At 37.0% G+C, this 225,897-nt stretch overlaps 5 protein-coding genes and 2 long non-coding RNA genes across 26 annotated transcripts; 1 reads left to right on the top strand and 6 right to left on the bottom strand.

Annotated features, from left to right (window-relative positions):
- Positions 1-1,038: 1,038 nt before the first annotated feature.
- Positions 1,039-9,392, bottom strand: get3 (guided entry of tail-anchored proteins factor 3, ATPase). The gene is made up of 7 exons (XM_051907163.1): positions 9,151-9,392; positions 8,276-8,423; positions 7,231-7,379; positions 5,358-5,508; positions 5,083-5,190; positions 4,781-4,978; positions 1,039-2,592 (listed from the first exon to the last, which is right to left on the bottom strand). Exons 1-7 carry the CDS (start codon positions 9,291-9,293, stop codon positions 2,464-2,466), a joined length of 1,026 nt encoding a protein of 341 aa, XP_051763123.1. The 5' UTR covers positions 9,294-9,392; the 3' UTR covers positions 1,039-2,463.
- A 258-nt stretch (positions 9,393-9,650) lies between these two features.
- rnf11a (ring finger protein 11a) lies at positions 9,651-15,962 on the bottom strand. Its single transcript, XM_051907165.1, has 3 exons — positions 15,478-15,962; positions 12,603-12,772; positions 9,651-11,583 (listed from the first exon to the last, which is right to left on the bottom strand). Exons 1-3 carry the CDS (start codon positions 15,574-15,576, stop codon positions 11,412-11,414), a joined length of 441 nt encoding a protein of 146 aa, XP_051763125.1. The 5' UTR covers positions 15,577-15,962; the 3' UTR covers positions 9,651-11,411.
- A 240-nt stretch (positions 15,963-16,202) lies between these two features.
- On the top strand, positions 16,203-23,810 carry rad23aa (RAD23 homolog A, nucleotide excision repair protein a). The gene is made up of 9 exons (XM_051907162.1): positions 16,203-16,462; positions 16,879-17,040; positions 17,132-17,319; positions 18,093-18,139; positions 18,316-18,443; positions 18,581-18,656; positions 19,566-19,696; positions 19,780-19,947; positions 22,183-23,810. The coding sequence occupies exons 1-9, from the start codon at positions 16,397-16,399 to the stop codon at positions 22,294-22,296; spliced, it is 1,080 nt and encodes a 359-aa protein (XP_051763122.1). The 5' UTR covers positions 16,203-16,396; the 3' UTR covers positions 22,297-23,810.
- Positions 23,811-23,858: 48 nt separating this feature from the next.
- LOC127519453 (nuclear factor 1 X-type-like) lies at positions 23,859-141,447 on the bottom strand. 19 transcript variants are annotated; one of them, XM_051907157.1, is made up of 14 exons: positions 138,870-141,416; positions 131,461-131,544; positions 93,159-93,690; positions 52,071-52,133; positions 50,173-50,247; positions 48,968-49,088; positions 48,797-48,832; positions 48,547-48,674; positions 47,240-47,320; positions 44,545-44,676; positions 40,956-41,125; positions 39,282-39,438; positions 35,573-35,664; positions 23,859-31,483 (listed from the first exon to the last, which is right to left on the bottom strand). In XM_051907157.1, the coding sequence occupies exons 1-14, from the start codon at positions 138,870-138,872 to the stop codon at positions 31,469-31,471; spliced, it is 1,689 nt and encodes a 562-aa protein (XP_051763117.1). In that variant the 5' UTR covers positions 138,873-141,416; the 3' UTR covers positions 23,859-31,468. The 19 variants fall into 19 exon arrangements, with proteins under 19 accessions (XP_051763117.1, XP_051763106.1, XP_051763112.1 ...); XM_051907146.1 differs by having other exon boundaries at positions 35,573-35,667; positions 138,870-141,415; XM_051907152.1 differs by lacking the exons at positions 131,461-131,544; positions 138,870-141,416 and adding exons at positions 94,263-94,494; positions 94,703-95,060 and having other exon boundaries at positions 35,573-35,667.
- A 24,455-nt stretch (positions 141,448-165,902) lies between these two features.
- dand5 (DAN domain family, member 5) lies at positions 165,903-168,671 on the bottom strand. The gene is made up of 2 exons (XM_051901792.1): positions 167,780-168,671; positions 165,903-166,398 (listed from the first exon to the last, which is right to left on the bottom strand). Exons 1-2 carry the CDS (start codon positions 168,257-168,259, stop codon positions 166,126-166,128), a joined length of 753 nt encoding a protein of 250 aa, XP_051757752.1. The 5' UTR covers positions 168,260-168,671; the 3' UTR covers positions 165,903-166,125.
- Positions 168,672-168,873: 202 nt separating this feature from the next.
- LOC127515095 (uncharacterized) lies at positions 168,874-171,248 on the bottom strand. The gene is made up of 3 exons (XR_007930760.1): positions 170,759-171,248; positions 170,602-170,677; positions 168,874-170,520 (listed from the first exon to the last, which is right to left on the bottom strand). It is a non-coding gene; the product is annotated as an uncharacterized LOC127515095 (long non-coding RNA).
- A 29,705-nt stretch (positions 171,249-200,953) lies between these two features.
- LOC127520999 (uncharacterized) lies at positions 200,954-203,175 on the bottom strand. 2 transcript variants are annotated; one of them, XR_007932260.1, is made up of 3 exons: positions 202,908-203,175; positions 202,641-202,765; positions 200,954-201,773 (listed from the first exon to the last, which is right to left on the bottom strand). It is a non-coding gene; the product is annotated as an uncharacterized LOC127520999 (long non-coding RNA). The 2 variants fall into 2 exon arrangements; XR_007932259.1 differs by having other exon boundaries at positions 200,954-202,765.
- Positions 203,176-225,897: the final 22,722 nt, after the last annotated feature.

The following is a 225,897-nucleotide window of genomic DNA, read 5'->3' as shown; positions in this document are numbered from 1 at the left end:
GCCTGAAACCGGATGCCAAGGTTGTGTTTTTCTGCCCCACATGTGACTAACATTGGTTTTGCTGTGTTTCTTATAACCAAGATATGCTGTTGTTGTTGTAATGTGAGCTATAGTAACAGTTTTGAGTGTTTGTCTGGAGCTGGTGTGTTGCTGGAGACTAACAACCAACTCTTGCTTGTATATACTCTTGTGTACTGTACGTTCATTTTTTGTTCTTCCTTGTTGTTTGATCATCTTTGGTTTATTTTTCATGAAGCATTATTTTGCTTCGCTTCAGCTATGATAAAGAGACATCCACTCTTGCATTGCGCGTTTGTGCATTTGGGGGCGGAGCAATGAAGGGAGGGGTGTGTTAGGGTTGATTTCAAATATCAACAGTGTTTCTCAGAAATCACTTACTGCACCTTTAAGAGCTACAATAGAGGAGTTTTTATACAGAAAATAACAGCTTTAGTTTTCAATTTGTTCACAAACAGTATGACTTGAGAAGACATGGAATCTAGTGCAAGTGTATGGACTACTTTTATGGTGCTTTTTTGGAGCTTGAAAGCCACTTGCCACAGTCTAGTTTTACTGTTTACCATTTTCTTTTTTTTTCTTTTTTTTTTTTTTTACATGAAAGAAATAAATTCATACTGGTTTCCAGTAACAAATTCTTATTTTTGAGTAAATTTAATAGACTAATTCCAACTAAAGGAGCTCTAGTTTTCACCGGACTTCTTAAAATCTTAATTTTCCCACAAAAAAAAAAAAAAAAAAAAATTATATTCAAAAGAATTGGGTAAAAAAAAAAATTTGTTTGTTTAAAGAAATGAATATTTTCAATTCAAAATTAAAATTCATAAGCTTTAAGCAGTTGTCCTAAACTCATTGAGTGGTGCTTTTCAATGTACCACTGCTACAGTGTTTGACCCTGTAACCGTTCTGCGTTTTGCACTCAAAATGTTTAGTTGTGATGTAAAATGTTTGCATGAACAATTAGCCTTGATTGACACAAATTATTGGTATTCACATAAATCACTGGACAGAAACACCTGATGCAGTAGATGGAGAATAGTGTTTTATTTGCTTTGAAACTTGGTGTGCTTCTACAAAAAGAAGCCAAATTTTGGAAAGGCAGTTATAAGTTATAAGAGAATGAAGAAACTCCAGGAAAACGGACTGATAACTGATAAAGATCCAAATCTCTCAGTCTGATACACCATCAGGTTTGTGAGTTCTTGCCCCTGCTTTTCGTGAACTAAAGAGCCCACTGCTTCATGCTGTGAAATCAGGAAAACACACTTAACGTTATCATAACCTGTGCGGTGTATACTGTGATATTGTTGTCTTTGCTGACAGGTTGCAGTGTTTTTGCAGCAGGTTTAAACGAGCATCTGACCTCCATGTAGGGTGTAAGTGTGTTCCTGTTTTGATGCATGCAGACATTACTGCCAAATGATGAGAAGGAGAAAAACAAGACAACGGAACACATCTTCATGTTGTGCTTTACAACTCAGAACCAACAACAGCTGTCGCTTAAATAAATGTTATAGAAGATCTGAACAGAAAGTATCTTAATTATTACAAGTCTATATAAATACATCACTTTAACTAACTGCAAAAATTAAATTAGATAACCTTGTGATTCAATTTTGTACACAGTAATTACAGTTTGATTCAATGCAAATAGAAGTTTAAAGGTATAGTTCATCCAGAAATTAAAATTCAGTCATTATTTACACATCCTTGTCAGAACAAACTTGTATGCTGTCCACAATGCAATACCGAAAGAATGTGACAATCAAATAAGACTTCAAAATTTCTCCCTGTGTTGCATTTAAAAAAAAACTAGGGTTTGGAATGACATGAGGGTGAATAAATAATGACAAAATTCTCTTCTTTGGGTGAACTAACCCTTTAGCAACTCACTAAAATATGTACCATCTCCTTAAGTTGGACCCTCTCAATTAACAACACTTCTGACCAGTTCAGGAACCAAAATAAAGTCTGGCCAGAATCTGAAACAAAGGTTTATGGTGTCATTCACTGACCCCAAATCAGATGTGCCAGGTTAAACTGAACTAGTGACAGACATTTGTACTGATACTACTCCTGTTCAACCGCTGATGTACATTCCTGCGCCCGTATAATCTCCTTTCTTGAACACACATCAGGAATGAGTGTTTTTCTTACGCTTAAAAACAAACACCATCATCTCAAAGCAACACAGACCATCAAGATTGTTTATGTTTCTAAGCAGGCCGCTTAACTCTCGGCAGACATTCATTACAGATCATTGGAGCAACATGGCGTTAATACCACTAGTGGCATCAGTTAATACATGACCAGAAAACCAGAGAGAGTGGAGAGACACTGAGAGGGGGCAAATGAAGATGTGAACACAAGAGGGATGTATGTATCAGAGACAAGCAGAGGAGGAGGGATGAGATGGTGTGTGTTTGATCCGTGGAATCATTTAAGTCACTTCTTGGGGGGGCTGTAGGGCTCCAGCAGCTGCTTGGAGAAAGTATTGACCTTGTCCGCTCCTCGAACCTCGTGAGGCAGCAGAGGCAATTTTATTATGTGGAAATCTTCATATAAATCCTCCATCTGAGAGAGAGAGCGACAGGAAGAAAAACAGAGAAGGGAAAGAAAAAAAGGGGAGGATAGAGAAAAAGGACAAAGATGAAGACAAAGAACCACAAAGAGGAAGAGGAAAAGAAATGCAAAGAGAAAAGAAAGGAAAAGGAAAAAAAAAAACATACAAAATTAAGTATAAAAGGAAAAACAAAGAGGAAGAAGAAGTGGGAAAGAAAAAGGAAAGGGATAAAAGTAGAAGGGGAGGAAAAATTGTGGTGGAGAAGGAAAAGCATAAAGGAATGAGGAAGAAACCAAAGATGGAAGGGGAAAATAGAGAGGAAGGAAATTAGAAATAATTGGAATTGTATAAAGAAAAAGGAAAAAGAGGAAAAAGGAGAGAAAGGAAAAAGAAAAAAAAAACAAATGGAAAAAGACAGGAAAGTAGAGAATAATAAGTAGTAAGGGAAAACAGAGGAAAAAGAAGTTGGAAAGGAAAGGAAAGGAAAGGAAAGGAAAGGAAAGGAAAGGAAAGGAAAAAAGTAGAAGGGGAAGAAAAATTGGGAAGGAGAATGAAAGAACAGGAAAAGTAAGGTAAGGTATGAAAATAAAAAAAAGGGAAAAGGAAAAGCATAAAAGAAGGAGGAAGAAAAAAATGGAAGGAGAAAAGTATAAAGAAAAAGGGAAGGAAGGAAAAGATAAATAGAAAAAGTAAGGAAAGTAGAGACAGAAAAAAGAAAAAGAATAAGTAAGGGAAAAGGGAAAGGGAATAAGTAAAAGACAAAAGGAAATGTATACAGGAAAAAGAAGAAGAAGAAGAGGAGGAAAAAGTGGGAAGGAAAAGGAAAGAAATAAAAAAGAACAGGAAAAAGGGAAAGGGAAAATGGAAAGGGGGAAATGAATAAAAGAAAAAAAAAAAGAGGAAAAGAAAAAAGAAAATGGAAAAGAAAAGGAAAGGAAAGGAAAGGAAAGGGCAGGAAAAGGTATGGTAGGAAAGCAGAAAGGAAAAGGAATTGATCTTAATCACAAGTCTATAAAAATACATCACTAATAAAAATTACATTTGATAAATTGGTAACACTTTAAGGTTTCATTTGTTAACATTAGTTAACGTATTAAACATGAACTAACAATGAGCAACCATTAATCCTTTTTAATAAAAATATTCATCTTCATGTTAGTTCACAGGGCATTAAAGGTGCAATATGTAAAATTTTCTGTCCGCTAGAGGCCTATTCAAAACAAAGGCGTAGCTTGATGACGCCAAGTTTGAGCGCGGAATCTTGGGACATGTGGTCTTCACCTCACAGCCAGTGGAAAATAATCAGAATAGGACTCGGACAGAACTCATGTTCATTGATGCGATCATTAACATTACTGTAGTATGAAGCAGAGAAGGACCGAGGCCGCTGGAGTGATTGCACAACACACGCCGCAAATGTTTATTATGCCGCAGTCGTATTGTATTAAAACGTATTGTATGACGAAGAAGATGCTGTATTACTGTTACTAAAAATAAAGCTGCATATGATTATGCCATGTTAGCTACATGACAAAACAGCCTTTTTCTCTGAGGCATGGTAAAGCATGGTACTAGCAAAAAAAAAAAGAAAAAAAAAAAATTAGATTTAAACAATAAGACTAAACGTGTTGAGTTATATAACAATAATTAGTCTTCTGTCTATAAATATATCAAAACAGTTGTTCCCTTGTCTATTAAAACATGTAATATATTAAAGCGTCTTTGGCGTTTCCATGGTTTCTACAAAATAAAACCAGAAACCGAGGGTAACACGGGTATGACGCAATTGACAGGCGACTCACCACACGTCCCGAAGCCTTGGTTAAAAGGCAATTTTCTCACGATTTACAAATAGTTGCAAACATTTGGGATATTGTAAGTACTCAAGTGAACAAAATATATAACACTGGCCCAGTGGTTTTTGGATATTTTACTGCAAAATTCTTACATATTGCACCTTTAACTAATGTTAACAGACACAACTTTGATCTTAATAATGTATTAGCAAAAGGCATTAAGATTAATAAATGCAGGAGAAGTATTGTTCATCGTTAGTTAACTAATGTAGTTAGCTAATCTTAACAAATGAAACCTTATTGTAAAGTGTTACCAATAAACTAAATCTAGTCATGGATTTCTGTACCATATAAATGACATGTTATAGTATGTAATTTGTCATAACTTGTCCCAAACACACACCTGGTCCAGGTACTTGGACTGGATCTTGTGTCGGGCTTCACACATCTTGCAGGGCCGCTCACTGTCAGGGAAAACCAGCTGGTTGACGATAATGTTATGCGTGTCGATGCGACACTTGGCCAGCTCCTGAATCAAACGCTCTGTCTCGTACAGAGACAGGAACTCTGCGATGCACACGCAGATAAACGTTGTCTGCTCCTGTATGCATCATGACAGGAATCAACATTACATTTAGGCCTTTTGGACTGTTTTATAATGCATCTGTCCGACATTACCAGGGACTACTGTGACATGACACTCACCGGGTCCTTAAACTGCTCGCTGACTGAGCGGATGACGGGGAGCGTCTCTTCCAGTTTAGACGCCAGCTGGTCTGCATTCATGTCTCCCAGACCCAACATGTTACACATCTGCAATGGTTTGACAGAACTATCCTTAAAACTAATATTTAACTCTATTAAATTATAGGTTAAAAAGTCATACATTTTTCCAAGCAAGAAATTTCTCTACATGACATTACACTACATTTCAGTGCTATTTTACAAATATTCCATTTCCCAGAATGCAGTGCTGGTACCTGTGAGATGAAGGGGCTGATCTGGTTCTTGATCTGCATGAGGCGGCCCAGGCCTCGCTCCACGATGGTGGGGAAGTTGAGCAGACGCAGAGTGTGTCCCGTCGGGGCCGTGTCAAACACCACCACTGAAAAATTCATGCCTTTCACTAACCTACAGAAGAAGAAAAAAATGACTCAGATGAGAAAAATTACAAAGTTATGTTATTAGTAATTCAATAAAATAATAAAAGATTATATAAACCGATCAGGCATAACATTATGAGCGCTGACAGGTGAAGTGAATAACACTGATCATCTCTTCATCACGGCACCTGTTAGTGGGTGGGATATATTAGGCAGCAAGTGAACATTTTGTCCTCAAAGCTGATGTGTTAGAAGCAGGAAAAATGGGCAAGCGTAAGGATTTGAGCGAGTTTGACGAGGGCCAAATTGTGATAACTAAACGACTGGGTCAGAGCATCTCCAAAACTGCAGCTCCTGTGGGGTGTTCCTGGTCTGCAGTGGTCAGTATCTATCAAAAGTGGTCTAAGGAAGGAACAGTGGTGAACCGGCGACAGGGTCATAGGCGGCCAAGGCTCATTGATGCATGTGGGGAGCGAAGGTTGGCCCGATCCAACAGACGAGCTACTGTAGCTCAAATTGCTCAAGAAGTTAATGCTGGTTCTGATAGAAAGGTGTCAGAATACACAGTGCATCGCAGTTTGTTGCGTATGGGGCTGAATCGCCGCAGACCAGTCAGGGTGCCCATGCTGACCCCAGTGCCAACAGTGGGCACGTGAACATCAGAACTGGACCACGGAGCAATGGAAGAAGGTGGTCTGGTCTGATGAATCACATTTTCTTTTACATCACATGGATGGCCGGGTGCGTGTGTGTCTCTTACCTGGGGAACACATGGCACCAGGATGCACTATGGGAAGAAGGCAAGCCGGCGGAGGCAGTGTGATGCTTTGAGCAATGTTCTGCTGGGAAACCTTGGGTCCTGCCATCCATGTGGATGTTACTTTGACACGTAGCACCTACCTAAGCATTGTTGCAGACCATGTACACCCTTTCATGGAAACGGTATTCCCTGGTGGCTGTGGCCTCTTTCAGCAGGATAATGCGTCCTGCCACAAAGCAAAAATGGTTCAGGAATGGTTTAAGGAGCACAACAACGAGTTTAAGGTGTGGATTGGCCTCCAAATTCCCCAGATCTCTATCCAATCAAGCATCTATGGGATGTGCTGAACAAACAAGTCCGATCCATGGAGGCTCCACCTCGCAACTCACAGGACTTAAAGGATATGCTGCTAACATCTTGGTGCCAGATACCACAGCACACCTTCAGAGGTCTAGTGGAGTCCATGCCTCGATGGGTCAGGGCTGTTTTGGCAGCAAAAGTGGGACCAACACAATATTAGGAAGGTGGTCATAATGTTATGCCTGATATGTATACACTTCAAATGACTGGGGAATCTATTGAATGTGTGAAATGATGTGAAACAATGGTGCTGCATAAAAAGGCCAAGATAAAGCCAGAGTTTTATATAGTAGGACTGTTTGTTTATTGAATTATGTAACTCACAGTACTTCCTCCTCTTATGAAAGATGTTAAGTGCACACTTTCACCTTTATCTGCTTTTCAAATACTGTTTTGCTTTGAAGAGAAGTTTTGTGATTCATTTTGGAGCTTGTTTTTCATTCATGACTTACAACGCTCTATTGAATAACTGTTTGAAATGCAGATGGAGAGAATGAGGGCTAAATGACATCTGGTCTAAATACCCATATGACAAGAGCTTTTCAAAACGGCGCGTTTGAAAAATGTAGACTACATTATGAGATTATTACAGAGCATTAAGTTCGACACATGATGCTGTATGCGTCTGACCTCATGACCTCTGCGTAGCTCATGGCCTCATCGATGCCAGGGAAAGCACTCATGGCTTCCTGCATCATCTTCTTCCCCATACTGAGCATGTTGTCCTCCTCAAAGAACTCATCGGGCAGCTCTGCCACACCCAGACTGGGGTCGATCTCCTACAGAGAGAGAGAACACAGTCTTATAAATATAAGATACAAGTTAAATATATAAGTTAATAATATAAGTCAATAATACATAGTTTCTGTAAAGCAATCCTGGTTTCCGGTTTCATATCACTCTTTCTTTTTTATTGCAACATCTTTGCTGTTTCAGAATAGCACAAGTTCCTGATGTGATTTACAAAAGAGTTTAAAGAGTTAGTTCACCCAAAAATGAAGCGACGAGAATACTTTTTGTGCGCCAAAAAACAAAATAACTTTATTCAACAATATCTAGTGATGGGTGATTTCAAAACACCACTTCATGAAGCTTTACGAATCTTTTGTTTCGAATCAGAGGCTCGGAGCGTGTATCAAACTGCCAAAGTCACGTGATTTCAGTAAACAAAGTTTCTTTAGGTCATAAGTGTTTGAAATCTCAATGGTTCACCACTGGAGGGCGTGACTTTAGCAGTTTGATACGCGCTCTGAACCACTGATTCGAAACAAAAGATTTGTAAAGCTTCGAAGCTTCATGAAGCAGTGTTTTGAAATCATCCATCACTAGATATTGTTGAATAAAGTCGTTTTGTTTTGTTTTTTTGGTGGACAAAAAGTATTCTCGTCACTTCATAACATTAAGGTTGAATCACTTTCAATAATTTCACAATATATTTACAATGATTTTGTTGACTATAAACGTATAGATTTAGTATAAATACTAGGGCTGGCCCCTAATAGTCGACCAAAACTGTTATTAGACCTTTAGTCGCAGAAGAAAAAGAAAAAGAAAAACACCTCCACAGAAAGTGGTGAAATATGGACTGCATAGGTGACGTTGGTGAATGTAGAGCTTTTGTTTTTAGTGTACACAGGGTATTTAGTGAAAACAGAATGTGTCATTGATAACGCACCATGGCAAAGAGGTTGTCGTAGCCCTTGACTTTGGTGGGCACCTTGGAGAACTTCTGGTCGAAGGCATCTGAGATGTTGTGTGCTGGATCTGTGGATATGATGAGGACGCTTTCTCTCACTGACGCCAACTGAACCGCCAGACTGCAACTGCAACACAAGAAGCAAAAAATAACACTTATTCTAGATAGAATGAGAATGTGACATTCCTTATAATTCACATCTAGAGAAGAAATTAATGACATTATTGTCGAGACAAACTTTCAATATTGTCTTGACAATCCTTGGCTGATTTATTTTTTTTTTTTTTTCAGCAAAAAGTATTATTTCTTTACAACTTAATTATTGATGGTCAAATCAGAAAAATCGAGAAAATAAGAAGTTTTTTAATCATGCCATTTATAAACACCTGTTGCAGTGAAATCACATTATCATATCATGATTAAAGTGGCTGTATAGGTGGCAAAGGTTTTAAGACAGAAATGTAAATGTTTGTTTAGATGGACAATACCACCCACTTTCATTCATCTACCGGTCTATATGTGATATTTTAATAAATTAATGAATTATTATGAATAAAAATAATTATTCACAAGGAAAGAAATTTTAAAAACTACTCTCACGTGACGTATTTTTCTAAAATATCAAAGTAGTATTTCGACTTCCGTTAGGTTGCCTGGTAGATTAAATTTAGGGATTTGTTTTCAGTTGTCTGTTTTTAACCATACATTTTCGAGTTTCAGTGTGTTTTAACTTGTATTTTAATACCGTAAAACAGCAAATGTGTATGAATAATCTTCTGTGGTGTGTTGCAGCTAAAGCAGCACTGACAGCTAACAGCCTCTCAACTGTAAAACCCTATCGTTTATTCACTCACCTGCATGTTGTCTTGCCCACGCCACCTTTACCCCCGACAAAGATCCATTTGAGTGATTTCTGCTCTATGATATTCTTTAAAGTCGGCTCTAAAGGCTCTACATCAGGCGCATCTTCAAACTCGTCTTCCACTGACGCTGCCATCTTGCTCTCAAGTCAGTTGGAATACACCAAAGCGGCAGCTGCGCACTCCGCCATTTTGGCTCCGCAACGGCAGAAACAACGCACTAGAATGAGCAGATATTAGATCCAAAATGGCCAGGGAAGGGTGAACAGTTACGAACGGAAGTGTGCTGATTACGCTGATGACTCAGCCGGACTGGACCAACTAATTTCATTGAATAAGAATGTTCCAGAAGTGATTGTTTAGATTTATTTTTTATTTGTATGAAATGTAAATACACTTCTAATAATAATATCACATTTTAGTGGCTAGAGACGTTTAATAATTCTCTCACGCATTGTTAATTTGTATATTTGGAAGACAGAATCACACAAAACTTTGAAGAATTTGGCAACCTTTATTGTGTTATAATCCTATTCTTGTGCCATTATTGCACATGAACAAAACAGATCATTTTAATAGCATGTTTGTTGGCAAATGTACATTTATATGGCACCAAGCAACTCTTTTTAAAAATTAAATTCATTTTATTGTGAAACAAAATATAATGTTGTGATGATTGTACTTCACATATTTATTACATTTATTTTTACATTTGTGCTGTGCTAGAGCTACATTTCAATTCTGAATCGAACAATGGGGAAGAAAATTAAGTAACTCATCCAATATGATATCTAAGAGCAGTATACATGACAAGTTGATTTCAAGATTTTCAGATGCTGTTGTTGGAATTCAATCACATTTTAAGTCACAATGATTCAGTACAAAGATACAAAGGGAAGCTTGAGCAGGATGAAATATTTTGTGAATATAGTCTGAGGCCAAACATGGAGCTCTTAACACTGTTCAGTCCGATGAACATGATTAATCCAGCACGATAACTGAGCAAACAAAACAACAAAAGGTCAAAATCTTCCTTTTTGCACAAGCAGTTCAAACTGTGACAGGTATAAGGTCATATATTCAGCTAACATACAGAAAAGACATTACGAACAGTATTAAAACTGACTGAAGCATTTTTTTTTTCAGCTTTAAAAAAAGAAAAAAAAAAAAAAAGAGTTTGCACTAATCAGGAAAACAACAAGGAATAACTTTAAAGCCTTCACTGCAAATGACGACTTTTAGTCAATTTGAAAGGTGCACAAAGTTTGGTGATTGTATCATTATTATTCTCTTCAAAAATAAAGAAATAAAACTACTAAATACGGTCCCCACAGTTCTATCAACAGACAAGGCAAAGTCAAGGCGAAGCTAAATGGGGACATACAGGATCCAACATGTAACACCAAAAACAAGCATTTAGAGTAAAGATGATCCAAATACCAGTGTAAAAAGGCAACTTGCATCCCAGAACCTGGAAAACAGCAGCTGACAAGGCAAAACTCAAGAGCCTACCAATAAACAACCTCATCACCTACCCCATTACGATTAAACACAAAACGACATATCACGACACACTGCTCATTTATCAAGCTATTTGGATGCACCCATCCGTAGTGATCAGGGACAGAGAACGGAGAAAATCCTACAAAAAAATATGTAAAACTACCACCTCAAACACCTGTTAGTGCATCACGAGCTTGCAAGTAAAAACAAAAACATTATCATGGCACACGTTCTCTTGTAAATCATGTTCGCTCGTGTAATGAAGGGTTTTCAGCATTCTAATTGAGAGCCTTAAAAGGCACATTCACAGCCAGCAGAAATAAAACTCCGCCCACCGGACTTGTCAAATTCAGCAAGGGACAATCTCATTGGTGGAATTTTGGCGTCAGGCGAGTTTCATATCCTATTGCACATTTAATAAATTTGGTTAGAACTAAAAGGAAAAAAGTACACAATTAATTCATTTAACCCTTAATGCTCTTTAAAGTGGCCCTTCAAACACTCTATCTTCATTAGAGATGCTTCAGTGTTTTTTCATTTTGCTAAACTTCACTTTGACATCAATTACATGTATATGTGTTCGAAAAGCGCTTTGACATGCAAGTGACAGGCCTCTTAATTTTAACACTGGATCCTGTTTTTACAGTCTGTCAGCACACACACAGTCACACCACCTTCATTTGTTCATTCTACTGTCCCCAGCGCGTTCATTGCATTATCATTGGCATGTCCCTCGGTATGCGCAGGCACTCTCAGTTTGTCTCGTAGGAAGACAGCAGTGCAGCGTCGACGGGCTCCATACAGGAAGGGCAGGTGAAGGAGCGCATGAGCCAGGCGTCAATGCAGTCCACGTGATAGATGTGCATGCAGGGCAGGAACCGGATTGGGTCGCCGTACTCAAAGTCCATCATGCAGATCACACACCTGGGGGCAGATGTCAAACATTTTTACTTTTTTACAAACTAAATCAGTGTTCACACATATTTGGATGTTCCCTGGATACTAGGGGTGTAACGGTACACAAACACGACGGTTCGGTATGGCTTTGTTACAGCAAGGGGGAAAAAACTAAACACAAAATTGCTTCTTTCTTCTTCTTTTTTTATTAAACAGTGGTTTACTGAACAAATTGTGTCTCTCTGTTTAAATAAATTCAATTATAATTAACATTTTCTTAAGGATAAAAAAAATATGTATCTCAGCTAATGCTATAAACTATATACAGGGAGCCCTTACTTAAACATTACTATAACATTAAAGGTTACAATTAATAACAGAGCCCAAACTATTAAATTCAGTTGCTATTTATTTTTTAGATATAATAATCAACACTCAAATATCTTAAAAAACATAAGGAAGGTTTTGCATTAGCTTCTAAATCTAATATATATATTATATATATATATATAGATTATTTTTCTACTCTTAATTCATTTTTGAAATATAATCATTTCACGGTTACTGCCATAACTTGTTTCCATGACAAATTTATTTAAACATATATTTAGATATAATAATTAAGACATTACTAACAGGTAAAGTAAATATAATGAATATATAAGCTAATATAGTGCATATATTTAGTGAAATGCTCATCTAGAGTTCATTTCTCTAGTGAACTAACATGTTGCTGACACTAAATGACTTGCCTGAGGTAAATGTAATGCTACGTGAGATATTATTCTCAAGCTGTTTCCGCGGTTGAAACACTGGTTGAGAGATTACACGTAAACGTATCTATGCATAGATCGTCTGTTCTTCTTCTGCACTTTCTTCTGTTGTGCCAGCTAGACAACAGCGTTGCATTACCGTGCGCACCCCCTTCTGGATTGGAGTGCGGATCACCTGTGACTGACTGTATTCGTCATCTGACTGTATGCCCCGAACCGTGACGGTTCAGGACAAATACATGTACCGTTACACCCCTACTGGATACCACGCACTCTTTGATCTTCTTGTCGGAGGGTTCTGAGCCCGGGTCGAAGATCCCGCGGGGCAGGTGTTGGATGAGGCCGATGCGCTGAGCGATACGGACCTGCTCCTCCTCTGTCAGCTGAGTGGCCAAGCGCGTCTGACTGGGCGTGGGATGGTACACTGGCACCTGCACCCGCTCCTGGGGGTCACGAGAGCGTTTGAGCACATCGTTAATAAAGCCCATGTGTGGTTAAAGTGCACAGGAGGGCTTATTAGAAACAGGAGGAATGGATCGGGGACATGTCTTTGAGCATCATTCAAAGCATTGCAAACACTCTATAGTGTAACAAAAAAACGGAAATAGCATAAACATATTCATCGATGTTGTCCTGTGAATGCAGCCATTAGTAGATTCAGTCAAACCAAAAATTAATCAGACATTTTTGATATTTTTGATATATATTTTTACTAGTGGGTGCAGGACACTATAGTTCATTTATGTAAGTGAGGATAGCAAAATAAAGTAAACTGTGACATATTATTCACAAAAATTCTTCATACAGTGGACTACCAGTAAAATTGATAAAAATTTGGAACCAAAAATTATTCAGACACTTTGACCTGACCATGTTTTGCTTAAGTGTTATCTGACATAATTAAGATTCATTTTTTCTGGCACAGATTAACTCTGAGATCTTGTGACATTTTATTACCATTTTTTAAACTATAGTGAATAAACTGTATTAAATGAATGAAATGTTCAAAGTGTCTGAATAAATTTTGGTTTGACTGTATATCCATACTGTATGGGATGAATGTACTTTCTGCAAAACATCAGTTGAAGATTGAGTTGAACATTTCTTTTTTCATTGCCCTTCATCTCTCATTTTTTATCAAAATTGACATGATTTTTAAAAGCTTTAAATTCAGAACCTTGTGATATTTTTATTTTATTTACAAAATTGAATCAACCATTTAATTATTTTAGCAAAATTTTACATTCACAAGTCAGGGTTAACTGAAAAACTCACATGTAACACTGATCTTAAAGGTGACCTATTATGCAAAATTCACTTTTATAAGGTGTTTGAACACAGATGTGTGTCCACTGTGTGTGTAGACAACCTGCCTATAATGGTAAAAATCCACTTTCCTTTTTTATAATCCCCATAAATCATAAACACTCTCTCTAAACGAGCGGTTCCAGATTTCCTCCTACTGTTATATAAGAGTATAGTGAAGCCCCGCCCACGACTGCTGACAATCTGCCTTATTAGCTTAGCTCCTCCCCTGAGTAAGCTGTACACAGTCCGCCATTTTATCTCCTCGTCAGAGGATTTAACAGCAGCATTCAAGTAAGAAATGTATTCTTATTAAAGCTACTAAAGTTATTCAGTCAAGAGCAGTTTGTGATTTTCTGTTTTTCTTTTGTTGTTTGGTTCATATTAACAACATACACAGCAGTCGGTACTGTATATTACGCTGCTGTCAATTTAATACACAAATCTAATATACACATGTGATTTCTTTCCCTGCTGTTTACGTTCACAGACATAACCGACTGTGTTTGTGAACTTTGTGTGTATTTGACAGTTTAAGTGTGATAAGACGCGAAAGAGAAATCAGTTTAAAACTCACATCCCGTGTGCCATCTGACAGTCAGCTTTCTGGGCGAATGCTTCGGATGTGTGCGCTCAGAAAAAAACATATCAGAAGTTTAAACTTTTTATGGTTTTAAAACGCATGCAAATAATAAACTTCTTATGATGATGAAGAACTGCAATGTCACGTGAGTGTGGCCGCAATAAAGATGATAATCAAAATCAAACAGATTTTTGTTAGTTTTTGGCAGACTATCTGAGGTACAGGCTCCGCCCTCTTCTGAAAAGCGGGGAGGGAGCAGCAGCTAATTTGCATTTAAAGATACATGCACAAAAACAGCATGTTTTACCTTCCACTCAAAAATGGGCATTTACAACATGGTATGGTACAACAAACTTCACAGACACATTCTGGGGACACCAGAGACTAATATTAGCTGCATCTTGTAAAATGGAGCATAATAGGTCCCCTTTAAGATGTACTTTGAAACCCTTTTAAACATCAGAACACAAAACAAGAAACTTTTGAAAACAATAAAAAGTTTTTCAAATTCATGTAACTGCCAAAAAGCAAACTTTTTTGTTTGTTTGTTTTTTACATGTTCACTCTGAATCATTATTGTTTTTTTCTTTTCTTTTGTCTTGTTACAGTGTAGCAATTATACACTTAAATACTGAGTAAAATTAATTAATTAGCAACATGTACTTACTATAGGGTTGGGAATAGGTTTTGGTTTAGGGTTAGTTGCATGTAATTATGCATAATTTACTGTTATTACTACAATAAGTACATCTAATATATGTAACAAGGACATTAAAATAAAGTGTTACCTATTTTTGTTTTTAATTTTATATTTGAGTGTACTGAAGTAAATACCATTTTAAAAACTCTACAGTGTAAATTAATCATGTAAATGTCATAACAATTATGTTATGTCGCTAGTTTTGTAGTTATAAAGAAATGAGTATGCACTGTCAAGCAGGCTTTCAGAGGAAATGTTCTGGCCAAGCTCAGCCACTTTATTTAACTTCTTTAATTATATCCTAGGTATTTATATCCTAGAATGCCATAGTAGTACGAAAGCACCATGTCCAACACAACCTACTAAAAATGCGTATCTACTGTATGACCAACTGCTTTTCTTAAAACCCTGTCTACAGCAAACTTTTCCTGTTCCTGTAAATCAAGATCACATAGTCATTGCTATTACTACTACTACCATACATATACCAAACAGTCCGAGCTTGTCTGTAGTCTAGACTGTATTGTGAGCAGCTGAACGGCTGTCGGACAGTTACACACCTGGTAGGGTGGCGGAGGCTCTCCGGGCAGACTCGCTCCCTCGGACTCGTTCAGCAAGGACAGATCATCAGCGCCTTGAGAAGACAGACAGTTCCCCATTGAGCTGACCCTAAACGCACGACAAACCCTCCAAATTCACGTCTATGTAGCCTTTAAAAGACTCGTCAGGCTTCTCTTCTGTTCACGGACCGTCCTTTCTCCAGCCCGTTGTGTCTGATGTCTGTCTAGTATGTAGAAAAATAAACGCCTCGCCAGCCAACGGTCCGATTTTCACACACAAAAAAAGACGTTTTAAAAAACTGGACTCCAGGTAAACGTATATTTCCCGGTTGGTTTAATCCTTACGGGTGTGCCCGGCATGCATGACATATAATATGCATTTATTATGGCCTGTACAGGGCAATATTTTTAGGTAAGACCTCTTGACGACTCCATATCTCCTTTCATTGTTTACAAACTCTTGGACCGGAAGTGGGTTGATCTGTGGATTGTGGGTAATGTAGTTTTTGCACAGAAAACTGATATTGAAACAAAATATTTGGTAACATAAGAAAGCCTATTTCGCTTTTGTATATCTAACGATATTCGAGAAATACATTTAAGGAATCTTCATGACATATATGTCATGATATATCAAATATAGCCTTTATTATCGCATTCAAACTGTCATTCCCCTCATTTCCGAAGGATGTCAGTGTTGTCGGAACTCCTTCTTCAGCGCCGCCTCGCTCCAAACCACCACCGAAGAAAATGACGCAGCGCACTTGACATGCGTGTTTTTAGCTTGTTAGCTAGAGAGCTAAATTTCTAAACGCTTATTAACTGCCCCTCGCTTTCAAAATTAAACATTTCATTTGGATATAAAAGTGTATAAAGGTCCCGAATCAAGAAAAAAGAAGACGACAAAAGCAGAGCAGTCATGCAGATCACACTGAAGACTTTGCAGCAGCAGACCATTCAAATAGACATCGACGATGACCAGACGGTATTTATGCGTTCATTTACGCGCTTTTAAATACGTTAACAGCAAGTAAAAGTACTCTGAGTGCATGAGTATTCATGACAGCAGCGTATTTCGAGAGAAGAAAGATGTCAAGGGGTCAATTCAAGACGTTAGGAGTCATTGGGGATCAGCTAGGCGATAGATAAATACTTATGTGTGTAGGTAACATATATATCTGTATAGTGTGGTGTAAATACATGCAACTCGCCATAGATAGTTTGTCAGGTTTGTATTTTATAGTATAGTATAGAATTAAAGATTCATATATACATGTATAAATATGTTGTCATATCAATAATATTATGACAGAGGATGTTCGGTTGCTTAAAATACAGTGTATTCCTTTCCTTTGATGTAAATGTATGATTTGAACAATTATAATTATCGTTTTGCCTCAGGTGAAGGCACTGAAAGAGAAGATTGAGGCTGAGAAGGGCCGAGACAGTTTTCCCGTAGCAGGACAGAAGCTCATCTATGCCGGGAAAATCCTGCAAGATGACACGCCCATCAAGGAATACAAAATTGATGAGAAGAACTTTGTGGTAGTGATGGTGTCAAAGGTCAGATGTCAGAAATTGACCATCGGAATTGGAATTGATTCATGTAGTTTAAAAGATCAGACTAATTTTTTTTTTTTTTTCCTCCATCCAGACAAAAACAGCAGGACCCCCTGCCCCACCCTCAGAACCACCCAAATCTGTCGCTGCACCTTCCTCTTCCTCTTCCTCCTCCTCTCCTCCTCCTCCTCCTCCTCCGGCCCCTGCAGCCATCCCCATCCCCAGTGACGAGCGTTTAGACGACCCGCCTGCAACTGTCTCGCCTACACAGAGCCCCGACGAGTGAGACTTAACCATCATATCTCTCAGAAATTCTGTATTTTTCTATACTTGTAGATATATTTGCATGACTGGACACAACTGCTTTACATTATTTTCATGTGAGAGTGAAAATATGTGTCCTTAACAAGTTAATGAATTAGAAGTAATCTTAGATTTTGGTCCATGAAGTTCTAACCTGAAGAAAATAGTACATAAAGTACCTTGTTAAACTAATTAATTAACTGTATTATCCAAAAATAGATCTTACCACATGGTTATTTAATATATAAGTATATTAATATTTGAAATATATATTAGAATTCTTATATATATAATATGAATGAAAATGAATGAAAAATTCATTTTTTTTTTTTCTTTTTATTTTATATATACCACTAGTTAAAATGAAAGTTGGTATTAAACAGAAGTTGCGATAGACTTTTCTTGTCTATTGTGACATAAAACGGCTTCTCGAACAAGAACAAATGTAGGGCGGGACTTGGGGAATTTATTGAATGGTTGTGGTTTGCTATTGGTGGATCTCATGTGAGTGACAGGTTGCCCCGCCCTCACACCAGTAAACACATCATCAGAGAAAAGATGTCACTGCAAGAGGGAGGGGAAGATATTTTGATTAAAGATCATGAGGGCATATGAATTAAAAAAAAAATCAAGAATTGTCGATTTTGATTTCATGGTGACTTTAATGTTTGTCGCGGTGCATTAGTGCTATACAAACAGCACCCTCGATCATATAAAGTATTAATTATAATGTAAGTTTGTGTGTTTTGCAGTCGTACAGGTCAGGTGGCTGATGGGGAAGATGCATCTTCAACATTAGGTAATTAGAAAATCAAGCTGAGACCATTTCCTTTATCAGCTTTTTCTTTTTCTTTTTTTTCAAAATCTCATCTGGATGGTTATTTGCAGCAAATATGTAAGCGTTCATTAACAAACATACAGTTCAGAAATCCAAAGTCCTTATCTCTCAGATGTTCATGCATATGTGCTTTGCAGTGACAGGTCAAGAGTACGACGCCATGCTCACAAACATCATGTCTATGGGCTATGAGAGAGATAAAGTGGTGGCTGCGCTTAAGGCCAGTTATAACAACCCTCACCGTGCTGTGGAGTATCTGCTCAATGTGAGTGTGCCTTCCTTCTGCTCCTTCTTCCAAGTGCATTTATAATGCTGGTCACATGTTCTTATTTTTATCTTGTGTGTGTTTTTATGAACACTGCATGTTTGTGAATCTGAGTGTGTTGATGTGTGCTATTTCAGGGGATCCCTACTGTCCCAGTGCAGGAGACCCGTCCCGCTCCAGCCCAGCTGCCCACAGACACACAGCCCACTGAAGGTAACTCAGATACATGTGTTTCTTTCCAATGAGAGGAGCCGTCATTACAAAAAAATCTCACTCTGCACTTTTAAATGTTTGGGGGATTTTTTAAATGTTTTTGAAAGAAGTCTCTTATGCTTTAACTGTATTTGTTTGATCAAAAGTGCAGTACGAGACACTTCTTATCAATGGTGAAAACATCTTAATACAGGGTTTCTGTCTGTCTTTAAGTCTTAAAACGTTTTAATTCACCCTTACACAAATGAAGGCCTTAGAAAGGTTTTAAATCAGAGCAGAAATATTTTGTCCTGTTTTCCAATAAAAATATCTCAACATATTTAAATTAAGATACATTTATTTGAAATGTAAAATGAAGTCTTGGAAAAATGAACAAAATCAAAGGGTTAGTTCACCCAAAAATGAAAATTCTGTCATTGATTACTCACCCTTCATGTCGTTCCACACCCGTAAGATCTTTGTTAATCTTCAGAACACAAATTAAGATGTTTTTGATAAAATCCGATGGCTCAGTGAGGCCTGCATTGCCAGCAAGATAATTAACACTTTCAGATGCCCAGAAAGCTGCTAAAGACGTATTTAAAACAGTTCATGTGACTACAGTGGTTCAACCTTAATGTTATGAAGCGATGAGAATACTTTTTGTGCACCAAAAAAACAAAATAATGACTTTATTCAACAATATCTAGTGAAGGTCGATTTCAAAACACTGCTTCATGAAGCTTCAAAGCTTTACGAATCTTTTGTTTCGAATCAGTGGTTCAGAGCGTGTATCAAACTGTTATTTATTTATATATATAATTTTTTTTTTTTTTATATTCAATTTTAGTTAAAGATAGATTTCAGTTTCAGTTGATTATAATAACCGTCAGTATTCAATGAGTTCACGAGTGTTTGATGTTGCTTTAGGCGAGAACCCTCTGGAGTTCCTGCGCTCTCAGCCGCAGTTCCAGAGCATGAGGCAGGTGATCCAGCAGAACCCGTCCTTACTGCCGGCCCTCCTGCAGCAGCTGGGCCAGGAGAACCCCGAACTACTGCAGGTGATCACACTTCTCCAGTCAAGGATTCACAGAGTCTATTTGTGTCTTTTACTCACTATGTGATGATGTTTCACTGACGGCAGCAAATAAGCCAACATCAGGAGCTCTTCATCCAGATGTTGAACGCGCCGGTGGACGAGGGCGAAGCCGGAGAGGGGGCGGAGTTTGGAGATCTGGGTGCTATCGGTGACGAGGCAGCGCCCGGGAGTTACATCCAAGTGACGCAACAGGAGAAAGAAGCCATCGAGAGGGTGAGTGAACACCACGGAGCAGGACGTCTGGCCCTTCAGGGGTCCTTTACAATATTGAACCATTTTAATGTTTACTTATGGTGAGTTTGAATGCAGTTCTCCTGAAATAACCTTAATAGATTAGATATTAATTTCCACCCATTTCTGCAGCTTAGTTTGTAATGCGTCACACCAGTGTTATTTTAGTATCATTGAGATACTATTATAGTTTTTATTAATATTTTGAATAAGTTTTTTTTTATGGTGCAGTAAGCGATTTCTGAGAATCATTGTTGAACACTGTTGATATTTGAATCAACCCAAACTAACACACCCCTCCATTCATTGCTCCGCCTCCAAAATGTACAAACATGCAATGCAAGAGTGGATGTCGCTTTATCATAGCTGAAACAAACCAAAATAATGCTTCATGAAAAATAAAGCAAAAATGACAAAAAAACGAACGACAAGGAAGAACAAAAAATGAATGTACAGTACACAAGAATATACAAGCAAGAGTTGGTTGTTAGTCGCCAGCAGCACACACTCAAAACCAATGTTACTTACGTATGGAGCAGAAAGCACAAAGCAACCTCAGGCCTTCCTGCTTAGGCAGAGCTCAACATTAAGCTTTGTCATGTGCTTGTCCTTCGGACAAATAAATTGGTCATTCACTTGTCCGAGTAAAAAAATTGCTTGTACGGAAAAGTAGGATTTTTGTGTTATAAATATAATTTATTCTGAAGCAATATTCTCACCAGTGCTCTATCAGCTTTGACATATTTAAATCTGCATATTTACTGCATATTTTCCTAATTGTATTAAATGTGTGCTTCACCTTTCATTTTAAATTCTAAAATTTGATCAATAAATTCAATTAGAATAATAAGACACTTATAGGGCTGTTACTAGTCAAATTAAATAATTTACACTGAAAAATTACAACTGCATTTAAAAATGTTTCGTTTCGTTTAAAACACTGAATCATTCAGTAATGTTCCTGTGAGATGTGCTATGGTTCTGCTGTGATCTTTGTTTGGAACTATTTTCACTGTCGAAACAGAACAAAAACAGTCAATATTGTGTCTAAAATGTAAATGATTTAATTTTAACTACTTGTTTATTGAACTGTTGTATGAAATCAGTGTCACATTTTCAATCGTGATGGTATTCAGGAAGACAGCACTCTTGGTCGTGTGATGTTGCTTAACTGTATATGTTATAAATATAAAAACTCCACATTTTGAATTTTTACTGCAGTATGTTAACTGAGTTTCTTTGCGTGTGCTGTTCTCATTTGTTTTGATTTGTCTGCGTTTCAACAGCACAAACTTGTTACCGTCAGTACATTATAGTACATACATTATATATTATTATCCACTATTGATTGCCACTTACACTAAATTAAATAATAAAATCAGAATCATTATCGTGTTTTGGTGATTCCCTAGTTATTTTTTGTTATTGATGTTTTAATCAGGCTGCTTGTCCGATCGGGCAAGTAAAAATCTTTCACTTGCCCCTTCAAAAAATCCACTTGTTCTGGACAAGCAGACAAGCGTTAATGTCGAGCCCTGCACTTAGGTCTCTCCAGCGCTGGAAAGCTTTTCTAATATTAACATGGGTCCTAAAGCTCTTGCCTGATCATAACCCTTCTTTTTCCAGTAATATTCCTCTGAGCTTTTCTTTTTTTGTAATGTCTCTCAGCCATCTCTCTTTCTACTGTCTTTCTTCCAATGTCCTTCTTGCTCACTCTCTCTCCTCCTCCATCATGTGTGGACACGCCACCTACTGCTGATTGGCTCACTCTCTCTTAGAATGATTTCTGAAGGATCATGTGACACTGAAGACTGGAGTAATGATGCTGAAAATTCAGCTTTGATCACATATATATTCCAATAGAAAATACTTATTAATAATTAAATTGTAATAATATTTCACAGTGTTACTGTTTTTACTGTATTTTTGTACATGCAGCCTGCAAATTCTTTGAAATGTTTTTTTTTTTTTTTCATAATTATTCTAAAATTTTGTTCCCCTAGTATAGTTTTTTTAATTTGTATTTCAGTTCTAATTTTATTTTAGGACATCAACTTAAACTAAATAAAAATGAGAATTGTGTCCCTGCCTAGCTGAACTGAAACAGTTAACATTTGTTTTACTTCAAGTAACAAAAAAAAATTTTTTAGTTATCTATAATAACCCTGTGTCGTACAGTTGGGAAGTGAATCTAACCTGTGTGTTTTTCTCTTTCAGTTAAAAGCTCTGGGGTTTTCAGAAGCTCTGGTGGTCCAGGCGTACTTCGCCTGCGAGAAGAACGAGAACCTGGCCGCCAACTTCCTGCTCAATCAGAATTTCGAGGACGAATGAGAGTCGTGGAGAGCCCGCGTGCCCCTTCCCCCGCCACCACACAAGCACTGCATTTCTTTGCGTTTACAAGTCAAGGGGAGACTGGCAGACTGGCTGGGGATGGGGCGGATGCAATCACACGGTGAACAAATTCCAATGGAATTGATGGCATTTGGGTTGAATGCACTCTAGCATGTTGAAGGGGTGTGTATGCGTGTTCCCTTAGGGAATATTTGACTAAATCAGCATCAATTGAAAGTAAACGCTCTCATAGTAGTATTATGGGCTCTGAGGAGGTTAGAGATAGGCATATGCATTTGCTTGTTTGTTTTTAGTCGGAAAAAAAGGACTAATAATATGTCTAATGGAGGATTTTATATATTTCTCTAAATTCCAGAGCTATTTCTGTATTTCTCCCAGCACACACCTCTGATGAATGTGATAACATCATTAAAATATATGAAACAAGTAGAGCAACCGATAGCATTTCAATAACATTCTCAGCAACACAAGTGACCTGAATTGATGCTGTTTTGTAAATGAATCCATATCGTGTGGAATATCATAATCTGAGTGATTAATGTACACGTATGGAGGATGTCATGAAATACAAGACTGTCCTAATACAAAATTTGTTTGTCTTATTTAAAGTCAACATGAAATGAGTTGCAAACTCTTTTACTGATGCATTTGCAAGTTACTACAAAAATGTAAAATGGGTCTCAGGATAAACAAGCTGAAAAATTAGGGATTTGTTCCTCGTCTGACATTTCAAGGTATTTTGATGAAAGATTGCACTTTTTTTTAATTTTTTTTTTTTATTTAAAATACCATACATTTACAAATCTTGCATAAGACCAAGAATGTGATTTAAGAATGTAAATCAAGTCAATTTCATGTTGACTTTAAAAGCTTCTTATTTAAACTTAAATGTCACGAGTATAAATAAGGATCATTTTCCATAGACGTTAGATCTGCTTATATTTTCTTGTATAACATGAGAGGACCAACCTGTACCTTTATACAGCAACAAAGGTTTTTTAGCACGCTAAAGCTCGCTGCATTTCAGAAGCAAAAAGCATAGACCTGTTCCAGCACGAAGATACTTTGCGCTGCCAGATTTTTAAGTCCTGTCAAAAAGAGATTTTCTTGAAGCACATCAGTGTAAAGCTGACAGTGGGTTTTTTTGTTCATGTATTTGAAGTCAAGTCTTGTAACGTTCACCTCTTACAGCAGGATCAGCAGACGGAAAGAGCCTTCGGCTGCAATTCACCATTGTATTCGATCACAGTGCAGAAATGCTCCTTTATAATGTAGTAGCCAAACTGCCAGACAACACTTTTGTTTACTTATCAGCAGGCCTACATGAAATCTGACTCTGAGAATGGCTTTAAAAATGGTAAAATTTGTTCAGTGCAACAGAGTATTATGCTTTTATTGCAGATTCCATGTGGGCCTGTTTATTAGTAATTGATAGTTTGATTTACTATACCTTTAACTCTTTTGGGATCAATAAAATCTTATTGCAAAGAACAGTCTTATAGAGTGCTGGTGATTTCTCATAAAACAAACCAATACCAGGATCTTTGTACAGTCAAGAACATCATTTATTCAATCAGGTGCTGCTCTTTACAAACGTTTTAGTTTTTTATAATGGAAAAGAATCTGTAAATAACACATGCAGATTGCCAAGGGCTCCGGGGACAGAGAGCACTGGATCAGAGACGCTGGCTGAACTACTGTACCTAAAAAAACAAGCAAATCAAAAACACATCGGCAGTAGACACACAATCCGGTTAGATATTTAAATATGCATGCGGCTACATGTGCATGAGTGAATCGGGGCAGATTCTGAATAAATAAATGCAACTAATAATCCTGACACATGCCAGTATGGATGGAGGGATGATCGATAATACTGATTTCGGTGCTACTGACTCTTAAGGAGACAATTGGGTAACTTAACACTAATCACTTGAACATGGTGTGCATGAAAAAGAAAATCAATATACAAGAATTAATTTAAATATTCATGATGGATTAGTTTAATTTAGATGACACTCGCATCTCAATGGCAGTTGCTCAAATGGCTCATGCAACCCTGAATTAAGGCCTGTTCACACCAAGAACGACAACTATATTAGCATCCACACCAACACACAATAACGTTCTGGGACCAGTTGTTCAAAACGTTTAATGTGGATCAGAATGATCTGGATTAGGAAATCCCATGTTTTGCTATTCAGGTTAAGGTAATCCATCTTACTTTTATGCTGGTTTTTCAAAGCAAAATTGGTTTGGATCACCCTGATCCAGATACACACTTTTTCAGATTACCAAATCTGGATTACTTGTGCTGTACGGAGCCCCTAAAGGGACATGGTGATAGAAAGAATATAAGGTGGGGGAAAAAAACAAAACATTTCAATGCTGTTGCATTCTCTCAGAAAAGTTACGCATAATGTTCACCCAAGAAACTTTGTTAAAAATCAAATATTTTGTTTGATATTTGCAGCTGTTTGGGGATTATTTTATGGTACCAAAAACGCTTTTTTACTTAACAGTAGGCTACCGAAAGGTTAAATATGTAGCCTAATGTCTACTTCTAATTTATTACTTTATCAAGAGCAAAATAAAAAATGTGTGTGTATATTACATGATAAAAATGTTGTATTTTTTGACCGGTTTTAAAGTTTTATTACATTTTTGTTCCTGAAATCCACCCTTTTGATGGGATCAGTATAATCCAGATTTTTTGGAACAAAGGTGTCCCAATCTTAAACTGATGATTTTATCCAGATCAAAACCAAGATTGGATTTTGTGAATCCTTTTTTCCTCTTGAACAACCCATTTTTAAGATTTGGTCCAATCTGATAGCCGAAATCAGCATACTTTTGAACAACTGGCCCGTTTATTAAAGCATGAGCTGCAGTTTTTGATTTTTAAAGCAGGATGGAATCTGATTGGCTGTCAATGTTATCGTTAATTAGCTGGAAAGAAGTTCTGAAAGTGATTCCAACGATAACATTCCTCTGTCGTTGTAGTGTGGGCTCCACTATTCTCATATAAGAAGAATGATTATTAAAACTTTATAATTATCAATAATGATAAATGGTTATCGTCCTTGGCCTTTATGCATCTTTTATGCTATTTCCTCCAAAAATTCACTGCTGAAAAATCTACTATAATGATTAATATGTTGCACAGCTGCTTTTGAACTTATAGCTGGAATTGAACATCAACCTGTCTGTTTCTAGGCCATTGACAATGAAGCTGCCGCCACATCTGGATCAACACTATAGAATGCATGGCGTGTTACTCTTAGTGCATCATGTCTCCTGATTAAATCCGTGCATAAGGTGCAAATCATCAGTCAAGTTCTTTAAGCAGCTAGTCTCAAACAACCACTAAAAAGGTGCTTTAATTACGCATGCGACAGTTTTTATGAATAAAACTGAAATAAATAGAAGACAAACAAGCATGACAGAGCTGTTGTGCATCCCCTGGTCCAGTGCTCTCCACCTACAGCCAAAAAAGACCGCACTGCTTCCCAAGACATGCCGTTACTGCTGGTCTCAGATGTAGGAAGGGTCAGCGGGACAGTCCCGGGTCAGTTTCTACTCAGAGCCCACTGCGTTTGACCGAAGGGAGAGATGTGTATGATATAAACATGTGAAGCTTACAGACAGGGATATAACATTAGAGTTTACAACATCTTGCTCAAGAGAAAAAGAGGTTCAACATTTTTTTTCCAACTCTTTCATCAAAGAAGGGAGAGGGAGGAAAGATAAGGATAGACATCTACAGTGCCAAGAGCGAGAGACCGATAAAGACAGAGGTACGGAGAGAAAGGGACCCAATTTTTTTGTCTTTTTAACTTTTTTTTCCATCATTGTACAATAAAAAGAACGAAATCACATCCATTTTCGTGTAGTACTATATACTGTGTATACTGCTTGAGAAAGCTCAGAAGAAGGAAAGACGGGTGTTCATCATTTACAAGATGGTGTCTGTGAACAAAAGGCACTTTGAATGGGACAACCTTTAAATGCTCACCTATACACTACAGCACGAACACTATGGGAGCTCATTTACATACAGGAAGTGTTTCCAGGACGATATGGGGCGGCCGTGGCGCGTTTCTGCCTCTCGTCTTGAACCACGTGTGCTCTAAACTATGACTGACAAAACCCTACTCACGTTTACATCGACACAATCTCACCTAAATGAATCCGAGATTTGGAGCGAATATGAACAGATTGCTTGTGACGAACCCTCTAATGTATTCTAAGTCTTGACACTTAATAATGGCCATTCCTCCAACCAAAACATGCTTTTCTGCATTTTCATCTGGTGTTTTGGTGCGTTCAAGTCCTCCTGGGAAGTTCGTTTTTACAAGTTGTGAAGTTGTAATTATGACGTCAGGTGCATTCAAATCACTTTGGGTGGAGCATGATGCCGTTGTACCTTCTTTATAAAAAACACAGCAAGGTTGTATTAATGCTGCCTTCATGTGCTATCGGAAATGTCCTACTTCCCACTTCTGAAGTCGTGATTACGAGCTTGTGGCATTCAAGTGCTTTGTTTTCGGAAAGAATATTAATCATGGAGGATACCAAGTATATTCTTGGGGAAGTCTTATTAAAGCCAAAATGTATTGAAGATATTTAATTTTGAATAAAGTGTAGCATCCCAATCGACAACCATAAACATTCACTGCACTATCTAGATAGTCAGCTTGCAATTTCAGTCAAATACAGGCTATTTTCGCCGTGTATAAAACACACAATATCCTTCAAATGATTAATCATATATGTGATTAACATGGCTGAACACCATTACTGATAATCGTCATTTTGGCTGCGTGAGATTCTCCAGCTTTGTTGTTGTTGAGTAACCGAAGTGTGAGCTGTTAAAGCTCCACCCTCTTCTGGAAAGTGGGCCAGGAGCAGCAGCTGATTAGCATTTAAAGGGACACACACAAAATCGGCGTGTTTTTCCTCACGCAAATAGGGGCAAATTTGCCAAGCTATAATAAATGATCTGTGGGGTATTTTGAGCTGAAATTTCACAGACACATTCTGGGGACACCAGAGACTTATATTACATCTTGTGAAAGGGGCATTATAAGTCCCCTTTAAAGTTTAAGACCCGCCCAACTCGGAAACTCAGGTATCCAAATTATCTCTAAGTTTCCCAATAATAAATATGACTTGAGAAGGCATTCATGTTTAATCTCCGACTAGGAAACTCATATTTATGATAATTCAGATAGCATGTGAAGGCAGCATTAACTATTTCTACAAAATGACGAATAAAGAATGTGCCTCAGGTGTGTTTTTGATTTTTATTCAAATCATGAAGGTGCTGTGAACTGAATCATTATATATTATTGTGTAATTGTGCAATACTATCGTATCTTGTATGTGCAACTTAGCTAGCCAAATACAGACAGTGCATCGATTGTTTGCTCCATGTTTTCCACTTATAAAGACTCATAAATACGATCTTCCCGACATAACTTGAATGCACCATTAATCTGGACATTTGAAGGAGAAAGAAGGGGCACTGCTTTCTTAAAGGTTGTAGTAAAATGCCTTTTGTCAGAACCGATATATATATATATATAAAAATCTGAACCCCCCTCAGTGAATACAAAAGAGAAGAAGAGAGAAACAGAGGTTCGTAAAACTTGTCTCATCAGAAACAGTCGTTCTAGTGTGGTAATATTCGCTTATGAGTAACAGAAGCACCGGTATTTTCTTTTCTTTCTTTTTTCGTCATAATACATTTGCTTTTGTAAAATCGTTCCTTCAGCCCCACCCCTAAAATAGTTTAAAAACAAAAGCTTACAAATAAAACATTAAAAAAGATAAATGAAAAGTAAAAATGAAATTCCCCAACGCTTACAAAGACTGGGATTCTTTTTGTGGCCCTCATGTTTAGAGTCCAGGAGCTTGCAGACTTCAACTTTTTTTTTTTTTTGTCTTTTTTCACTTGCTTCACTTTCTTAAAAATCTGAAGACAAACACAGATATCTACCCAACACATTGCACACGGCTCAGTCCACATATAGCTTTTTTTCTCTCAATAATAACACTTTTCAACAGAAAATTGAAAAATTGGTTTCTGTTCTGAAGGTGTGTTTGTGTCCGTTTTTGATCTATCCGCACTGACCTGATTGGACACCTGCGCTTCTGAAGAGGTGATCTGATGTTTGTGGGTTTAATATGTTTGGACGTTTTTTTCCGATGACCTCACTGACTCGGGTTTAAGATCAAAAAATAACTAGACTGCCATAGAGCTAATTTCACAGCGGAAGAACTATACATATGTCCATATATATATACACAGTATGATTACGATATGTTCTGGATAACATATATCTATAAATATGATGTTTGCAGTTGCTCATATGTTGTTTGCTAAGCCCATGATACATATTGTACATATTTTCTGTAGCTTATACATGAAGTGAAGACCCTGAATTGCATGTAAAGGGGACACCGAGGCACTTTGATGTGTTTCAAGTGGATGATGAAATCGTCAGCTCTCAGCCAATCAGAGTCCCTGACATGTGATTGACAGCCAGGCAGTCCAGTTATTTAGTGAGGTCAGTGGTTTCGAGTGTTTGTATTGAAAATGACATTTTCTGTTTTGAGTTCATCTAAAACTTAAATACAATGTACATTTGCATACTGTAAAATCGTGTTTGATAGAGGGGTTTGGGTTTAAAGGTTTCCCTTTGTCCTTTAATGATGTGGGTGTGTGTCATAGTGCAATGTTTGTGCATGTATGTACCACTGTGCTGATAGGCTAAATGAAATGGCAGCCATACGCAGATTGTCTTGTGAGTCAGGCTGAACCGGTGAACTGAAACAAAAAAACTTGTGTTGTGGAGAAAAAAGTGAGAGTTACATTATGAACAAACTGTAAAGTGATGGAGATTGTGATTGGTAGGAAGGGCAGAGCACTGTCGACATAATAGCGACCCCAAACATCTGGTTAATGGAGCTCGAAGAGGGAAACTAGAGATTGTCCATTTGTTCTTAACCTGTTATTCTAAAAACAAAAACACTTTGGAAAGCACAATTCCACATGCGGTCTGATCTGCCGGAGCAGGAGCGGCTACGTTATGCAAACTAAAATCGCGCAAAAACCAGAAAACAAACACAAGTGAAAGGGTGAATGTCACAAAAAAATGTCCAAGTCTCATTTCACCACTGAAATTTTTAATTAATTAAAAATTAATAGAGAAAATTAAGCCTATTTTTGGGTTATTGAGATTTTTTGCACTGACAACAGTTTAGCACATTTTTACGGAGACCCACACATGACATGCAGGAAAAAAAAGTAGATTGTGCGCACGATTTACTATTTAGTTCCCTTGATTTACTAAATTTACTTGATTTACTAAATTTACGCACAATTTACTACTTCGTTCACTCGATTTATTAAATTTACACATGATTTACTAATTCATTCCCTTGATTTATTAAATTTACTTGATTTACTAAATTTACGCACGATTTACTAATTCGTTCCCTCGATTTGCAAAATCGTGTGCACGATCTACTATTTCTTTCCCTCGATTTATTAAATTTACACATGATTTACTAATTTGTTCCCTCAATTTACTAAATTTACGCACAATTTACTATTTCGTTCCCTCGATTTACTAAATTTACGCTCGATTTACTAATTTGTTCCCTTGAATTATAAATCATTCTCATGATAACCTACAATTTTTTTCCTGCATGTGTTGTGCGGGGCTCCGTACATTTTCATCCATAAGCAAACAAACTGTAATCATTATTTAATAAATAAAAATAATAATAATAAATGTTTTGCATTACAACACGGTAATGAGAATTAGATTTTTTTGCATTATGGTGATGAGAATTGTTTTTTTGTTTTTTTTGGGGGGGTGGCTTAATTATCATGAAAATAATTTTACATTAAAATTATACTTATTATTTATTCATTAAATAAGCTTTTCATCAAATCATAATTTTTTTAATTTTTTTTATTATATATATATATATTATTTCATATTTTTTTCATTTGGTTTCGGGGGAAAATATGATCTGGAAAGGTTTTGTGACATCCACCAAAAAATGTACTGCAAAACCAAACTCAAAGTAAAGAAGATGAAGCCCTTGTGTTCAGGGCCGACTGTAAGATACTGATGCACAACCACTCAGATTGATCGATGGTAGTATAGAGGTCAGCGATGGATGCGCCAAAACCCTCTAGTTCATTCGAATCAATTTAATGACTCAAATCACTGGCCTTTTATTTCATAAACACTACAAAATGAAAAATTATCTTTGAGTCACAAGCTTGACATTAAGGTCACTCGTGCTTGACCCTTCCCACTCCTGTGATCAGCGGTCTATATGATGCTGTGATGTGTGTCTCAGTGTAGTGCAGTGTGTTTGTGTTCTATTGCTCTGCTGGTACTCATCTGTGTGTGTTTTACCTTAGACACATGTAGCCTGACTCCACATCGCAAATCTAAGGCCAAAGCATCTGTCATCCCTTATCATTAATCATATAGTGCATATGTTTAGGTGAATTGCACACGGTTAGTGTTATCTGTTGTCTCGCTCACAGTCTATTGCTTGTCAACGGGTAAACAGCGAGAGGATGTCGAGTTCACACTGCACTGGAGGCCGTCACCAAGATCAGCAAATCTGGAGCCAATCAGAGGGCTCCCGCCGAGTCTCTCCATCCAATCACACGCGTCCGTGATTGACATCATCCAGGTTCCATTTCCATTTCAAATGTCCCTTTTCGATGAGTTCAACTTCCAAATAGAGTTCTGACTGGGAAGAGATGGATTTTCCTCACCATGGCGCATGACAGGCGGATGTATGAACAAATTAAAAAAAGGTCATCGGGATTGGTCAATGAGCTGGATGCCTCAGGAACACGACAAAGGCGTCGAGAGCTGGTTCGTCATTGCTTTGGATGGTTTGGATGGTTCTCCGAGCTCTCCAGACTGGCAGGGTAATGCTGAAGTTTTCCAGATTTGCCAGGTTTTTGGGAATTGTGTGTGTATTTGTGTGTGTGTGTTTGTGTGTGAGTGAGACTTTACAGGGGGGCATGTGGGAAAGTTCCATACTTAGCTTCGTGACTCCACTTCCAGTTTTCATTGTGGATTTTTGTCTGTGTTCATGAAAAGTCTTGTCAAAGGAACCATGACTGTAAGAAAAGGAAAACAAAAAATAAAAATTCAACAGAAACAAACTAAATAAACTTTAGTTCAGTTCCACATTCCTGTCTAATAGCTGAGATTTCTAACCAATTCATCTTAAAAGAGTAGTTCACTTAAAAAAGAAAATGTTAATTTTACTCACACTCATGTCATTCAAAACCCAGGACTTTTTTGCTTCCGTGGAACATATTGAGACAAATTTTGTTTGCTGTTACAAGTGTGCAATATCTGAATATACATAGACTGAAGTGCAGGGTTTTCAGCAGAGAGTTATCAGTAAATAATGACTTAAAGGTGATTAACGTTCAAAATTTTGGGGTCAGTAATTTTTTTCTAAAGACATTAATATTTTTATTCAGCAAGGAAGCATCAAATTGATCAAAAGTGACAAAAACATTTATATTGTTACAAAAGATTTCGGTAACACTATGTACAGTATATGGCATTATGAAGGTATTCATAATGTATGTTATAATGCATTATTATCTTTTCATAAATAATTTTAATCAGTGTTGAATGCATTATAATATTTGCAGATTCCTTGTGACATCTAAAATTGGTTGCTTGTCATGTATTTTAATGCATTATACTTTCTAAAGGCGTAACACAAGTGTTACAATATATTATAACTGTGGTTACAATTATTCATAAAACCATTCAATGCATTATAAGCTGCATTACCAGGCATAAAATACTTTTATAATGCATTATATATAAAGGCTTTAAGTAGTGTTACCAAGATTTCTATTTAAAATAAGTGTTCTTTTGAACTTTCCATTCATTAAAGAATCATGAAAAAAAGAGTTTCCACAGAAATGTTAAGAAGCACAACTGTTTTCAACATTGATAATAATCAGAAATGTTTCTTGATCATCAAATCATCATATCAGAATGATTTCTGAAGGATCATGTGACACTGAAGACTGGAGTAATGATGCTGAAAATTCAGCTTTGATCACAGGAATAAGTTACACTTTAAAATATAACAGTTATTTTAAAGAGTAATAATATTTCACAATATTACTAGCATTGGCCCTTGACCCTTCTTTCAAAAACATACAAAACCTTACCAACCTCAAACATTTGAAAGGTAGTGTAGTTTATATAAAACACTTTTCCAGTCTTGGAAAATTCCTTGACATTTCCAGGTTTCACGCAGAAAGTCGTGTGGTTTTGGAATGACATGAAGGCAAGTACAATATATACATTTGACTTCATTGTTGAGAGAATCATTTTTTTTTTTTTTTTTTTAAGTTTGACGTTTCTATCAATGTACATTACACAATTCAGAGGAAATCCAGTGACAGTTCTCAGAATAACCACTAGAGTCCAGTGGACACACTGCTGAACACTCACACTATACAGACCAGCTCAGAGAGCTCAGTGTCACTGCGTTTATGTCACTGCTTCCTCTGGCAAAACAAATGGTTAAACAATGATGGTGTCTGAAGAGAAAAATGAGACTTATTGATGTTTTGAGCTACATGAAGTTTAACTTATAAATTCTACGGACCCCTGTGGGACCCATATTATTTTTTTTGTTTCTTTCTTGCTGTAATCCTCGCCAGTAGTGTCCATCCTTTTTCTTAAGTTCCCTCTGGTTGAAGTTCATGTTCAACAACCTATGACATCATGTCTGGTTGCTGAGGGCAACCAGACAGTCGGGACGTGACACTCTCTCTCCCCTCAGTATGTCAGACTTTCTCTCTTGCATAGATCTGCATGTTAAAAGTACTTTTAACACATGTGAACTAGATCAACACTCAGTCTGTCACAGCACATCCACCTGCAATATGTAAAAACTATATTACTCGCCAGTTAGTAAGTTAAAAATGACAAAAGATAGTGAGAATGACAGTATGACCCACACTGTGAGCTGAAGTTGAGCTAAACTTTTTTCCTCAGTTGAAACGTTATAACCAGAAGTTCACTAGGATTCATCAAGGATTTTTCCCTGCAGAGCTCCATGTGGCGGCACATATGTGGAATATTCTTTGCAATGAGCCAGAACAAGAACAGGAAGAAAATCACAATGGGTCTTCTTCACATTTTTGTGACAGGTGGCGTTTAACCAAGAGACAGAGACGACTAATCTCATAATCTCATATATAATAGAGCTGCACGTTCATCTGTACTGTCATTACATAATTCCAAAGCTATAAGGACAATATATATATATATATATATATATATATTCAATATATATTCAATTCAATATATATTGAATTGAATTGAATTAAAGTTTGGGGTCAGTAAGTTTTTTTTTTTAATTAATAATTTTATTCGGCAAGGATGCATTCAATATATCAAAAGTGAGAGTAAAGACATTTAAAATGTTACAAAAGATTTCAAATACGTTAAATATTTCAAATAAATGCTGTTCTTTTGAACTTTTACTAATTAAAGAACCTTGAAAAAAAAAAAAAATATATATATATATATCACGGTTTCCATGAAAATATGAAGCAGCACAACTGTTTTCAACATTGATAATAATCTTTAAGTTAATAAATGTTTCTTTAGCATCAAATCAGCATATTCGAATGATTTCTGAAGGATCATGTGACACTGAAGACTGGAGTAATGATGCTGAAAATTCAGCTTTGATCACAGGAATAAATTACATCTTAAAATATATTCACATTTGAAAACAGTTATTTTAAATTGTAATAATATTTCACAAAATTACTGTTTTTACTATGTTTGTTTGATCTATGATGTTTGATCAAATAAATGCAGTCTTGGTGAGCAGAAGAATCTTTTCAAAAACATTAAGGGCCAGATTTACTAAACAGGGCAAATTAACTTGAGAGCGCAATCTCATAAAAGTGCTGACTGGAGTGAAAAATTCTGTGCGTGATCTACTGACGACATGCAAATTAAAGAAACAGATGCAGCCAGGTAATTTCCATAAGGACCAACGCAATCTACCAAGAGCAGCGCAAATTAGCGTCTGGTTTAAGACATGCTTTTTAGGCGTTAAATAATGGTGCAAATACCAGTAAACTGACTAGCGCAAACCTTAGTAAATCACCTTGCATGAATAATTTAAATACTCTCCTCCCATAAATTTTGCATCTGAAAGGAAAACTCCTACAAATGCAATAAGTCCAGCCGCAAAAATAACTGTGTCCACGGTTTTTCATCACTATTTTTTCACTGCGTGTCTTTAGTAAATGCTGACAGTAGTTTTTTTAATGCCAAAAGAGGGTTTGCGCTGGCACGAGCTGTTAATAAATCTGGCCCTAAGACACCAAACTTTTGTACGGTAGTGTATAAAATCTTACTAGAAGTATTGCAAAATAGATTTTCACTGCTAATGTTCTAAATTTACCCACCATCAACAGATGAGTTAAAAAGTGTGTTTTGAACCCTGCAAGTGTCTAAATGTGTATGCAGGATTTACAATACAAAGAAGAGGACAATGTAACATCATACTTACTTACATAATAAATCTGATGAATCATAAGACATTTGGTTTTGGAGTCAGTGAGGAGGAGGAAACGATTGTTTCCATGTGTATGGTCTCAGTGTTAGTGCTTGTGGTTTTTGTAGCTGGTGCGAGTGGGAACACGGCCACAAAATCCATTTGACATGAGCAGCAAACCCCCAGAGAGCCTAGACTGCTACCAACCACACGCACTTAACAGCGCTCAGACCCGCTGATCAAAAACACATGATTGATGGATGGACTGAAGAGCCTGCTATTTTCAATTTAAAGGAATATTCTGGGGATTTTTCAACCTAATGTCTACGCACCGCATCTTTAGCATGATGCTGATTACCACAGACTCATCCCTCAGTGTGTATAAACAAACAGGACATGCGTTTACAGTAAATACACTTTCATTAGAAGCCTACCAGACAAGCAGGCCCGAGGGTTTAAACGCAGAAATGTGTGTTCGAGAGTGAAATCAAAACAGACAAAATGCTCCCCGCTTGCCTGCTAAGCTTCAATTGAAAGTGTATTTACTGTAAACATGTTTCCCGGTTGTTTATACACATACTGTCTGTGGAAGGCTAATCAACAGCATGCCACACATGTTCCTGAAGTAAGTCTGCGTGTGTGCATGTACCTGAGTCTGCTGTGGGATGTTCAGAAAGTTGTTGTCCCGTGATCCGATGCCGACAAACCTGTTGGAAGCTGTGGAGCCTGGCGCTGGGTATGCTGCTGGGACACACACACGTCTGTCAGCATTCACAGCTGTGATTTTTGTACGTGCATTGTAAAAATTTCAAGCTCATTTTTTAATTACTGGCACTAAAATGTAAAATAAACATGTGGCTTGAAGTGTGCACTATTGGCACTATATGGAATTGCAATCTGTTTGTTTGAGTGATACTATATTCCTGCAATACCAGAGGCTGCAGTTTCAGGACCGCATTTCTAGGACCCTAGTTTTTTTTTTTTTTTTTTTTTTTGTGACAGCGCCACCTAGTCAATTTGATAACACTTTATTTTAAGGTCCAATTCTCACTTTTAACTAGTTGCCTATTAGCATGCATATTACTAGAAAAATTGGCTGTTGATTAGTACTTATAAAGCACATATTAATGCCTTATTTCTGCATTACCTTATTCTACATCCCTTAATGCTACCCAATACCTAAACTTAAATGCTACAAAACTACCTTACTAACTATTAATAAGCAGTAAATTAGGAGTTTATTGAGGCAAAAGTTGTAGTTAATAGTGAATATGTGTTCCCCATACTTAAATGTTACCGTCAATTCTGCTCGAACAGAGGAGATCTGAATTTAACTTAAACCAAACAGATGCAAAGACTAGACCCACAGAAATTATTACATTTTTATTATCTTTCCGTCTAAATTCTAACGTAAGAGCAGGCGCGACCATTTTAAATTTGATGTTCAATGGTCATCTCCAGTTATTTTAGCTGTGCAAAAAGTTCATTATGCCAACTGACTGTAAACTGGTATTTGTTTTTGTATTGTTTTAATTTATTAATGGACTAATAAACACACTAGTTTGTAGCGCAAATGTATGTATGACACGACAGTCTTGTGTCGTACATACACAGAAAATATCTTGCTTCCGTGTTGAAAAATAACTTAAGGTCTTTCTTTCCATCAAAACCTAATTTAAAACCAGAATATAGGGCCTCATATATTACAAGTTAGGTTAAATATTTCAAGAGGGTGACCAACGGTTGTGTTTAGGGTTAGGGGATGGTTAGCACAATATATCAATTAAATTTAAACAATTAAACAACTGAATAATTCCTGAAAATTAATAATACAAATGCAGAACTGAATAGTAAGTGCTCTAAAATAGTATAAACTGCTAGTACATACAAAAAAAAAAAAAAAAGGTCGTAAAAATGCGGTCCGACTCCAACCAAAGAGTCAAGGTTTGGCTGGTTAGCACCGCCAGTTTGTCTTCTGCTGCCTTTAATGATACAGCTCAGGATAGTCTATATTGAAGGGCTTGGCACTGAGAACCCATAATCAAACATTAGCAAGTGCACCAGCCAAAAAACTGCCACTGAGATGAATGGGAATGCTAATGGATAGATTTCTCTAGGTATTATAGTCCTTGGACCAATGGCAGACAGGATGAGTGCTTAAAATATGTCTGAAATCATTTTTTTTTTTTTTTTTTTTTTTTTTTCAATTAAGTTTTAAGCTGCTGGTTGTGTAGAAATCACATTTTTAACAGTATTAAGTGCTATACCAGCATCAACCTGATTTATAGAAAATGTATCATTTTCATTGGAGTCATGATAACTATATTTGCCTGCTCAGGAGTGCTAAAGCTTTTCGGTAAATGGCTTATGTGAATTAAAATGCATTTTGGAAGGGAGGATTTGAATGCGAAAAAAAAAAAAAAAATCAACTTTCAGTTGAAAAACACCAACATTTTGAAAATTCATTGGGCTTTCAAATTCACATTTAAAACTCACAGCAGTTGTGCGAAGTAGGAGGGAGGATTTGAATGGAAAAAATTCACAATAAACTTTCAGTTTAAAATTCAAATTCAAACATTCTAAAATCCACTTCCAAATTATTTTTTAAATTCAGGAAAGTTGTGTAAAATGGGAAGGACGATTTCAATGGGGGGGAGGGGGAATAAAAAAAACATTGCTGAAAACAGCAGAATTAAAAAAAAAAAAAAAATTAAATTCACTTTCAAAATCAAATGTCAAATTCAGGGCAGTTGTGCGGAGTGGACTCCATGAGATGTGTTTATGAGACTGAGTGTGTTTGCAAGTATGTGAATGTGTGTGTGTGTGTGTGTGTGTGTGATTGTCTAAAATATGACTGAAAAAGGCTGTTGTGTGTAAAAGCACCGAAAGATGGAAGGTAAAAAAAAAAAAAAAAAATGGAGTGATACGACAGGTTGAGAACCGATACACCATTCCATAGATATGAAATGAACGAATGAGAAAACAGTAAGAAAAAGAACATTCATGTGTGAGAAGGGAAAAAAAGAAGGGATGGTCTTCTGAAAGGTTTTGCTTGACCAGGCTCCTCCTTTTGCCCACCCGCCCTGCGGACAGCACCCGACACACACACATCCCAAGCAAAGACCCACAACCCAGTGCCGCCCGCTCTCTCACACTGCCAGACACATCACAAATCCCTTCACCTGCACGTCTACACACATTTCCTTTTTGTATTTAGCTTGATGTGTCAATGGAAAGGCGCTTAATGTGGGGCGTCATTTTTTTGTTTGTTTGTTTGGAGTCCATGCCAGCTGCCCTGAATTTGATCTCTTGAAGGAAGAAAAGAAAGAAAGAAAAATGAAAAGTGTGAGAGCGATGAGGAGGGAGGTTGATCTATGGGAATGATTGGCTGATTTTTTTGCCAATGGGAGGCAGCAAAGTGTCTCCATCCCCATTCAATTGCAAAAGTCCATGACTGATTGCAATCGGATAAATAAATGAAAAAGCAGGATGAAAAGGGAACTGAATGAGGAAAATGAACAAAGGAAAAAGTCAGATGGAGAAGAGCAGGGCATCTAAAGCCAGAAATATACTTCACGCAAGTATGCAAATGCAGACAGGAATGCTTAGTCTGGTATTGTACATACAAGTGTGTGTTATCGTTGCGTTAACATTTCAGTAGTCAAGGGGGCGCTAGAGTTTCCTTAAAATATCTGTACCACTAAACCTGTTATTTTATTATCCAGATAGCAAGATATAAACATATGGAGCCCCACACATGACACGCAGGAAAAAAATAGTAGGCTAAATCGTGCGCACAATTTACTAATTTGTTCCCTCGATTTATAAATCGTGCGCACAATTTAGTAAATCGAGGGAACAAACTAGTAAATTGTGCAATTTAGCACATCGAGGGAACAAATTAGTAAATCGTGCGCGCAATTTAGCACATCGAGGGAACAAAATAGTAAATTGTACGCACGATTTAGCAAATCGAGGGAACAAAATAGTAAATCGTACACGCAATTTAGCAAATCGAGGGAACAAATTAGTAAATCATGCACACGATTTACTAATTTGCTCCCTTGATTTACTTTTTTTTCTTGCATGTCCTTTGCGGGGCTCCATATAAAAAGTTTAAATAACTTTAAGAGAAAATGGACCATAGCAGATGATATTTTAAGCACTCAGAAAATTTTTGGAACGCAGCAACAGGTGAAACTTGCTTAGCTAGAACTGTCTGCGTTGGTGTACTTGCGTAGGGTATGTTTAGCTAATCGTGGCCCTATCACTCAAAGAGTTGATGAGTTGTTTCAGCGCAGCGGTAATGGGGCGATTTCGAGGGCTCTGGTGGGTCTGGTGCTTGAGCGGACACTTACAGGGCGAGGCCGGGGAGCCGACTCCGCTCTCAGGGTGTGTGTGGCTGGGTTTGTGCTCGGGCAGGGGGAGGGGCATCGGCACCGGCCGCGCTACCGGAGGAGGAGGAGGTGGCAGTAAGAAGGAGCTGGGCAGTTTGTTCTGACCGCTCCCGTTAGGCTGCAGATACACACACACACACATACAGATGGTGAGGGGGTGAAAGAGGCACACACTCACACACAGATACAGAAATGTGGAGGCGTGCAATCACAAAAGATGAGATTGGAATGTTATAAACGTACAAAGACACTGAAAACTTAATAAACATACACACATACACCGAGTTATTAAAGTGTCATATAACATAAAATTTTAGTTCGGATCAGTTTTGAAAGAGGCAAAAACATGTCTATTTGTACTACATCTATTTCACCAATTGACCTTGTGCTAAACTCCGCTATTAAAATTCTGATTTGCAGTCTCACATTTTTTAATCATGTTACTGTGTTTTATTTATAAAACAAAAAGGCAATTCTCTCCAACCTACACAAGACTAATATTAAATCTTTATATATTTACTTTTTAATTATTTTTTTAAAATAATTCATTAATTATTATATTATTTTTTAATAATTTTTTAATGTAATAATAATTATTATAAATTAAATATTTATTATTCATACAATAAAAGTGAATGGAGCACCGAAAAGGACATAAAAGCATCATAACAGCACCATATTTTAAGCAAAGACATACAATTGCTTTGTGTGAGGAACATATTGAAATTTCATTGGCAAAGAAAACCATCCCTCAAATCCCATGTATACCTGCGTTTCATCTAAAAAAATTAAAAAAATTAAAATGTTTATAGACAATGGAGGGCAACATTTTGTCAGTGAATAAATGAACAATTTCAGTCTGTTCCTAACACAAACTACTGTAAAAAAAGAATTGTTGGTTTAACTTAAAAAAGTTACCTGGTTGCCTTAAAATTTAAATTAAAAGTTTAAATTGAAAATTTGAGTTAATACAATGAAGGCGATTGGTTTAATCAACAGAAACTCAAAATGTTATGTTATCTGAACAACATTAATTATCTAGGTTGATTTGACAAAAGAAAAAATGTGATAACAAATCATGAAAATAATTTTTTACAGTGTATGACTTCAGATATTTATTATGCTTTTTTTGTGATTTTCATAAATTTTGGGGAAATATAACAAGTTTGTTTTTTTAAGCTTTGCAGTGATGCAAAGAAAACAGATGCTTAATGAACTGAACGACTAAACTGATTATAATTTGTCCCCACACCCCTATTTAGATAATTTTTAAGTTCTACGTCACATGCACATGATGAACCCTTAATTTTAAAAATGTAACATGCAATCATTGTTTAGCACGACCATATCTGTTTAGAAAAATATGTTTTAGTGTTTAATGACACTTTATAAGGAATGAGAGGATGAAATCAAACTCAAAACATGAGAAACGGAGACTGTCAAGTGTTAGATAATGGAGAGAAAGAGAAAGGAAGAAAGGAGAAAGAGAGAGGGACTTTAGCAGAGATGTGTGTCAGTGTGTGTGTGTGTGTGTCCCATCCACTGGTGCTGTTTTGAATCATGATGATGTGTGTGTGTGTGTGTGTGTGTGTGTGTGTGTGTGTGTGTGTGTGTGTGTGTGTGTGTGTGTGTTACCTGTGCCCCCGGCTGCCCCGAGCCGTCAGCACAGACGAACTGGACGAACTCTTTGAGCGGGTCCTGATGGTGGTGATAGCGGATGGTGGGGTGGGTGAAATATGGACTGGACTGCTGGATGATGGAGGGAGCAGGGAAATGAAGGGCAGAGGCTGAGGCACGCGGACTCCCTGAGAAAGAGAGAGAGAAAGAGTGAGCGATATATGTGTGTGAGATACACAGTGTATTGGGATCTTAGGGATATTAGCATTTGTGTGTTTGTGTGTGTGTGTGTGCGCGTGTGTGTGTGCATATGAAACTAAATTCTTCAAACTCATCCCTAAAAATAATGTCCTTTTCTTAAAGGTATAGCTCACCTAAAAATTGACATTTTGAATTTAATCACCCATATGAAACCCAAAAGGAGACCTAATGTTCATGCTGCTGTATTCCATAAAATGAAAGTGAATAGGAACTTGAAAAAAAACCCTCTTTAAAGACTCTTAAATCTCATTTAATTAAGAATGGTGCCAATTAGACCAAGTAGGACAAAGATTCTCAGTAAATTACTTAAAATTTCAATGGATTTATCATACGCTACTGTTCAAAAGTTTGGGGTCAGTAAGATTCTTTTTAAAAATGTTTATCAAAAGTCTCCTATGCTAACCAAAACTGCATTTATTTGATCGAAAATACTCTCAAAATTATGAAATATTAATACAATTTAAAATAACTGTTTTCTATTTGAATATATTTCAAAATGTAATTTATTCCTGTGATCAAAGCTGAACTTTCAGCATCATTACTCCAGTCTTCAGTGTCACATGATCCTTCAGAAATCATTCTATGATGATTTGCTGCTCAAGAAACATTTATTATTATTATCAATGCTGAAAACAGTTGTGCTGCTTCATATTTTTGTGGAAACCCTAAAAAAAATTTTCAGGATTCTTTGATGAATAGAAAGTTCAAAAGAACGGTACAAAGAGAAATCATGTGTAAAAGTCTTTATGGTCACTTTCACTCAGTTTAATGCTCAATCAAAGTATTAATTTATTTTTTAAAAAAAGTCTTACTGGCCCTAAAGTTTTGAACAGTAGTGTCTTCAGAAGACTTAAAGAAATAAAGCACACATAAGTTACATGGACTAAATTAAAAGTGTACATTTTTGCACCTTGCAGCTCCCCATTCACTTCTATTATATGGAAAAGAGCAGCAGGGACATTCTGAGTAACGTCTCCTTTTGTCATCCACGTAAGAAAATAAGTCATACAGGTTTGGTAAGACATGGGGATGAGTAAATGTTGTCAGAAATTTATTTTTTAAATATACTGTTTCTTTAAATGCCATTTCCACCATCCTCTCTTTCCTCTTTATCTATCTCATCCTGTCCCTCTTTTTTTTGTCTATCTCTAACTCCCTCTTTTCCTTCAGTCTTTCTTTTTTTTTTTTGTGCTTCTTAATCTCATTAGGTACTGGGCAGGAGCCAGGCGCTATGGGGTGCCAATAAACACACACACACACACACACACACACACACACACACACACACACAAATGCACTCATAAACGCCCTCACCCACACACGCACACACACAAACAAAAACGGTATCTTCTCAATCTCCACAAGAGTTATTCATCACTCACAAAAGCAAACCACAGTATCTCTTTCACAACAGCGGCCAACATCCATCCATAACTCACACAGACGCATTAGAAACGGCAGCGAGACAGTCTCTCTCATATGCACGCATTCTGCCCTCTTCCCCCGGCCTAACGCAAACCTTGCTTTTTCCACTGTCTCGACTCTACATAAACACTCTAACCAGAAGCGTCTGCCGGAGAAAAACTTCCATAATCACACGCACATATAATCCATTTAAAGCCGGCGCAGCTCTCTGTCCCGCTGACCTTTACTTGATTAGGCCTCGCCGGCTGCAGTCGGACCCGAACGGATAGGAATTCTGCGATTTCCCAGGGCCATCGGATGGGATTAAACATCCGGGACGTCAGGGAGAACACGGAGGGGAGCTTTGAATCGCTCTCCTTTGGGTGGGAATGGAGACGTTTTGAGTGGCCTGTGAGAGTGCAGTCTTAATGCCTCTGAATATCATCGTTTTACTGACGGGATTTTCATGGCATTCCGAACATGCCTGCCAAGAAGAGCCCGATAAGAGCATCATCCCCCACATACACACGCTCTCACTCACATTTTGTCCTGTGCCAGTATGAATGACAGCATGCCTGTATAACAAGCAACATGCTCGCTGGCTAATTTTAAAAACGGAGAGAGGGAAACGTACAGATTTTATACGATTCTCTGGGTCACGCATCTGTTACGCATTGGGAAGCTTTCTAAACATTCCCTCATGGCTTCTCCCGTTTGTGTCTCCGTCCCTCTCCTTCTCTTTTCTTCAACCGCAAATAGTCTCTGGTGATTCACAAGGAAGTTGAAATGAGAACGTTTGAAATGAGAACAAAATGAGCAAATCAGCGAATCCAGAACTCAACTCTCTGACATTTTGAACGCTGTTCTTTAATGATAAAATGAGCACCATTTATTGCAAAAAAATGTTCTGGAAATGGTGGAAAATGCTACATTAAATCAAATATTTTCAGTAGGATTCTGGTTATGATTGGATCCTTTTAACAATTCCGATTCCTTATTGATTCTTTTAGTAATTCTGAAGAGGGAATTTTGTGGGTAAAAAGAAATACAGTTCTTCCTGCATTTACTGTTGCAACAGACTTGAGACAAACTAATATGGAACAAAAAATGGTCTTACAAGCCTTCAGTACAATAAATCAATATATCGTGGAGTCAAACAGGACTTGCAATTCAGCAAGTGAGTCCAACTGCTCTGAGCTGATTCATAAGTGTTTTTGGTTCACTAAAAAGAACCGACTCATAAGATTAATTTGTTTGGGAATTGGACTACACTGCTCACAATGTATTTTTCACACTGTAGATTTTAGAAGAGGCACAAACAGCTAAATAGTTGTGCGGGAAACACTGTCAGAGTATGGTTTTCATCCACAACAGTGGAAGAATGCACATTTAACGACTGTTAAAGAGAACCGAAATTCATTAAAATCAGATAAGAATCGATACTTGGCCCCAACCCAAACAAGAGTTGTAAACTCCAATGTATGTCAGATTTCACAGAACATCTTGGAGCGACACATAATTTGCTTAAAATGAAATAAAATTAATAAAATGTAGGTCAGACATTCAAAGAAACAAGAGGACATTTCCACCAAACACACTTGAAAAATGGAGGGAAAAGCTGTGGATGAAATGATGATGACAGAAGAGAGGAAAAGATGGAGAGCAAGAGGGTACATGGATGGATGGGGTCGTTCATGAACTGTGGCAGCTCCTTACTCTCACTGTCTCTCTGCCCAGCCAATCAGAGGTCTCCATCAATAACTCGCCACTGTTTAGAGCCAATCAAATGCCACTGAGGGCAATTTTGGACTAGTGTGGTGCCATAATAGGACTTTTGGACCAATCAGAAGCCTACGCTGCAATCTAATACTTTAAATCCCTCCTTTCCCCCTCCATTCTCTCTCTCTCTCTCTCTCTCCCTGCTGGAGTGTGTCTGTCTCACCTGGTCTCACGCCTGCCAGCATGGGCAGCGGGTGGTGTGTGAAGGCCATTCGGGGGGACCTCGTCTGTGCTGACAGGGCGCTGAAATCGAATTTCCCCGCTGGCTTCTTTAGAGACCCAGGAGAGGACAGCCCTGCCAGAAACCACACGTCAACAACAACAACAGCAGCAGGGCACAGCACACACCAATCAAACACTCGCTGACTAACTCAACTGACTAACTTTTAACTAATTAAGTATTTTTTTGGTTTTTGAAGGGAGGGGACTGATTTATGACAGACTAAATGAGCATGTTCACTTGTTTCGAGGTAATTGTCCGTCTTCTCATTTTAATACCAGCAATCCTGATGAACGGAACAAATTGAAATGGTCGGCATGACCAAAAACTTAATCTTAACGTAATTCTATATTATATATATGTATGTGTGTATATATATATATATATATATCACACTATATACTGGTTAATAACTAATAACTTTTCGGTAATGTTTATTTTTGGATCTAATAATTAAATAAAAGATACTTAATCATATTTTATTATTTTCCCTTTTTATTTTGGAACTTGACTGACAAGTTCTAATATTTTAAACATACTGTTATATTTAATAATATAATTTTTTTTAATTTAAAAAAATGAATGATACATTTTATCAGTGCAAAAACACAAGTTAAAAGACTTAAAAACAGAACAATTAATATTATAAAAATGATAGTTCTGACTCTAAAATCTGGATGAGCCACACTGTAAAATAGCCGATATGCACACACACGTGGACAAGTTGCGACGTTGCTTGCCAACCATAAACAACTAAATTCAGCTTCACTACTCCTTTAAAAAACAAGTTACTCCTCGTCTTGGCTTGTTTGGTTCACGTCCTGCTTTGTATTTTCACATTCCTCCACGTTTCTTTTCCGCCCTTAATGTGTAAATAACGTGAAGCAGTCCTGTCCACAAATAGCCATGCAAATATAGCCTGTAGCTGTATAAACGTTGACACATTTCTACCTTCGCACAGTGTATAGCGTCATACCACCCAACCGTAGTCTTCTGTAAGTGTTCCTTAACTATTAAATTAGCAACACCTCAACTGGATCAATCCATCACCAGAAAGATGAAAGAGAGATGAAAATAACATGAAAAGGTGAGAAATTGCAGGAGAAAGTGATAACAGAGCAGGGATGGCTCATAATTGGAAGATAACCAAAGAACACACACACACACACACACACACAGTCCTCCTGGCACCCATTGCTCAGTGTTACTCATACACACACTTGAACTTCACTTCAGTTTGATGCTATTTTTTCCTCTCTACATTACAAGGCATTAAATCCCATTTCAGCTTAATTCCCCTTTCTCAGTGCACTTTTGAGTGCGTTTGTTCTCGCATGTGTGTATGCGAGTGTGTGTGTGCCAGAGAGAACACCCGTGTGTGTGGGAGTGTGCAAATGCGTGTGAAAGTGTTAAGTCTGTATATGTATATTTATCACAAAATGTGTACACATGCACACAACACACTCTCGCCTCCTAGTTCTTTTGAAATAAGAATTTGATGCACTGTAAAAATAGATTCCCAGCGCAAAACATTTACAAAAACTAAGGCTGGCTAGTTTAATTTACATAGTCGTTTGAGACCCTCCAGTATATTTCAAATTAATTAATTAATTGAAATTAATGGTGCACTTACACGACCATTAAAAAGTCATATGATCCTTCTCATTTCTTATTATTATCAATGTTAAAAATGGTTCCTTCATATTTTTGTGGAAACCTTAATACATTTTTTTCAGGATTCTTTGATGAATAGAAAGTTTAAAATGTAGCATTTGTTTGAAATTGAACAATTTTGTAACATTATAAATGTTTTACTGTCACTTTTGGTTGATTTAATGCATAATTTTAATTAATTTCTTCGCAAATAAATAAATAAAATCTTACTGACCCCCAAACTTTTTGAATGGTAGTAGATTATGACATCTAGATAACTGCATGCAAACCACCCAAACCTTGACTGGTTAACATGGAGTAAGGGTCAAAGAGAGAATGTGTAAAACTAAAATAATAATTTTAGTGCAGGAAACCTTCACTAACATAGTAAATGGACATCACGGGGGGAAAAATGAAAAGCATTGCTTTCTGATTATGACATACACACACAAACGCAGAGCAGATGTCTCCCACTACTGTAGATACACAGAAGAGCCATCTGGGACCAGAACACAGACTGAGAGTGTGTGTATGTGTGTATACGTGTGTGTGTGTGTGGTTAATGCATGGACAGAAGGTGCACCTGTGTTGTGCCTTTTCTCCATGTTTGTTTGTGTGTGTGCTGCTCTGACTTCGACTGTCCCATCTGGGTTCTTCCAACACAACTTGCTGATTGTGACTATGGTGATCATTTAGTGTCTTACGTACCCGCAAAGCCCATCAGTAAGGCTAAAGCACCCTTGATCGACACTAAACCTCTCATATTCAACCTCTCATATTCATATATAATGAATAACATCGAACATTATCATTTTAAGTGACTTCAATGATGTTAAACAACAGACAAATCAATAACATGGGTGTTAAAAACAGACTAAGCAAGCAGTACTTGTATTCCGCTGTGTGGTTGACACCTGATGCACTACTGTCCTGACACTGACCTGTCTTGTGTACATGTGCAAGTGTGTGTAGTTTGTATTCTAACCATGGTATGGAAACTGCACGCCATCATTCTCATGTTTTATCTTCCTCTCTTGAACACTCGTCAAATGGTGCTGTACTGCAACTGGAGAAGGGAATTGTTAACATGAAAGAAGGTCATGAAGGTTATGGTGTGTTTAATGCCTTTTCCACCGACATGGTGCCGGCGCCCAATCTGGAATCATTCCGCACATTTCCACTGAACTCAAAAACCTTCTTGCACTTTAGGACTTGCTCCTTGATTATCTGTAAACACCAACTGCTATGATGTCAGTTGCCAGTTAAAGGTTCTCACTATGTATAGTTTTCAAATCAACAATTTAGTTTGACTGAGCTCATGGAAAATAAAACTAGATTTTAGATAAACAAGAATTTATAAGGTTGTGATCCATTCACATAATTTTTTTTAATTATTCTTTTGAATTTTTATTATATTTTAATATTAGAACCAAATTATTTTTATGATATTTGGTTCTGATAACAGATTTTTTAAAATGTATTTTAAGACTTTAGACTGGGGTCGGTTGCATAAACCTCTTAGACTAGTCTTACAAGTTAGTCATTTCATTTTTTTCTTCAAATGAATCATACATTTTTTTTAAATCAGTTACATAAAAAGGTAGACTGGTCTAATTTGAATCGGAAAAGCCCTAACTAATTGCTAGTTTGTCAGACTAGTTCTTAAGACACAGTCTTAACTTAGCGGCAATGTTTATGCAACTGGTTCTTATTCTTTCTTTCCTGTAAAAAACTGCCCAGAAAGAAGTTTCTATTTCCAGCTTCTCTATTACAACCATTTACAACACTGTCATAATTCATCAAGTGTAGATCATAAGCAATCTAGACAAATTTGTTCAGCTTAGTACGATTATTATTATAAAAAAAAAAAAACATTTAATAATCATGTTTTTTCCATCTATTCCATCTATTAAATTCGGGTCTGCAGTGTTTTCGAAAAGTCTCGAAACGCCGGAGTAGTGTAAACGACAAGCGTAACCGTAGCAAAAGTTTTATGAATTTTAAAACGAAAATGCACTAGTGTAAACTGGGCCTTAATCTGAATGATTTTAGGAGATTTTAAGAGTTATTAAGATCATGCAGGATCCTGTCTTGAACGCTTGTCTGTTTGTAGGCAGTTTCTGTTGTACCATAGTAATTTAAGTCTTTGTACAGCTCTCAAGTTAGTGGAAATGTGGGCTGGTGCTCAAAGTTGACTGCAACAGTTTCGCACAGCCCATGGCCGAGACCAGACTCAGGCATCAGCACCGTTTCAGTGTAAAAGCCGTATTTGTGTGTAAAAGCGATGCTCACCTGCATCAACATCATTTGGCCAGCCACTGGACTGGGAGCTGGTGCCGGCCGGAGAACGACTGGAGTAGAAGACATCATCAACAGGACTCTCCATCTCACTGTCATCTATAGACTTACGCTTATTAGAGCTACAGAGAGAGAAAGACAGACTGAGAGGTTATTCAATGCCCCGGTGATAGATTCCTGTAAACAGGCAGAGAGAAACACAGAAAAGGTGCAGAGATACAGAAGACTGTGACAGACTGAATACCTCCGAGGAAGACTGGCGTACAGCTCCACCTCAGACCTACAGCGCCAGAAGAATGACAGACAAGGGGAAAAGCAGAAGGAAGGACAAAAAGGAGAGCGAGACAGATCAAATTTCCACTGAAGAGAGAGTGAAACAGGCACAAACAGCAGGTTTATGGGTGTGTGTGTTCACCTTGTGGATGGAGGAGAGGCAAGCGATCGTCTGCCGAGTGCTACTTGGTTGATATTGTAGTAACTGGGACTTTCCAGATCCGCAAGTGAGAAATTAGGACCTGATGCTGTTGCAACTGGGGCTGCCAAAGACATAAAAATGTTTAAGATTAAACTTTTGAAGCGTAAAATCTGAAATGCAAAACTTAGAAATCGAACTGAGAGAGAAGTTACTAATGAATCTATGCTAAATGAATGTAAGATGTATTTCTTACAGTGTTTCATATAGGATTTTTTTTGCAGACTACCCTGCACTCTCAGAAAAAAGATACAAAAGCTGTCACTGGGGCGGTACATTTTTATATTATATTTTTCAAAAGATATACTTCTGTACCTTTTTTACCCTTAAAGGGTGCATATTAGTACCTTTTGAAAGGATAATGTCTCAGTGACAGCTTTGTACCTTTTTTTTACCTTACAACTTGATATACGCCAGCATTACTTTTTTCAAGGTTTAGTATAACTAAAAATAAAAATCATTAAAAACTAAATTTGTTACTTAATATAATACAAACATTCAGTGAAATATAATATATAAAAAACTATTTTATTTCAGATAGTTGCCAAGGAAACATTTCTCATTTTCATTTAGTTTAACTTTAAGTAGTAAACAAAAATTAAATCTGAAATAAAAATTAATTCAAACTATATCAACACTAACTAAAACTAATAAAAATGACAAAAAACAACATCAAAATTACTAAAAATGTAACTAAAATGAAAATGGAAAATATAAAAATAAAATCTTAATAGTATATTAATGATACAACAACAACACTGCTTTTTCCCTATAGTATTTTATGATGTTTTGCTGTCTTTTTAATTAAAACACCACTACAACAAAACTCTGAAACTCTAATGATACACAAACCTTACAAATTACCATTACAAATTAGAGACTGGATCAGACAGAATAACTTGAGTGAGTGGGTGAGTCATCTGAGATGATTCAGTGAGGAAGTTATTTGATTGATTCATTCCACGATTCAGATCAATGACTCTTCTGATTCAGTCTGTTTACCAAACGGTTCCACTGATTTATTAATAAGAACCGCAACAATTGAACGATTCATTCATGAATCGAGCAACATAATTCAGCTAAAAACAGTATTTGTTGCCGTGGCTCTGCAGATTCAAGAAAGCACTGGTGTGTGTTACAGTACTTACTCTGAGACACTCGTACCAACTCGGCTACGTTCCACACCCCTGAAGTCACAAAGCAGTCCTGAAAACTCAGATGTCCTGCAGAGAGGAACATAAGCACATGCCTCAATCAACTGGAACCTTATAGCATGTTTAAAGAGACCAGTATCACACGCATAACGCATCAGACTATAATGCATTATTTATACAAATAACTAGTTAATATTAAGTAAGCTGTTTTTCAGATAAGTTTTGGCCAGTTAGTTCCAGTCCAACACTGCTTATGTGATATTGCTGTAATACACTACCATTCAAAAGTTTGGGGTCAGTAAGACCCAGAAATTAATACTTTTATTCAGCAATAATGCATTACATTGGTCAAAAGTGAGTGTAAAAACATTTAAAATGTTATAAAGATTTCTATATCAAATAAATATCAAAATCAAATGTTCTTTTGAACTTTCTATTCATCAAAGAATCCTGAAAAAAATGCTTTACTGTTTCCACGAAAACATTAAGTAGCACAACGGTTTGATAATCAGAAATGTTTCTTGAGCACCAAATTAGCATATTAGAATGATTTCTGAAGGATCATGTGACACTGAAGACTGAAAATTGGAATAAATTACATTTTAAAATATGTACCCCAACCCCAAACTTTTGGACAGTAGCAGTGTTCATTTTGACAGCAAATTTTGATTTAGTTTTAGTCATAGTCTTTTAACTAAAATGGCTTTTAGTTTTAGTCATATTTTAGTCATCTGAATTGTTTTAGTTTTAGTCTAGTTTTAGTCGATTAAATATCATAAGATTTTACTCGACCAAATCTACAGTAGATTTAGTGGACTAAAATCTAATGGGTATAGTTAAATTGTAATGCATCAATTAAGCATTTCTCTAGAATGTAAAATTTAAAAACTCATATACTCTTGAAGAAAACATCTATTAACCTGTTAATATGAATGACATTTTTGGACATGTATTGAACATGCAATACAATTAAATATAGATTTAATTGTTGTGACATATATCATGTCTTTATTTATCTTAAAATTAAAGCTACTTCTCATAAAGAAGATCACAGTATTTTTAATGAATGATATATGTATTCTTTATAACAGCTTGCAATATTCTTCATTCTTTCAAGTAGACATTTATTTGTATAAATTAAATATAGATTAATCCTTAATAACGTTATTAAAGTTATTCAGTCAAGAACACTGAGTGATTTGTTGTTTGATTAAGATACAACAGACAGCAGCAGGTTATTAGGCTGCGGCCCCTTTAAGGCTGAATGCAGGGATCCAATTCACTGACACATTCAATATTCTCCCAATTTTTTATGTTCACTTAAGACATAACAGACTGTGTTTACGTGAATACTCACCAAAACTGACATTTTGACAATTTTGTGTGTATTTGTCCGTTCAAGTTCGGAAAGATGCAAAATAGAGCTCAGTTCAGTACTCGTACGCTGTCTGAGAGGTGGCTTTCTGTGTGCACAGAAAACCGGACTGAATTGAGCTCTCTTTTGTGTTACGCTTTTTCAGATTTATCCATATGTCTGCTCTTCTCTTTCTCCCAGACGCTTACATTTTTGAATGTTTTATGAGACATACAGCAAGTGTATTCCAATGTCCTGCCAGGTAGATCAGCATGTTAAATTTCAAATGTACACATCATCCATGCAGTCCAAGACATCAGTTCTGACTGGATCTCTTTCAAAATCGTCCCTCCCTAACATTTTCATCTCATTTTTATTTGTTGACGAAAGTGTCAATAGATTTTTGTCATAGTTTTTGTCATTCAAAACTGTTTTTTATTTAGTTATAGTCTTGTTTTCTTCAGTGAAAAAATGTTAACGAAAATTAATACTGGACAGTAGTGTATAATAGTGAATAAGTGTGTGATTTTTTCCTCACCGTTTGGTGGGGGTTTGATGTCTGAGTCTCCTTGTTGACTGGAATTGTCTGATTGCCCAGATTCTGCAGTGAGACAAAGAGAAAAAGATGCATTTAAATGGCAGAAAATGCTTCATATTCAATTATTACTGTTCAAATTGGATTGTTCAGTGATGTTTAGGCACTTGGACGCAACAACATTGTGAGCGGATATTTTCAAGCTGTGTGAACAAGAGAAAATGAGAAACGAGTACATATGCATGAAAGTGTGCTTTATCAGCACAGTTTATGTCAGGCTGCGTGTGCATGTGTGTTTGTGGAGGTGTTTATCGGGCGGTTGTAGGTGATAAGGGAACACACTGGCCCATGCCAGCACGATTTGATAGAGTGTGTAGAGATTAGGACAAACACACTCGCACAAACAAAAGAACAGCAGACTAAACGGAGGAGAAAGAGCGAGACGAGTCTCTTTTCTCTCCATTTAGCATGTTGTCTCCATCTCTGTCTCTCTCTCTCTCTTTCTCTTTTTCTGGAGTCCTGGCAGCCATTTTAGTCTTTGGCAGCCATCTTAGTATTGGCGGTGTACACACATTCCTGTTAGCTGACGACACACACACATACACACAGGATAAACATAGGCCCAAACCCATGAACACGGCTGGAAAATGTGTACAGTAGATTGTGTTTCACATGGCATACAGCATCCCAGTCCTGTTTGAGCTCACTGATGCTCAGACTGAGAGCAAAAGAGAGCGACAGCGACCGTCATTCAGTCTCGATGCGTGTTGGAGATTTCTGGCGACATGAGCAACAGCTACCATTTTAATTCGTTACGAATTCGAAAGAAGCCCTGGCTGGTGTTGCTATTTCAAAAGCGCCACTTTTTTGTCATTTTGGAGCTTGAAAGCAGCCGTCACACCTTCTACTATCAATACAACGAAAGAGCAGCTGGGATGTTCTTCAAAATTTCATCTTTTGTGTTCCATGTAAGAAAGTCATACAGGCTTATAACGACGAGGCTTGTAATAATGACAGAACTGTCATTGAACTTTTACCTATGACCTATTGTCAATGTATTGTAAATGAGACTTTTGCTACAGACGAGGGCAGTTGGTGTCTCTCGCTCTAGATGAAACCTGCTGCATATTTGTGATCTTTTCACACAGTGTCAAAAGTTACACACGCACACAGCAAACATTGCAAACTGACTTCACCCACACACAAATTATGTTCATACAGTATGCTGTTCATCTAGAGCAGCTTCATGCACCTTTTGCTCCTGGTGTTATTTAGCTAGGTGAGTTAAGAGACAACCAAAGGGGGGAAAATACCCGTTTAACTACTTTTTCTTTAATGTTTTAAGTCATTCAAACACCGCCCCAACTTCAAATATATATATATATACACACACACACACACACACACATATATATACACACACATACATATATGCACACACATACATATATGCACACTATTAAAGTTTGGGGTCAGTAATATTTTTTTAATGTTTGTGAAAAGTTTGATAAAAAAATATACTAAAAACAGCAAAATTATGTAATATTAATACAATTTAAAATAACAGTTTTCTTTTTTAATTAGCGCTGTCAAACGATTAATCATGCTTAATCGCATCCAAAATAAAAGTTTGTGTTTACATAATATATGTGTGTATATTATGTATATATAAATACACACATGTATTTTTAAGAAATATTTAATAGGAATATATTTAATAGAATTTAATAGAAATATGTATACATGTATACATACACATATATAAACACACACACATATATATATATATATATATATATATATATATATATATGTATACACACATTTATTAACATTTATATATAATTTATATAATATATAAGTATTTTATATATATATAAATATATTTTTCTTAAATATATACATGTATGTGTGTATTTATATATACATAATAAATATACACAATACACATATATATTATGTAAACACAAACTTTTATTTTGGATGCGATTAATCCCAATTAATCATTTGACAGCACTAATTTTATTATATTTTAAACTATAATTTATTCCTGTGATCAAAGCTGAATTTTCAGCATCATTACTCCAGTCTTCAATGTCACATGATCCACATGAAATCATTATAATATTCTGATTAATGTTGAAAACAGTTGTGCTGCTTCATATTTTTCATGGAAACTGTAATACTGTACTTTTTCAGGATTCTTTGATGAATAGACAGTTAAAAAAGAGCAGCATTTATTTAAAATTGAGGGGTATTTTAGGATTATAAATGTGTTCACTGTTACTTTTGGTTAATTTAATGCATCCTTGCTGATTAAATGTAGTAATTTCCCAAACTTTTCTCTCTTATGTGATTTTTTTGAAGAAAATCTTTTTGTGAGACACAGACCAAAACTTATGTCTAATTCTTAGAACTTTATGTTAAAACTTCATTATCCACTGCAGCTGTCAAAATGGAATTTGGTGCACGTTGCATGAAGTTTCACCATGAGGATTGAGTAGATGTCCACACATGTCTTTTTTATTATCATTTATAAAGACATGAGATATGAGACTTTAAGTACGTGTATGTTTGTGCCTATAAAACGACTCTCTCTGTGTCTTTTAAACACATCTCTCTCTGACCCAAACAGATGTTAAACCCCATACAGCCACTTTTTCTTCGCCCCCTCCCTCCGTCCCCGTTTATCATCATGCAGTTGGGTTTCGCTTAAGAGGTTTAGCATTATGTTGCTAAACATTCTGACCTTTTTTTAATCCATAATGCTCTTAAAGTGTTCCAAAGCGCCCTAATCCCCTCCGCCTTCTCGCTCCTCACTCATTTATCAGCCAATAGTCATCATTCTCCGGCTTCCTTTCAGCTCTAATTATTTATTTCTCATCCTGAGCTCAGTGTCACGATGAGAAATATCTCATAGCTGGAGGACATCCGTATACGTGCGGTACTGTTCGACTGCGAGCGCACTGGATTACAGATGCTCTGGAGTTACAGAGTCGGCCGAGACAAACATCTGTCTGCACTTACACATGAAGAGCTTTAGGGAGCAGCTCAGCGAACGTAAACTCATTTGTGAGGTTATTTCATTAAAAGCAAGCTGTTTTTCAATGTGCATTTGTGTGTGTACATTTTTCTATGTATGCATGTGTAAGTCTGTGTATGAAGGAGCAGGTGTGTGAGATTGGTTTCGGCACAGCCTGTCACCCATCTGTGTGCCCGTCTGCAGCCAGAGTCTGCCAACACACACACACACACACACACACACACACACACACACACACAAAGAGAGAGAGAGAGAGAGAGAGAGAGAATAGAGAAAGAGACACGCATAAGCAGAGAGAGAAGACAAGAGAGCAGAAAAATAAAGATGCATCTTTCACACATAAATCCAAGCATCTCCATCAGTGTGCTGACATAAATAGCTTTAACACACACTCACACCAGCGCAATACACCCTGGCTATTGAAGACGTGATTTGGGCTCTTTACAAGCTTTTGATTGGATGGGCACATCAGATCTCAAAGGAACCCCAGGAGGATCCTGGTCCACAAAGACAGACAGATAGAAAGACAGACAGAGAAGGTCGAATAATAATTACACCATGTTTCTCAAATCACTATAAAGAAATGATAATAATCACTATAAAGAAATGATAATAATCACCTAAAGACATTTCATAATTTGTTTTGAGGAACTATTCTATTCTGTTCTGTGCTACTCTGCTCCATTTGGTTTTATTCTACTCTTTTCAATTATATTCTATTGTAAAAGCCTGGCAAGGTCACATTTTAATTCAAATTCAAGAATTTTATTTTTTTTATTTTTTTGTAGAAAATTATACACACTACTTTTCATTTACATTAAATTGATCAAAACTGACAGTAAAGATGTTATAAAAGATTTCTATTCCAAATAAATGCTGTTCTTTTGATTTTTTTTTCAAATGTATTACAATTTCCACAAAAATATTAAGAGCACAGTGGGTTTCTAAATGAATGATAATCAGAAATGTTTCTTGAGCATCAAATTGTCATATTAAAATGATTTCTGAAGGATCATGTGACAATGAAGACTGGAGTAATGATGCTGAAAATTCAGCTTTGATCACAGGAATGAATTAAATTTTAAAATATATTCAAACAAATTTTTAATAATATTGCACAATATTACTGTTTAACTGAATTTTTGATCAAATGCAGACTTGTAAAAAAAATAAATAATAAAAAACAAAAATAAAAAAAATCTTCCCAACCCCAAACTTTTGAACAGTAGTGTACAAAATCATATTTTTAAAAATAATTTTATATAAATATATATTATATATTTTATATATTAAATAATACATTTCATTGAGAATGAGATTTATTTGCAATTTATGTACAATAGCCCACTGAACACTTCAATGGAGAAATATTCTTAATTTCCATGTAATTATGTAAAAACATGCAATGATTCATAAAAATGAAGATATCATTTTCTTTATGCTAAACATAAATTTGCATTTTTTTTCTTTGGTTTTCGCCATTTAATGTGACCTGGTCATGATTTCCTGAGGTTTACCTCTTACAGGCATTTGAAGTCTATTCTAACTCTGTCCAGTAGGGGGCTCCTGAGGGCAGAGAGGAAGTCAGGCATGTAAACAGCAGAGTGAAAAGCCCTAGAGCTTTGGGAGACAGCAGGTGATGTGATTTGGGCCATTTCAGGGCAGTCACAGGTGTGCAATTTCACATCAACAAACATCACCTTTCAGTGTCAATAAAAATAAACACAGTTTGTTGACACTTGTGGTTTGATCGCTGTGGTTGTCTTTCTCCACACAGTATAAGCACAAGGCCAATAAATGACATCATAAACACACTCTTATGCAATACAAACAGAGAAATACACTGATAACACTCCCCAGACTATCTAGAGCTGAATCTGGAGAGATACAGCAGGATGTGCATCCATTTGTATGTATGTGGGTGAGAGTGTGTCCTCAGAACACCCTATGACCCAGACAGGATGTGACTGTTAAATAGGCTTCACAATAGTTCAGTGTGTGAAGGGCTGCACAGGATACAAGGTATAAAACACTCACACACACTCTCTCTCTCTCACACACACACACACACACACACACACACACACACACACACACACACACACACACGTTGGGTTTCCATGTTTTATGGGGACATTCCATAGACATAATGATTTTTATACTGTACAGTTTGTATATTCTACCCCCTAACCCTAAACTTGCACTGTAAACCCGAATAAGTTGGCAAAGCTCAAAAAAATTGAGGCAATCAGTTGGCTCAAAATTTTTAAGTTAAGAAATTCAAAGTTTAAGTAAGCAGAACTGGCAGATTTCAATTTTGTACTCATACACTAATTCAAACATTTAACTTAAAATTTTCATGTAACCTCAATGTCAGCATTTTTATTAGTGTACACTTAGCTAGCTATAACAAGCTAATTCAGAAAATGCTAACTTGTTAACAATATCATGATATTGCACTTGCTGAATGAGTACAGAAATATAAAACATTTAATATACCTGTTCTCAAACCAAGCTGCATGAACCACTTGTCACCATGATGGTAACTCTCCAAAAACCCACATTAACAGAAACTCTTCTAAATTAGTATAACAAAACATTAATCACTACTAAATCTCCCACTTAGCATTAATCTTGCATATATATATATATAGTATAACACTTAATTTTAGCATTTACTCTCCCTTTGGAGTGCCATGGGCAAAGCATGCTGGGAAATAGAAATCCCAGTCCAGTTTCAGTTAAACTTAAGTTTGTCTAAATTAAAAGAAACAAGTTCATAAAACTCAAAACAATGAAACAGTTCAGTTTACTTACTTAAATATATCAGTTCTGTGAACTTGAAAGAAAAAGAAAGTTCTAAATACTCATAAAACTTGATTTGACTGAACTAATTTGTTTAATTTAAGTTTGTCCTACTAAAACCAATTAATTATTTTGAGCGTTAGGGTTTACAGAAAACTTTCTGCATTTTTACATTTTCAACATTTACATTTTCATTTACATTGCTGTTTTCCTCAAGGGAACCAAAAAATGTCCCCACAAGGACAAGGATTTCAGACGTTTTGTCCCCATAACGTAGAGAGTACCTGAACCACGCACACTTTTGATCAATTTTAACGCATCCTTGCTGAATAAAACTATTAATTTGAGAGGAAAAAAAAAAAAATGTTCCCCAAACTTTTCAATGCTAACAACACACTAGCATCATAGTGGTGAGTTTTGCGCACAGCAGCACCACTCTTGTTCTTCAGAAAATGCCAAAATCTTTTTGGATAGTGCTACAGAGATCCACCAAACTGATCATGTGATGTTAAAATGCCACTTTGTGCCACAGAAAGAGAAAGAAAGTGATACAAAGAGAAAGAGCCCGAAGGAGGTCTGGGAACAGAAGGTTCTGCCAAAAAAGCCGGGAGAGAGAATTAGGAGGGGGAAGGCAGACGGGATCTGTTGCCAAGGAAAGTGAAGAGAAGAGAGGAGTACACAACATACATCTAGACAAAGAGAACAGAGCGAACAGACAACTAATAGAGGAGGAGAACAAACAGAATAACAGACAGAAGACACACACTGATACATGAACACACATGCACTTTGACCCTCAGTCACAGAGCCAGAAACCTAACATGCTTGTATGTGGAAGCTGGGGTTCCTTTTCTAGCCAATCACAGAGCTGGAAACCAAATGCACGGGCCAATGAAATATGGTGGTTCTGATCCAAACTCCGCCCCCTCACAGTTCTTTGTGTATTGTGTAGTTGAAGCACACAGATGCTCAATGATGTCATGAGTGTGAGTTCTGCAGCGGGTCGGACGGTCGTCTGAGGTCACGGAGGGCTAGCGAACTGTCATTCGTGACAGCTGGATGGGGGGAGAAGTTACACATGGATACGCATCTTTGAAGGCTTCGCATGAGTTTATCCATGTTGTATAAAACTAGAAATTGGGGCATGTGAATTGTGCGTGTGTTTATGCGCTTATCAGTATGATCCTTTAGCGCTGCCGCACTAATAAACCTAGTACATGATTAGAGGATCCAATAAGCTTTTCCCAGAATCCTCAGCAGTCCTAAAAACAAGCAAACATTCGAGTGTAAACATACACAAACACAACAAACATCTTGACAAGGGAGCGCAGACACAGGTCAGAGTCTAACAACTAGCTGTTCTGTGCTGACCTGAGATCAGTGTGTGTGTGTGAGTGGTTTGGCTCTTATCTTATTAAATGAGATAAGGAGCTTGAAGAGGAGTTTGTCCTGTCTAGATTCTTGCTGTTTGTCACAGCACTAATAATTGACTGCTGACAGTCTCCCGGCTCTTGACGTTGATCTAGGACCTTCTTCTCTCAAGCAGCCGGTCTGGGGAACGTGGAGTAGGACAGGCCCAGGGTTTAGCAGAGGCCTACAGAGCCCTTTCAAATGACAGAAACCCAACTAAAAACTGACAGGAAGCATGCTAACCTAGATTTTTACATGCTCTAAAAATATGAGTAGTGTTTACAAAACTTGGCACCACAATGCTAGAGTGTTTAGTTGGTTGCAAAGGCATTGTTATGCAGTTTCAAAATAGGGATGCATGATAATGGTTAAAATCACGAGTTTTTTTTGCATTTTCACAAAAATCAAGAGAACAATATATTTATTATGTTTAACACACTCTCTACTGGTAAAACCTTAACTCTTTCCCCATCAGCGTTTAGATCACTTCCATCAACACCCCCAAAGCTTGCACAGTCCTAACCACTTCCTGGGTCGACATTTCACTCGGTAACATTAGGCCGTTTTAATTTATATCCTGTTTATTGTTAATGATTGCATTATTTTTCATATGCATCCACTTACATATGAGATCACTCGTTTCTGCTTCTTCTTTGCCTGTGTTTTCGATCTGGAGATACTGTACTCATTCAGAAGATGTGTGATAGCGTCCCCTAGCATATTACAGTGAAAACATGGAAAGCCGTAAAAACTGGTCAATGGCGGGGAAAGAGTTAAGATGCTTCTCTTAAAAGTTTCTCTTAAAAATAGTGAAATTCCTAATATTAATTCCAATAATTCCAAAACATGTTTGCATTGAAGCACAGAGGTTAAGTAAGAGCATTTATTCAGCAACCACAATTGCAAACAATATAGTTGAGATTAATGTTTGGATTTATTACAGTTTGTCACTGTGAAGGTTTGATCTCAAATTTAATTGTAGCAAATAGCACAAGCAGCCTCGTTAAAGTAGGAAATCGCAACTTTCATGTGTCTGTATCTGTGTTTCAGATCATCAGCAGTGTTTTCTCAGTGCAGAAAGAGCACATACTCATAGTCGCCAGGTTAAACCAAGTAAAACACTGGGCAGAAAATGTAACCATTTACGATTTAAACTGTTATCTGGCAACCTCAAACTCAATGCAGGATGACAGATATTTTTTAAAAACATTTTCAAGATAAATAACCAGTTAGCTAATATCACAGATGATTATCCTTAATTAATCGAGAGGAGGAGAAATTGTGAAATTGATTAAAATATGATTAATCATGCAGCTCTATTCTAAAGTGTTCTGAAGTAATTGTAGCATGTTGCTATGCACTTGCAAGGGGATTGTGGGTGGTTGCTAGGTCATTATTTGCTGGCCCAAGTCAAAAAATTATACCCTAAGCCTGACTTTCCTTACCAGAAATGGTGCCAGATGCATCTAAAACATGTTTTGCAACCCATTTTCCTTCCATAATATGACTTCTGTAATATTTCAGTCAGTCACAATTTTTAACAAATTTGGATTTTATCAAAGTACTTGATTGGATCATGACTAGAATCATTGATTGGATAATGAAAATTTGGAGGGAAGGGGTTAAACATAAGCAACATGTTTTCCAACCAATACACCTATATAGGTTCCCTGAAATACGACCCATAGGAGGGTTTACTAAAATGCGCCCCTATCGACAACAGGACACTTTCATTTTAATGCATTGTACCTTTTTATCTGCATCATATTTCGGGTTTCGCGTAGCTCAATTGGTAGAGCACTGCAATTTAACAATATGCAATTATGTGATCATGTGATCGTGGGTTCGATCCTAGGGAACGCATGTGCTCATAAAGTGTATATGCACTATAAATCACTAAGGGTAGGTTTAGGGTTGGGCTAGGTGTAGTCGTTAATAAAAAAAAAATAAAAAAAACGTAAGACGACACTGTCATTATTTTTACGCCAGCTAGAGGGCGCATGACTTTAAAACGTAAATATAGGTCATAATAAGGTGCTTGAAAAATGACCTATAGGGTCGCTTTTTTTTTTGGAGAACAGTCTGAACATAAGACGACTTGGTGACATCAACTAAAAGAAGAAAGTCGTTTCTAAAGAGAAGCAATTTATTGCATTTTGATGAAAGATTACAAATACTTTTTTCCTGATTAATCATTCACAATAAGACTACGTTAAGAGTCAATTTTAATTTCAATTTGAGGTTTAGGGGTTTTGCCTTAACAAACACCACAAATGACATCTAACTCATTTTGTATGAACGACTAATATTTACAAGAGCTGTTGAGTGATCAGAAAGCAGCAAACCGTCATTCTTTTAAAATCCGTCACAAACAGAATCAGCACAAAGATGATCTGAGAGAGGGTTCGAGATGCAGAGAAATAAAGAGAACGAGAGCGAAAGAGCCATGAAGGTTTCTCTAGTGGAACTGCAAGTGACTGCATCTGTTTGGCAGCAGCTCAGAAAAGTCTAGTGTTTCAGCCTCCACACACATACACACACACACACACACACACACAGAGAGAGAGAAAGCTCAGAGAGAGCTAGTGTTTCAGGCCTCGGCCTCAGGGACTGCTATTCCAGGCTAGTTTATGAAAAACAGCTTTATGTGGAAAAAACGTTGGAAGAGAGAGAGAAAGAGAGAGAGGTTGAGGGAGTCTGCAGTTAGAAACAAAGGCCACGTCCACACTGCAAAGTTTTGGGAGTGATAACCGTATTAAAATGTGGGAGTGACTCCCCAAAGTTACCATTACATGTGTGTCCGGGATGCAGGAATGATTCCTGAACCTATGATAGCTGACAAAGTGATTGCCATAGTGACGGTGCACAAGAAACACTGATGCAAGTTTACCTGTTTTACCTTGTATAGAATTTGTACCAAAATATGCAAACGAGTCAAGACCAACACACACCTCCATTTCAGTGATTTGCTCACATCACACCAAGAGAATGGACACATCTGATGTGCTTTTTTGAGCCAGTGTTTTGTGTGAATATGAATGTTGCATTTTTGTCAAAATCTTACTTAATGCCTATTCTGGCCGTTATTCTTACAGATCAAAATTTCCAAAATTTGGGGTCAATATTTTTTTGGGGGGGGAAAAGACGAATACTTTCATTCAGCAAGGATGCATTATACTGATAAAAATTGACAGTAAGGACATTTATAATGTTACAAAAGATTTATATTAAAAAATAGTAAAATAGAACACTGTTACATTAAATTGTAACAATATTTTACAATATTACATTTTACTGTATTTTACACAGGGACATTTCTTCAAGATATCTTATTTTGCAAGTAAATTACAGAATTTTCATTTTAGGGTGAACTATCTTTTTTAGTCTTGTGCCTATACTATTAAAACAGTAAATATTTGAATACATTTTTCTATTTATAATTTGTCCCCCACACCCCCACTCAGAAGCGAGCAGGAAGTGAGGTTCATGTTTAACGCAAAGAATCGAGGAGGAGACATCTGCTCTGTCCTTAAACAGGCCACAGATGCATCAACTCTGTGACTCTGGGGCCAGTAGAGCACAGCTGGGAGGCAGGTGCTGTCTATCATCTGGCATGAAGCGGATCACAATAACCTCAAATGAACCGGCTCTATTCCCGCCCTCAGCAGCCCTCGGGGTGAGTGGGACAGACCGCCTCTCAGAAACACCTACAAGCCCAGATGTCATGCACTGCCAGCGATATTTATCATTAAACATGGCTTTCCAGAGCATGACGACTTCTGAAAGCTGGATTGTAACAAACAGAGCACAAGCAGCTTTTACTATGTTTTATACACAGACTTTTAGGCTTTTGTAGAGTTTCAGGAGGATTAAAGTGATAGTTCACCCAAAAATTAAAATGCTTTTATTTACTCACCCTCATGCCGTTCCAAACCTGTATAACTTTCTTTTCGTGGAAAACAAAGCAAAAAAGATATTTTGAAAAATGCCTCAGTGTTTTTTTTTTTGTTTTTTTTTCCATATAATGAAACACACTGTGGTCTTATGTTGTTGTGCAACCCACTCACTTACATTGTATGGAAAAACATTTGAAATATTCTCCACAGTATCTTCTTTTGTGTTATAACATGAGAACATGAGAAATTTCACTTTGAACTAACCTTTTAGGCAACCAGAGATGATCTACATACACTATCATATAAAAGTTTGACTTTTTTTGAAGAAATAAATACTTTTATTTAGAAAAGATTAGATTGATCAAAAGTGACAGTAAAGACATTTATAATGTTACAAAATATTTCTATTTCAAATGAACCTATCTTTTGAACTTTCTATTCATCAAAGAATCCTGAAAAAATGTATCACGGTTTCCACAAAAATATGAAGCCGCACAACTGTTTTCAACATGGCTAATAAGAAATGTTTCTTGAGCAGCAAATAGAATAGAATAGAATAGAATATAATAGAATAGAATAGAATAGAATAGAAATCAGCATATTAGAATAATTTCTGAAGGATCATGTGACACTGAAGACTGGAGTAATGATGCTGAAAAACATTTAAAATAGAAAATGTTTTGTAAATTGTAATAATATTTCATATTATTGTTTTTACTGTATTTTGAATGCAGCCTTGGTGAGCAGAAGAAAACAGAGTTGAACAGAGAACAGAGTTCTTTCCACAACACTATTTATACTCATATTTATTTAGCATACTATACCTCTTACTCACATTCCCTTGAATTTGTATATAACATACCTGTACATGCATATATTGCCTATTGTCTATTTTGTATACTGTGTATTTATATATATATATTTATTTTTATTCACTTACTTTATTTTTATTATCTGTCCTGTTGCTTTCATTCTGTCTGTGCAAGCTTCTGCCACTAAGACAAATTCCTTGTATGTGCGAGCTTATTCTGATTCTGATTCAAAAAAGTAAGGTACAGTACCTTTTATATTTATTTTTTTTGGTGCTTTCTTGACAGACAAGGTCACTATGAACTACATAAAAATGTCTCATTTGAACAGCTAAGTGGTTTGGAACAACATGAGAGTGAGTAAATAATTACCAAACTTTCATTTTTTGGATGACCTATTCCTTTAATCCTGCCAGAGTTCACTTGTATTCCTTAATTTGATCTGATGCGTGTGATTTGATTTCTTTTCAGCTACTAGGAGCAGGAGTCCAACCCTTCAGCTCACAACACCAGATGCAGCTCAGACATCCAAACATTTGCTTAGTGATTTAGTTTTCTGTTTTAGTTGGGTGGCGTTCACCTTCCTGGCAGCAAACGCACATACCCTGCGGCCGAGACGCTGGGTTTTCCCTCGTTTTCTTCCTCTCCTTTTCCATCCCCTGTTCTTTTCAAGGACTAGTATTTTTGTGGCGCTGCAGCGGCCCCACCGACATCTGCAGATTCTCACAGAGAGTGCAGGAATTCAGTCACACACTCGCAGTTACAGAAAAGCGTCCCACACACTTCTCCCTTTTCATCAAGGGTGACGAGAGAGAGAGGGGGAGGGATTGAAGATGGAATGAGAGGAAAAAAGAGATAATTGCAGGAAAGTGGGATTATTAGGCCATCAGTATCCTTTCAGACAGAAACTGCCAGATAAATGAAATCAGATGGCAAGAGAGAGAGAGAGAGAGAGAGAGAGAGAGAGAGAGAGAGAGAGAGAGAGAGAGAGAGAGAGAAACTCAGGGCTGATGCTTGAAAGGTTGTGATGGTCAAGTGTCCACCTTATTTAGTGGCTCGTCTTAATTATTGTTGGGTGTTGATCCTTGTCCATTTATAGCTACACTACACTCTAAAAAATGCTGGGTTAAAAACAACACAAATAAAAACAACACAACATATTTTGGGTTCATTTTAAGCCAGTCATATAGTAATTTTTAAACAATAGTTGAGTTAAATAAAACTGCCCAGCAGGTTGGGCAAACATTTAACCCAACCGCTGGGTTAAAACAACCCAATGGCTGGGTTTGTCCATTTTCAACCAAACTTGGGTTGTTTTTAACCCAGCATTTTTCATTCTTAAAAACGCTGTGTTGAGCCTGTTGGGTTATTTTTTCATTGTTGGGCAGTTTTTGTGTAACCCAGCCATTGGGTGACAGTTGAAACAATACACCCCTCCCCACCCGCCCTCTGACGCAACAACCCAGCAGTGGCAGAGAGAGTAGATCTCAACACCACCGCATTGGTGCTTTGTATACATTTTATTTCATCTATAAAGTCTTTACAGTGCTGTAAATCACTTTAATTAATGCAATGCAATATACAGGGATGAGATGTCAGTCAGCATCGGTTGTCTCACAACATGGAAGCGTCTTTTTCCTTGAATAAACTGATTTTTATTCATTATAATACTGAATATTATTAATTTGGATGTTAAATTATGTTCTCAGAACTCTGTACTGTTTGTTTATGTGCAGGTTATAAGGAGATTATTATGAGAAACGTGAAGAAGTGGTCTGAGGTTTGCAGCTCTTTTGATTATTACTGTTGCCTGTAGTGTTACTCAAGTAATTCTGTGTGTGATTTTAATTTTAAGCGTATTTTGGGTCATTTTAAGCCAGCAATATAGTAATTTTGAAACAATAGCTGAGTTTAATAAAAACCACCCAGCATGTTGGGTCAAACACTTAACCCAGCCAGCTGGGTAAAAGCGCTGGGTTTGTCCAATTTTGACCCTAGCGCTGGGTTGCCAAATAACCCAAATTGGGTTGTTTTTAGCTCAGCATTTTTTAGAGTGTATCATTCAAAAGTAGAAAAAAAAAGTCAAATTTTTTAATGTTTTTGAAAGAGGTCTCTTATGTTCACCAAGGCTGCATTTATTTGATGAAAAATAAGTAAAAACTGTAATATTGTGAAACAGTATTACAATTTTGAAGAACTGTTTTCTATTTTAATGTATTTTAGAATGTAATTTATTCCTGTGATGTCAAAGCTGAATTTTCAGCATCATTACTCCAGTCTTCAGTCACATGATCCTTCAGAAATCATTCTAATATGCTGATTTGCAGGTCAAGAAACATTATTATTATTAACATCATTATTATTATCTATGTTGAAAACAGTTTTGCTGCTTTATATTTTTGTGGAAACTGAGATTCTTTAATGAATAGAAATCTCAAAAGAACAGCATTTATCTGAAATAAAACTCCCCTGAATACCCTGCTAAAGATGATCAACTGCATCATTTTGAGGAAGCTGAAATGCTGAGGAGTTTGTGAATGTGAAGTCACTTTAGATTTAGGTACGGGATTGTTAGAAAATGTGCTTTGGAACGTGTTTAGCTGGCCGACAAGGATTCATCATTTTCTCATTAGCTTTGAGTTGAGGTAATTACATCCTACAAGTTAATTACTCCGTTTGGCATCTCTGCTGAAAAACAGGACGCTAAGTTCTAGAACAAAAGTGACCCTGAGTCCTGGAATCTCAAACCTCCTCTTCGATAAGAGCAGCTGGAACCCATTAACACGTTTAGAACTGAATCACACTTAATTTCTCCTGCACGTCTTTCTCTTTACCTCACTAATGTTTCAAGACTCCCTGGGGACCCACACCAGTGCATGCTGGGATGGCTGGGACAGGGAAAAGCTCACAGATATCCAGCTTTTTTACATCATTATCCCTTTCATTTTGCCCTGGCAAGTGTGTACTGGGGTCAGGCTGAGTCTGCGTGAGCGTATTTGGGCTTTATCTCTGCAGCCAGTCAGTCAGTCTAATACTTTATGGCTTGTAGCCGTTGATCTGCTGTAGGTTTAGCTATAAAATACTGTAATTCCCTGCAGTCACAAACACACTGCTAAATACAGGCCTACAAAACATACTTTGATGGGCAGTGCGTGTGATTACTGAACTCATCCCCAAATGCTACTCTACCAGTCTAAGAGCCTTACAGTTCTGAAAAGGATAAATATATGGAGAAAATTATACAAAAATGCCTTAAACACTACAAACTCACGCACATGTAGACACAGAAATCATCTTAGAATAGTAAAGCAGTGCAAGAAACCGAAGACTAAATATGTGTGTTGTGTCCAGGACTGTTATTGCACACAAGTAGCATCAGATCAGATTCTGGGATGAATAGTGCAATTGTTTTGTTTGCAGATAAACTATCGACAATAGAACATGGCCAGCCTGGTAATCTCTTTAGGAAAATCGCTTTAGGGTGCAAATCGCCTTTCCTGAAATATGGTACATACAATGGCTCATTTTTATGATTTATTTGTACTGATTTTATTTTAAAACTGTTGCAGCCCTAATAGATACTACTGCATTCATCTTAACTGGGTTAGTGAATTAAAAGGAGCAACATCTAGACATATTACAGATGCACAGAATATAATATAGCTTCAGAGTTTGAGTGTGTCCACGAGAGAATGAATGAACAAACAAATAAATGTGTTAATTTAAAAGGGGTCAGTAAGAAATTAATAGTTTTATTCAGCAAGGATGCATTAAATTGATCAAAAGTGACAGTAAAGACATTTGTAAATTTCAAATAAATGCTGTTCTTTTGAACTTTCTATTTGTCAAAGAATCCTGGGGAAAAAAAAAAAAAAAAAAAAAAAATCAATAAATATTAAAATATTAAGCTTTTTTTTTTTTTTTTTCTGAAGGATCATGTGACACTGAAGACTGGAGTAATGATGCTGGAAATTCAGCTTTGCATCACAGGAATAAATTGCATTCTGAAACATATTCAAATAGAAAACAATTATTTTAAATTGTAATAATATTTCACAATATTACTGTATTTACTCTATTTCTGATAAAATAAATGCAGCCTTGGTGAACAAAAGAGACTTTTTTTCAAAAAAATCTTCCAGACTGTAAACTTTTGAATGTTTCTATTGCCTGAGGGAAAATATTTACTGAGGAAAAAGACTGAATAACAAGGAAGAAAGTGTTGTTAAAAAGGTTTATTTGTATGTTGTATGTCTGTGTGTGCGGTAAGCACACAAGTTTTTGAATAAACTCTCTCTCTCTCTCTCTAAATATTTCTGGGCAGTAATAAAGCTCCCATTGTTTGAGACAAGAGGAAGCAGGAACTGTATCCTCAATGACCTGAATGTGACGTTTGTGTGTGTGTGTGTGTGTGTGTGTGTGTGTGTGTGTGTGTGTGTGGTTTAGGTATACCCTATGTTATGGAGAATGAGGACTGGCAATACCACAAGGATGGCAATAAGAGAAATGGGGACATTTTTTGGTCTCCATGAAGAAAACAGCTTATAAATCATAGTAAATTATGTTTTTTGAAAATGCAGAAAGCATGTGATGGGTAGGTTTAGGGGTAGGGGAGAGAATATACAGTTTGCACAGTATAAAAATCATGATGTCTATGGAATGTCCTCATAAAACATGGAAACCCAATGTACTGTGTGTGTGTGTGTGTGTGTGTGTGTGTGTTAACAGCGCCCCTCAATGCACTTCCTCCAGACTCTTTGATGCCCCATCACACACAGTCTGCCCTGATCTTGTAGATGTGTTTGAGTGTGTTGCTTTAATAGGCCGGTCACGCTTGCTTACAGCTGTTTGAGGAGATCTTTAATGTGGGTTCTGCCTCATAGCCCTGGTGGCTGACATGCCTTAATGACATTCTCTCTTCAATGAAATATTCACTGAAAGTAGAGAAACGAGCCAAAATATTACAACATTTTCTTTCCCTTTTTTTTTTTTGAGAACAATGTGGTAAGTTACTAACTTAACTATTTAACAACACAGCTATTTTTAATGCTGCACAATTATCCCGACAAGTAACGGTGCTATAACTGTTTTTGTTACATTATGTTGCACATTCAACTTTACAGCCGAGCAAACTGAAGAAAAAAAAACATGTCGCCCCTTTCAACATACAGCTTAAATGTAGTTATCTGCTGTTCATTAATAACATGTAGTGTAACTAACTACTTTCAGTTAGGACTAGTCAAGTTTATCTGCAACAGGCATCCTAGAGTGACGGTAAAAGAAGTAAATGAATACAGGAGGATGAGAAAAGACAGTTCTCTGGCACTCACATATCTAATGTCTTCTTCAGCCAACTCTCTCTCTCTTTCTAGTTATGGTTATATTATTGCAGTGCGAGTAGACAAATGAAAACATTTGTCTGCCAATAGCAAGACCACAGAAGTCTCTCAACACGTCCAAATCTCACACTCCTTCATTTCCTTTCATGTTTCATCTTTGACAAACACACACTTATAATGCAGCAAACAGACGTCTCATGATTCCCCCACACTTGATTCTTACACTGCAACACACCCTTTATCACTCGCCTATATACATCAGCCATATTATTGCATACAAATCTACCTACAACATTAAAAACATATTCATAAACTGAAATAAATGAAAAAACTAAAATCAATACTAAACTTGTGGTCTTGACAGAGCAAATTAGCCATTAAAGGGTTAGTTCACCAAAAAATTAAAATTCCATCATTAATTACTCACCCTCATGTTGTTCCAAACCTGTAAGACTTTCGTTCATCTTCAGAATACAAATTAAGATATTTTTGATGAAATCTGAGAGCTTTCTGACCCCCCATAGACTGCAATGCAATTACCACTTTCAAGGCCCAGAAAGGTACTAAAGACCTCATTAAAATAGTCCATGTGACTGCAGTGGTTCAACCTTAATGTTATGAAGTGACGAGAATACTTTTTGTGTGCAAAAACAAAACAAGAGCTTTCGTGTTTACGTCTGAACGCCAGCTCATTAATGGCCGGCTCCTGCGTCAGCATCACACACGCGTCGTGCTGCTCACGTGAACAGCGTCAGCCAATACTGAGCCGGTGTTGGGATGTAAACACTGCACTGCATTTACAACGTCAACAACTTATGAGAATGACAAGGAAAAATTGTAGAATAAAGTCAGTATTTTTATTTTGTTTTTGTGCACAAAAAGTATTCTCGTCACTTCATAATATTAAGGTTGAACCACTGCAGTCATGTCGACTGTTTTAACAATGTCTTTAGTACCTTTCTGGACCTTGAAAGTGGTGGTTAAATTGCTGTCTATGGAGGAGTCATATACCTCTCGGATTTCATCAAAAATATCTTAATTTTTGTTCTGAAGATAAACAAAGATTTTACGGGTTTGGAATGTAATGAAGGTAATTAATTAATGACAGAAATTTCACTTTTGGGTGAACTAACCCTTTAAAAGACGATGTAAATGAATGTACACTGTTGTTATTGTCCCACTTGTGGCAGCTTTAAGAATGTAACACAACAACACTTGCATAAATGTAGTCTGACATGTCAGAACATGTGCAATCAAGTTTATGTAGCTTGAATGTATGTTCACATTCTTGAATAGAATACGTTTTGGCCTTACACCTGTAAAACCCCTAAATCTTCTTGTTTTTCACTTGCCACAACCAATTCTTGACTGACGCTTCTATACACAAACAGACACACACAACTGACTGATCTCACTGATCTCTCATGGGTCACTAAGCATCTTTACCGGTGAGACATTACATGACCAGAGCTCAACACTAACAAACCAGTGATTTCTGAGGTTTTTAAGACGTTTTGGGCCTGTGTAAGTAGACTGTTGATCTGAATCTGCAGGGTTCTGGTTCTGAAACGGTTGTGAGATTGAGTATGTGTGCGTGAGGTCAAAAGGTTAGAGGGTGTTTAGTCTCTTAATGGGGGATTTAGTTGCATAACAACCCAAATCTCAATCAATCAGAGCTCAACCTAAATAACATCCTAACACAGTTAGGTAAGACTGAATCGTAGCACACATACACACACACTTTACATGATTGTGGTGGAGTCTATCATTTGGGAGGATTGAGAGGATATACAGAAAAAATAACACTGGGCATGTTGGCACTTTTAAAACACACACGCAGCTTAAATCTACTGCCAAACCACTGGCACTAAGCTGAGACACACTGTGCAATTATGGGAGGTGTGTGTGTGTGTGTGTGTGTGTGTGTGTGTGTGGGTGTGTGTGTGTGTGTGTGTGTGTGTGTGTGTCTAATGTCTTGTTTAGTGGAGGCCCTTGAGAAATCTGTTTTTAATCTGAGCCGCAACATATTACAAACACACATAAAAAGAGAGAGAATGGAGAGACTAGATAGAGATACGGATGTTCTACATCAAGCCAAAATACGCATGAATCCCCAAAGAAATTAAACAAATAAATATTCTTAGCAAAGATAAATGTGAGCAGAGACAGAACAGAACTTTGAGACAGGGGTGTGTGTGAGAAAGAAACAGAGAAAGAAGGAAAGAAAGAGAGAAAGGATATTTTGAAAATATTAATAATAACCCTACATATTAAACTTTGGCACATTCTCCACCCTTTTGGGCTGCAGACATGAATTCTGCCTCAAATAATTTTCAAACTGGGCTCCAGGGAGACCAAGTGGGCCACAAGTCAGTGTTAAGGGGTCAGTAAAAAAGTTTAGAGAAAATGAGAAAATGCATACAGTCAAACCAAAAATTATTCAGACATTTTTTATATTTTTGATATATTTTTACTAGTGGGTGCAGGACACTATAGTTCATTTATGTAAGTGAGGATAGCAAAACACAGTAAACTGTGACAAATTATACCCAAAAATTCTTCATACAGTGGACTACCAGTAAAATTGATCAAAATTTGGAACCAAATTAATAATTCAGACACTTTGACCTGACCATGTTTTGCTTAAGTGTTATCTGATATAATTAAGATTATTTTTTTCTGACACAGTTTAACTCTGAGATCTTGTCATATTTTATTACCATTTTTTTAAACTATAGTGAATAAACTGTATTAATGAATGAAATGTTTCTGAATAAATTTTGGTTTGACTGTACATACATAAATTCACATCACTTCATTCATTCTGCTTTCTAAAGACTGGTTGGAAATCAACTTGGTGTAAAACTTTAAAAAAAAAACAAAAAAAACTAAAAATAGATAAAATTTATTATATTCTATTTGATGTAAAAACTTAAAATAAATCTGTAAATAAAAATAAATAAATGTAAAAAATAATTTTAAAAAATAAATGTATTAATTAAAATCAATTTGGTATAAAACAAAAAAATTAATTGTTAATAAAAATAAATAAAACAAATTAATTAATAAAAATAAGTAAAAAATGAATCATTAAAAGAAGTAAGTAAATAAATAAACATTACACATTCTGCCATCTAAAGACTGCTTGGAAATCCCATTTAATTCTATTTACAGCAGTAGTTTTATGTTTCTCTTCAGGTCTATAACTCTATACAACAGTACTCAAGGTAGGGGGGAAAAAGATAGTGTCAACATAACAGAAAATAATTTTTCTAAATAATATTTTACACATTAAATATCTTTCACAGAATAAATGGCTCTTTATACTTGAAAATACATAGCTTCCTTCATGGGGTCCATTGAAATGGAATCATCATATTTAGAGGTCTATGATATCAAAAAGCTTGAAAACTTCTAAGCAATCAAACTTACAATATTCACCTGTCAGATTTATAAAAAATAAATAAATTAAAAAACAGGCAGAAGACTTACTATGGTGGAGGGACTGAGACATTTCTAAGTACCAGAATATCATAGAGACTTCTGGATTGGCTCTAACCACCTAGCAACAACCCAGAACTCCTTAGCAACATCCTAGAAACAATCTAGAAACTATTCAGACCATGCTAGACTACCGCATAGCTTCACTTCATCATGGTTTCACAAGGCAAGAAAATGTATAAATCTACTAGTGAAAGCTTGTAAAAGTCTGACATGTAGTAATTATCCTATTGTGAATGCACACGCACACACACACACACACACACACACACACACACACACAGCTGCCATGCCTAACAGCTATTTTAACCTTTGACCTCAAGCTTGTTATTGTTAACACGTCTGCATGACCCTCACACGTGCTGTTGTATTAACCTCTGACCCCACGACATGCTTCAGTAGCCCCCAAGGAAACACTCCTCAAACAAGAGCAGGGATTACTTTCACACTAACACAGCACCGTATTACATAATCCACAGACTGGGGTCGGGAACCCAGAACCAAAAACGTTTCTACTTTGAGCATTACACTTTCAGTGAGGAAACCAAAATCACTTGACTTCTATGTACTGGGACAGCATTGTGGAGTTAAAATGGGAGGAATATGATAATGCATCCTAATGAATATGGTGAAACACAGTTGTGGCCTGGAGTCTGTTAAAAGGGAAACATGTGGGAAAGAAGAGCGGGAATCCAACAGCAGGGCATTTAAGCAAATCTGGAAATTGAGCAGAAAGTGGACAGCTGTGTGACGTCAGCCATATTTGCATCTTGTTTATTAATTGGCTAGAAGACGCTGACATCTAACACTGCCTCAGATTTACCCTCGGTTTACACAGTTCAATCAGTAAATATCACCCACGAAAATCACAGAGCAGCTCAAAACAGAGTTCAATCACAACGTCTAAGGATAATTTAATTACTTTAAAATACATGAAGAATTGACTCCTCTTCTCAGGAGAACCTCATCTCAGGAGCTCTGATAGTCTGTGAAGTAATAAGAGATTAACACTTTTGTTTATGAAATTAACCTGATCTGTAATATTTAATTACACACAGCTCTGTATAATTACATCACTCTCCAGAGGGCAAGTCTTTCCCCTCAGAACATTAGAGGTAATTATCATGTGGTTAGAAGAATACACTTCCAGAAGCATCCAACGTGTGCTTACCAAACTCGAAATGGTTTTGCTGTGAAATGAACATGTTAACATGCAATTAATTAGTTACTTTTAACACTATTCACTGTTTTAAACAAACATTTAATATGACAGGTCCTGTTTAAGAGTAAATGATAAAGAAACACCTTCTTAACAGCTCTAGATAGGACGTTTAACAAACGCATATATTACATAAACTATCGTTCAAAAGTTTGGGGTCAGGAGGATTTTTTTAATGTTTTTGAAAGAAGTCTCTTCTGCTCACCAAGGCTGCATTTATTTAATCAAAAGTACAGTAAGAACAGTAATACTGTGAAATATTATTACAATTTAAAATGACTGTTTTCTATTTGAATATATTGTAAAATGCAATTTATTCCTGTGATCAAAGCTGACTTTTCAGCATCATTACTCCAGTCTTCAGTGTCACATGATCCTTCACAAATCATTCTAATATGATGATTTGATTTTAATTCAATGTGAAAACAGTTGTGCTGCTTCATGTTCTTGTAGAAACTGATATTTCAGGATTACTTGATAAATAGAAAGTTCAAAACAACAACATTTACTTGAAATATAATTTTGTAGTAACTTTATAAATGTTTTTTGTGACTTTCGGTCAATTTAACGCAAAAAAAAAAAAAAGTAATTTTACAAGACGGAAGTTTATCAGCCCTAGTGTTTACCAAATCTAAAACATGCACGAAAGAGTTAAACTGCGAGACAAACTGAAAGGGAAAAGTGATTGAGGCTCCAGTAATGCAGACCCTGCTGCCACTTTGCATATGATGTCACTGCTGCGAGGGACTGCAGACGAGGAACAAGTACAGTGAGAAATCGGCTGCAATGAAAACAAACGACACAAATGTGTGATGGGTGGACAGCACAGTCTAGAGAAAGACATCTTGTGTTGGGAAGGATGACACTGCCAGTCATCAGTGACACTGAGACAGACACACACATACATTTGTCGGCAGACCATCACACTCACACTTGGGCCTGTTGTCCTTGTCCTGTTTGTTGTTTATTTACAGTATGGCTCTTTTCCAGAACCTATTGAGCTGCCTACGTAGACATTACTCCAGACGCAAAGCCTGTTCCAAAAGGTTGGTAGTATAATTACATATAAGGCAGTATTACATGATTTAGAGCAGGGATTTCCAAACTTTTTTAGTCAGCCAAACCCAATTAACCTAAAATATTCATTAACTGAGGTTTTAAGTTTTAATAATGTGACAACGCAAAGTTCTCTGATGTTGGTTAATGGACATGCAGGTAAACAAATAAAATTTGCTCTATTTTTAGAAAGTATTTTAATGATTTATTTATTTTAATTTTACATTTTTATAATTTAACTGATTATCAGCTTTTCATTAACTCACAAACCCTAGTTTGAAAAAACAGCTTTATAGAAAAGGCGATCTAAAATGGAGGACAATGGTAAAGAAATGGCCATTATGCTTCATAAAAAAACAAAAACAAAGTTATTTTAAGTAGAGTTTGTCATGTGCTTCAGAGAGAGGCTTTATTTATTTGTCTCCTCCATGGGGTTTCTTTCTTTCTTTCACTGTACATTATAACTCTCTTTTTTCCATCCTTCCAGTCATTTTTTCCAAGCTCTTAGTCCAAACTGAAAAAAAAAGAAAGCGGTGTGTTATATAGAAATAAACTGGCTGTAGGTTTTACTCCGCTATATTTCCTCTCAGATGTCTCCCCCTCCGACGATTTCATTGGACCCTGCAAAGCTTCTAAGCATGTGAGCAGGTATAAATTACTCTCATCTGGGAAGGCCAGAGCACAATTACTATCTTCTGCAGCAATACCATACTCTCTTACACTCACACACTCACATAAACACATATACGAACTGTAAGAATCAATCTTAGACCAAACAAGGAGCCCCTGTGGTGCCAGCGGTCCCCTGCTGGTTAAGAAGCGCCTACAGCGAGTACACCCACAAACACACACATATGCACACACAGGTACGGAAACATGAAGGCAGTGAGCGAAAGAGTGAGAAAGCACACGGAAAGAATCGCTTTCTCAGATGTGGAGCTATCTGACGCTCCTGTATGGAAAATCTTCATCATACTGAACTTACGGAGAGAACACGTCACCGCTGCACATTCAAATACACACATGCTACACTTACACATGCGTACCACCGGTCAAAAGTTATATGCTTGAAGAAGTGTGAGCCAGTATAAGAAAAATAAACTGTGCTTACATTACAAACTATATATACACACCAGGGCTGTAACCACCATAGGCATTGAGTCCCCCCTAATAATTAGAAATGGCCAACCTGTAATTGCAATTTGGCTATTTGGAATTGAAAATATGCTATATTTTACATTCATACATGTCATTCACAACTGAATTTGACAGGACAAGAAACGTTTTGCATTTTTTACACATTAGACATACAAATAAGTGTGAATGTGTGCACATTTAAAAAAAATAAATATTATTTGCAAATATTAAATGGATTACTTCACATTCACAGCTAAGCTACAATTAGACCTAGAACTTTTTACCGTTCTTATTTCTTTTTCTTTATTCCCTTAAATCCCTTTTAACCCTTTAATTACCCCCTTTTATTACGGCCTTGATACACACCAACGCTCAAATGTTTGGGGTCAGTAAGATTTTTTTAATGTTCATTCAGCCAGGATGTGAATTGATCAAAGTGATCTTTTTTTTTTTTTTTACATTTTTACAGTGTTTAACAGTGGCACTGGTGTTTTATGTACGTGTATACAGTGCTCAGAAGTAAAATAGTAATAGTAAAATCATTTGGTATTAAAACACCAAAGTTTCAGTCTCTCTTTAATCCTTCGTACCTTTCCTACCTGTCCAGAGACGTTCTGCTTCACAGCTCACTCTGTGAATACTAAATCGATTGCAAATGTGCCTTCTGACTTGTATTCCTCCTTGGCTATAACATTAAGGGCTCATGGAACATTTTCTTGGCAGGAGACGCCACTTTTTTACCATTTCCTTCATCTCTCCTTATTTTTTAAAGGCGCTCTCTGCTGGTTTTTATACCACAAAATTTTGTGCTTGTGCCATTGGGAAGAAGAAAAAAAATACAGAGAGTCTCCGGAGCCCTTGGAGAACATTAAACAAATGTGTGTGTGTGTGTGTGTGTGTGTGTGTGTGTGTGTGTGTGTGTGTGTGCACGCCATCTGATTTACCTGCAAAGTAAACAAACAGCATAGAGAGAAATATTGTAAATGAAGAGCAGTCCTGGGCTCTCGCGATGTGAGCATGTGGCTGACACACGGTTTGATCCAGTATGTGTATGATACACTGTGTCTAATGTATAACGTACACAGAGCTCTCAGACTGGACATAATGCACATACTAAAGCACTTTTCATAACACAAATGACTGAGTCAAGAGAGGGGGAGTAGAGAGAGAGAGTACAGTGTGTGTGTAGTTGATGTGCTTGTGTTGGCAGTGTTTCAGCATTCCACATTCCAGTGTGATATTCTGCACTGTGACCTTAGAAAACCCACCACACACACACATACACAGCACTTTCCTTTGACACTAGAGCTTGTCACGTTCTCTACCCCTCTTAATTCGGTCTCTGATTTCTCTCATCAGATCTTTAACCGTTACCTTCAACCTTCCAATTCTCTCTTTCTCTGTTTGACTTCCTTCCGTGTCAAGCCATGACTTGTAAATATTGAGAGGGATGGTGTGTGTGTGTGTGCGTGTTCTGCTCTCAGAATTCCTCACTCAGTTCTGTGTGTGATCAAACACTGGATTAAAGACCGTCACCTCTGATAGTTACTAAAGAATATTGAGGTTCTCATGTGCTTGAGTCCTACAGACACGAAAGTCTGTTCACACACACACACACACACACACACACACACACAGAGCATGTTCTGGTGACAGCTGCGGTGAATGCACACACTCACCCCATCTGAGAATTCTACGATCAGCTTGACCTCTTGAACTTTAGAAATCATGTTCTAAAGTGTTCTAGAACCTGTGAAGTAATGTAGAACTCCCAGAAACATGTTCTGTAATGTTCTAGAACTCTTAGAGTAATGTGCTAGGTATCTTAGAGTAATGTTCTAGAACCCTCAAATCAATGTTATGTGCTACTGTATAGCACTCAATGTTATAGAACTGACAAAGTAACATGTTATAGCTGTCATAATAATGTTTTAGAACCCTCACTGCTAGAACTCTCAGAGTAATGTTCTAGAACCCTCAGCACAATGTTACATGCTATTGTACAGCACTCAATGTTCTAGAACCCTCAGAATAACATGCTAGAGCCCTCAGAGTAATGTGCTACAGCTCTCTGTGTTGTAGAACCCTCACTGCTAGAACTCTCAAAAAGAGTACAACTCCCAAAATGCATCTAAACTGAACAACAGTTATGTTTCGTACTGCAATCAGCTGCTTTTCATGCCTTCATTCAAAGACTTTGCTTCAGTCAGCACAGCAGAGCAAGTGCAAAAGACGTGCACTCCAGACTACACTCGAAAGATTGTTTACAAGGTGCAACCGCTGTGACGCAGCCATGCGCACTTACCAGACCATCTCGTGCTGCTGTTTCTTCGCAGCCAAATTAATTGTAAATACTACATTTGGATTATCATAATCAATGTCGGAAATTAACGGGGGCTTGGGGCAAAAATGCCTCCAAAAATTGATTAAAAAAAAAAAAAACACACGCATCATTATGAAGTACCTCAGAGTACCATGCTGCCCTCAGAGTAATGTGCTATACGTTTCGATGTTCTAGAACTCTCAAAGTAACATGTTATAGCTCTCATAATAACGTTATAGAACCATCACTGCTAGAACTCTCAGAGTGATGTTGTAGAACCCTCAGAATAATGTGCTAGAAACCTCAGAGCAATGTTACATGCTACTGTGCAGCACAAGTATTCTTGAGCCCTCAGGTTAATTGTCTAGAACCCTCAGCATAATGTGCTATAGCTCTCAATGTCCTAGAACCCAAAAATAGCCATGCTACACCTCTCATAATATTGTTCTAGAATCCTCAAATGAATATGCTAAAACAGTAAGTAATGTTCTAGAACACTTTTGATTCTAAAACTATCAATGTAATGTACTAGATCTCACGCAATAATATTTTCCACTCAACACAGCATCATGTACTAGAATTTGCAGTGTTTTACAACTCTTGGGGGGTATTCCAGAAAGCAAGGTTAACTTATCGTGAACATTTACCCTGAACTCTCGGTTGATTAACCCAAATCTTGCTTACTTGAGGTATGCTGGTTCCAAAAATGCATCCGGGAGAAAGTTCAGCCAACCCAGAGTATGTTCCCAGTTAACACACAAGACATTCACAACAGAGCGACGAATCGATGATTCACCATGGAAACAGATGCGAAAAAGCGCATCATTCAACTTCCTTCTTCTTCTTTTTTAATGGTGATTTACATAACCTACTTAGTGCACATCGCCATCTCTTTGGTGGTTGTGCAATCATTTTTTCAATCTTTTAATTTAATAAGTAATCTTTATTCACTGAGAATAAGAATTATATTGTTTGTTTGATGCTAATTATTTATTAAGATATCACATATGTATTTTATTATAGAAATTATAGCCTAGAAATTATATTATAGAAATTATATATAAACATTACCGTTTTATAATAGTGCTTTATAATATATATAATAACACGCATCTGAATACCTCTTAAGCAAACTAACCCTGAAAGGTACCTCCGTTTTTCGAACTAAAAGTTGAGGTTATCCACTTGCTTACTCTTAACAACTTAACTTAAACAAACCCAGGTATGTCACATAACCTGCTTTCTGGAATACCTCCCAGGTGCTTCAAAATGAAACTATTTTACTAAAACTGACCACTTAAAAGTTGGTACTTAAAGACAAACTTGGAGGAATGGACATGTTTTTGTTTTTGTAATGCATGTAATGTTTTTTTTAATAATTCAATACAATATATCAAGATTTGGCATATTTTATTTGCTTTGTTTCATGCTCACAAGTTCACACCCTCCTCATAAACTATGCCAACCTTAAATGACCCAAGTCTACTTACACAGAACACCTTTGGGCACTGCAAACACATCAAACCCTGCACACACACCTGTGTGACAGAGTACGTCAAACGTCTGAGTATGTGTCAAAGAGAGGAAAAACTCTAGAGAGAAAGACAGCGAGAGGTTAAGAAGGCTGAAGATAAAAAGGCAGTTAATCCTAATCAGTACAGACACAAATACACTCACAAACATACACACACAAGAAGTCAAAAACACACACATACACACAGCATGTAAGAGCATGATCCAGATATTACTCTTGTATTTGTCTGTATGTGTCTAAACACTTCCTTTAATCAAGGGATCCGCTCCAAGACCAAAGGTGAACACACACTCACACACGTTTATTTAGCTGTCTAAAAGACTTTTTTGTCTTCTTTTTCTTTGTACAGACTAAACCATACCCTAACCCTTTTGCAAAAATAATAAATAAACACAAAACTGCATATTTTATACAACACAAACTGAAAGCTGAGAACATATAATATTGTTCAAAGGTTTGGGTTCAGAAAGATTTTTTTAAAGAAATGAATACTTTTATTCAGCAAGGGCACATTAAATTGATCAAAAGTGACAGTAAAAGACGTATAATGTTTCTCTAAAAATATTTATCTTCCAAAACAAATGCTATTCTTTTGAACTTCCCATTCATCACATATTTGTAGCAATAGCCAACAATACATTGTATGGGTCAAAATTAACGATTTTTCTTTTATGCCAAAAATCATTAGGATATTAATTAAAGATCGTGTTCCATGAAGATATTTTGTAAATTTCCTACCATAAATAGATCAAAAATTTATTTTTGAATGTATATGCATTGCTAAGGACTTCATTTGGACAACTTTAAAGGCAATTTTCTCAATATTTAGATTTTTTTGCACCCTCAGATTCCAGATTTTCAAATAGTTTTATCTCAGCCAAATATTGTCCTATCCTAACAAACCATACATCAATGGAATACTTATTTATTCGATGACATATAAATCTCAATTAAAAAAAAATTACCCTTATGACTGGTTTTGTGGTCCAGGGTCACATATATATAGCACAACTGTTTTAAACACTGATAATAATATCAGTGTTATATAATAATAATAATAATAATAATAATAATAATAAATAAATAAATAAATAAATAAATATATATAATAATAATACACACTGTTTTCAACACTAATAAGATCAAATGAGCCTCAAATCATCATATTAGAATGATTTCTGAAGGATCATGTGACACTGAAGACTGGAGTAATGATGCTGAAAATTCAGCTTTGGAATAGGAATAAATTACAATACATTCAAATCGAAAACAATTAGAAAATGCAAAAAAAAAAAAAAAAAAAAAAAAAATTTAATAATAATAGTTAATAATGTTTTTTACTGTAAAGATATAATTGTATTAGTCATATTGCCCCAGTCATATTTATACAGTCCAAACGAGTTCAGAGTGAAATATATAAAGGGTATAAGTATAATAAAATGTGCAACATTTATCTGTTCTTTCTAAACACACATGCAGGAGAGATGCCCGTGACATGCTAGCATAAAGAGCCAGCCAGAACGTTTGTGTGCATTCGGCAAATAAGACTAACACATGCTCCCTGCCAGATGTGAAATATTCTGTGTGTGCGTGTGTGGCTTGCTTAAACATTGCTCAGCATCATTTAAAGCCAAATGCTTATACTGTAATGCTAAAATTTCCTGACCAGATCCCCCGCAGGCATACGCTGTTACAGGCAAGGTTTTACCTACACTATAAACGTCTCCACAAGGACAGTAAAACCTGAAATGTTTATGCTAAATATCACTGTATAAATATTGCTGTAGTCTCCCTCACTTACTGTACATGCACACAATTGTGCACAGACGATACAACTGTACAATTTAACAAATCATTTGAGAAGTTTCTGGTCAGTGTGAATATTTAGCTTTCAACGGATAGAGCAGATATTCAAATTTGTTTGCAGTTACAGAAAACCAAATAAAATCCTTGAACTGTGCCATGCAAAACCACTATCTTTGTTTGCACAATGTGTGTGTAAACGTCCCAGTGCCAGTGAGACTGGTTGCAAAAGGAGAAAGATTGCAAAAGTGAAATAAATAAACGTTCCTGAGCTCTGATCAAATCCAGAGAGCTGGTGTGAATAGCGTAAGGTGGTATTAGTTTGGCTCTGAGACTGAACGTGGCCTACAGATGGATATTTCCTTCATAGCTGCAGGGTTTTTAATGTGACAGAAAGATTGCAAATCATATGCATGCAGCTGAATATTCATGCGAGACGAATGGTGCGGTTCAAAATAGAGAACTGTACAGTCGTTTATTATGGACGCGCTCTCTTTCTTTCTCACGTGTAGGAGGCAGCTCTGGGCAACTAGCCATGCTACATAAATATGCGTGACGCTCAAATCCTTCCTGTCTATATTTGTAAATGTATATTTCTCTCTCCCTCTCCTTCTTACTGATGTGGTACTTAAGATATTACTCTTAAAAACCCATCTGAGAGAAATGACGTCTATTCCAACATTCGGCCACTGATTCCATGTGAACTGCCGTTGGCCTTATAGAACCCTGAATGAAGCGCAGACAAGGTATGTTGGGTTATTTGGTTGCCATGACACCAGCCTAAATCAGAGCCAATCCCATCACTGCCAATGGACTGTGGAGGCGGAGCATGTGTTTGTGTGGGACTGCTGTCACCACAGTTTTTTTTTGTTTTTTGTTTTTTTGTTAGAAAACTCTGTTACAGACTTTATGGTGAAAATCAGTAAGATTTTTTTCTTTAAATAAAATGTTTCATTCAGCAAGGCTGCTTGAAATTGATCAAAGGTGACAATAAAGCAAAAACAAAAAAAGCAAAAGTTTAGTACTTTTTAAGGATTAATGCTGCGTTCATGTTGTGTTGGAAAATTTATATGATAAAGACATGAACAGTTTTTATTAGTCAGAAAATGTAATCACAGTATTTCTGAATAAAACAAACCTTAACCAGAATGTTTAAGGAATATCAACACACATGCAGTTAATACAATTTTTAACTAAAAATTTAGCAGAATTTACAACAAATGTCTTTTCTCTTCCAGGAAAATAATCCCAAAACATTGATGATTATCCTACACTACATTGTCCAATCAAATGCTCTCTAGAAATGAGAATGTCCCTCCCCTGACAGCCAATCAGCAAGTGTCAAAATCACTTTTAAAGGCTGTGAAGTAACTAGGGTTGTCAAAAGTACCATTACTTCAGTACCAAGTCGGTACTAAAATTTAAAAAATGTGACGAAACCAGCATTTCCCCCTAGCATTTTGAGTGCTGTTAAGCTGATTCTGACTAACTTAAAGGGGTCATGAACTGCGTTGTTTTATTATTTTATAATGTTTCCTGGAGTACACTTATAATGTTAGTATGCTTTTTACATCAAAAATTGACATAATTTAGAAATAAAAGGCATTTTTCCTACCCTGATTTTAGCCCTCTTATTTGAACGCTCTGTTTTAAGGGGCGTGTCTGCTGTGAGACTTCAGTGTAAATGCCCACTGCTGTGATTGGCTGACATTTTAATTATTGACAGTATTACTCTCTCAAAAACTTTTAGCACGTTTTTACTATTACAGCTCTCAAGGTTAACTAATCGTGAAAGGTGTTGATTATAGCATTACATTTAGATCTAAAGCATTGTATTTAGTTAGTGGCATGAAAGGTTGCAGTGATGAACATTGTAGTCGATCACAGACATGTTGTTGAGCGCATGAAAGCAGTGATCTCGTCATTGCAACTCAAATTCTGAACACTAACGAATGCTTTCATCTAAACTAACAGTGCAAACGCGATGTAACTAAGAGATTCGTTGAATAAAATGGGAGTTTTGGCCCGAGTCCAGAACTCAGTCACTGATAAACTCGCACTGTTTGATTGACAGCTCCAGCGCGCCCGGTTTGATTGACAGCTCCAGCGATTGTTAAGGGAGCGTTCTTTGATCACTTTAATATATAAATTAATCACAGTTTAAATAACCGATTATTTTCATCCTACCAAGAGGGACAACGTGAAGTTGACCGTTTAGTCACTGGTTTGATTTACTGACACATAAACAAAGAACATCTGACTGTACAAGAATCATCACATATCAGATCAGGCATTAGAATTAACTCAGTTACTTACATGTTGTTGCATTACTGTTGAGTCTGTTTGCAAAGCCTGCATGAAATGCGATTTACCAAAGAATCCACAGTGAATACCGAATACAAATAAATAAACCTCAGCTGAGACATTCACATTGTTGAAAATTAATAACCATATTCCTAGCATTAGGATCCTTTGAAAAGTAATGTTATTTTTAGTCTTTTATCGCTCTTCTCTCCTCATCATCTCACTAACACGCCAGTGGGCGGGGCTAACATTGCAACGATGAAGTAGGCTTTGATTTCTTCTGCGGAGGTGGCATTTCACCTGTCATAGGCACATTCCGGGACGAGTCATTCGCTGGGCCTGTTGTCAATAAAAGCTTTTATTGGACTAACAGGATATTCCTAGAGTACAATGACCTCTTATATATCAAAAGCTCAAGGAAAAGTTGATTTCTCTATTCATGACCCCTTTAAACACCTCTGATTGGCCATTGTGTTCACGTGCTCAACAGATATGTCTGTGATTGGCTACAATGACCAACGCTTCAAAAACATGTTGTAAATAGACATCTTTGACGCTCTTCACTGAGGGCAACAGCACTCAAAATGCTAGGGAGAAATGCTGGTATTGTCACATTTTTAAAATTTCAGTACCAACTTGGTACCAAAGTACCGGTACTTTTGACAACCCTAGATGTAACTAAAGCCTTTTTTAACAAAGTAGACAGAAAATGTCTTGTCGAGCTATTTTATGGGGTTTTTAATAAATAAAAGTAGCAAAAGGGGTAAAACCAAAATCAGAAATCTGAACACCACAGAGACCAACAGGTGCCAAAGGCCCGAACACACTCACGCACACACATATATGCGCTCTCAAATGTATGCCGAAACATGTACGTATGCAAATACACACCGATTCTTCTATGTGAACTCATAATTAAACACACACACAGCTCAACAGACCCAAAGTGCACAAACAAAAACGCTTCTGTATGTTGATGCATATGTATAAGGCCCGGAGTGATCTAATGCAAACACACACAGACACACAAACACTTTATATTTGCCTATTAACATACTAATCATGCGCTATCCCACCATCACTTCATCCGGTGGCATACAGGGGCCCTCTGTCTCGGCACACAAAAACACACACACTTTATTTCTCGCACTCTCTCTTTCTCTCGTTTATCCTGTTATCTCTGTAAACAAACGACAGACTCTCCTCTGCTCCGACAGAACGGGGGGGTTTGCCTTTCATTGTTTTAAGAGCGGGAAGATGCTCCCGTCTGATGAATGGGGCTTTCTGGAGCTGAGAGCCATGAAGCTTTACACACTCTCATTTACAGGCCTATTTTTCACACTCTTATTATGAAACGCACACACACACACACAAACAGCTTTTCTTTCCCTTGTTATCCCATCCCCCTGTTCCTTGCCGTTTTCTCTCCGGTTTCATCCCTTGTTCTCTGCGTTCTTTCCCGCTCACCGAGACGGGCGGCCTAGATCTGTGTCCAAACTGCTTTCCAGGCCTATTCCCTTACACACAAACGTATGCCAGAATTGATTCGCTGTGTTTCTGTTGTGCTTGTCAAACGTTTTCCCTTACTAGGAGCTGCAAAAAAAAAAAAACAACACCTTCTCTCTTTCACATGCTGTAAGTAACACCGGCAAGAATTTATTTATGACGGCTCGGCCTTTCACGAAGGAAGACGAGCCGCTGAGGTTTGTGCCCTTCGTGCTTCTGCTGGAAGAGGAAAAGTTTGGAATTGCGAAGCCCATGAGAGACCAGACAGAAACTGACCTTTGAGAAACGGCTCAGATTTTTCTGAAAGACCTTTGTGTGTGTTTTTTTAATGAGAAATTTACAGCGTCACAGCAAAAGAAATGAACAAACATACAGCACGACCAGTAAAATTCGATTTACAATTGCCGGTTCTATTCTATTCTACATTAAAAATTTTACACAAAAAAATAAAACAGTACTAAATGTTCATTTGCATAAGATGAAGACTTCAGTCATATCAGTAGCCAATTAAAAGCATTTTATTTAACATGTAGCATGTTGCATCTTGGGGGCTGACTTTTTGAGATCATGTGACTGAATACTTGACTTGTTTTATCTCGGAAACCGGCCCCATATCGGACACTTTTACTCATGAAATTAATTATTCATTGCTTACAACTGTGATTAGTTATTTCAAAGCTTTTTGAAATCAATAAAATATGATTCAATGGAATGAAAAAATGAAATCAGTTGAAAGCTTTTGCATGATGCTGCATCAACAACATTGCAAAATTACACAAAATTACTAAGAGCACCTTTAACGAATGTTTGGAAAAGACCCGTAGTTATCATTTTGATTCGGTCTAATGACTCCTTCATTCAGTGAATCGGACCAAATGTATTAATTGACTCACTCACTGAACTGCAAGTCACTTTCAGTCTTGTACTGAACCTGTTAAAATGTTTTTTTTTATATATATATAAATTTATATAGTAAACTAATATTAATTATTCAATAATTAAAATTATTTTTTGAAAGAAAGGTTTCTTCAAAAGTACTGAAAGAATCTTTAAAGGAATTGTTTAGGAACCTCATTTTGATTCCAATTAATGAGACAGTTGAAAACTGCTCAGTTAAATGAAACGGTCTTCGATGTCCTACAAAGTCGATCGAGTTAAAAAAAAGCAAGCAAACAAGTGCCACCTCCCGCACATGTCCATGCAAATATTCAAAACAAAAATCTAATTGTATAAAAAAATAATTGACGTAACTGTTGAGCTGAAAATCGGAGGACATATCGAGACGACGGGGGCGACGCTGGGGTTGAGCCCCCCGAGAGAGCCGCAGAGAATGGGTGAAAAGAGAGGGAGAGGGAGAGGAAGAAAGGATCAGAGGGAGAGAGGTTGGCAGCGATGAGGTTCTGGCACCTTCTACATAGAGCTCACCGTACAGGGTGCCAAAAAATGGCAGACGAGGCTGCCCCCGTTCCCTCGCCTTTTCTCCGTCTCCCTCTCTCTCGCCCCTCGGCGATCTTGATCATCCCTTTCTCCTCTTTCTAAAGAGGTTTTATCTAATGAGCTCCATGAGAATTCAATCTAACAGCACTAATGCAGAACTTCTACTCCTATAGATTTGAGTTATGGCTCGGCTTTCCACGGCTGTTGCGTTGTGTGTGTGCGTGTGTGTGTGTGTGTGTGTGTGTGTGTGTGTGTGTGTGTGTGTGTGTGTGTGTGTGTGTGTGTGTGTGTAATGAGTAGGCCTGTGCTGTTACTGAGCTCGGCATTGTGTTCTCTGACTCGTAACCAGAGTCGTTGTGAGTGGGCCACATTACTTTCTCTCTCTCTCTTACTCTACAGAAACACGCAAACGCTTTTTTTACTTTCTTTTTAAATGTTTCAGTATTCTGATAATCTTTCAGCATATCTGACAACATTTTTTAAATTAATTAAACATTTTCAATATAGTTTTTTTTTTTTTTTTTTCAGTGCAAATTATATAAAACTACACTCTAAAAAAATGTGGGTTAAAAACAACCAAAACTCAGTTGGGTTGAAAATGGACAAACCCAACGATTGGGTTGTTTTAACCCAGCAGCTGGGTTAAATGTTTGCCCAACCTTCTGGGCAGTTTTATTTAACCCAACTATTGTTTAAAAATGACTATATGGCTGGCTTAAAATGAACCCAAAATAGGTTGTAAATTAAAAACCAGACACATAATTACTAGAGGCAACAATAATAATCAAAAGGTGAACATTTATTAATAAGCAATTTAATAAATGTTTATTGTTTAATTATTATTCATTAAACTTATTAATAAATGTAAATTTCCAACTTAGTTTGGGTTCATTTAAAGCAAGCAATATAGTAATTTTTAAACAATAGTTGAGTTAAATAAAACTACCCAGCAGGTTGGGCAAACATTTAACCCAACTGCAGGGTTAAAACAACCCAGTTGCTGGGTTTGTCCATTTTTATCACAACTTGGGTATACGTTGAAAATGTTTAATTTAAAATGTAATACAACTAGTTAAAAAGTAATCAAAGCATATTTCTCATACTGTTTTTCACTGAATGAACTCAAAGATTTTGTTATTATTTTTTTATATGCAGCAATATAATCATTCACTGTGTTAAACGGCATTATTTACCTTCATAAATTTTTATTAAAACATTTTAATGCATGAAAAATGCATGCAAGGACTTTATAAATAAATAAATACATAAATCAATTTGAACTGATTGACAGTAATGAACAGAACTTACCAAAATAATTAAAATATTTATTACCAAATGTATTACCAAAATAATTTTGGTAATAAAGATCCCTCATATTTACATGTTGTAGGATAAGGAAGGATTGATATTCAGTTGTTAATTATTATATAATCAGCAAAATAATCTCAGATATATTGTACATATATTGCTCATTGCTATTGTAGACAGATTTCATGCTTGACACTAATACAAAAAAAGACCAGCAACTGAGAAGTGAAAACATTTGCCTCTTTCTGTTACTCTCAGTTTCAGTTTTTCACTTTTCTTTCTCAGTCTGTCCCTCCTGTAGAGTTTAAAAGCAGGTGCTCATTCAGTAGAGCTGACACTGGTTTGTTTGTTAATGTGTTTCACTTTTACAATCCTTCCTTTGTGCTCTTAAAAAGCCCATAAATGTCTCCGGTGAGTAGAGAGCTGAGAAAGAGATCTACAGTTATACTTCACGTCTGTCTTTCTTGAACAAATCCACTGGAATGAATCAAGCACGAGGACTTTAAAAAAAATAAAAAAATAAAAATCACAAAAAGAGTCAAGAAATCCTGGAAGCTTAGTAGCGCTGCGGTGGCATATTTAAGAAAAAAACCCAAAGAAGCCCAGGTGAGTCAGAGCCGAGTCCTAAATATAGGAGAAAAGTAGGACTATGGAAAAGGATGTGAGGAGATTCTCTAAAATAAAAATCTCTCTTACAGAGCGACCAGTGCAATCTGACCTATGACCCAAGAAGGAGGATTTTCCTTCCATTTCAACAGTCTATCAGACTTTCAGGAGGAGACAGGAAGACAGGAAGAGTGACGGAGACAAAGAAAGACAGAGGAGTCACTTGGAAGCAGAAAGAGCGATGAAAGAAAGAGAGACGCGTTATGTACACTGGCTCGAAGTGAATGACGACTGCTGAAATAATCTGTTTAACAGCTATTCCAAACATTTCATTTCCAAACAAAACACTCCCACAATGCCGCATACAGACAGAGAGAAATCTCTTTCGTTTCAGAAAGCGGTCATGCCTTCAAATCAAAGAAAAACAATCTTTTTTTTATAGTTAAACAATTAGAAAATAGTCATTATTACTAAAAAAAAAAAAAAAAAAGCATTATTTACAGAAAACAAGAAATAACAAAGATTTATTAATAATAATTAGCTGTGTAATAATAAGTTATTAAAACAATATATATTGTAGAATAAATAATTTAGCAGAAGATAATAAATCCACTAGCATGCACAGATTTTTCTCCTCAATTTAACAGGCGTTTTTATTTCTAAAGAGCTGCAGTTAAACACATAAAATGGCATAAAGCACATTTTTCACACCTCTTCAATGGTTAAATATCAAATTTCCTGTGTGGAGTGTTAAAGCAGGGAAAAGTTTAAATGATGTTCTCATAATAACGATATATTAGCAGCACTAACAATACATCCCTGGATATAAAATTAATATTCTCCTCACCCAAAAGCCACTTCCCTCCATTAGGACGACTTTCCCCATAATCACCACCAATCTCAATGGAAACACATTTAAAACACATTTACCTCCACAACACTCCTGGATTATTACTTAGAGTCTTAAATAAACTATTCATTTCGCACTTCATTCGAAGACAAAAATAAGCCTACATTTAGTGAAGTATGGAACATTTTCGAGTCAGATCCCAAAAACCTGTTAAACACACGAGGGTAGCGGTTAAAGATTTGGGCCTGGGTTCAAACTCTGACAATCCATTTTTTAAGAGTCTCACTAGCAAGTTAACATACGATGCAGACAAAACGTTTAATAACAGTCTAACTCTACAGAAACCAATCACAGCAATAACAAGGGAAAAAAATGATCTAGCTTAGTGAAGTACTGAACAAAAACATTTTAAGTGAACAGTTAGCTCTCTGTGTTTTACAATGGCAAGAGAGAGAGTTGAAAAGAGAGAAAAAGAAAAGTGAACCAAAGTTCATACACACTCATAGTTATACACACACACACACGTTAATCAGAGTTTTTGTCCTAACTAGCGACGGCGACACGCGATGACTCTATTTTAGAAACAGTTTCTATTTTTCTGCGACATCGCGGCTGGAACAACACATGTGGCAATGATAATCTCAGGTACTGTTTATGTGCTTTATTTAATGTTAAATGCGTCTAATGTGACTTTAAATATTGTATATTGTGTGTCTTTTATAGCTGTACTGAAAGCAACAATGGATAAGTCAACTCAGATCTTCAAAATAAATGAAATGAAACAAGAATGTTCAAACTCATTGTGAACAGACAAGTGTATTCAATGACTAAGATTGTTTCAGTAACTCAGTATGTATTTTTAATAATGTTAAAATGTTGTAATATTCATGAATTTGGTTATGTACTTATACATTTCATTGCAAGTGCCGGGAGCTGGCCGAGAGAGCCCGCCCACGCGCTCTTTTGACTGGCTGTGATTCTCATAGTCACGTCGCGTCTGGTGTGGACAGACAAACTGTTTCTCGCTGGAATCGTATAGCATCGCGTCTGGTTAGGACACGGTGTTACACTAAACCTACCCCTGAATTGTTGGTTTAACTTAAATAAGTTACCTGGCTGCCTTAAAAATTTGAGTTAATACAATGAAGGCGATTGGTTTAATCAACAGAAACTCAAAATACTATATTATCTGAACCACATTAATTATTGAAGTTGATTTGACAAAAGAAAAAATGTTGTGATAACAAATAATGAAAATATTTTTTTACAGTGTACCAATCACAGAAAAATTTTGGCTTCTTTTGAATAAAAAAAAAAAAACACAGTTTAGTATGTTTTTAAGCCATTTGGTTTACAAGGAAACAGGAAGTGTCCTTGTAAACCATGTTTAAGTTATAATACCCATGTCATTAAACACATTTGTGTCCTCATAAACCATATATACAAGAAGGCACACACACAAACACGCATCTTCCCGCACCAAAGGCATTGCAATAGTGCCAACTAGAGCAATTACTGAAGCGACTCCCGAAGCTGTTCTTTCTCTTGTTCTCTCTTGCTTTCTTATGGACACAAAAGAAGAATCCTCGGTTTGAGAGTGTGACAATGAAGGCCACGATTAATAATGATAAACAAAGAGTTTGTGCTGCGAATAAACAATCACAAGGACAAAATAACACAAAGCAAAACAAATAAATTAAACAGCTGAGCCATAGCATTCAAACAAAGAATGCAGAGATATTATTTGGCACGCACAACAAATACCTGATTTCAACTAGGATAATTGTGGTTTTAGTTTGGAATGTGCAATTTAAATCAAGAACAAAAATAAGATAACAACTAAAATAAAAAATGCCCTGAACCAGAGCAGCGCATGCATGGAGACTGTGTGCGTCTGAGGTTGAGAAAGGCCCCTTGAGCTCTGGCACAGGACGCCACGGGCCCCGGGATTCTGCACGGCTGCCCTGCAGGGTGCCAGTCTCCGCCGGGGCTATTTGGAGCCTGATAAAAGCGGCAGTGCACACTGGAATTAGCCTGATAAGATAAGACCGCAGTGCAGCAGCAAACATTCTGAACGGGCAGCGCGATGGCCAACCCTGCTGGGCACAGAGTGAACCAGTGTGTACGCTGACCGAGAAACTGAATGACAGACAGGAAACTGTTCAGCTCGGCAGTGGCGGTTTAAAATTCAACTGCTAATATTGTGTTAATGACTGTTTTAATGGTTTTAACTGAAGATCTTTTAAATTTTGTTCCAAAATTGTGGTTTATTTGCTGTACTATAAAATTAAAATGAATTAGCAACAACAGGAAAAAAAAGAAAGAAGGCAAGAAAGCAATTTCAGATTTGTAATCACTACAGTATTATGGAGCTGTTGGCCTGAGTGTGTTTGGCCGATCTTGTGTGCGTCAGAGAGAGTGTTAGCCATGTCAGAAACCGTGTTTGGCAATAAGCATATGAGACTGTGCTGGTAACTTATCCATGAATACACAAACACACACTAAAATGATACGGCTCTAAAACACACTGCCAAGGAGAAAACAGGATGGCACTGAAGAATTGAGGCCAGCCGCTTTGTTTTCACTTGTAAACACAACCAATACACTATATCTTTTAAGGCACCATCACAAAACAAAAGAAATCATATTATTATAAACAATAAAATATCACAAAAATGATGAAAATACTTCAAGAGATTCATTAAATAAACAATGGCAGGAATTCATTAGATTTATTCTGGACTAGTTATTCACATTTCAGCAGGGTTCCCAATTAATTTCCATGAATTATTCCAGTTTTAAATGTCTGAAAGGATTTAAATTTACATGCCAGGCATTAATAGTTTTAAACAACCTTATTAGTGTACAAATGTCTCTAAAAGGCACAAAATCATCCTGAGGTTTGAATGCAGTTTGATAGGATTTCTTCCATACAGACTTAAATACATATATTTGCATGATTTTTAAAATGAGTTTTTCATTCCCAGATTTTTCCATGACCGTGGGAACCCTGTATGAGGAGTAATTTCGGCTCTGGCTGCAGAACACAGATGCTCAAATCAAGTGTTTATATGTGTGCTGGATGTAATGGTGATGGTTATGGGGGGGGGGGGTGTCACCTTACCCTGAATTCTGACCCCTCTTAAATAAACACGTTCAAGTCTCAGTAGCTGTAGGACAGAGAAAGAGAGCGTAACCCACTGACCTGGCATGTGGACGAAGTAGGCCAGGTACAGGTCCAGCTCCTTGACGGACACTCCGATGTGGTGCGGCTGCACGCACAGGCTGTGGTTGGAGCACTGCGGGGACTTGACCAGCCTCTCTCCATCCGTGCTCTCCAGCGGGCTCCCCTTAAACAGGATCACCATCACCAGGTCCAGGCGCCAGACCTTGTCGGCCTGCCGCAGGCAGTCGATGCGGCGGATCTTGCCTTTCTGGTCGGGGTTGGACAGCACGCAGCACGGCGGCTTCTTCCCCGTGATGGTGAGCACGAAGTCTTCACGGAACTCCGGCCGGATGTCCTTGCGCAATTTGGCCAGCAGCCGCGACGCCCACTTCTGCTTGATCTCGGGCTTCTCGCCCAGGAGTTCGTCTTTGACGGCGCGCTCCTCGTCCTTGGACATGCGCTTCTCGTGTTTTTTGAAGTACTTGCGCTTGCGGGCCTGCAGGTTGAACCAGGTGTAGGAGAAAGCCCGCACGTGCGGGAGGAGAGCCTCGATGAAGGGATGGAATTCATCCTGGAGGGATGGAGAGAGGGAGGGAGAGAGGAGGGAAGGGGAGAAGACGTTAGAATTGCGGAGCATGAGAGCGCGCTTGGCTCGGAGACGCTCTGCCAAGGAAGGTACGGGAAACGCATGAGTGTGTGTTTGCAAGGATCACAAACACACACACACACACACACACACATATACACACACACAAATATCCATCATAAGCATCACATAAAAACAAATTCTGCAACGCTAACTTAGATTTAACAAGAATTCCTAACAAAGTATGTAATAAAATTATAGACTAAATTTTTACTGAAGTGTAACCTCTCTTTTTTTCTTCTACGTTTCTCTTTTTTACACTGACATTATTGGATTTCAAGAGATCCTTTTCTCAGTTCAAAACAGACAATGATGTTTTTGAGGGACAGACGTAAAGAGTCCGCAACAGCTGCTCACTGTCGCTTGTGCCAAACCGCACAACCAACCCCTGCTACTGCGCGTCCTGATCCAAACTACATCGCCACACAGACACAGAATCAGCACGCCACAGACAAACACTCAAGACATGCAGCAAAACAGCAAAATAAAATATTTACCATTCTGCACTTTCATCATAAACCCTGCCGGAGTGGAAAAACAAGTGAAATGTCTTCTCGGCACTCAACTCGACACTACATGCCCCGCTTATTAGTGTATTTTTTTTCTTTTGTCGTTGCACAAAATTATCAATGTAAAGAATTTAAAAGATTTCAAAAAGGTAAAATTTTGTGAAAATGTCCAGTCGATTAAGAAGAAAAAATCTTGGAGGAGCCAAGCAGTGGCATAGCTCTGGAGATAGAGAAACAAGAAATGAAAGAGAGAAATATTTAATATACAAAACAGAGAGGGGAATTGAGAGAGAGAAAAAAAAAGTTAGCAAAAAAATGGGGATTTTGCCAGTCACCAAAAGCGAAAATAAAATAAAAAATACAAATTACATATGAACACAAGAAGGCGGACAATGAAACTGCTCGTAATCAAAAAGTATTGTACTCACTGTTAGAGAAAAAACGTACACAAATAAATACACAAATACCGCAACAAAGAGAAAAAATGTTTGGCAAAGCAGTAAGTGGTGTTTGTTCAGATATGCGTGCTCTGCATTCGACTCACAGAGAGCGAGAGATAGACAGAGAATGGGAGATAGACAGAGAGAAAGAGAGGGGGTAGAGAGGAGCGAATGGAGAGCGCAAAAAAAAAAAAAAAAACGAGAGAACCGAATCAATGTTGGAAGAGTGCGTACGACCGCTGGCAAACCCGATAGAAGCTTCTTTTTTTCCCCTTTTTCCTCTCCAACTCTATCTCTCTCTTCCTCTCCATGCTCTTTTCCTATCCATTGCCTCAGAGTGTGCCAGCGCGAAGCTGAGCCCACCTATTTGGCACCGGGTGCCCGATCGCTCAGCCAATACGCACGCTTGAAGGGCTGAATGGGAGGGAGGCAGGGACGGAGGGAGGGTGAAAGAGACGGAGCGAAAGCGAGGGGGGGGGATAGTGTAGGGTTCGGTCAGTGGGTTGGCTCCTTACTTTGCCAAATTAACAAGTTCCTATCTTGTGCAACTGCAAAGTCCAGAGCACATTAATTTTACATGCGCCAATCAGCGGTGCCGCCCGTATTCCATTCCCACCCCAATTTACCTCCATTTTCTCCCTCTTGTCCTCAAGAATTGCACTCAGATGCACACACGCACTTTTGCCATTTTCACCAATACACTTGCCATCTCCTCCACCGAGCGAGCGAGCGAGCGAGCGCACACCAGTGTCCCCGTTTGCCCCGTCCCCTCCCTCCATTGAGCGGCGTGTGAACGCGCGGGCCAGAACTCCCAGCAGACGCTACAGACCAGCAGCTGCCTTTAGACTCGGCACACAAACAAAGAGTAAAGAGAGAGACGTAGTCCACAGAAGAACAACACTCTCTCTCTAAACTTTATCTGAAGACGTGTCGGCATCAGATGCAAACGTTTTGACGCAATAAAGAGGGAGGTTTATTAAGGTTTTCTATTAAAAAGATTTTACTATTTTAAAAAAATCTTATTAATATTATTGTCTTTAAAGAAAATAATAAATCCCCAATATCCTTATAATGCATAATCCAAAGAATTGAAATGCTGCTAACAAGACCATAGCAGCACTCAACAATTAACTTGTGGTATACAGTATTTTTATGAGTTCAACCACTAAAAAAAATAATTTTAATAAAGTCTATATATTTTTAATAAAAAATAATATTATATATATATATATATATATATATATATATATATATATATATATACACACACATATATAGATAGATAGATAGATAGATAGATAGATAGATAGATGTATAGATGTATGTATATATTTTTTTTTTAATAAAATTTGCCTGACAAAAAAAGAATTATATATATTATATATAACTTCATTTATTATTAAATATGAAGTATTCTTTAAATTCTTTAATATTAATTATATTAGTATTCTTTAAAGAATACTTCATATTTAATAATAAATGAAGATATATTTTATGTTGTTATATTATAAGATAATTTATATTATATTTGGCAAAGAATACTTTGTTTAATATATATATATATATATATATATATATATATATATATACACACACACACATACATATCCATGATGCTTGTTTATAATTCCATAAACATCTTTTGCAGGAAAACAATGACATACTTTAACTTATTTACTATTTTCCACCCAAGACTGCTGCAAATCAATCTCTCAATTTCAACATCCTCATATAAGTTAGACAGCTAAATTTACCACGTTTGCATATTTAAATCACCAGGATTTGCAACAACAATATTCACTACATCACTGAAAACCAAATATATATAATTGGAAGGCACATGTACATGATCAACAAACATCAGACATAATGACAACACTGCATTGGTCACGGCATCAAGCCCTGAGTGATTTAGCGCACAAAACATTCAATGATTAAATCCTGCACCAAACTATATATATACACAACATATTAAAGGAATTCAAAGGTTGGTCAATCCCTGTTCCTAATGATCCGTTATGATCCATGGACAGAGCCAGGGAAATCGCTAGCTTGGGCAGATTCATATCAAGTGATTTAATCTGGTTTAATCCCTACAATGAGTTTACGCAACATATGCCACTCTCTCAGGGCTACACGACACCTTAGGGCGACCATCAGGCCTACCCGAGACCATCGGGTCAAACAGCCTCGTTCTCAAAGCAACTCACTTTGCAGTTGCCAGTAGGCGCCTGCTATGTAAACGCAGCGTTTCCTAACAAACAAAGCCCTGCGTCAGGTTGGTGTGTCATTTTGTTTGTAAATGTTCCACTGGCTCACAATTCACTTTGCATAATTCCAATCCAAATTAAAGCAAAGTTCTATACAATTCATATCAGTGTACAGAACAAGGTGTCTTGGTATTTTGTTTTGCATACATTTTGTAGGCAAAACTGAAATCATTCTGCATGTTGTTGTGTCTGATTTAGTTTGACAGACTATATAGATTTAGTGTCTGACACATTAATTTCCATGAAATAATTTCCATGTCTCCAAACAAAGAGTTTGCAAGTGTCTGCATTAAACAGCCTAGGGGGAAAGGTGTCAGTAACAAGTTCATTGTTCTTGCTTGAATTATTGGTTGAACGATCGCATCAAACCTGACATAACTTTGGATGAAGCGAATTTTATTATGACAGCATGAACTTTGTGTTGTTATCATGAGACTAAATTAGTATGCAAGCCATAAACGGCATGTAAACGGCAAGCTTGCTGGATTTGTTCATTGCCGAATGACCTTATTCAAACTCTTTTACACCACAGCCTATCTTATCTTTGTATGACACTCTCCTCTCTAAACAGCGCCCTTTGTTTTACCCAAGAAAAAAGAAGAGCGCTAGAGGAAGATAAGAAAAAAGTTTCAGAAAGAGAGAGGCAGACAAAAAAAAGCACGATTTCTACGAAAGGCTGTCTCGCTCTGCTGCGTACTGCTTGTGTGTTTTTGTCTGTATAGCAAGGCCTACTTCTTCCAGAGAAAGAGAGAAAAAGGCTGAGATTGTGAAAAGAAAACTTGCCAGCACATACACTCACACACTATTTACAGAATCTGTGCTGAAATTGCCTGTTACTCTATATTACACAACACATGCAGCAAAGCACATCAAAGTTAAGTGCCCTATAGCACATGTATGATTTTTGTTTAAATCAAATTTCTACTCCAGTGCAAATGACTGATGTTTTGGGCTTTTTGTGACATCAAATGTCCATTAGCATTTTTAAAGGGTTTAGTTTGTATGATTGCCCTTTAAGTGTAGCCAATTTAAAGACAATAACACTAACTTTGGCCCACCTCGCTGACTAACAAATAGGCTTAATTATGACTCAAAAGTACCTTTTTTTATTTTCAAACAAAACACTGAAAAGAATACAAATCTGGACGAAATTCAAGGCCAATAATTACATATAATTGTGCCTTGTAAATAGGGGCTTAACAGTACCATACCTTTGGCTTTTCTTTTAAGATAAATGTATTTTATTCTTTTCCATTTCTTCAACGGTATCTGGCTTCCTTAAAAACCTACGACAACGGAGCTGTAAACCGCTAACGTTTTTTTTTTTTTTTTAAATCGCGTTGGCGGGTGCTCGAGCTCCATCATACTGGCGCGAGACAGAAAAAAAGGCTGCGGATGGAGCGGAGCAGACACTCGCGCGGCTGATGCGCGAGAGCTGAAGGATCTGACATGAATTATAGTGAATGTAGTTTGAAAAAAATATCCACAAAATATAATTAAACTTTTATTAACATACGTTTACCAACAGAAGAAAAGAGCACTTCCCTAAATTAAAGGCCAAACCCAGAGATTTTATATTTGTGTAAAAAAAACTAGGCTACAGAACACCACCATAATTTACACATTAACTAAAAAAAAATCCTTATAGTTTTAACGTACAAGAACGGAAAAAACGAAATCGAATACATTAACAAACAAAACAGGCCTATTACCGACAATTGGGAGACAGCCGAATAGCGTACCATTTGGGAGTATTCAGTTAGCCCAATAAATAACTGAAAAAAAATCAAAATACGTTAAGAAAGTAATTTAAAAAGGCTAACGTTATATATTTACTCTTTTGTCCCATGAGAACAGCTATATGTTAAATACAAAATAAGATTCATCTTATTTTATCTACACACCGAATTCAATAAGCAATTTCTGTAACTTGGGCGATGCCAAATCGGTTTGCCATTAAGAGACTCTGGCGTTTAAAAAATAATAAAGATCTGTTTTTTTTTTTTTTTACACAGTCATATTTTTAAACTATTTGCAGAATATCTCGACAAATAACTAGACTAATTATTTTTTTAATAAACACCTTTTAAAATGATGCCACGTTTGATGACTATAACTTTTCCCTTCAACCAATTCAAACATATTTTAACAAATTTTAAAGCAAAACAAACAAACAAAAAAAATCATTAATGTTTAATCTATGATCTAAACTGGGGAAAATGCAGATGACAGTTTGAATACGTTAGGTCGGTCTGCCATACATCAAGCTCGTCTCTCATATAAATAATATTTACCATAAATACAGTGCAAACAAGAAAATATTTCTTCATCAAGCATATAGCCTAAGGCTAGGCAAACAGCTCGTATCCTAACTTTTAAGAGTTTTAACCAAAGCCTGTAACCTGAGGATCAAATAAAAGAAAATATTTTTTACTTACCAAACAGCAAACCGTTCACTAGCTAGGCTAAAAGACGTGTTTTTGGAGAGCTGTAGTTGTGCTTTGTGTCCAATTCATTCAGTTTAAAACTGATATGCTTCCAAGACGTTTGAAAATCTGGGAGTAATTTAAGTGAGTTCAGTTCCGCGGGTAAATATTCTTAACGCATACAGAAAAGCTATTGAGACGTATTTTGTAAAAATAAAAATATCTGAGGCACCGTTTGAGGTTCCTCAGATTAGCAGAACCACCCAAATGGACGTAAAAACAAAATGTTGGCAGTCTTAAAAGTAGATTTTTACATACATACACACACATGTGTAAATATATAGCCTATATATATTCAGTTACAACAAAAGTTACTCAGATCGAGTATTTTCACCTGGCGGTAAACAGAAATCGCGTTGGACTGAGGGAGTAACCATAGCAACAGTAGGCCGCTTGAGGTTTTTGCGTCAGGATTTCAACAAAAAATAATTCTTATTATTTATCACTTCATTACAGATTTACATATCACTAAAAATTCAGTGTTTTGCTTTAAAAAAATCAAGCTTGTTGACCAACTGTGCTAGCTATATGAGCGCCAAAAGACAACCTCGGTTGCACAGAACATTTCCTGCAGATATTTCCTTGAAAGAGCCCACCCCTGAAAATTATTCAATAACCCGCACGCTGAATTTCATATTATTATTAATATAATTATTCATTTAGGAATTATTTGGATACCCTAATCTGCAGTATTACAGTTTGTTCTTCCATTCAAGAGTTAATTATGTAGGCTGCAACATTCATAATCCATAGCTGTCAGAATAACACTGTTTTCTATTTAGAGACGCCTATTAAATATGAAAGTAGAAGCATTCATCATATGAATAAGGCTGTTTCCGTCCGCGGGGACATGTGTCGGTAGATCAGAGATCTGGACTCGACCGGTGAGATCAGTCGGAGACTGATGAAGTGTAAACTGGAAAAAATGCCGAGACGAGTACGGCGTGACACCACAGCATTGCGCCGCTTACGCAGCGACTAAATACAACCGCTCCGACTGCCCTAAATATTGATACTGCCCTACTGTGAGCGCAGTGAACTCTCCCCGAGTGAGTGAGTGAGTGAGTGTGTGTGTGTGTGTGTGTGTGAGTGAGAGAGAGAGAGAGAGAGAGAGAGAGAGAGAGAGAGAGAGAGACGAACACCATTAGTGGACGTCCTCAAAGGTAAATTATTCATATAGAAAGTAAATTATATTTTTAATATTAAAATGCAAAGAGTTTTAATTTAGGGACAGGGATAGTGTGTAAAAGTAGGCTTTTATTTTTTTTTAAATCATTAGATAAACACGTGGTAGGCTATCCTACAGAACACACTGAGGTGATTTTTAATGCATTATAGGAGGCACAAATCCCATGTTTTATTATTTTTGTGAGACTTATGATAGCCTAAACGTTTAATATAAACTACTGCATAACATAAAATTAACCTAGTATGAAAATAGTTTTAAACAAATATCTGGCTACCTCTTAAAGTGTTGAAGTTGGCCTGTCCCATTACAGATGTCTTGACCTGACCTTGAACTATTAAAGTAGCACAACAATGTCATCACTTTGACATCATCTATTGAGTTTTTATTCAATTTATCATAGTAAAACAGCTTCATTTAGGCTAAATTCGCAACTTTGATTCTAATTCTGGTGCATTTTTTTTATTTTATTTGTTTATTTTTAATGCTATATATATATAAAAATTTAAAAAAAAAAATTAAAAAATTAAACAATTAAATTGAATATATATATTTAATTGTTTAATTTTTTCTATAAAATGTAATAAAAAAAAATCAGTGTTTACACAATCAATATTTTCACTGACAATTTGATTAAAGAGAAATTGTGGAATTTCAGGCCACATTGTTCCCTATTCAATGAAAGTGCCATAGGCGATTATTAAAACTCCCTAGAAATCTGCAATGAAAGCAATTTTTTTAAAACATGCATAAATGTTGCTACTATCTGACAGATATCACTGAAATGTGTGTGTGTTTCTGCGACAGCCCTAGGCTCTGTAAACGGTAAAAAGTGTCAGTTTCCTCACATGGATGAGTTGATCTAATTCAGTGGATCTAGCAGAAGACGCTATTTCACTCTGAATCCTCACCTTACCAGTCATTTAAAAACCGTAAAGTATTGTGTGGTGGTGGTGAAGGACCAAGGCATTGAAAAAAAGATCAATGTTCTTAAGCAAGACTGTAAATCAACATAAAATGCAACCAAAAATCCAATTGCATCGATGTAAATAAGATTCGATTCAACTGTGGGCGGGGCTACGCAGCCAAACAAAACATTCTATCACAGTCAGTTTCCCACAACAAAACATACACAAACTCATATTTACATGGAAGAGCTTTATCATTTGTCGCTGTCTGGTTTGCAAACAATATAAAACTGAAATCCTAGAATCGCCCTGGTACTCAGTCATGAGGAAGTTCAGTTACCGCATATGCATCCATCACAACCTGTAAATAACTGCAGTGTAATTATGGTTGATATTTCAGCAGCTCCAGTGCCAAGTGCCAGGTTTAAACTAGAGATGTTCTGAGCTCTCCAACACGCACCCCTCCACCCTCGCTTTTATTCTCATTCTTTTCTTTTACCTCCGCCACTCCGCGAGGCGAGGTGCCAACCCTTCTCCTAAACTGGGCATTGTGCCCTACCCTTTATGCAAATCAGGCACCCACCACCTCCTGTCTTTCTGCCACTCTATCTCTCTTTCCATCTTAACGCTGTCTCTGTCTTGCCCCACACACACTAGTCATGTCATTTGTCTTTTTCCCTGTGCATTTACAATAATTTTCTACATTTCTGTCACTCAATTTTTAATTATTCTATCAATCTAGCTCTTCTGTCTCACGTCTTTCTATGACATGTCTTCATGCCTCACTGTATTCACAAAGGATATAAACCCTATTTCCTCACCAGCCTGTATCGTTATGTCGCTATTACACCACACTCCTCGAGCACTTCTTCATTAACACATGCTACAGGGCAATTTCATTTTCAAGTGTGTTTACAGTAATTTTGCAAAGATCAAACTGACAAGCATGCACTAAATACCCACAAACACTCCACTAACAACTCAAGTGTAAAAATACACACACACACACACAGACACACTTTTCTCTCTCATGCTCATCCCTTTTAAGCAACAATTTAAGGCAGGGATTCCCAAACTTTTTTGTGAGCTGAAAGCTCTTGGATGTAAAATATTTACTTGAAATATCACCTGAGATTTTAAATTACTCTTTTAATAATTTAATATGCATGTTCACAGTTCTCTGATGTCAGTTAGTGGTCACGACATGCAAGCAAACAGATAAAATATCTAATCCTTTTTTTAGTAAGAGATATATATGTAAATATCATCAGTTTGCGATAAGGACCTATCATCCTGTGCCATCTAGGGTTTCATGACAGAACTTATATATATATATATATACACACACACACACCAAGTTCCGTCATGAAACTCTAGATGGCACAGGATGATGGGTCCTTATTGCAACCTGATGATATTTACATCCTTAAATACGTGGCACAAGCTGATTGGTTAATGTCGCATCTGTAGCCAATGAGCTTGCTGCTCAACATTTAAATAGTTGGTCAGTATTTGCTGTAGCAGTTTGCAGCACGCTTTCAAAGTTCCTCTGAAACCCTCCACCTTCCCCAGCTCCACCTATACAGATCTACTGCATGTAATTTTATATATGGATCAATGACGTGACGGGTCATTTTTTTTTTTTGTCCAAAGGCCTTAATAATAATAAAAAACAAAGATATGATATCCAAAATATGATATGATATCCAACTAGATCTCTTTTATTGAATCCAAAAGGTTTTAATTATATTTTGCTACATATAAAGGCATTTTAAAGATTTTGAAGGATCAAAAGTCATTCGGTTTAACCGTCCAAAGGCCAATACAGCCATTTCATTTGTGATTAAAATATCTTAAAATGTAATAAATGTATATATTTTTATTCTGGCATGATTTTATAACATCATATATCAACATAGTGCAAAATGGTTTTAAAATTATGTGTAAGTCATTGCTTTGTTATGAGAAAAAATGTCCAGAAAAATGAATTTCATTGATGTCATTTGGAGTAACCAATATAAAGGGACCATTTTGGATCAAGTCATGCGGTCAATATCATGTGACAGGATGTGACATCATTCAGACACCTGCAAAGGACCACATGGTCATGAAACAAAGTAACTAACTCTCTTTAGACTGAAAAAATCATGTTTTCACTTGCTCATACGCATGTCCCGAAACTTCAGGTCATTCGGTACAACCGCTATAAAATGTTGTAATATTTTAAAAACTTGTACTAAATATAAAATGTTTGATTGTCCTTTTGCTAGCTAGCTAGCAAGTATCTAGCTAGCTAGATATCAGCCTGTTAGCATTGTTTGAAAATATCGTAATTTGGTAAAACTGAAATTTTGGTTAAACCGAATGACTTTTTTGGTGACAAATTTTGTCCATCTTGTAAAAAAAAATGACAAAAGTTAAGTGATCATAAAAACCACAAAATCTCATTGTTAACACTTAATAAAACTCTCCATCTATATTAGTTTTTTTTACACTTTTACAAACCTTATTTGTCAATGACCCATATGCTATTTGTGCTGAAGCAGTATGTCTTACATGCTCACAGCAGCATATCAGTGTTTGTTTTGGCCTGTACTTGCTCTGCAGCAGAAGCAGCAGCAATAACCTACAAGAACACCAATAATCAACAGCAGCAGGAATTTCAGCAGCAGCATAGCAGATCTATTCCGCCAAGACCAAATACATTAACACTGTCATATCCATTAGCATGCTAAACAGAGTTGTCATGATAGAAAAGAACAAAGACTCTACTGCTCACGGATATAGAGTTACAAGTTACACCGTGTCTACACAGACGCGACCATTGTCGCGTCACGCCGCAACAGCTAAAAGCTGTCTACACTGAACGTGACAAACCAACAGTTGCAAAACACTTGGACTGCCTCATAAATAGAACGGGGAATCCGTTTACTGTCGGGAATTTGTTGCGTCGCAGCGACGCATCCAATGTAGACAATATCACTGATTATAATGGGTTCTACTGTCTTTTGATGCGTCGCACTGCTCGCGTCCAGTGTAGACACAGTGTTACAATACAAATCGTTATGTCTTAAATTCTTCACTTTCAAACACTCAAGCTTATAACACACCAAAACCTTGAGCTTTTGTTTTGGTGGAATGTTGGTAAAATTCTTTAAATTTCTGTCCACAAAAAGGTTGGAACTTATGTGAATGTGAATGCAATTGAAGTGTATTTTAATGTTCGATTTAATTAATTATTAGCTTTTCATTAACTTATGAACCCCCTACAGTAAACAATATATCAGTACAGTACTGTATCACTACGGTTGATGTGCTGAGCAGCCATATTGGCTTCTGAAGTCGGGGTTGTTGCACTTCCCCAGTTTCCCAGTCGCAACTTAAGGGGGGCGTTCCAGTTAAAAGTTCCTACTGGGAACTAGGACTTTCCCACTTCCAAGGACAAATAGAACGCACCATAAGACTTTATTTTCACATCTCAGCTGTGCAGACACACTCTCCAGCAGCACAACAGCACATTTACATAAGGTAAACATTGGCTCGCTGACTAGTCCACTACTTTTCTGGATGATTAGAGAAAACGAGTAGCCGTGCAAGAGCTAGATCAACAACACAAACACGAAACACAAAACACAAATGAACTCACCGGTCACACACGCACGCTCTGTGATGACTGGATGTAATTACATTACAATGGCAAAGGTGACAGTGAATGGCCACTAGCCGCATGAGCATGACACGCTCACACATGTGCACAATGAGCTACAATGCCTGTGATGAAACCATTTGTTAAAGAGAGAATAGAGCTGACGTGGGAGTGTGTGTACGAGTATGTGATAGAAAGAGAGACAGGTTAAAGAGTTTTGACTAAATAACTTAAAGGGTTAGTACACCCAAAAATGAAAATTTCTGTCATTAATTATTCAATGTAAGCCTGAATTCAATCTGTTCATCATATAAAGCGATCGAATCTCTTCCGAAAATTTGGACTAAACCGCTCAATACATATGGATTAGTTTTACGATCTCTTTATGAACTTTTTGGAGCGTCAAATTTTCAGTTGCGTAGCTGTTTATAGAGGGACAGAAATCGCTCAGATTTCATCAAAAATATCTTAATCTGTGTTCCGAAGATGAATGAAAGTCTTACAGGTTTGGAACAACATGAGGGTGAGTAAATGATGACAGAATTTTTATTTTTAGGTGAACTATCCCTTGAAGAATGAATCATTAATAATTAGTGGTTGGTAGATATGAGGGTTTCCAATAAATAATGCAAATATCTAAAGAGCTTCACAGGAATACATTTTAAAATTCAAATAGAAGACATTTTAAATCATAGTAATGTTTCACAATATCACTTTTATTACAGTATGCTTGTCAAAAAACTGCAGCCTTGGTGACACTTCAAAAACATTAAAAAAAAACTCTTACAGACCTTAAACATTTGAACAAGTATAAAAACTGAAACTTTGATTGCTGCATGACGTCACAAGCTCACAAATGGTCTCTGTTTCATTTCTGACAGTGAACTCTCTCTCTTTCTGTCTCTCTGTGTCAGTATTTGTCTCATCTGTCAGCCGCTTTCTCTCATTAAGTGCCGTCCAGCATTAGTTCTGTCAGTTTAGGACAGGTGCAGTGGTAATGAGAGGGTAACACTGCATGCACTGAGGGCTTTCCCATTATAGTAAGCTTAATCCAGGGTTAGGGAATGTGTGTGTGCTGCAGCTGGGGTAAGCATGTGTATGTGTGTGTGTTTATAAGTGGAAGAGAGACTGGAGAGAGAGAAAGAGTTGTTTGTGTGTTTACTGGCACTCTCTTTGCAACTATATTAGCGTTTTTCTCCTCAAAACGTCAAGTTTTATGACAGTTCTTTGCTTGTGTCTTAATCTGCCTGTTTAGGAACAAAAATAAATAAATATAGTAAATATATTGCAATTCTTCTCCTACATAACAACATCATCGTCGTCATCACCATCCACTCAAAAAAGCTTGCTAGAGCTTGGAAACTGGTAAGTGGGAATAAGATCTGAAACAGCTGGAGCTCTTTAGAGAGCACTAAAGACACAACCAGAGCCTTACAGGTCAAGATATTACCACCTCATCTGTGCTCTCTCAATCTGAAACCTACAGGAACCTGGAAGGACAGAAGCAAGAGAGACAGCAGGTAAATGTAGAAAAGAAAAGCATAAGCTACAAAAAGGCTAAATAAATAAATTTTCTGAAGAAAATGTGAGTGTGCTTACCTATGCAAAACTTGCCAATGGCTGTACTATGACAGTAGCTATGTTTCCATCCAAAGTTGCGAATTTAACTTGTGTGCAAATTTGGAATATCGCATAAAACATTTGCGAATAAAGCACTGTTTCCATCCAGTGAGTCAAAGAGAACAAAATCGTCACTTCCTGATAAACTGGCGCTAAATATCACTAAGAAAAATGGAAGTTGCTGTAGTATATCCACTGTATATAATCATTTTTGTATATAATATATTACTTGAGCTTACTACCCTCAGAGCACGCAGACGAAACCCAATAAACGCTGTCATGTTATCTTGCATTCAGATGCCTGGTGTTTGTGAACGCAAATCGCGTGAGGCACTTCTGGGAGGGAATTCTACCGAACCAACGACAGACTTTGCTCAGGCATTACAGAATGACCAAAACAGCATTTCAGATTGGTCCGCTGGTTGGTCCAGTTATGCCGTGTCATCGCAAAGTCACGTCTTTTTTGATGCGTAATTTATTGGGTAAAAGTGTTTCCATCGTAGTTTATGCGCATGTTTAGGTATCGCATAAAAATTTATCCTACTCATTTGAGCGCACAAGCTTTTTATGTACATTTTTAGAATTTATGCACAACTTGGCGTTTCCATCAAGCATTTTTTTTATGCAATATCCCAAAATGCACATAAAAATAGGTGGATGAAAACATAGCTAGCGTGGGAGGTTGCCAGAGTCTTCTGGTTGAATTCTAGATGGTTGTTTACTGGCCCAAGCCAAAAAAAAAAAAAAAAAAAAAAACTGTTTCTGTAATATTCTAGCACATAGACACGGCTCGGGTTCATCCATTTATTTTAAATCTGTGTGGTAGTTTTATCCATTTTATCATCCACTGGTTAAAATTCCAATCAAGTCCAATCACCAAGAAAAAAGTTAGGCACTGAAATGTTCACTCTTAAAGTAAAGGTTCTTCATTGGCATCTATGGTTCCATTCATGTAATCTTTCAAATGCACAAAAGGTTCTTTATATTGGAAAAAGGTTCTTTTAAGATTTTTCAAATGTTCTTCAAACTAAGGTTCTTTTTAAGAACTTTTCACTAAAAGATTTTTTGAGGAACCAAAAATGGTTCTTCTATGGAATTGCTGTGAAAAATCTTTTTGGAACGTTTATTTTTAAGAGTGTAACAGCGTAGGCGTTTTGAAAAACCTCTAAGTATGAGGATGAGTAATTAGCAGCTGTGCTAATTAAGGTAACTAGTTTTACACAAAGTATAGAGGAAACTGAGGTTTTTAGGAATACACAGAAACAGTTATAGAAGTGCACAAGCAGTTTAAAAGGCTTTTAGAGTTATTTTACAGCACTGCCTTATCCTCCATCTTGTCTTTGGAACCAGAGTTTCTCTCCAGAGCGCAGAGATATAAATCCAGTGCACACGCTAAAACCTGACCTCCATTTGGCTGCACTGGCCTGCGTGTTTGCTCAGGTCTCGTGGCCCTGACACCTGTGGGAAGGTACACTCATAAAAATATAAATAAAAAGAGTTGGCCCGCTTACTCTTTTGCAAACAGATTCAGGACTAATTATGCAGCCTTATGATTTTTCATACTGCCGGAAGGTTGATACCGTATGCACACATACAGCAATTTTAAAGCTGTGTGTGCAAGACTTAAAACTTAAAGGGATAGTTCACCCAAAAATTTAAATTGTCATCATTTACACACCCTCAAGTTGTTCCAAAAGTATATGAATTTCTTTCTTCTGCTGAGCACAAAGGAAGATATTTTGAAGAATGTTTGTAACCAAACAGTTGTGGGCCACCATTGGCTAGTATTTTTTTCCATACTATGGAAGTCAATGGTGCCCCACAACTGCTTGGTTATCCATATTCTTCAAAATAACTTCTTTTGTGTTCAGCAGAAGGAAGAAATTCATACAGGCTTGGAATTTTCATTTTTGGATGAACTATCCATTTAATATCATATTAAAAGGGTAGAAGTATGAGAGAAAAGGTGAAATTGAGAAAAGGAGGAATCTTAAGGAAACATAAGAAAAATGCTTGCTTGGTGAGACTGACTCGCCATTGGTTAACCAAAACACAACCCTTCTATAATAAACTTAAAGGAATAGTCACCCAAAAAATGAACAGTCATAACTTATGACAATTCTAGTTCAATCCAAACCACATCTTCAGTGGAATACATTGTATACTAAAGAGAAGCAAAATGTGTGTGTGTGTTTTGTTTGAAGAAATAAAATCATATAGGCTAGTTTTAAAAAACATTAGAGTTAGTAAATGATGAAAGAATTTTCATTTTTAGACGGTCTTTTCCATTAAGGTCCTGCTTGAGTCGCTCAATGCACAATTTGTCCAGTTGGAGAACAGAGAAGTTCTTCGCCGCAGTACCCAAGGGTCTGATCCGGTTTCTTCCGTTGAGCCCTTTGTGGGATTTTACCCAGTACATTCACAGCACTTCGAGTTCCAGAGCTGAAAATCAACAACTGTACAACAACTTCTTTAAATGCTGATGGGGTGTGGCAATGGACGCATGCCAGAGGACAGAATTTGGGAGTAAAAATTACACGACGCCCTGTCCCGGCCCCTTAACAGACTGTACGAAGCGCACAGTGTTGTGTTTCTGAGTTCCTGACTTGCTAAGATAAGATGAACAAAATACCTAAACCCTGCAAGGTGCATTTTAGGAGCATGAGACATTGATCAAACCGATAATATCTGGCAACCATACAATTCAGATGCATTCCAAAGGACTGGGACCACAGAGAAGACCAGTGAGGGACGGCAAGCACAATGCACAAAGTTCCTGAGATCCCAAGACAGGACTTGGCAACCTGAAGAGCCTCTAAGTGGGATAATATGGTTAACATTCCTTCACATCCCCTTAAGAAATCCAATATGTGCATATCAATGCTTCTAGCCGAGGCCTTACCTCTCAGATACAATGAAAGAAAACACTCACACCAGCCAGTTAGTGCAATTAGGGCTGGAAATCAAGATTTTAAAAAAAAATACGAGAACAGAATGATTTATGTCTGCTGATGGGCAGTGAACAGTGTATTAAAATACTGCTACTGAATCTACAGCATACTGTAAAAACAAATTATTTTAGTTTTAAGCAAAATTTTAGTTGCATTCTGAGCAGTTACAGTCTGAATTGTATCATGCAAAATAATACAAAACACAATAAATAGACAGGAAATCTACTGCAACGTCCTCGCTGATTGCATGCTGCCATTTCTTTGCATTGCAGACGGGGTGAAGGTTTAGACAAGCTATTTTGGGTTCCCCAAAGAACCCTTCACTTAACGGTTCTTAAAAGAGAACATTTTAACAATCTGATGAACCTTTTTCCACTATACAATCTTAAAAATAAAGGTTCTTTATTGGTATCTGTGGTTCCATGAAGAACCTTTAATATCGCTGGAAACTTTACATTGAGCAAAAGGTTCTTTATAGTGGAAAAAGGTTCTTTAGATTATTAAAATGTTCTTCATACTTAGAACAAATGGTTCTTTTAAGAACTGTTGGCATCACTGCAAAAAAAAAAACCCTTTTGGAACCTTTAAGCAACTTTTGTATAATGGAAAGGTTCTTCATGGAACCATCAATGCCAATAAAAAAAAAAAAACAACACTTTATTTTTAAGAGTGTACCATTTTGATGAGATAAGATTCCACAGGTACAAATTCAATCCCTTTTCATTGATTTTTAATAACAACATATAAAACTTTCAAGACAAACCAACAATGAACTCAGAGATAAGGGATGATATATTACGAGTTGTCTAGAAATGTTGAACTCACACTCACTTGTGGCTTATACATATTTAATAGCCAAATCCCAATGAAAAACAACACTCGGCATAGTCTATCAATCAGTGAAGTCGCCATAACAATGGAAATGGAAAACGCAACCAAAAAGCTGAACAGTGACCACCTACTCCCATTAAAGGGATAGTTCACCCAAATGTAAAAATTCTGTCATCATTTACTCACCCTCAAGTTGTTCCAAACCTGTATACATTTCTTTGTTCAGTTGAACACAAAGGAAGATATTTTGAAGAATGTGGGAAACTGAACAGTTCTGGGGCACCATTGACTTCCATAGTATTTTTTTTCCTACTATGGAAGTCAATGGTGCCCCAAAACTGTTCAGTTTCCCACATTCTTCAAAATATCTTCCTTTGTGTTCAACAGAACAAAGAAATTTATACAGGTTTGGAACAACTTGAGGGTAAGTAAATGACAGAATTTACATTTTTGGGTGAACTAACCCTTTAAGTATCGGGAATAACTCCCAACACTTTAAAACTGCTAATTTCTGCATATTTTGCAATGAACTTAAGCCAAATGTTTTATTTATAATGAAAGACCATGAGTCAATAGGTTTATATTATTGCACCATCACTTTCAATTCAATTACAGTCTTTGACTTCTTTCTGTATTTAAAAAATACTCTTTACTTCATCACGTTTAATCTCAGAGTTTGTAGAGTTGGTTCATGGCTTAAGGACTTGATCTTTTTAAATCCCTAAGGAGAAAAATACTTCCGAAAAACAAGGCCACTGAAAAAGCATCCGGTCACCGTCTCAATTGTTGGTTACTGCATATTCTAAACCCAAGTGAATTATCAGGTCATTTTGTTCACTGTGCATTTTCTAAAAGTGACCCCCGAGCTGTGTAATTTGAGCGTCCCTGCCATAGAGTCTGTACACAGAGAATAACGAGTGCTTCCAATGGAGGAGATAAGGACAACATGTTAACATAATAAAAGAAAAAAAGCTCTTTATCGTACAGGTAAACTAGCACTGTGCCCATGGATTCAGTGTCTGATGTCAGTTGCAGAATTACTCTAACATCTTTTACTGATCCCAGAACAGCCCTCCACCAATGATCTCCTTCTATTACGAAACGCTTATGAATCAACTGATCCAACGCCAGCTGTAATGAGCTGATGACATCATCACGAACTCCTCGGCGAATTATAAAACTCACATAAAACTCTGCTCCTTGACAGCCGACTCAAAGAGTAACGATAAGCATTGTCAAGCGCTGCCAGATATTGAGCTCATTTAGTAATTCTCTGAGAGTATGCGAGCAGACGCTGCAAAAGTGCTAACCCGAACATGACCCAGTTCTTTAGACTGAGCCTGCATTCAATGCCAAGATCACGATTACATCCCTGCCAAAACATTTCGAGCAAGCCTTTAAATACTGCCCCTCTCTCTTTCCTGTGGTGGGCGGCATTGGTGAAAGGCTGGCATAACTCAGAGGACTGACTGTGCTCTGCCTTCAGGTTGAGGTCTGGATTTTACCACCTCAGTGAAAGCCAGTCTAAACACACATATCACGGGAGTGAGGCTGGAAGCTGGCACCGTGCCACACGGCCCGAGTCACACCACTGCTGTGGACCTGATTCACTGAGGCTATTTTACTGCATAAAAAGACATTGGAAGGAGCATTTGATGGCTGCAATGACTGATATTTCAATAAAATTTCTCAGAAGTGTGTAATTCATGAACCACTATCAACACCAGATAGAAATGCAACAATAATGGCTGTTTCCTGAACACTCCCTCTGTTCTGCTATTGGCCAAACAAACAGGTAGTCCCACCCCCAAATTATGACCCAACAGTGCCCGCCCACTTTTTCAGTAGAAGAATTTTTCCCAATTCATTATTTCCATATTTAAAAAAGTTATAAGCCATGAACCAAACCAACAAGCTACAAGGTGAATCACGTCACTACAAACTTTGATTTGAGGCAGAAAAGAATTTGAAAATCAGACAAAAAGACAAAAAGTGTCGGTGCCGATAGCCTTGTGGGCAGCCTTGTTTAGCGCTGTTGCACTTCAGGCAACCCGAGTTCGAGTCCCAGCTTGCGGACCTTTCTCAAGCCCGTCCCCCTCTCACTCTCTCCCACGTCGCTTCCTTTCTACTTACTGTCCTATCATAATAAAATTAAAAAAAAAGGTACCAGATTTTGTACTTATGGGGCCCTATCATACACCTGGCGCAATGCGTAGCCAGGCACAACGCAAGTGTTTTTTGCTAGTTTCAGCCCGACGCAGTTATCATTTTCACGCCCAGCGCCACATTGTTTAAATAGCAAATGCACTCGCACCCATCTGTTCACCCATGGTCTGAAAACAAGGTGTGTTCAGGTGCATTGTTGGCATGTTGCTATTTTGAGGCAACTGAAAACGACTACGCCATTGACCAACAAAAACCTGGTCTAAAGTCAATGGCGCAGTCGTTTTCAGTTGCCTCAAAATAGCAACATGCCAACAATGCACCTGAACACACCTTGTTTTCAGTATTTATTTATTTATTTATTGTTATTTAAAGGGCGCATTAGTAATATGCGTCTATAGGCGGGTGCACAATGCGCGTACACTCTGCTTGTTACACACAGGGACGTGCAACAGCACACAAACATTTTTAAATATTAAAAATAAAAGGATTCCTCTCTAGAAGCATTCAGTCTTTCCGCTTGCAAATTCCGCCATGTAAATAGCGAATCCGCCATGGTGCAAGCGCAACTGGCTTTTAAAGGGAATGGGAGATGAGACTCCGATTGGTTTATTGCACTCCTACACCCAAAATACACCCATGACTCATTAAGAGACTAGGTACAACCCTTTTGGATCAGCGCGCAGACCGTTTTTTCCATCGTTAAACTAGCAAAAGTGGATTCGGACATGCCCCGAGTGCACCTGTGCCTTGCACTTCAGACCATGCGCTTTGATCATTAAAATAGGGCACATTTGGTTCAATAAGGGAAAGAACTACAATCCCATGAAGCATTGCGAATGACAATCGAAATAAAAACAATGCAGAAATATAAAACTACTGATTTAAAGATGTTGACTATGAATATAGAAGCAATATATTTTATGTTTTTATTTCAAATTATATATATATATATATATATATATATATATATATATATATATATATATATATATATATATATATATACACACACACAAATATTTAAATAGTTTGAGAGCATATAGGCAGACTCTTTTAGGCGCAATTTGCTTGGTGCAATTCTCTGATTCTCTGTGCAGAATCATGGGTAATGTAGTTTTCCACCAGCAAATTCTTTTAAAAATAATTTTAAAATAAGTTGCAATAATGTGGGCTGACGGCTTCAACAAAAGCATAAACCATCGATTAACAACCTCGTAGCTCACAGTAGGTCTGTCTTTAAAGCTTAAATTATCATTAAAAATCAATTCCCCAATGTAGAAAATGAATGGATGAACTCAATGTTGTTATGTCAGTCTCATTACACACTACACCTTTAAGATGCTATATGCTAGGCTTTTAAGCTTTTGAATTACACTTCCCACTGCTTTTCTTTTGACTTTCATCGACTGTTCTTTTGTTTTATGAGTTTAGATGGGCAATAACACTGACAGCAGTCATCTGTTTACAGATGTGCTCTGATTAGCTCACTTACATAAACAGAAATCACAATTCATCATTTTAATTGGCACAACGTGTAGTAGTTTACCAACAAATATGGTTTGTGTTGCCTGCAGAGCCTTCTGTGATGATATTTTGCTTTGACGAATCATGAATCCTATACTTCCAAAGGGAAAACAAGAGAAGAAAATAAACAGCTGTGCATTATTTTGCAAATTGTGGAAATCAACTGCAGTTGTATTTTGTGTCTGCAGAATTTGGCATTTATTTAAAACACTTTGACAGAAATGTAACTCAGTTGCCAAGCGGCGTCTGCACACATCTCAGTGTGTCTGAGAACTTCACAGTGAATGAATGAGATTTATGAATATGCACACAGTGTGGAAGAAAACAGAGTTCCAAAACTTAGTGATCTGCCTTGCTGTCTACATAGGGACTTAACTGAAATGGAACCACATAACTCACTAATTTGGAACGCTCTATATAAGCATGAACTCTGAAATGCGACACAAATGATTTCAACAGAGTTTGGTGTTAGCATGTTGCTAAGCTAATGGTGCAACACTAATATGCATGGAAATGTACAGAACACACACAAATTGGGTAAAATACTCTCAAAATAATTAATAAGACAATACTTTTTTACCATACGTTTATAAATTAACATTTTCTCACTACGTCTGCCATCTTGGATAGATGCACTCACTACTCTCTTAAAAATTTATTTCATAGTGACGCCAATAGAAGAACCATTTCGGGTTCCCCAAAGACTCTTTCAGTGATCAGTTCTTAAAAGAACCATTTTTTTTGTGAAGAACTGAATAATCTAAAGAACCTTTTTCACTATAAAGAACCTTTTGTGCAATGGAAAGATTCCAGGGATGTTAAAGGTTCCACATGGAATCACAGATGCCAATAAAGAACCTTTATTTTTTGTAAGCTCACTTTTGACTTAAAATTTCACCAAAAGAAGATACATCTTACCGTTTGAAACAGTTTTAGTGTTGGGTGCACATATTATGATGCCTTAAAATACTGGCTACACAGACAGCTCATTAGGTTTTGGAACAGAGCAAGTGTGTGAGAGAGAGAAACAGTTAAACCATGTAAATGTTCCCAATAAGGAAACAGGCACCACTTCGCCTGCACCCATTTATAACACCCTACAACAAAATAAACATCTGTTTAACACAGGGGGATTATGGGAGACTGTTTTTTCTCTACTTTGCTCTTTTTTAACATTAACCCAGGTCTTGTTTCTGTTTAAGAAACATGATTAGTGTTATGTGTTCAAACACACATATGCATATACGAATGTGCCGCTTCCCGCTCCAGCCCCCTCCATTCCTGGATCCCTGCCATCCATTCTTCCAAATAACACTCTATGGCTGCAGCGGTTCGTAAGTCAATAAACATCACCTCCTCTATGCCTTTAAAAACCACCATCCCTCCCTGAAACTCGTTTAAAAACCACCATCGCTCTATCCAATCGTTTAAAAACCACCATGCCTCCCTTTTCACCACATTCCTCCCTAAATCTACAGTGTGATGGTGACAATGACGCTGATCTGCGACCAGCCTTACAAACCCAAACCTATGATCAAACACATCACCTAACTGATCTAAGATCAGCAGCTATGAAGGCTAAGACTATCAAAGGGATTCACTTTAGTGAACTTTATTGGCATGACAAAAGGTGTAGCTGCATGCAATGAGAAACTGTGCAAAGTAAAATTAAGTTGCCCATGCAAAACTTGATGCTAATGTGTTCTGGGTGGACACTCGGTGGTTACTTGCTGGCTCAAGTCAAAAAGTACTTTTTTTAGTACTTTACTTCTTTGGCATTGATGGTTTCATGAGGCACCTTTAACATCTTCATTGCACAAAAGATTCTTTATAGTGGAAAAAAAAAGTTTTTTAGATTATTAAAATGTTTTGAGTGAGAGAGTGAGTAAGTGAGTGAGCGAGAGTGTGAGTGAGTGAGTGAGTGAGTAAGTGAGTGAGTAAGTGAGTGAGTAAGTGAGCGAGAGTGTGAGTGAGTGAGTGAGTGAGTGAGTAAGTGAGTGAGTAAGTGAGCGAGAGTGTGAGTGAATGACTGAGTGAGTGAGTTTGTGAGTTTGTGTTTGTGAGTAATCTGTATGTGAGTGAGTGAGTGAGTGAGTGAATGTGTGAGTGTGTGAGTGAGTTTGTTTGTGAGGGAGTGAGTGAGCGAGAGTGTGAGTGAATGAGTGAGTGAGTGAGTGTGAGTGAATGAGTGAGTGAGTGAGTGAGTGTGAATGAGTGAGCAAGAGTGTGAGAGTGTGAGTGAGTGTCTGAGTGAGTGAATGAGTTTGTGTTTTTGTGTGAGTGAGTGAGTGAGTGAGTGAGCGAGAGTGTCTGAGTGAGTGAGTGAATGAGTTTGTGTTTGTAAGTGTGTATGTGAGTGAGTGAGTGAGTGAGTGAGTATGTATGTGTGTGTGTGTGTGTGTGTGTGTGTGTGTGTGTGTGTGTGTGTGAGTGAGCGAGAGTGTGAGTGAATGAGTGAGTGTGTGTGTGTGTGTATGAGTTTGTGAGTGAGTGAGTGTGTGTGAGAGTTTGTGAGTGAGTGAGTACTTGTTTTGGCTATACTTGTGAGGACCAAATGTCCTCAATTATATTGTGAAATACTTTGACAACCCACTAGTGAGGACATTTGACTGGTCCTCACTAGTTGAAAAGGCTTATAAATCAATCAAAAGAAGTTTTTATTTAAATCTAGTTTGCACATATTTCTGTGATGGGTAGGTTTAGGAGTAGGGGTTGGGTTAAGTGATAGAAAATATAATTGACCTGATATAAAATCAATGGAAGTCTATGCAATGTCCTCACTAAGATAGCAAAACAAACCAATGTGTGTGTGTGTGTGTGTGTGTGTGTGTGTGTGTGTGTGTGTGTGTTTGTGAGTTTTTGTGTTTGTGAGTGAATGAGTGAGTGAGTTTCTGTGTTTGTGTGTTTTTGAGTGAGTGCGTTTGTGTTTGTTTGTTTGTTTTTTCAATCTAGTGTTTTGCAAATGTTTCTGTGATGGGTAGGTTTAGGGATAGGGGTTGGGTTAGGCCATAGAAAAGAACATTAACCTGATCAATGGAAATCAATGGAAATCAATGGAAGTCACAATGTCCTCACTAATAAGTGAAACAAACGTTTGTGTATGTGGTGGTAAGGGGTGTGTTTGTGTTTAGAAGGGGTAATGTCTTTCATTTGAGGTTAGGAGAGAGTGGAGTTGCGCATGTTCTTGCATTCCACAAACATGATGCTTAGATTAAGGGGGAGGGGGTGTGTGGATATTACACATCTGCGATGGTTTACTGTAATGTGTGTTGACTTTAAAAGCTAATCTCAGATTGACCACATCTGGCCATAATTATCTGCCATTACGGGCAATTTCGATGATAACCATCATAAATAATAGTCCGTTCAGATTAGATATCGCAATCAATTAATCGCTAATAGACCTGAGCAAGATTACACTGGATTGCAGAAAGCACCTCGGTCAGACAACACATGCCTTCAGCGCCACATTTCTCACACATCGCCCGCTTTGAATTTATGTTGATAAGATGACAGTAAAATATTCAACATTAACACAGACACTGTATGAATTTCTGGATGTTAATAGCTTACTGCATCCATGCAAGAAAACCTGTGCTGATATAGGCTCTGTTACAAATCCAATGTAGTCAGAACATTTTTTTTAATCAGCAAGGATGCATTAAATTGATCAAAAGTGACAGTAAAGACATTAATAATGTTATAAAATATTTCTATTTCAAGTTCTTTTGAACTTTCTATTCATCAAAAAATCCTGAAAGAAAATGTATCACGTTTTACACAAAAATATGAAGCAGCACAACTGTTTTCAGCATTGACGATAATAAGAAATGTTTCTTGAGCATCAAATCAGTATATAAGAATGATTTCTGAAGGATCATGTGACACTGAATACTGGAGTAATAATGCTGAAAATTCAGCTTTGATCAAAGGAATAAATTACATTTTACAATATATTCAAATAGAAAACAGTTATTTTAAATTGTAATAATATTTCACAATATTACTGAATTTTTGATCAATTAAATGCAGCCTTGGTGAGCGGAAGAGACTTCTTTCAAAAGCATTTTTTTTTTTAAATCAGAGTGTGTATCTTTGACAGAGAAGTCAATCCTACGATGCATTGCATCCATTAAATAAACAGTTTGTTTATGAATGGCATCCAAGCAACAGAAATGTAGATTTTAAGGAAAACTATCAATAAAAAATAGTTGTACTATGTACTATTTTAGCCAGCCTATTTTTAACTTAGCAACATGCTAATGCTAAATGCTACTGGAAATACAAATTTGCACAAGGGGTGCTTTTTGTATGAAGCGTTTTGTTGCTGTCTATGGCTTGAGCATCCCAAATAACTCACTTATATCAGTTAGCATGCTGTCTTAGAAGGAGTTCAATAGATCTGTGGAAAACAAGCGTTTCAACATGCAAATTGTGTGAAATAATATTTTTGGTCTGTCAATAGACTGACAGATTGTAATCATTCATAAATCTAGCTATACCGCTTTTCAGCCCTACTATACCTTCACAAATGGCAAGAGCCCGGAGCATGTGTGTACATTCAACAGTCACTACAGTGGAATGTTTGCATAAACGACAGAAAAGACTAATTGCTCTATTTTTCCCAAGATCACAGCACTCATGGGTATCGCAGTTCAGCGTTCATAGCAAAGTAATGCAAAATTCTGCACGACTTTGGGAAGATCTGTGCTTAGAGTGTTATGCTGCATAGTTCCAAACAAAACAAGTACAAACGTATTCACCTTTCTTACTCTTTTTCTCTTTTTCCTCTATGGAGCCATATCAGGTTAAAATACTGTAATGTTAAGGTTTGTTGTCAGTTTTTCCCCAGCCAGCACCAGTTCACCACTGCTCCGCATGATCCATTCCAAAGGCCAAACAACAATATGGGGAGCAACCGACAGCCACGGCAACGAAGAAAAGAATTTGCGTCCATGCAAGTTTTTTTGGAGATGTGCAATGTTGAAAACAAAAAAGCAGAACGTACTTTATTAACATCTGCATATCCAATACAGTTTACATCACAGACCTCTACTCAAAATATAAGCAGAGTGGCAGAGCTGCAGTCATAGATGCCAACTGACTGTTTGAGATGGGTGTATTCAGGAGGCTCTCACACATACACACACACACACACACACACACACACACACACAGACTGTAGGACAGAAATAATCGACCTTGAGTGTCTCAGGCCCATCGGTACAGCAGGCCTCTTCAGCTACTGTGCTACTATAAACACTAAACTCTTAAGCTCTAAACTCTCCATTTATCACCTACATAGAGAGCCACAGGCTCGTCAAACATACTCACACACGCCGTCATCTCAAAGTCCTTTACAAAACCCTTTTGTAGCTCTTGGATTTTTCTTTCTCATTTCATGGTTAGTTGCCGTCCTAAAGGCTCACACTGTGATACAAATTTTACTGCAACCTCTGAAGAATAGAATAGACTTGACTAGACAAATAGAATAGGATAGAATAGAAAATATTAAACTAAAAATAATTAAATAAACAGGAATAAAAATGTACGAGCCCCGCACATGACACGCAGGGAAAAAAGTAAACTGTGGCATGATTTACTATTTTGTTCATTCGATTTGCTAAATCGTGCGCGTGATTTATAAATCGAGGGAACGACTTAGTAAAGCGTACACATGATTTAGCCTACTATTTTTTTCCTGCATGTCATGTGCGGGGCTCCGTAAAAATAAAATAAAATAAAATAAAAAAATAAGTTATGTAACAAATAAATTAAATATGTAATAAATAACATAAATATACTTTATGTATTTAATCTCACTTTATTAACCAATGTCTTTGCTGCTGTCATTTGATGATCCAATGCACTAATATTCAAAATTGACTTTACTTAAACATCACATTTGTGTTTCTTTTTTATTATTATTGCTGAAGAGTGTTGAACTTTCTTCTCCTGCGTCCTTTTCTTCTGCGAAGGAATGGCAGCACAGCTAAGAGATTTGTTTGAGCTGCGCCCTCTACTGTACAGACGTGAATCTGCATTTTCTTTCAGCCTGAGGCATATTCATTTCACTTTTGGTGTGAAAGGGCCTTAACATTTGCCAAAAATATAACTTTTATGTGTTATTTTTTTGTTATTAAAAACAAACAAGCAAGCCCAGCCCAAGTGAAAAAAGTAATGCAAAAGTAACGTAACGCATTACTTTCCATAATAAAAGTAACAATCAGTTACTTTTTTAGAGAGTAACGCAATATTGTAACGCACTACTTTTAAAAGTAACTTTCCCCAACACTGGTCTTTATTCATTCTATGTGCGAGAGCCAGCCAAACTATTTTTATAGCCTGGACTCAAGGCATGCATGTTTACTCACCTTGAGGTCTTTCACCCTAAAGTTAAATTCTGAACAGTAAAGAAAAAAGGTCGATCTAGCATAAAAGCAGGAAAACCATATGCTTGTGCTGGCCTCAATATGGCCATGACCTTTCGATGGAACTCAGTTATTTCTGGCCAATAAAAGACACACAACTTTAGTGAATTACAACAGCACTGGGTCAGAACGTTGGTTCTCTTTAAATGAGTAACAAGAGAGAAGACATATTCAAGAGTGCGGTCACCGCTGTGAAAGACAGCATTGTTACACACTTGTGCTATAAGTGAAGTGATTATGAGGAAAATAATGAGCAAAGTGTGTTTGGTATGGAGCGTGCATACTGTATGTGTGCGCTGGTCTCCATGACAACTACTGAACTACAGCTGATGGTTAATGAGAGATGGATGAAGGAGATGTAGGAACAAAGATTGAAAAATTAAGCACAGACAGAGAGACCGAGAGAATCTGAGAGAAAGTAGATGAGTAACTATCATCCTGGTGTCCATACAAGAGTAGATCTAATCTGTCCATACACTGCATGCAAAATAAAGTTTCTTTTTTTTTTTTCACAGCGATGCCATTAAAGGTTCCACAAAGAACCTTTGATGGAACAGTTCTTAAAGGGTTAGTTCACCCAAAAATGAAAATTCAGTCATTAATTTTTGAAGAAATCCAATGGCTCAGTGAGGCCTGCATTGCCAGCAAGAACATTTCCTTTTTCAATGCCCAGAAAGCTACTAAAAACATATTTAAAACAGTTCATGTGACTACAGTGGTTCAACCTTAATATTGTAAAGTGACGAGAATACTTTTTGTGCGGCAAAAAAACAAAATAATGACTTTATTCAACAATATCTAGTGATGGGAGATTTCAAAACACTGCTTCATGAAGCTTTGAAGATTTACGAATCTTTTGTTTTGAATCAGTGGTTCGGAGCGCCAAAATCACGTGAATTCAGTAAACGATGCTTCGTTACGTCATAAATGTTTAGAAATTTCAATAGTTCACATGACTTTGGCAATTTGATATGCGCTCTGAACCACTGATTCGAAACAAAAGGTTCGTAAAGCTTCCAAGCTTCATGAAGCAGCGTTTTGAAATCACCCATCACTAGATATTGTTGAATAAAGTCGTTATTTTGTTTTTTTGGCACACAAAAAGTATTCTCGTCACTTTATAATATTAAGGTTGAACCACTGTAGTCACATGAACTGTTTTAAATATTCTTTAGTAGTAGCTTTCTGGGCATTGAAAAAGGAAATGATCTTGCTGGCAATGCAGGCTTCACTGAGCCATCGGATTTTATCAAAAATATCTTAATTTGTGTTCCGAAGATAAACGAACGACTTACAGGTGTGGAACAATATGAGGATGAGTAATTAATGACAGAATTTTCATTTTTGGGTGAACTAACCATTTAAAAGAACCATTTTTTTCTTAGCGTGAAGAACTTTTGCAATTGAAAGGTTCCATGGAACCATAGATGCCAATAAAGAAGCTTCATTTTTAAGAGTGTAAAGACTTTATTTCTACTATAAAACATATGACATGTTTGTTCTTTTTAGAACCTGAGGTTTCATCGTAGCACTTGAGCTGCGTCTTTAGCTGCCAGCTAAAACACAGGATATGTATTTTCTTCTAAGACGTTTTGGTAAGACTCTGTCTGCCAGGAACATAAATATAATGTAACTTTGCATATTGTTACCACATCAGACATGTTATGCCAGCAGAACTGCAGCAGGGTCATGCTGGGCTGTGAGGGAGGAACACCGTTGCATCATTTTAAAATGATTTATGCATTATGAAACTGAAGCTATTAACAATCTGCACTGTATTCTGATTGGAACTAGACACCTGAACAGAGGCAGAGACCTTGCGGTAACTCTTAATGTTGTTGACGTTCATGCAGTAAGCTCGGTTTTTTTGATGTGACAGTACTGCTGCTGATTTGCTATGGCTTGATCTTTACATCTGATGATTTATTTGCTTCAGTGTAATCAAGAACACGTTCAGATGAACACCAGGAACGCTAACGCAGCAGCCTTGGGGCGCACAATGCGTTTTATGGAGTATGACATTTTATAGTTAGACTTTGTTGTTTTTTTTAAGAGTATATGTTTTTTCCATATAGAAATGACCTATGATGGAGATCGAATGGTGTTCCCCAGGGCTGCTGCCTCGGTCCCAACCTGTTCTCTCCTACTTTCCGAAAGTATTTTCTGGATTTCCCATACACTTTCTCCTAGTTACAGCCTCCCATTTCATTGATTTCCCTTCCAGGCTGAGCAAGAAAACTGGAGGAAAGTGCAGTTGATGTTCTTGTTTTGACGCAATGTTCTCCTCCCTCACAGTCATGTCCCAAAAAGACCCTTACTGAAAGGGGAACGTCAATAAAGGTAGACAGGGCAAGAAAACATCATTTGTCATTATCCTTTAATTGCCTTGTTTAGAAAAGCTGCAATACCTATCAAGAGTGAATAGTGAGGCCTGGCAAAAGCACTTCAGTCCAGGTGAAGAAAACAATCCGACAGCACATGTAAGATTAATTGTCTGTTTGGTCAAAATCAAATCACTCATGCAGTGCATACCAATCACCCGTCTTAGCATAGTAAATAAGAGCAAATGACTGATAAAACAAAGAAAGAAAGATAAATCAAACATTTAGGTTAGTTAGCAGTCAGTGAACAGAGTGGAATAGGAAATGACTCAGTTAATGTGAAATAGAAATTGCTCCATTTAACTCAACATTACAGAGATTTGTGTTAGAACGAGTCACTGTTAAAATATATTGTGCATATTGTATTGAGCAGGGACGCATTCAAAATGTAAATTATGCCGTTAAACAATATAGATATCCACAATATAAACAATATAATATAGATATCCATCAAAAAACAAAAGTGGGACAGACAATGAAGCAATGTTTGTCTAAATTCTGTATTTTAGATTACATAAACAGAGACTCACTTTTGAAAATAATGTAGAGATGGACACAACTTAAGAAGAAACAGTCAAGACTTTGATTAAGCCTAGTTCTCATCTGCTCCGTTAACAAATGATTCCATAATTCGACAATGCATTTATGCCTGAACCTATTATATTGCAAACTATGGTTTATTAAGATGATAATGACCCAGGATCCACATAAAATACCAATATCTGTCTCTCCTGTTACATATGTAAAACATAAATATACATAAATATCAATACTTGCTAAACTTTAGGAAATGACCATGACTCTAAACCCCCAATGTCCTCAAATCCGAGATACTCGCTGGGACAGATGAAAGAAAATTCAAAATACATTAAAACGTAATGCTAAGCACTTGTCCTGAGATATGTGCAAAGCTCCAACTGAGGTCTTTAGACTCCCCAAACGCACCGCGACACATTTGGCAACCCATGCTTAACTTCCATTACGTAGGAAGCTTGAGATTCCCCACCTGTTCCGTCCATTCCAGAAAACCTTTTATCAATGTTAATAATTCATTAGTTATTGTTTACATTTGTTGCCGCGCCGTATGCGTCCTCGTTTGTTTTAATAATTAACCGTAATTAAATAAGAAAGACGACAAAACAAACGTCTGGACAGAGTGAGAGGGGGATCATGGGGATCGAGTACATCCACGCTGGTGGAATTACCATGCATTACGCAGACACACCGCACCCTCCCTCTTGTCTCCATCTTCTGAAGGCACATAAACGTCCCATAAACCGCCAAACCTCACCCAAGTTTTGACTCCACGTAAACGTGGCCTGCCGCAAGATTTATCCAGCCTACAATCTGAATCAGCCACAAGAGACAAAAGAGGGATTCCTTTTAACACACACACACGCACTACGTGGCGCGATTGCAGGTTTGAAGAATCTTTTATCACCGCGATCAAAATCACAGTCGAGATAATGCCAACACGGGCTGAAAGACTTGAGTCGAGGACGCAGTAAATCAGAGGTGTGATAAAGCTTTACCCGTAAGCCGTGGTCCTTTATTGCTCGCATGCACTCTATACATACATCTGAGACTCTTTGTTACACTTAAGAAAAACATGACAAAAACAGGTTACATAAACAATGAAAATGACACATAATACAAATGAAAATATTATAATATCCTAAACTCATGGGAGAAAATGCTTTTCCAAACAAATGGATTCACTATCAAAAAAATACATGCAATATAATAATGTCTGAGGCTAATAGTAAAAAATGTTTTGTACAAAAATAAGCTACTGTAATTTGGCATATCATTATTTACTTTAAAAATCAGTACATACATTCTTGTTTTAAAATATTATTAATATCTTCAAAAATGTTGCCTGCCAAATCAAAGTCAGTGTGTAGACATTTTGTTGTCGTATGACAACAAAACCATAAAACAGAAGAAAAAAAAAAATCACATAATTTGATCTTGAATGGGCAACAGTTCAGGTCAAGCAGAGTAACCTTTAAATATTTGTATTTATAACATATTTTATATTTGTTGTCTATATGCTGTATAAAATATTGTACCTTGATACTTTTTTTTTTTTTTTTTTTTTTTTGAGAATGTTGTAGGCCTACATGAATAAAAAAGCACTTTTTTTCAGTACTTGCCATGTGTTTTAAACTAGATTAATCCTTTTTATCTAGGACATTATTTGCCACTGACCCTACTGTTTACTTTTCTCTCTTAACTGGATCTCTATCGCCCTTTTCGTCGAATGCATAGTGCAAAGCAAATATTGAAATATTCAAACCTATTGAAATGACGGTTGCGGAAGTGCTGGCTAAGTAAAAATTAATAAATAATTAAACGTGGTGTTCTTGTCACACCATACATAAATATCAGGAGCCTACTAATTAGAGTCGAATGCGCACGATTGAACAGGCGCTGATAGGCCGCGCGCGACGCAAAGCAGCTCTTATTCGCGTATTGCCCAATATGGCACTCCAAACACATTTTCCATTTTCTTTAGTAGGCCTATTACTAAATAAAAATACACATATCTTATGACGAACACAAATGCTTCTTCAAAACTAACAGACATACTGCTTGCCGTTCAGGCCTCCTTTACATTGGCAAAAAGGGGCATTGCCTAATTTGACATTTGCTTTAAAAATGTAATAAGAAAGGAAACAATTATTCGCCACAAAAACAAGAGCCGTCAACTATGCAAAATGAGAGATTTAGGCTATTTTAGACACGTCTTGGATTCAGCGACAGTTTGGCGTGACCCAGTCTGTCGTGTGGTGTGGGGAAAAAGAGAAAGGTCTATTTGCAGCCAAGAAATTGAAGCCAATAGCAAAATCCTCTAAAAATGAAAGAAATAGCCTAAAAGAAATAAAGAAATTATAAGAACGAGAGAGAATAAGTTTAGGTACGCCTATTGGCTATAGAGACTTCAATTGTCTCAGCCAAAAGGAAAGTCATTTTAAAGACCTGTCGAATGTCTGCTATACAGGAATATTTAAGAGCCAGAAAGAGCGACTGCCACAAAACCGGGCCAGACTGCGCGAGGGAGTCTCTCCGAGATGGACGAGATTCCAGCCGCCGCAGCTCGAGTCCTTCAAGCAGCGTGAAGCACAAACAAGCCCCTACGCGCTTATATGGCACACGACTGCACATACATTTTCAATTTACTGTTGAATTATTTATTGAAATACACACATCTTTAAAGAACACAAATGCTTCTTCAAAAAATACTAGGCCTACTGCTTTGTGCAAAAAGGCTTCAAGTGTAGGCCGTCAGGGATAGGATATACATTCAAAAACGGACATTCGTATTCAAATACAGGTTTATTTAGCATATTAAACACTGCTTAATATTTGTAAGCATTGTATATTTTTCTGTGGACAACATTTAAAGCGAGTTACAACCAGAAGTTTTTGTTGTGATCTAAGACAGTTTAATGCAATATTTTGTAACTGCAAAAGTCTGACATTTCAACAAGTATTGGGTAATAGACTGTAGAGAAAGAGAATAATATTTTTCAAAGAATGGTGACAGTAAATTAAGTCAGACGTCAAGTTGGTATGAATTGCTCGGATTGATTCTCGGCCTATAATAGCCAGAACTTTTTAAGGAAATAATTTAATTGTAATCATAAAATTATGTTTATCACTATGTTATGTTTTACAAACAACAAGATCTTAATGTATAAAAATAGCCTAGGTCAGTGTGCAAATGCTCGCTTTATAACTAATCAAGAAAAAAGGTTCATAAATTGGGAATCAATATGGTGAAGTACAAAACTTCTAACAATTTTTTTCATAAGATATATATTTAACAGCCTATTGCATAACGTCAACAAAACATTTCTTGCATAGGGAACAGTCTCTTAGCACTATAAGATAACCCCGTTTTTACTTTTTTACTTTATATCCTTTTTATCTACAATAAAGTTAGCATACTAAGCGATTACAGGAGAACAAAACACACCCCTGAAATGCATATTTAACAGATTTTGGAAACATTTTTCACTCAGGACAGGTAGATTAATGTCACTTCGTGTCTCTGAACTCGGGCGCGGGGAAGTTCATGCACGGGAGCGGTTGGACGCACCGTCGGGTCAACTCCCGAAACAGCACAGCTTGGAAAACGGCTTAAAGAAATTTTACCATAACGTTTCATGGTTTGACATCTAAAATTCGAGCTGTTTACTATACCAGCCGCGCTTCCTCTCTGGTCAAGCCCATCTCCTTTTATATAAAATAGATTTGGGAGAAGCGCCATTTTCTCTTCGATCCCATGTGCAATGAAACGCACGAGAAGAGTTCCGAAACTGTACCGCGCGCGAGCTGGGAGCTGCAAATAAACGCGCGGACGAAAATAATGTTTTAAAAAGCGCAATGCATAACTTAATAAATGCATTTATTGAGCAGCAACAGAGAAGACAAGTCACGGCAACAGTTCTACAATGCAGCATCCGGACACACACACACATGACTGATTAATTAAATGAATGCATTTTACCTGTGTCAAGCAGTACGGAGAGTACATAGTTATCTCAGAGGCGGGAAATGAATCGCGTTTTGAAGTTGAGTGGAAGTTCGCCGCGTTGCTGCATTGCAATTGCTCGCCGTCCCCCTTTCGCCTACTCCATGCTGCTCTCGCCGCTAACCCCGCCTCGAAGGCAGAAAGTGAAAGCTCAAACTTTAGGAAGAAAAAAACTTTTCTCTCCTTCTTGCTCTCCCCCTTCGCTCTCTCCACTTTATCTAAGAAAAAAGTGAAGAACTTGCTCATTCTCTACAACTTTGCAAAAGAAAGCCCTGCTATTCATTAATAGTAGGAAAGGTGAAATACATAAGCTGGGTAAATACATCCATGAAAAAGCTATTAAAGCTATTTTGCCATAACAGCAGTTCCCAAAACATATTTACTATTGGTACACGTTATAATTTATTATAGATCAATATTGCCAGGCCAGTTTTGAGTGGTATTTCCCACTCATTTCTTCTCCAAAATCTTTCACCAGCCTTGTCAATAGGCTACTAAACATATTCTTCAGTAGTGGTGGTGAATCTTCAGTAAATATGGTGAGCAATTTTGTTTGATCTTTTGTTTTCATATAAAAGTGCATTAGGTATATATCGCTCACCTTGCTCTTTAAAATATTCGTTTTGCCATTGGCTATTGAGAATGTGTCAATGGATATTAAGCATAGCTTAAACCTTAGAAAATACGAACCTAAAAATAATGAATGCCTTTAGGAATCAGGGCAGTTCCAAGTAAATATGGAATCAATGACAGCAGGACTGACTGCATTCTTTGAGTCAATGGCCTTTTAAACTTTTGCAATATGGGATGCAATACTTTTTTTCTCCATGCAATACTACTGCCGCTTTACTTTAATCAGGTAATGGAAGGTAAGTAACCCCTCTCTCCCCACTCTCTTCTTCTATGACTCATCTATAGGCCCCAGTCCTGCATCACTGTATTGCAGGGTGGTCTCCTAAATCCACATCTGTTTTGTGGCAAACCACAGCGCCCAGGCTGCCTAGCAGCACGCTCAACTATGCTTATCTTGCACCTTCTCCAGCCGTGAAACTCTGCTGTGCCTCTGCTGTCAAACTTTAAGAGGCAGATTAGCTTGCTCTTTTATTAGGACTGCTTTCTCATAGACCGCTTAAGCCAACACCACAAAGGAGACTTACTAATTACTGCACAATTTAATCCAGGACTACAAGCTTAATCCAGCACAAAGCTTAATCAACATCTGGGAAAACAGACTATGGAGTTTTAGGTATCCAATGGTTTTAGAAATTACCACTGCAGGTTGAGAAAACGGATTTGACCGATCTAATGTTTTTTGACCCAAAGAAGAGAAATATTTTCTATAATTTACAAGAAACTTCTAGTCTCCATAATACATTCTGAATTTTAATAGACTTAGGGGCCGTCTACACGACACCATTTTTAACTAAAAACTTTTTATGCATTTTGGTTGTTCATTTACACAAAAACAGCATTTTGGGGGCCTGAAAATGCAAAAAACAGGTTTCAAAGTGCAAGTTTTTGAAAACAATACCGTTATCGTTTCTGTGTAAATTTGTGAAAACGGTGACGTCATGCACATGCATATTATGTGTTCAGATTATAGGTGAGTAGTGTTTCTTTACAAAGTAACATCGCCAACTACTGGCCTGGCAGCAGAATACACAGTTTTTAAACGTTTTCGCGGATCCGTGTGAACGGGGATCGTTTTAACATCATTGTCACCTGAAGACGCGAATTTTGTCATCAGAAGAGTACGCGCACCACCGGATTTTTGTAACCGCACATACTTTGTACGCACATGCACATTTAATTTTTCTTGCAGTATTTAATTGCTTTATCCACAAGGTGGCAACCGTGCCCTGGGGGTGTCGATTCACAAGGTAGTTGAAGAAAACCTGCATAAACAGAACAGAACGGAACGCATGCAAGCTACAGCGACAATGGAGGCCTACATAAACGAGAGATTGTGCGAAGAGGTTAGAAAGTACCCTCATTTGTACAACTCTAGCATGAAAAAATACAAAGATATTTACATGGGTTGTAACTCGTGGCGTGAGATTGCTCAAAACTGTATATGCGTCAAATGCCTGTGTACACGCACGAGTTACAACCCATATAATTCATCTTTGTATTCTTTTAATGCCAGCGTTGTACAAATGAGGGTACTTTCTAACCTCTTTGCACAATCTCTCGTCTATATAGGCCTAGATTGTCACTGTAGCTTGCATGCGTTCCGTTCTGTTCTGTTTATGCAGGTTTTCTTCAACTAGCTTGTGAATCGACGCCCCCAAAACATGGTTGCCACCTTGTGGATAAACTAATTACTGCAAAAAATTGAAATGCGCATGTGTGACCTGCGCGTACATAGTATGCACGGTTACAAACATCCGGTGTTGCGCGTACAGTACACACATACTCTTGATTATGAAATTCGCGTCACGTGCACTGTACACTGACCCTCGTGTAAGGTAAAAAGTGAAGTATACTTTAGGCTTTAGTCTGATAATGTCAGACCTGCTTGAGATGCAATGAGCACAAACAGTTTTCACTCAGTTTTGTTTTTATAGATGCTGTTCATTCACCTTGGCCTAATGGAAAAGAACAGCTATAAATAAGGTTATAAGTCTAAATACAGTTAGAGGCAAACCTATTTGTCTTTCCGAGATCCTACACAGTATGTTTTAAAAGGATAAAATGCATCTGCAAAACAGCCAATATAACAATAACAAAAACAACAACAACAAGTAAAACACTGACATTAAGAGTTAAGAGCGAGGTCAGAGAAAGGGCACAAAGGTTGGCATTACAACATCGAAAGGCACAAATCCAAAACCACAGTCTTCGTGCTTCACACAGATCTCACAGCCATTACTCTACAAAATAGCATGAAAACAATTCTGCTTTCAGCGCATGCATACTTTCACACACATACAAATACATACATGCACGCACACGCACACACACCCAGTTCTTTGTTAAGCAGATCCACGGTCGGTTTGTGGTTACAGCAGCTAAAACTTCCATTAAAACTCACATAAGAGAACCATATGCAAGCGATATAGTCGGTGTGTGTGGTTTTAGCCCAACACAAACACACACACTTTGCTTTTTACTCTTCCCTCGTGGCTGGTAGTTAAATAATCCCGATGATATTTTATGTAGATAATTCCTGCAGCTGCTTCTCCACATAAACTCGGCATTCCTCTCAACGCTAACCACCATCTTACCATATAAACGCAGCACATGAAATCATAAGCGGCCGATGAGATTTATGATACATATGTACACCGTTCTCTTGAAAAAGGCTTTTCAGATGCTTCACAGGCTATGAAACAGAAAAAAATCAAATGCATTACGCTCTTAAAAATAAAGGTTCAAAAAGGTACAGGAGTTAGATACAATACAAGAACCATTTTGGGTTCCCCAAAGAACCTTTCAGTAAATAGTTTTTAAAAGAACCATTTTTTCTTAGTATAAAGAATATTTGAATAAACATTTTCCACCTTTTGTGGAACTGAAAGATTCCATGGATGTTAAAGGTTCTTAATGGAACCATCAATGCCAGTAAAGAACCTTTATTTTTAAGAGTGCATAGATTATATCTCTGCTCTATCAAAGTTTGACAGTTTGCTTAACTGATTCCAACTCATCTTATCACAATCTGAAGTCCAACTCAGTTTGGCCTGACAGCAGATTAATTACATCAGCCATGAGAAAGAAACCAAAGTTCAGTTCATCATGTTACAGGCATTTTATAGAAAAAAAATGAACAATGGCACAGACAGAAAGATCAAAATTGCTTGTACCCTGTAGGATTCAGGCACTAGGAAACACTCTGAGATGCCCGGGGCTCGATGGGGACCTTCATGCACCAGATACGATTCTGTGGCCTGTAATTAACACAAAACATAGATAAAGCAAATTTAGTCACAGGGTCATACAAAGAAAAAACTTTTTACAGATAAATCTGACAAAGAGCTGCATCACAAAACCTGAAACCTAAAACTTGGAACGTGGAGCATACCTCAATCCATCACATGGTCTCTAACTCTTATTGCTTCTTACATTTGTGTTCAATTCTTGAATAAACCAGTCTCTCATGTTTGTACGTCAAACAGACAGCAGCATAATTAACATAGGTGGAGCCTTCGTAAGGCTTAGCCTTCCTGGTCACAGTATATAGAAATCAATAGGGAACTCTGATTGATCCAGAACAGCTGCTGGTTTAGGATCAGTTTCCCCATCCCAGATTCAAACTTTAATTACAATAGAAAGAAAGGAAAATATGACTCTAGATCAGCAGCTATAGGCAACTTCATCCTTTTCTGTATGTACAGTGAAAAAAAAAATGGTTTAGGATTTACTCTAAAACCATTTTCGCTCAGAAATTGCTAATAAAAACCAAAAAATAATTATGGGAAGTATCAGTGAATTAAAACTGAAAGACTAAAGACTTTTTACAGTGAAATCACATCTTCTGAAATCACTAAGCATTAAGCATTAAAGCATGTAATAAATGGTAGCTCAAAGTATGTAAAAAAAGAAAAAAAATTTATGCAGTAATATCAATATTAATATGCAACCACCCTATCAAATCTCAAAACTAACCTGCACTGAGATGATTTCTGAAGGCACTCACACGCTTGCTCTTGAGTCTTATACAATTATCAATAGGAGTATATAATCATATGTGTAAAAAATGATAAATAATATGTCTGGAGCATTTTGTGAATGAAATTTTGTATTGAATGCATGGCTCTATATGGATGGAAATGTATTGCAAATGCGTTTTTTAAAAAGCAGTCTACAGTATAAAGTGGTGCACACCTCACCTACATCTCCATGAAAAAGAAAAGAAAAGAAACAGAACCATTTGAAAGACTGAAACTCAATTTCACAAACCACACCAGGTTTCCAGTGAGCCAACCAGGACCTCATTCAACAACTATCCACCATCTACACACACACACTAATAATGTTCAAATATGAACAATAAACTTTAACCACAAATGCACGTTTGTGTGCATAAATACATATCAACATCCATTCCAGCACATACGCACACACAGTTTGCTCATAATAAGTCCCAGGCATTGGCACTAGACTCGGGCAGTGGTGAATAACAAAGCCTATTCATATCCACCCAATGAAACGTTAGCTTTCCCAATTTTCCCTCACTTTTATAGGGTCTTAGCTACAGCGCGCTAAAATCTCATTCAAGCAGGGAACAATTGCTGATTGGCTTTATTAGAACATAAACATGCATTTTCATAATTAAAGAGAACGATTAAAAAGCACACGTTACTCAGAGGCAAGCTCTTGCTGCTCTGAGAAATTGGTTGAAAACAGAATAGCCGAAGAGTGAAAGTTGTGGGAAGGAGAGTTTTATGGGGCAGTGAATAGCAGGTGAGTTCTTCACTAATGTTTGTGAAGCTCTCCAGCTTTTCTTTAAAAAAAACTGACTGTCGCTCAAAGAACATTAACCAAAAGCCCAAAGGTCTAGCACAAAGTTCTAGCCTTGATGCAATTGGAAGGTTTAAAAATGTCAAAATGGCTGATATAAACTCTGAATGTTCTCAGTTGGATTTCTTTATGCGGATTTTAGGTATTGATTGACTCAAGTGTTTACTTTTGTTTAGTTTCAGGGTATTGATTACTCTCATGTTCCAGGAAATCAGCTTACCAGATTTCACCATGTGCTCTTTCCAACGGCTCCCATCGCCCTGAACCGAAGCAGAAAATGGAAAACCTTCCACTTGCTCTTCGATTTCTCTTAATTTGATTGACTTGATTCTCAACTCTTTAAGATAAACCAGCAAATCAAAGCCATCGGCGAGGCCAGGCCGCACAAACCAGCTGAACAAACTCAACTCGGCCGTATTTCGCGGTGATGAGATCATCCGTTCATTTGTCTTGTCCACAGATGGAGAACAGAAGTCTATGTTTGCACCTGGAGGAACTCTCTGAATTTCACTATTATCCTCATTTTGAGAGGAGGAACCTTCAGCCTCGTCTTTGCCTCCTTTTTTTCTGTGGCGATGTATTAATTATATATAGGCTGTATGCATATGGAGCATATGCAGGGTCCATATGGCCAGCCCTCAGCCAGAATCTCAAGACTCTTCTTAATTAACATTTTAGAGGCGAAGCGCACAGAGAAAAGAGGGACATTTCAAAGCAGCTCTGGGAGCCTCTGACCTAATTGGAGTCAATGGAGATGTATGTAAATGTGTTAATTACGACAAGTTTCCTCGCTCTCACCGATAAATAGAGCTCTTTGTTTAAAATGTTTAATTGGTGGGAATAACGGAATCAAATGAGGGGGTTTCCTCCATATATGGGGGTGAGAGAGAGAGGTGTATATGGGTTGGAGGCATATGGCAATACGTTTGTGGTTTAGTGGAATGCTTAAGTGGTTAAATTCCTGAAATCTGAAGTTTCTCTCTCTCACACACACACACTTCTGTGGGCTGGAGTTTTAGAACGAAGTGTATAATTTCAGCGCCAAACAGAACTGCAAAATTAATGACTGTTTCAAACCACTTTCAAACCCTTATTGACTATTGTTCGGACAAACTGGTAGTCCTGCCCCCAAACTCATGTCATTGGTTGAACCAATGTTGTTTGAAAAACAGATTAAAAATTACACACTTTACCTTTAAATGGTTAGTTCACCCAAAAATGAAATTTCTGTCATTTATTACTCACCCTCATGTCGTTCCAAACCCGTAAGACCTTCATTCATCTTCAGAAAACAAATTAAGATATTTTTGATGAAATCCGAGAGGTATATGACTCGTCCATACAGCAATTTAACCACCACTTTCAAGGTCCAGAAAGGTACTAAAGACATCGTTAAAATAGTCCACATGACTGCAGTGGTTCAACCTTAATGTTATGAAGTGATGAGAATACTTTTCATGCGCAAAAACAAAACAAAAATAACTACTTTATTCAACAATATTCAATATTCAAACTTCTCTTCTTTGTCATTCTCTTACGTAAGAGAATGACACAGAAGTGAAGAATAAAGTCATTATTTTTGTTTTGTTTTTGCACACGAAAAGTATTCTTGTCACTTTATAAAATTAAGGTTGAACCACTGCAGTCACGTTGACTATTTTAATGATGTCTTAAGTACCTTTCTGGACCTTTAAAATGGTGGTTAAATTGCTGTCTATGGAGGAGTCAGAGAGCTCTCAGATTTCATCAAAAATATCATAATTTGTGTTCTGTAGATGAACGAAGGTCTTACGGGTTTGGAACTACATGAAGGTGAGTAATTAATGACAGAATTTTCATTTTTGGGTGAACTAACCATTTAAACTAGACTAACATTTTCAAGGGAAATTTGAGGTGGTGATTTTCCATGCAAAATTGGTTAATGCGTTCTTATGCAGTTGCTAGGGTGTTCTGGTGGTCACTTAAAGGAACAGTTCACCCAAAAATTTAAATTTGTAAACAACACTGGACCACATTACCTTTCATTGTATGGACAAAAAAAAAAAAAAAACACACCCTTCAATACAAGTCTACCTGATTTAAAGGGTTAGTTCACCCAAAAATGAAAATTCTGTCATCATTTACTAACCCTCATGTTGTTCCAAACCCGCAAGACCTTCATTCATCTTCAGAACACAAATTAAGATCTTTTTGATGAAATCTGAGAGATTTCTGTCCCTCCATTGACAGCTACACAACTGAAACTTTGACACCTCAAAAAGTTAACTTAAAAAGATGGTAAAACTAATCCATAGGAATTGAGTGATTTAGTCCAAATTTTCTGAAGAGACTTGATCACTTTATATGATGAACAGATTGAACTTAGACTCTTACTTACACATAAACATTGATCAGCGAACATAAACAGAAGTTCAACCGAACCTGCTTTATGCTCGAGAACAAACCTCTTGCGGAAGCTCAAATGTGCTGCGTAACACGAGAATGAACCTCACTGGTTCTTACGCGCATCAAGCAAACATGCTTGAGCTTCCGTTTACCACAACTGATGTGTGCGTTGATGAATGTTTATATGTGAATAAAAGCCTAAATTCAATCTGTTCATCATATAAAGCGATCGAGTCTCTTCAGAAAATTTGGATTAAACCGCTCAATTCATATGGATTAGTTTTATGATCTCCTTATGAACTTTTTGAATCGTCAAAGTTTCAGTTGTGTAGCTGTCAATGGAGGGACAGAAATCTCTCAGATTTCATCAAAAATATCTTCATTTGTGTTCTGAAGATGAACGAAAGGTCTTACGGGTTTGGAACGACATGAGGGTGAGTATTTAATGATGGAATTTTCATTTTTGGGTGAACTAACCCTTGAAGGCTTCATAGAACCTTATAAAAAAGTAATAGCACATCTTTCCCCAACAAGCCGAAATTAGGGGTTTTGAAAACCCCCCAAAAATGAACTAAAGTAACAGCCCGTCAAGCTTTTGCTTATCAAAAAACCTTAGCTCTTTCACAAAATTATACAAGACAAGAACATTAATTCACATACACAGCAATGCAGTTATTCATTCACATATGTATCTGCTAACTTTACGCAGAATATTCCCGCTCACACACACACACACCTGGCTGTCCTCCACACATTCAAAAACCAGCTGGCCCGAGAACAATCAGCACAGGTCCCACTGATTTTTCCTTTTTTTTTTTCACCCCTTTTTCTTTGTCTTTTGTTTGTCTCCAAACGACACAGCAATTACTATTAGCACCATTGTTTTTATCATTATGATTTACTAGCTGACAATACTGAGCCAAATCAGCCCGCATATAAACCTGTCCTCTATGGCAACCGCATCAAAGAGAGACGGAGAGAGCAAAAAAAAGAAGAGGAGAAAGAAGGAGGAACGAGTGCTATATAAAAGGATGAAGCGTCCTTTCTCTGTGTGTCTGCCAGTAGCACCTCGGGGAGAACTGTTGGAAAAATGTGATTTTTCACACCAGCATCTCAGAGGCAATAGCAGAAGGAGAAAGAGAGAGATGGAGAGAATCTGGAATGAACGACAGGCTGCTAATTATTAAAGCTCTGTTTGGGGTTTTGACATGAGTTTTCTGGCTCACGCCAAACCCAGTTTGCACCCGGCACCTCTGATCTCCACTTTCACGGCTTGTCTTGTCCGTAACGTGCTCGTGAGGACCTCTGCGAGCGCTCCAGGTGCATCTACACACGCACGCGTTCACTAGGAGTTCAAGTTTGCAAGAGATCATGAGCATTTGTGTGTGCAGGTGTGCAGTGGTGTTTCAGTGTTCGTTTGCACATGTTCATCACTGTTAATGGGCTGAATAAAATTGTGTGTAGGTGGCTTTGCATTATGGCATCTCATGTGCCAACACAGATGCCACAAACACAAAACGTCCTCCCATGAGAAGTTTACACCCAGAAACAAGTTCATGCAGCAGTCCACCAATCACTGCAGGCCACCGCATCCATGGCAACCCTGGCATCCGGACAACCAGTCGATCTAGAAAAGACGGTTCTGGAATTCACAGCCTGAGCCGAGCCTCCATAACTAAGTTCGGCGAATGGGATTTGGGGCAGGTTTGCGAAATGCATTTAAACGGCTAGTTTGGTGTGTGCGCCATCCAGGCGCTTTAATCTGACTCGAGTGCTTGACCTGGCTCACGGAGAACAGCTTTTTGCATTTCTTTGATGGCGTAGATCTCACAGGTGTGCTTGGCTGAAGAGGATGTTCATCGCTTTGAAAAGATTTGTCATGATGAAAAAATGCTCGCTGCAGGCAAATGTGGCGTTTCATATTCAGATCCAACCCCTTCAGCCTGCAAAGGCCTGTCAATCTCACAGTTAAGGACTGACTTAAAGCACAGAATTCCCTATTTAAACACAGCCTAATGTGCTTGCTGTGCAAATATTTATTCAGACACAATTACTAGAGCGTACGAATCCTAAACTAACAAATAACTGGAAATGAAGTTAAACTCGTCTGAACACACTTTGTTTTCTATCTCACACCTGTGAAAGACACTGAAGAAATTATCACAAGTATTGTTTTCTCTTTCATATAGTTTCATTAACTGACCCAGTATATCTTTTAGCATGAATAATGCTGCTATTTTTTTGTGGTGCAGCTGTGCCTGAAAATCTCATGACAACCTACCCTGGCTCAAAAGATCATCCTGTTTTCATTACATTACAGTGATAGTACATCTCAGCAGTGAGATTTACTACATGTGTTTTTTTTTTAAACTTATAACTGCACTGTAAAAAATTATTTTCATGATTTGTTATCACAACATGTTTTCTTTTGTCAAATCAACTTAGATAATGTGGTTCAGATAACATAGTATTTTGAGTTTCTGTTGATTAAACCAATCGCCTTCATTGTATTAACTCAAAATTTTAATTTCAATGAACTCAAATTTTTAAGGCAACCAGGTAACTTACTTTTTTAAGTTAAATCAACAATTATTTTTTACGGTGTTGTAGGTTATCTTGAGCAGGTAAATCACAACACCGGCCTACATGCTAAACCTCTAATATAAAATAAAAACTCTCCCGCAAGACACTCTTGCAAACTTTTATTAATTAATAAATAAAATATACTTTTTGCTACCACATATAGTTGGTCTTTAATGTCTCCTCTTTAAAACCAGTTTAATTAGGCCAGATAATTTTTCCATATATGATGTGGAACTGAGCATGTGGATCTAGACGTTTTATGCTTCAGTTCAGATGTTGATTTTGGAGAGATTATGCCTTTTTTAATAAACATTAACATTCAAGTACACCCTAAAATTACCCTAAAGCTAAAAAAAAAAATACAAAATAGCATAAATAAATAAAATAATAATAAAAACTCATGACAATCAATAAATTAAATTACCTGTTACACTGATTTAGAGGAGACATTTTCTTATATACTAATAAACCTTGTTTTATTATTATTAATATTACTATTATTATTATTATTATTTAACTGCTGACATGAGAGAAAAAAAAAAAAACTAAAATCAAAAAATAAAGTGTTTTTGGTATTTCACAGCACTTTCCAAACAGCTACATAACAATATTTTATAATATATCGCCTATTATCTACATATAGTATTAAAGAGAAGCGAAAAAGTATATATTTATCTTTGAGCGACAAAGTTGTTAAATTTCTAAGCAGCTCTTTGACATTTGAAATCTGTTGGCTAAGATTTCTGAAAACAGTGGGAAAGATATTGATTCTCATAGCACGTACCATTGTAGTTCAGGGTAATTTGCCAGCTCTCCTCAAAAGCCCATTTTTCTTTAAAACCTTCAGCGTCCAAAAAAAAGAGGAGAGGGAGCGGGTGCACCAGTCGGTTTCTTCGGTGATACCGGAAGCGAAAAAAGAACTCAACAAGTCGGGCTGTTTCCCGGAGTTTGTTCCGTCTGTAAAAGTAAAGCTTTCTCTGGCACTTTACGGAACGATGGATTATCGACGTCCCCGGCCACCGCTCGTATAATGTGAACTGTTCCGTCTATAATACGTTTCTCCTGCTGTCATCGGCCGAGCGATGGAGCCTCCCTGTCAGCACCGACCGGGGAATTCACTTGCTCGGTGGAAATTCTCCGCGCGCGCCGGTGTACGCAGAACTGCTCGTACGAAGACGTTCTGCGTGAATGTGAGTGATTTTTCGTCGTCTTTATGTCCTGAAGTCAGTTCCTGTTTGTCTTGACTGCATCTCCCTCTGTCCGCACCATAACGGGACCCCCGCTGTTCCCGGACAGATGAAAGCGAGAGGCGTCCTCAAATGCCGTCGCAGTCAGTCACCAACACGAGCAGTGCACATTGCGACAGTCTAATCCGTAGACGCACCGAAGGGATCTTGCTTGTTGGCTAAAGCTTACTGCTGCATTTAAAAGCACGGGAGAGTAAACGTCCCCTCCGCGTGAGTAAATATCTGTTGTCGCCTCAGTCGACCCGAAGCTGCACCGGGGTAGCGGGTCGGGGAGGCGTCGAGCTGGTAAATTATTGATCAGTGTAGCAACTGGCAGCGTGTGGCGCTCCGCGGCCGGCCGGTGTGGCAGCTGCAGCTTTGGGGCATTAGCAGGGCTGTGGGAAAATCATGGACTGCGCGGATTACTGAACACCAAGCCAGACGGTACACACAGGGATAGACGGGTAAAAAAAAGAGAGAGAACTCAAATAGAACACGAGCAAAAGTGCGAGAAGTACAGAAATTCCACGAGTTCTATCTTGCCTGCAGCAGCCTACTGATGATCAGGGCGCGAATTATTCAGCGAGTTTCAGGGGGGGTCGACATTTTATCAAGACTTTCTGTCTGTAATTTTCTGGGCGCTAAGGTTCGGCTTGCGCAACCCAAATTGTCTTTTGGCGCCCCTAGCGCAGTTGTCTAACTGTCAGGATATTTTACACGTTTTAAACAAAACACGTCAGATTTTTTTCTGATATCTTTGTGATGTGTAAATCTAAAACAACGTGGTAAATATGACAGTAGGCTACTTATGCTGTTTGCGTCCGTCCGCTTTAGACAACGATCGATCAGCTGTTGCTATGGTTACCTCCTCAAGCGAAGGTAATTTGTTGACAAGAATGCACATTTAGCGCGTAATGACTAAATTCTTAGAACTTTTTGGTTATTGGAACGTTGTTTCGAACGTTGTTGAAACACACTTTTATGTGGGAAAAGCACAGCTTTAGGACCTTCCCAACTCATTTTTGTGGGGTATGGTCAAGTTACGAAATTTAAAGGCAGAAGATTCAGAAAAGCCAGGGAAGCTTTTATAGTCCTTGCTGTCTACTTGGTGATTAGAAGTGGATAGGCGGTGCCACGAGGTATGATGATCCCGTTCAGCCGGTGTCCCGCAGAGAGCCGGTGTCTCGTGCCATCCTTCAGATTCTGTTACTTCTGAAACGGCACAAACAAGCACCAACAGCCCATCAATAATACAAGAAGATGCACCATCACAACCTTCCAATATAGGAAACCGTCCCAAAGGTGCAGCATCAGATTACATAGTTATTTTAAATTAAATAAGATTGCATTTATTCAGAAAGGGTTTCAAAGTTTAGCCAAATAGATTGGTCCAAATAGATTAGCTTATATTTCTTTAGACTTGAGCTTGAGCAGTGGAGTTAGATCTGACTGATCTATACACAGAGCCATACATGAGATATAAAATAGTGATTAAAAATGCATAAACATATAGAAATTGAGAACATTTTTATTACACGTTTTTTCATATTTCACAAAGTTTCCAGAGAAGTCTACTGCTCTATTGTGTCCTCATCCAGGTCTATAAGGAAAACCTGTACCTGTTACTACATTTCCAATTCAGTTTACAAAATAATGATAAAATATTACTGTGGATTTCTAAATAATTTCCCAAAAATACTAATAATTTCCTCCTACTAATGATGTGATACAGAGAAAATGTATGCCTGACTCTGACAAATCTTCACTTATGATTCAGATAAAACCAGCAGGGTCGAATTTTCGACATTATTGTATTGTTAATATAGCTTATAATGATTATTTTATGTAACCTTTTGTACGTTTTTAATAAAATGAAATGGAAATAATTTAATGACCGATAGACACACGGATAATGTTTCATTTTCTGAGGCAGGCAGTCAAGCGCGTCTCTTGTATTTATTTATATTTTATTTATGTATATTAAAACATGGGGAAATTAAATGGAAAAAAATAAACTATATCTTGATTAATAATGATAAAATAAATAACACGTTGAAGAATTTTGTTCTTGTTGTTTGGCCGAATAATGTTGTAGGTTATAGATGCTCATACGCGATGATGGCATAATAAATAATAATAATAGCTTAATAATAATAATAATACGTTTATAAAATATATATATATTTAAATAAGCGTCTCGCACTTTACTGGTGGAATTTAATTTTCCTTTTTACCCACCAACCAGATATTCTTTAAAATATATTAAACTGATAATTGATCAAAATATAAACTATTTAGCATTTCATAATATTTTATTCAGCTCACAACTCTCTCATTGTGCGGTGTGAAACATCAAACAAAAGCTTTGCTTCGTGAAAAAGAAAACTCTTCTGCATTAATTTAGCACTAATAATGCATTTCCGTATAAATTTATTATTTTATTAATTTGTTTTATCCTTCGTTATTGACCAACAATGATTTCGTTAGTTTAAGTATAGCTTTACTAATATAGTGTTGTAAAACATTTCTGAACGCTTTAACGAATAGCAAAGCTTAACAAATGACCTGAGACCAACAACTGAATGAGTTATTTTAATTAAACACAAGTTTAACGAAACTAAAAATAACAATTCGTATTTCAGAATGGATTACATGATTTTTATAATCATAATTATGATATTCTAAAATACATTCCCTTCAGTGCAGCTTGGCAAACTGAATTTCTCACTTTAAATAAATTGTGTAATATATATGGAAATTGATAATAAAAAATAATGCTATAGCAATAACATAATGTTGCGCATTTAATGACAGTTATTACTATTGAAGAAAGAAAAATTCAATCAGCTGAATAAATCCAATAGCCTACATATTTATGAATTGTATGTATCAGTGTATTTTTCCAAAATGTTTAAGGACAATGACTTCAATTTCATGACAAATTCAATTTTTCTTAATACAGTGAAATTTGAACTGCATGGGGAGTTGACTGAATTAACGTGACCAAAATCAGAAAAGCATTTTCAACAAAAACAGCCTAATTAAAAAATATTGTAGTCTTGCTATAATAAAACACGTATGATAGCTATGCTATATTATATTGGTTATTTCATATATCACAATTATCTTCATTTAAAATGACTCGCGACAGTTCTGCAACTATTTGAATCTCTTCGAAATCGTATATACGGTGTCGTTTTTAACTGTTCTTGCGTTTTAAATGTCGAATAAGCCTAAATAATTCCTTTAGCCATAATTATGATGACACCTACAGTGGACGTGTAAAATGAACAGCTACAGAGAATATAATTCAGCCTCTGTTTTGATCATCAAAAGGAGTATTTATCACCTTGTAATCGAATTCTGTGGAATTGTTAAATGCCCGATGTGAGTTTATTGCAACGAGTGGCCGACGAACGACTGACGGAGCTGAAAGCAGAACTTCTCACTGTGAGAAATCTTCCCCAGTGGCTCTTTTTCACACGGAACAATTAGAACCAACAGTAAACTTCGTTTTTAACGATCGAATAATGCGTTCCAGGTCGAGTTTGGAGCGAATCGAACTCGCCGTTAATTGCGCTCGCACAGCGCGAGCGAGAGTGAGAACGGGGCGGGTTCAGCATCACTGAAATCCCGCTGAAGTTAATGAGAGTCTAACGCTGCCCTGCTCGCCACAGGACCTCTTAATGTGACCGCACTGCAGCGTAGGCTGCACCACACTGTTTTAATACCTGGCAGAAGACAAGACATCAGCTGTAATAAACTACAGTTGAAAAGCCTTTCAGTGCAGCACAGGCTGCTGCAGAAACCTCTGTGTCTCTGACCTGAGTGGACTACGAACAGTATTTATGTGTACTACACATTTGGTGTGCTCAGTTATGAACAATTTTAACTACATGCTAAAAAAAACAACTGTAGCCTATGTGTTATTAAATTATATAATGTGCAACCTGCTTGATCCATTACCATCATTAAGGCTATACAAAAGCACATGTCACCTACATAAAGACACCATCAGTGGAACACATGCAACATAACTATAACAAAAATAAGAACTTCCTAAAAAATGTGAAGGTTCATGCTGAGATTTCTCTGTTCTCCTCAAGCTAGAAGATGATCACTTTTTATTTACAAAACTGGTGCAAGGCCTTTGAGTTATAATTATAATTCAGAGTACAGATCATAAACATTAAAATAGTACAATAAAAAGTAACTTAATTACAACTGTGTGGCAGTTTTCCTAAACTGAGGAAATTGTTTGTTTTTTTTAAACAAATTTACATGTAATAAAAAAATAATTACTACTCTTTTAATTATCTAATAAGTAAAATTATTACTTAAATAAACCTCTTTAACAACATCACAAATAAGACAGGACAAGTAATGGCTGTAAAATACATCAGCTGCTGGCTCCTGATGTGTAACCATTTTTTTTCATTTGTGAGAGATACAGGAAAACTGCCATATGAGCCTCCTCTCTTGTTTTAATCTGGCTCTCTAAGAGCAGTTTTGAATTACAAAACATTCTCTCTTTTTTTTCCCCCGCCGCTTCTTTTCTTGGTATTCTGTAACGGTCTTCTGCTGTTCACTTTAAGGAGAAATGGAAGCTGGAGAGAGAGAGAGGGCGAGCCAGAAAACCCAAGAAAAACACAGTTACTCCCAAGCAACAAAGTGGCAAGAATGCGAGTCTTGGCTTCGACTGCTGCTCTTAACATTTTCTCATCTAAAAGAGGACATTTTCAGAAAGTGCAAATGGATTTAAGACAGCTCTGACAGAAATTAGATCATAATTCACTGCAGGACATGTGGTCACATCCTGTTACGCACAGTAGGTATTGCGGGAAATGGAATCGACATCATTTTAAATGATAAATTAAATATAGTTTGATTTTATAGAGCGAAAGGACTCCGCAATGGATTCAGCCACATTATATTACTAATATATTTTTAAAAAGGTGTCCTGAAGACACAACAAACCTTTAAACACTTATAGTTTCACCTTAACTGTCTACTCAGACCATCATCACCTCAGGTGACAGGCAGCAGTGTGTGGTATTTCAGCGAGGGGTGTGGTGAGCGGTTCATTTATCTCCAGTTAACCACCACAGGCCTCGTGGTCTGATAGCTGTAGATTTGCCCGGCAACCCCACAGACTCTGGCAAAGCCACAGACCACAGCGAGGGCGCTTCGGTGCGGATAACCTATCTTTATGCAGAATCCTGGTCTACAGCAATCTGAAAGAGAGTGGTTTTGGCGTACGTGACCTGAGCCTCAATGTGTGCACTGACACGCCGACTGTTGTTTTGTTAAACGTCAGTGTAGACCACAAAAAAAAGGAAGTCTCTTCCAGTATTATATGTCAAAGAAGGATTATGATAAGGAATAAATGTTCACTGCTGTGACTTTAGCTTAACTGGCTTACTTTCATCCACTAAACTACCTCTAAATGACAATTTACAAAGCCTCCAAAAAATGCTGGGTTAAAAACAACCCAAGTTGGGTTGAAAATGGATAAACCCGGCGAAGGGGTTGTTTTAACCCAGCAGTCGAGTTAAATGTTTGCCCGACATGATGGGTAGTTTTATTTAACTCAACTATTGTTTAAAAATTACTGTTTTGGTTGCTTAAAATGAACCCAAAGTATGTTGGAAATTAACCTTTATTAATAAGTTTAATGAATAATAATTAAATAATAAACATTTATTAAATTGCTTATTAATAAATGTTCACCTTTTGATTATTATTGTTGCCTCTAGTACTTATGTGTCTGATTTTGGGTTCATTTTAAGCCAGACATATGGTAATTTTTAAACAATAGTTGGGTTAAATAAAACTGCCCAGCATGTTGGGCAAACATTTAACCTAATCGCTAGGTTTTTCCATTTTCAACCCAACTTGGGTTGTTTTTAACCCAGCATTTTTTAGAGTGAAATATATGCATGCTCTTATTGGTCCAATGACCAAAATTTGTATCAAATCTCTTCCCGTTTCTTTCATAGCAGAGCCACAAAGACATTAAGCATTTTTTTCCACTCACACACACACACACATCCCTTCATTTAATAATCTCTCTTTGCTTTAACACGTCTGCTTCCCACACAGCCTGCATTAACCACAGGGTAAATTTTCCCAAAAAACGCCTCTACGAGGGCCTCAGAAGAACCCTCTGAAAATAATGTTTCAATTTGTGTCATTTTTAAATTTCAGGTCAGACTTTCCATTACAGTGTCCATGAACAATTACGTAAGCAAATAGTGAAATAATCCCTCACGAACAACGAGGACATTGTTATTGTTGCATAGTTTTCGCTATTAAATGTTAAAATGTATAACATGGCCACTGTAGTGCAGTCAGCCTTTGCATTCATTTATCCTTTAACTGAGCATCTGGTGTCGAAAAGTTGACATGTAAAGCTATAGGGTGCTGCAGGGACGATGTATTTTTGTAGGCCAAAACCTGAAAATGAGCATTTTAGCACTTCTGATTCCACTGTCCTGAAATCAATGGGTTTTTGGTTAAAAGCCTGAAATAAGGTCTGTGGTGAACAGAAGCTCAAGATATTTTCATGCTTTTATTCTATAGCATAAAATGCATCTGTAATTAGCCTTTGTGATTTTTATAAAGCTTTTACTTGTCTCGAGAAAGGCAGTTGCTAATAAGTGTCTAAATGCGACTACAGAGGTTGTCGAGGATATAAAATGTCGAACAGTTAAACTCATCTACTCACTTGTCTGCTTTCACCGCCTCATTGTTTATAATTGCGCTCAGGCAAACTCAAACTTAAGGGAAAATGTTAGACATTAAATAAAGACTGGAAAGGTTAGTGATGGTGACATTTAAGTCATGCAACTGTGGTGTAGTTCGTTTATAGCCTACGTTTAGTTTTTTTTCTTCTGCACAATGTATTTAGGCTTTAAAATTCATAAAAGTTGTGAAAATTATCATGATGAACAAAATGTTTAAGGCCTGGTTTCACAAACAGGGCTTAGATTAAGCCAGGATTAGGCCTTAGTTCAATTAGGACATTTAAGTAGCCTTTATAAACGTTCTTTAGGGGAAAAAAAAACATTAATGGTGTGCTTCTTGAGACGAAACAATGGCACTGACATATTTTAAGATATGCCAGAGCAAGTGACTTTCAGTTAAAACAGTTCAAACATATATTTTAGTAGGCTTAAGCCTTGTCTGTGAAACCAGGGGTAAGAATCACAAACTTTTGTTGGTCACAGAGCGTATTTTCTGCAATAATCCAAAAGCCAATGGAAAAATCCTACAGGGTTTTTGTCGAGGGAACCGGGGTGATGCTAATTTCTTGTTTGGCCTAAAAATACCTCACTGTGGCGAAGAGATCTTCGACCAGGTGCATCTCATACAACTCTGGCTGTAATCATGGTAAAGTTCAATCTTAACCCGAGGCCTGTCTGTGATTAGGTAAGCCTGGACCACCAGCAACTCCACACAAAGGACGTTCCTTAAAAGCCAAATCATGTTCTGTTGTACTGGAGCGCCGCAAAGTGACCTTATCAGCTGAGCACACTGCCCGTGGTGTTTGGCCTGATATCCGCCTAGGGTCACTGCGTATGCCTGGCTGCTCTTCAGGCGACAGCTAACGTGTCCTTTACTTACAGCTAAAACCCACCAGCCAAAAACAACAAACCATTGTATGCCACTGCAGAAAATTTAACTAATTTAGTTTGAGATTTTTTTAAAAGTTGTCCCAGTGTCTATGAATTTTCCTGCCTCTTACTAGTCTATCGCAACCAATTGTTTGATGACAACATGCATCCTCACTGTCTCGTTGGGCCTTGTTACCTCATTTCTGGAAGCCTCTGCGGTGCAAGAGGTCAGACTCCTGGGTGGACGCCACCAATCCGGTCGCTGTAGAAGAGTCGAGGGCGTTGGCTTTGGCTCTTCGGGGTCTTTCAGAGCCGAGCCCGAGGGCATTCGGGCAGATGCTAGGGGGTCATTGGCATGTGAAACAGGATCTCTGGATGTGAGACGGCAACAGTACTGTGGCGTGTGCATGTGTGTATTCTGGGATCAGATTTATGTAGAGATTGCAAGGACTGTAAAGACTGATTGAAGTGAAGGTCTCATACACTCTGGGTTGAAAATGGGTTGAAAATGGACAAATCCAGCGATTGGGTTGTTTTAACCCAGTGGTTAGGTTAAATGTTTGCCCATCCTGCTGGGTAGTTTTATTTAACTCAACAATTGTTTAAAAATTACTGTACTGCTTGCTTGTTGTATATGTTGTATATGCTAATATGTTGGAAATTAACATTTATTAATATGTTTAATAAATAAACATTTATTAATAAGTTTAATGAATAATAATAATTAAACATTTATGAAATTGCTTATTAATAAATGTTCACCTTTTGATTATAATTGTTGCCTCTAATAATTATGTATCTGATTTTTAACTTGGGTTGTTTTTAACAGCATTTTTTCAAGTGTACACACACATACCATGTTATAATATAAATAAAATAAAAAAAGACCATTTACAAACATGTTTGGTTTTGTGTAATTTAACACCACTGCTATTTCTAATGGCGAAAACCAGGTAAAAATGACATTAAAACCTTTCTTCCATCAAAACTCTAAAACTGAATATGGTCTGACTTTGTTAAAAATCTCTTCAAAAGTCTCAGGTGAAAAAACAATTCCAAATACATATAAAAAGACAGAAAAATTAACATACAATTGTTTTTTCACAATGTGTCCTTCTGTTTTACTTTCTGGTGCACATTATCAAGCATTATTCAGATTTGACTCAAGGGCATACAGTGTAAACACGGCTGTTTTACTCTTGGCTGACTGTAGCTTTGAAGTGCAGTACTTGGTGTGCAACAACGCAAGAATTGGTTTAATAAAGCCATTTTATAGCTAAAGATTTGTTGAGTTTGCGACTTCTGACTGGGAGGCTTTTGTTCTAAACACTTTTCAGTTTTTGGATGACGTGCTGTTTAATTCAAGCCTGATGAATTCTGTGTATGTTTTTCACTGCCTGCTTTTCCTTTTCCCTCTTATTCTACCTGTCTCTCTTCCCTTAAAATTCCTGGCCTTTACATCTTTCATTTTGATTTGCCTTTCTGATCTCTCTCTCCCCATCTTCTACCCATCTGTCTTTTACAAGTTTAGATTCTGTTGTCTTTTCTTGGGTTCTTACGCCATTTCTCATCTCGGTTTCGTGAGCTTCAGCTGTTTTCTTTTCAGTTCTCCATCTGGCCCTGATTAAGGAAGTGATTCATATCAATCAGAATTTCTGAAGGAGCCATACCTGTATTGATCTGCTGTTGTTACATCAACCTGTATGCCATTTTAGTTGAGTTCCACCTCATGAATTCCTGATAGCAAGAGTCAAAGGAAAATAAATCTTCCAAGATGTCTGAAACATCACGTACCATTAGAAAGTACATTGAGAACTGATAATTTCTTCTGGACTGTAAGTAAAACTGTAGTAGCGGTACTGAATCAACTTTCTATTTAAGGCTATAAAAAGGCTGTAATTTATAATCTAGGATAATGACAATAAATAACAATATAAGATAATAAGGTACAGTATAACATATTAAATTCATACATTTAACCATATAAAATATGCATTAAAAAAACGTAAATTACCATAAAACGGCATCTAAAAACCTCATGATATGAAAATTCCATTTTCCTTTTTTATTTTCCACTTTAAATTTTGTTTCCCTTTTTGCATGATTTACTGTCTTAAGTTATCGTAATTCTGCATGCTTTTCTCAAAAATACTGATATATGCAATTCATTTGAACATTCAGCATATGTAATTATATATATATATATATATATATATATATATATATATTTTATAGTCATGCATAAAAAGCTTTGTTATAGAAATACAAAAAGAGCTACAGAGGAGAGCATGAGGACAAAAAGAATGAAGAGTTAATTCTTTGGCATTAGTGAGAATCATTTGGCAATACAATTTCAATGAGACAATGAATATTTATGATGACTTGCTGAAACCACACACACACACACACACGGACCCTCCAACACTTGGTCACAGCACATGGAGAGCCAGCTGTTGCCGGATGACCTGGGCATCTGCCCTCTCAGATAGGGAGAGATTACAAATATCAGACGAACTGTGACAGAAACGATTGGTGTTTTATTACTGTCCCTCAACCAACCAATCAATTACTCCACCTTTTTCTGTCTCAATCTTGTCCCTGTCACTTGTGTTATGAACAGTGCTTTAGTATGTATATGCTATCTGTAGTATATATATCTTGCTTCTTTCCTTGCCACTTCGCTTAATTTCATTAGTATACCAAGACACACACACACACACCACACCACACCCAGCTTTCTCTCAGTCTCATGAGTGCCAGTGCCCAGGCTGTGATGCCAACAGTGCAAAACTCATGCCCAGACCTTCTGCTGCCCCAGATAGCACACTGTGTGTGTGTGTGTGTGTGTGTGTGTGTGTGTGTGTGTGTGCAGATGCAGAGGACAGTGGGGATTAGTGAATAGATCTCTACATGCAGCCTGCTTCACACACACACAAGAATATTACTTACGAACAAGTTAAATGCACATGTATTGTCTTATTCATTGTTAAATTATAATTATAATTTTGACAAATATGATTAAAATGCAATGTATGTCGCTTTGCATAGAAGCATCTGCCAAATGCATAAATGTACATGGGGTCACCATGTTGAGGTCACATGACCAACAATGTCTTGCAAGTCAACAGTTACTGCTGATAACAGCAACAATAGTTTTTTTTTTTTAATGCTTTTTTCAATGCTCAAGATTATTAAAAAAAAACATTAAAGAATATTTGCGCAGCAAAGTAAACAGGCAGAAATGTACATTTATTCACTTGACAGGTCCTACCATCCAAAGTGAGTTGCAATGCATTCAAGGTATGCATGTTGTCAGGTTGTGATTTCTGGGAATCCAACCCATGACTTTGGAAGAGTCATGCTCCACCCGCAGAGCTATAGGAACTATATAAATATATACAACAAAATATAACACCACACACAGCAAACAGTCTGAGGCAGTGAAGGACAGGTTACGCACCTGCATCTACTGTACCTCCAACAACACATGAAAGTTAAGACCGAAGAGGTAACAGGTGTCAGTATAAAGTCAAAGAGACTGACGGCAACTTTAAATATCTGCGTGCATTTATCTACAAGATGATCCTTGCACATACCATGTTGTCTTGTTTATTCTTCAAAACAATTTGAGATGCATACATGTTTTTCAGTTTCTAATTTTTGCTCACAGTCATTCACCTGGACATTCATCTTGAACAACTGATCTACATCCCTGCAAAAACCCTGGTTGATATTCAGTAGATAGATAGATAGATAGATAGATAGATAGATAGACAGACAGATGGATGGATGGATAGATAGACAGATGGATAGATAGATAGACAGTTGGATGGACAGATGGACAGACAGATGGATAAATAGATAGACAGACAGACAGACAGACATGTTGTCTTGTTTATTCTTCAAAACAATTGCATACATCAGTTTCTAATTTTTGCTCACAGTCATTCACCTGGACATTCATCTTGAACAACTGATCTACATCCCTGCAAAAACCCTGGTTGATATTCAGCAGATAGACAGACAGACAGACAGACAGACAGATAGATAGACAGACAGACGGATAGATAGACAGACAGAGATAGATAGATAGATAGATAGATAGACAGATAGATAGGTAGACAGAGACAGATAGACGGATGGACAGACAGATAGATAGATAGATAGATAGATAGATAGATAGATAGATAGATAGATAGATAATCTAACAGACAGATAGATAATCTAACAGACAGATAGATAGTCTAACAGACAGACAGATAGATAGACAGACGGATGGATGGATGGATGGATAGATAGACAGACGGATAGATAGACAGAGACAGATAGATAGATAGATAGATAGATAGATAGATAGATAGATAAATAGACGGATAGGTAGACAGACATAGATGGATGGACAGACAGATAGACAGACAGATAGACAGACAGACGGATAGACAGACAGAGACAGATAGATAATCTAACAGACAGACGGATAGATAGACAGATAGACAGACGGATAGATAGAGACAGACAGACAGATGGATAGATAGACAGACAGACGGATAGATAGACAGACAGACGGATAGATAGACAGACAGACGGATAGATAGAGACAGACAGATGGATAGACAGACAGATAGACAGACGGATAGATAGAGACAGACAGACAGACGGATAGATAGAGACAGACAGACAGACAGACAGATGGATAGATAGATAGATAGATAGATAGATAGATAGATAGACAGACAGACAGACAGACAGAAGGTGGATGAGCAAAAACTAGCACCCTCTCTGGTCTGGAAGTATTAATATAATCATCCTAATTCACCAAAACGGCCTCTGCCCTGATTCACAACCCACCTGCAGCAGGACGCCTTTCAGCTGTGGGACAGATTACATTTTATCGACACATCATCACACAATGTATGGGTTAAAGGGATTGGAGACTTTGGTTGATTGTAGCTGCAGAGGTATTGTGTTAGTTCAGCGCTGGTAAGTGAATTAAAGGGCATTAGAGCGTCCGGCGCTATCAGCTTCACATTAGCTGCTAACTGAGAGCAGCATCTCACAGGAGGAAAACAACTCCTCTGACGCCAAGAGTTAGTGGAAATGTGTGAGAGAGTCTGTCTGTGTGTGCGAGCAAGAAAAGTGTGAGAGCAAGACTATTAGTTGACGCTGTGATTATCAAGGCAGTTAAAAGCATGGCACTGCCTCAGTGTGTGTGTGCGCGAGTGTGTAAAGTGCCTGGCGCGAGGTGCTAATTTAGAGGAATTAAAGAGCACTAGACAGGGCGCTTTTGTGGCAGCAATTCCTGGTCTAATCTGCCCGCGCCTCAACGGACACACACACATATACACACGCACACACACACACACACACACTGAGAGAGCTGAGATCGGGCACCAGGCCCATATCACTCCAGGCTATATGGAAAGCTACAACCACAGACACACACACAGAGAAAGAGAGAGACAGAGACACAAATATATAGTTTTCAAAATGCACACGGTCTAATCCTACCAACAAAACATTACAGTTCCTTTATTGTGCCGCGCTACAGTCTTGTTGGAATTACATTCTTATTAGCATGCTGTGGTTTTGTCTTACTGCTCAAATTGCTCCCCCAGCGATCAGCTCGAGCAATCATCACACCACAACAAATGCACTTTCTTCACCGGAGCTTTGGTAAGAAAGTGTCTGCCAAGCACATAAATGTAAATTTAACACCGAGTAATGACAGTGATTTCGCTCACCAAGGCATTTATTTGATGTAAAAATACTGTAAAAACAGTAATATTATGAAATATTATTACAATTTAAAACAATTGTTTTCAATTTGAATATATTGTAAAATGTAATTTATTCCTGTGATGTAAAGCTGAATTTTCAGCATCATTACTCCAGTCTTCAGTGTCACATGATCCCTTATATGTTGATTTGCTGCTCAAGAAACATTTCTGATTATTATCGGTGTTGAAAATGTTGTGCTGCTTCTTATTTTCGTGTAAGCAGTGATACATTTTTTTACAGGATTCTTTGATTAATAAAAATGTATTTGAAATAGAAATCTTTTGTAACATATTATTAAAGGGGTGGTTCACTGTTTTTTTTCTAGGCTTGATTGTGTTTATGGGGCGCAGTTTAACATGTCTTAATGCTTCGTTTTTAAAAAAAAAAAGCAGTATTTTTCATATATTTTACCTTTATTCTACACCGCTGTTTCTATTGTCATTTGAACGGCCGGTTTGACTTCCTGCTTCTATGATACCACTCCCTCCGAAATACACAATGTGCTCAGATTGGTTAGCCGGCCCAGTGTATTGTGATTCGTTGAAGCGTCTGGAAATGCCACGCCCCTTACCATTAGTTGTTACATGTGCTTCAGTGGAAATGTAAATAATGGCGTCTATATTGCCGTATCAAATTGAGCCCAAATCAGACCCACATAGCAGTAATGATGAAGAGGGTCAAGCAGAACCTCTGTAAGCACGGCTTTTAAAGGACGTTTCTGAATGGTAAGTATTTTCGTTTGTATTTGTGTCAAAGTGTTTCGATATGCTGTCACTTGTAAATTTAACTGCTGTTTGTTAGCTTTCAATATACGCTTTTATCCTGATTAAAGCTTTACTGTATCCGAATACATGACTGAGTAGTAGCATTTTTGTAACGGTATCGTTTAATTTATAGCATGAACATCTGTTTGTCTATGAACATAATCCGCTTCCATAATGCCACGCGACATGGCCTCGCCCACTTTGTTGCATGTTCCCGTGGGCAGGGTTTATGTTAATTGCAGGGTTTATGATGTCACCAACCCAGGAAGAATCTTGTTGTAGTCCAAGCCGGTCGTAATTGTAGGCATTAAACTGCCATAACTTTAAAAGACAATATCTCCGTTTGCATTGAACTTTCAGCACTGTAACTTTGCAGATACTGTTTATGCTCAAGCAGCAACATTACACACTAACTAAAGTTAAAAAAAAAAGTGAAATCGGAATGAACCACCCCTTTAATCAATTTAATGCATCATTGTTACGTAAAATTAATTTCTTTCAAAATAAAAATCTTACTGACCCTAAACTTGTGAACAGTAAGGTATGTTTATAAATAGTTTAGATTCATCTTTCTGCAAACTGTTTTGGAATGACGTCCATAAAAAAAAAAAATAAATAACTGAAAATGATTGTCTAATACAGTGGTTTTCAACCCACTAGGGGTCCTCAGTGATCCTCCAGGGGGGCCGCAAGTTAACTTAAAATGTATTTAAATATATTGATATGATTAATTAATGTTATTATTAATACGTAAAATTAAAAAAAGATAAATTAATCAAAAAAATTAAAACAAAGCACCACCTTTAAAACTTTTAAAACCCTAATTGTTCTTTTTTAACGTCTTGTGAATATCTATTTTTAGTTTTTGGTGATGGACATAGGTAACTTTGTACAGCACTTTGGTCAACCAAGGTTGTTTCAAATACAAATACAGACTGAACGGCGGCTCAAAACACCCAACCGCTTCATGAACATAGGATACGCAAACTACATCTCTCAGTTGGATAAAGAAAACCAGTGTCACTAAAAAAGTATTGATGGATGACGACTGTAATGAAGGTAAAGACGATTACAGTGACATACAGTTGTACATTAGGCATGCGCGAGTCTGTAAATATTGATGCACAATCAAACCATGTATGTGCGCTCTCGGCTCACTGATCGCTATAACATCATATTTCTGCAAGAACACAGTTCAATATATTCACGAAGTTGTCAAAATTAATGTACTACTGTGCGTGTTTTATAACAGATGCCCACTGAGGAGAGGAGTTTGTGGGAATCAGTGGTGTTTATTTATGTACACATGGGCATCAGATGCTCCAAAAATAGACACGATTGCTTGTTCTGACAGAGGAACTGTTCACTGATCGACCCGCCTTTAGATCGCAGAGTTTCCAAACATTCAGAATGATTTATTTTTCATTTATATTTTGCTGTGTTTAATAATTCCGAATGGATCCATATAGTAGCTATATGCAGTCCTTTGGCATCTCCCTGATGTCTTGTTTGGTATGGCAGGTTGACTTGTGCTTATTTGTTGAATTTACTGTATATTTGAGCAGAGTAAGTACTTTTAAGTTGTAAAGAATGTCTGCAAAGTATGTTTGCAAAAAAGAATACTGAAGGTTTAAATCTATCTTGATGTTTTTAGTGAATAAACAGGCGGAGGGAACCACTGATCTAGTGTAATGTGTAGAAAAAATGCTGTTGTTAATGAATGCAAAATCAATATTTTCAAGAAAATATTTATTAATTTCTATAATAATGTCTTGAATTTTATAACGACAACTAAAAGCCAATAACTGAATTTTGTAAACAACGTTTTCTCTTTATAATATTTTTAAATAAATATGCAGAGTATAAATGAATCTCCATATTTTAATCAAGGTGTTACAAGGGGGTCATCGGCATTAAAATTTTTTTCAAAAACCCTGATTTTACATGAATACATACATTTAGCAAAATACGCAGTAACGAGACCTCTGAGAGCCTCTGCTAGGAAACTCATACAAAATGTATATCCATATACAATAACTTTCCTGATTACCACAAATGAGTAATTGTGTCCACACACACATTTAATCATGGCCTGATTTCAATTTGGCCCCTCAAAAAAAGGATACACTAAAATGTCAGATTTCTTTCTCTGTTTGTTTCTCTTCCCCCTCCCCCGTCTCTTTTTAACACCCTATCAATTTCTCTGTACCCACTTATTTCCCTTAATAACTTTCAAAGGTTGCTGGGCAACATGTTGTTCTTTTTTAAGTTACCATGGCATTTATTTGGCATACGGTATCCTTTCTCGCTGAGAACATGGGGGTTGCCATGGTATCGGTGGGCACCTTATAAAGCAAACTATTGTGAGTGTGTGTGTGTGTGTGTGTGTGTGTGTGTGTGTGTGTGTGTGTGTGTGTGTGTTGTAAAAACCGATGCCAGGTTCCTTTAAGTCTCAGGCACTCTAGATGCCCAGAATGTTGAAAAATACTAGACTGCATTATAACAGCTACCACACACACACACACACACACAACAACAACACTTTAAAATTCACTTTATGCTTGTTTAACGTTTACAGGATCATATCAAGATTTCTCCTACTTTAATAAACATTTTCACCTAATATACTGCTCAAGTTCTGTCAACATGCTTATAAACATTGTTTTTTAATTATTTACCAAATATTATTGCCCTTTTCTATAATGTTTCTTTGCAGAGGTCAAAATGACTGCAAACAGAAACAATTTTGCATTTCAAATACAACAAAAGTTTAAATCCTTATTAATATCTACCTACAGTGTCTTAACAACACAGGAACATTGTAAAAGTTTAAATGGAAAATATAGTTTAAATGGGTTCTTTTTATGCATACAGTACTGGGTCTCTCCAAACTTACAGTCTCATTTATCCGTTCACACGGATGTTTCACTATATTAGTGACGACATTTCATAGATGCAAATTTTATAGAGTAGATGGTGATTCCATTTGCTGAAGCCCATCCCTAAACCCAACCCTTCACACAAACCTGCTGACATCTGTAGCTTTAAAGCAAAACACGATTTGGCAGATTTATGACAGATTCAAATAGTGAAATACAGATATATAAAAACTGTCCCTCACAAGTATAGTCATATCCGTTGACACAAAATAAGCACTTGTCACTTAAGTATCATAAATTGAGACGGGGTGACGTTTCTGCTTGTTTTGTAGATCTATATTAGCAGTTATCTGTAGGAAGTGAAGCTAACTTTCAAAATAGCCTCTGGCGCCCTCTAGTGTATTTGTGGATTTAATACAACACTCGATGCATTTATAATAATATGGTATAACTATTTTTTTTTTTTTTTTTTTTACAAAACTTTAATTACAGGAAGGATATGGATAGTTAAAAATAGGTCGAATAAAACTTTAAAACTTCTTCCAGACAGTACACACTACGTTTTGCTCAATTAAAAATGTCGTCAGGGTGCCTGACTGAAACCAACGGTTCATTTACTCCTCACAGCTAATCTAATCGTGGCAGATCTCACATATTAGCTTTCTCAACAGCGGCAGAATTAAAGCAACAAAGGGCAGACATGAGTCCGACCTCTGCACAGATCTCTGATAGGATTTACTGTGGGGAACTCCGTGCAGATAACGGAGCACTACTTGAGCTAATAAAGTTCAACACTTACCGACGAACCGGAGCACCTGTTGACCTGCGACGCCGCCGCATGTTTCAGGGCGGGAAAGACGCAGCAAACGCAGTCACGTGACACTTTTCAGGATTGGAGCCAAAAACACATTAAAAAAAAAAAAGTCAAAATAAAAATAAGTCACATAGGCTATGTTGTTAAATCAGAAATGAAACGTTTTCCATTTCAAGAAGTCGAACTGTTATTATGTGCTGATTTGTTTCATATTTACTTTTTATATGACCATTTTTACCCTGTGGACACACAATTGAAATAATATTTTCACACTATTTCCATATTTTAGCACAATTATTACAGTTTGACTGAAAATTATGAACCATAAAATATTTTGTTCACCAGTGATATTTACCTTATTTGTCTTTGTTTTATTCACACATATCTTTTTATTCAAAGCAGTGTTTTTTCTTTGATAACCAGGCACACCAACAAAATAAAAATATAATAATAAAAAAAACTTAAATAGGGAAAGATTGTTCCTTGTGGTGGAAATTAAGACAAAACCAATGGACAATCATTTGAAAATTTAAGTAAATCATTTTAAAATAGTCTATAAACACAAATAAATACTGAAATTATATGTAACTTTTTATTAATACAATCATAGTTTTAAACATGTAGCCTAATGCATTTTATAATAGATAACAAAGTAATAATAACCTAGACCATAAAGTAGGGGAAACATTTATGAAGGGATGCATTAAACAAATATATATACATACATATATATATATATATATATACACACACACACACACATACATATATACATATTAACCTCTGGGACATAAAATTGGCATACCTAGATAGATTTAGGGTCAGGCCAGGTTTTGGCATGCAGGGTCACAGATGGAGCACAACACTGAATATATTTGAGAGACTGGCATAGCTACCCAACCATGCCATCTGCCTCACACAGACTTTCATATATACACATATTAAAAAAAAATAGTGTAAACACTTAATCAGGAGGTGCACATATGATAGTGGATGTATTCAGGCTTAAAACTCCCTGTCACACACACACGGTTCTAGTGATCACTTAACCTTAAGCAGAATAAAGGCCCCCTCTCTTCTGTTTTTCTTGTCTCCAAAGTGTTATAGAGTCCGTGCCAAAGACAGGAGAGGCGTTAAAGACAGATAAACCCAGCCATCTTGCAGGTGTTTCTATCAAAAGACTTACCCTACAGAGCCAAACTCAGCCTGGCAGAGTTTTAATGCCCCTGACTACTGTCATTCTCAGGAGATGTATGTCATTGATAATGTGTGTGTGTGTGTGTGTGTGTGTGTGTGTGTGTGTGTGTGTGTGTGTGTGTGTGTGTTTGTGTGTGTGTGTGTTCTGCACCTGTCGGATGGTGGGAGGCAGTGTGAGATAGAGAGATGAAAAAGAAACCATCTGTGTTTCTAAAGAAACAAAAAAAGGAACAGAACAAATAATCTAGAAGAACCTTCAAAAAGAATTAAATGACAAAGTATGTGTCAAAAGGAAGCGTACATATGATTTTAGTTGTTGTTTTCATTAGTTAAATTGTCCCCAGAAGTGAGCTATATATTAAACAACATTTTTTTTTTTTTTTTTTTTGTAATTCATTAATCTTAATTAAAATATATATTTAATTTATATTAATTGCTTAAAGCTACGCTGTTTGGCCCTCTGGCGGTTGAAGCATAAAACTACAAGCTACGGTGAACATAGTTTTGGTAATTACGTGAGTTCTGCGCGCGCTTAATCTAATGGTTTGAGGCGTACTGGTATACATGGTTATAAGTGACCTTATCGCCCTCCAGAAAAATAATAAAAGAAAGAAAAAATACAGATATCTTAAAAAAAATATATCTAATCAAGCAACACCTTTTCTGTCAACAAAATTCTGTCATCATTTACCCATCCTCAAGTAGTTCCAAACCTGTATGAATTTCTTTGTTCTGCTGAACACAAAGGAAGATATTTGGAAGAATGTCAGTAACCAAACAGATCTCGCCCCCCATTGACTACCATAGTATTTATTTTTCCTGTAACAGGGTTGTACTGGTGAGCTTGATGACTCCAGTAAACACAAAAATGAAAAGATTAAAATGGAAATTCCCAAAACATGATGCAGGTTTATTTCAGCTGAGTTGCATTTTGGTTGATCCTAATAAGATCTGTAGTTGTATTTTTTCTCTCCCTCTCGTTACTTTAACTATGGGTGACAAGGGCACCTTGAGCTGCAGATGTTCTCACCGATGACAGATGGTATTGGCATCATCTGTGTATGTGTGTGTATGTGTGCAAGTACGCTGGCATCATGCAGGGACAGCGGGCAGAGCCCATACCGGCTTAGCGCCACCTGCACCCCCTAAATTCTAGCCCGAGACCCCTCTCCCACTTCCGTATAGACGCTCTCTGTGTGCATGTGTGTGTGGAAGCTTGAATTCTAGGCAATCACAGTAGCAAAAGCACAAAAACGCATACACAAAAATCCCAAAACATTTGAAATTGGCCATGAAAATACAATACCAATGTCCAAAAAAACAATTTACCTAAAACTGGCATTCTCAATTTAGATTGGTGCCCGATGGGAGTCTGAACAAAAGAATCTGGATTCGCAATGAATCGCAGTTGCAGTGTTTGATGTAAAACAGCCGTCCTGGATGTGTAATTGATAACAGAGAAGCTCTAATTGTCTCATTTATCTTCATGCAGACAGTGCAAGGCTGGTGGCGCGATTACTCTAGCCTGGCCAGCGGAGTTAGGCACAGCGGCCGGATGAAATCCAGCAATAGCCCAGGCCAGAATCTCTCAAACATTTCATTTCAAGCATTTAGACCTCATATTTTCTTTCTATCTGGTAGCAAATCAACATCCAATTCTTTACTTCATCACTCAGAGTGACTTTGCTTTTGATTTTAAGTGACATATTGGCTGTGTCTGAAATTAAGTAGGGACTTATTTTGAATAAGTAATTACTTCACGGCCACTAAAAAAGTATGTTCTATATAGTATGAAAGTAATCCGGACGTACTACATTTGCCTACTCTTTTATGAGTAGGCCTACCTTGAGTTTGGACATACTACATATTTTGGATGCAGCCGTTATGTTCAGGAATGGAATACTAGCTTACTACATAGTGAATAATGTATATAACTATACTGTATACTGCTTACTATATTGGCAATGCTGGAAATTGAAGATCAAATTGAGTGCATTGCACTGTAAGAAAAGTCTGTAGAAATACAGCCCAATGTACCATGTTAATATGAAAGAATTTTCTGTATTGAATTTTCACAGGTCTTCTACTTGTGTTTTGAATTACGAATTTTGCATTGTGTTGAGTTTTCGGGTTAAAGGAAATGTCTGTAAACTTAATGGAAAAGGTACTTGTAATTTCCTGCCAAAATGTTATCCATTTTTCTATGGATTTTTTCTTACCGTGTGCATATTTTCATTCTTAAAAATAAAGGTTCCAAAAGGGGGTTTTCACAACAATTCCCTCTAAAAAAAATGATGCTATGTAGTACTAAAAGTGGTTCTTTGGCTTGTAATCATAGGGGAACCACTTTGAGTGCTGTATAGCACCAAATCTTGGTGCTTCAGTGGTTCTTCAGCAGTTCTTGGCCGGTTCTTTGGGATGACTGAGGTGCTATATAGCACCGCTACCATATGCAGAACCTGTTAAGCCCCTGTATGGTTCTTCAGCAGTTCTTCAGTGGTTCTTTGGGATGGTTAAGGTGCTATATAGCACCACTGCCGTACAGAGAACCTGTTAAGCCCCTTTAAAGGTTCTTTACGAGCCAAAGAACCACTGTTGGTGCTGTTTAGCACCATTTTTGTTGAAGAAATAAAATGCAATATGGCACCTCTTTTGGGTTCTACATAGCACCATTTGACAAAGGTGCTGTAGAGCACCTTTAAAGATATGGTGCTACATAGCACCAAAAGTGGTTCCCCTATGATTACGAGCCAAGAACCACTTTTAGTGCTATATAGCACTTTTTTTTTTTTAGAGAAGAACCATTTTTTGTTCCCCAAAGAACCTTTCAGTGAACAGTTCTTCAAAGAACCACATTTTCTTAGTGTGAAGAATAATCTAAAGAATGCTTTTCCACTATAAAGAACCTTTTGTGCAACTGAAAGGTTCCATGGATGTTAAAGGTTCTTCATAGAACCATAGATGCCAATAAAGAACCTTTATTTCTAAGAGTGACAGCAGTCAGAGTAGCATTTTAGTACACTATTTCAAACACTGCAACATTCTCACAACACTTCTCAAAAAGTTTTGCACGGCATCTGTGTCATGTTTAACAGAAGACATTTAAAAGCTTGCGGGTGTGTCTCTCACTACCGCTCTCTGAGCGTTGTGATCCCGGAATAAGTGAAGAATCAAAGTCCCAAATCAATTAGAGACTCTCTGGAGTCGGAGTGACATTCAGAATGCACGCTCATCTGTGCCCAGATTTTCTCTCTTCGCTGCACTCCGCTCAGCACAATTTGAGAAACAAAATGGCTCCCGCGGGCACTTCCTGCATCTCTGAGAGTGATGAATTCTTAAAGAGAATTCCATTTCCTCTTCCTCTTTCCCCTTGTGCACTCAAAAGCCATGTGTCGAAAGCTGAGGAAAAGACAAATAATGAGCTTCTCCCCATTAAAACCTGGCATACATTCCTGGAAGAAATTCATCATTTCACCACTTTGTAGCTTCTTTCTCTAGATTTTCTCTCCCAGAGTCTAGAATCTAAATGTTTTACTGTCCAGTTATATGCCTCTGTTCCAAAACCTAGTAAACTGCCTTGCCGTATTACTGCCTACATTTTATCACAACTGATTTAAATAAAGTTTTACATATGTGCAATATGTAAATATACACAAACACAGACAAATGTTTTTGTCTGCCATTTTGGATTTTTTTTTTTTCTCTCTGTGCTCATCGCAATGCATTGTGGGATGGCCCTACCTTTAAAGAAGGTTTACTGTTTTCTTCCCTATTGTGACATATATATCTGAGTGAAACGACTTCACAAACAAGAACAAATGTAGGGCGCGACTTGATTTTGTCCATTGGGAATTGATTGGATGGTTGTGGTTTGCTATTGTTAGATCTCATGTGAGTGACAGGTTGCCCCGCCCTCACACCAGTAAACACATCATCAGAGAAGAGATTAAGTTATTTTGATTGTTATTTTGATGAAAGATTATGAGAGTACGTGAATTTTAAAAACATTATGTGTACAAATAAATCATTTAAAATAAATACTGTAATATTCCATTTAAAAAAAACTGTCCATTTTGATTCATGGTGACTTTACGAAGGCAGCATAATTACGCTGCCTACCTTTTGGAGCGGTTTTCGTGTTGGGAGCGCACATATGACACCTTAAAACGCGGCCTACGTATGCAGCTCACTAGGCGCTGGAACAGAGCTTATGTCTCCTGTTCTCTCAGGGTAAATGAACACAGTTATCCTGATGCCAGCAGACACCGGCACACATGGACGCTGAGCTCTGAAACATGGCACGACAGGAAAATATGACATCAGGCAGGGCTACACAAGATGCTTTCGCCAAATGTCTAGCCTTAATTACCCTAATTAATGCAATTAGAGTTGTTATGTGACATCACCTGCATCTCACAGGCTTTAATCTGTAATGTCTAATTAATATGTTTGCACATCCCACAGGTCAAAGACCGGGAGCGAAAAGGAAAGCACATGCATTTGTGAATCTACATGAGAGTGAAAGAAAAATACACATTAAAGTTACAGCAACAGTATTCTGTGAATGAACATGCAGTTATGTCCTTTCACGTATTCATTTTAATTTAAAATCAAGCTTTGTATGTAATTTTTATATTCCTAAATGAACTTCACTCTTATATATATTTCCTTTTCTCTAATATGCTTTTAAGTACTTGAATTAAAATTGTGCCACATAGAATTGCTTTGTCTTGCAATCTTTAGTATATTGGCTTCAGAAAACTTGTAAAATGGTTCAAGTCACGGAGACTACACCTTTATGATAATTTTATAGTGTTTTATCTCATTTTGGAGCTTGTCAAGATGCATACAAAAAACAGAAGATTTCCTTTTGTGTTCCACTGAAAAAATAACATGTGGCACTGGAACAACATGGGGTAAGTCACAGTTCTTATTTGGGTGAACTTTTCCTTTAATTTCTTCTAAAAGCAGTAGTAGTAGTTTGCTATAAAAACATGCTATAATACCATGAACATTACAAAAACCCTGGGTGCTTTGCATCACCACACTTTTTAATAGGCCTACATACAAAAATAAAGACATAAAAAGAAACAAAATATTCCATAATGTGTAAAAAGTGTGAAAAAGGAGACCTGAATATTCTAGAAAAAGGTATTCAAAAGTAATAACTTTCAAATGTAAATTTTTTTTGCTTTTTAATAAGACACTTATCGGTTGGCGGTGTGCTTTTATATAGCTACAGCTGCTCTGGGTTTTGTAGATATTGCGGGTTGGACGTGAAGGGAAGGCAACTCAATGTTCAATTGTAATGGAGAATTGTAGGATACAACTGAAGCACTGGAAGCTGGCATTGCCCTGCGGCACAAACTCCCAATGGCAATCATGTGCCAACCTTGCCCAGCTGCTCCTGGGCACCCGTGCCACATCCATGTGATTGCAATCGCACCATCTCTAAGTTTACCCTGGCATTTCACACTAAAGACCCTGAGGCATGCAGGAACGCGGCCCCTATCACCATGCTTAGAGCTGTCAGGTCCAACCAATCCACCATCCACCCATGGACCAGCTTCAGACCCATGTCCGCATTTCAAAGGCCTCAATCAGTGCCACATTATTAAGAAGGTTCAATATGCAAAGGTCCAACTGGTCCACTCTCAGGAGATATGCAGTGCTGGGCATGTGTGGGGCGATTGCATATTAAACCAGGCTTAACAAACATAATAAGATGGGCTGAGTGACAAGTTATATGCTACTAGTTTTTTTCACTGCGTGGGCTATTATTATCCAAACAACTAATCAGCTTTAAGCTTGTTTTCGCTGTAATGCTTTAACAAAATTTCCCTAGCTGCCGTAAACCGATCCCGCGCGAAAAGCAGTCGCGATCGCACTAACCACAGGCCACTTTCCTCTAATGCAGTTTTAATGTCGCGTTCCTCTGGCGTTCTTTGTTTCCTCAACCTTACACAAATACTTAGCAGCTCGCGTTGTTGTCATTGTCTACCTTTAACGAGCTTACTGACGGTGGTTATATTTCCCTTAGCTCTGGTTCTTGGCTCGAGTGAAGCGCGAGCCCGAATAAGAAAAAAGCCCCCGCCCCGTGCAGTGCTGCCATGGCAACGGCGCCCTCAATGCCGCTGAAGTGTTTCGCGACATGTATAAAAAGCTCCACATCTGTTGCGCGAGGAACCACTTTGGTTTAAAATGAATTATTAATTTACTTTATTTAACCCCATTAACCACTGCACAGATAAACGTGGAAAAGAGCTGCGCGTAAAATCAACAACACACGCGAAGAGTTGGTGGAGGGGAGGAGGCTCGTCATACTTAAAAGCATCTCGCGCGCAATGCAAATTGCAGTAAGAAGCAGTTTTGACAGACTGCCAAGGCGATGTAAAGAAGCACCCCCTTGTTCTCCCTCGGGCGATTTTTCGTATAGGATGAGTAAACTCGACCTTTTTTCCAGCCAGGTGCCAGAAAATCGATGAATACAACTTTTATTTTTCCCTGACACGTCCAGGACTGAAGTGCAGCTGTCGTATAGGGAGATGGGGATTCCCACAGTATTGAAAAGAGCGATTAGGCAGCAAAACAACACTTAAAGTGCATTTTGATGTTAAACGATAGTCTAATTAATGCAGCAAATTAGGTTCTTGCTTATATGGTCATATTGTTTACTTAAGCAAAATGAAGATCAATCCATATTTTCTGTAGCCTATACCATAGCCTAAATGTTACAGCCTGCTTAGATGTAGCACCCTTTAATTAATTAATTCCCATAAGATCTTTTTTTTTAACCTTTTTGAAAGAAACCTCTCATGCAGCTCACAATGTCTGCATTTATTTGACCAATAACACAGTAAAAACTGTAATATTTTGAAATATTATTACAATTTCTAATAATTTATAGGCCTATATTATAAAACGTAGCCTAATTCATTCCTGTGATGAGAAAGCCGAATTTTCAGCATCATTACTACAGTCTTAGGTGTCACGTGATCCTTCAGAAATATATAGGCTATTAATCGGTTAGAAATTTGTCTTTGTGAGAACAATCTTTGTACATATTTGAATGTTTTTGCTGGTAAAGCATAAGGAGACATTTTAAAAAAAGATATGCAGGCCGATTTGGGTTTACTTTCAGTTGTTTTATTGATTTCACATACCCTTTTATTTAATAGGCTACTGCAACACTTTGGCATTCGTTGCATTGTACAGTTTTTTTAAACATCTCAACAAAATACAACAGATAGGCTATATATCCGCAAGGCTGTAGAAGTCAAGTAAACTGTGCCACTTTTGACAGTTATCTCAATGTCATAAGTGGTCCAATTTACCCCATTTCACACTATTCTTTATGTAGGCCTATAGCTACAGCAGGGTGAACTAAAGTAAAATGCTGAAATTATTTTCATGCAACAGCGACGCTTATTGATGAAACTATGAAATGACACATAACCAAACAATTGATGTATCCTTTAAAAAAAATAAACTGATGATCAGCATCGTCATTACAGTTAACACAAAGATACCGCTGAATATCAGACGGTGGTTCACAGAAAAGTTTTCCCTGTATTCACAGGGACTCGTGTTTAACACATCCCGAATCGTATTTCGGACACTTATAAGACACACAACACAAATCTTGTGGCCGTTAATGAACTCTCAAACACTCACAAAAACACCTACAAAACACACACACACACACACACACACACCATCGGTGAACTTAAATATTAAAATATATGTTTAAAATAAAAACTTGTCAGTTATAAATGAACCCTTTCTGTGTTCTGAACTTTGACCTCTTCACTGCTAGTTTCGCATTTGCACTCCTCAACGACCATGACGCGCCTCTCGCGCACCTCTGTCCCGCAGCGCAGCGGCACGAGCACGGAGCGCGATTTGGAGGGTCCGCAGCGCGTGCAGTGCGCTCCTTGCGCGCGAGACTCTCCACTGGAGGGGACGAACATGGAGCTGCACTGACCGTAGCAGAGATGATTGTGAACGGTCACCGTCTCACAGCCGTCCTCCGTTATGCGCTGTGAACAGTGAATACAAACAAACATGTAATACACGTTTCTCAACCAGGGCCCGGGGCCCACAGGGGGTTCAAGGGGGCCTCAAGATGATTTAAAATGATTTTAAATAAGACATTAAAATAAGCTAAGACGACAAAAAAAATCAAGATATTGATTTAAATAAAAAGGGTTGAGATCTTGATTTAAACTAATGTAAGCTGTTTAAACCAAATTGAAAATAATAATAGTAATAATGACGACGATGATTTGTATCATAATTAAGTCATTTTCATTTAGCCTACCCAAGCATGTCGCTCGTATGAAAGAATCATTATTTCCTTCCATATAACGCAAGTGCATTGTGATGTCACGCTAAATTGGATTTTAGGTCTGAATTTAAACCTTTAAACTGAATTTAAAATGAGACTGTATAATTTTATTCTTCTTCATATCGTAGCCTATTTATAAATTCTCTTGGTATTTCCCCTTTGGTCACACAATGTAAAAATGTTTTAACAATATCTCATGGATGTGTCCATCCATTTAACGAAAATTTATTAACCAATAATTCTACTTGTTTTACACTCTAAAACTTCTGGCTTGAAAATGGACAAACCCAGCGAATGGGTTGTTTTAACCCATGCGGTTGGGTTAAATGTTTGCCCAACCTGCTGGCAGTTTTATTTAACCCAACTATTGTTTAAAAAGTACTATACGGCTGGCTTAGAATGAACCCAAAATCATACACATAATTACTGGAGGCAACAATAATAATCAAAAGGTGAACATTTATTAATGAGCAATTTAATAAATGTTTATTGTTTGATTATTATTCATTAAACTTATCAATAAATGTTCATTTATTAAACCATTTATAAATGTTAATTTCCAATACTTTGGGTTCATTTTAAGCGAGCAATACAGTAATTTTTAAACTATAGTTGAGCTGAATAAAACTACCCAGCAGGTTGGGCAAACATTTAACCCAACCGCTGGGTTAAAACAACCCAATGGCTGGGTTTGTCCATTTTTAACCCAACTTGGGTTGTTTTTAACCCAGCATTTTTAGAGTGTATGATATTTCAGAGATTTCAAAAATATAATTCAAAATGTTCAAACAATGAACAAAGTTGTCACTTTGACACTATTTACTAAAGTCTTGAAGGCAGCAATTAAATTTAAATATTACTGTATTGTATACCATATATAGGGCAGCAATTTATTAATAATATATGCTATAATTTGTTTTAAAATATAGGCTAGAAAATCATGTGATCACCTAATAGTGTATTTAAGTTAGCCATATGATGTCAGAATAGGCTACTTCAAGTTTCATGTAAAAATCACTTATGACACATTGTTTACAAAAAAAACGTTTTCCCGAACAGAAAACCTTTCATACCTGTGTAAAAGGCACCGCGGCACAGCTCTGTTCGCTCATGTCTTTGGGGTTGATGTGTAGCGCCACGGCCTCTTTGCTTCGCTCGCTCTTGTGCATCACTTTCTGCCACATCTCGAGACCCTGTTTCCTCCTCGCGTCCGCGCCGCTGCTGCTCGCGCTCACCTGAGGGAGCAGGGCCGCGGGTTTGTTATGGGCCAGGGCTGACGGGCCAGGACGTCCGAGGGCCAAGAAAGCGGGAAACGCGCCTCGACTTGGTGAGTTTTTGGACGGCACATGACTACCGGCGGCCCGTCGCAGAAAATGAGGGCTTAGTTTGACAACTCTGACAGATCCCCGAACAGGTTCGTCTGGTCCATTCCCGGAGGATTCAAAATCTTTCGCGACGTGTCGGTGAAAGTCCCGGTGAAAGGCGCTGCGAGGGAACGCGCCAGCCAAAGTGACCGCTGACAACAGAATAAAAAGGCTGATTTGAAAAGTCATTTTTGCTAAATAAGTTGGTCTATATCTCAAATCGATTTAGCTCAAGAAAAATGTCGCTTGTTGAATAATCTCGCGGTTCAAGGTTCCGTATGGTCACCTTGCTGTCGTTGTGGACATGAAGCCAGAGCTGACCGTTTATATACTCTCAGCGGGTTCTTTCATGACCGGTCATCATTGCTTTATTATAAGTGTGAATATAGCTAGGCTATTGTACTGTCTGAACAATGTGAAGACGCAGGAAGACTCAGATAATGGCTGTGAGTGACAGGTGAGTTTTCGTGAGGTAGTGACAAGTGCACCTTTCATCTCTACATATCACACCGTGGGAACTGAGGGACTCTGCTGTTTTGTGCTTTTCACATTTACTTTTTACAGGGATATAGTTCACCCAAAAATGACAATTCTGTCATCACTTACTCACCCTCAAATTTTTCCAAACCTGTATGAATATCTTTCTTTTGTTGAACACAAAAGAAGCTATTCTGAAGAATGTTGGTGATGGACCCCATTGTAATTTCCAGTCCATCAATTGTTTGGTTACCAACATTCTTCAAAATATCTTCTTTTGTGTTCAGCAGAAGAAAGAAATTCTTACAGGTTTGGAAAAGCTTGAGGGTGAGTAAATTATGAATTTTAATTTTGGGGTGAACTACTTTAACATGCCATCACATTTTTATTGTACTCTTTATTTACACTTCGTTTTTTAATCTAAGCGAAAACATAATTTATTTATTTTTTTTTCGTTTTACAAGACAAAACTCTACAATACCAATATAGGAAATATTTCTACAAGAACATTAATATTATTAATGGTTAATAAATGGTTATTAATTTCACAATGAAAAACGATTATGCACAATAATCACTTTCTTATGTGTTTATGGCAAAGCTTTCTTTCTCACGGGTCCTGAAGGCTTTGCTCACAACAGTCAGATGTTGAGCTCAGGTGACAAGTGTTTCCTACCTTCAAGTACACTGCATGACAAGTGTAGTCTGAATCATATTTACGACCTTCAGTAATCCCGTTGGGGGAATAAACTTTCCCAAGGGAACAAGCAGGAGCAGGGCAACAAAGTGACTTCTTATTTTATATGATATGCGTCTCGAAGAGGATCTGCCACACCTGAGCTAAATCTTTTTCAAATCACTCCAGATTTGAACATGAACTTCCATTTATTTGCAGATTTCATTTTGATAAACCACATAATGTTTATTACAATGTCAAAGCATTTCATGAGGACCGATCAAAATTTAATGTGCGCTCATCCAAACATAATTCAGCAGGTGCTCGATCAAAAAACATTTCGAGAAAATAAAAAAGTGAAGAAAAAACACGGCACACATTTTATAGCTATAAAATTTTAAAAGGCCTATATTGCAACATTTCGAGTCTTTCAACCAGACTTCGAAACGTTGCAATATTGAAGTTTTTGGTAGCAGAAATATAGTAGTGTGCCGTTTTTTGTTTTGTTTTTTTGGCTTATAATAACTGCTACTTTTAAATAAAGACAAACATAGCTTATTTAAAAAGTTATTGGTTGTCTTTGCACTTCAATTAGCCTAAAGCAAATAAATAAATAAATAAATAGGCTAGATTTTATAGAATAAAATAAGCTAAAAGACTGTTGTGAATAGGCTACGACAAGAACATGAGACACGTGCGGAATCTCATATATGGAAGTGTGAATGTTTGCAGAAGACTGAAAGGTGATGATGAATTATGTTGATAAATTAATAGGCTATAAATAACACAATACACTATATATACACACTATATACACACCAATACAGAACAACACCATCTGGCAAAACTTAGTTGGATCAGAGAGTGCCTTCTTTCAGTGGAGTTTCTGAAATTCACTTATTTACACGATGTATTTAAAATAAGAGTTCAGAAGGCCATTAACGTTCTTGAGCACATTTCTGTTTATGTTTTGATATCAAGACTGGTGGGACAAAATACATAAAATTAACAAATATTAAATTTGCTGCATTGTCGGCTTAATGACAACAGCGTATCAGTATACTTGCGCATGCAAACGCATTCAGTATCCAGCAGGTGGAGCCAGTGTCTATGTGTCTCGCCGATTCCCTATGTATGCCTGCTAATTTGGAACCAAGTTCATTGCTCAGCTTGGTTTGTCCTTGCAGAGACGTATCCTCCTGAGTGCCGCAGTCATTCTCTGTTGAGCCAGGAAGGATTGAGGATAGCTGGAATCTCCAGAAACTTCATTCTCAGATATCTGATGGAACGCTGCGGCCTGAGAAAGACAAGGTCAAATGGTTGATAGCAGGCTTATAAACAGATTACACACATACTAATGAGAGAGACACACACTGACCATACTATGCCATGCATTTGTTATATAATTTTCATCGTTGTGATGTCTGCTGAGATCTGACTGTGGTCTTTGAGAACTGTAAAAAGAGAGGTGAGCTCTTTTATTCTTGTCTGAATTGATTATAATAAACATGTTTTATCTATCCACGCAAACTCACTCGAATTCCCTTAAACTCAGTGTGGATGCCATACTCATTTTCTATTGCAGTTGCAGAGGACGCCTCAAGGTGGAGCCAGTGACCTAAAAAAAAAAAAAAAAAAAAATGCAGTCACACCAAGAGCAAACCGAATGGTCATTGATTCAAAACAAGTCCGTAAACGGCTCATATCTGTAAGGGAAAAGGCATTGTCTCCATTTTCCTCTGTTATTTTATTAGAGATCTACATTCTGTCATTCAAAATGGCCATATGACCTATTCTAACAAAACTTTTGCAACCAACTTTTTCCCTGTCTGCAACATATCAGCTCAGATATAGTTTCTTGTAAAGGGCTTGGGACTGTGCACATTCTTGCATTGCTATATGTACAGTAAATATGAAAGAAATATCACACACAGACAGTTATAGTGTATGAGTTATAATGTGTAGCTTATATCAATCAGTATAGATTTTTCTCTTCACTCACCACAATGTTCTCTTCTCCTGTGTTCTCTGTTCTGAGCACATTATCCCGTATCCACTGAGTAAAAACCTTTTATTTTACGTGTCTGTGACCCAGCAGGGCAACTGGTGCTGGTATTGTGCAAAACACAGAGGAGGATTTAGAGAACAGAAGAGAAGAGATGCTGACCAGGGCACATGCACACACCACAACACAAACACATGCATGTATTCATGAAAATGCATACACTCTTAAAGGTAGGGTAGGCAGTTTCAGAGAGGCTAGCAATAGCATGCTAGCTTTGAAAGCATAAGATCCGACCCTCCCTTTAGAGCGCTCTCCAAAGCCACACCTCCTACAAAACACATGAACGGGCACAGCAGAGTCTGCAAAACATCACGAGAGAATTGCATTTTTTTTTTTTTTTCAACTGCTTACACACAAAATTCTTACTTGTCACACAATTTCTGAAACCTGACACTCCAACACCAGAACCACACACCAAATCTGCAAAACCATACACTAATTCTCAGCCTTCGAGTTTGCAAAACACAACACACAATTCTCTATGTAACACACAAAAATCTAACAGGAAGTATCTTGATTTCCGTTTTCAAACACAGCCATTGTTTCTGTCCAACTACACATGGTTGATGTATTTCTTTTCTTTCGTACTGTGTAATACTGTATTCACAACCACAAATGTTTATAGTAAAAAAAATAAATGGTAACACTTTACAATACGGGTGCACTAATATGCATTAATTCATGCTTAACTAATGCACAGATAATCATGTGTTAATGTATGACTCATAAAGAACTAAATCATTAATTAATGATTACTGCATCAGCGACTAATAAAGAGTCTATCTGATTAATAGATTAAGTAATATATGAATTGTTATTAATTAAATGTGTCATAATGTATTAATTCCTTAATAACATATTTTATTAACTAAAAGTGTAAATTAATGTGTTAACTACAATGGGTTGAAGCCATGTACTTCGCAGTTGTCTGCTTTAATTAATCATTATCTAATGATTTGAAAATGTATCATTATGTTATGACTTTACTTGTTGAGGCACATGACTATTACTTAATCTATTAATCATATAGACTCTTTATTAGTTGCTGATGCTGTAATCAGTCATTAACGCTTTAGTTCTTCATGAGTCATACATTAACACATGATTATCTGTGCATTAGTTAAGCATGAATTAATGCATATTAGTGCACCCGTATTGTAAAGTGTTACCAAATAAATAGTTTGGTTTCAATCTTGTAAAATTACCTCAGTGAATTACCACATACAATATATTGTTAGTCTTGAGAGTATTTACATTATTCAATTAATACTTTGATCCGCATTTAGTTTTAAGTTGTCTTAATGGGCTAGTGGCAGAGCTTTTGTTCAGTGTGCCAGAGGTTCTGGGTTCTAATCTGCCCTCGTGTTATTTATTTTATTTTTTTCTCATTAAAACCAAAGATGTTCATCAGTGATTGTATATCAAGAGCAGGGACACGTTTATGTGCATTTTGTTTTGTGATTTCACCGGAACGAGTAGAGTCCGGCCGCAACAGCGTTAACTGATAGACTGAAGCGCTCGTCCTTGTGAAGACTGCGCAGTGTGCACGAGCGCCAAGAGAACACTGTTGCGCCACTGATAACAGCGGCAACGAGCACTCAACATGATTTAAACAACACATTCCAGCGCCAGATGGCCTATTATTTAACACAAAAGAACGAATTACTAATCAACTAGATATGTTTCTTTGGTATTAGTATACATCCGTGCCGCGAGATGTTTCAAAAAGTGGTGGGGACAATATCGACCCTGGCAAAAAGTGGTGGGGACATGTCCCACCTGTCCCACCCGCAAATTACGCCTATGTGCGGAGGTATGGAAATACATATATTGACAGGCAGTAGGAGATTGTATCCCACTGCATTTGGACTGAATGCAATGATTAGACAAACATTTTTTGGTCCTGAGGCTTCCACAGAAGACATATGTAGGCTTACTTGTTGTATTATATTATTATTTAGACCACTTCTATTATTGATTGCTATCAGGATGTGAAGAGAGTTTCAAACAGTATAACAAAAAGTGATTATTAAAAAAAATAGCCTACCCTACCTTTAAAAATAAAGGTTCTTTATTGGAATATGGTTCCATGAAGAACCTTTAACATCCATGGAACCTTTCCATTGGACAAAAGGTTCTTTATAGTGGGAAAAAAATTCTTTGGATTATTGAAATGTTTTTCACACTATAAGAAACAATGGTTCTTTTAAGAACTGTTTGCTGAAACAAGGTTCTTTAGGGAACCAAAATGGTTCTTCTATATGGCAACATTGCACAGCATTCATAAACAAATGGTAGGCCTAGGTTCATAAGAACATGTCTAGGTCACAAAAAATATAAAAGAATTATATACTGCATAAAATTATATACGGGCCTAGTTGTAGCTATAAAAGTACATTTCAGAGTGAATTCGCACAACAGGAAAAAGGGGTTCTGAGGTCAAATGTTCTTTATTAGAGGCGGTAAGCGTGTGCACGGCATGTTAAAGTTGTAGGCCTGTGTGTGGTTGTGGCTAGTTTGGCAATTCTAAAGAACCTCACCGGAGAGATGAGAACAAAAACTGGGTGTTCTTAGGAATGTGTTTTTTATGTCAATACAGTATGCGTGTTAGGCGTGTGCAACTCTGCCCCTGCTCATCTGAAGGCTGCAGTGCATTATTTATCAACTGACCACAAACCACTGAGTGTACACCATGTTCGAGTATTTGTGTATGCGTGTATATCAGATGAGGGGGAAATGAGGTGAGGTTTACAGACACATTTCTTGGAACTCTTCGAATCTGGGACGTTTGAGACTTCATTCAGTCTCTTCTGTGATGATGATTATTCAAATATTTGCATAAAAACATAATAATAATAATAATAGGCCTACTCAAATCTCCAGCTCCGTTTGTCAACAAACACAAAACGCCATGCCTTAATCTGTGGTTCGATCAAGATTTCACATTATCAGTAGCCTGTTTGTGCATCTAGAACATACGCAATTGGCAGTTACCATACAAGAACACCTTATTATAACCAGAACTGAATAAACATACTATTGAATGAGTCAAAGTGAGTGTTTTCAAATGAGTAAAAGCTTTTGGAGATGAGTAGATTAAGTAGCCTACTTGACTTCTTAACCAACATTTGTGGTCTGAAAAATATTCTTATTGTGAATTGGATTAAATTTCACTGAGAGCTGTATTAAGAAATATCTGTTCACGATATATTTAGCCGTCTTTTGTTTTTTGTTTTTTTTTAATCTGAGGCGAATATAAGGACGAGCACTTACTAAGAGTCACCACAAGGGTGCGCTGCTAAGCCGAGAAGATGCGTTTCACTCAAACGCTCAAGCTAACTTCTGAAGTTCAAATTTGATTGAAAGTTACAAATCTTTCCATCCTTCTAAATGTTGAATTGAGAAAATTAAAACGTTTGTCTAAGAGACAAGACAAAAATAATATTTTGAACGTTTTTAAAGGTATTCTCATACAGCGACTTCCACCATTTTCCTCACGCGGAGGGATATGTCGAATGTTTATAATTGAATCATTAGCTGCTTAAAGTTCTCTGTTCTTTACTAGCATTATACCTTTAATTAATAACATCGGGAATGAGTATGTCTATGAAAACAGCACAAGAGTGATGTTATCTTATTTCCTTTACTTGTTAAAAACAAAAATAGAAATAAATGGCCTACTGAGCCCTAGACGAAAACGAATGGAAAAATGACTAAATTACTACATTCGCTCACCACAGAGATGCATTGGTTCAGTCACACCAAACAGCTACATACCTGATGGGTTACACAGCGTATGTGAGCAATGTGAGAATTACCCATAAGCCAGTATGTGGTTTTGCTGTTTGAGAAAACATTAGTTTCATTAGTAAGGAAGGACCCTTAGTGAAGGTCTCTCAACCCCCCTTTGTTTCTACGGAAATGTGAGGTTTTTTCCACTGTTGTCTTTAGGCTAATCTGTGTGCGGTGTTGCTAGCCAAGCTAGCCATTATAAAGCAGCAACTCACATAATCCTACATAAACACTACATCATTGTTTCCACACAGTGATTTAAGAGTGGTTTTCGTGCAAGTAAACATCATACCCGTATCTCTTTTTCACACAGAAACACTGCCACTTCTTCATTTCTATTATTGTAGCCTACTGTTTACATGCACAATGTGCGTGCCTGTGTTTGTATTAATGGGTGTGATTAAGTGTGGATATATGGGTGTCTCTTCTTGTTTTTGGATGTGTTTCGGGTTGCATGTGTCTGTATGTGGATGTGGCCGTGGGTGTGTCTTTGTATTTGGACTTGAGCATTACACTTTCTCTCCACTGTCGTGTTTAACTGTCGCCCAGCCCCGCCAGACTAGACAGCTTGCAAGGTGTCTAGTCGAAACTACACCTGTTTGTCTGCAAATAACCTTGAACAACGCTGACTCTTTGTGTACCTGTCTGTCAGTCAGTCAGTCAGCAATTACTTCAAAAAACTCACAGCTTCAATTTCAGCCAAATGTTTGCTTTCACACACACACACACACACACTCATTTTTTATCCTGCCTCAGTCTCTCTCTTATCAATATGCTCTTAAATACAGTCTCATTTTTGCCGTCTGTGTGCTGGACTGCTCTTATCAGCGCTCTGAGTAAACAGACTGTAACTGTCTATCGGATGAACTCAGACACAACAAGCCATTAGACGTCTGACTCTTTACACGCATGCAGCAGTGGGAAATTCTGTGGTGGCATGTATCCTAGTTCTTTACGGTGTTGTGCTTCTCACTTTGATGTTGTGATTCAACGAAGAAATCTATGTTGCATTGTGAGGTCTGGCATAACCACATCAATAAAAACCTATTTTGATTTGCATCATAACAGTGGCTCAGTGGGTAGCACTGTCATCTCACAGCAAGGTGGTCCCTGGTTCAAGTCCCGGCTTTATACGGAGGCCTTTTTGTGTGGACTTGGCATGTTCTCTCTGTGTCTGTGTCTGTTGTGTCCCCCACAATCCAAAAACATGCAGTATAGGTGAAATGGAGATGGCAAAAAATTGTCCATAGGTGTGAATGTGTGTGTGTGTGTGTGTGTGAGTCCCAAGCCATGTAATGGGGAAAGACCTGGCGACCTACCCTGGAAAAATCATTGCCAAGAAAATTCATGGCCTATAAAATCACCAATCGTTGGATATGACTGAAATGGTTAATGAATGAATAATGGTGTGAGATTAATCATAGAGTGTAACAGTAGGGTTCCAAAAGTAAATTCATTTCCTCCATATAGAAATTCATTATTAACAAGAACTTATCAAGACAGGCCTACCATGAGCTTAATTATATATACTCTCAAATGTGCATATTTTGCAATAAACTTTATTCCTGTGATCAAAGCTGAATTTTCAGCATCATTACTCCAGTCTTCAGTGTCACACGATCCTTCAGAAATCATTCTGATATCATGATTTGCTGATCAAGAAACATTTCTTAACTTAAACATTATTATTAATGTTGAAAACAGTTGTGCTGCTACATATTTTTGACCGTGATACATTTTCATGTCATACAAACCATGGTGCATTTTTTTCAGGATTCTTTGATGAGCAGAAAGTTCAAAAGAACAGCACTTAGTTGAAATTGAAATAGAAAAATAGAATCTTTTGTAACATTATAAATGTCTTTACTGTCACTTTTGGTCAATTTCACATCCTTGATGAATAAAAGTATTAATTTCTATATATGTCATTCACATTCACAATGCTTAATGGGATGAAGAGTTCTTCTTTTTACAGATTGTTTTACAGATACTTTTAAAGTACAGATACTTTTTTTTTTTTTTTTTGCTTAAAGGATTAGTTCACTTTCAAATGAAAATGACCCCAAGCTTTACTCACCCTCAAGTCATCCTAGGTATATATGAATTTCTTCTTTCTGATGAACACAATCTGAGTTATTTTAACTCCATTGCCAACAATATCTAGTGATGGGCGATTTTAAAACGCCGTTTCATGAAGCTTCGGAGCTTTATGAATATATGAATTTCTTCTTTCTGATGAACACAATCTGAGTTATTTTAATAAATATCCTGATGCATCAGAACTTTATAATGGCAGTGAGCAGGATCAACGAGTATGAGCTGAAGAAAGTGCCTCCATCCATCATAAACGTACTCCACACGGCTCTGGGGGGATAATAAAGGCCTTCTGAAACGAAGCGATGCATTTGTGTAAGAAAAATATCCATATTTAACAAGTTATAAAGTAAAATATCCAGCTTCCGCCAGACTGCCTTCCGTATTCAGCTTACAAAGAAAGTGTAACTGACGCTTTTTTCCTAAGTTGACTACGGAAGGTGGTCTGGCGGAAGCTGGATATTTTACTTTATAACTTGTTAAATATGGATATTTTCCTTACACAAATGTATCACTTTGCTTCAGAAGGCCTTTATTAACCCCCCGAAGCCGTGTGGAGTAAGTTTAAGATGGATGGATGCACTTTCTTCAGCTCATACTCGTTGATCCCGTTCACTGCCATTATAAAGCTTAGATGCATCAGGATATTTATTCTATTTTATATTTATAAGTGTTAGTTTACCCAAAAATGAAAATTCTGTCATTAATTACTCACCCTCATGTCGTTCCACACCCGTAAGACCTTTGTTCATCTTCAGAACACAAATTAAGATATTTTTGATGAAATCCGATGGCTCAGTGAGGCCTCCATTGCCAACAATATCTAGTGATGGGCGATTTCAAAACGCCGTTTCATGAAGCTTCGGAGCTTTATGAATCTTTTGTTTCGAATCAGTGGTTCAGAGCGTGTATAAAACTGCCAAAGTCAGGTGATTTCAGTAAACGAGGCTTCGTTATGTGATAAGAATTTTCATTTTTGAACTAACCCTTATAACTCCGATTGTGTTCATCAGAAAGGACACCTAGGATGGCTTGAGGGTGAGTAAAGCTTGGGGTAATTTTCATTTTAAAGTGAACTAACTCTAAATAATAAAAGGTAGTGATTTCCCTCAGAACTAGTTGGTTTAGTTCATGGTTTAGTATTCTATATAGTAATGTTTTGAAATCCATGTGGATATGAAGTAAACTGAGTGAAAAACAACACAGTTCTCTCTGTTTGCATTCGCACTGTTGCTGGCCTTGAAAGTGGACTCACTTTTAATTTTGATTGTATCTCAGTCCACTTTTTGTTTTTTGCACAACCCACTTGAAAATTATTGTAACACTGATGATGATAATTATGCATTATGAGAGAGCTCATTATATTTAATTGTCTGAGGTCTTGTACCCTCATGTAATCACAGTATTTGTTGTAGTACTTTATTTGTGTAATTTCTAGGGGTTTTGAAGAAAAGGCATTGAAGTGGGCGTATGTGCGTGTTTTCGGAACGAAGGGCATCTATATTTAAGCGTTCCTACAAATTCCGCTTTTCTGTCTCTGTTACAGTTCCACAGATGTGTTTCCTTCCTGAAAATAAAAGTGGTACTTCTCCTCTCTGTCTCTTTTATAGACAATACAGGGAGGAGGCAGAATTGTGTAAAATTATCAGTAAAGGCCACTGTGGTTTTAAAGTGGAGTGTCATTCACTCCCTCAGCATGCCTGACCTTTGACCTCTCCACCATATTCCTGTTTCCCAGACAACAAGTGCAGAAAACTAACTGAGAATTCCGGAATCTCAAGCTGTTTGGGTCGTGAATTTTGAAAAAGTTGACTGAGCAACACCATAACATTAATGGAAAAAACAGACAATCAGTGTGAACTGCTGTTTTCTAAACCAGAATTTTCTAGACACCACTACAACCTTTATTGAGCCAAAAAAAGAAAACCTTATAATAGGCGTAACAAGACGAAGAATGAAGAATGAAAGTAAACAGTCTCAGTTTTGATTTATTGTAGACTTCATCATCTGACAAGTCTCAGTGCTAGCAGGTATTTAAGGAAGAAAGTCTAGCATTAGAGTGGCTCTGTTGTGTGTTTTCTACATGTTATTGTTTATTACTCATACTCACTTCATTTTACAGAGGTTGACTCTGGCTGCTATGTAATTCGTAATGACGCTCAAAAGGTTTCATTGTCGAACAAATTACTTTCTGTTCATCACTGTTTACTGACAGCTTACTGTCAACACTCAAAACAGAAAACAAAGAAAGAGTAGGCGTGCGCTCACATCGATGTGCACAGTCATATAAACATGACATACAGTACCAGTCAAAATTTGGACACCCTCGACTGATTTGTTTTTTCAGTCTTATAATTGTTTGAGATATATATATAAGGATGTATTAAATTGATCAAAAGTGCTACAAAAGATTTCTATTTCAAATACATTTTGTTCTTTTGAACCTTATATTCATCAAAGCAGCATTCATATTAATCAGTATTTTCAACATTGATTATAATAAGAAATGTTTCTTGAGCATCAAATCATAATATTAGAATGATTTCTGAAGGATCATGTGACACTGAAGACTGGAGTAATGATGCTAAAAATTCAGCTTTTATTACAGCAATAATTTACATTTTAAAATATATTCACATAGAAAACAATAATAATATTTCACAATATTACTGTTTTTACTGTATTTTTTATCAAACTTGGTGAGCAGAAGAGACTTTGTTCAAAAACACTAACCCCAAACCTTTGAATGGTAGTGTACATATGATTATATTAAAAATAATAATAAAAAAAAAAATACAAAATTTATCTAATATCTATTTTTTTGCAAAGAAGATTTTTCATTTGCCTAAGACGTTGGCCTCTAAATAACTCTGAAATCTACCATTTGTCGTCCACAGTTTTGACTAAAATGTGGAAAATAATAAAAAGTAAAAAAGGAGGTGTGTCCAAATGTTTGACTGGTAGTGCATAAATATAAAACGAGCAGCCTGGAAGTGTGCCAGCATGCCCACGTATTACCGTATATGACACATGACCGTAAGATTAGATCTATGAGTGTGTGTGAGAGAAGCAGACAGCAGAAAACAACCCTTTCCTAGACATGAGGTCATAAGAGCTCTGAAACTAGATTGGCGAGAGCAATAAATTGGAAAAGAACCCCTCCCCCCACATTGATTCATATGTGTATGTGCTGCAAATTGTTCGTATCTCCACCCGCGGAACACTTTCACCCTCCGGGCAGCCGTAGCACAAACTCAAACACCGTAAAGCGCGTTAACCACTCATCGTCATGCCAGTGTTGACAGCGATGTGTGTGTGTGTTTGTGTACAACCAGCATGCTAAAACATCATTCCTGTTTTACTAGTTTATATATTTGAGGATGACAAAACAGATTAATTAGAGATCACATTAATTAGAGAATTGTTGAAGAAGACTTAAAGAAACAATAAAATGGCTTTTTCCTTCCTATTGATGTACTTCCTATTGAAGCTGGCAGACCTATTGAAGGACTCTTTTCTAAACAGCCAACTGAGTGCTGCAGTGATGACGTATTTTTGTAGTCCAACCTGGAAGTTCATATCACCCTGGTTCCTCAAAAACCCAATAGGATTTTTCTATTGGCTTTTGGATTATTGCAGAAAATAAGCTCTGTGGCCAACAAAAGTTTATGACGTTTTGTTCATCATCATAATCTTCACAAATAAACACAATTTCCATCAATTTTCAACTGTGAAAGCGGACTAGTGAATAGATGAGGTTACCAAAAGACTATAGAGGGTATGCACGCGACATCACCGTCGGCCGTTATGACTGTGGTTACACCCACTGAGTGGCAAAAGACTGAGTGGGAGCATTGGTTTTCACCGTGAATGCTGCGAAAAACACACAAAACACATCAAAAACGGGAAAGAGCTTTGTGATTGACTGTACAAGTAGCTTTGACACAAAATCTGAGGTATAGTTTCACAGACTGCTAAAAGCTACAGAAAAAAGAAGCAAATGTATCACTGCAATTCACAGAAACAGCTGGACTCCAGGCAGAGAAACATGGATTTGCAGTTATCGTTTTGTGTCGAAACGATGGATTTTGAGGTAAAATCATAATTTATATATTGTATTGTTATATATTGTGTTGACAACTCATTAATTAAATATTTACCATCTTATATTCTGCATAATTGGGTGTTTTTAAATAAACACTGACAAAAACTATTCAAGTTTTAGGGCTGGACGATATGATGACATATATAATATTGATAAAAAGTGATCACTGCGATTTAGACCTACCTATATTGTAGTAATATAAAGCGTTCACAGGCAGATTTGTTTTATCTGCCTTGTTTTACGAAATCAGGCACATATAAATGTCAGGAAATACAATTCCTGGCTGCATGTCAATATCCATGGATTAGGTTTCTTTGACATGTCATAAGGAACACTTTCGAGCCCAACCTTTAGTGTAATCGTTTGTTTTACTCGCGTTTTCGCAGTTTCCCCTATTAAATCCAGTCATGCAGCAGGTTCTTTTACCACTCAGTCCAGCTGAGGGAGTGTGTTCTGGCGGGAAAGTGAAGTCAATGCATACCCTCTATAGAATAACACAAGACACGTCACTCGTATTGTTTTGAATGGGAGAAATAAGTCCCGCCTTCTAAATAAGAGCCAATCGCAGACTGGTAAAGTCATCGCATCACTGCAGCGGCCGTTAGAATCTCCAGTTCCTATAGAAACAGACAGATGCGCGCTTCCTGTAGAGACGTGCACTTAGGACTGCGCATGTACATTAGTTTGATCCAGCCTGAAAAATACAATTTTTTTGTCATGACTTGGATGGTTAAAAAAAAAAAAATTATGAGACAGTTGTTGTCAGATTTCATTGGTGATTTCAAATATGAAATTTAATCGAAATCTTGGCAAACAGCTTTGGAGAATTTGATGCTTCCCCATTCAAAGAGATAGGAGCTGCACTTGCCCGAGAGGCATTTCAAAGATGGCCGCCGAGTGAAATGACTTGTCGTAAAAGGGACTTTGGTTTACCTGTTCAGCATGATGACATTTAATGTCCCTGACAACATCCGTAGTCCCATTTAGCCACTTGTTATCAACCTCCTTTTTGAAGACAAGTAAAAGCTTTTTAAAAAATCACAAGGGGTTTTACTGATATTTTTTGTCATAGAATAAAATGTGAAAATATCTTGAGCTGGGCTTGAGATGTATAATATCTTGAAATGGGGATACCTCAAGGCTCAGTGTTAGGCCCGTTGCTTTTTAGTGTGTTTATAAATGATTTGCCTGCGTTGTTGCCCAGATGTTGAATGTCGAAACTTCTAACTCCTAAGTCCTCTGCCAAAGATGACTTTTTTTCTAATAGAAAACAAAAATAAAAAATGAGGGTACATAACGAAGAAATAGAGGAGGTAGACAAGTTCACATTTTTAGGTGTTGTTTTAGAATGTTAACTTAAAGTTATTACATCTCAAATCAGACAGCTCATCTTTTTATTCATGCAATGATTTTGGTTTTCTTTTTGGATTTCTTACTGTATTACAGTACAAACAAATGACTCCATAACCAAAAAACTTTAGATGTTGTATAATCAGGCTCTAAAAATAATGGATAAAAGGTCAAATCGATGGCATCACGGTCATATAAACAAACAAACAAACAAACAAAAAAAACGGAATATGCTTATATAAAATTAAGAGGAAGAGGATGATAATAGCAGAACTGCCAGGTGTATAGCAGGTAGAAATAGGATTGACTATACCGCAGAACCACATAGTGGCAAAGAGCTTTTTCTGTAAAGGGATCCCAACTCTGAAACATGTTTCCAATTGAAATTAAAGTAGTACATGATATAAAACCTTTTACAATGATGGTGAAGCACTGGTTTAAAACAAAACAGAGCTGTATGCATATTTAAATTATTGTTTTAATCATCTATTTATGCTACCAGAGTTGAAAGTATCCTTAAAATAGGTATTTAGTGTTGTTTAGATGTATATGTATGTATGGTATACTACATAAGCCAAAAGATTTAAATTAAGGTAAGCAGGGTTGGTAGTTTTCTTAGCCTTTTAGCATATGATATACTCTCTGTGCAATGCATATTTTTCAGGATTTGGCCGGAATCATGTTTTTTGTACTGTCCCTATTCAATTAAAGTATAAAATAAAAAATCTTGTGTTCACCACAGACCTTATTTCAGTCGCTTAACCAAAAATCCATTCAAAAAGCCCAGTGACTTCAGGACAATGGAACTGGAAGTGCTAAAATGCCTGTTTCTGTTTTTTAGCCTACAAAAATACATCATCCCTGCAGCACTCTTTTAATTCACAGCCATTAACCATGATTTTCCAGTTGTTGTTGTTAGTTAAACAATGTTCACAGTCAAACTTATTGTAGCTCAAACAGTAAAGCATAGCGCTAGCAACACCAAGGTCATGGGTTTGCATAAGCTGGTAAAAATGTATACCTTGAAAACAATTCAAGTCACTTTTGATGAAAGTGTAAACATTAAACGTAGAAAGCATTTTATTTGACATAATGAATATTACCTGAGTGCAGGTGTCACGTGTGTGGCTGTAATGACGTGTATGACACAGGAGATACAGAGAAATAAACAGCCTTTAATAATAAATCCAGGGAGAAACTCACACAACCACATTAAACCATAGACAATACAAACTAAGGAAACTAAGGGCTTAAATATGCAGGGAGAGTCAATTAACCAGAACAGAAACAGGTGCGGGATTAATCAGAAACGAGGAACACAGACAAAACTGGAGCAGGGAAAACAAAACCAAAATATTTGTGGTTCATTTTTCTGGAAATAAAGAATAAAGAGTCAGTTAAAATATGATTTTGCCAACTTATGGGTACAGTAGCATATATAGATGACCTCAAAGATAATAGACATGGACTAAAGGATACAAAACCCTCATTTTGATTTCATGGGGTTGGTGTTATGACTGGCAGGATTAAATTAAACATGACATGCAGAGCGTGATTTGTTGCATATGAGCCGGCATTTACCGCTCTTATCTGAGAGTGCTATGAGGGATCCGGGCAGCATGATGGATCACACGTAGATCTTATGGATAATGCTGGATCATTTCTGCAGAGATATAATGTGTTAATAAGTTTTGAAACTTCAGCCGGCTAAAACTGGATTGTGCGTGTTTGTAACCAGCAGTGCAGCTGAGACTGAGGTAATGGGATTTAGTTGTGACTTGTGTAAGCAAGTCTTTAAATCATAGATTCAGTTTCGAGTGTTTACTTTTATTATTTTCATTTTCATTCACATGCTGCTGTCTGGACCAAACTACAGAAAATCCTGTGACAGGAAAGGTCTAAACGGTGACAGATCTGCGGCCATCAAGATTACAACAACATTATTTATTGTATTTTTAATTTTTATTTAAGTATTTAAAAGGTATAATATTTTAGTGTAAATGTTATGATGCATTTTGGGTATTTTTCATTTTAATATATTTTCTTTCAACATTATTAGTAATTGTTTGTTGTATTTTTAATTCTTTAATAATTTTTAAATTATAATATAGTATTAGTGTATGTTATGACAAATGTTGTTTTTTTAATATACTTTCATATTTTCTAGAAAATATCTGTTCATAAAAATGTTTAACACTGTAATTTATTGCATTTTTTTTTTTTTTTTTTACAATTTATAATATAATATTAGTATTGCATTAATGTTATGCTGAATTTTGTGCATTTTTTATTTTAATATATTTTCTTATTTTCTAGCAAATATCTGTTCATGGTGCTATACAACAAAACACAGTAATTATTTTGTTTAGTTTTTATGGTCATCTCAGCTACACTACAAAAAAAAAAACGTTAAAAAAGTTTAATAAGACTTTTTTTACTTGTGTCCCAGTAAAAACATCTGAAAATCTTTAAAACAATAGACATTTATTTAAGCAGCAACACTACCATGAGATATTAAGACTTGTTTTCATAGATTGTATCTAGAATACAACACTAAAAGGGAAAAAAAAAAAAGGTACTGGTGATTTTCTGCCAGTACATTTTTTATTAAGATACCTTTGAAAAATCAAAAGGCCAAATACACAAGTCTTAATATCTAATGCATTGTTGCTTCTCAAGTAATCTTATTTCAAGGATTTTGAGATATTTTAACTGGAAAACAAGACAAAAATACTCAGAAAGAATATAATTTTTTCCCCTGTGTAGGGAACCCACTGAGCCAGAACATACGGCAATGATATGACAGTTTTCCAAGCACTGCAGTGTGAAAATGTCAGCACACAGCACTCTTTTCACCACTGAACACCACCGAAGAAGAATCAAGATACAAAGAAACACCTCAAGATGTTTCCTAGTCATCCAGCTCCGAGGCTTTCAGAGGGGGACATGGGCCGCTCTGTGCCCCAGAGGCCCCTCACTGCAGCTGGGGAACCGCAGGGTCAGCGTCCCCCTGTCCCATGTGTCCAGAGAGGTGTGGTGATGTGAACTGACAGCAGCTGCCCAGCATCCTCCTCGCACACACATGCCCACGGGCGTCCCTGGAGCACTGTCACATGACCCCGCCTATAAAACACCAGAGGAGGACACGACACCCCACCTTGGCATCCGAAAGGACAGTCTTTATTAACACGAAAAGCAATTTTAGATTTTGCTATTTTAGAAATTCTAAATTCTATGGAGGATACAGAAGTAAAGATGAAATTTTTAATATTCCATTAGCTACCTTAATCAATCGAATAATATGAATGCACAAATTTTTCTTAGACAAGTTGAGTTGAAAGCGGAGACCCTCTAAATATCTTCCCCTCCCTCTCGTAGCTCATCTTTTCTCTTCTCTGATGATGTGTTTACTGGCGTGAGGGCGGGGCAACCTGTCACTCACATGAGATCCACCAGTAGCAAACCACAACCGTTCAATCAATTTCCAACGGACAAAATCGAGTCCCGCCCTACATTTTTCTTGTTTGAAAAGCAGTTTCACTTGGATATGTACGTCACAATTGTGAAGAAAAGACTTCTGTTTCATTCTAACTTTAATTACAGAGAACTGGTTAATGCTGCTGCACAAGTGTTTCTAATGCAAAGACTCAGGAAGTGATGGCAATTTTGACATTCTTCCTCTTGTGACGTACTCAATCGATTAATTTTTTTTTTCCTCTGATGGAAAGTCATAGAAACACCATTTTGGATTTTTAATTTTGCTACTGGGGCAAATGGGAAGTTAATGACTTCGTCAATGATGTTCTTTAGATGTGAGCAAATTCCAGGAAAGACGTTTATTTAGTGGAATCTCTGTTTTAAAAGTAAATGTTTGGAATTCCACGAAAAGAAGTTATTTTCATAACATCCTCCTTGTTTTTCTAACTGAACCAGTTAAACTGCAGTGGCAACAATTAAAAAGATCACACCTACACTAGATACGAAGGTTGAACCGGTCAGACATGCCCAAACACCCACTTTTTCCTGCTTAAAACATAACTTGTATGTACAAACGTTTTTACGTGGCATAATATCCTGTGAAGATTCACCAATTACACAAGCGGAAAGAGGGAATATTCGTGTTGTGTTTTTCTGCTTTGGAGTATTGTGTTATCAACATACCTGTATTTTTTCCAAATATAAGATGACCCTGATTAAAAGATGACCCCCTTTTTCAAGATGTACCTTTTGGAAAAGAGCTTTTTGAAGACAAGAAAAATGATTTATTTTAAAAATAATTTTCATATTGCACATACAATGTATCAGCAAGTGTTTAAAAATAAACACTTTATGGCATACCATAAAATTAACCTGTAGTTCTCATTTCCTGTAGATTTCACAATGACTGATTTCTCACTTTTTTTATGTACAGTGACAGATGTTGGCATGTCAAAAAACACAGGTGTTTGATCCGCATTACCTGTCTGATCCAAGGGATATGACTGTTTTTTTCCTTGGGCCGATCACATAGTGCTGAAAGACAGCAGTTTCTCCCTGAAGTCGGAGGGCAAGTGCTTGGCAAAACTTGTTCTGTGGCGTAATGCTAATCCATTAAGCCGCATCATTCTTACGCCGCATCAAAGCAGCCTCTTTGAAAAATTGACAGGCAAGTGTGTCAGAATGTAGCCCGAAAAAAAAGAAATGAGGGGCCTTGCTGGTAGGTATGTTCAGCTCTTTGGCGATATTCAGTGCCTTTAGATGGATGATGGCTCTGGTTATGGGCAGCCCCTCATTTCTTTTTTTCAGCTACGTATCTTCTAACATTACACTCTGACACCGTATTTCTTTGCTGTTTGAGAGTTGTTTGATGACTCCGCTGTTTATTTCACCATGAGCTTAAAGTTTGCATCATAATCTCTCCTCAGTTGCTGGTTTACTTGCCTAACTTTTGCTCTGTTCTGGATGGTCATTCGCCAGTCCCCTGTGTACCAGTAGTCGCTTCAGTCCTGGGGGCGCACTCGTTTTACACATATTTGACACTCCCTATTGTTGCGGGTGTATTATTGACTTGTAAGAGTCTAGACCAGGGGTATCCAATCCTGCTCCTGGAGGGCCACTGTCCTGCAAAGTTTAGCTCCAACCCCAATTAAACACACATGAAACAGGCTCACTAGGCATACTAGAAACTTCCAGGCAGGTGTGTTGAAGCAAGTTGGAGCTAAACTCTTCAGGACAGTGGCCCTCCAAGACAGTTTGGACACCCCTGGTCTAGACCCAGAATATAAGATGACCCCATTTTTTCAGATGTATTTCCAATATGGTACCAATGTGGGTACTAACAGCAACATTCTATTGAAATCTAGATTCCTAGTTTCTTTTTTAACTAGGTTTAATTCATCATATACCATATATATGATTGTAAATAAGATTGTTTGTTTCTAAAATGTTATATAAGAGGAGCCAAAAAGTACTAACAAGTTAAAGCTGCCATTGATGTTTGCAGCACAATATTTGATCAGTTATGGCTTGTTAGATCTAGCATTCTGTAAGATTACATTTATTTTTTATAAATAAATTCTATCAATTAATTATCGAGAGAGAGAGAGAGAGAGAGAGAGATGAGACGTGTGAGAATTACCTGCGTTTTTCTTTACTAACAATGAAGCTGTGAGTTTAATTACTTCAAAAACAGCATAACCCTCATTGCTGAGAAATACAGTATAGTGATTCAGTAGCAAATCTATTTTATTAATTGATATGTTTCTGTGCTCCTGTTTCTGAGTCTGTGAGTGTGTGCGCTTCAATGAAAACAGCGGATTAATACAGAACGGTGATTAAACTGACTAGAACTCCCTGTGCATTAAGTAAGAATAATTGACTCCGGGCTGTTGAATTATTAGAAAATAATGCACACCCGAGGTGGTAATGCGCCCATGACGCGAAGCGGAGTGCGTTATTTTCTAATAATTCAATGGCCCAGAGTCAATTATTCTGCTTATACTACGATTACCACACCTCAAGACACTGTTCAGATGTTGTATTTCAAGACATTTGTCAGGTTTTTGTCCTTAAAACACTATTGTGTGTAGGACTAATTTCTTAAGCATCTCATCCCAAGCCTCCGTTGCTAATTCCAAAATGTCATTTTAGAGACGTGAGGCTTGAGCCATTGATAGCAAACTAATAAAGTTATTAACGCAGTTATGAGAGAGAGAGAGAGAGAGAGAGAGAGAGAGAATAAGCATGTGTGAATTAGCCTACCTAAGTCTGTGCGTCTCTCAACAGTGTTCAGCAGCAGTGTCTCTACTAATAGCGAAACTAAGTTTATCTACCTCAAGAACAGTGCCTTTATTACCTCGCTGGTGAGAAATGTCACGTAGCTTTTAAGTTGCTAAACTATTTTACTGATTAATTCGTCAGAGCAGATCTGACAACACGTTTCTGTGTGAGTGTGTGTCCGTAGTGTATGTGTGTGTGTTTGAGTGGGAGAGAGAGTGGGAGAAAGAGAGTATAACCTTTCAGGAAATAATAAAACATATTTTGTGGCAAAAACCATGACAATAATTTGTTGTTTTCATCCTATTGTTTACTATATTTATTTGCTTGGTCAGTGTCATTGTGGGTTTTGGTTCTTTTGCGGTTATAGGACCTATTGAAATGCGAAGTGATATGGAACTGTAATGTGGTCAAGACCTGCCTGGAACTACTTTAGCTGTGCGTTTCCCTGAAAATAATTGCACACCTTAGTTAGAATGTTCTTCAACCAATCAGATTCGAGCATTCAACAGCCCTGTAGTATAAGTAAGGAATAATTGATGACGGGCCGTTGAATTATTAGAAAAATAATGCACACCCAAGGTGGTAATGTGGCTACGACACAAAGCAGATATGTCTACAGATAAGTCTCTGTGTAGAGAGAGTGTGTTTGTGTGCCTCCCTCGCTCTGGTTAATGTGACACTATTACTGATTCAGCAGTTGTTTGTGAGTTTGTACGAGCCGTCCAGCCTCATCACTGTAACTGTGTGTCATTAACAGTGTATGTCAACTGTCCCTTTGTTCTCACACACTTCTCTGTTCACCTACACAAATTAAAAACCGTCTTTCCATTTCTCACTTTTACTTTTACATTTTAACTTATTTTATTATGAAACCACAAAAACTGCAGTACAAGCAAGAAACAGTTTGTTTTACTTTTTTCAAAAACCAGAAGCTCTTTCCATGACTTTTGGACACCACTATATCGACTTTCAGTTTTTAAATTATTATTATTCATTATTTTGAATAATTAACACAAACAGACTTCTCATTCGAGAGGTTACTCTGAATCTGTGCAAAAATGAAATAATGTTTCATTTCATAAATGAAGCACAATATTTAAAAAAATAAAAAAAAAAACTTTTTGGGACTGTGAATATTTCTGAACTTGTTGTCACCTGTCTTTACCAGAGAGTGCGACTCAAGTCATCTGACTTAAACCGTGTCACACATGAGTCACACTTTCAATGAGTTTAAAAAAAAATTCAATTCACTTGTGATTTGTCTTTAAGTTCATATCCTCTTTCTTTTCTTTTTTAAGACTTGTACATTAGAGATGAATAATAACAGTGTAAACGAGGGCCGAAAGGATCAATATATACAGAAGTCCAGACTTGAACCTGCAGTGTTTGGATGAGCACCATGACTCGATGTGCCCGAAACATGTTCACTGATAGTCTACTTGCACTTATTTGCAGTGTTAGTGAATAATAGTCTTTCTAAAACTTACAAACGCCATTTTATTTTGTTTCGCCATATTTTGTTTGTAATTATTAAAAATTTGTTTGCAATTACTCTCCATTACTTAGCAATCCACGGGTGTGGCTTGAACCAAAAATGAACAAAGCATGTCATTTATTTTGCTCCTGCCCATTAGAGATTAAGCACTTAATCGCTGAACCATTAAATGCAACAAACATCGGCTTACTGTGATTGTTTCTGCAAACCCTCCTAATGAGCATCTATTGTAAACGGCACGTACAGTGCTCGCTCGTCTCAACCCAACCCCATAAAGCTTTTGACTTTGTCTTGACTTTGTGTACACCGACATCAGATCATTTGTGACTTGACCTGAGCTGCAGAACTTGAGTGTGACATGTGACTTGGCCAATCATGGCTCGGTCGCACCTCGTGTCAAACTGAGCTGTCCTTGGTGGAGACGCGACCAACACACGTCTGAGGATGTGACAGCGGAATCACATGGATGCCATCGCGAGTCAACTTTACTACACTAATGAAAACAATCCCAACCAAATGCACTACAACATGCAATGGCATTAAAATGATATTGACAAGAAGATTCTGAGAGAAAGGAAATATCAGTGTTTGCAACATGACAAATGAATAGCATAAATGTTTTAGGTCCTGGTTTGGGCTTGGGTCCTGTGTAAATAAAATGCTGAATTAGAAAGAAATTACCAATTAGAACATGCAAATATTACAATGATAAACATATTCAGTCTGAAAAATAACAATTCAATTCAGTTTTGAATGACACATTCTAATAAGATCAATGGATGATTTCCAAAAACAAAACAAAACAAAACAATGTCTTGGTCAATTAGATTTTGAACTGCACATTCTAATAAAGTCAACAAAAAATAAATAAAATAAAATAAAATAAAATAAAATAGTATCTTGGTCTATGTATCTTGGCCAGACCCTAAATAAATAAAAATAAATAAATAAATAAATAAAATAAAATAAAATGAAAATAAAATAAAATAGTATCTTGGCCTATGTATCTTGGCCAGACCCTAAAATAAAATAAAAAAATAAAATAAAATAAAATAAAATAAAATAAAATAAAATAAAATGAAAAATAAAATGAAATGAAAAATAAAATAAAATAGTATCTTGGCCAGTGTATCTTGGCCAGACCCTAAAATAAAATAAAAAATTAAATTAAATAAAATTAAATTAAATTAAATTAAATTAAATTAAATGAAAAATAAAATAAAATGAAAAATAAAATAAAATAAAATAAAATAGTATCTTGGCCAGTGTATCTTGGCCTGACCCTGGTCTGAAGTCAATTGGATTTTGAACTGCACATTCTAATAAAGTCAATGAATTTTTTTTAAATAAAATAAAATAAAATGAAAAATAAAATGAAATGAAAAATAAAATAAAATAGTATCTTGGCCAGTGTATCTTGGCCTGACCCTGGTCTGAAGTCAATTGGATTTTGAACTGCACATTCTAATAAAGTCAATGAATTTTTTTAAAATAAAATAAAATAAAATAAAATAAAATAAAATAAAATAAAATAAAATTGGCCAGCATCTTGACCCTGGTCTGAAGACAATTAGATTTTGAAAGGCAAACATTTTTAAGTAAATATTTTGCAGACACTTAAGTACCTTCTTAAGCAATCCATAGCAACAAACACTGTATTCAAGGAATATATTTTCTTCAGTTATTGTATTCCCTGAGAACCAAACCAATGATTTTGCTGTTGCTTCCAATATAATAAACCATTTGAGCTGTTTCAATTTACATTCTATTACACTGAACATTATAATAAAGCAAGTCAGTGGAAGATTTTCAAATGTTTATCTTAAAATTCTTTAAAAGTATAAAGTTTGCCAAACCAAAAATAGATAGCATACCTAATAGTGAAATCCACAACATAAAGTTTGAACTGACTTATTTAAGCAGTTCTGCCTAAATCTACTGCTGAAGAAAAAAATATCTAAAGAATGCTTGAGCCATATCAATACAGTGCTGCAGATGAACATCAGATATACAGAGTGACTGAAATAAAAATAAGACAGATGGACACTTGATCCCAAATCAGCATCATGATCTGAGGATGCAGCTTCAGGTCTGTAAGTTTGAAGACTTCACAATGTTCTGATGAGGGACTGAATACCAATCAAACACTGCTGAGTCTCCGTAGACGTCGGGAAGTGTGTGTGTGTGTGTGTGTGAGATTAAAGGCTAAAGGCTCTTTGTCTTTTCAGTAATAGGGTGTGTCATTTTATAATTCCTGAGTCAGTAGAATGGTGACCTCGTTATAACTCCACCACACACACACACACGCACAATCACTGGCACTCTCAGGCATACGCAAATACACACACACATTGTAAGAATCTATGTGTCTAACTTCTTTATTAATCGAACTGGATTTAAAACTTTTTTCCTAGCCATATAAAAAAAATATTGCATGTTGTCAATAAAATGTCAAATACTTCAATTGAATCTATTAATTTAAATAAATCAGAATAATCAGTGGTTCAATCAAATCTAATCAATTGATATGCAAAAAGGTGATGTAAATAATAAAATAAAATATATAAATGCTCTGCTATAAAATAAAATAAAATATATAAATGCTCTGCTCTGCGTTATGTGTTATTATGGATATGCAGGTGTTTTTCTTGGCTGTGAAGCTCAGACATACAGTATAGTGCTGTCCAGTGGTGCAAAACAGAAACCACCCACTATCACACACACACTCGAAGCGTCCGAGTGGAGCGACGGCCACACCAGCATTCCACAGTCTGAGTGTCCTTCAGGAGCGTGCAGGACACACCGAGCCAGAGAATGAGATTCACAAATTACATCGATAAATCATCACACATACATACTGATCATCACATTCAGGGATAAAACCATAATCCCACATGTAAACACCTCTAAAGAAGGTGCTGACGGTCACGTATCCAGAAACTGTTTCTATTACACTGACTCTTGTTTAGCCTAATAAAATTTAGGTTCTTTGCTGAAAACATAATTGCCACTTAATTACCACTGAATTGGAGTTGTTAAAAACACCACATAACTCAAATTAACACATTTTGTTTTCATCAACTTTCTAAAAGGTGCAGTTTTAAATTAGTCCAGTATTAGAAGACATCCTAAAATATTTGAGAAATCTTTTAAAATATAATTAAAAGGTAACTTAAAGCACTTAAAAGTTGATTAGGTCATTTTTCAAAATTAAAATACTCATATTCCAGCAGATTATCCTACATTTAACTTAAAGGGCATTTAAAGGATAATCAAGCAGCTTTATATCGTTATAATGTCAATAGTATATGTAATTGAACAATGCATACTCTTTAAAAATGGTCTGCACTGATATTTTTAGTATTCTTTGTTCTACATTAATTAAAGGGGTACTTCACCGCTGGCAAAATGGGCTTTTAACAAAACTTGGCTGCATATACAGTAGAAAGGCGAAAATGTTTTTTGAAATCGGTGCTACTTGGCTAGAGAAAACAGAGAAAAAAGGCTGTTGTCTTCCCTTTTGAAAAAAATATGTAGGAAAACTTAAACACCCACAATGCAGTGGGCATGTTGCCATCCAAGGCCACTCCCTCCAGTCTGCTATGGATACACTAACCAGAGTGAAATACCGCTTTGCTTTAGTAGGAAATACTACTTAGCAAACTTTTAGTCATAATGGTGTCGACTTGTATTTTTCCCTTGTGCAAGAATTCAAAGAGTAAACGTTTAGCAGGAGTGAGTTACATTCAGGTTTCCAGTGAAGGATTCAGCGCATTGTAGGCGGTGGCTAAAGGCTGAAAAAACTCTGTGTTTGTAGCATAGACTGTAAAAAATATGAATGACGATGCACCTCCACTCTCTTCCACTGTAGAAAAGTGAAGCCGCCAATGTCCCAACATAAGGCGCTGACATCTTGTGCTGATTATTTTAAAAAACGTACACTTGACTTTCATCAGCGTGATAAAAACTGCATAAAATGACAGAAACCATCTTTGGAAAAAAATATTTGAAGTGTAATTTGTTTAGTTTGTCTCACGTCCCATTAAATTACATAGAGAGTTCGGGGTTTATGACCTATACTGGGACCAACCACCTGGGGGCGATCGAGCTTCACTTTTCAGGACTTGTGTGGCACACTTGGTTTGTAGTCAACATTTCAAACTGAAGTTTGTCGTTCTGTCAGTTGCAAATCGCCGTCGCGTACAGGTAAGAAAGCTGTTGCCATAGTTTTCCTTTTTTATCATAATGCTGTTTAAAGAGTAGACAGAGTACGATTAAATTTTCAGTGATAAACCTTCCCTTACGACTTCATTATTTTGAGGGAACGACATTATTTCTCATGGCCACGAGTTAAATGCGTAAACAACCTGCGCGACCATGGCAACCTGGAATTATCAGAAATGGATAATATTTATTTTTAATTAAGAATGAAAAAATAATGACGGAATTATATTAATATATTTTGAATGTTGTCTAGTCAACATTGCGCGCAATGTAAGCTATAAATAGTTATATCGCGCGCGATGTTGCCAATAGACAGCATTCAAATGAAGTTTGTTATTATTCTTTTTTTTTTTTTTGTAGCTTAAATATTCTTTTAACATATTAACCTATTAATAATAATAAATTATTCTAACTTCATTCGAATGCTGTCACGGGCACGAGGGGGCTACAAATGATAACAGACGCTCATTTAGCCTGTCTTCACATAGGCTACAGTCAATACAGTTATAAAGACACATTTTTATTGGCATGATCGGGCATTTGAAGTATTTACAAAATATAGCTAACATAGGCCTACAGAAAGGTAAAGAGATATGGAAAATGAAGGGGAAAATAAAGCAAATAGTAATGATAATAATAAATATAAAAATATGAAATAAAACTTACAATCAGTGAATGGATTTCAAAGAGTGTTGGATGTGATAAAAATATACACGGCATATTCTAATATTTATTGATAAACTTCATTCGAATGCTGCTATACTGTATTCATCGCACACACAATAGGCAATATGTAAATATAATCATTTCTTAATTCTGTGCTTTTTCTTATTTAAAAATAAATATTATATAGGCCTATCCATTTCTGGTAATTCCAGGTTGCCATGGTCGCGCAGGTTGTTTACGCATTTAACTCGTGGCCATAAGAAATAATGTCGTTCCCTCAAAATAATGAAGTCGTGGCCACGAGAAAAACATGTTCTCTCAACATATGATCTCGTGGCCACGACATATTATCACATTCCCACGAGTTAACATGTTGTGGCCACGACAAAACCAAGTGAACCGAACATGTCCTCTCCCGGTCACCGTACCTTACAATAACTGTTACGATATCTGTCGATCCCACTGTCCGTGGGTGGGGATACAAAAATCTGTAGTTAAATCCCTGTAAGTTAGCTGTCAAAAAAACGTGAATTTCTCAGTTCATGTAACACGGAGAACGAGTAAACATTGTTAATTTACATATAGGCCTACTACCGACATTGTAACAATACAAAGCGGGTTGAAAATCGGCGAAGTTACACTTCAGAATCAACATTTTAGCATTTAGCTGTAAGACAAAAAAGAGTTGGTATTAACCTGTCTGAGTTTCTATTATCCTCCCATTCTCTGCTGTATTGTTTCATCTGGCAGTGTCCTTGGAGAATCTATCCGGTAATTTCCGCCCTGAGGGCACCTTGAGGTGGAATGGAAACGTGTCTATTTTTGCACACTTCGTAATGTCTCACCCATGTTGGTTCATGTCCTGAAGTTGTTCCCTCATCTCCCCAGGCTGTGCGTGTGGGTGCTACTCTACAGTGATCCCACCCACACCTCACTGTTTATCTGACCAAAATAGCCCTTCTAGACTGGAAAAACCCCATGCAAGACACAACATAAACAGTTCCTTAGGAGGAGGGAAGAAACCTCTGCACTGAAAATGCCTCTGTCTGGCCCAACAGGAGGTGAGATTTGAGAAATCCAAACATTAGGAAAGGCAACGAGGGGTCACAGACACATTCAAGAGATGATCCAGAGGTCAGAGGAGCCATTCAGATATTTCTGACTGGAAATGTAAATTTGTGGTGTTTGCTAAGGCGAGCTTCACTACTGCTATTGCTCATACTTTGGATCAAAGAGTTAAACAATCCCCAAAGCCTCAGTATTAAGAAGATCTCAGTATTAAGAAGAATCATGATTTCAGGTATCATTCATGACAGAGTTGCACACAAGATGCGTGCAACTCGGTCATGAATGATACCCGAAATCATGATTCTTGTTGAAGAGAGGTGTGATATTACAAAGCAAACAATGTACAGTTTTACAGATGATAAAACAAGTGAAATATTTAAAATTACTTTCAAGAAGGGTCATTTCTGCATCTGCTCTGAGTTTGGGTCGCTTGTAACGTTCATAAAAGCTTGATGGTTTAATGTTTTAAAATGAAAAAATTAAGACTACTAAATATTAGTACTGTTATTTTACATTACTGTAAAATTATTATTTTTTTTAAATATTAGATTTTTTATTTTACAGTGTTTTAATAGTAATATTTCTTGTTTAATGTTTTATTTAGTATTAATAATAATAAAATGTATTATTATTATTATCAGTACAATTATTAATGAGCATACAGTACCATCTATAAGCTGCAGGAATCATAAGAGAATGATGAAGCATAAGAGAAGATTATTTCTATAATCCTCGTCATAATCACCACACTGCCCCAGAAATGATCTCATTACTGGGATAAAAAGTTGCCATATACCTAATCCCTTCTTTTTCACAAACACATCATGCATAAACGAACACCCATTTCATCTGATTCAGTGTGACTAGAAAAGTGTGATTATTGTGTTCTTGTTAGTGATTTCTGGTTTCACCGTGATCTCTATGCTGTGCTATTAGTACTTCCAAAGACTTTAGATATACAAAGACGGTGCACTCATATTAGTGTTACTATGAATGGGAGAAAGTGCAACATGCAATATCGCGGAATAAGTCCCGCCTTCTAAATAAAAGAGCCAATCGTCAATTGGTAAAGTCATTACATCACTGCAGCTGCCGTTATGGTGTGCAGTGCTGCCAATTTAGCGATTTTGTCACTAGATTTAGCGACTTCCCCGCCCCTTTTGAGACTTTTTTCAAAAGCCTAGCGACAAATCTAGCAACTTCTTGGACAAACCTTATCTAGATTCAGTGACTCGCCCACTGATCTATATTTATATTACTATAGATCTATGGACTCGCCAGTATGACGTCATTTAGCGACATTTAGCGACCAGTTTTAGCTACTTTCAACTGAAAGCAATTGGCAACACTGATAATGTGTGCACTCCAAAAGCGAAACTAATATTCGCATTGCGTTACTCACTCTAGATTACTTGTGGGATTACTTGTTTTTCATGTTGCTCGCGATGAGGAGTGTCTTCACCGGGAATGCCAGGTTGTGCTAATTTTGGCTAATGCCAGTGCTAACAAGTAATGTAAAACTCATAGCTAGAATCAAGTAACAGACGCATATTTTCATCGCTTACTGGGTAGTCCAACTTCCTCGCTTTCTTTTCTCCAAACTATGGCTGTGTCTGAAATCGCACCCTATACTCTTAAATAGGGCACTATTTGAGGGGACAGCCATTTGTAGTGGTGTCCGAAACCATAGTGGACGACGTTGAGTGCACTCATTCAATCCCACAATGCACCGCAATAACGAGTGTACAACTCATGCACGCTCAACTGCTAGAGAATACCCATAATGCACTGTGAAAGTCGCGCGCTGAATGAGTTCCCGCGTCTTGCCAGGAGATGACGCCCGCAGCTGAATCAATCATCTATTCATTTTCCAAACCGCGCTGGTCCAGCATTATCATACAGGTATAAATTCCTTTTTAATTAATCATTAAATCGTTTAAAAGGTTTGAACATGCTAGTTCAACATAAATATTCATTACTACTGGAGTTGCCAGTTTGCTACATTTCAAAAGATTATTAAACATCAGCACAAACTATGCGAAATCGGCAGCCCTTCCAGTGCACTCAGTGGACTATATTAGTGGAGTAATGTAGGGAATAGTGAATGAGGGTATAGGGGGCGATTTCGAACACAGCATATATCCTTTTTTGCTCAGTCTCTGTATGAATAAGAAGTTACGTCATAAATTTCGGGGTGCCGGCAGATAGCTACAATAATGCTCTCCTCCATTTTCTGATACAACTGGATGTGCCAATAAGCTCTTCGTTGATTTGCTTACGTGACAACGCGCCAGGCGGAACATGCATTTGAGGTGAATATCACGCGTTTGCGGCAATCACGTCACCCAATTAGCATCTATTCGCGTCATTGCATTGACTTTGTATGTAATCTACTCGCACAAATAATTACATTCACTTTTGGTGTGTTCACACCTACGGAGCCCCGGACATGACATGCAGGAAAAAAATAGTAGGCTAAATTGTGCGCACGATTTATTAATTCATTCCCTCGATTTACTATAACGTGCGCACGTTTTACTAATTCGATTGGCTAGATTTACTAAATCGTGCACACGATTTACTATTTCGTTCCCTCGATTTATAAATCATGCGCATGATTTATAAATCGAGGGAACGAAATAGTAAATCGTGTGCACGATTTACTATATAACTAGTAAAGTTTTTTAGCGCCTAATAACTAGGCGCTAAAAATACTACCCATTAAAAGTCAGTTGAACCAATGGGATCACTCGGGATCCTAAAGAAGACCCGATTCCTGGGGGGACTCGATTTCTCACCACACCGGCCTTAAAAATGCAGGTTTTTGTCATGATTTGAGCGTTTAGAACCCAAATTTATGATACATAAACTATAAAGAAACATGAATTTTTAAACAAAATACTTTCAAATGTGGAGTGTCACACAGGGAATTGTGGGAATATCAGTTTACAGTTTTTGACTGTAAATTATACATTGATTTGTTTTTTTTTACTTCTAAAAATTGTAAAATTTACAGCATTTTACTGTGAAAATTACATAAAATGTCTGGTAAGAGCTTTTACAGTTTTTCCCTGTATATAGTACTGGAACTTGCTGTTAACCTATTTACAATTTTTTTCCGTAGCGTTTTTACAATATTTTACTGTTAAAATCACATTCATTTTTTACAGTGTAGATTTTTCCCATTCAAAGGGATAGGAGGTACTTGCATGACTGAAATAAATGCCCGAAAGGCGTTTCAAAGATGGCCGCCGAGTGAAATGACTTGAGGGACTTAGGTACTTCATATCAGTTTTGCCTTTATAAGTTAGTCACAAACACAATATATGCTAGATTTGACTTTTACATATGAAGTTTCATACTTGTTCTAAGTATGAGCAATAATAATTATGATGTTTGCCTCAGCAAACACCACTAATAACGTATTTATTGAATGTCACCTACTTAAAATGTGAGTCACAAGGTAAGGAAGCAGCTGCCATTAAAAGTAATGTATGGCAATGAATAATATAAACAAAATCAAATGGGAATTCAGCTAAAAACTTGCAAACATTAATCTAGTCTAGAATGTGCTCTTATTTTTCCATCTTGACGAAATATTACTTTACACGTAAATCCCAAACGACACTGAGGAACAAAGGGACACTGTGCGCACCCAGTCCAACTCTCTACAGGCCAGCAGTGATAATTAGATGTCTACACACATTCATACAGACAAACGTGTACAAAACTGGCTAACCCAGCTCTGCTCTTCATATAGCCAAAAAAAGGCAAATAAAAACACGCCCGTTTCCCGTCAAAACTATTGAGACACTGGTGAAGGGGGTTGCGAAAAAGATTGAGTCACACAACATCGCAGACTTAACATTACTGCTGTAAATTACTGCTCAAGTCAAATGAGCCAAGCCTTCATGGATCCAATCAGGGAGAATGCATTTCATTTAAGCAAATGGAAACGAAGTTGTGAGGAACAGACGTATAGTCCGTTCATTGGTCTTAAATTATAAATGATTAACACCCAGGTAGCTACAGTACAGCACATTATGTCGACTGTACAGTATGTGACCCTCACAGCCGTGTTTTCATTTGTAACCCATTACATAAATATCATGGCGTCTACATGAATATGTATTTTCATTCTTATCTTACAAAGATAAACCAGAAAAAGATGCTGTTTAAAATGAATTCTTGCATTTATGTTTTACATGCCTCAAGTGGTCGTCTTTGGCCACTGCATGGCATCTCGCTGTTATTCTAGTTTTGTCCATCTACAATACATGCAATTTCTCTTCAAGCAAATTAACATGAACTAAACTAGGAAAGAGTTGCATTCATTGTATGTTACCCTTTTTACAATGTTTCAGTTATTAAAATAATAAAATATGAAAAATAATGAGGAAAAGGGTGTCTCTTATCAATCAATATCCTATTTAATGATAACATTAGAGTATTTTTTGCTTTTAAATTGATTTAAAACAATAAAATATTGCCTTAAATTGTTTAAAATATGAAAAGAAATGCGTTTTTGATGCTTAAGAAGCACTTCTTTTTAAAATCATCAATGTTGAAAACAATTGTGATTTTTTTTTCAAGAATTTTTGATGAATAGAAAGTTAAAAAAAACAGCATTTATTTGAGAGGCAAATCTTTTGGTAACATTATAAATGTCACTTTTCATCAATTTAATGTGTCCTTACTGAATAAAAGTATTATTAAAAGTGTTTCTTTCAACAAAAAAGGTGGTGTAAATGCGGTTTTCCCATACCAACCTCCCTTCATTTTTCTATAACACAGCATCAAGCTAAAAGTAGTTCAATTTTGAAGAACGTGTCTCGAGACCCCTGCGCTCTGTTTTCATTCTGCTGCGCTACATCTAGTCATATCTGAACGTTCCCTGAATGAAATAAACATCCTGTTTCATATACTTCAGGCTGAGAGAGGTGACAGCTAAATTTAAAGTAAACAGAAAATGGTGGAAATATTGTTTTAGACTGCATCCTCAGTTTGGGGAAAATAAAATCTACTACAATTTTCCACCACAGGCTTCTCAGAGACTAAAATTGCAAGCCCCGACAAGACAATAGTATCCAACTGGTTAGAAGTAATTACTAGGGTTAACAAAACGATGGAAGAAATTACCATTTTAAAGGTTGTAAACATCACCCAGCAGGCTGTCAGAATTGCTACGTACCCTTCATTAAGGAGGTGGTGGTGACACGCAGACTGACGTAGTGAAGAGTCGGAGTTTTTTTGTGCCGTCTGTCATTCTCTATAAGGCGAGTTGCCAGTGCTTGTCAGATGCTGTAGGCATGTTGTTGGTCACAAACATAGCACGACTGTGCTCAAAACAATTGCTCACTGTCACTGTCGGTTTGTCTTCCAGTCTCAAGGATAAATTATGAAGGGATGAGTCTTACGTCGACTTCACCATGTCTGTGGAAGAAGAACGCAGAGGTCGGTCTCAAACCCCTGTTTGTTAACTCAAATTCAACCATAATTGTTCAGCATCTCCATTTTCCCAAACAAAATATAGACGTGCAAACACAGCAGTGATAAACTTCATGTTCTGTTGGAAGTCTGAAAGACCCCAAAACACTTTTGATATCTCAAAAAAATACACATAAAATTCATGATTTTTCCCAATCTCATGAGAATTACTACTTAAGCTACTTATGCATCAGGGTCCTCCACTAAAAATTAAAGGGGTCCTATTATGCCCCTTTTACAAGATGTAATATGTCACTGGTGTCCCCAGAATGTGTCTGTGAAGTTTCAGCTCAAAATACCCCACAAATCATTTATTATAGCTTGTCAAACTTGCCCCTATTTGGGTGTGAGCAAAAACACGCTGTTTTTGTGTGTCCCTTTAAATCCAAATGAGCTGCTGCTCCCGGCCCCCTTTCCAGAAGAGGGCGGCGCTTTAACAGCTCGCGCTTCGGTTGCTCAACAACAACAAAGCCGGAGAATCTCACGCAGCCAAAATGAGGATTGTCAGTAACGGTGTTCAGCCTTACATTGTTCAAACCAGAGTCGGACACTGATGGAGAGACTCAGGAAGAAGTTACAACTTTTAGAATGAATCTGGACGTTTCTGAACGGTTAGTTGATGAATTTATGTAGTTGCTGTGGAGTTGATTCAACTCATCGACTAGCATGTGCCGTCATGTTAATCTTTTGTGCAAATCCAGTGTTGAATTGACCCTCGTTTGTGAAGCAGTCCGGCGTAAAATGACGGCATAATAACAACAATCTACTACAACAACTCTTCCTCTTCTCTAAAGCAGCCCAACATGGCCTCACCTCGTTTGTTGTGTGTTCCCGGGGGCAGGGCTTATGTAAATTTTAGGTTTAGTGACCCTAAAACCCGGGAAGAAGCTCTTTGTAGTCCCTACCAGCCGTTTGTTGTAGTCCTTAAAAAGCGATTTCTGTAAAAGAAAATATCTCTCTTTGCATTGAACTTTGAGTGTCGTAACTTTGCAGATGTTGTTTATGCTCAAACAGCAACATTACACACTAACTAAAGTTAAAAAAGTGAAATCATAATCAACCACCCCTTTAAAACCTTACTTAATGGCTGCTGCGTGCTCGTGTCTGTTAAGTCCACAAGACCGTAGGGTGTCCCATTCCTCATTTTAGCCTTCAGAAGGGTGCTCGCTAACGCCCCCTTTGCGGCCGCTATGAGCCCTCGATGCGCAATTCTGCTGAGCCTGCAAGTCTGCGAACTAGGAAAAGGTCTTCTTCCCGGCAGTCAAAGCGGCATTACACCACGAAAGTGTGGACACAGAGGAAGACCGTAAGGGTTTAGAGTGCCATTTGGGACAGGGCCTTCCTTTCTCTATGAAGCCCTCAGAAAGCACAATGTGCTCTGATTGGTCGGTTGGTCCAGTGTGTTTTGATTGGTCAAACGCTTCAAGCGTGTTTGGGAAATGTCCCGCCCCTTACCATAACCACAAGTTTCAACATACCATTAACGCAACTCACCCAGCCCTCTTTTTATGCCTTGGATGGGAATTTTTAAATGAGGGATATGATGTGTTTAAAACTCAAGACTACAATGGAGGTGTTTCAGTGAGTTCAGAAACAGTGTGCACTGATATAGAGAATAACTCCCGCTGGAGTGACTTTGTAACTTTGCAGACCTTTTTCATGTTCAAACAGCAACACACTAAAGAAAGATGAACATGTAAAAAAGCATAATAGTCATCTGTAAAATAACGTAAAGGGAAATGAGACTTTATTTTGATTATTGTTATTATTTTTAAACATACATCACAGAGGTCTTAAGGATCTCAAATATAAAGACAGTAAAGTCAGTCTCAAAACATGAGCTTTCAGATGCATTGAACACAAAAAAGCTTTCAAAATATACACATGCTTTAAATCCCCCTTGACATTTTCCAGAAGTCATCAGATGTTCCGTACTCTTTCCCAAAACCTCTCGACCATGCTGAACAGTGTCTTCTTGAGTAAACACACATGTTGTTTGCTGCTTTTACTCTCAACACTGTTTTTTTGGCAGGCATCCCAAATGGTTTGATTGGAAACTATTTACACCTCAGGATGCAATCAGACTTATTTTTTTCCACACATTTTCCACCGCCAACACATTCCTGAGTCACTCACACATATGGCTCTATTTTCCAAAATCTGACACGCTGATGTTCTCAGACTCTGCAAATTGATGAAGAGAGTCATAGCCAAAATCTTCTACAGCTGGTGACGAGTCACTAAACTGACCACATATGATTGTATTTTGGATTGAACACATATTTGAGTGTCTCTTCATAAAGAGCAGAATGTATTAGTTAAGACATGTTTACATAAAACACAACCATCACACCGCTCTTCTTTCAGATCAGTGAGACATAAAAATGGAGATACCAAGAAAGAGATACTGATTTCATTATCTACATTAGTATATGTAAAATGTATATAATACAAAATGGATAAGAGTGTTGCAAGTAACACCAAATGTTGATTAAACATATTTTTACAAATGAAAGAAATTTATATATATATATTTATATGTTAAATAATAGCATATCAAACATAATATGTCTCCCAACAAAAAACATTTTGCTTTTGCTTTAAATAAAACTAATGAGATACCAAAGTGTACCGCATTCATGGAACATGCCACATACTCTGTCAGTTTCTCACAGAGTCACGCACAAAAACAAACACACACACACACATCCATGTACACAGGCCTTTAGCCCTCATATATACCCAGGGCAGTGCTAGTACAAATGCACAGACTAAGCAGTCCGGCCCTGGGGAAGGCCAGTGACTCAGTGCGACTCACATACATTTGCAGACTGAAACATGAGAGTGTTTCTTTTATATGCTCAAATATTCAGACAGCCTTTGAACTGATGAAAGATGTACAGACAGAGTAAACAAAAACACATATTAAAAAAATAATTCTCTGACTCCGCTGGGAACCCCCAAGGCTGCCCAGCTTCACAGGCCAAATCCTGCGACACTATCGCCTATCGCCGTCCTGAGAACACTAGTCAAAGTTTTAAAGATGATTTCATTGCTACAAAGGGAAACTTTGAGGGGGGGAATCCAGCTCATCCCCCCGCCCACGTCCTCACCTGGGGGGGATGAAGGGAATTGGGGAGGTTTGTGGTCTGGGACTTCCAGGCCTGAACATTTGTACAGACCAAAGCACTGCAGCTCTCCCCCCTACACTTTACTGGTAGATAAGCTTGGGTAACCATGCAGAAAGTTGCTCTTTTTACACCGCTCTAAAATCAGATTAACCAGTTCATGTTACTTTTATCTTGCTATAACCGAAAGAACTCTTTACTTCAGTCAGTTCTGTAATGAGCTCCATGATTCCCGATCGGGATGAAGTCATGAGTGCATGTGTCTGATTTCACTTTTACTGTTGTTAAAAGGCTCATAAAGGTCTGTTTCCAGTGGCAATAATGCAAAACAAACAATCCCAAGGGAAATGTTTACAACATGCAGCCTCTCGCTCACATCTTGTGCTTGTAATTTGCCATTATTTTTTCTTCCTTGGGGTAACGTTGTAAGGTTATGAACAATGGAAAACTGAACACTACATTGGGGCGGATGTACAGCAGGAAAACACAAAAAGCAGAAAACGTATCATTTTTAAAACCCATAAAATTGAGGAGTTGATGATTATTTTATATGTATTGACTTTTGACTAACGGCAAAAAAGTCTGGTCCACACTGCAACCTGTTCCAGTGAAGAACCATTCAATTCATCAAAAGTATCTGCCAAATGTATAATTAAATTAAATTAAATGCAGTACATGCTTTGGATAAAAGCATCTGCCAAATGTATAAAATTAAATTAAGTTAAATTAAATTAAATTAAATTAAATTAAAAAAAAAACTATATATATAAAAAAACAAAAAAAAACATTGAAGACAATTCATTGCTTCATCAATTCAATTCATCAAAAGTGTCTGCCAAATGTATAAAATAAAATAAAATAAAATAAAATAAAATAAAAGCATTGGATAAAAGCATCTGCCAAATGTATGAAATAAAATAAAATTAAATTAAATAAAAAACAACAAAAAAAACATTCAAGACAATTAATTGCTTCATCAATTCAATTCATCAAAAGCGTCTACCAAATGAATTAAATTAAATTAAATTAAGTTAAGTTAAATAAAAAAACTATTTAAAAAAAAAAAACATTGAAGACAATTCATTGCTTCATCAAATCAATTCATCAAAAGTGTCTGCCAAATGTATAAAATAAAATAAAATAAAATAAAAGCTTTGGATAAAAGCATCTGCCAAATGTATGAAATAAAATAAAATTAAATTAAATTAAATTAAATTAAATTAAAAAACAACAACAAAAAACATTGAAGACAATTCATTGCTTCATCAATTCAATTAATCAAAAGCGTCTGCCAAATATATAAAATAAAATGAAATAAAATAGATGAAATGAAATGAAATAAAATAGATGAAATGAAATGAAATAAATACATTAAATGCAATACATGCTTTGGATAAAAGCGTCTGCCAAATGTATAAAATAAAATAAAATAAAAAAACAAAACAATACATTGAAGACAATACATTGGTTCATCAATTCAGTTAATCAAAATGTCTGCCAAATGTATAAAATAAAATAAAATAAAATAAAAGCTTTGGATAAAAGCGTCTGCCAAATGTATAAAATTAAATTAAATTAAATTAAATTAAATAAAAAAAACAACAATAAAAAAAAAAAAACATTCAAGACAATTCATTGCTTCATCAATTCAATTCATCAAAAGTGTCTGCCAAATGTATAAAATAAAATAAATAAAATAAAATAGATGAAATGAAATGAAATAATTACATTGAATGCAATACATGCTTTGGATTTTCTGATTAATTATTCTGAAAAATACATTTACTAGCTTCACAGCAATTGCAATATCATTGTATTTGTTTGGCTTAATCGGAGGCACTTCTTCTCCAGATAGACTGGTGCATCCTCCGTATGAGAGGTTGAGGCTGAGGAAAAAATAAATGAATGCACTAAAAGAGAATGAATTGATTTACCCCATAAATCAAACGGAGCTCGTGAAGGAAGGGAGCTGGTGTGCGGCATCACGTTGCCAAGGATCTACAGCTGGTGTTCTGGAGCCAGTGCGTCACAGAGCCTATTCCCAGACACACGAGTGCATGATTGCATACGCACTCCCTTCCACACACTTCTGATCTGGCAGGAGTTAGTAGAGGGATTGTCTGTACATCTCAAAGTGACAGCAGAAAATCTTGTGCCTATTCATATTATTTCAGATGTCCTCCTTATTTTAGTTTTTTTCTTGCTTTTATTACGTCACAATCCCTAATATCATCTTCACAGGCCTTCTGCCGGTAACCACAGCAACATGGAGACACAGGCTGTGTTCGGATTAGAAAACTAGCATATTATTTACTGAATACTGCACTGATATTTTTAAAGTTGGCATGAAATGAAAATCTACTCTGTTTTCTAAATGGATGTTACACATCTTATTGTCAACAATCCATCTGTGCATATGTTTAGTTTTTAAAAATGTTTTGACCTACTAATGTTTAATGCTCATTTATCCAGTCAAGTCACTTTGGATAAAAGCATCTGCTAAATGAATAAATGTAAATGTAATCAAAATGTCATAACTGACTAGACTTCTCTCTGGTGATGTAAGCAGGACTTATTCAGTCATTCGGTGCTCAAAAATATGCTTTTGCACATATGCGATGCATAAATATGCGTAGTGCTCAAAAATTTGCACAAAAGATTAACATGACGGCACATACTAGTTGATGAGTTAAATCAACTCCACAGCAACTACATAAATTTATCCACTAACCATTCAGAAATGTCCAGTTTCATTCTAAAAGTTGTAACTTCTTCCTGAGTCTCTCCATCAGTGTCCGACTCCAGTTTGAACAATGTAAGGCTGAACACCGTTACTGACAATCCTCATTTTGGCTGCGTGAGATTCTCCAGTTTTGTTGTTGTTGAGCAACCAAAGCATGAGCTGTTAAAGCTCCACCCTCTTCTGGAAAGGTGGCCGGGAGCAGCAGCTCATTTGCATTTAAAGGGACACACACAAAAACAGTGTGTTTTTGCTCACACCCAAATAGGGGCAAATTTGACAAGCTATAATAAATGATCTGTGGGGTATTTTTTAAACTTGACACTTCACAGATACATTCTGGGACACCAGAGACTTGTATTACTTAAAAGGGACATAATAGGTTCCCTTTAAGTCATGCAGTTAGATGATCTTAGAAGTCAGGAGTTTATCACACTGAGCATCTACCATGGGGTAAGCACCTGGTAGGCGGAAATTTTTATTCTCACCCTTGCGGTGACGTACAGGAGTCGTAAACATGCGTGAGTTTGCTATATTGATGCGCAAACAAACCGTGTATGTGTGCTCTCGATGTACTGATCGCACATTGTATTTATGCATAGACACATTTCAGTACATTCACGTTGTTTCCACACACTTTCAGGATGTTTGGATTTGCCATGTCTGTGTTGCTGTGTTTATTAATTCTGAATATATCCGTGTACTGTAGTAGGTGCAGTCAGGTCAAGGCAGTTGGTTTGGTGTACATAAATGTATTAATTATATGGACTCCTTATATCATTTGGTTAATTGGTGTCCCTCTGGAGTCTCCAAGTGTCATTTTTTTTTACACCTAAATTGACTTTGAAAAAAGCTTGCAGAAAATACAGTTTTGTGAGAATCACACTTTAATCTTATGGTTTACTATGCTGGATATAGCAGATGATGATAAAATGTGTTAAGATAAATAGTGTATGCTTAATTTCAAGATAAGTGTGCGATTAATCACGATTTAAAAAACTTTATCTATTGACCAAATCCCGCCCTGTTTTTTTTTTTTTTCTATTTCAGTAATGCATTTAATTATTAATCCATTTAATAATTAAATATTTTTTGCAATCTTAAAATCTCAACTCTTGGCAGTCCGATCAGATAATTCAAGAAAATATCAGTGGATATTGTTTCCTGTTCATCATATTGGAAATGGAAGTTCAATTCAAGTTCATTGCACTGTGGGATACAGTATATTTTGGCAAATGCAGGGTATTCCATGCAGAAAAATGGCAAATACTGCACACAGTATACATAAAATACACACTACAGAAATATTAGCTACTGTGGTAGTGTGCTATTCCGCACATATCCATGCTTTCTAAAAGCACAGTTTGGTCAGTTAGTTATTCCTTCCCTTTTCTCGGACACAAATTTCAAGAGCCTCTTTTGAGCACTGATTCAGGAAGTGTTTCTGAGGAATGCAAAAGGCATTCTCTCTCTCTTCTGGCCTTTGCCACAAAGAAAAAAGGAAGTGAAACACGGTGGCCTGTACACAAAGGAAACAGTTAGAACCATTTCTGCACAGTCCACAGAGCATTTCTCTTCCACAAATGACACAAAAACCAATATCAGTCTTGAAACGTAATATGCTGAGACTGGAATCCAGGCAGAGATGAGTGAGTTTCATCAAAAGATCTAAGGAAATGGAGAATTGTTGTTGCATCTGTTGCAAAACTATAAGAAGAACAATGCACATAAAAAGCATTTCTTTGAATTAATTGAGCAGAGCACCTCAAAGTGGGACAACAAGTGGCAGCAAGCACATATCTAGGAAGCCAAAAGCAGGAGCAAATTCCCAGAAGCCATTAATGGAAATATAATGGAGTGCACAACAGTCATCATGATAAAAGAAAACAATTGGAACCACTTCTTTACAGGATGTTTTATTGTTCCCAATTATATGAGGCTAAGAAGAATTCCAAGTAAAAGCCTGTTGTTTTAATTAGCAACTACTTTGTTTCTTCCTTTTCCTCCTACAAATGCAAACCGTAAAAAAGTAAATTGCTATGTACAGTGCAAAACCACTTCTGGATCCCCTACAAGTGCAAACAATGTCAATCTGCAAAAAATGTGCCGGCAGAAGCTCTGGAGAAGGAAGCTCTGATTCATGGATTGCTTCACTCATCTTTCGTCTTCTATTGACGTCAATAACCATAATAAAAAAAAACTCTCACCTGTTGAAACATTGAGCCAAATGTGCAAAGTTGACACATCTGCTGTGCAACTATTGGGAACTTGGAATCTGTGGTTTTTTCAGAGAATATACTGAAGAAAACATATTGAGATCATTGTTTCCATGAATGATAGAGTGGCGGAAAGAAATCATATGCATTTATATACCTGTACACCTTTGAAGAGGTTTAACAGTAAGACAGACATGCGTCAACATCCTTACAAATACTGCAAGAGAAAAACACTGACAGATTTTTCTCAAATGTCAACGTCACTCTGCACGTCACTTTCATTATCTGATTAATGATACATTTTCTTTTGATCTATTGTCAGTACAAGAATCTACACACACATAACCACATAACTAAATCAGTGCACTATGAATCAAACATTAAATGAGTAAAAATAATATAATTTTGAATCACATTATTTATTATGATTCAAGAAAACAAATAAATAAAATTAAGTAAAAAGAATATTAAATAAAAAATAATTTAATATTTATTAAAATAATAATATAGAAACTAGGCTGATCATCATTGCCAAGCAACACCAAAATAACATAACACATAACATATAACACATAACTTATAACATAACATACCATATGACAACACGTAACAAATAACATATCACATAACACATATCACATAACATACCATATCACATAACATATAACACATAACTTATAACATACCATATGACAACACGTAACAAATAACATATCACATAACACATATCACATAACATACCATATCACATAACATATAACACATAACTTATAACATATCATATGACAACACGTAACAAATAACATATAACACATAACATATAACATAACATACCATATGACAACATGTAACAAATAACACATAACATATAATATAACATATAACGTATAACATAACACATATCACATGACATAACATATAACATAACATATAATATAACACATAACATATAACATAACATATAATATAACACATAACATATAACATAACACGTAACACATAACATATAACACATAACATATAACATAACATATAATATAACACATAACATATAACATATAACATAACATATAACACATAACATATAATATAACACATAACATAACACGTAACACATAACATATAATATAACACATAACATATAACATAACATATAATATAACACATAACATATAACATATAACATAACATATAATATAACACATAACATATAACATATAACATAACATATAATATAACACATAACATATAACATATAACATAACATATAATATAACACATAACACATAACATATAACACATAACATATAATATAACACATAACATATAACATAACATATAATATAACACATAACATATAACATAACATATAACATAACACACAACATTATAACATAAAACATAATGTAACAACAAAACAACATATAGCTTAACACAACATATAACATTACATATAACAACATAACATAACAGATAACATAACAACATTACAACATAAAATTTAATGTAACATAACATAAAACATAACATATAGCATAACACATAACATATAGCATAACATATAGCATATAGTATAACATAACATAACACATAACATATAGCATAACATAACATATAGCATAACATATAACATAACACATAACATTACAACATAAAATATAATGTAACAACATAAAATATAACATATAGCATAACACATAACATATAACATAACACATAACATTACAACATAAAATATAATGTAACAACATATAACAAAACAAATAACATAACACATACCATATAACATAACATATAACAAAACATAACATATATAACATAACATATAGCATAACACATATAACATAACAAATAACATAACATACTGTATAACAACACATAACATTACAACAGCATATAATGCAACAACATATAACAATATATAACAACATAACAACACATAAGATAAAATATTAAAAAAATAAGATAAAAATATTAAATAAAATTACAAAGTCAGTAAATTTTAACATTACTGAGGGGCCATTTACACAACACCGTTTTCAACTAAAAACTGGAAACTTTATGCATTTTGGCTGTTCATTTACACGACAACGGCGTTTTGGGGGCCTAAAGTTTTTGAAAATGATACTGTTATTGTCTCCGTGTAAACTACTTTTTCAGTGGAATACGTAGGCGCATTGTGTTTCTTTACAAAGTGACATCGCCAACTACTGGCCTGGCATGAATACAGCATTTTTAGTCATTTTCGCGGACCCATGTGCGAAACGGGGATTGACAACATTGTCGTCTGTATGTGAAAAACGCAAAGGAAAAAAAAATTAAGTTTTTTAGTACATCGTTGTCGTGTAAACGTACCATAATACTAATAGCATTTCATTCATAGCACTTCCAGTTCAGTGAAGTTTGGTGCTTGCATGTTGGGCATTGCTGCTTGGTTACAAACGCTGTGCACAAATGGACAATCGCTTCACTGGCAAGGGCCATAGACCTTGCTCATCTCTAGTTGCCACGGCAACGATGACCACCGCACAGAGGCGGACTGATTATAATTGGCCAATTACGCAGGTGCTCGTTACAGCTTGTTAAGGCTAGCCCCTCTGATGCAGATTAACGAGACAGATGTTTGGCCGGTTTAATTAGGACTGGAATGGAGGGCAAATTCCATTTGAAAGTGAGCATCGCTGTATCCACTCACCACGAACGACAGAGCGCTTCAAGTGAGGACTCTGATGGGTGCATTAATGTCTCATATGTGCGCATCCTATGTGAAACTATATGCCACTGCCACCTCACTTTGAATAGGTATGTTACTTTGACAATGTAGCAGCAAAATGTTTTTAGCTGTGTAGCAAATATTAACCATTTAGTTTCTTAATTCACATTTCTGGTCTTATTATGAAAATTTCATCAGTGCAACATTATTCTAAATCAAAACAATAACATTCCCTCAAAATGTGACAGCGTGCATACTTTTCTTTATGACTTTTTTCACAAAACCCTCTTACTTTTAAACCCCTCGCCTCTCCAGTCTGGGAACTTTTCACAATTCAGTCATATGCCAGTACTTTATTTTACAGTGTCTGTGTTACAGTGTAATTATACATTTAAGTACTGAGTAATAATAATTAACTACGTGTACTTACTAGGGTTAGGATTAGGGTTTGGTTTAGGTTAGTTACATGTAATTATGCATAATTTATAGTTATTACCACAGTAACTACATGTAACGTGTAATAAGGACACTGTAAAATAAAGTGTAACCAAATATTTTTCTCTCCTTGCATTTATTTATTTATTTTGATTATGGAAGTAAAATGGGTTGTTTTCATTAATTTAAATAAAGCTGGAATAAAATAAATATAAATACAAGATGAAAAACAAACTTAAAAAATCTGAATTAGAACTGAAATAAATAAGTTGATGTACTACAATTACTAGAACTAAAATAAATATAAAAAGCTAAATAGAAATAATTTAAAAACTAATAAAAATGACAAAAGTACATACCAAAATTATTAAAACTTTACAAGAAAATTCAAATGAAAACTGAAAATACAAAAATTAAGTATATAAATACTACTAAAATAAAAAGGAAACCTGTTTGAAAACAGTAACTATACTCTTGCAATTCCATTTGGTGATGGTAATGATGAAGAAATTACGCATCTCACCTCCAAACTTGTTGTTTTGTGGACCTCTTGACTAGAAACCTCACTCTGGATCTGAGAAACTAAAGAAATCATACTCTCAAAAACACACACACAAAACTGATGTGACATTTTCTCACCTTTAGCCTAAACCTGGCAACTACCAACACCACAACAACAACAATTCCAGTATACAAGAACACATTGGTATGTGTTTCTTATTCTTACTGTAAAAGCAGGCCTGTTTCCTTATAAGGTGAATGAACTGACTGTACAGAATGAACAGGGAGAGCGATACAAAAAGAGCTGTTTAACCGTTTGAGTGCCGGACAGTTTTGAGTGTCCTGTGGTCTGATTGACTAAAACCTCACAGCTCTCTCTTTCTCAGTCTGAGAATTGCAACCTCTCTCACGAGACCACCACACACCACATGCTCTGATGCGCCACACCTGCTTTCTGCAGCTCCTCATACAAATATGCATGAGAGATTTAGTAATCGTTGTGGTGTGAATAGGGACATTCAAGCATAGCAGAACTTTTGGCTTATCTATAAATCTTGCAGGGTTAGAATACACAATTAACCACAAAGGAAACATCCTATGAAATAAAACTCTCTTTAATGTCTCGGATGTTTCTTTTGCGTGTCTTGAGACTCTTACTTGGATTCTCAAATATACCTCCTGAGTAAAATATTAATAATAATAATTTCTCATGTGTCTCCTCAGGAGTTTCAAAAGAGATCTCAATAATTTCTCAAACTGTGTTTAGATTTGACGAGATACCAAAGTCTGCAACCAAAAGTCAGAGATCTATATTTCTCATCAAAATCTTCCAAGATCAACAAATCTGAGCTGTCCACATTAATCTTATAGCTCTTTACTCATATGTAAATTTTAGGAGAAACATCTGAGACCAAATTTTTTGCCATCATTTACTCATCTTCATATGTCGTTCTATGACTGACTTTCTTTAGAACTTTCTATGATGTTCTATGAAAAATCTTACTTAAACTTTGAGTTTCTTAACTTAAATATTTCTCATTCAACTTTTTTGAGTTCTGAAAAAAGGGTTTACATTAGAGATGCACCGATACTAAATTTCTCCACCGATACCGATAACCGATTATTCAGAGTGATATCTGCCGATACCAATACTTTGGGGGTTTTGCCTTTTATACCTTCTTTTAAATTAATAATTTTATTATAATTAATAATTAATCATTATATTTTGAAAGAAATGCAAATAAAAACTTTTTTCTCTCTATTTCATCAAGTAACTGGTATTAGTTATAAACAAACACATTACTCAAATTAATATTTACACACATTAACTAAATTCTGAAGATTATATTAATATTTCTTAACTTTCTGAATGTTATTAATTCATATAATTAATATTAATATTAAACATCAAACTGTTTTTTTAGCATTTTCGTTACACAAAGCACAAATTCAATGCAGTTTCCTGCCCTCTTTTGATTGACAGGATACATCGGACCTGACTATCGGCTGTTTTTAAAGGATTGGCCGATAGTGTGAAAATTTGCTTTTATCAGCCGATATCGATTATTGGCCGATATATCGGTTCATCTCTAGTTTACAGTGAAGTAAATAACTCATTTGATTTGATAACTTTTATGTTAATTGCTGTCAAAATGTATGAGTTAGCTAACTCAGTACTTCAAGTTAGGAGCAATTAACATGCATGAGTACTACAAACTCAAAACTTGATAGTTCTGCTTACTTAAAATTAGGAACATCGTAACTCAAAAAATATGATGCAACTGATTACCTCATTTTTTGAGTTAGCCCGACTTATTCAGGTTTACAGTGTGAAAGTTGATGGGGTCCAACAACCTGATCTCAAATGGCGATTTTGTATGAATTCGTACGATGTGAATCGTACAAAAACGTACGATTATTCAAAAAAAGTAAGCATGAAGATCCACCCCAACCCAGCCCTAAACACACCTGTCACTGGAACGTAAGAAAACATACTAATGAGTTGTTACAAAACGAATTAGCCACCAATTCGCCAAAATGTAAAGTTGTTACTAACTGCCATGAGATTGCGTTGTTGTTTTGGGCCACAATGACTTTTATTGTATAGGCAAAAACTTTATATAAACTTTAAATGAAACATACATTGTAGGGTCAACTATCCCTTCAAATGAAACATACTATGGACTCCATTAAGTCCTGAGATCCTCCAAATTGTTCCTCTGAAAGAATACAGCATACAACATATGTTTTTTTATTTTTTTTTTAGATTTGATAAGACGCCATCAATTCATCTGTGCACGTTTTCATAACCTGTCGTAAACTGTGCAGCATTGGATGTTCACTTGAGTCCAGGATGTTCTTAGCATGCATGTCATGAGTAAGATCTAGTACTGAAAGGGGTACTGAGAAATCAATATTAATAAGTAGTAGAAAAGTGCACAGTCCTGATGCTCACAGCCTGATGTTTATCAAGGCTTCTGACAGCTTCAGACGACATCCGCGGAAGAGCTGCAACCAGGCCAGTTCACACACAGAACGGCGCTTTCAGTTTCTCGACAAAACCCACACACACACTCATAGACACGCATTAACATAACCACAGGTGACACTGCGTTTTCTTGTTGTTCACACTCACAAACAGACGGAGAGTACAAGTATGTGTGTGTGTGTGTATCTGGAAATTCACAGGGTGAGTAAAACAGACTGATCTGATTACATGGTAGTCTGCCTGTACGTGCAAGAGTGAATCTTACAAAACCAGGCAAGAAAGTGTTAAGGTCATATTTAACCACAAATAAAAGCCCCAAATGAAAGAAATTAGACATTGTATACTTTGCCTGAAGAAAATTAATCTTATTTTGAATCTTTTTTTGCAGTTTTCATTAGAATTGATCACATCCCCTGCCCCCAGTTCTCATTACCGTAATGCAAAAAATCTTATTCTCATTCATGTAAGATGAAAAAAAAACAGGAATATGTAATTTAATTTGTAAAGTTTTTATAGATCACTGTAGTAAGATCACTGTAGTAACAATAATAAGAATCTAATGAATATCACCCCCCAAAAAAAACTGTAAAATGTCACCCAGATACGTTTTGGTCATGAGAATTTGAATGGAAAATGTTTACCTATAATGAAAACAAAAGAAAATGCAATGGAACAAAAAATTGGCTTTATTTTCTTTATGATTTTTTTTTAAAAAACTGAACCTGGGCCTGTTCTTAAGAGGTTTTCGCTAGAATCACCCACATGTAGGACAGGTTATGGGAAGATGCATTGCTGGAACACAAACTGTGCGATCAGACCACACCAAAATGACTAGAGCATCTGCAAGCATACCGCTGGGTCACACCATTATTACCACAGAACTCTCTCAGGGAAACGCATACGAACAAGCGACGGCTGCTTTATTAGCAGATGCACGGTGTGGTAATTCTGACACTTGATGATGAGTAACACATGACCTCAGTACTGAGTACTGATCACCTAAATGTTATTTACATCACATTGGCTTCTCAGCGAAATCATTCTCTGGAAAAGGTGAATATTTACTGTATTTCGTTTATGCATGTTTTGTTGTGTCAATGTGAAGTAACATGATGAGTTCAGATTCAAGAAAATAAATCTCATATGTAGCATATGAGAGAATTTTTGCAACATCAACATAGACATAATACCATGAATTTTGTTGGAGATTTATTGGCGAATGGGGTTGAAAATCAAAAATCTCTTTGGTCAATTTTGTGAGCCTTAGTCTGAAGATCATCTGTGCCAATTTATAATTAAATAGAACATAGTTTCTAGTAGGAGTAGAGAAAATAAACTTCTGGACAGGCAGTTTGGTGAATCAAATTGGGTATGGTTTAACTGCAAAGCAACCAAAGGAATATGGGACCATAATTTTAAGCCAAGGCATTTTTGTGATAATTTTGACCCCTTAGGTGGCAGTGTCATCTGTGCCAATTTTGATGAAGATTGGACAAAATTTAAAGGATGATTAGAGTTTTCGTTAAGACTCGAAATTGCAGGAATTGAAACACCGTTGGCATGACCCAAGAATCAAATGAAGAAGTAAAAATAATAATACCTGAGCCACTATTTCACCAAATTGTGGGTTGTAAATACTGAACTATGAGCAAAGTACACTATTTCACTATATGCATTATTTTTTAAACCGTAGGTCACTGTGTTATTAGGTCACGTAGATCATGTTTACTTTCCAACATCTAATTTATGAATGCTCGTTCTATTATTTCCGTTGCGCAGAATATATATAGCCCATGTATGTGTGTGCGTATATCCTTTTTCACATGCATCAACCAAGTGCAATGCATGAAGGCTGGCCAACCACACTTCCTCCAGACTTCACTCTCTCTATACATCAAACTCTCGCACATACACACTCACACTTCTTTGAAACCCATCTGCAGGGAAGTGAGTTAACTAGTTTCTGGAAATGGCTTTCACTGTTTTATAATATTGACTGATGAGTCTGCAGGACCAGAAATCCATATAACCCAATCAAGCAGGGCATCACACTCACAGTAACACTTACAGAACATGAAGAAGATAAGTGATAACATGAGATGTGACCGAGGGCGACTTGTTTTTGATGTGTTTTCTGTTTTGAAAATTGCTGTCTTCTGAGGATGTATAAAATATTTTGTCATTACCCTGCTTAAACCAGCCTGGTTAGCTTGTTTAAGCTGGTCTCCCAACCTGACAAGCAGAAAATGACCCCAAAATCCTCTAAGGGGCCGTTTACATTTTTTATGTGTTTTGGCCGTTCATTGACAACAACGACGTTTTAGGGGCCTGAAAATGCAAACTTTTGAAAATGGGATCCTACAATGTGAATTTGTGAAAACGGTAATGTCATGAGCATGGGTATGCACGTGACATTACCATTGGCAAAAAAGACTGAGTGGCAGCATTGGTTTTCAGTGTGAATGCCACAAAAAACACACAAAACACATCCAAAATGGGAAAAAGCTTTGCGACTGACTGTGCAAATAGATTTGAGGTATATTTACATCTGAGGTATATTTTTACAGACTGCCGAAATCTACAGAAAAAAGAAGCAAATAGGTCGCTGCAATTCACAAAAACAGCTGGACTCCAGGCAAAGAAACAGTTATCAAAATGTGTCAAAATGTTGGATTTTGGGGTAAAATCATACTTTATATATTGTATTGTTATACATTGTTCATTGACTCATCAATTAAATATTTACAATCTTATATTCTGCATAATTGGGTGTTTTTAAATAAACACTGACAAAAACTATACAAGTTTTAGGGCTGGGCGATATGATGATATATATAACATTGATATAAGTGATCACTGCGATTTAGACCTACCTATATTGTAGTTATATAAAGCGTTCACAGGCAGATTTGCTTTATGTATTTCCCCGGCATCGAAATCAGGCACATATAAATGTCTGGAAACACAATTCCTGGCTGCATGCCAATATCCATGGATTGGGTTTCTTTGACATGTCATAAGGAACACTTTCGAGCCCAACCTTTAGTTGTAATCGTTTGTTTTACTCACGTTTTCGCAGTTTCCCCTATTAAATCCAGTCATGCAGCAGGTTCTTTTGCCACTCAGTCCAGCTGAAGGAGCGCGTTCCGGCGGGAAATTGACGTCTATGCATACCCTCTATAGGCACGTAGTGTTTCTTTACAAAGTGACATTGCCAACTACTGGCCTGGCATGAATAATACACCATTTTTAATCATTTTTGTGGATCATTTTGACATTGTCATCTGAAATTTTTTTCCGTTTTCTGTCAGAATTAAGACCAGCTTAGGCTGTTTTTTTTTTTTTTTTCCGGTTAACAATACAATAAATAATGTTTGTCTTTATACTACTTCATCAAAATGAATACTCTGAAACAGCTTTTCTTTTTAACTGACATCACATACCTGTCTTAATTAATTAAGCCCTCCATTTCAAATACTTGGCTCATTTCACATAAATAACACCCACTTATCATGATCCAATCAACTCTCGTTCTACAATTGTTGCACCTACAATTTTGAAGGTGTTCACAATGAGTGACATCGCCAACTACCGGCCTGTATAATTATAATACAGCGTTTTTAATCATTTTCGTGGATCCTTGTGAATGGGGATTGTTTTGACAACATTTATCGTCTGTATGCAAAAAACACAAAGGAAAAACGCTTCAATCATTGTTGTGTAACGTACCCTCATTCAATAGTTTAGCATTTACAAACGAGTCCTGCTAAAACATGTTGTTGGCTTCCTTTACACATGTTGAAATGAAACAGTAAAATATTAAACTTTGCGGTTTTTCATCCTAATACTGCACAGACAGAACATTAAACATTTATTAAAGGTGTGTTCTTGTGTTTGTAGTCGGGGCTGTGCTGAAACACACACATGAATAGACACACTTCTGCTAATTTCAAAAAGAGGAAGTACTCCAGAGCTAAGGAAAAAAAGCCAGACTAATGGCTAACTGGGGTGGTCGAAGAGCACATTTCTGTTTTTCTTTTCCTTTTTCCTTCTTTTGTTCCCTTTCTCTTTGGGTGGGTGAATTATCGAAAAACTGGTTGCAACACTGTATGATGCAACAGGGCACATTGTGGCCCTCAATAAAGATATGCTTCTGTCAGTGCTAACAACATGCATGTGGATGGAAAGAAAATACATACAAAAGTGTGCGTGCATTCATATGCATGTCCGTCCTACAATTTTCAGTTACAAACAGCATTTAGGTGAAACTTCACTGAGAGCTCGCCACCACAGAGGGAAATCACCAACACCTCAGAGAGCTAAATATATTTCTATGCAGTGTCAGTTGCAAACAATGGCTGCCGCTCAGAAAATCCTCTTTACTCAAACACTAAGGTGTTCACATAACGGATAACATAGAAATGATTCAGAAGGAATGCTGCCTGAAAATAATAAAAGCCTTTCCAGTGTCTGACGTCATTTAATTGCACCTACAAAAACCTTCATCTGCAACTGAAACACAAGTCATGCCATTACGAAGGGAAAGACCTTACAAGATTTCGCGAGTATTTGGTGTGAGCCCAAGCCTGGGGGTGTCTTACAGAAGGAGAAATTTAAGGGAACCCAAACAGTGACTGTGCTTTCAAAAGTATGAATAGGTCACATGTGCGTGATGTGATTTGTTTGGGTGTGTGTGGGACGTTACTCACAAAACACTCACTGATACACTCTGATCTCACATCAGCAGAAAATGACATCACTTTTTATGACCTGTTGGTGACCCGTAGTCATCCCAGTTCCTAAATAAGAGCTCTAAAAAACAAAAAAATGGGAGTAATCACGTTAGTAAATAGAAGCAGAATTTATTTAAAGGAACAGAGTTTTTATCAGATTGGGTGGAGCTGAGATTTGTTTTGGCACGGCCCCATATAATTCTCAGAATCAAAGCCAATAAATAGTGCAGCAGTCTGGAATTCACTCCTAACAAATCAAGTTCTGGCATGGCACAGCAATTCCGATCATTTACCACAGACACATTTTTCCTTAAGGTTCAAATTAGTTTCTTTAAGATGTTTAACAATAAGAACAATAAAACTAAAAGAATATGTGATTATCTTCAATAAATTACTTAAAAACCATAAGAAAGACCCAACATCTATGGCAGAAATGACTTCGGTTTGCAAATATACATATTAAACTTGCATCCAGTTGTGATACCGTGAGTGCTGACATATTCATTTTCTAAATAAAAAAAAAAGTCATCTGTCATCTGGACGTGGCTACCGTTGTAAGTGCTCGCCCTGAACGCTTCTTAGGCCCTGTTTACACCTGGTATTAAGATGCGTTTGGTCATTCGGATCACAATTGGACAATGCTAAATAAACGGGGTCTAAAACGTTTTGAGCTTGTCCACTTTCGACCACTTCCAGAGGTAGTCGAAATCGAAATGTGTTCGAACAGCCACTAAAGACCGCCTACTCTTCACTTACTGACTAAGTAAACATTACATTAGTCTACTAGCCAGACAGGATTTAAACTTTGTCAGCTGAAGACCCAAGTTTGATTTGAAAAATGTACCAAGCACAATGTTCTCTCACCATTCCTGATTTCTAACATGCACTCACAACGTTCGGCCGGTCTTGCAACTGTCAGAGCAGAAACGAAAGCTGCTGTTTTCCAGATGCTTTTCTGTTCATATGTAAATTGCGTGAGCTTATTTCGTCCATTCGATCGAAAGATCTGAAAAAGCCCATGCATTTTCCCACTCACAGACCCTCCCCTCAAAGAAATCAGGACAGAAGTGGTTGAAAGTGGACAAAAGAGACGCCAGGTGTAAACGCCAGGTGTAAACAGGAAATTTAAGTTGTATTCACTCAAAATCTGTCCCTCTTTTGAAGCTAGTGTGCGTTTATTTACGCAAACGCAGTGAGCGTGCCCAGCGCTATAAACGAAGAAACTGCATTCGAACTTTAACATTGAATACTAAAAATAAATTAGACCTTCTTTAAACATAATATATGCACCAATCATAACATTATGACCACCTTCCTAATATTGTGTTGGTCCCCCATTTGCTGCCAAAACAGCCCTGATCCATCGAGGCATGGACTCCACTAGACCCCTGAAGGTGTGCTGTGGTATCTGGCACCAAGATGTTAGCAGCAGATCCTTTAAGTCCTGTAAGTTGTGAGGTGGGGCCTCCATGGATCGGACTTGTTCGTTCAGCACATCCCACAGATGCTCGATTGGATTGAGATCTGGGGAATTTGGAGGCCAAGTCAACACCTCAAACTCGTGCTCCTCAAACCATTCCTGAACCATTTTTGTTTTGTGGCAGGGCGCATTATCCTGCTGAATGAGGCCACAGCCACCAGGGAATACCGTTTCCATGAAAGGGTGTACATGGTCTGCAACAATGCTTAGGTAGGTGGTACGTGTCAAAGTAACATCCACATGGATGGCAGGATCCAAGGACCCCTTTTGATAGATACTGACCACTGCAGACCGGAAACACCCCACAAGAGCTGCAGTTTTGGAGATGCTCTGACCCAATCGTCTAGCCATCACAATTTGGCCCTTGTCAAACTCGCTCAAATCCTTACGCTTGCCCATTTTTCCTGCTTCTAACACATCAACTTTGAGGACAAAATGTTCACTTGCTGCCTAATATATCCCACCCACTAACAGGTGCTGTGATGAAGAGATGATCAGTGTTATTCACTTCACCTGTCAGCGCTCATAATGTTATGTCTGATCGGTGTAAGTATACTATTTATGTAACAGTAATTTTTAAACATATTTAAAATGACAAAAACAAATTTCGACTTATATTTCTTGTCCAAATGTCCCTTCCAGTAACACCACTGTTGTAAAAAGTGGGTAGAAGAACATCACACCCTATTTAACTAGCATCTGGCATGTCGTCAAGGGGCTTCACTTGTGCTCTCTAAATATTTCCCCTCCTCATTGTCGTCCATATGCCCCCTGTCTGTCTGCCCGTGCCCTCGAGTGCCAGGGCAGCGTGGCGCGTCCTTTTCCTGCCAATCTCGTTCATCCCGTTGACATCCGCGTGATTTGTGCTAAAGGTCTCCGACTGCTACGAGGCTCCTCTGCGCATCACCTGCAGCTATGCGACTGTTCCCGCGCAGTCACAGAGTGGTGATTAGCAGAGCATTCATTAGCGCGATTAGCCGCGGACACAACAGACCCCTGACCCACGGCACAGTGGGATAATGAGGGCTGAATGGGGAAATAAGGGGGGATGCTTGAGTTTTAAATGCTAATAGCCATCTGTTAGCACTAACATAAGACTTCAGCTAACTCAAACTTTCTTTATGATGTTGTTCGTCCATTCGCACAACCTTAATATGCTTGTGAAGGACTTGTACATTGTTCTCCTTGCCCGTGGGGACAGAAAGAGTCACTCTTACCTGACTCATGACTCCTACAGCCAGGCCTCTCACGGATCAGTGCTGATGCTAACGCTAACCTTGCCCAAGAAGAGGGAGAGATGGTATCCGCTGGCCTAAGTGCTTGATAGGTGCTCGACAGAAGCACAGCCGTTTTCCAGGGACAGTCTTGGTTTTTGGTGTCCTTTCAAGGTAGTCAATGTTAAATTTAAGTAATCTGTTTGTATGTACTATATAACAGGGCTAAAGAGGGTGTGGGATTGTTTTGCACACAATATTAAACGTTCCCAAAAGTTCCACTGTCAAAACGCATTAATTCCCACACACATCTGAACTATACATGGGTGAAAGTACACTCCGATATCAGTAAATAAAAAAATATACTAAACAATTACACTTTTGTGCTCAAAATGAGCCTAAAATGCAAAATAATAAATAGGATAAATTTCCTAAACATAAAATGATTGTATACAGTATATTCAGTTTGTGAAAATGAAAATATTATATCATATATTATTGTTATATGTTACATATAATATAATATATAATATTTAATTATTATAAAATATAATTTAGTTATTATAAAAATGTTAAAAATATAAATTTTATCAAATATTCCTGATATCCTTGTGTCAAGATTAACGTTTACTGACCCAAGAATAATTTTCTCTGATAATATTTCAGCAATCAATTCATGTGTGTTTTCTATCTATCAGAACTGGCCAGATTCACAAATTAGTCGCTCAAAACAACAGGTTTTCAAAAAGGCCTGAAATTGTTCGTGATTCAGTAGTCTGTAGCTATATATGAATTTGTGAGTGCATGAGTTATATGGGCTACTTTTATTGTTTTTTGGTCCTTTTTTGGAGCTTGACGACCATGAACTGTTATGAAGAGCTCAGAAATGACCTTTTGTGTTCCACGATATGACCCACAAAGTTCAAATATTATAGATTTAGGAGAAATCAACATGCATTTCCTATTGCACTTCAAAGGAACTGTGAAAAGCAGCAGTTTTAGAAACAGAAAGTTGAAGCATCTGGTACAGACTTCTAGAATGAATGTTTGGAAATCTTGAAGTCAGGGGGAGACCGGGGACAGGTCAAGTTATTTCAACTTATTCAAGTTAGGAACAAGTTACAAATCACCTGTTTCACACATGCTCAGGCCCAGTTTTCAGTAGTGTGTTTTCGTTTTAAAATGCATAAGTTTTGCTACGGTTACGCCTACATCTGCGTTTTCGAACCTCGAAAACAGAGACTGTCGAAAACGCTGCAGACCCGTTTTAGTTTGAAAACGCCGGGGTTGCGTTTCAATATAAACGGAGACTTTTGAAAATGATGGCATGGCTCCCCACCTTCGCTCTGCGTATCCTTGATGACCGAGTAAACAATAACATGGAGACTGAACTGCAATCTTTGCTGGCTTTGTTGTCATTTTTAGCAGCCATTGTGCAGTTAAACTCTGCGTTTTTTTAATACTGAAAAAAGTACACGCACGTTATTAAGTTTTATTATTTATTATTATGATGCTAATGTAACACACACACACACACAAATTATGTTGAAAAGTCAGTGTTGAATAAAAAGCTTTTTTTGTCATAACACTTATTTCATAATGTTACATCTCACCCCAGGGTATGTTACAACTAAGTGATGAATTGTAACATTTCACTCCTTGTGTTTCAAACTAAACCATGTATTTTCTGTTTGTGCTGCAAAGATAACAGCTGCACCATGTAATAGCAGACACATGTAACTAGTTTGAATCGCATTTTGAACGCACTGGCTTAAAAGAACTCCAAGATACAGACAGAAATGTCAAAAATGTAACAACCAAACTCCCCCTGCAATTCTCCCTTTTACCAAGGGAACATTCCATCAGCTCTGGCTCTGTCTCTGGCAGTGAAGTGAGCAGTGATGTGCTAATAGTTGGTGAACATATTTAAGTGTTCCCTTTCTCGGCTAAGCCACAGGCTCCATGTTCACCAGCTTGACTGACATGACCATAGGCACACCACTGTTCACCCCATGCCGTACCTTCTTCACTGCCTTAAACTACAATCTGTCAACCCAGATTATCTTTTCACTCAGAAACAAATGACACTTAACATGGAAATCGCTTACATGAGCCGTGAATGTGTTTGTGCGTATGATGAAAGACAAGGAGCTGCTGTGCTTTTGAACCTCCAGTAAGCCTGACTGAGAATTATCAGTGTTCCTTTAAATGTTTTCAAAGGGGAAGTACTGTACTACAGCCAATTTACAACTTCTCATGTGTGTGAGCCTTCAAAGAAAACAAAACTCTTCTGTGTAATTCACTTTGAATCTGGACTTGGTGTGAAGAAACTGACACGTCTGACGTCACGCGAGTGGGATCAATTGATATCGAAAGCTGTTTGATGGGAAAAATGGGGATGTAAATAAACATCTAAAGATGG

The sequence above is a fragment of the Ctenopharyngodon idella genome, chromosome 1 (genome assembly GCF_019924925.1).
Source record: "Ctenopharyngodon idella isolate HZGC_01 chromosome 1, HZGC01, whole genome shotgun sequence".
In the NCBI taxonomy this organism is placed as follows: Eukaryota; Metazoa; Chordata; class Actinopteri; order Cypriniformes; family Xenocyprididae; genus Ctenopharyngodon; species Ctenopharyngodon idella.
Note: the sequence above shows the minus strand (reverse complement) of the source record. Positions and strands in the feature narration are given on the sequence as shown.

Coding starts and splice junctions, on each gene's coding strand:
- rad23aa (XM_051907162.1), top strand. CDS start 16,397: ATGCAGATCACACTGAAGACTTTGCAGCAGCAGACCATTCAAATAGAC. Junction 18,140..18,315: donor AGATGCATCTTCAACATTAG/GTAATTAGAAAA, acceptor TGTGCTTTGCAG/TGACAGGTCAAGAGTACGAC. Junction 18,657..19,565: donor AGACACACAGCCCACTGAAG/GTAACTCAGATA, acceptor ATGTTGCTTTAG/GCGAGAACCCTCTGGAGTTC.
- dand5 (XM_051901792.1), bottom strand. CDS start 168,259: ATGACTTTTCAAATCAGCCTTTTTATTCTGTTGTCAGCGGTCACTTTG. Junction 166,399..167,779: donor CCGCGGTGCCTTTTACACAG/GTATGAAAGGTT, acceptor CACTGTTCACAG/CGCATAACGGAGGACGGCTG.
- get3 (XM_051907163.1), bottom strand. CDS start 9,293: ATGGCAGCGTCAGTGGAAGACGAGTTTGAAGATGCGCCTGATGTAGAG. Junction 8,424..9,150: donor GTGGGCAAGACAACATGCAG/GTGAGTGAATAA, acceptor CTTGTGTTGCAG/TTGCAGTCTGGCGGTTCAGT. Junction 5,191..5,357: donor TCAGCCCCTTCATCTCACAG/GTACCAGCACTG, acceptor AAACCATTGCAG/ATGTGTAACATGTTGGGTCT.
- LOC127519453 (XM_051907146.1), bottom strand. Junction 44,677..47,239: donor CGTGCAGTTTCCATACCATG/GTTAGAATACAA, acceptor GGTTTCTGGCAG/GGCTGTCCTCTCCTGGGTCT. Junction 35,668..39,281: donor CGGCTCCCCGGCCTCGCCCT/GTAAGTGTCCGC, acceptor TGTGTGTCCCAG/CAGCATACCCAGCGCCAGGC.
- rnf11a (XM_051907165.1), bottom strand. CDS start 15,576: ATGGGGAACTGTCTGTCTTCTCAAGGCGCTGATGATCTGTCCTTGCTG. Junction 12,773..15,477: donor AGCCTCCGCCACCCTACCAG/GTGTGTAACTGT, acceptor CGTGACCCCCAG/GAGCGGGTGCAGGTGCCAGT. Junction 11,584..12,602: donor TCCGACAAGAAGATCAAAGA/GTGCGTGGTATC, acceptor ATCTGCCCCCAG/GTGTGTGATCTGCATGATGG.